Here is a 288,358-nt window from a genome sequence, read left to right as displayed (position 1 = left end):
CCATCCATTTTAGTTCACTGATGCCCAGGATGTCAATATTTATTCTTGCCATCTCATTTTTGACCACATCCAGCTTACCAAGGTTCATGGTTCTTACATTCCAGGTTCCTGTGCAATATTTTTCTTTACAGCATTGGACTTTCCTTTCGCTTCCAGTCATATCCGCAGCTGAGCGACCTTTCGGCTTTGCCCCAGCCGCTTCATCAGCTCTGAATCTACTTGTACTTGTGCTCCACTCTTCCTTAGTAGCATGTTGCAGGCCTTCCACTCTGGTTTCTTTTCAGATCGTATAAATCTTTCGCCCAGACCATCCCCATTTTTGTTCCTCTATGTGACCACCAGGTAACAGGACCAGTGGAAAGGTCCTATTCCTCCTCATGCAAACAACAACATCTCAGACTCCTGACAGGCCTTGTGTGGCCTGTAATCAATGGGGCAACTCGAGAGTCTCCCTCAGTTGCAATATCCCCACCTGCCATTCCATTATCAACTTCATACTCAGTCTCCCAAATCCATTGTGAAATTCTATCTTCTATATTTAGAGAAATGTGTCATTTGAGAAATGACAATTTTGTGTTTGCAGGAGCCGCAATTTACAGCATTCCAATGACCTAGCATGGGTTTTGGTTCCATTAAAGTATTGCAGACAGAGACAATGAACACTTTATGCCTTAAAGTGCCTGATGTTCCAATGACTTATGTATGCTGGTTGACATCAAAATCATTGCAATGTCAATTGCAATATTTCACCCATCTCTGTGTTATGATGTTATAGTAATTGCAATGCCTGATACACTTCAATGTTTTGACAATAATTTCCATTCCTGCATATCTGTCTGTTAGGCAGTTAATTGCAGAGGCTTAGACATTACCACTGACACAGTAATAGCTCCAGCAGAACCTCACTAGAGAGTTAATTGAAGTGTCTTAGACTTAGATGATATTAACGCTGTAACATACCTAACCTGGATAAATTCTTTATACAAACTATTTATTTTTTTAAGTGTGTGTGTGTGTGTGTTCATACTTATAACTCCTTGAAGTAAATTATTATGGTTGTGGAAGTACGGTCCTAAGCTAGTAAAGCAATGAAATTTGACCCTATGCAAGTATATTCCATGGGCTATATGCATAAGATTACAGTGGTACCTCTGGTTGCAAACAGAGCCACTCGCATCCGAGGAAAGTATACCTGTTCTTAAATTGAAACAGAAATGTGCTGAGTCCTGGGGAGTGCTGGGTAAGTGCTGTTCTCTTGGCGCTAGAAGAGCCAACTAACTTTTGAATCTAAGGGTTTTTATACCTTTTTGCCAAGGCATGCCAGTGGAGGCGGCTGTGAACTGAGTGATTTCTACAATTTCCATAATTCCTTCCAGAAATGGTTAAAACTGGCCATCCTGTTTGCTTAACAAAAGGATGAAAGACTTGTGATAGTGAGCCTTATCTGCTGCCTGTCTTCAAATCACCTAAACACTGTGTGGATGGATCCTAGTGAGGAGTTGAGCATCCTGTGCTTAGCAACTAAATTTGCATGTGTTAATCTTTAAGGTCACATGTGGGTGAACTCAGGATATGCCCAAATGCCTTTCAACAGAGGGCTGGGATCTGGGGAATAGCTATTTCTGCCATACTGCATCAAGGCTAAAAAAAAATGCAATTTTCCCTGAAATTATCTGGAAATGTTCACAGACACTTCAATGGATTAAGCCACTTTGATTTTGTGGGTAGCAGTCTTGATTTTGAGACAATTCTTGCAGGCACCATTCCAAGATGACTGACTTAGCCAGAAAAGCATATGATCAGAAATCTCAGTTTACTGACCAGAGAGAGAGAGAGAGAGAGAGAGAGAAATTGCTCTTTTTCTCACATTTAGTTCCATCTGTGCATATGAGGTGCTGAAATTTGTCTGCAGCTGCATGCTTGCCAAATATGCACCATTCTTCTCTTTAAAAACCAAAACTCAGTTCTCACTTGCTCACCACTTTTACTATGTGATGGGAAAATCAGGTAGGTTTCCTGCCTCTACAATGCAGCTTGGTAGGTAACAAAGGAAAGGTGTTTGGAATTATAATGTCATCTTTAGAAATAATTGCAAGTTTTAGCTCTTGCAATACAGAAGTTTTATGATCTAGTTATTTTATAGGGTTTGTTTTATATAACATAGCTTCCCTTTTATCCAGGCAGTACCACACACTTTACATTTAAGATCTGGACAAAGATAAAATCAATAACTGTCAAAACCCCACTTTGCATTATCCCTGAGAAATAAAGGCTATTCTGACACAATAATATACTAAGAATTGTTCTATCTTTTGTGAAAAATAATACCTTCATAAATAGGAAGAGTTGAATCCAAAGCCAACTTGTCTAGGGATTTTTAGAAGGCACTTTAATTCTTTTTATTTACATGTTGGTGTCAAAATATATTACAAATAGTCTATATATTATTGAGACATGTCCAAAAATTCATGAGTGGAAGGGGAAATAGCTGCTTGCACTTCTCTGTAAACTGTTGTACAAGAATCTGTTCAGTGCTATAATAAGTTCCATGGTTGTTCTTGTGATTTGTACAAGAGCTTGGATAGGTTGTGTGATTACAACACAATTAGGAGACAATTGAATGAGATACTGGCTATTTTGAGCTTGAGTGTGTTTATGACTTCTGCCTTTTGTTTACATCAATTCGGGCACCTGGCTATGAATGCCCCTGAACATGTACAGAATTTGTCTGAGTAAATGTGATCATAATTAGCTCTAAGACTTCAATCCTATCTGCAGTCACTTTGGAGAAAGTTCCACTTAAGACAGCAAGAAGCCCTACTTTCAAGGAGTGTGCAGCGTATTCAATCTGCTGAATTGGCCGCATTTGCCACATTCTTTTAAAGGATGAACACTAAACACTATGGAAAGGTTGAAGGCAGATTTAGGGAAGTGTGACCACACTGGGCACAGAACCTCATGGGATGCCACAACTATGGAGTGCAGGCATTGGGGCACCAAATGTTGGCATTGCACAGGACATCACTGAAATTTGAGATCCCAAGGTCCATCACTAGAAGGGTGTTTTGCTGTAGTGCACAACAATAACTCTATATTATTATCATCACTGTCATCCTTAGCCCTTCACCAGCAGATCCAAGGGCAGATTCCAACCATTTAAAATTCAGTATTTAAATCAGTTAAAATGCATTACAGCTGCACAAATAGAGTGGGCTCTGAAAACACACATCCCAGGAATCAAAGGCCAAGGAAAAGAGGTGTGTCTTCAGCTTTACTTGAATGTAGCACAATCTCACATCAAAGCAGGAGCAGGGCCACACTGCTGGCCCTTCCCCCAAAAAGCAGGTCTCTGAGTTAGCACCACCCTACAATGTAAAGGCACCATTCAAGTCGGACAGCTGATTGTGCAGTCACATGGAAACCCAACACATGTGCAGTTGGAAGGAGGGAAAGGGAAGAGGGTAGGTGTTGTGAACTGACAGGACAACATGAAGGAGGGAGAGGAGGGAGAGAATCCCATCGAGGGGTTTAGCCAGGACTGGGACACACCAGGGCAAGTTGGGAATGGGGAAGGAAAGGTTGGTGTAGGAAGGTTGATAGAGGATGACGAGGGGATGGGAACTACAGATGCAGGACCCATCACCAGAGCCAGAGGGGTGCCTGTCTCCATGAACATGGTGAGCTCTGAGGCATAGCAAGCAGCAGGCAGGATGTTCCAAAAAGCTGAGGCAGGCAAACGCCCACAGCCAAGCTCTCTAGCTGGCCAGGTGGGGCTTGCCAGCGCTGGGAGGAGGGGTGTGATTCCTCAGTTGGAGTAGACTTGGAACAGTTGAGGGTCCCATGCCTCATCAAGCCCAGATGCTGCAATCATCGCACAAAGTATAAAAGGGCAGCAGAGTGGAGGTGCTGTGTTTCCTCAACTGCCCATTTTGATCAACCTTGACTTGGATGTTCCTGGACCTTCACAGGACTGTGCTTTGGGTTTGACTCTGGACTGTATCCTGACTGCTGGATTTTGGACTTTGCTACTTGGGTTGACCCTGAACCTCATTACCTGATCTTTGGGCTTTAGATTTCGGACTTCGTACTTGTGTGAATTGACCCTTGGACTTCAAACTTTGGAATTGGTGTACTGACTTGCTGCCAGGTAGGCCAGGGTTCAGGACAGTAGGAAAGGGGGTTGAAGGAGCAAAAAACTCCTCCTTTTGAAAATATTTTTGGATCTCATAGAAATGTATGGAAAAACCAGAGGTTTAATGTTTAGGAAAGTTATTCTTCTAGAAGATCCCTCCTTTATTTTCTTATTTTTCCCTAAGCTTAACAATCCTTCAAGATGGCCCACAGGATTACCATTGTATTTATGTGATGTGTGTGATGTTAGTTTTCTGTTTTATCCGAAAACATAGAGTAAACAGATATTGTTCTGCCTACTCAGACATGTCATAAATTCCTAGCTTAATTTACACCATAGTGACATTGTACAAGGAGGAAATCTATTCCTTATTGCAAGTTAAGTTTTTGCTTAAGGGTCAAACTCTGTATAGCCAAACATGATTGATTATTGCAGCTTGGAGTTAGGAAATCTAGTCTTAAATCCTATGTCATGAAACAAGAGTAAGGGGGAAAGAGAAGGGGTGATCCCCATCATGCCACAACACTTATTCCAGCTCCTTTTGTGAACCAAAGAATAGGCTGCAATGTCTTATCATGTTTACATGGTCTACAGAAATATGAAGATGAGCTTGGGATTCTCAAGGATGTAAGACAGTTGGGTGTATATGCTTACATCTGAATGTTTTACAGAACCATACATCTTCCTTAGCTCCTGAAAGAGAGGACTATTTAAAAGAGAACCCCAAAAGTTTGGAGATTGGTACAAGTGCAGATTTTTCACAGTGTGTGTCTGGAATATGAATGTAAATTTAATGTTTAAAATAGCATCTGGTATCTGTTGGGCTGTTACTATATATATTTTTTTCTTTTTTAAACAAATTGAGTTAATACAATGCTTTACACAGGTAATTTACTACCTACATGTGGTTAACCAATTTGGGTTTGAAACTCAAAGTCTGATTCATTTTCAATTTTATTATAGCAATTACAAAGTCATTTGCATGCTCCTGGCAGATAATTAAGAATGCTTTTTACCAACATTGCTGCTCTTTTGGTATTACTATGGATATGAAGAAAAACTAATAAATTTTTGTTAATTTGGCAAATGTAATCAAATCAATCAAGCTTCTGAAAAATGCCCTCAATGCATCCACGTTGAATACAAACTATTAAAGCTCATTTAATCTGGGCATTCTGCCCAAAACTCTTCTATTATACTAAAGAAGTTGCTATTCTAAAATGTTTCTGTACTTTTAAGCAAACTTCTGAAGAATCCTTACTCCCAATTTCATAAGAACCCAACATCTGTCTATCATGTCATAGTACCTAAGGAATTTGATTTTTGAAAATTTCACTATGAACCGACTTGCTCTGAAAAGGGATGATGAGGATTCCATTTGCTCCCCTTATATCCATGTGCTGTTCATTACACAGATCAATGGATTAGACATATAACCAGCAAACCACTCAGTGCTGGAGTCTGGACTGTACAGATGATGTGGTCTGAGAGCTATGCCTTTGTTTTAACATTTTACAGCTACCTTTCTGTTTTGGACAATATCTACATCTTTCTGCATGAAGAGAACCAGGTTACTTTGAGCACTAGAACAATTACCTGGCTTCAGGACTTAGTTTTCCTAGGCTAAAATCTATATTAAATTTCACATCATTCATTTTTGAGACTATTTATCTCAGACTGATTGGGAAACTGAATTGCTGAACTTTTCTCAAAGACATGCCATAACAACCAAATCAAGAGAGCAGAGCTTCCAGGGAATCTCCTGTGTGTGGCTTCCAGGTCTGTTTGAGTCTTTCCTTTATTTGACCAAGTAGAGTTAGTTGTTGTTTTAGCTATTAAGAATGCTCCCTTACGTTCAACACTGAGAAACACAACAGTGACATCTGTCTCTAGAAAACCTGACCCAGAAGTTTGTAGGAGTACTTTGTAACAGGATAAATTGAGGTGCTTGCAGGCCCCAAGATTCACCTTGAACCTGTATATATGCATTTTTGAAATTTTGTTAACATTTCTTTTGGTAAACAATGCATTTTCAAAAATTCTGATCTATTTTAATTGCTCTGCACTCTCTCCACTTTAATCTTAATTTGGCTCCTGAGCCTCTCAGTATAAAATTAAGTTCTCAATTTCCGTATTCATTAAAATAAAGTATCTAAAAACCACTGTAATTTTTTCCCTTTTGGCCAAAGTAGATGAAATTTGCAGGCGCAGGAGCCCATTTAGAGTAGTACCAAATTTTCTCCTTAAGAAATGGGTAGTGGAGGTTTCTTTCTGCTCTTCTGAGGAAAGGATATCTTTTGTTCTTTCTTGTTTTAAGACAATTAAGTGTTGTCAGTTTCACACAAGCCTTAATATTCAGTGCCCTCAAATGTGACTTTTTGTGTTCTCTGATATTCCACAGCCCTCTTTACAAAGTAAAGAGTTTACAATGTGACACTATCTAGAATGCTGCATGTGGAGGTCTGAAGAGCCTTGGGTTTCTTTGTTTTTATTAAAGCAAAGAAGCACAGGATTTGTATTTTTTAAAAAAATCTTAAATGAAGTTTCTAAGTTTAAAAAATCCTTCACTGCTATGTGTAACAAAAAAATAATCCTGAGCTCTTCAGTGCTCCACAGGGAACATTTTGGATTCTCTTACTTCTTGCAAACCCAACAGAAATGGAGAAATAGAGATATACAAAAGCATAAACCTATTCTGTACCCTGACATACTTCAGCTTTGTGGGTGTGCTGATCTACGTTGGGGGGTATTGGCATCATGCTTCAACTCAGACTGTGGAGCCTCTAAAGCATCCTGATTCAACTTTTTATTTGACCTCCACACACAGCCAATGCACACCCCAAGGATACAGCTTTATTTTGAAACCATAATTCTTCTTTCCACCAAAGAATAAATGAGAAGTTGTGGGGAAAACGAAGCTTCCTAGTTTTCCCTTACAGCATGTATAATAGAGAAATAGGATTGCTGGTGATATTTAAGACAAATAACTCTATTCAGAAATATGTTCATGAAAGTCCCCAACTTTCATTATGTTCAGGTCAGGGGGCACCATCTTTTCTATGGCCTAACACCACCACCTCATTCTTTCCCACCCATAAAGCCTCTTTTGCTTCCTCCTTCTCTTTGCTGTTTGTAAGTCCCACTCATCAAACACAAATGACTTGCAATAGGCTCAAGGGTGGTGGGAAAGGAACTAGCCCCCCTCCAACTTGGCAGACATACCAAGGCCCCTTGCAAACTTGGAGCCAGCCCTGACTTACTTGCTCAGACTTCCTCAAACTCGGCCCTCCAGATGTTTTGAGACTACAGTTCCCATCATCCCTGACCACTGGTCCTGCTAGCTAGGGATCATGGGAGTTGTAGGCTAAAAACATCTGGAGGGCTGAGTTTGAGGAAGCCTGGACTTGCTCTAAGAATCAACATTATTGTCTACTTAAATTGATACAGCTCTTGCAAATCCTGAAAGTCTTACCAACCAGACTTCTCCAACAGTGTGAAGATACAATTGTGTCTTCATTCTGCTCAGGATTGGGCAGTAAAAGAAATGACACTGTATTGGAGAAGGAAAAGCAACTCTGGTTCTTTAACAGCAATTATTCTGTCTTTCAGACTCAAGGGACCGAAAGTTGAAGGGCATAAGTAACATCGAGTAAATCTAACTGTCTGCCGTAGATGTGACATAAAGCTATGCAAAGTGACCTTGGGGAAATCAACCTTTTGTCAATCAATAAAGGACAGTTTGGGAGTTCCATTTGATCACCACCTGGACAAAAACAGAAGCTAGAATTGTCATCCATATTGTAAGCTGCCACAGAAGCAGAGTTTATCATTGGCTTATTGCTACCAAGGGTACATGCCTTGTATTGGGGTCAAACCTGTTATGAAGTTTACTTCCTCAGAAAAGTCATACATGAACTTGGACACCTATCTGAGCCTCTCATCTGCCATCCTGTTTAATCGTTACTATTTTTGCACATCTTGAAATTCTTAAGAGCCCCAGCATTGAGCTTATTGTGCACAGGTGGAGGCAGATTTCAGTGTGTCTAAAAACATTATGTTGAGACTGTGCCATAAGTGCTTTGTACATTCCAACTTCTGTATGGTTCCAAAAATTTCTTCACCCTGTCTTAATAGGCAGAAGTGGCATTTCCCTTAATCTTCTCATCGGGCCAGGGAGGGAAAACTCTCCTTTTGGTGGAGGGAAAAAATTCAGCTCAGCTAATGCTGAATGCAGTTCTGGGTATTCCAGATGGTTGTGCAACTTTGTAGAGCAGGTTTTTAGGAGACTGAGGAGAGGACGGATGAAAACTGCCTCCTATTTCCCACCTCATGCCCTTCCATTATCAGAGGCTTTCTTATATTAATAGTCTTTCCATGAGTAGCAGATGCCATTGAATGCAACACACTGGCTCTAATCAAGAAAATAAAGCTGTATTCTATTTGATATTATCTGTTTGAATTTTAACAGTGCTGAAAAATCCTGAGCTCTCTGTTAATATAATATTTTAGGAGATTAAATGCTGGTCTGTACAGAAAGGTCTTAACACCCTTTACCCTCGCAAATAATATGTGACGTTATCAAGTTGAAATGATGTGTCGCCCTGCTAAACTTCTTTTGATACCAAAACAAGTGTAATCAAATGAGTTACTAATGAGGACACTTTTTGAGTAGTCATGGAGTATTATTTAAATGACTAAGTTTCAACACAATCCTATGCATGTGTACTCAGAAGTATGCCCCACTGATTTCAATGGAACTTCCTCTCAGGACTGAGTGATACTTTGCCCACTCATCTCCTGGCCCAGCCGGTCATCTGTTTCCTGCCAGATATTATCAGGAAGATATGGGGGGGGGGTGCAAACAAAGGTGTGGATTAGGTCACCAAGTGCCATGTCCACATCTTTCAGCCTCACCAAAATGAATTCAGCCAATAAACCTGGATAAAAATGGTGCTCTGCACACATCTCCTGACTGAACTGCAGAAGCAGCAGTATACCAGTTGAGGCAAACTTGATGGAATGAATAGAAAATCGTCATCAAATTTTTGCAGCTGGTAGAAAATTGAAGGGGGTTACAGCTACTCTTGAGGCATAATTCAAGATGATGATCATACTGGAAATATTTAAGGATATTAAATTTAATGAGCACGTGCATTTAATAAGGATAAGTAAGTAGTCCTACACAAGTAACCACGGAAAGCATAGTTGCTACTAGGGGACTATCTATCTAACAGCAAGCAAATATATTTAGGATAAACATTAGTAAGTACCTTTGAAGCAGAGATAAATGCAATGCACCGAAAGCTTTATTCAGAAAAATCAGACACCTGACTAGATTTCACCTAGTTAACATTCACACTATATCATGGGTACTGTGTATTCTAGGGGTATTCACTGAACCACAAAACTCAATTCAGATCTCAATCTGGCACTTCAGAAAATAGCCAGTCTCGGTCTGAAGTGCTTGAGAGGGTGCTTAGTTCAGAGCAGAGTCTGAAACTGAATCTGCTTCAGGAAAAAACCCCACAAGCTTTGTTTCCTCCCAAAGTGGACAAGCCACAAATCCTCTGAAACACCCTGTGTATTTGGGATTCATCCACATCTGCTAAACATTCCTATTGTATATTAAAGTACATATCATGCTGGGTAACTTCAACTGAATCACAAATGTCCAATTCAGACTCCTTTACCTAGGAGTAGGAAGAGGAAGAAGAGGGAAATAACAAATTGTGAATTATGCTTTTTATATTCTTCCTTGAATTAATTTTCTGGTGAACACAGTGCTATCACTATTTTTAATTGAGGGGCAGTACAGTGGTGCCCCACAAGACGAATGCCTCGCAAGACGGAAAACTCGCTAGACGAAAGAGTTTTCCGTTTTGGAGGTGCTTCGCAAAACGAATTTCCTATGGGCTTGCTTCGCAAGACAACAATGTCTTGCGAGTTCCTGCTGGTTTTTTTTTTCCTTTCCCCCCCTTTTTCTAAGCCGCTAAGCAGCTTATCAGCTGATCCGATCAGCAGATAAGCCACTAAAAGCCGCTAAAAGTCGCTAATAGTGCTAATAGCGCTAATCCGCTAATCCGTCAATGGGCTTGCTTTGCAAGACGGAAAAACCGCTAGACGAAGAGAATCACAGAACGGATTCTTTTCGTCTTGCGAGGCACCACTGTAGTGTTGGATGAAGATGTTTAAGTATGTTGTGGAATCACTGGAGGTCTGAAAGAGAAACAGAGTCACTTTTTTGTTGTTGTTACATTGGTAGTGGTCAGTCTTGCTAGCAAACACGTCAAGAGTTGGGTCCAAACTAAGGTTACTCCTCTGCAAAGGCTCCAAGTTGTGATGTCACCATGTCTGGAGTCTGAGCTCTCTGGAGAAGCTGGCCACTGAAGCTGCGCCACACTCAGCTCTGCACTAGGCCGCCGCCGCCTCCTCAATATTGAGGGGGCTCTGCCCCCTTCCAACAAATATTGAGGGTGCCAAAGACACCACGGTCCCCTAGAGTTGGTGCACCTGTTCCTCTGGTGTGAACTCAAGTACATTTATATCCCCCTGTCCCTAGATGTGCCATTGCCTATACTGATTTAGAGAAAAGGCAGTAGCAGAACATAAGGAAGTGATTCTATGCCATGTTCCTGTCCAGTGGTGTTGCAACCTCCAACTGACTGTGGCACAAGTAGACTGCATACATAGGTTAGTAGATTCAATCCCTGAAACGGGAAAATTGACAGCACCTCTTAAAGAAGCATCCAGCCATATATCCAAGGATGTCTATCATTTAATTAATATTTGTGCTTCTGGACAAAGGGTGGACAAATGAGAGGCAGCCCAATACTATGCTACATTTATTTCCTAAATTTATATCTCACTCTTCCTTCAAAGGAGTGTAGGGTGGAAAACATTTCAATATTAAATACAATTAAAACTTTTAAAGAAGGTTTAAAAACAACCTCATAAACATTTAAACACTCTTAAAAGCAATAGCTCTCATGGCTAACAATTTCATGTTTGCCAGGGACAGGTCTTTCAGCCATCAAATGCCTGGCTAAACTTTTTTTATCATAAGTTAATAATTGGGGAGCCTGATGCATCTCACTAGGGAGGGCATCCCAGAAACACCATGGAGCAGGGTTGTCACAAGTTACGACCAACTGGACAGTCTCCAGTGGCACCACCACCAACAGGACCTCCCCTGATGCTTATAGAACCTGAGATGGTTGGTATAGGGGAAGGCACACCTTTAGGTACTTGTGTCCCAAACTGTTTAGGGCTTTGTATGTTAGTACTAATAACATGAATTGGACCAGGTAACTCACTGTCAGCCACTGTACAGTGCTCTAAATACCAGACTGCTCCACTTTCCAATCTGGGAACCCCATTCTGCTTTGGCTGTAGCCTCTGGACTATCTTCAAGGGCAGCTCCAAGTAGAGCACATTACAGTAGTCCAGGCTGGAGGTCGTCAGAGGATGAACAACTCAGGCCAGGGTTTCTAAGACAGTATCATTTCTAAATCTCAGTTTGGGTTTTTAACTACCTGAATAAGGAAAACTTTATAAATAGATCTCCGAAGTTAGACCAACTTGGGTACAGTGTGACCTCAAATTCTGTGTCGTTTTAATTATGGTATTTCAAATAAGAGAATTTATTAATGTAGTGAAACATTCTAGCCATGTGCCAATTTTTTTATATATAATTCACCACAATATACTTGCATCCTGCTGTTCGGATTATATTAAATTTTCATTTGCCAGCAAGTAATGCCAACATAATCACCTACTGTATTGGAAATTTCCCCCTCAAGTATTGTACATTTGATGTCATTAGTATTCATGTACTGCATTCTAATAACAGATGACTGTCTTTAATTTAATTTTGGAGCTGAGAGAAGGTTTTTAAAAGTGTAAACTTCAATAAATTTTGAACATTGGAAAGTTTAGTACTGCAAGGTTTGACACGACATGAATAGTAAAGCATTAAGTACAATCTATTTGGTAACTTACCAGGAAACCATTACTACTGTTATTCCCATTAACAGTGTACTGGCAGCATACTTCTCTTCTCTTGGAACATATGCTTGGTGTAGTGGGGCAAATTCCAAGGAGACTCATTATTGCACCTTTATAAATGTCTAGGTTTTCCTGCCCCCCACCTAGTTCCTGCCCAAGGCTTATCTGGATCCTGGGCTCAGCTCAGGATTACAGGAATAAAAGAGTGGTCCTAAACTTGTTCAGGTGTTCACTGGCTATGCAAAAGCTGGCCTAGGGATGATGAATAAATTTGATTCAATTCACATTTAAAGGTAAACTTACCTAATTCACAACTTCTAAAACAATGTGCAAGGCAAAACACAAACATCCTTCAAAAGCTGCACTTCTTCAAATTTTGCAATGCCTTTGTCTAGCCAAGAAATGTGTAGAAAAGGGGAATATATTGAGGTAAGCTTCATATGAATGCATAGAGTGGCTGGGGAAACCCTGCCAAATGGGCGGGGTATAAATAATAAATTATTATTTTTATTATTATTAGATTAGGGGAAATGACACACAAAAATGCACTTTGTTAGGCAAATTTGCTTTGCAAAAATATGCACACTAGGAGGAATCCACACTAAAATGCTTATAAATTTCCTTGAGGATTTTTGGAGAACTGAAGTAAGAATGGAAAAACAAGTAACTGAGTAAAATCCAGGTTGACATATTCATCTACCCCTAACTGGAGTGGGTTTCTGCCTGCCAGCTATCCTCTAACCTCAGTATGTCCAGTGGAATATCTGAAAGTCACACACACTAAAAAGCTCGTACTTATTCCCCTTGCACATGCACCCAATTTGTGCCAAACTCAATTGCATGCAGACAAATTATCTCTAAAGGGACTTGGTCAGCGAAATGGTTTTTATTACCTTTGGATGCCTCCAGACTGTCACTGTTTTGCATGTGGATTCAAGTACATACTGGAATTTTAGGTCTGTGCAGTTAAAGTGTCTTGAAGGGATCCATCGCCCTTCAAAAAGTATCAGGGTTGTTACTACCTGTTGACTGGCACCAGCATTCGATGTAATTTTAAGATCTGGTCAACGCTTTCAGGTACAACAGTCCTTCTCTTTCCCAAAATCTTGTTTAAGACTGAGTTTGCATAAGTCTTGGAGGGAAACTGCACTCCTGCTGGTGGGGGCTGAGCTATATAGTGTCAAATGGTTACCTTTTCTGCAACAGTACCCCTAAAATGTTGAGACATTGGCAGGTGCCTGATGAGGCCCCTGACCCACAAATGCTGACCCGACTTTTGCATACATATTGAAGACATGGAGGGAGAATTGTGTTCATCTTGGGCATTCTTCCCACTGCCTCTTCTGTTCAATGGGACTTACAGCTGTGTAGACATAAAATTACCTGTTTCACATTTTCCCCTGAATGTGTGAACATTGGAAACTGCTTCGATTCCATCCACTTGTTCTGTGCACATGTAGAGAGAAGGTATGAAAGGTTTGACTGCAAGAACTAACAATGGCTATTTCTATGCTTAAGGTGGGGACGCGGGTGGTGCTGTGGGTTAAACCACAGAGCCTAGGGCTTGCCAATCAGAAGGTCGGTGGTTCAAATCCTCGTGATGGGGTGAGCTCCCATTGTTCGGTCCCTGCTCCTGCCAACCTAGCAGTTCGAAAGCACATCAAAGTGCAAGTAGATAAATAGGTACCACTCCAGCGGGAAGGTAAACGGCATTTCCATGCGCTGTTCTGGTTCACCAGAAGCAGCTTAGTCGTGCTGGCCACATGACCTGGAAGCTGTACACCGGCTCCCTCAGCCAATAAAGTGAGATGAGCGCCGCAACCCCAGAGTTGGCCACAACTGGACCTAATGGTCAGGGGTCCCTTTACCTTTACCTTTATGCTTTAGGTGTTTGTTCTCTCCTCCACACACAGGCAACCCCAATTTAATAATCCTTTTTATTTCCTTTGTATTCATTTATTCCTGCTCTTTGTTGAGGACACATAAGTCTCAGATTGTACACTAACATAAAAAGCCTTCATCATGGAATCCAACCTCCACAAGGAATTTGATGCCAAAATTTCCTCATCCTTATTCCTGAGGTGCTCTCAGCTCAGAGGTTCTGATCTACTTAATTGTAGAAATTGGCATTAAAATAGGCCACAGACATGTGCTCGTAGAGTTACATTTCAACTTTCAAGTTATAACGGTAGATGTCAGACATCACTAGGCTACTGCAATTCCCCAGTTGCTTCTGCTCTTAAACAATTAACCTCTATGAATGCTTTCTTTTATAGCTGGCATGCATATGCATAATTCATATTAAATAGGTATTTAGCACATTACCAAATTAATGAATTAGAGTCAAAAGAAAATAAGGCGATGACATTTGAGTCAGTTTTTAGAGAAGAGATTCCACATTCCCTACTTCATAATCACATACTGAAGACTGTATATCTCCATTTTCCTGACTTCTATATGCAGAGTAAGGTCAAAGCAAATACCAATGCATTTGTAAGAGTCAGGTGTAAGCTCGAAGCTTCCATTAATACAAAAGGCACATTATTTATCTGTGTGTGTCTGAACTACTTTTCAGGTAGCCTATTCATATGGATTGGCTGAAGCTGACCTGCCACCCCCTATCCAGGAGATGCAGCATGCATCTGTGTGATTTTCATTTCCAGGGTTAAAATTGAATATTTGCCACTGTAGATAAGTATTCTGAATGGGTAACACAGAGCCACAAGAAACAGAAACCAACCAGCCTGTAGCTGACAATGCAATCCTATGCATTGTTACTTGGGGGAAAGTGGCAGGCACCATTTTTTTGCACGGGAGTGAGTGGCTACCGTGTAAGGCTGTTCCACAAGCCAATTGTACACAATAGGAGAGAAGTGCAATAGCATGTTGGTCATCAGTTGAACGAGTAAGTATTAAAAGCACAAGACCGACTGGCTATTAAATAGCTAGTCGGCATATTCTGAGTAGCACAGACTGCGATGAGCTCAGAGTTGAAAGAGTCAGTATAGCTAGATTATTTCATGTGCCTTTTAGGAAGGAACCTTGTGCAAACTTTGTGCTGCTTTTTAAGGGGAACACCATGCAACAATAACAGGACCCAAACTAACTCGTGCAATAACAACTGGCAAAATCTTATGTGCATGAAAAGTGCATATTCACTTTTGCAGATACATGATTTGAAAGTCCCAGGTTACTTTTCACAGTTACTGAGGTGGAAACCTGGGCATTGAGGCTTAATATGCAGACTTTGCAGCTGTACCCTTGACGAGAGCCTATAGGGAGCTCTGGTATCAGCTGTGCCACATGGAAACTGAATGGCACATATAACAGCTGGTTGATCCACATTTTCCTCGCTGTCAATTGGGAACCAGTCCAGGGCATGCAGCTATATATACCTGTTTCAGTACCTCCCAATTACAACTATAGAAAGGAATGCACCAAACAGTCAACTGGGCTCTAGTGGGCTCTCAGTCACCTTTATTATCACTTCATCTCCTGAGGGCCAGGAAGGTCTAGTGTGGGTTGTTCCTATTAGTGCTGGTGGTCTGGTTTCTTCAGAGTTGAAATCCAGCTTGGTCCCAACTCTAACAGCAACCAGAAGTCAAAACCTGCATCCCGTGTTTCAAATATATTTTACTCTTCTCATACTACAAAAACTTTGTATGTTGGCTCATACTGCATTCTTTCCTGAAAAAGAAAGAAAGAAAGAAAGAAAGAAAAAAAGAAAGAAAGAAAGAAAACTAGTTTTCTAATGAGAGAGAGGCCAAATGCAAGAGGATAAAACTTGCTTATAATCTCTCAGAGCCTATTACATTTGGATTTAATTGAAATGCTGCCATTTTATTCAGCACCTCCAGGGAAGATTACTTTGCAGGTGTCCTACAAGATGAAGGGGAAAAAAGTAGATGAGAGCTTTGAAGACTTCCATCATTTGTAATCTACTGCCACAGAGCAGGTATTAAACCTTTGTTGAGTACACTGGTACAAAACTTGGTTTGGGAATATTTTTTTCATTATTCCGGCAAATGAGACAGCAATTGAATTCATCTGGTAATGAAATATTTCACATTTTAAGCACAAAATGATAAATATGATCCATTTCTATAGTCAATAACTTCACAAGAAGAGTGAATTTAATGCAAATTCCTTCTTCCACATTATGAGGTTTTTAAAAACTATATGCATATGACTCAAATTCTTTGTTACTTCTGATAGATGAAAAATGTGAATTCTAGCATTCTAAGTTGGTGATTCATTCTTACACTACTGTTTGTTCCTATCCTGTCAGAGAGTATTTACTTCATTTCAACAACTTTGAATAACATTAAAGCATGCCCATTTTTTTCCAGTGCAAGAACAATTGAACACGCACAAACTCATCAAGCTGCATAAACAAATTACATAATTCTGAAGTCACTAACAGCGTAATTTACAGGGTAATCTGATGTGTGTGGTATGAAATTTGATGGCAGTGAGTCGATTAGAAATAACCATCCACTGAAAGTTAGCTTTCAAGGTTGGCATCAGATGTCATAACTATTTGACCATGACATCTCAATAATGGTGGATGTGGTTCTAGTTTTACATTTATTTAAGTAAAATGAGGAAAGGTGTGGTGCTGAATTAAGTACCCATTTCTTGATTTGGAAGAAATTAACATGACCCCAAATCTGCTAAATATTCTGGAAGTGTGTTCGTTCACCATTTATTTGGAGACCTCTTAAGAACATCAAAAACAAATTTTGCATGATGGCTCCTGATACCTATATCTAGGTTTGAGTACAATTGTATGCCATTTGAATCAAGATAGTGAACTGAACCTTTCAAAACTTCACTGATTTTAACCACAGATTTCAAAACCGCACTGTTGGTTTCTTAGAATTCCTGAACAGTGTTGGGAATGAGGCTTCTGTTTATCTACACTTAAAAGAAAAACAGATACATCTGGGAACAGGCAAATTAAATGGACAGAGCTATGAGCATCTGGTAATTTTGTGCAGCTGCAGTTCAGAAAGATAAAGCCACTTTTGATCACAACAGAAACAAAGGATATTACTGAGTTCTGAAGACTAAAAGAAAGAACGGCATTATCTACTGTAGCTCACAATGTAACATTTCCAGCCTCTTGGCAACTGATAAGAAGAGTTTCATTACTTAGGAAAGCTAATGAAAACAGAGAAGCCTGTACACCCTGACATTCTTAATTTCAAAAATTCAGGAGCAAGTGTTTTACGTCTCAACTTCCTTTTGATGGGAGGGATGTGAGTACGAACACTGCAGTTGATGTAATTTAATTGTCTTTTGGACAAATCTCATAGTTATATGCCTAGCCCTGCTTTTTATCTGGTTAGTTAATTGGAAGAACACCCACTGAATTCAGTATGCTTGAACTTCAACATAATTGGCATAAGTTGCATCCAGACATCACCTGCAACTTCCTGCCTATTGTGCACCATTTACATTTAATGCTTTCATTAAAAATATGTATAATTTTAGGTGCACTTTACTTGCCATGTGTACCTCTTTGATATCACAATCTGTTTCTGTTAATGATCATATTTTGCATTTAACAAGCATATTCGCAGAGTTCAGATACACTATTTCAGTAAACCTTACAACACTCCTGTATGGCAGGCCAATAATGTAGGTGGGAATTAGGCTGAGAGAACAGAGGCCTTCCATAGGCCATAATGTTGAGTGGAACTGGAGATTTCTATATGCACTGATTCTTACACCGCTTTCCCTTACCCCACTGTGCTATATGTTTCACAGCAATTTATGTTACGTGGCTGCATGCTCCAGTTTCGCCTTATGAAGTGAAGGTGCTTGTAATCATTAACACAATATATTGTGCCACATTGAGGGCAACGTTCCAGCTGTACAAGGTACAATGGTAAAACCTAGACTGGATTTTCAAGCATTCCTTTTCATCCCATTGCTCATGTGGTGTTCTTTCCTATCCTGTGTTTAGTGCAAATTGTGCATCGGAATGCATAGATGAGTTTTGCTTGACTGTAATCCTTCCAGCTTAAGCGTAACCTTGTTAAGCTCCTCTGACATTTCAGCAGCACCGGAACAGTGCAATTTTGTGCAAAATACATGCAATAGGAAATGAAGCACACAGCTCAGATAAAGAAAAATACCATGAGACCCATTTAGAGGCTGCAGTTCTAGCCACCTAGAGGATTTCAACCCCAGACATTTTTGTTATCAGCAAGACTGAAGCAGGAAGCTTTTCGACCTCAGCATTCTCCCCATATTTATTTCCAGATGATGATCACAGATACTTTCAATAATTTCGGTGTCCCCAATGCAATTGGATACCCTAGACCGCAGTATAGTCAAGATGAATGCATCCCTGGAGATTTGGAAACCGAATTAGAACATGGTAGAAATTAAAAGTGCCTGACAGTGCAAGTCTAAGGGGTTTGTGTATGTAGGTGGAAAAGGGATACCTTTTTACCACCTTATCCAATGCCAAGGCTCTGTGTTTCCATGTCCTTTTTCAGCTTTAAATGCTCTTTTCTTACAAAAAATTAATATATCCCATTGGAGATGGTGGGAGGGAAAGGCGGGAAAGATTTAGTAATGCTTGAGAGTGTGACTGATTGTGTGCCCTTATTTAGGGGGCATGGAGAATCCCGAAGGGACTTTGTATCCTTCATATTCAAATTGTTTTCCTTTACTGGGCCTGTTGACATTGCAGCTCCACTGTTGATTGGGCTAGGGGCATCGGGGCAGCCAGCAGCAGTGCGGAAGGAACTTCCTCTCCGGTGTGGGAGCTCTATCCCACTGAGGGTGTAGGTCCACTTCCAATCTGCCCTATGTTCCCTGAAACACCATCCAAGAGACCATAGCACTGCACTCGATTCCTTCCTCTGGGCCAGTTAAGCAACCTGTATAACATCAGCCAGTTTTTCATGACCTTTACGAAACTTCCCCATCTCCTACCTGCACAATGAGTGAAATCCTGTCTATAATTACCTATACTGTACTCGGCAAAGGAAGTTGTAGGAAGTCTTTTTCTAAGACAGGTGTCATCTTTCTGGGGAGCCTGAGAAGGCTGTCAAAATAATTAGCTAGAACTAATGTTCTTTTTCTTTCTTCTGCTGCATCTGGGCTTCTGGATTTTTCTGTGTGCTGATTTATACTGTGCATGTTCTGTCTTTCTGTCATCTTTAGTATCTTCACCACTCACATTTCCATCAGCTCTTCACCATCTTATGGTTCAAAACTACCCTTAGCCATTCCCCACTGTCTTTCAAGCTCTTAATGGCTCCTCCACCCCCTTTTTTTGCAATTTCATACATTTCCTTCTCAGTTTCATCTATATGGATGTGTATGTTGAAGACTTCGTATTTTTGAGCAAGCAATATGAAATCACTTTGGCACTGTTCAAGTTGCCAAAGGGATTTCAGAATCTTGGAATGATTTCAAAATGGAACTAAGGGCATCTACGCATTTCTACTTAGCACGCCCTTTGACAATTTTGGTAAAGGTGTCTTAAATGGTTTTTCACCACAAGGCAGGGTCTAATTATCCCATTGTCTTGTGTGATTAAAGTACAGATAAAATTCAGTTGAAGGTTGCACTGTCCCCTACCCTTCATTAAGAAGATATATGTCAATACATGGGTTTTCTTCCCATAGTAATTATGGTATTTCAAGTGTATCTTCTAACGGATGGTCATCTTTATTTATAAATGTTTTATCAGGATCACTTCACTTTAACTACAGTCCTTTCCAGCTAAATGGACACACTAACTGCAGCAAAATGGTCTGTCATTGCTTTTACAGCTAGATTCCACTCTGCAAATTAAACTGGCAGGCTATAAGTGATAAAGTCAACATGGTGTCTGCATATACTTAGATAAGGGCAATGATCGTCTCTAGATGATATAGAGTTGTGATGTGCTTTCCTATTTACATGATGTACTTAAAAACTGCAAATAATATTTGGTGCTTTAAAAAATCCTACCCAAAGAGCCAGTGTGGTGTAGTGGTTAGAGTGCTGGACTAGGACCTAGGAGACAAGAGTTCAGATCCCCACTCAGCCATAAAGCTTACTGGGTGACCTGTGGGTCAGTCACTGCCTCTCATCTCATAGCCTAACTTATCTCCGATGGTTATTGCAAGGATAACAATGGAGAGGGGAAGAAATCATTCTGGAAAGTGACAGGATCGTGAAGGCTGCACTATACGGTTAGGAAAATCCATGGCGCTTATTTCCTTTGGTTGATGCTGGTCTGTTAACTTCATGAAAATTGAGAAGTTCTTGGATAGCGAAAATAAAAATTAAGAAGTAACTCTTCTTCCATTCCCTGTCCTATTCTGCATTACTACTAACAAAACAAAACAAAAAGCCCCTGTTAATTTTTTCCTGAAATCTGTTCTCACACTTTTCTTTTCTGTCATTTCAACATGTACACTGAATTTGTGACAGAGTCATCCAGCTGGTTGAGGTGATAAAAATAAGTTGCAATTTCAGAAATAATGTTACAAATATATATCATGTTCTGACAGATAAATTGAACCTATTTGAAGCAGCGGTCCATCAACTTTCCAAGGTGGAAAAGGCTGATGTATCTATTCTGGCCCTGCTGTTTCAATGACACTTGTCACCATTTAAAAGAGAGGGGAAGCTGGCCATGTTAGCAGGGCTAGGGAAGAGGACAGCACTCCAGTGTGCAGTAGACTGGCTAACTGAAGCTCTAAAGACCACCAGCTCTGAATAATACACTTCTGAAATTGTTGCTTAAGAAAAGCAGACATTATAATTGCATATTTTCACACAGCAGAATGAGATGTTTGAATGGCCTAGGTGTATTGCACTTTTCTTCCCTGTTTCCTTTCAAAAGAAGCTAAAATACAGAGGTCGGTCACATGCATAAAACAGTTTTCAAACCCACCATGATGCCATAGCATCAATGGTTTGGGTTGCATTCCCCCTCTCCACCTTTCCTGGTAAGATTAAAATACAAACTGCACTTAACTCCATTGAGAAGTCGTCCCCCCCCCTTCATTTCTTTAAAGGAAAAGCAGACTTTAGTTGATTTTTAGTAGGGGCAATCCTACTCTGTGTCCCACATGCTAGGGGGCCCACCATTAGCCGTGCCTCACCATAACGAATCAGGCAGTGATTGGCTGCTTAGCTGATTTGGAAAAAAGGGCTGGATACTAGGGTTGATGGTTATTTGAACTCCCTCACTAAAAGTACCATTTAACATGGTAACATGGCTTGGAATTCAGAGTGTTTCCTCCTTTGGTTGCATTTTAAAATCCAAGCAAACTGCAGCTCAAAACTGCTTTGTTTGGGAGAAGCCAGCAGCAGAACAGGTCCCAGTCACCCTGGCTCAATCCAGGGCAGGAGAGAGTAGGGCAGGGCACTTTGTCTGTGGTTGTCCCATGAATGGGGGCTGCAAGTGTATGGACTTCCACCTGGAGGTCCAGGCACAAGGGTACTACTAACTGTTGCTTTGAAAAGTCTTTCAGAATAGTAGCATTATACCTTAGCAATATTAAACAGAAGTCCAACTTTCAAGGAATAAACACAACCAGAGTGTGGAAGTCAGGTGGGGGGAATGCTAGGGGAAGAGGAATAGTTTTAACAAGAGAGAATATTGTGAGGGAAAACTGTGACATACAAATATACTGAGAGACTAGTATATTGGCAATACCAAGAGAATACTGTAAAGTTCCTCATGTATATTGGAGGAAGAATGAATTCTTAGTATGGTTTGTTGGTGAAATGATACAAACCGAGAGAGCTATATAATCTATAATAAGATGGTACATCTCTTTTTATGATTCTGCTGACAGGTCTAAGAAACTCCTACTCTCCAACAGCCAGCAAAAAAAATAAAATAATTTTCCAATTCTGCTGTCCTTCCTCTCCCTGCTCCCAATTTTTTGTTTGTTTGTTATCACCTTACTTACCGGTAATTCTTCCTACTCTATTGCCCCTTTGCTGTCTATTGCTACTCTATTGCTGCTGACATATTTTTTTAAAAAAAAGCTCACTAAATGGTATCTGTACAGCTGCTAAAAAAATAAAGAGTAGACTGTCTTTTCCTTTTCAGCCAGAAATTACTTGCAAGTCATGAAGGCCCGATTAGTTCTTCAACAAGCTTGAATGGCAGCTTGAATTTTACACCCATGGTGTATCCTAGCAACAAGGCAACTGGCCTTTCAGAAATGGTAGCTTACTCCAGCAGGTATGTTAGTTGAGAAAAATCTGAGGCAGCTTCTGACACTCTGAAGTCTGGCCATACTTTGCTTTTCATGATATGGCTAATGATATATCTGTCATAAAAAAAACCCTAAGAGATTTGATGCTTTTTGGGCAGCTGAAAATTCTGGGGTTTTTTCCTGGAGCCTTCCTCCCACCCCAGGAATATATTTTTTGTTATATTAATAACAAAGCTTCTGAAACCACTGTGTGGAGATTGTCCTTAGCTTAGAGCCTTTTACCCTTTCATAAGTGGGGTTTTCTCTCTCTTTTTCCCACACTTGTGAGACCAATCAGTCATATCCTGAATGGAACTTAATCCAGTATCTGACTTCAATCAGTCCTTGAGGAGTTCATCACATATTATGATACTGATAAGAGCATTATTCCTAACCTCTGAGGAAGAATGGACAATATGATGTTGTCTTGACCAAAAGATTAAATCTGGGGAGAAGTACCACCTCAGGCCATGATTTTATGAGGTCTCAAAAGCTCTTAAGAAATTTTCCCAAGTTAGTACGTACTGGAATGAGAGCTGGGGGTGGGGGGAGAGAGAAAGAGAAAGAAATCAAGGTGCTACAAGAAGTATTGTGGTGAAGAAATAGATTAGCTCTGGTCCTGAAGCAAACTTTTATTATGTCTGATAATTCAAAGAGTCTCTGTAGATTCAGCATGGTCCAGTGGGAAGAACAATAGTAAATGCTGGTTAAAACTCTAGCTCATTTACACAATCTGTACAGCGAGAGTAACTTACTAACTAAACTCACAATGTAACACCTTACAGGTAAGTGAAAGTGAGTTCAATCAGGATTTCAAATGCATTTGCACATCAAATAGCATCATAAAAACAAAGAATATAGATACTACCCTTAGGTATTTATTAAAGCATTTCTAGGGCTGTATCCAGCTTTAGCTGAGTCTCGAGCCATCAGGCTTATTCAGAGGGATCAGCTGAGTCAGATTAAGACAGCCACAGGTGTTGGATGGGCCAGAGTGATCCAGGGCTGTCAGGGGATGGGAAATTATACAGGAAGGATAGGCAGGCATCAGGCAGTAAAACCCTGCACAAAGACCGACCTGACTGCTGGCTGTGTCTTCCCAAGAGTAGGTAGGAGCCCAACATGCCTGAGGCAGCACCCCATGAGACTGATGCCTCCACATAGCTGCTGTTGGGTGGAGGCATTGATCCTTTGCAAGCAGCTTTACTTTAGTGAAGCAGCACCCAAAAGAATCAGTGCTGCCTCCCAACAGTTGTTACGCCTATCAGTTGTTACAACCTATCAGAGCACATTGATGTGTCTGCATCAGTGTGCTCTGATAGGTTGTCTAACGGTGAGGGAATTTCTTGTTGATGTTTAGTTGAATATCTCTCTGCTCTCAAAAAAAGAGAAAATCCTTGTTTCTTTTTGCTCAGGTTATGTACCTATAAATTTCTCTAGTTTCTTTAGTAAACTTTTGCCAGAATTCTGTCTTTGAACTCTTCTTCACATTATTCAAATGCCTCTGCTAGCAGTAACTGGAAGCTGGGCCCATTACTTTTAGAAATTCTGCATGATATATCAAGGAAGAGAGAGCAGAATGTGTGATAGGATCACAGGATTGGAGAATAGGGCAAACGGCCCCTTAATTCTTAGTCTGCTGGTAAATTTAAAGTATTAAATTGATATAGTGCATGGGGTTCCTAAATGGTGGTCCATGGACCAGCAGTGGTCTGTGAGCTGCATTCAGGTAGTCCACAGCCTGTCTTCAAAAATTCAGTTCTAAATCATACAGTACCTTTCACACACTTGCTGCAACAGACAGAAAAATCATAACGTGGTCTGCCAAGATCCTTGGCAATTTTCAAGTGGTCCTTGGGGAGAAAAGTTTGGAGGCCACAGATCTTGTATATTACACTGTTATAATCAACTGAAATAAACAGCAAGACAATGCAAACATATATATTTTTCCAGTGGTGGTTACTTTTCAGTGTTTATAGGGATGCAGACAAAAATAACACAATCCTGACAATATATGTTTCACAGTAAGATGAACTGATATCTTTTAAATTTAAGTTCAGCATGCAAGTGAATTCTACCTATTATGTATACAGCTAGCATGAAAGAAAGAAAAATTGAGCAAAAAGTCATACAAAAGAGACTCATAACAAAATAGCAAGTAAAAGAAAACAAAGGAAAGTCACAACACATTGTTGGAAAAGGTTCCAAATTCAATGCAGAGTTTGCCAGAGAGTTACTCAGTTGCCCAAGTACTCAAAGAGAGAAGAAGAATAGCTGTGGGAAGATAATTGCATGCTTACGGTTTAGTGGCACCATTTGATTATCTGAGATTCTCCCCCCATCCCAGACGGTTGCAATATAAGAACGAAAACACTTACCTAGTGTTCAAGTCTAAAGTGCTTTTCAAACATTACATGCTATATAGTTTAGAGTTTATGTAACAAAGATCTTATTGAGCTGGAAAATAGACAGAGACTTTTAGAATTTGTTCTTCAGTTATTTTCCAGTCCAGTAGCATAATCCTGTTTTGAGTCTGGAAGTCAGTTTTAAAAAGAAAGAAAAAAGCAGTTGACTGTTCATGTGTTTCTATGAATATAATCTGACTGATGTGTTTGGTGAATTTTATGGAGGTCAGAATAGAAGAAGAATGAATGACTTCCTTTGCTGGATGGGCACACTTTTCTATACATTTTAAATTATGTGTTTATGAGAAACTGAGTATTATCTAAACCTTTCTTAATGGGGTCTATAGGTAATCATATGAAACAAGGATTTTACCATAGCTTATAGAAGAGATTTCTGGAATTGTATTGTATTCAAATATAAAAACCTTGAAGGTATGCAATGCTGTTATGTGCCCTTTATTAGGGCTTTGCACACACCCCTAATCTGCCCTGTGGCCCCAATCATGCCATTGGACCCTGGGCCAACCCAGGGATCACATGCTACACATTGGATCTGATCCTAAATTATGAGCTAATTTTAATGTTGCTTTTTACACACACACACACACACACACACACAAACTTGATCTTAGCAAAAAGGCTGAGAAAATCTCCTAATTAAACATACCTAAAAGGGGAAGGAGAATATGGGTTGTTAGAAGAATCATAGTAATCGTCATGCTACTTCTGGTGTAGTTTGTCCACATTTAGTCTGCACTCTGCACTCAACTTTAATCTGTGGCTCATAGAAGCTGTCAGCGTGTAACTGTGGCCACACCCCAGAATGACTTTGACTGGCTGACTAAAGCAGAGGAGGGTAGTTGATGGGTCTCAAACCCTCAGCGAGTTAGGGACTTCCCCTGCATGTGAACATAGGCTCTGGCAGATTCAGAAGACAAGAGCAATAGTGGGTCCAAGGAGATGGTTACTGCATGTACCGTAGAGGGAATTGAGGGGCAGATGGTGCTTGGGAAGGTAACCCATCTAGGAGAAGGAAAACACATATCCTAAGCCTTTGCTGCCTTGCAGCTACATTCATTCTTGAGAAAGGCTTTGGGAGTAAATCCTGAGTAAAAATCCATACCCACTGTTTTACAGGACATCTTCAGAAGAAGGAAAGGCTAAGGAATAAACCCTACACAAATCTGGAATGGAGTCCCTAAGACAGTTGGATAGCATCTTGTACACCTCCTTCTGGCAACTCCTGCAGCCAAGCTGGTGCCAAATGTATTGCTCTGTTTTCCTTTGGACCACATCAGCGAGGTCAAGATGGTGGGAGATGTCTTGTTGTAGGTCACTTCAGTGCTGCTAACACAGGAAAAACAATATAGGAGGCGGCAGTTATGAGTCACCACTCTCTGTGATTCTTCAGTGGTTTGAATTCAACCCCAGAAACATACTCCATTGTCTAATAATAATAATAATAATAATAATAATAATAATAATAATAATAATTTATTTATATCCCGCCCTCCTCAGCTGAAGCCGGGCTCAGAGCAGCTAGCAACAGTAAAATGATACAACATTCTAAAATCAGTTCATTATAAAATCAGTTCAAATCAGATTAATAGCAACCATTGGGCTAGAGTTCTTTGAGGATTGCCAAAGGAGGGGGTCAGGCTGTGCCCTGGCCAAAGGCCTGGCGGAACAGCTCTGTCTTGTAGGCCCTGCGGAAAGATGTCAAGTCCCACAGGGCCCTAGTCTCTTGTGACAGAGCGTTCCACCAGATTGGAGCCACAGCCGAAAAAGCCCTAGCTCTGGTTGAGGCCAGCCTAACCTCTCTGTGGCCTAGGACCTCCAAGATGTTTTTGTTTGAAGACCATAAGGTCCTCCATGGGACATACCAGGAGAGGCGGTCCCGTAGGTGAGACAGATGGATGCTAACAACATTGTGCCCTACAGGATCCTACATGATGCATCCTACAGTATCTATGCCTCTACTCAGCAGCTATTGTGTAGAAACATCAATCCTGCAGGGAGCTGCTTCATGGACAGGGCATCAGACAGAAAAGAGAATCAGGTGGTATCAAGCTCTGATCTAGTTACAGAAAGATGCAGTCTCAGCCTTTTCTCAGAGTTTTGTTGACCAATGCCTGCTTCTCCTTCCTCCCTGATCTGCAGTCTCCTGGTAGTCCCAGTGATCTGTGGTTGTCTCAACCTGCCATAGCTTGAATCCCTCCAAAAAGACCTGATTTGGCTTGGCCAACTCCAGTACACAGTCCTACCCTTTATATAGGGTGCGCCTTTTAAAAGAGGTCCCATGGAACATGTGTACTCTTAAAGCACTCACCCTGTATGTTATAGAAACAGCACAGAACCCAACCTTTCCAAATCCACCCAGCGTTTGTTCCAGATGTTCATTGTACACGGATGATCACACACAAGGCTTTGCTCATCAGAAGAATAAATCTATAGAAATATTCCTCAGTTGGAGAAGGCATAGGAAACAACACAAAGAAGGGTTTCACAGTAACGGGGGAACAACACAAATAGTGCTAATCTCTGGAGAAGACAGAAGACTCATGTTTAACTATTATAGCTGTGCTACTTCAAACACCTTCCCTGGACCTCCAGGTCATGATATTTTATCTGTATCATTCCTTCTTCCTTTTTTTCTTTTTAAAACATGCACTATATGGGCTCATCCACACTTTCCCCTGGGAAAACCTGCACTTTAACATTGAACCGAAATAAATGGCAGTCAGGTATCCCACAAATTGCTGTTTGTTCCAATTTAGTGCTAAACTGTGGGTCTTCTGTGGTGGGGCAAAGGCAAAACTGCTCAGACCCATGCTTTCTAGGCACAGTACAAGCAAAAGTGTGTCCAAACCCTACATTAGCACCAGTAGCACCAAACATATCTAGCTATATGGGTAGTTCTATGAGCACTGAATGATTTGCTATGGATTTGTAGTATTTAAATCTTTTGGGGTTACATAATATGTAGGGCTAACATTAGGACTTGGCATATGAGATAATGCTTTGTTAAGGCTGTACATTAAGAGGAGTCAAAGGTGAACATTCTTGTGAGATTTTATTTTATTACCCATGGAAATGCTCACTTACCTTTAAGAAAAAATCTGGGACACGAGGGCTAAACTGGTGCGCCTTGAAAAGCAATCCTTGCTCTTCCTTTTCCTTGGATGCAAGAACAAACAGAAGGCCATTCCAAAAAAGCTGGCTTTTATTCACACTTACAATTTTGGGAACTTTTATTTCTTCCATAACACTTCAACTTTCCATACTGGAAGGGAAAATAATTGAGATGCCCTGAACAAAGCTTCAGAGCTAAGGATTTATGTGGCATGAGTCAGTGAGAATATTTATAGTAGGTGGAGAATGTAGTCTAATTTTAGTGATGATGGCTCAAAAAGTACAGCAAAGGGTGGAAAAGTTTGGAGCCATGCCTTTGTTAATGTCTTGCCTCATTGGGTTTTGTGCGCTAACATCTCAATGGAAACTTTATAAATGCCCTTTTATGTTTAACAGAACAGCATTCTTTAAAGTTATTGTTACCATCTTATCTTTGATTGAACATCCTACTCTTTTTCTTCTCCAAAGAAACAGTTTTGTCGCAATCACACGCATAAAAAATGTGAAGTTCAGTACATATAGGATATTCATTAAACTATAGGATTTCAAATTTCTTTAGATTAGCAAAGGCTGGGGAGGAGGGGATTCTTCAGATGAAACTAAATACCCCCCCCCGACATTTACATCTTATATGCAGTTTTGGTTTCCAGAACTTCTTTGTCAGTTGAACATTTCTTTACCTAGTTTTGACAATGCAACAAATGCTACGAAGATTTATAAACAGAATTGTTAATTACATGCAAAATGAGCACTCACACTTTACATTGTGGGTGCCCTTTGCGGGATCACACACGGTGCGACAGTTCCCAGGGAACTTACTGGCAAACAGGGACTGGCCTGCTTCTCAGTGTTAATTTTTGGAGGTTCACGTTCAACCTCAGTGGTCAAGCTTCATTGCTGGGAGGTGGGGCCAGCCCCATATATATAAGGAGGTGGAGCTGACAGTATCCAGGCAGTTGGCTCTGGAGATTCATCCTCCCCAAACAGGACAGGAAAATTGGCTTCCAGGTGGAAAAATCCAAATTAGAAACTGAATTGTTAGAACCCAATACAAAGAACTTGTCAAGAATGTACAACTTGCTGCTGAAATGGAATACACAAGATGAAACAGTGAAATCAGCTATGATAAAGTGGGCACAAGATATTGGTCATAACATTATGTTTGCTGACTGGGAACAGTTGTGGACCACCAGTATGAAGTTTACGGCATGTAATGCCTTAAAGGAAAATATTATGAAAATGATTTATAGGTGGTACATGACCCTAGTCAAGCTTGCAAAAATATACCACTTGTCTGATAATAAATCTTGGAAATGTAAAGAAACTGAAGGTACTTTCTTTCACCTTTGGTGGATGTGCCCAAAGATTAAGGACTTCTGGGAAATGATATATAATGAAATGAAAAAGGTACTTAAATGTACCTTCCCTAAGAAACCAGAGGCCTTTCTTTTGGGCATTGTCGGCCAATTGGTGTCAAAGAAAGATAGAAGATTTTTAATGTATGCTACAACAGCAGCAAGAATACTCATAGCAAAGTACTGGAAGACACAAGATCTACCCACTCTGGAAGAATGGCAGATGAAGGTGATAGACTACATGGGACTGGCTGAAATGACTGGCAGAATCCGAGACCAGAGGAAAGAGACGGCGGAAGAAGACTGGAAGAAATTTAAAATCTATCTTAAGAGATACAGTGGTGCCTCGCAAGACGAAATTAATTCGTTCTGCAAGTTTTTTCTTCTTGCGAGTTTTTCGTCTTGCGATGCACGGTTTCCCATAGGAATGCATTGAAAATCAATTAATGCGTTCCTAGGGAAACCGACTTCAGACCAGGTGGGGGGACAGTCTGTCCCCCGACCTCTTCTGAAGGCTGGGGAGGGGGACAAGGGCTTTTCTTCCCACCCCCAGCATTTTAAAAAACCCTGGGACAGCGGAGGGCTTCTCCGCTGTCCGGGGCGATCTTAAAATGCTGGCGGGCGGCATTTTAAAATCGCCCCGGGACAGCGGAGGACTTCTCCGCTGTCCAGGGTGATTTAAAAGCCCCTGGAAAGGCAGGCAGGGGGAACAAAGACTTTTGCCCCCCGCCCGCCTTCAGAAGAGGTCCTGGACACAAATGTTATGATTATAGAAAGTAAGTGGATTACAGTTGTAAAGATTAAGTTAAAAGAAAAGAAAAGAATACAACTAGATAAAATTAAGGGTGAGGATTTGCTGAATTAAATTTGAAATTGGAATGCAGAAAGGGGAGGTATGAGGAGGTCGGTGAAGTAAGTTTTAAGAAAATAAGGTTTTGAAATTATACTTGTTTGTCTTTGTGTTTGTTTGTTTGTTTGTTTGTTTGTAGTGAGTATGTTTATATAATTTGTGAAAATTCAATAAATATTATTATAAAAAAAGAGATTCATCCTCCCTCCCCTCCCTTAGTTTAATGTTTTCTTGTTTGCAGGTTAACTTTTTCTTCCTGTTTAGTGGCCACTGCTACGGTCTATGGCTGGTTGCTGTTGAAGGACCGGGAAGAAATTTTCCTGCATTGGCAGGTTTTGTCTTCCGCACAGCAATTTGTTGTAACTTTGGCAGTTATGGCCTTGGGTGGAATCCTTTAGCCTTTTCTTCCCTATGGGTTGGGGTGTGAAGTGGTGACTCAGCCCCCTGCAGTGTCACTGGCCATACACTGAAAGGTTGTCAGTGAACTACCCTGCATGCGGGGATATGGGCTGGGCTGCCTGCTGCATTTACGTCTCGCAGAGCACCCCCATATCCCATTTACCCTGATGTGCCCCAGTTCCCCCGGCTGGGGGGCTGGGGGGATACATGCCCAAGGCCCTAAGCCAAGGTCTTCCTACATTTAGAAGTTTAATAAAGTTGTGGCCTAATTTTAATTTCATATAACGTTGTCAGAGTCTTTATTCCTTCCTTATGATACCTGGGAGCTGGGGCTGTCGCCACCTGGTCACGCAATGGTTGAATTTAAGGCTGAATTCCTGCTGAAGGAGCACATTGTACCCTGGATATAATCACACCAAGGCTCTGAGTTTAGGAAAATAAGAAAACTATGTTTATTACAAGAAATACATGCTTGGCAGGAAGGATCCTAGTTATATCTAACTATGGTGGAGATGCCTTGAGCCATGCTTGCTCTTGAAGAAGGAGGAAGGAGGAACCCTAAGAGTATCAGTGTAGCACCTGACGGAAAGTCAGCACTGGATAGATCAGAAAGGACAGTCTAGGGAACTTGACGTTTCCTCTCTGTCTACTCTTTCTCACACAGACATCAGTCTCTACTTCAAGCTGAGCTGACTCCCAACACTTCCAACAAAGAATACCTACAGTTTATTTCCAAATGCCAACATTATCCAATTCAAATTACTAAATACCCCCCTTATGCAACTCCTCATATCCCAGTATTACCAGAAGTAACAAACACTGGTGCAGGGGTAGTCAACATGGTACCCTCCAGATGTTGCTGACCATTCACCATGTTGGCTGAGGCTGATAGGACAGCATCTGGAGAGCAGCATGTTGGCTACCTTTGCACTGGTACCACCAAGGCAGGACTTTGGAGTCAAAGTCTAGGCCCACTCAGTAGGAGTACTTTTTTAGCTCAGTAAGGAGAGCCTCTAAATGCAGGAAGGCTGGTATACTACATTTTGAAGTAAGTGAAATAGTGTGCATTACTATCTAAAGAGTGCACGCCCTTAAGACCATTAAGCCCAGAGCCTTAAAACATATAAGTGTTGTCAGGAGCTCATCCTGCTCTTAAGTAGGACCCTGGCAGAGACACATGTCCAACTGGCATGTTCCCTCCTTCCGAGTCAATCGTTCGGGAGCTTCAAAAGCTTTCTTCTGCCCGAACATCAAAGGGACAGATGCCAACAGACATCAGCACACTTAGGGATCTGCAGAGTCTTTGCAGCTTTTGTAACAGATCACAGCAACTCAGCATTTTGGCTAATCTACTTTGTTTACATATAAACACACACAGAGCACTGCAACATGGCTCCCTCTCTCTCTAGCATCAGACAGCAAAGAAAAAAAGAACAAAGGACAATAGTCCCACAGTAACACAAACATCCTGTCTCCGTCACTTCCCACTTTGTGGATTCAAAACATATACCGTCATGTGATAGACAATAATCCCATGACTGCAATCATGGAGCAGGAATTCTAACAAGTCTGCCAAGACTGATTATATGAAATGATCTCAGTTAGAGGAGTGAGCATGGAAGGTAATTTTGGCTATCAACACATACCTGTGCATTCAGTGCACACATACACAGCTGAAAAGGGTTCCCCGCCCTTGACACAAACCAATGTGTTCTCCACTCTTATTTCTGCTGATGCATGTTCTGTAAAGCAACACACACCCTGGCTCTAATTACTACGCAGATTTAAACCTTGGTAGCAGCACAACCATCATATACTTTCTGTAAGTGCAAATTCTTGCCAAAGCTAGGATAGCATAACTAATCAGGATAATGCTGTGGTCAACAAGCAGCTGAATGTCCCTCCCAGAGCATCTCCCATTGTGATGCAAATTGGCTGCTATACATTAGATTCTGGGTTTAAACAAACAAGAACTATTTTAGATTAGCATAGTGCATAGCTAAGGTGACGAGTCACACATTGATCACGAACTTGTGTACAGGGCTGCTGCTATTGCTTAAATGTCACAGTGTGAATTAGCTAACAGTCATTAACAAGCACGTTTTCTGCCTGTATGGAACAATTATATATGATACTATTAGCAGCATCAATTAAGGCAGATAAAGTAATAGTCTAATTGAATGCTTGAGGAGTTTAATGGTTTTTGCTTTCCCTGATAATGGATTGCACTCTATATTCATGGACTTTAAGCCAGGCAAAGGATCAATATTTCCTTCTGCTTAGAAAACCTTCTACCCTGGAGGATAACCAATATCTAATTTAGGAGTCTTTGTTGAGGCTTTCTTCACTTAATCAGGGAACAATACATCATGACATAGAAAAGTACTTTTTGGAGAAGCATAATTTTCTCATCATTGCCTCTTTTTTTGGTAGTGGGTGGAATTAAGTAACATTTTGTACTTGGGTTTTGCTAATGACTTAGGAAGCAATCCAGGAACTGTCCATTAAATTAACTGAGAAGTTGCATATGAGGTCCAATTTGTGCAAACTTTTATTAGGATGATACGCGGTTTCATCTCTGCTCTCCCCCTCCCCCAACATTGTACAGGCTCTATTTTGAGATACCAATTGAACTAGACACATTTGTTCCTGCAATACCTTAAAAACTCAAAGATCACAAATGGGCAGAAGATAATAGCACCCTATATAACAAGCACTGAGAAACTGTGACTCTACAGATGTTTGACACAACAAATACCATGTGGGGACAATGGGAGTCCAACATCTGGAGGCCACAGGTTTTCCATCCATGCTGTATACAAATAACAAACTCACAAACATGCCAAAAGAAGAACAAGGCATGCAGGTCCCACTTGTAAAATAAAATTATAAATGTATAGTTTAAGGGGCAAATTAAAATATGTGAACTACGAAATATGTGACATATGTAGTGGATTTACATAGTCCACATTAACATAGACTCTATCTACAATTAAATCAATGCTGGGGGAAATGTGAAGCCACTACAGAATGTTTAAGTCAAAGTTACGTTGGTAGAAAAGGGAAGTAATCTTCCTTTTGCAATGCCGGGAAATGCACTGGTGCATCTTATCCATCATTATCATCATGTCACAGTACAAAGCACAGGAGGAAAGCTTCTGAATTGTAGGCATTTCAAATATACTTGGCAGGGGAAGCTTTGTGGAACATATATGTGAAAAATGAAAACTCAGGAATTTTATGTTCAATAGGTAACTTTGTTCTTCTGCAAGGCAGGATAGTTTTGAGGAAGGTGGTAGATGAGCTCAGCAGCAATCCAAACATTAATTCAAGCCTGGTAAAAAACTTCTCCTAAGTTGCAGTGCCTCTCCTTTGCCAACTTGGGAAATAGTAGTTGAGGCTGAGCACTGATAGCACCATATTAAAATATAGGAACATTGAATTCCGCTAAGAAAGTGCCACTTATAAAGCTAAAATTCACAACGCCAGCTCTATGCAGGACAATCACATGTGGAAGGGAGCATATAACACCCTCCTCTCCGGTCATGAGTTCAATTCTCCTGTGTCCGTGCATGGCCCATATAGGTGTGGAAATGAAAACCTCAATGTGTAGATGTTTCACATGATCGTAAACTCTGCATGATGGGGCACTGCTGAGAGTACCATATGCCCAAGAGGTGTGCTTAGCTTGGCTTTTAGTTTTGTAGCTCCAGCTCTCTGGAATCAATTACCAGCTGAAAATAAACAGGTGCCTAGTGTGATGATGCTTTGGTGCCTAGTGAAGACATTCGTATTGCAAATGGGAGCTGAGATTTGTAGCAGCTATGAGAATTTTGGAACCAGCGGCTTGATACTAGTATTGAGGAACAGCTTAAAACATCTCATTGCCAGCTGGGTACTGATCATCATTGACCTACACAAATCATCAGCTGGGTACTGAAGTGGGTGCTGAGGAAGTATTTTACATTACATTCCTGATCATCTGGTTGTTTAAACCTCTGACAATAAGGACGTAAAGGACACTTGTTCTAAAACAAGTTGATGATCAGGACATAAAGGACCCTTATTCAGAAAGAATGTTGTTTCTCATTTACCAAAATGCATTTGCTTAAGGACAAGATTGAATTGGTATTTTGTCTGCATGTACTGGCAGTGCATTTTAATATCACCTGAGATTTCTGATTATACTTCCATTGCCTTGAATAGATGCCTCTCCAGCAGTTCTGAATAATCAGATCTATTGAGCAGAGTTCACCGCAGTCTGTGTTACATACAGCTAAATCTTCAAGTTGGATCCTAAGAAGCAAGATGAGACTCTTCCCCAATAGCAAAGGAGACATAGTAAAAGGCTTCCAAAGCAACCAGATCTCCACCTTTTGGACTACAGAGGCAGTAAAATGTCCCTCTAAATCATTTTTATTACTCTATTTTAGCTGTCTCCTTCTGACACATTGAGACTTTTCCCCTGAACTTCAATCTGAAGTTGTTAATACAGAATAATTTGGCTGCAGGCATTGATATGGACAATTATACCATGATCTAACTTCTGCTTCTTCACGGCATAAGAGCAATAGACATAGGCATAGTGGTCAGTTTTGAAGTCTGGGAACTTATCATGGCAGCCACTGTAGACTCCTCTCCAAGGAGAGTCCAAAATTACAGGCAGCAGGTTGGATCCATGTACAGTATGCAAATATATACAATATGTAAATATATACAAATCAATCAAACAATTCACCAACCCAACCAAACCATTTGATGACCAATGTATACCATTCCAACATGCCACATTCCACATAATTCAAGAGTGGAGTGGGGGGAGAGACTCACTGATGAAGCTGGTCTCAGGAGTGGTGATGAAGACTCCCAGAATGCTGGTTTGGAGGGACTTTAACATCCCTGTTGAGGTGCCTGGCTCTGGGGTGGCTCAGAACTTTGTTGGCCAACACATTTTGCAGGCCACACTGTGGACCTTGCTTTCTTGACTGGACAGGAAGAGGGTGATCTGAAAGCAGGGGCTATTGTCATAGTCAAATCACTTCCTGTTAAGATTTAGGCTTTCAGCACCTTTCACCCTCTGTGGAAGCAGAGGACCAATTAGGATGATCCGCCCTCAGAGGCTGATGGGTCCAATGGCACTGGGGAATTTTCTAGCTGATATGACTTGCCCTGGCTGACCTCTGGCTCGAGCCATTGATACGATCACCCATGAGACCCTCTCCTGCTTTGTGTAGCCCATATGGTTCCCTGGTATACTCCGGAGCTTAGGGTGATGAGAAAACAAACTGGGAGACACCTCGAATGTGAGTGGCAGAAAACCACTGCTAGGTGACCGTTGTGGAAAAGCAGCAGCGGTAGAATAACCCCTGCTTCCTTCCTCTCTCTCCCTCTGCTCTGCAGCACAGTGGAATTTGCAAATTTGCATTTGCTCAGTACCATGTAGTGTGTCTATTTCCAGCATGGCCTACTTTTAAAATGTTTCAATCTAAGCCCTGATGTTTCATCCATAGTTTCATTTAAAGTCACACTGTGTTGTGCACCTTCAAACAGCATTCTTATACATGCATATTTCTTGCATTGTTTTTCTCCCCTCTGACTGTGAAATTCAAGAGAAATGTATTAGGGACACAGCCAACAACATTGGGTGTGGGTGTATTCTAGGCAAAATGGCCATTCAAGTCAGCTTATAGCTGGATTTCTCAATGTGGCACTATGGAAACGGTAGGACAAACCCGGAATACTGTAGTCATAACCAGTGTCCGGATGAAAATCAGCAAAATGTCCAGACATATGGCAATCCATACGTGTCATTCTTGCCAATGTTCCTTAAAAATAGCTCAAAAATATCAGTATTTTTTGATGTTGGCAAAAGCTCAAAAACTCCCCCCCCCCAAAAAAAAACCCTCAATAACTTTCGTTTCTCACTGGTGGATGCCCAGGTGATTTTTTTATTATTATTTTTTAGGGTTGCCTTTTTAACCGTGGGTGGTGCTGAAGTGACTGGAAAGTGGCATGTGGGCATTTAGGGACACCTTGACATTTCTTCAAAATGTCTCTGTATCCCACAGGGGCCCATAGGGAAGAAAGAGGAGTAGACAAGCTAGAGGCCACGAGCAACCCTCTCCCACCCAGAACTTTTTATTGCTCCTATCTGTGCTACAGGGAGCACTCTCTGAGAACTGCTTATGGCCAGATCCTCGCAGGTGCCGGTCTCTGTGCAAGAACACATAATCGAGTGCAACTGTGGCATGCGGTGGCGGCAGCCATGGCCTTTAGCTTGCCGGGTGCAGCATGCCTTTCCTGCTGCTCTCAGCGCAGCATTGCCTGTTGGCAGGTGTGTTGGGCAGTGGGCCAGGCCTCATGGTGTAGAGTGGAGAACCTGAATGGGATTCTGTGCCCTGTTCAAGGGGTTCGTAGCACTGCTAAAGAGCAGATGAAGTTGCTGGAGGTGATCGAGGGTTAGTGAAAAAACCAAGCCTAAGATGGATAGGATCAGGGACAGGGTTTAGCTTCTTCCCCAACCCCCACCCAAATATTTTATTCAAGTTGGCCCCCATAACTGCGGACTGTGGATATAACAGAATTATATCCATATTCTGATCAGTATTTGAATGTTTTTCTGATTGTGAGCATTACTGCTTTTCAACACTGGTCAACAATTTTAAACACCCTAAAAATCTTCGACTCCAATCTTTGACAGTAATGTCCTGGAACAGGATGTTTCTTGAGTCTGATCGACTTTGCAAGACGGGCGGTGTTAACTATACGTGTGCGGAAAGGAACTCTCAAAATTCTGCACCCTGTATTGTGAACAAGAGCTCTATCACATCTGGTATGACCCATAGAAGACAAACCTTTTAGAGGTGTGTCTATGACGGTTGCCACCATCCTTTTTAGGCTCATGGGCACCACACACACAACTAAGCACACACCACAACCTACTTCATTGGGTACAATGGAATATTTCTTTCAAGCCTAATTTTAGCTGGAGGGAGGAGAACAAAGGGACACTGTGAGAACCAGAGAAGAGCTCAGTCTAAGGAATCTGTCATGAACTGTGTATTCTATATCTAATCTATCTATCATCTATCTATCATCTATCTATCATCTATCTCTATCTATCTCTCTATCTATCATCTATCTATCTATCTATCTATCCACCTATGAGGTGAGCAAGTAAATCTACTGAGGACTGGGGGAAAGAGGGGAGGGATGTGTCCCTGAAATCTTAACCTTTGAGGCTTCAGGGCTAATGATACTAACCTAAACTCATTTATGTCAGGAAGTATGGCTTCTCAAATACAAGCAAGGAAGAGTCCTGGTTAGTAACCACCCAATTAGTCTATTATCTATGGCAAAGCATTCACTTAAGAGGCAGATAAATGGAGTTCAAGCTTGTGACTTAATTGGAGTAGAGTTGAAGGACAGTTGCTTGGAAGTTTGCCTGCAATAATGAAAAGCCTCACAATGTAGGAATATTTATATCTCATCTTTCTAGGAAGTTGCGTGTGGAGTTTAGGTTTGGGGGTGGGAGGAAGCATTTTCAGAAGGCACTTTATAAAAACTGTGTTCTCCAAGGGAATCCTATCTACTAGAAATCCAGTGCTTCTTTACAAAGATTTTTGGCCACATGAGCAAATTTCAGATGCTGTTATTAACAGGCATGCGCCATGGTTTGTAATAAGGGTTTGCATTTGGAGGGGAATCAACTCTTTTGCCCAAAATGAGCAACTTGGGAACTACCCACAATTTGCCCCTAGGCTCAGCTCTTGATTATTCAAGAGCTTTTTACATGCAAATCCTTGTTGTTAGCAAATACTATGCTGGTATGGAAGGACAAGAAAGGAGATTCCAACTAAACATCAGGAAGAACTTTCTGACAGTAAGAGCTGTTCAGCAATGGAACAGACTTCCTCACCAGGTTGTGGACTCTCCTTCCTTGGAAGTTTTTGAGCAGAGGTTGGATGGCCATCTGTTACAGATGCCTTAGCTGAGATTCCTGCATTGCAGGGGGTTGGACTAGATGACCCTCTGAGACCCTTCCAACTCTACAGTTCTATGATTTTATGACAGATTCCTGGAACAATAGTCGTGTTCTCAAAATCCTATTTTTCTGTACCCAAAAGAAAATCCACCCACTGATCTGGATTCCTTAAATAGAATTAAAAAAACCCATTTTATGAAGTTGAAAATGCAAGAGTATGAAAGAGTACTTTATCATTTCTTCTCCTTAATTCACTGCTCTAGAAGATGCAGGAGGAACCTGTTTCAGCCCCAGCCTTGGCACCATGTGGGGAGGGGGTGAGTGGGCCTAGAGGCAAAAGGGAATGGAATGTAAATTTTACATTCATTGTCCTATCTGCTTTGTGCTGTGCGTTAGTTTCTGCACACACTCACACACCTCTCTCTATCCTCCATTCAGACAATCAAAAGGGATGATCAGAGTTCAGGGGCATATTCCAGCCAGGCATAAAGGTAAAGGGACCCCTGACCATTAGGTCCAGTCACGGACGACTCTGGGGTTGTGGTGCTCATCTCGCTTTATTGGCCAAGGGAGCTGGCCTACAGCTTCTGGGTCATGTGACCAGCATGACCAAGCTGCTTCTGGCGAACCAGAGCAGTACATGGAAATGCCATTTACCTTCCTGCCAGAGCTCTACCTATCTATTTGCACTTTGATGTGCTTTTCGAACTGCTAGGTTGGCAGGAGCAGGGACCGAGCAACGGGAGCTCACCCCATCACGGGGATTCGAACCGTCGACCTCCTGATCGGCAAGCCCACATCCCACCATAGCCAAGCTCAAACACTCAAGGACAGTGTGAAACACTGTAAGTGATGGGGTATAACCTGAGGTCAGACAGTGAACCTTGGAAGGTAACATTTGGCCTCCTGGCTTGGGATTCTTCATTCCTGTTCTAGCTGATCTGGGCATGCCTCATGCTTCTTGGGCACAGGGATTGACAGGATTTGTAAGTTTCCTAAGCATTTAGGCTTTGATCCAGAGATCTCCTCTCATAAAACAAGTCTTTCCTACCTCCTTATTTATTTTATTTTTATTTCATTTCTTAAATTTCTATACCAAGCTTCATCCTGCGTTCACAGGGTGCTTTATAATATAAATACACCAAAAATGCACACCACAGTAACAAACCAAAACAATATTGCAGTCCTGAGTCATTTAAGACTTTATAGGTCAAAAACAGTGCTTTGAATTGAGCTTGAAAACTAATCAGCAACCAGTATAATCGGGCCAGGATTAGTGTAATATACTCAAACTGTCCTGCCCTGGTAAACTCCTAATTGCTGAATTCTGCACCAGCTGAAGTTTCCAAATCGTCTTCAGCAGAAGCCCCATGTATAACGTGCTGCAGTAATCTAACCTTGTGCAAAGTTTTGCAGAAGGGAGAATGCTTTACAAGGGTAGAAAATCACAAAATGCACCCTCCATTTTGGTTCAGCGCTTGTACACAGCCTCTTTCTCCCAAAGTCATTATGCTAAGCTGAAACTGAATATACATTGTTCAAGTTAATCAAAGTTCCAATGTCACATTTTAGCATACTGTCCCTCCCACTAATCGGAGTCTTTACATTTAGCTAGGGTTGCCATAAATAGTGATTTTAAGCTTTGGAGCTGTTTCTGCTGCTTTTTCCATCACGTTGCCATACATCCGGGTTTTCCCTGACATTTTGCCGATTCGGCAAAATCCCCCTCCCCCCAGTCACCCGAAAACCAGGACATGTCAGGATTTTCCTGACATATGGCAAGCCTACATTTAGCCCTTCCAGTCCCTCCTTCCAAGGAACCTGAAATTGTTAAAGTCACTTCGTTAACAGAACAATAATCAGATAAGAGATTCATGCAGATACAGTGGAACCTCGGTTCCAGAACACCTCTGGTGTCACACATTTTGGTTCTCAAACACTGAAAACCCGTAAGTAAATGCTTCTGTTTTTGAATGTTTCTCGAAACCCAAACATGCAATGAAGCTTCCGCTGAGTGCAAGAAGCTCTTGCAACCAATGGGAAGCCGTGCCTCAGTTTTCGAATGTTTCAGAAGCCAAACAGGCTCCTGGAACAGATTTCATTCAAGAACTGAGGTATCACTGTAACTGGGGAAGGCTAAGACATGTTGACTTAGTTAAAGAAGGCAGCTTAATAACTTTGAAGAACTACTATGTTGCAGGCTATGAACTGCGTAACTTTCTCCCTGCTTTTTGTCACAGCCAAGAGATTTAATCAAATTGAATTCCCATTAGTTTTCTGTACTTTTACATTATTTATGTTAAGTATTGATATCCTACTTCACCGTTGAAGCATATGAGCTCTTTTGAAAAATATTACTTAAACATAAGACATTTTGCTGTCTGCTTACACCCAGCTATTTAGATAAATTGAAACATGCTTTGAATAACTAAGCCTGAACTCAGCTAACCAAGAACAACCAGGGAACAGACTCTCAGAAATAATGTTGAATGGTGGCCGGGAGAGGTGGGGTGTAAACAGCTTTATCATCTCATTCCCTGAGTAATTATTCTTTTACACATTCGTGGTCGCTTTAGTTTTGCTGCAGGAGCAGTGTCTGCCTCGCTCAGTAAATAAACCCTATTAATGTTCTTAACACATTGGCACAGCTGTATAACAGTGTTTATATTCTGATAAATAGATTGTTGCACTTAATGACTGGGCTTTCTGCAGTACTTAGCAAACTACTGTAGGATTTTTGGCAGAAAGCAATTTGTGGGGAGAGTATTCCTTCTATGTATACAGCGAACTTTGGAAAGGTGGTATACCCCATATTATATAATCTATGGAACTAATTAACAAAGCAGCTTGGATTTTAATGATAGGTTATTAAAACCAAGAGCAGCGTTGAAATGAAAAGCTCTCTAGAAAGACTCAAAGAAAATGGTACAAATTTGGCAGATGTTAGTGCTCTATCTGTAACAACAATCTTATCCCATCCTGCTCCATCAGTTTCTTTCCCATCTCTTCTCTACCATTTAAACATGCTCCTAAATTGTTGCTTCTAGTGATATTTACTGCTGGTGAAATGGTCCCATTTTAAGGAAGTCCTAGAGGTAGAGGATTTCAGGAGCAGTTGTTTGGGGTTCTTGATTTGGTTTATCCAGCCAATAGAATTCTTTTTCTTGATTGTACCACTTCCAGTGGTAGCGGTGGTAACAAGTGTTTGTTTAAATGCTATGGCACAAAGACAATCCCTGTGTGTGGAAATCTAGCATATCATGGATCAAGTAACCAATTTCCATCCTGGCACATTCTTCTGCTGCAAGGTTGCATATTCCCTTCAAACTCACGTTTCCGGCATACAGGACCCAATGTAATACTGCACATAGGAAGCTGGCCTTTGAGTAGCGATATTTGGACTCCAATATCTGCTCAGCCTTTGTCATGGAAGGCTTTGAGGACACAGCCACCAAGAAGCTAAACAATAACTTTCTGGTCTCTCCCCAGCAAGAAAGCAGCAGCCACATCTGACTTTACCTAGATATAACCAAGTCCATTTAGTGACCATATAACTATGTAATGAAACTGTCCACAAAGCTCACTGGGTGAATTTGAGTCACTCACAATCTCTCACCTTTAGCTGCCTCACAGGACTGTGGAAGCTGGAGGGGGAATGGGGACATCTATACATATTATTATCTGAGCTCTGTGGAAGACAGATGAAATATAAAAGTGATCAACAAATTAAAACTAGTAATTTAGTAATAATTTTAACACCCCAATGGCCAGTTGTTGTTTGCATACAAATATTGCCTGAGGAATCCTCCTATGAAGTCAACTGGTAGAGAAAGCAGTTTCAAATCACACAGTCAAGCAGAGTGGAAAAGACAAATGAGTTATTTCAGAGAATGTTTTAGTGTCTGTCTGTTGGGTTGTTTAGGATTTTTCTTTTGTGGTATTTTTTGTGGTACCATTGAAGCATATGATCCTCTCTCTTTTTACCGTTTTAATGTAACATGATATATTTTGCTGTCTGCTTAAATTTAGCTAGAAAGAAATACAAATAACTAAGCTAGAACCCCTGTACCTGGGACTAAGCCCTCATTTAACTCAACAGGTCTTACTTCGGGGGTCTCTGCTGATTGTAACAAACTTGGGATACAATCCATAGCACTTCATTGTAGGCAGACTTCTTGAGAATCCAGCTTCAGCCATCCAGCTAAAATTCACATTAACGTTAGGGAAGCACAAAATCATTCCAATTTTAAAATTTTGCAACAACTTATCTTTGGCTGAGAAGCGGGGCTGCGTATATCATTTTAAAAACTGAAAGCAATTTTGCATTGGGAGCTGAAATACATGTATAAACTGCCATATAATATTGTTTGTTGCTTTGTTGAGGGAAAAAAGGATATTTCAATTGCTGGGAGCTTAGGTCTATAAAATTAAAGCCAATATAGTAGCATTTGTGAATAGCAAAGGCAAAAGAATAAAATAAAATTGTACTTCCTCTAACTAGTTATGATTTCTCATTATACAAATGTGCCATGAAGAGTCATATTACTGCAGGGTTATTACACCCAATAACTATTGACCCCTGGGTCACAAATTAAAATCAACCATATCTACAACTCCATTTAAATTATAATACCTCTTGTTTTTTTTATGGAGGAAACTCATCAAGAAGATCATAATTGCAAATTGCTAGACACACACACACCAGACAGTAGTTGGGTTTATTTTAAATTAAAAGTAGCATTTCTTACACTCCACTTGCATAATATAAGTGTGATTACTGAAACACATTTTTAGAATACTATAATTTCAGTTCTTCCTCAATTTTACTGGGGCAGAAAAATAATTCAGTTAATTAAATTAATATTGTTGATGACAGATGTCTGTAGCCCATGAAGTCCCCTAGCCTTGCATTCTGACTGTCCTTCCATCAGTCATCACTTCAACTATATGCCTCAACTGACACAGCAAGAAATGTGTTGATACAGACTTAACAATCTTATTTTGGTGTAAACATACAGAATTCCACATATACAGATATGCGATATACACTTCAACTTTAGCCACAGACAGGAAGTCCAAATATTGACTTCTATGATTTCTGGCAAATGTAATTAGGCAGTAACTAGGACTGTGCAACCAATCTGGGTGAAGCCTAGATACCGAACTGAACTAGGCTTTGACTGGATTGGGTCACAGAATCATAGAATTGCAGAGTTGGAAGGGATCCCAAGGGTCACATAGTCCAACCCCTTGCAATACAGAATCTCAACTAAAGCATATATGACAGATAGTTATCCAGCCTCTCTTTTAAAATCTCCAAGGAAGGAGAATCCACCACCTGAGGGTGTCTGTTCAACTGTCATGCAGCTCTTACTATCAGAAAGTTCTTCCTAATGTTAAGTCTGAATCTTGTTTCTTGTAACTTGAATCCATTGGTTCGAGTCCTATGCTCAGAGCAGCAGAAAACAAGCTTGATACATCCTTCATGTGACTGCCCTTTAGGTATTTAAACATGGCTGTCATATCTCCTCTCAAATTTCTCTTATCCAGGCTAAACTTACCCAACTCCCTTGACTGTTCCTCATAAGGCTTGGTTTTCAGACCCTAGATAATCTTGGTTGCCCTCCTCTGCAAATGTTCCACCTTGTCAATATCCTTCTTAATTTGTGGCACCCAGAACTGGACACAGTATTCCAGGTGTGGTCTGACCAAGGCAGAATAGAGTGGTACTATTATTTGCCTTGATCTGGACACTATATTTCTGTTGATGCAATCTAGAATAGCATTAGTCCCCCCCCCCAATACATCACGCCATTGACTCATGTTCAGTTTGTGGTCTACTAAGACCCCTAGATCCTTTTCCCACATACTACTGACAAGCCAGGTGTCCTCCATCTTATATTTGAGCAGCTGGTTATTCCTGCCTAAATGCAGAACCCTACATTTGTCTCCCCTGAAACTCATTCTGTTAGTTTGGGCCAAGTTCTCCAAATTGTTAAGGTCATCTTGAATCCAGATTCCTGTCTTCTGCTGCATTGGCTAAACCTCCCAGTTTGGTGTCATCTGCAGATTGAATGAACATCCCCCAGTTCCTTCATCCAAGTCATTTCTAAGACATTGAACGACAGCAGACCCAGGACAGAAACCTATGGCACCCCACTTGTCACTTTTTTCCAGGATGATGAGGAACCGTTAGTGAGCAATCTTTGGGTTTAGTCAACCCACCTACAAATCCACGTAACAGTTACCTTGTCCAGTCCAGAATGATCTAAGGCTGTCAAAGGACATGGCAGTTGGGTGGCAGGAGACAGGAAAGACAGGCAGCCGCTGTACCCAGCTGTCAACTTACAGATTTGAAAATAAGGGACCAGCAGCCTTGAAAATAAAGGACCAGCAGCCAAAATAAGGGACCTGCAGCCTCACCTGTTCCAGGCACTCCAGTCTTCCTGTCCTCCTGCAGTCTGGTCAAACTCATGCTGGTAGCTTCGAGAACACTGTCCAACCAACTTTGTAACCAGAGGTTCAACTGAATAGAACCTGAATCACATGCACCACAAGGCCTATGCAGCCTCAACTTAAGATGGCTCCCCGGCCTGGCTTTGCACCTGGGTTTGCAGCAGCACGTGCAACAAAATGGCGTTCAGCATTCAAAAAACCCCTCAGCTTGCATTAAGTAGCCACACACACACAGCCTCCCCCCCTCCCATGAGATCTCCTTTCCTTTTCCCCCACCATGTGCCCCCGCTCCAGACAGACCTTTTTGCCGGCAAGGGTGAGTGGGCCTTTGATGACGTATCCATCAAATTCCGATCCATGAACTCAGCACAGGTTTGTTCAACTTCTTAGCCCCTTTGAGCCAAAGGCAGAAAGCCCAGCCAGCAGCCAAATGAAGCCACAAGGAAAACCACCGTCACCTCTCCACTGGGAAGCACTGAGCAAAGGCGAGTCCCCAGGGAATACAGCCGATTTGATCAGCACAAGGCATGCAAGCTCCACCCCCCAGTCGTTCTTAGACTCCTTATTGGGTGAGCAACACAGCCAAGCAACACAGTTGGAGCCTCCCTTCTCCCTGGCCGGCAGGGAGGGAGGGAGAGGAGCTGCTTCCTTTGAAATTTAGGGGACACCATTTAAGGGACATTTAATAATAATAATAATAATAATAATAATAATAATAATAATAATAATAAAAAAAAAAATAAATTTTATTTATATCCTCCCCTCCCCAGCCGAAGCTGGGCTCAGGGCGGCTAACAACAATAAAACAGTATAAAAGTATAACATAAACAACACTCTAAAATCATTCATTGTAAAATTAATTAATTCAGGCCACTGGCAACCATTGGGCCAGAGCTCCGCGAAGATTGCTGAGGGAGGGAGTCAGGCTGTGCCCTGGCCAAAGGCCTGGTGGAACAGCTCTGTCTTGCAGGCCCTGCGGAAAGATGTCAAGTCCCGCAGGGCCCTGGTCTCTTGTGACAGAGTGTTCCACCAGATCGGAGCCACAGCCGAAAAAGCCCTGGCTCTAGTTGAGGCCAGCCTAACTTCTCTGTGGCCTGGGACCTTCAAGATGTTTTTATTTGAAGACCGTAAGTTTCTCTGTGGGGCATACCAGGAGAGGCGGTCCCATAGGTACGAGGGTCCTAGGCCGTATAGGGCTTTAAAGGTTAAAACCAGCACCTTAAATCTGATCCTGTACTCCACCAGGAGCCAGTGCAGCTGGTGTAGCACCGGGTGAATGTGATCTCGCAGCGAAGACCTCGTAAGGAGTCTCGCTGCAGCATTCTGCACCCGTTGGAGTTTCTGGGTCAGTCTCAAGGGCAGCCCCACGTAGAGCGAGTTAAGGGACATCCATCCATTTAAGGGACATCCATCAATAAGGGACAGCAGCGGGACAGGGCACTGGAATAAGGGACTGTCCCTTCAAATATGGGACACTTGACAGCTATGCTTGTGTAAGGTCTGTTTCAATGCTTCCCAGTGGGGAATATGCTGGTGAAGCAGCACCCAGTAGGATTGAACTCTCTGCTAACCAGCTGCTCACGGGGGAATGCTGGCAAAGCAGATCTTGCAGAGGCTACTCATGATGTGGTGGCATATGAGGCACATAGATGGCATATGAGGAAGGAGTGAATCATTAAGTGAATCATCCAAGCTGTCCAGGGCAGTATCAATACCAGCACTGTGACTAAGAAACAATACAAAGCTAAATTGCATATCTCCATCTCGTTTTTCTCCTTATATCTGACTGCTCTAATTTTTTATGAACCTCTCACTTTCAGAGAGATATAGCGGTGGGAAAGTTTTCAACATCACAAACTCTGACATCAATAGCATGTATTTTACTTGTCATATCTTCAGTTTTCTTCTCATTCTGCAAAAAAGGACTTCTGCACCAAATGCAGTTTTTATGATGGAGCTTGGTGGTACAAGTCATACTTTTAATTTCCCCTTTGAAGAGGGAGATGGAGACAGCATCATGCTGCTCAGGTTCTTTCATTTTTACAGATTTCCTGTTCCCATTAAAGAGAGGGACGAAGACCCTTCTATAGCAAATAATTCCACTGATTTATTTATTAAGTGCACCTTTTTCCAGCTGTAATGATCACAGGGAGTAATCATTACAAATATAGCTGGATTTGGTTTTCCAGTAGCCAATGGGAATAATAATAATAATAATAATAATAATAATAATAATAATAATAATAATATATTTATACCCCACCTATATGGCTGGGTTTCCCCCATTTACAGCATTGCCATGTGCATTTGTTGAAGCACAGCACATAAATGCATTCTGAGACTCTGAGCCATGCTGATTTGTTTCTAACCTCTGAGTCTATCCATAATTTTAATGTAAAGGCAACTCCCCATTTGCATGAGGGTTGCATTCTGGGTCATTGTACACATCAGCGTAAGCCCGCTCCACCCCCTTCCAGGGCTGAAAGTGGCATGTACGTCTGCAGTTGCAAAGTCCTTGGTCACGTGTGAAATGCTTGTTCCCTGTATAATTTATATAAGCTGCTTAGAGGTTTAGATGATTAAATTCCGATAAATCAATACAAATAAAAAACAATAACAGCAATGAAATAGTCCTTAACAAATAGTCAGGTGAAGAACCAGGTGTTCATATGCACTCTCACAGCCTTCCCAATTTGGAAAATGCTTAGGAATGGATCACATAAAGACAGGGAACAGTTGTATATATGCCATGCATTACCCCCCAAGATCAACAAGACATCATCAAGTCTCATTGCTCCCAAGGGGACTTGCTATATTGTATTCAAATCTTGTGATGGCAATGATCCCCATATGCTGCGAGCAGCTGGATGACCTGTTTTGAACATTCTAAAAGGCAAGATAGTTTATACTACAACAGAGGTAGTGCCACAGCCCTAGAACTGCCTTGGATCCACAGGAATATGTTTTCTGAAGTGGCCCCATGATCTGATCCAGGTCATGATCCTCCTGGATAGAATTGGGTGAGTCTGCTTTGGAATCCAAATCTGACAGATTCCTACCTCACCCCTATGACCACTGGCGGTGTGACAACCATGATGAAGAGGCTTGAAAAGTTTGCTTCTGCTGCTTCTCAGTGAACTGAGTATATATCTACTGCTCTGAGCAGAATATGTAATGCCACCATGGCCCACCCCTCATCCTCTGGGGTAATATTTAGCAGCTCTTAAGCTCATAGAGGACCTTATCTTGAAAGCATCTCTAGCTTGGTGATCGTGAACTGAGGACATGATGCTCACAAACTGAATATTCTACTAGGGCAGCCTTTCTCAACCTGTGGGTCCCCAGATGTTGTTGAACTACAACTCCCATCACCCCCTAGCTAGCAAGGCCAGAGCACAGGGATGGCGGGAGTTGTAGTCCAAAAACATCTGGGGACCCACAGGTTGAGAACCACTGTACTAGGGGATAGAGAATTTGCATATCTTTGCAGTGTTGTCCTGTTCTTTTAAGGTAGGATATACTGTATGGTGGAAGACAGGAGTGCCTGGCGTGCTCTGGTCCATGGAGTCACGAAGAGTCGGATACGGCTAAACGACTAAACAACAACATACTGTATGCTAAGTATTTGGGAGTATCCAGTCCACGTTAAGTGGTCTTAACATCCCAAAGTTTCATTGCATGCTATGGTCAATCCTACCATTAGACAGAATGACATGTCAGATGCTGTGGCATCCCCCATGTTGAAGTAAGATTCAGCTTCTAGCTGGCTTTTGCACATACAATGGGAGAGGGTACAATCTTTCCTTTCCCTTAGGCAGCCAAGTTGGATCCCGGCTACTGATGGGCCATTGTATGCTTTTGTGTGCAAGAAAGTTCTGACAACCAGGTTTCCAACACAGCTACATTCAGCAGATCCCTTCAATTGAAGGCATACCTGTTTTGATTCACAAAGTTGACTGGACTAATTTGTTTCTGCTCTGAGATCTCCTCCTTGTACACATTTCCCAAGGATAATACATAACGAGCAATAAAAAGAGATGTGGTCTGCCTTACAGAAGAGTGTGATTGAGAGAGAGTTGTTTTTAGGGCATCTGAATTTTCTATTAGCACCTTAGCTGATGAAAATTGCCAGAATACACTCTTCCTTTTACTTGCAACAAGAGTGCCTTCAGCCTTGATTGCACCCTTAAAGTACACCATGGAGATATTTTGCTACATGCATAAAGGAACATGATGAAACAGCGTAAATCACAGACTCAGGGTGCTTATCCAAAAATCAGAGTGTTGGGGTGGCACCAGGAGACAGCATATCCTCAGCGAAAGTGTCACTAAAACAGAGTTATGAGTACAGTCGAGTAAAATGCTTGATAATTGCTTATAATTTTCAGTGTTTGGAAAACAATTTCCTGGCCAGATGATTTTTCATTGTGCTGGATGTTTCGCTCCCTGCCAAGTGCTGTACATTTCCTTTAGTTTATGATTCAAGGTGTTAATCATATTCAGTCTTTCAAGATGATTACCTGGTAACATTAACATACAAATGTACAGTGATTATCTCTGCTGTTCAGAATTCTTTGCATTCCACAGAAGAAAGGGGAAATAAAAGAAATAAATCAGTCTCCTTCCGTTGGCAAGGTGCCAGGCTAAAGGAACAGAAAATGAACTTCTCTTGAATTCTGATAGGAAGGAAAATTAAGTATTAATCAAAATGAAACTTCAGAAACTTTCTATCAAACTTGGTGGTGTTAACGTCTCAGCTCAGTGACTCAAAATGTGGGCTTAACCTCAGGATAGGCCAAGTTACTCTGGCATGCTCAGTGCTTCTGTTTCCCTCAATAGATTTTGTTTTAAACTAAAGTATGGGATTTAAGAGCTATACTGAACAGGCAATGTGACATCCTTTTTTGGATTGGCTTTAGCTGACATAAGAGCACACTTGCTTTCACTTACTTTATTTTAGAAAATCTTTTATAGATGATCTTTCACTGTAAAATTGCAAGGCAGTTTACAATATAAAATCAATATAATCAAATAAATATATATTTAAGAGAAAGATAACAGAGATCTAGAAATTGCAGTGTAACTCTATTGAAAGCCAGTTCTCAAGAATGCACTTGCAAATAGGTATATTTCCACAAACCAGTGGAGCATGATCCCCATAGGTGCTGCCTGATCTCTAGGGGGAGTTCATTCCACAGCATGGGGAACACTGAGGAGAATCTGACAGTATACACACGTAGGGATGGGGGAGAAAGTGTTCATAAAAATGCATGTGTCTGTGAAAATAACATACAAAATACTTTAAATTGAGGGAAATTGCTTGCAAAATCGTGTTTACTAGGCAAAAGAGCATGCAAAAAATGTGTATCTTAGGAAAATACATGCTAAAATGCTGATAAATATTCATGAGAACTTTTTTTTTAGAAAAGTAGCCAGCCACCAACGGTTGCAGAAATGTGCCAAACCAAACTTAAGACTGGAAAAATAAGAAACTGAAGTTGACAAATTCACCCATCCCTATTAACATAGCCAGCAGAAATTGGTCCAAAGAAAAGAGAAATGTGACTTCTCACTCTTAAGGTCAAATACTTGAACTGGTCCATTTCTATGAGTTGGCTTTTGAACTCTACTGGAGATTTGTTCTACCTGCTCCTTTTAGGCCAGCATCTAATCCTTGAAACTCTTGCCAGTCCCGATGTCACTGTTATTAATCCTCCGCTTGCTCCTCTGTCCCATACATTGTTTCTTCCTCTTCCACATCTAAACTGACGTTTCCACTACATACCTTGCCTATGTTTCTACTTCTTCTGTCTGGATTGATTATATGGTGACTGATTTGGTGACGTCTTTGGCTCTTTTCCGCAGAATAATGGACTCTGTAGGTGATTGTTATCACCTCACTCCTGTCCAAATCTCCCCCCTGATATCCAAACCACAAATATTTTCATGAACTGAAGGTTCCCTACAATTTCCCTGATGACAGAATTGCATTTGAAGAGCTTTATGAGAAAGGAGGAAAGGGACGCGGGTGGTGCTGTGGGTTAAACCACAGAGCCTAGGATTTGCTGATCAGAAGGTCGGCGGTTCGAATCCCCGCAACAGGGTGAGCTCCCATTGCTTGGTCCCTGCTCCTGCCAACCTAGCAGTTCAAAAGCACATCAAAGTGCAAGTAGATAAATAGGTACCACTCTGGCAGGAAGGTAAACGGCGTTTCCATGCACTGCTCTGATTCGCCAGAAGTGGCTTAGTAATGCTGGCCACATGACCCGGAAGCTGTACACCAGCTTCCTTGGCCAATAAAGCGAGATGAGCACCGCAACCCCAGAGTGGTCACGACTGGACCTAATGGTCAGGGGTCCCTTTAGGGTACCTGTGAGAAAGGAGAGAGAAAAGCAAGTATGGAAACTATAAATCTTAATTAGAAAATCGGAAAACCTACCTCAGTTTAGGGGGTTAAGAAGGCCCTCCCACACCATTGCATTAGAGAATTGTGGAGTTGTGCTGAATAGCTCCATCCCCACAAATAAGTCCATCCACACACATGTTGGTCAAGCATTTGACAGCTATGTGAGTGGCCCTATGAGTAAACCAATGTAAATGCATAGGCCTGGACCATTCAGGATTCTACCTTGCATGGAGAAACTATACCTCTATGGTGGTAGGGTACCTTTAAAGGTAAAGGTAAAGGGACCCCTGACCATTAGATCCAGTCGTGACTGACTCTGGGGTTGAGGCACTCATCTCACTTTATTGGCCGAGGGAGCCAGTGTACAGCTTCCTGGTCATGTGGCCAGCATGACTAAGTCGCTTCTGGCAAATCAGAGCAGCACACGGAAACGCCGTTTACCTTTAAAAGGTAAAGGTACCCCTGCCCGAACGGGCCAGTCTTGACAGACTGTGGGGTTTGTGCGCCCATCTCACATCTATTGGCCGGGGGCCAGCGCTGTCCGGGGACACTTCCGGGTCACGTGGCCAGCGTGACATCGCTGCTCTGGCGAGCCAGAGCCGCACACGAAACGCCGTTTACCTTCCCGCTGGTAAGCGGTACCTATTTATCTACTTGCACCCGGGGGTGCTTTCGAACTGCTAGGTGGGCAGGCGCTGGGACCGAACAGCGGGAGCGCACCCCGCCGCGGGGATTCGAACCGCCGACCTTTCGATCGGCAAGCCCTAGGCGTTGAGGCTTTAGCCCACAGCGCCACCCGCGTCCCTTTACGTTTACCTTTACATGGCACCAAATGTCCAACTATTGGAGAGTGTCCAACTATTGGAGAGTGTGGCAAGAGTGCGCCAGCAGCGGAAGAAATGCAAACCTGCAATCTCCTCACAGGTGCTATCAGTGTATGTCTATAGTAAAGTCTCAGTTCATTCCAGCTTTGTTTGATGTGCATCATAATATGATTATGATTGCTACCTTATGGATGCCTAAAAGAATCATTGTAATGGAAATCTCTTAAAAAACACATTTAGTTTTCAGATCCCATTTTAGAAACTGTGAGGAACAGCCCTGATCCTTCCTCAAGGTATTGCGACTTAGCAGAGACTGTTCTCTGTGGATTAAGCAAAGGAAGAATAAATACAAGAAACACATTGCAGTACTCACGCTTTACTCTGTTTCCCTTGTTAAATTTATAAATATCGACACTAGACAGAAACAAATAGCTCCTCTTATCAGGCAGAAACCAGGATCACCTAAATTAAAGCTTAGTATGTGTTATCCAAAAGTCTCCACTTCAAAGAACTTTTGATAGATATCATCAAAAGAAGCCAAACACAGAGCAGGTCTTGCAACTTGTTTATAAAGAAAATTTCATCCAAACTTCACTGCTCAAAATAAACATTTCTGTGGGGGTTTTTTGTCGCTGTTTAATTAGCCTTTGCTCCATTATGGGAGAGGATGTATTTCAAAATATTTCATTCAGAACATAAGCTATGTGCTGTGAGCTTGCATGATCTTTTCACCACATCGGCAAGCCAGTAGCAACCTATATGGAACAATTCTGAAGAATGGGGTTCTTGAAACCTACTGTATGCTTATTAGAGTTGGGGTCAAATGCCAAATTATTCACCAACCTAATACAGTCATATCTTGGATACCAAACACCTTGCAAGTCGAATGTTTTGGCCCCCGAATGTCGCAAACTATTCCGGTTTGCAAACTATTTTTGGAAGATGAATGTCTGGTGGGGCTTTCATAGCTTCTGATTGGCTGCAGGAGTGGCCGGAGGCCTGGGCAAGACATAGATGTCCTGACTGTGACAAAGGTGACCTATGTGCATGCGTGCTTGCTTGCTTGCTTGCTTGCTTGCTTGCTTAACAGCTGTTGGGAGCTTCAAGGTCCCTGCTTTCCCTTCTTATGGTGTTTGTACTGGACCTGGAAACTCCAATAGAGAGCATTCCATGTCAAGAAGGAGGGCAAGTGGGCACTCTATCAAATGACATGGATAAGGGCCTTTTCACTGGTGGTGCCCATTGTATGCCTCACTCTTTCCAGACCTGCTCTCTTTTGGCCTGTATTTTGGAGCTTTATAATTTAGGAAGACTTTGGAAGAACTGGTTGACAAGTCTTATCAGTTGCTGACGTATGAGAGGATTTTATTTGCTGCTATTCTGTGCTTCTGGTGCACCAGGGTTTACACCAGGATGCCAGAGGGGATACAATTTATGAGCTTTCTCCATTATCTGCACAGCAGGGGGTGTTCAGTCAACAGTGCAAAGACTGAGCTGAAGCGTTCCCTGCTGGTTACCTGCTTTCAGCAATAGGGGTCGCTGTTTGGTAGTTCCCAATTGGTTAGCTGTCAGATTCTAGAGCTCCCTATTGGTGGCTCTTAGGTAATTCACAAAATACAGAGTCCATTCATAAAACACAGTGTTCATTCATAAAGCAGTAACATAAATCTCCATTGCTACACATTGGGTGTATATTTCAGCAGTTGAATGTACAAGTTTATGGCCATGCTGTAGTGTAGTGCTTATGTAACTGTGAATAAAAGGTAGCTGGGCTCATTGCCTTGGGGTTTGGGGGGGAAGAGGTGACAAAACTGATTTCCAATAAGTGTCTCCCCCCTTTATTTCCATGACAAGTCAATGAGTCTGTACTCTGAATGGTGACACCAGGGACCTAGAAGGTGTAACCCCTGCACAGTCTCATCAGGGCTGACCTTGAGGCTGGCAGGAGGGCAGCAGAATCTGGACTCGGATGCAGGCTCGGACTCCCCACCAGGTGTGCGTCTCCTGGGTGTCCAGACAAGGAATGCATTGGGAGGGGCTTCTCCCAAGCGGTGCAGGTGAAGGTGTCTGCGGAGGCGTGAATAATTGCCAGAAGCCCCCAGCTTGAGCTTGCAGACAAGCATGTAGGAGGATTTGGAAGAGTTGAAGGCAGCTCTTTCTGGACTCAAAATTTGTGGTCACTGATGGCAGTGACGTGTGTGGCGAGGTAGCCAATGCCCAGCTGCCACTGAGAGGGCCAGGAAGCATGTCCAGAGCGCAGTGGCTAAGAAGGTTCTGATCCATCACCCGGGCATTACCTTCTGTGATGCATCCCTTTACAGGCTTGATGGGGTTTATCTGTCTGTGATTGTGAATGATTTGTGGCTGACCTCCGTGTCAGCGGGGTTAAGGGATTGGTTACAGATGTGAGTGGTTGGCAGCGAGTGTGGGTGCTCTTGTGGCGCATAGGCACTGGTTCATGTGATAGGGATGGGAGAATGATCTCGCCATCCCTTTGTGAAAGGTATTCTGTTAAAGGAATCCAGGGACTCAACTTGGTTTGGTCAACCCAAGAGAGGGGGTTTTGCCCATGCCTGAGTCCAGGGGAGCATCTGGGGAGTGAACAGAGTCTGTTCCTGGGCTTTTCACCTACCTCAGGTGTTCACCCTTGGCTGATCTATGCTGGAGCCCTGGGTCAGCGCTGCCTGCAAGGGTGCAGGGAGCTAGTTGAACCAGAGCTTATGCAACCACTCACTTTTCTGTAATCAATAAAGTTGTGGCCTAAATTCTGCCAAAAACCAAAACTAAAATTTGAGTCAAATGTGTGCTTATTTAGGGGGGAGGTCCCTTGGGTCTGAACACACAAAAGGCATATATCTGTGAAAAATAACGTAAAATGTGTTGTATTAGGTGAGTTTTTTTGCAAAAATGTGCATATTTAGCATAAAACATGTATATATTAAGAGATATTCACAATGAAATGCAAATGAATTTTCATACAGATTTTACAAAGGAAATCACTTATAGATGTAGAAATCTTATGGGAGCAAAACATTTGAGGAGCTTTATCATGTGTGAAATAACAGAGGTAGAGCAAACTCACCATACATTTAAAGTACATTTAACACACATTTAAAATGTATTACTTCCCCCAAGGAATTCTGGGAACTGAAGCTCTGTATGGGGAAAACTACAATTCCAAGGATTCTTTTAGAGAAGTCATGTGCTTTAAATTTGTATTAATTGTACTTTAAATATACAGCGTGTATCTGTTAATAGACACCCTGTCTGGGATTGCCAAGAATATTCTCAGGAAAAAGCAGCTTTAGGAAGAGAAGGCTTCCAAGCATCCTTCAGTAGAGATTTGTTTTACTCCTTAAATATTTATTTACGAGTCCTCTCCTTATTGGATCTTTTATTTCTTGCAATAACATCACTCCAAGTGTTATGGACCAAGTCTGCTCTTAGAACAAATTTATCTTATTAATGCAGATTGCAATGTGTCCTGTGAGCAATCTTAATAGCTTCCACGAGATTGAGCAATCATGTTCCTGCTAGTTACACACAGGTGCTGAGATGCATCACCTGGAAGATTCAGCAGGCTAAAGTTTAACAGCTTCATTGGGAAAAAGTTCAAACAGCTGGTGTCAGTTACGCCTAAGTTTGTCCGGCAAGGCAGCCTTTATGTGGGATATTCAAGGCACTGTAAGTGCAAGTTGGAACGAGCTTCTCAAATAAAGAAATAAATTGTTCTAGTCTTTGCAAGTATAAGAGTAATCAACCAGAACTACTGCAAGCCTGTGGCTATTATTATGGACGGTTTTAACACCCATTATGAGAGATGGTGTGTCACAAACCCTTCTGAACCAAACTCTCTCTGGCACACACACACACACACAGAGAGAGAGAGAGAGAGAGAAAGAGAGAGAGAGAGACTTTACAGAGCAATATACATTTTTTCTATTCATCTATTTTATTCATTTCTACACCACGAAATATCTTCAAAATAACTATAAGGTTACTGCCAACAACCTCTTCATGATATCTCAAGATCTCATTTAAAATATTAAGCCCCTTATTGGGAAGGATCTGAACATTCTCCATTTGTACCATGGCTAATAGCAACTGAAGTTCTATTCTCTGTGAATGTATTCAACTTTTCTTTGAGTCAGTGGTCATCACCATCCATACCGTTGGCTCTTACCAGTCACACATAGTTGTTAGACCAGACTTGTGTAGTAGCTCAATCCTACGCATGGTTACTCAGAGCCACTGTGTTCAATGGGGCTTATTCTGGGGTAATTGTGCATAGGATGGCAGCCTTAGCTTGTCTTAAGATCAGGCAAATAGGTGCTATCCCATCATGGTTTTTCATCTTTAATATGTCTCCGAGTTTTGAGGGATCGCTATGAGACAAGCCTCCAGATCACAAGCAAAACAAAACAAAAATGTTTTGTAAAATATCCCATTCAAAAAGAAGCTCTGTCATCTTCTATATATCTTTGTTGCTGCTGGCAGGCAGGCAGCTTTCTACTGTCAGAACAAAAAGAGGGTTTTCAAGCCTCTCTTCCCTTGAATGCACCTGCAGGAAGCCTATTCTATCATAGTTAAGATGTTCTGATAGGAAATCTGCAGGAGACAAAGTATTACATTTCCCCCTTTTTATGTTTCCATAACCACCTCTTTTTCATTCCCATGCCTTTTAAGGAAATGCTCCTGCTCTGCTTGGCTGTTTTTTTGTGTGTGTTTTTGTCATTTTGTCCATTATGAAACTTCAATGAAGATAATGGTGACAGAGCTGGCAGCAAAAAAATAGTCTTGCTATTGATAATAATCCTGGCAAGAGGGAGGTGCTGTGAGTGGGTAGTTCCTGAGTCTGAATAATTGGTCAATTGTCTATTATAATCCCCCTGAAGGAGCAGGTTTATGGTGCTCCTGGATCATCTCTGTTGCTAGAGAAGAAGAAGAAGAAGAGTTTGGACTTGATATCCCGCCTTTCACTCCCCTTAAGGAGTCTCAAAGCGGCTAACAATCTCCTTTCCCTTCCTCCCCCACAACAAACACTCTGTGAGGTGAGTGGGGCTGAGAGACTTCAGAGAAGTGTGACTGGCCCAAGGTCACCCAGCAGCTGCATGTGGAGGAGCGGAGACTCAAACCCGGTTCCCCAGATTACGAGACTACCGCTCTTAACCACTACACCACACTGGGGCCCAGGTGGCCTCAATTAATAGGATTGGGGTTGGGGCAAAGTAGAGGAGAAGGTAAGAGAGCCTTGGTCAGATTTCCTGCACTGTGTTTTAGGTCCACTGGGGAACCCAAATAATATTGGAGGTGTAGGGCTGTGATAGGGGGTAGTAAATTCTATGCTTGCAATCACAGATCTCCCAGTGTCTACTGTGGCTCTCAGTATCAGGAAATCTGTCCCGCTCCCCGCCCCATTCATAGCATAGAGCTCCTGTAAGGGGAACAGAAAGGTCCCTATTAGAGGGACCTGCAGTTTATCATCTGCTTATGGTTATACTTATGGCAAAATTTCCTTTGCCTCTTTGTGAAGAGATCAACACTGAAATGATAGATCATTGTGCACATATACCTTGTGCAAGAGTCCAAACCACCTGTGTAGCCTTAGAATTTCCTACTTAAGTAAATAAACCACATGAATTGTAGATTGTAATTTTGTATCGACTTGGTGATTGTATCCTCTTCCACACCTTAAGACAAATTTTATGTATTTAACAACTCAATGTAATGCAAATCTAGAGCATGTCAATATGACTGAATAGCTTGCACATGATTTGATTATGCTTGCCAATGGGTTACATAAAATCCTTTAAGTGTTTAGTTTGCCAGTTTATCTAAGGCCTTCCATCTTCAGTTGGGGAGATGCAAGGTCCAATTTCTCTTACGCTTCTCACAAGAAAATAAAGGCTTCAGGCAGTTTTGTTGTTTAAATACCATTTAAGCAAACAAAGTGTGCACAAGATTGCAGCTGACAGTTTTAGCGTGGAATGCACTGAACACTGTGGAACTCTACATACATGTTCCTATTTTAATACCCTGGGTGCAAACTACTTTTCTACACTATGTAATTAGGAGGTATCAGCATGGCTGTAAGAGGCATCCAATACAGAAAGAAACCAGTTTCATATATCATACTTCCAATGTACGGCACCCCAGAATGGACCAAGTCCGTAACTAGAGGTACTACTGTATTTGGCTATATAAAGTGTTTTTTTCAAGGCTGAAGAAGAATCTTACATTTACTTCTAACACAGAGAACTGTTCAAAACAAACCTTCAGAAGCTGCAACCAGCTCAAGCAAATCTGTGTACCTGATATTGGACTATATTCTTCAGATGTGCCAGTGGAAGAATATCACTGTGTTTATTTTAGCAGCTAATCATATAACTAGCATAAGTTGTTTTGCAATTCTAAACACTATAATATTTGGGATTTAAATATCTATACTTGATTTCGTGGCAGCTAAAGTAACAAATATGTGTTTTTTGGTAGGAAGAGCAGAGGAAGGAAGTTAAAAAGCTACCTTACACAGATTCAGACCATTGGTTCATTGAGTTTAGTATTGACAACCCTAACTGGCAGAAGCTCTCCTGGGATTCTGATGGGTGTCTGTTCCAGGTCTAAAAAGAGATATCCATGAGAGATATTAGAGCATGTGCCATACCACTAAGCTCTTACCCTAGACTCTTTCCTTATCTCGTTTGTTTTTGTACCCTTGATCCAGTTCTTTTTGCAGGCATCCTGCCAAGGGAATAGTCACATTTTGAAGTGATGTTAAGCCATCCTAAATCTGTTGCCAAATGGCACCATACTGCACAAGGCTTCTTGTAGCTGATGGTTGCCTTGCACCTATAAACAGTAAGTTGTTCCATCTAGCTCTGGTACTGCACTAGTGGTGACAAGTAGTCAAAAGTCTTTCTTTTGTCCAGCTCTGCGGCTGAATTACGGGAAGTTGGAAATTGTCTGTGGTCTAGAGGGAGCCATTGTGCCTGAGTTTCATTTGTAGTTATTGACGGCAGGAGGTTTGCAAAATGTAATGAGATGGGCTTAGAGTGATGCTTTTGGCTGTAGGCTGAAGAACTCTGAGAAACAATAGGTTATGTGATGGTAGGAAAGGGGGCTCAATTTCAACATAGTGGTGAACATCATCATCAACAGCTGTGGAAAATAGGCCTAAATCGTTGCTTTAATGTGGGCTTTTATTTTGAACTTGAAAACATTTCCTTTTATTTTGAAAAGGAAGAATGCACATAATGATACAAGCAGATTGCCAGTTAAGGGGGAAATTGCTGATTGCAGTCCTCAGTGTATCACGGGTCATCTTGTGGGACAAATAGAGTAAAATGACCTAAGGAGCAGGGCTTCTCAGAGGTTCAGAGAGATCCAGGGTACTTCCAGCTTTTTAAAAAATGACAATTCACAAAGACAAGGCACCAGAAAAGGAACAACTGATTTCTTCATATAATCAGCTGACTCGAGAGGACCCATTCCACTTCTAGAAAATGAGATCAGTAGGATCCCACTTTTCAAAAGTTATAAAGTACTTGGCAATCGAAGTCACATTCTGATGAGAATAACAATCATAATTAGTAGCCGCATTTGTTAAAGAGGGCCAGTTCTCATGCTGGGCTTTTTGCATGTTAAATTCACTGTAAAAGGACGTTGTTGTTGTTGTTGTTGTTTAGTCGTTTAGTCGTGTCCGACTCTTCGTGACCCCATGGACCAGAGCATGCCAGGCACTCCTGTCCTCCACTGCCTCCCGCAGTTTGATCAAACTCATGCTGGTAGCTTCAAGAACACCATCCAACCATCTCATCCTCTGTCGTCCCCTTCTCCTTGTGCCCTCCATCTTTCCCAACATCAGGGTCTTTTCTAGGGAGTCTTCTCTTCTCATGAGGTGGCCAAAGTATTGGAGCCTCAGCTTCACGATCTGTCCTTCCAGTGAGAACACAGGGCTGATTTCCTTAAGAATGGATACATTTGATCTTCTTGCAGTCCATGGGACTCTCAAGGACTATACACTGTCCATAACTCAGGTGTGGAGCATCTGCTTTGCATTCAGAAGCTCCCGAATTCAAGCTCTGGCATCTCCAGGTAGGGCTGGGAAATATCCCAGCTTGAAATCACCCAGTGAGTTTAGACAATACTGGGCTAGGAGGACCAGTGATTTGCCTCTGGGTAAGGCAGCTTCCTGGGATCTCCCTTTCTATATTGCCAGTTTTCCAGAATATCCCTAAAACATTAGTCTAGTGCGCCAAAGTAGGGGTGGCTAATGTGATGGCCTTCAGAGGTTGTTGTACCACAAGTGCCATACACATCAGACAATATGGCCCAATGGTCAGGGATGATGGGAGTTGGAGTGCAGCAACATCTGAAGGGCACTACTTTGGCTATTCCTGCTCCAGTCACACAGTGAGCTTTAGAGCTGAGTGGGGATTTGACCTTTGTTCTACGTTCTAACCATTATACCATACCGGCTCCCATCTGACTGCCATAATGTCTAACAGTAGACAGGCGTTCACATTTATTTGCTCCAACATTCTCTGGTGCACCACTTGTGAGTGATCCAAGCCCCATCATCATCATCATCATCATCATCATCATAATAAATAATTTTATTTATACCCCACCCTCCCCATCCAAGGCCGGGCTCAGGGCGGCTAACAAACAATAATAAAAACAAGTTGAATGAATACAACTTAAAAAGAAGAAGAAGAGTTTGGATTTGATATCCCGCTTTATCACTACCCGAAGGAGTCTCAAAGCGGCTAACATTCTCCTTTCCCTTCCTCCCCCACAACAATCACTCTGTGAGGTGAGTGGGGCTGAGAGACTTCAAAGAAGTGTGACTAGCCCAAGGTCACCCAGCAGCTGCATGTGGAGGAGCGGAGACGCGAACCCGGTTCCCCAAATCTACCGCTCTTAACCACTACACCACACTGGCTGAGATTAAAATACAACATTGAAACATTAAAATGCAGCCTCATCACAGGAGGAGAAAGGGAAAAAGAAAGAGGGGGAGGGAATCAAATTGACTCCAAGCCAAAGGTCAGATGGAACAACTCTGTCTTACAGGCTCTGCGGAAAGAAATCGGATCCTGCAGGGCCCTGGTCTCATGAGACAGAGCGCTCCACCAGGCCGGAGCCAGTGTCGAAAAAGCTCTGGCTCTGGTTGAGGCTAATCTAACTTCTTTAGGGCCTGGGACCTATAGGGTGTTACTATTTATGGACCTTAAGGTCCTCCTTGGGGCATGCCGTAGTTGAAAGTAATGACCTGGGCCGTCCTAGCAGCTTAATGACTTGAGATTGCATCAACTTTGCAATTTCCACAGATTGTTAGAAATCACATTTTCCTTTAATGTTTTTTTTAAAAAATCCATCTGTTAGATGTGATTTCGCGGCTACACCTTTAAGAAAGAAGGCACAAAATGAGAAGGCATTCTTAAATCCCTGTTGTATACATAGCTTTTATTATAACAGTCAACCCAACAAGATGCCTGTGCGTGTGTGTGTGTCATTCCTTTGATGGCTCTGAGCTTAGCTATGTTATCCTCTCTTGATCCAAACAGAATATCAGCTCCCCTTTCCCTCCTTCTTCTGTAGCACACACTTAGGCAAATCTATCCCATAAATCTACTTCCACAGAAACAGCAGGGATTTGCACAGCCTCTGGATGCATTAATGTCCTCTCTGTGAGTGCTGTGAGCGCTCTCTCCCCACCCCCACCCTGCCACCGCCCCTAATGCTTGTGTTTGGACTCTAAATTAAACCTTTCATATGTCAGCGTCACCTACAAAATTGGAAAATCTGCAGAAGTTGTTGTGCTGTGACTTCTTTATTATCTCTGAGTAATGCAAATATACTTCAAGGGATGCAAGGCAGCCCAAAATAACTACTGTTCCTATTAGGAACTCCCCCACGAGCGCTGTTGTCATTTCTCCACCCCCAGTAGAATGAAATTAAATTGTTGGCTAAAGAACAGTCAGTCTGTTATTGCATTTTTGTAATAATCCTTTTTCATGTACTACATGTATAAGAACTCTGTCAGACCAGTAGGTCATTGTGTTGAGGTGGCTGATCATAAGTCTCTGTGTGGTGGAGGAGCAGAGATGTGCAGTTCTCCACCGCCACTAACACAACAGAACATACAATGAAGTGTGCTATGTGCTAAATAATACGTATGGAAATCTGATTTACACCATCTTTCTACTTTTATTTCTTTGCTTTTTTTGGAGTGGTAAGAATGAACACCCATTGTCAGGGCATCATGGTGTCAGGGAGTAGAGACCAGAATTAGCATCTGATGATGCAAAAATATGTCTTTAAAACAGGCATGGGGAACCTGTGGCCCTCCAGAAGTGGTCAGATTACAACTCCCATCAGCCCCATCCAGGACAGCCAGTGTTTAGAGATGATGTGATTTTGGAGTCTGATGACATATGGAAGGCTACAGGTTATCAATCCCTGTTATAATGTTTTAGGCCTTGGGGGAGGGGTTATTTGGGGCCCCATCTCAGCTGGCACTGCTAATCAGGCAGCCATGTGTACATGCTTCCATTTGGAGTACCTGCACTTAACTTTTTTGTATGGGTGATGGAAAAGGGGAGCACTTGGTTGCTCCTTCACCACTGAGGACTGCTGTCACTTGGGTACGTGCCTGGACTTAAGAATGTAAGTAAAGCCTTTTGGATCAGACCAATGACCCATCTAGTCTAGCAATTCTTTCTCACAGTGGCCAGCCAGTAGTCTGTAGGAAACTGAAACTACTGAATGTGGGGCTGTCCATTTGCCTCTGACAATAGGTAAAAGGAAGATAGGAAGACAAGAGAGCCCTCTTCAAAGGTGTGTGCCCTACTGAATCATGGGAACTTGATCAGATATCCATCTGCCATAAGGTGGCATACAGTGGCAGGACTTTGTAGGCAGAAATCCAGAGCCCCACTAAGCAAAATGAGCAAGGGCATAAGTGCACAAGTAGGCCTGGCTTATCACAATATGAAGTAATACCTAATACCATTCAAAGAGGAGGCCTCCATAAGGCCATATAAGTCAAGAATCTGTAATTACCTAAGTGAACCAGTCTCTGCACGATACTGTCAAGCAAGGGGAGACACACACATAACAAGCTACTACATCCTGTTTTAGTAACATGCCTCCATTAAACACAACTGGCCAAACTAGTGGCAGTATGTGGACACATATTGCTAAACAGGGAACCCTCTTTGCACCTCCCTTTGTGGTCAGGAGCACCATAGAGAGAAAAAGTAAGCCCAAAGCACAGAGCTGCCTTCCATGCACTGGAACTTTCTTCAAGCCTGTTATCAGAGTAATTCAGAATGTACTGAGCCTCCGATCTAGAGTCACTTTTTGTTCACCTTAAATTGACTTTTCATTTTCTCTTTTCTCCTCACTGCCATCCTAATTCTAGAGATTTAAGAAGTCATGCAGAGCTCAGTAATAGACTAGTGCTGGCCCTTTGGCTTGTACATTAAGGGAACAAATGAAGGAGTCCCTTTTATTATTTTTACTTTCTTAACCTCTCTCATCCTGCACAAGAGCAAAAACACTTGAATAATGCTAGAGAAGAAAATATGATGTGAAAACTTGCAAGCGTCTCCAAAGGACAACAGAGCAAAGTCAACAAGAGGTGCGGGTTTCATGCCATTATCATTCAAGTAAAGAAATGGGTGGTGTTCTCAAATGGGTACCTATAATTGTTTCTGTTCCAAAAGAAGCTATGTGATAAGGACAAATGGAAGACTTGTGCATCTGTGGAATAAGTCTGCTAGCAAAGAATTCATCCTGTTTCCTCAAAGGGGGAAAGTTCTAAAATAGGGTCTGGAAGAAAGAAGTTAAATCCACTCTTTGGGGAAGGAGCGTAGATCAGTGGCAACCCAACCGCCTTGCATGCAGAAGCTCCCGGTTCAGTTCCTGGTATCTCCAAGTAGGAAGACCACTGTCTAAAACCCTAGAGAACCACTGACAGCCACAGTAGAGAATACTGAGCTTGAAGGACCAATGTTCTGGCTCTGCATAAGGCAGTTTCCTATGTTCCTAGCCTTTACAAAAGAGATGCTTAGTCCATGATGTAACATTCTATTCCTTTATTGTTCTCTGGGGCTGAAATTCCATACGCACTTACTAGGAGATATGTTGGCTTTGATCAAACAGGCATTGGACTGGGTTATGGAATGCTGTGATCAGATTATGGTAGAAAAGATAGATGTGCCTAAATGAAATGAGAAAATTCAATCTCTTGGCACACCCACCCCCCAGTAGCCATGTAAAAACCGTAATTTAAGAGGCTGTCACAAAGGTCAGGCACTTGAGTCCATTTTGTCAGCCTGTAATTTGAGCACTGGGGCTATGTGAGCATTAGTTCAATGGCATTTGGAGTAATTTCTGGGTTAAAAAGAGAATCACAAATGTTTCGGATAGTACATATATGAAGCATAAGAGGTAACTATCCTAATATCCTATCCGTATCTATCTCTATCCCATTTCTAAAATTGTAGGGCATGAATGGAGGGTCCATGGGCCTTAAAATGTTATTGGATTCCAATTCCCACAATCCCTATTCAGCATAGTCAGTGACAAGGGATTATGGAATTTATGCTACAGTTCTCTACCCCTGTTGGCCTCATGTATGGGCATCTTAGTTAAGTATATGAAGATAACCATAGATTGATGGGTGATTCTACACAGTCATGGATCATGGAAGTTGTTGCCCAACAATATCTGGAGGGCAACAGGTTCCTCATCCCACCTACTTTCATTCTTTGGCAATTCACTGAGTTTCAGGCAAGAAGGTTTGTTTTAAGCTAAGCAGCTCTCATAGCTCTGGTAGAACCGATATCAACATGGCAACAATAAAAAGAAAAGGATGAAGTGACTGAAACACCTACAGAAGATTATGAAATGCTAATCAGCTGTTTAAATCCGGTTGCCTTGGCTTCTTTTCCATGTGAAAATCCATAACAAAAAGTGGAATAGACCTGAAACTACATAGCAAGCTCCATCGCTATCAAAGTGGATTAATTAACCATTGAATCTTTTGGGAATGTGTGTTGTTGTTGTTGTTGTTTTGGGGGGGTAATTATACTTGCTTTGGAGAACTTCCATATCTTTTCTTATTCCAGGGGTGAAGTGGGTCTTGTTGCAGGAATCTGCCTGCTTGCCATTCATTCCCCTATCAGGCACCTTACAAATGTGTATTGAGCTTTTACTCAGATTTTTGTGGGGGGTGGAGAAAAATAGAATGCTGACATCAAATAGAAAGTAGAAGGGCTAGTCCTAGAAACAATCAAAATGAAGTATGCAAGGTTTTAGTCTTTCCAAGGTGTTTAAAATACAGCATCAAGATTGCAGTACAAAATTACTTACTGCAGAAAAGTTTCTCACTGGGGTCAGTTGAGGACCATAATGTTAATTTCCATTCATAGGTTCTTGTATTATGCAAATGTCTTCAATTCTCCCTGCATTTTGGATTAGTGGATGTTTGCTCAGAACACTGTGTGATGTGTCAGTTCTTTTGTATGAGATGTTAAATGCCAGAGACTTTTTTGTTTATTTATACCAGTTTGGAAGCTCCTTTTCATGTTTCATTACAATAGCAGCACTTCTCTTACATTCTTCTCTGTTTACTGTCCCTCCCCCCCCCCTTAGCTACCAACACTGTATTTGTTGCTGGCTCCATTGAAGTTGTACATTTTGCATACATCACAATTACATTTATCTGAAAACTCCAATATCCCCAAACTGCCTTTCATTCAAAATGGGTTACCACACTTCTTAAATATGAATGATGTTGCTGTCTCAAGATGGTTCATACAGAACTTAGCTGTATCAGAAACAGAGCAAAATCTCCCGAGTTTGGGAAATATTAAGTGTAGATTGTAATCAGCAGTGTTTGCTCTTTAGAGAAGTATAACAACTAGATTTGCCAGCAAATTTCAACTAAAGCATATCTACAAGGTGAACTTGGTGGGGGGGGGAATTCAGGTTTTTTTAAAAAAAAAAAAACAGCAGCAGCAGCAGCAAACAAACAAACCTGAAGGGTTTTTGAAGGACCCAAGGAGAATTTTAATAACATTTGTGAAATTCCCTAGGTAAAAATCATACATCTCTTAAGACAGGGATCAGGAACATCAGGCCAGGGGCCAAATGTGGCCCATAAGGCCTCCCATAGGCCACACCCTCTCTCCACAGGCCACACCCCTCACTGGTCCTACACTACCCCCTTTTCAAGTGCTTCTGTCTGGCAGCAATGTGTCCTTGGACAGTGATAGTTTGGCTTGCTTGGTTGGATGGGAGAATGGAGAGATTTGTGTGAATGTAAAAAGCCCTGTCATTTCAGTGGGTGGAATATAGCCTACTCTACAAAGGTAAGAACCACATCCATCGCTCTATCCCCTTTTGCCTCTGCTCCCCAACACCACCAGCATGTGACCCCTGGAAAGTTCCACACCCTGCCTTAGATGAACTGGCAGCGGCTTACTTTTGAGTAGACATGGGGGGGGCTGTACATATCAATTTACTGAAAAACAGAATATTGCTGTAAGTTTCTTTAAAGTTGTGTTGGGGTTTCAAGCAATGAAATGAAAGTAGTATATATAAGGCAGTCATGGAACCATTTCCATAAGCAAAAACAGGAAGGAAAACCCAGTTATTAAGATTTCAGGATCTAGAACTGTATACACTCTTCCACTTCCACTAAAATATACCACCAGCTGCAAAATTTCACTACATTTGGCATGTGTTCTGGGGTACCCACTGTGAAACCATATGTCAAATGTTTGATCATAGCATCACACTTAAAGTTTAAACCTCTTCAGGAGGCCTGTGTTGATGCCTCACATGGTGCTAAGGAATCATTTCTAGCAATAATATTGATTTTTCAACTTGGATAGTGTGAAATCTCCTCTGAGAAATTTCGCTTGGTCTTCTCAGAACTATGTTGACTTCCGTCAACATTACATGGATGTTCTGGCCTGAGCAGGGAGACGGTTGGGTGGCCCACTCACCACTGACCTGAGGCCCTCAGAGGGTCAGCCAAAAGTAAATGTGGCCTTCAGGTCAAATATTTCTGTCTGCTAGTGGTTTTTATTTAAAACTAAATTCAGTATGTTCTTTAATGCTTCTTTAAACATGTTGTTTAAATTGTGGACAATGTGCCCTTCTACCATGGGACCTTTGGGTGAAGGGCAATTTAAAAGTATTTTTAATTAATAATAAAACAACAGGCACACTTGTTCTAGCTTGCCAGCTGAAGGCTTTCTAGGTCTTCCCTGCATTCAAGAGTTAGCCATTTGGGTGTTCAGGAGAGAGCACTGCAGTACCCAGAAACTGGGACTTTCCCAAAGAAGCACATCCGGCCTCCTTGATCCTGGACCTCTAGCATGGTGTTAAAATATTTTGCTTTTCATGGGCTTTATGGATGAGGTTTTGTTTCTATCATTGTATTTTGTCTCTCTGCTATTCCGTTGATGCTGCATTGTTCCTTCCCTGTGCCTTTTTGTGCTTTGTCCTGTTCTGGTCGCATAGAGGAACCTATCTGGTAATGCAGATCAGTTGTCACAGCACCATGGACAGCTCCTTGCAAGCAAGCTGCTCTAAGCTTGGAAATGACTGATTACTTTTGAACTTCTGTCTCCAGTACACTGTCCTAGAGAGGGGTGTCTGAATGTGTGAAGAAACTAGCCTATTATACAAAATTAAAATAAACCTCCATTGCATTGTCCACGTTTCTGCCTCAATCTGAAAAAGGTTGTGCCCACACAGGGGAGCTTTGAGAACACCCTAGACCTCCCGCTTCCCCTTGTCCTACATACTCCCTACTGATTCTTCTCAAGTATTTTTGCTGCTACCTTTCTTCCTATGCAATCTTCCTCTGTTCTGTAAGTCGCCATTTTCTCTTTCCTCCTCGGCGTTTTCTGATGCTTAGAAAAGGTAAATGGGCACCTCCAGCTCATTCCTGAACCCTGTCTTCATCAAGTCCACCTGGGTTTAACTGCAGCCGGTGGCTTGGCTTTAGAAACAAACTTTCTCACTGCCTCTTTCAAACTCACCACAGGTAATTTGCAAATGCTGGGCTTGCTTGAGAATTTCTGCCACTGAGATTTTCAGAGGGGGAAACACAATACTGCTTTATCAGTATGCAGATAATATGACTTTGCCATGGTTCTTGTGTGGCATCTTTCAAAATGAATGGCTTAATTAATGCAGCCGTCCTCCATGCCAAACACTGGCTACCTGTAGGGGGTGGGAGAAAGCACCATCATAATACATGGTAATGAGGGTTTGAAAGTTTGAGAGTGCAGGGAGAATGGTGCCTTTTGATGTAGCATTTTCATCAAACTTCGGCACATACCAGTCACAAGGTAAATGAAAGTCTTATTTAACATAAGGCAGGCATAGGCAAACTCGGCCCTCCAGTTGTTTTGGGACTACAACTCCCATCATCCATAGCTAACAGGACCAGTGGTCAGGGATGATGGGAGTTGTAGTTCCAAAACATCTGGAGGGCCGAGTTTACCTATGCCTGATATAAAGTGTAATAGAGTTGCATATATAGGCTAACCTTCATTGTCTTACAAGGATAAGTCCTGAATCAAGATGCATATATCCAATATTTTTTCCCCAACTTCTAAGTTATACATGAGAAAACGCTTTCTGTTAAGAAAAAAATACAGCATCAATTTCCTGGTGAGTATACTTTCAATGAAAGAAAGCAATGCATCTGCTATCTATGAGTAGTACAAGAAAGGCATAGAGACTCTGACATTTGCCTTTATGCAATCGCTGTACTGCTTGTCCTTATCGCTTTTCTTTTTCGAGTGTTTTGATATATACTTATTGTATGAAAATGCTCTATAAATTTTAAGTGCCTCTCCATAAGTGAAACACACACACAATCCATTCTTAGCCACTGCATTTTTCAGCCATTGATTCTTCATGCTGAGAACCTGACCTCCTGGTGTTTCCACATCCAAAGCACCTGTTAAGTGCACTTACTGCTATTTCTGTTTTTATGACGTTCAGAAACCTGACTTGCCTTCAATTTATGTTCAGGCCATCTGCAATGACTTTGTATCTTTCTATAGATTCGGGGTCAGGGCTCTTTTATACCCTTTACGGATGGTTCAAGTAGCCTATAATGATGTTGTTGCCCTGTCCTGGTTTTAAAAATTATCTCTTCTCCTAATTGCTACGTCTCTCTACAGCACTAAAAGTAAGAGACAATATGCTACTTCAAGCATCATTGTATAACCTGGTTGCAATGTAGGGTTGGCCATTAGGTGGGAAGAAAGGCATGGGTTGCATATCAGGAGTGCATGTCAATGCATTTGGAGCTATATTGATAGCTTTGTAATGCTATCTAATAATAAGGGTGGGAGGATAAATGGGGAGGTTTAGAAGAAGAATAAAAGAGCTCTTGGAAGGAGGAGAAGCAATAATTTGGTTGAAATATACCAGGAAGACACTGGCCATCCCAGGTTATGGCCTTGAGGAATATGAGGCTATCACCCTGATGAAGGTATTTAGATCTGAGTCTGGTAAGTTGGAGACCTCCTGGATCTAAGTACTGGGTAGCAGTCAGTCACAGAAACAAGCATGTCCCAATAGGTTTTGACCAAATGGTTGCCCCTTCTTCTTTCTAAAGTACCTATATTTCTCTTGTAAGAACTCCCTTTTGAAACACCTACGTCTGTCTACATATACAAAAGAAAGACTAGAAATGGGATCCTCTTCAACGAGGGTCTGGCTTGCATGTGGGACCCTGGGGCACCTCCTACCTCATTGAGGCTGGGCGTTGCGTTGCCCAGTCCTATCCTGGATAGCCCCACGATCGTGCCAGGCGTATTAGCCAATCACTTGGAATGGCATGATTGTGGGGGGTAGTATTTAAGCGGCAGCGCAACATGGCTCAGCCTCTTGCTTTGTGCTGCCAAACACCCGCCCACCCTTTCTCGGTTTCGGTGCTCTGGCCTTGCTTGGGACTTCGCTTGGTCACCTGTCTTATGTCAGGGGCCTGGTAGGAATTTTTCCACTTGGCAGATTGGCACTGGCCATTTTGGTTTACGCCTACCTCCCAGCAAACTTTGTGAGGTTTGGTGGTTGGCATTGGCTTAGTGAAGTGTGTGGGAGGGGAGGTGTGGCCATCAACTGCCCCTCCATGAAAAAGGTATTCTGTTAAAGGAATCTGGGAGTCCTGGATCTCACCCAAAGTCTGCTTGAGGGGCTAGGGCCATGCCAGCACCACAGGAACCCCCGGGGTGAGCTTCAGTCGATTTGCATCAATGTAACTCCCTTGTTTGGTGTTTACCCTTTCAGACTTCCTGCTGGGAGGGCAGGAGTCAGTTATAGTCTTACCAATGCCTAAGCCAATATTGCTCACATTGTGTAATCAATAAAGTTGTGGCCTAAATTTTGCCCATCAACCTTTAAACTAAAATACGTGTCTGTGTGAATTTCTTTGGGGGGGGTGACCTGGGGTTCTTGAAACGCAAAACAAATTTCTCAAATTTAGAGCTAGGTAAAGGTAAAGGGACCCCTGACCATTAGGTCCAGTCGTGACCGACTCTGGGGTTGCAGCGCTCATCTATCTTTATTGGCCGAGGGAGCCGGCGTACAGCTTCCAGGTCAAGTGGCCAGCATGACTAAGCCGCTTCTGGTGAACCAAAGCAGCGCACGGAAATGCCGTTTACCTTCCCGCCGGAGCAGTACCTATTTATCTACTTGCACTCTGATGTGCTTTCGAACTGCTAGGTGGGCAGGAGCAGGGACTGAGCAACGGGAGCTCACCCCGTCATGGGGATTCGAACTGCCGACCTTCTGATCAGCAAGTCCTAGGCTCTGTGGTTTAACCCACAGCGCCACCCGCGTCCCTTGCCAAATCTAGAGTTAGTGTATGATAAAAAAAACACCATGATTAGCTGTGGAGAATAACTCTGTCTGTGATTGCTACTCTTTGTGGCTGTATTACTGCCAATATCAGAGGGATTAGGCCTATAGTTGCTGGCTGGATGATGTAGAGATTTCTGTTCCAGGAGAGCTTCCTGTGGGCATCTGGTTGGTCATTCTGAAAACAGAATCCTAGAGTAAATAAGCCTTTGGTTTCATCCAGCAGGGTTCTTCTAATGTTTTTAGCTTCTTGCCTCCTGGAGGTTTGCCAAAGCTCCCTTTTGAGAGTAGTCACCTCGAGCACCACACTGACTTTTAAAGTTAGTTCTCAAGCAGCGAGAATGCTGCAGAACTCAGAATACATTCTGCATTGTAAATAATGCATCACATAATGAGTTAGACAAGTTCAGTCTGGAGAATTATTTGTTAGGTATAAATTTAGCACAGAAAATACCGCATTGGCATTTAGCAAAATCAAGCTCATTTGTGTTAAAAGCGGGGTTATGTAACTGTACAAGACACCCAGTGTGCCTTTTGCAATGAAAGGGGAATGATGGTGGAAGCACTGCATGTCACAACCATTTCACATCAGTCAGGCAAGCCCCTGCCTACCCCAGCATTTAGAGCTGCCTCTGTGTTCCACGTGACTCTCATCATTCATGCAAAAAGAATTCCCTGGGAGTCCTGTTTAAACTTAGTTTTAAGTTTTTGTTAAAAAGACAGCCCTGAGATGGTTCAAGCTAGAGCATCACACAAACGGCCTCTTAATATTCTTCACCTTACTCGTAGATGGAAAGATTTCACCTGATTTGTCCAGTTTCGTAGAGCAGGCTCCTCATGAGCAGTGGCAATGGCACATCTTGGGATTTAGTCACTATCACTTTCTCAGGGAGTGAGGATTTGGGGCAAGGGATTGAGAGAGCAGGCTGGGCATAACACTACCTAAAATCTCTTTCTTACTGGTCAACAATCACCACTTCTGGCCTCATTTGCATGAAGTTACATACAGTATTTTTGCCCCAATACGCATCGCTTTACAGTTGCTTATATTGAACTGCATATGTTATTTTACTGCCCATTCACATAGTTCAGAAAAATCATTATGGAAATAATAATAATAATATAAGTGCTTTTTTCAGGAGGGACGCAGGGGTACACATACCCCTAAACATTTTGTTAATATTTGTAATTTTGTCCATTTACTGTATTTATTTTCCCTAATTTGAACTATAAAATGGTGGTTTTCTTGAGTCAAAATGAGAGTACCCTTAAACTTTTTTTTGAAAAAGCACTGACTAATAATAATAATAATAATAATAATAATGTTATTATTTGTACTCCGCCCATCTGACTAGGTTGCCCCAGCTACTCTGGGCAGCTTCCAACAAAATATAAAACCACAATAAAATAACATACACTAAAACTTCCATTGCAACCACTTTTTTGTTCTTTCCATCCTGAACAATTTAGTCTTAGCAGCCAACTTGGCCACATCATGGCTCACCCTTCATTCCTGATAATTTATGAAAAAGCTTAAAAGCAGTACCAATTTTTAGGTCACCCCGTTTCTTCCATCCCTCCGTTGTGAGAACTGTCCATTTATTCCTACTCTCCGGTTCCTGTTCTTTAACCAGCTACTGAATTAGAAGAGGACCTGACTTCTTATCCCATGACTGCTGAGCTTATTTAGCAGACTTTGGTGAGGACTTTCTCAAAAGCTGTTTGGCGGGGGAAAGATTTTACTGTCAACATTCCAAGACCAACATTTCCCTTCAACAATCAGAGTGTCGGGGAACAGTGCCAAATAACTAATCAGATGTGGAAGAAAGGTTTCATCACCTTTTTTGGAGAGGTTTGGAAATAGGAAGTTTTTGGAACTTCCCAGAAGTAGCTGGAATTAGCTTCCCCTTGTCACCACATCCTTCATTTTTATCAGTAAATTGGAACTGTTCTGCTTTCACTAGAAGTTCCCCATTGTTTCTGTCAATTAGATGCAATATCCGGTTTCCTGTTAGTTTAAACCAGTGTTAAATTTTCTGACTTAAGCCTTTGGTCATACCACTCAACGCTCTTAGTCCCGGTGTATAACAAAATTCCAGGCTCTGAGCATCACCAAACTCAGTCTGAGTAGAAACCTTTTTCTGCTTCTGTTATGTACTGAGTTGAATAGGATCTAAAATGCAGCAGTCTGATTGGTCCTAGAACAATAGGACCCAGAATGCAGCAGTCTGATTGGTCCACAGGAGCCACCCAATCCAGCTCCATGTGGAAGTGAATCCGCAACCTGATTGGCCTACAGGAGAATCCCAGAATTAGCCAATCACGTGGGGCCCATTGTGTAAATAATGTATATAAAGCAGAAATTCTGGGGGAACTTCCATTCCTCCTCACCACTATGAGCTCTGAGTATATTTCAGCTTCTTTAGCATTTCAGGTCTGGTTACTCAGTTGGAATGGGAAATATGCAAAGCACTAGAGGGGGGTGTTGGTTCAAACTTATTCCTAAGTTTCTGCATGTTGAGAGAAAACACCCTGGGGTGCCTGCAGCCCCCATTTCTCTGGACGTACTCTGGTGAGCGTAGTTCTGGAAAAGGCATCCCCTTCTTCTCCAGGGCGCTCCTAGTGACCTACACCAGCTAGTGTAAGCTTAACACAGCAAGAAGTTAGAGACATTGTAGTTCTAAACTACTAATTTATGTACAGAATATACAGACAAGCAATCATGGTGCTCTCCCTCAGTTCCGAGAGCAGAAGAATCCACAGCGTAAAAGCGAAAGTACAATTTCACAGTCTCATACCGGAAGAAAGATAAGCCTCTCTTCCCTTCTCACACTCCTCACAGACAGGCGTGTGAATCACACAAATCATACAATGCAGCTTCGGAGGCCTGGTTTGCCAACACTGCATCTTCTCCTCTCTGTGGGTTCTTAATCACTCGGATGCAAAGAAGCTGGTAGCAATCTCCTGAGCTCAAATGCGCACCTCAGGCTGAGAGCACTTAGATTTGGGCATCTGGCAAGTCATAGCCAAATAAATATTTGGCAAGGTGGAAGGAGCAGAGCAATCAAACTCAATGGGTGGTTTTTCAGGTGTACCCAAGCCTGTCTTTAATATATGATGAAAGCTATCCCATGTCTGCCGAGTTCTTTCCTTGAAATGTCTCTTTTCCTAAGCAAATCTGGCTCCTGCCTCTGCTGTGAGATTGATGGTGAGTAAATGCTCGAGGCTGAATGTTTGACTAGATGAACTTTCACCATCTGTAGTGAAAGAATGGTACTAATCAAAGTGGAGAGTTTTCTTGATGCTCCCAAAATGCCCCAGCAAAGGAGCAGCTTAGACAGGATACTAAAGCTAAATGCATCACACATTTTTCATGAAGATGATGGTGATAGATAACCATTGTGGGGTGAGATTTTCACTCTAATTATGGCATGAGTGGAAAAAAGGAGCTAACGCTTTTCTTCCCTGCTACAATCCAAATAAAAATTGCTCCTCCACCCGATGGTGGTTAATAAGTCCTGGAAGGTAAGATTGCACAGGTGCCTCTAGGAGGTGACCTTCCAGTGCATTGTGGTGGTGGCGGCTCATCAAAACTCAGCAATGAAAATGGGAAGGGGGGCGTTTAACAGCTGCTAGCAAGAAAAAAATGTTATGTCAAGTAAGCCATTTAGCTCCATCTAATTTGGCTCTCTGTATTCTGGTTTAAGGAAGCAATTGTGGGAGGAAAAGGGACCATGGATTCTATGTGTTTGTCATCACCTGGGCATCTTTCTTTATGTATCCTCTTCATCCCACCACTTCCTTTAAAATGGGACGTTTTCCTTTCATTCATTTTCTCAAACAAAACTAAGAAACATGAGTGCAGATTTCCTGTTATTCAAGTAATGAGGTGACTTCACAAATGCCAACCACAACAACTAGATGACTCAGGAGTAAGTGCAGGGAACTGGATGTGAAAGCGGTTTTCCAGAAATAATTTCTTGTAAGAGCAGTGTAGTCAATCTTTCTTTCTTTTTTAAAGTAAATTTGTAGGGGAGTAAATCAGATTATATACTTCTAAAACAGCCCACAGAACAATAGTTTTCAGCTTCCTCATTCAGTATTGCTCAGGTCAAAAATGCTGGGAGTTTGATGACTTCCTGCTGTAATGGCACATAAGAAGTTCTTTCTCGTTCCCTCATATTCCCAACCAAGTGCTAATCCTTTTCTCTCTTGGTATATTCACAGAACGAGGACATAACATATTAATTCTATTGCACTCTTCTGACTTATATGGCTTCGGCGAGATTTCATTTTAATTGATTTTGTTGCCAACGTGTGAACTCTGATGCAAAAGGAAAGAAAGGAGGGTGGACTGTTGCATTGAGCAAGTGATATATGGTGCCTGCACTTCCATATGATATAACTACTCTCCAAAGCATCCGTCAGAAAAGGTCTACTTTACTTCATTAAACTAACAAATATAATCAATTCAAACATGATTTACAGGCTTTACAGTGGGAAGCAGACAGCCCTTAACTTTATTTTTAATGGATTTAAGATGTACATCATACAATATTAAGTCTCCTTAGCACGGTGTGTGAGAGCTAGTAATCAAAGTGAGAGTTCTTGTTAAATAATTCTAGCCTCGGCCCCAATTGGAGTTTCACATTACGGGCATTAATTTTAAAATGCATGCTTGCTTTTCCATTGCATGGAAGGACTGGTTAGTAATAATTGGAGGGGAATAAGATTAACCCTTGGGTAATCTCAGTGCTTGTGCTAGGCTATTTTGTGCCCTAAACAAGGCAAACTATTTGCACACACACACACACCCAAAATCAGCTAATTACAAAATTCAAAAACAGATGTCTTGTAGAAATGATAGAAATGATACAATTCTTCAAAATATAAAATATATAATCTTATCAGAATTCTATACTATTGCCATGTGTCATCAGACACCCATTCATGCAGGCATAGTTGAATGACAAATGCATTGAAGTATTTCAAGTGAATCTCTACTTCACATTATTCAGGATCCACAGTTGGACTCAAATCCCAATAAAGAGGTACCTCGGGTTAAGTACTTAATTTGTTCCAGAGGTCCATTCTTACCCTGAAACTGTTCTTAACCTGAAGTACCACTTTAGCTAATGGGGCCTCCCGCTGCTGCCGCACCGCCAGAGCACAATTTCTGTTCTCATCCTGAAGCAAAGTTCTTAACCCGAGATACTATTTCTGGGTTAGTGGAGTCTGTATCCTGAAGCGTATGTAACCTGAAGCATATGTAACCCGAGGTACCATTGTATTCCCAGAAAAGTACATTTCAGATCTCACTGAATTGCATCTGAATGTTTCTTAGCTTATATTACACATCTTATATTAATTCATTTCAGATATCCCTTCTTTCTGTTGGAATTCTCAAGGCAGCAAACAATATAACAAAAGCATGCAAATACATTAAGGCAGTGTGGTGCAGTGGTTACAGCATTGGACTATGATCTATAAAGCCAGGGACCTGCTTTGCTATGAAGACTGCTGGGTGACCTTGGGCCAGTCATTGAACCTCAGCCTAAGCTGAGCTATTGAGAGGATGAACTGATGGCTGAGGAAAACAGTTTAAGCTACCTGGAGCTCCTTGAAAAAAATAATATGTCTTAAAAATGGCTGACAAATTGATAAATGCATTTTAAGTCATACAAATTAAGCTCCCTCTCCCCGTCCAAAAAAAACCATTGGAAAAGAAAAGAATTGGATGCCTCCCCCCAAAAAAAAGAATTCAGTGAGGGGTTAAGTAGGTTTCTCTCAGTCGACAGATTGTGCCACAACAGAAATGGTCCTGTCCCCTCTGCCTGCCCAAAAGAAGCTAGAGTTGAGGCAGATCTCAGTACTCAGGCAAGTTCATACAGGAAGAGGCTGTTCTTGAGATACTGCGGTTCCAAACAATGAAGAGCTGTAAGCATCATTGTTGTTTCTATTTATGGTGTATGATTTAAAAACAAACAAACCAACACTTTAACTGAGCCCTGGAAAGAAAACTGATGGCAGTTTACCCATTGAGGAATGACCATGCATTTCTTACATTTCCAAAAGTTCACTGTTTTTAATAAGCAGAAACTGAACTACAAGGCTTTGCAAAGAAACTTTGAATGAGATGGTGATTTTTAAATAAGCTACGGGAGCTTCTCAAGCAATTCCCCCCAAAAAACAGCACACATATAGCTGTTTCCTCTTACTATTTCTGCCAGGGTCCTGCCATTTCTATTTCAGAGGGAGACAAGGCAGCAAATGACATCAATAGCTGGCAAAGCCTTTTGTACAGAGGTGCACCAGCTGCATCCTAGACAACCACTCTCAGGGCCCTGAAAGGGTGAAAGCATGAGTGTAGCAGGAAGTCGGTAGAAGCAGAGCTTTTTCCTGCCCCTACAGAATGGCTTGATTGCTTCTCATCTGCTTTAATTTTTCCCTGATGACAAGCCGTGCTTGGGAGTAATAAGTGCGGCATGAACTAAATACATCACAATTGACTGCCTGCATAATAGCATTGGTGAAAAGGAATCAAATGGACTTAGGCTTCATCAACTTGCTGCTATTGATTCCCCCCACCTCCCTCTAAGAAAAGTGGATTTACAAGGGAGAAAAAGGATGAGGCTTTGCTTTCTATGACTTTTTATTTTTTAAACAATTCTTTAAGGTAGCAGTAGCATTTGGTTGTTTTTAGATTAAGTAAATAATAATGCAAGAGCCATCTGATGGCAGAGAATGGCAGGTAAGATATCACCATAGTCAATATATGCCCAGTTCAACCTCTTTGATGTTACAGGTGCCACATAATATGCAGACTTGTAAGTATAATGCAGAATTCCTCATGCAAAAGACTGGACTGGATGAATCCCAAACCAGAATTAAGATTGCCGGAAGAAATATCAACAACCTCAGATATGCAGATGACACAACCTTGATGGCAGAAAGTGAGGAGGAATTAAAGAACCTTTTAATGAGGGTCAAAGAGGAGAGCACAAAATATGGTCTGAAGCTCAACATCAAAACAACTAAGATCATGGCCACTGGGCCCATCACCTCCTGGCAAATAGAAGGGGAAGAAATGGAGGCAGTGAGAGATTTTACTTTCTTGGGCTCCATGATCACTGCAGATGATGCCAGCAGTCACGAAATTAAAAGACGCCTGCTTCTTGGGAGAAAACCAATGACAAACCTAAACAGCATCTTAAAAAGCGGAGACATCACCTTGCCAACAAAGGTCCATATAGTTAAAGCTATGGTTTTCCCAGTAGTGATGTATGGAAGTGAGAGCTGGACCATAAAAAAGGCTGATCGCCAAAGAATTGATGCTTTTGAATTATGGTGCTGGAGGAGACTCTTGAGAGTCTGCATGGAGACTGCATGGAGATCCAACCTATCCATTCTTAAGGAAATCAGCCCTGAGTGCTCACTGGAAGGACAGATCGTGAAGCTGAGGCTCCAATACTTTGGCCACCTCATGAGAAGAGAAGACTCCCTGGAAAAGACCCTGATGTTGGGGAAGATTGAGGACACAAGGAGAAGAGGACGACAGAGGATGAGATGGTTGGACAGTGTTCTTGAAGCTACTAACATGAGTTTGACCAAACTGTGGGAGGCAGTGGAAGACAGGAGTGCTTGGAGTGCTCTGGTCCATGGGGTCAGGAAGAGTTGGACACAACTAAATGACTAAACAACAAACAACAAGAAATCAGTCTTTCACCATGGTATCCCCCATACTTTGGGACTCCCTTTCTGTTGGCATCAGGCTAGGGCTGCCATACGTGCAGATGTTCCTGGATATTACCAAGATTTCAAAGGCGGAATTGACATCTGCAGGGAATTTTTTGGTGTGTCCTGGTTTTTACTTTTTGAAACAGGGCAACCCTACATCAGGCAGGTGTCTTTGCTGTACTCTTTTGGGTGCCTACTTAAAACATTTTTGTTTAGGCAAACCATAACACATGTAGACATTTTATGTGCTTTATTTCCTCATGAGCTCTGCAAAGAAATATAACAAAAGCAATGATTCACAGGTAAGATTTTATAACAATTCAAACAAACAAGAAATGTATAAAGCAGAGCTGTCACTAGATATGAAATAATCTCAATTGTTACCTCCCGGTTATTGAGGGGGGAAACTCCAATGGAGCCATGAAAAGAGCCCTTTCTGTTCCTTGTATAGATGTTCTTTAGTTCAGAAGATAAAACAATTTGCTTATTTTGGCATAGTTTAGACTCTAGGGTTTAGAGTGCTGTCTGCCAGGGTTGGAAAGGACAAAATAGAACGAATATCTGTGTCCTGCAAGTAAATTGCAGGTGAGCACTGTTTAAAAGTTACTTGACGGTGTGGAATTGATGCTTCTCGTTACCATCCATGGCCACTGCTTTTCAAATGTTTGTTTTTCATCCACTGTTTTCTACCAATGATATGTCGTCCTCCGAACGTAAAGGGCTCCTGCCAATCAACTATTCGTTTCAAGCTTATCACTTGGAATTAAACACCAGAATCTGCATAATTAGAAATAACCTCAACCTAGAAAATGGCATAATGACAGAGTCCTTGAAATCAATGAAGGTGAAAGCTGTATGTTATAACACATTCCTATAAGCTTGCGATTGAACACTGATTAGGATTTTGTCTCAGCATTACAACTCAGTGATATTTATTTGTGGAAGTTTATTTTGAGCACAGTATGACCTTACATAAGGCAGTCAAAAATGAAGTACAAACACGACTTAATTTCTGTGGCCAGTTCAAGGTCTTATTGGTCATAAACGACAAGGGACCCAAATACCTGAAGGAACACCTCTCTTTGTACCAGCCTGTCCATGTCTTGAAATCTTTAGGGGAGAACCTAATCACTGTCCAGTTGCTAGAGGAGATACATTTTACTAGGGCCTTCTCTGTGTTGGCACCCCCTTATGAAATGCCTTCCCCTCTGAAGTAACGTTAGCACCAACCAGTTTTCTGCTTGTACACTTCCTTCTGGATACTCCTGCAGCCAAGCTGGTGCCAACTGTATGTCATGAACTGGCAGGACAATGGGGGGGGTGGAGAAAAGAAGGGAGAGGATCCCAGTGAGGGGTGTAGCTGGGGCACACCAGGGCAAGCTGGAGATAGGGAAGGAGAAGATGGCATAGGATGTACTCATCGGGTGACAGAGGAGGATGAAGGGATGGAGGTCAGTGCACAGGAACCAGAGCTACAGGACCCATCACCAGAGCTGGAGGGGTTCCTGTCACCACAAACATGGTAGGGAGAAGCAGGCAAGGCACTCTTGGAGGCAGAGGCAGACAAGGGCCCAAAGCCCTGGTCCCTAGCTGCAATCAGCATGCAAAGTATAAAAGGGCAGCAGGGCTGAGGTGCTGTGTCTGCTGAAGATCCCATTTTGACGGACCTCAGCTTGGATGGCCCAGGATCTTTGTGGGGCTTTGGACATATGGCTTGACCCTGGACTGGGGACTTGACATACTGACTTGCTGCCAGGTAGGGCAGGCGTTCAGGACAATGTATTGGTCTGTTTTCCTTTGGACCACATCAGCGAGGCCAAGAGGGGTCAACCCAGGACCTCTATACACGCTACCCAGGCTGGCATGCAGAAGAGGTCACTTTGGTGCCTCTAATGCAGCAAAAACAACACAGGAGGCAGCAGTTATGAGTTACCAGTTCCTGGAGGCATATTAGGTGCTGTGATTCTCCAGCAAATTGAGTTCACCCCTGTAGGTGTATTCTATTGTGTCTTGAGACAGATGGATGCCAAGAAAAGTACCTTTTTAATTGAGGCGTTATTCAGGCAGACATCAAAATGCTAGGAAGCAAAATGGGAACCACCAAAAAGTAACACTTGGCACCATATTATTATAAATGATACTTTCCCAAAAGTCTGACAGGAATGTCATCCCGGTTTCACAGTCCATTCATGATGTCAGCTGGGAATATATACAATCTGCACCTTGCGATATAGCAAGAGAGTCACATCAGTAAGTGGAAGATGGGCTGTCTGGGGTGCCCTGTTTTGTCCACTCCAATGGATGCTCTTGACTTTTTCTTGACATTTGTGATTAATTGTCAGGAGTTGCTTTCTTCTCAGTATCCTTCTCACTTACATTGTTCGTACTCTGCTCTCCAGCTGCCACAACACATTTCTCTGAAAAATTGAAATATGTCTTTGTATTTCAGGTAAAACTTTAGATCAGACCTAACCTGTCACACACCAACTAACATTGGCTAATAATAGCAAAGCTCCTGTGAATAATGGAACTTTAGGGTGTATACAGAATCCAATCTCCCACACAGCACTCCCCCCCCCAACTGAATACAATTCCATCTCTTTGCATCCTATGAGCCTGTTTTCCTAGTTATCTAACTGAACCTATTTCATCTGGCGTGTTCCCCAAATCCAATATGTCTATCCCTCTTTGAAGAAGCAACATTTAAAATGTAACAGCTGGTGATGGTTTTAAAGTTTTCATTTCCTACAAAATAATTATGCTGAAGGGTTACCTTCTGCAAACCTTTTTCGAGAACACAGAAAATAGAATTTTGAAGTTGGTGCTTAATTCATTTGTGATATTTTTACAATGTTGTAAACTGCTTTGAGACATCGTTGAAGTACGAAGCAGTATATAACTGACAAGAATCATCACCTTCTGCTACTGAAATCAATGGAACTTAAAAATGTGTAACTTTGGTTGTTTGTGCCAAGTTATTAATATTCTTGAAAATCTATGGAAATTTGTTTTAAAATGTTTTCTATATTTTTGCAGACTGAATGCATTTCATCATGAAAGAAGTTGGCTACCTCTGACAAAATGATGGAACTGAAGAAAACTAAAACAAAAGTGAATTCTGTATACTTCAGAAACGATACCAAAATTAGTGGAAAGTCTTCCAGACAGATTGAATTTCTATTATCTTAAGCTGGTGCAAAAGTTTCTCAGTCAGCAGTATCTACCACCAAACATTAGTGATGCTCACATAAGAAGATAAGAAGAGCTTGCTGGATCACACCAATGTCCCATTGAGTCCAGTATTCTGTTATCCACAGTACCCAAACCAATGCCGATTTGAAGCCCCAAAGCAGGACCTGAGTGAAACAGCACTCCCCTTCACAGTTTGATAACATCTGGCTCACAATACAAATTTAGCTAGCTTGCAGTATACAAATATATTTTGAGAAGACAAGCTACCCTTACCTGAAGATAATCTTCTGCTCACAAAAAATAAATAAATCAGAATATTATGAGTTCTAATACCCATTTTGCATTTGTACTGTCTGGGTTGCTCAGACTAGATTATTGGGAAGCAGTGGCGTAGCGTGGGTTGTCAGCACCCGGGGCAAGGCAAGTAATTTGCGCCCCCTAACCCGTGGATTTGCACCCCCTAACCCTAACCCCCAGATGTTGCGCCCGGTGCGGCCGGGCCCCCCTGCACCCCCCACGCTACGCCACTTTTGGGAAGGCAATGGCTGTGTGCATTGGCTGGCTGGCACATGTTTGCTCATTGCTGAAATTACTGTAACAAAGAAGAATGAGGAAATGATTGTCAAAAAAGAAAATAGGATTGACACAGTGTGTTCACAGCAGTTTCAGAAACCACTTGAATTCTACTCCTTCCTTCCCTCCCCCCATGCCCTCAAGTGTAGGGGTGTTGCATCTGGTCCCAAAGAGGCATGAGCATCCAGAACATCAGCATGTTCAGTCTTTGTTGGCACATTTTTAATTGTCAGAGGCAGAGGTCTGTAGCTACATGCTTTGCATGCAGAAGGCATTGGGTTCAATACCCAGCATCCCCAGGTAGGGCTGGAAAACACCCCTATATGAAACCCTAAAAAAACCACTGCCAGTCAAAGTCAGCAGTACAAGGCCAGAAGGACAAATGGTCTGACTTTTTATAAGGCAGCTACCTATATTCCCATTTCTGACTCCCACACTTTGGATTCAGTACAAAAGCCAGTTTCTATTCCCCTAATAAAGCTGTCAAAAATGCAGTTCCAATACAGATATTAAACTAAAAAATCCTAACTCTTGCACAAGACTTTCTTTAGAACACAACATATTCATATAAATACTGTACTCAACAACTTAGCTCCAGTCCAGGTCACTAACAAGCAAGTATTAGCTCCAGTCCTTGCTTCTCCAATCTATTATTTCACTTTAACCAATCAGCCTCACCAGCTGCTGAATATAATATTCTGGCAACCAATTAGATGCAGTGGCAAGGAACCAGTTTTTCAGATCCACAGCTGCTGCAAGAATCACTGTTTATCCAATCCACTGTGTTGCCAGGTAAGTACTCCAGCAGTGGTTACTAGCCTGTATCTAAGCAACAGCATCAGACTCCCTCAGGCAGTTTAGGATAGCAGGCCATTCATGCCCTGAGGCAAAATATAGACCTGAATGAATTTGTCCTCAACCCTTCCTTCTCAGAATTATCCTCTGAATTTTGATGGTGAATATTCTCTGGGAGTGTGAATATTTGCTGAATATTTTATGTTTGGCATCTGCATCTGACATCTGAAGGTCTTGTCTCTGATAGAATCTGACAGTTGGCATGTAAGAGCAGCCGGTGCTTAAGAGGACCCGACATGTAGCCATTGGTATTGACAGCAACTCACATGTAGCTATCAGGATTTACTCACAAGCGCGATCAAGGTGAGCAGGGAGTAGTGGCCTTCCTTCAGGCTCTCACTTCATCATCTCTCACTTCCCCAAGGTCCAGCCTTGAGGACACTGGTGGGTTCTCCCAGGGCCCCAGAAGACCATCTTTCCCTACTGAAGAATAGAACTGGGAGCACTAGTCTCCAAATCTCCGGCAGGAGAATGAGTGAGTCGAGGGACCTAACTGCTCTCCTAGATGCTTGAAAGAAATTAGTTGATGCTGTTTAATGTTTCAAGCTTTTCTCTCGACACTGCTGTATTTTATTCATGATTGGTTTTTAGTATTTTGCTTGATTGTGGCTTTATCTTAAAAGAAATATATTATGTTGGAGACTGCCCTGGGATCAATCAAGAAATCTTATAGAAGTCTATATGATTATTCATGGAATGGAGAAAGCTGGTAGAAAGGTATTTTCCTCCTGCTACTCATAATGCTAGATCTCAGAGTCATTCATAAGAAGAGAAGATGAGTCCTGCTGGAGAAGGCCAATGACCCATATAATCTAGCATCCTGTTCTCACAGTGGCCAACCTGATGTCTGTGGGAAAGTCCATAACTAGGACCTGAACACAACTGTACTCTACCTTTCTGCGGTTTCCAACAACTGATATTCAGAAGCAGCTAAACTATGGAATTCAGTTGATGCCCACCAACTTTAAACAGTTTTAGAAAGATTAAAATTCTCCTTCTATTCATGATAGCAACATACTACCTGCAGGAAGAGGGGAGTACTTGTTGTTGGGGAACAGCTACAGGAGAGGGCTACTGCACTCATTTCCTGCTCTGGGGTTTCCCCTAGACATCTGTCTGTGGAAACAGGATGCTTGCTTAAATAATCCTGCTTGCGTCCGGGCATTTCTTAATGTTCTCATGCACCATAGAGTTTGCACTTTAAGTTTCAACAGAGGACAAGGTTTTAAATGTGCTTTGTTGTGTTAGGAATTGACTGTCAGTAGTGTCCCCAAACAATATTACAGTAAATAATGTCAACTTGTTAACCTTAACCGTCGCAGGATGAATTGGATGTAGACTCTCTGATTCCGTAGCACATAAAAACATTAGTATAACATTTGAGTAATTTGCAGCCTTTAGGGGAGGCTATAATTCAAGAGAGTTTTCATGTAAATGAAGCAGGAGCTGCCAATACTTCAAAGAATATAGTAACATGTAAAATATGGCTGGCTTTTATAAGTACCTGTTGAGAATTTAAATGAGCAGCATCATAAAATGCTCGAATCTTCTTCTGGCAGGTTCTTCTACAAATTCTATAGCTAAAATCTCTTTTAAAGTCCTGGTGAAATTAAATGTAATCGTTTCTAAGCAACTTCTCTTTCAGACTTGAGTTTAGATGAGGTAGCTGCAAGCATTGACTCTTTTTGCAGAGAAGCATTTTAATTTAGCATCATTTTGGCATGAGAAATTGGCAAGCGGAACTCCTGCTGAGGCAGTCGCTTTAATAGGTTTGGCTGAAACCCTGGGTTTTTATGCTCTTTAAGCGCATGTAATGGCTGGAAATCTCAACCTTTCTCAAGGGCTGACTGCCCAGACAGACAAACCTATCATTAAAAGGACCCACCCACGTGGACAGGCTTTTAGAATGGGAAGCTAAGATGGTCACCTATACTGTTCCAAGGAGCTGTAAGAGTGTGCTAGGAATCCAGTAGCACTGAATAATCAACATTGCATTGTCCATCAGCCTCCGCTGGTATGACCACCAGGTTGGCTACCCCTGATCTAGCAAGACTGGGCTCTAAGAATCTAGTAGCACTGGGATAATGCTGATACCAGATTGAATGTCTGCTATTTCATCCATCACTCCATCTTACAAAATACAACCAGAGATAGCTTCACTACAAAGTAAACATTTTTCTCTGTCCATCCCACCCCATCTCCCAAAGAGGGGTACCACTTTGCCATCTAGCCTTATAAAGAGTTCTTTGAAAATCAAAAGTTTGCACATTATATTGTATCATTTTTATTGGTGAAATAAAGCTATTGCCAAAAAGCAGATTTTGATCTTTTTTTCTTGTGGGACTACACTGCTCTTTGTATGATCTGGGCTGGAATCTCAAAGCTCCTAGATCAGTTTCCTTAGCATATTGGTGGTGAGTCAAGCACATATTTGAATCCTATTCACAATCCCAATTCAGATCCTAATCCTGCTCCCTTTAAACCTCTCCCAGAGTTTGCATGTGATTTGAACAGGGGGAATGAATGGATAGGGGCTCCACTCTGCCTTACGTAACATAATCCATGCCTGGCAGCTGTCAAACATGACTGACATTTAGGTAGAACATCTCAAGCTTTCCAGTAATTTTTTGAAAGGGTTTGACTCTTTATAGCATGCCTTGAGCAGTAGCTTGCAGCTGTTGGCACACATGTTTTTTAGCACGTAAGAGAGAGAGAGAACTTCACACCTAAGGCTCTGCTCATCAATAGAATATAGCTGTGACAGCTGCCACTTAATGTAGGATGATAGCAGCAAACATAATTAGTGTCTTTTTTGTTTTTTAAAAAAAGCTTGTGGCATATCTGTTTCCTTCACAATCGTATTAATGACTTCAGGGGAACCTCTAGTGAGAGAGATTGTCTTGAATTGAAACAAGACTCAACAGGATTAGGGAAGGTTGAGGATTTCAATCTTTGTGAATTCTGATACGAGCTGACCTCATCTGCACCTCCCAGAGTAATGTGCCGATCAGAACTTGGTGATCGGCAAGGCTTTCTTGCTTCCTGAACATTCTAAAGCATGTAAAGGCATTAGAATGTATTTAAAGATGTGTTTCTTGTGGGGGGAAATGTTTTAAAATTATTTATTTAAATGTGAATCTTGGTGAAGATTTTGTTTCTTTTTAAATAGTAAGGTAATGGTTAAGGTACCCCTGTTAGGTCCAGTCGCGGACGACTCTGGGGTTGCGTGTTCATCTCGCTCTATAGGACGAGGGAGCTGGCGTTTGTCCGCAGAGTTTCCAGGTCATGTGGCCAGCATGACTAAGCTGCTTCTGGTGAACCAGAGCAGCACACAGAAATGCTGTTTACCTTCCCACTTGAGTGGTACCTATTTATCTACTTGCACTTTGACGTGCTTTCGAACTGCTAGGTGGGCAGGAGCTGGGACCGAACAATGGGAGCTCACCCCGTTGTGGGGATTTGAACTGCTGACCTACTTATCAGTAAGCCCTAGGCCACAGTGATTACTGCAAAATGGGAATGGATTGATTTATGGGTAAACAGATGTGAAAGTGACACAGGCTGCAAATAAACTGACTTTGGACTTCCTCAAATGGGATAAAGAGCCCATGAAGACATCCAAACTCTAAACATTTAATGTGTGTTTGTGGTGAGGTTGTTGCCTTGCAGTGAGAGCCCCCACCCCAGTCTATGCAAATTTGTTTTGCAGTCTGTCTAGTTCCTATGTAAGCACACATGTTGGCTTTGCATACAGTCAGGAATCCTGCAAATATCGAAGTTCCCAGTCACACAGACAAGCCAATGTGTCATTGAATACATGTCATATCATGCAAAGAGCCTCCTCAATTGCCACACAAAGACACATTCAGTATACACTGAATGAGCACCTGCATCATTCTTTAATGACTCTCATATGAAATACATACTAGGCCAAAAGTTTTAGCAGCTGTCAATGGACAGAACAGAAAGAAAACATCTCAGAACAGCTGTTTATAGATATATATAATTTTAATTGATGGCGCTGCGAGAAGATGGTTAAAATAGAGAGCAATATTATTCTTAGTATTATGGTAATATTAAACCTGACGCGGGTGGCGCTGTGGGTAAAACCTCAGCGCCTAGGACTTGCCTATCGTATGATCGGCAGTTCGAATCCCCACGGTGGGGTGAGCTCCCGTCGTTCGGTCCCAGCGCCTGCCAACCTTGCAATTCGAAAGCACCTCTGGGTGCAAGTAGATAAATAGGGACCGCTTACCAGTGGGAAGGTAAACGGCGTTCCGTGTGCTGCGCTGGCTCGCCAGATGCAGCTTGTCACGCTGGCCACGTGACCCGGAAGTGTCTGCGGACAGCGCTGGCTCCCGGCCTCTAGAGTGAGATGAGCGCATAACCCTAGAGTCTGGCAAGAGTGGCCCGTACGGGCAGGGGTACCTTTACCTTTTAATATTAAACCTGATACGGCCCATCTAATACATCATCCATTTTTTACTCAGGGGAAAGCACTGTTTCTTCAAGGTGATACCCACAACCTAAAAACTCAGTTGAAAAATGTGTCATTGATGGGAAGAAAGTGAGGCAGACCTTTTGTGTAAACAATCAGGGCAGTTCTCAGCTCATGGTTGAGAGTGGCTGGTGGAAGAACATTAATTAACATCACTTTGTGGAATACTGCTTGCTTGCTTGATTCAGTTTTTGTGTGATTTTCTTTCTAGGACAGCACAAAAAAAAAGGAAAGGCACATGGTCCAGATCCCCTTCCTTAATGTCTTTAAGATAATTAGAACTGGGTATCTGAAAGGGAACAAGAGGGAAGTAATTTGGTATTTTAAATGGAACTGACTCCCTTGTGGAGGTTGTGGACTCTCCTTCCTTGGAGGTTTTTAAGCAGAAGCTGGATGGTCATCTGTCATGGATGCTTTAGCTAAGATTCCTGCATTGCAGGGGCTTGGACTAGATGACTCTTGGGACCCCTTCTAACTCTACAGCTCTATGATTCTATGTAATATGGTGCCCTGAACTAAGCCAAAGTTTGGTGCTCCCAAATGGATCTTCTCAATTTGCCTCCCCCCGACTCAGTGCCCTGTGCAGGGGAACTGGCACTGGCAACAAGGAAGAGAATGGAGTGCAGTTTTCTCAGAATCAAATGCAATTGATATTCACAAAAGAAATAGGTTCTTTTCCACTAAATGCTTGTTTTTTGAATTGGTGGTGCTTTGCACTGTGTTGAGTTTCTTGTACAATTATAGTTAGGTGGTATATTGTCCTGGGCCAGGAGTCGGGTTCACCTGCTGAGCAGCAGCCAGAAGGAGAAGAGACTCCACCTGCGGCTGATCTTGCTCCTAATGAGAACCAGCAGGCTCCAGCTCTCTTAAAGCAGAGTTTCCAGCCTCAGTCTGTTGCTGGAAACAACATTTGTCATACCCGGCCACACCTTGCTGCTTCTTGCTTCTCATGACCTTGGACCCTCGGCCTTCTTGACCCCCAGATCGTCTGGCTATGTGAACTGAAACTCCTTATCTTAGGACTAGACTGAATCTTGCATGTGGACTCTGCCAGCAGGCAAGAACCCCCCCTGAGACTTGGCTGGTTGGCTGGCTTCTTATTCCACTGAGCTCTGCCATGGCTGGCAGCATAGGACTATGACATATATGGATTGTCAAAATAAATAAGAGTAACCATAGCTTAAAAGTATAGTGAATCCTTTGCATTCAAAAGGTCCTTGATCCTGACCATTTGAATATCCAGAAGGAAAGGGACATTCAGATGCAGTAAGCAGAAGGGACATCTGCTGAATCCTTTTTTAAAAAACAACAACACAAAAAACAGTGCCAGTCAGATTACCAGGTAGGGGCAGGGCTGTACGAAGAGGGGCAGGGGGTGCCCCACCCCAGGTGCCACCCTCGGGGGAGGGGTGACAAGATAGCCTGCTGCCCCCCCAGCTGTAGAGCACTGAGGGCACACACGTGGTGTCCGTATGGGCTGCCGCTCGAGCCCTGTCTGTACGGGCGCCGCGCATGCACAGTCCGTATGGGCGCTTTTAAGTAGTGGGTGGACATAGCAGATGACACAGAGATTTCTCCAAGTAGTTCTTTATAAGTAAGCTGGAACTGAACTGAATGGCAAACAGCTCAGCCGGCCTGCTTTCATATGGAGCCGGCTGTCAACATTATAACAACTACAGCCCAGGGTTCCCTGCCTAAATTAACTTATATGGACCTGAGTGAAAACTATATACACAATACCCCTGGTGGCCAGGGTGAGAACTTCAATAAATAACAGGCACCACACATGTGCAGTCTGTACGCCGCCGCACTTCGCCCCACCCCTTGGCACCCCACCCAGGGTGCCGGAGAGGCTTCCTCCATCACTGGATATGGGCCAATGTGGTGCCCTTCACATATTGTTGGGCTCCATCTCCCATCAGCCTCAGCTAGCATAGCCAATGATCAGAAGTGTTGGGATGAGGAGAGGTGTGGTCCAGCAACATCTGGAGGGTGTAACATTGACTATCTCTGAATTAGACAACACTGGCTAAAACGACCAATAGCTTGACTCATTATAAAGTAGCTACATATCCTCAATGAATAATTGTAATCTCATTCCCTTCTCACCCATGTGGATGAATGTGGTACAAGAAGATTGTAGGGGAGGATTCTTTATGTTCTTCCTATTATTATATTTTTTTCAAATTAGAATGCAGGAGATGAATGCAGCTGCATCTTTTAGCCAAAGGAAGATGGAACTTTTTTGCATATTTTTGATATGTGATCTTAACAGCAGACAGCTTTTTTTCCTCTCTCTCTCTCTCTCTTTCTCCCTGTACAATAAATCCTTGTAATTCTACAGTACAGGAACCTGACAGTACAGAAAGTAATCTTTATGATTGCTACAAGTCTTTGAGCAGTATATATTGTAGATTACAACCATTGCCTATTACAGGCATAATCATTGCAGAGTGCTTAATTTGCTTCTGGACAGTGGGCAGCAGTAGACGGTATGGGAGAAATGCTAATACGAATCCCTTAAGTACCAGTTAGTTCTTAGCATTTCGAGCAAGATATAATATTTTCTCTGCTATGCATTAGGGATCTAAAAAAAAAAAAAAATAGGGCCAACTTATGGATCTTGTGACCCACCTTGTTAAATCTTTCAATCTAGCCTCTTAACAACCACAAAAGTTAAAATACTAGAACTTTTTTAAACAGAGGAGGTTTAAGGAATATATTAGACATTTAATGCCTTGCCATCACAAGATGGCTCCCTAAAGGATATCTTCTACTACTTTCTTGCCGTACAATATTTCCCCACTTTTTATTTTGAATTTTCACTTCGTTGCCTCACTGTGTAATGATGTCTCATTTGCTTTCCCTGCTTAAATTATTCCATTGCCTGATTGACCTTAAGATTAAGTTATATATATATATAAAAAAACCTTAATGGTTAATGTGATTCCCCCCCCCTTTCTTACCTGCAAGCCATTTCCCTCTTTAAATACCTGGTCATTCCTCACCATCTGCACCATTGCTATGCTTAGATGTTTAGATATGCAGATGGCTCCTCTTTCTTGCCCTCCATTGGTGGTGACAAAAAATGACAGATACCTAAGTTATATGATGAATTGAAGACACAGGCAAAATAGCATTTATCACATGATTCAGCTGTAGCCATGTATCTATTTCTCATTGTAATTCATTTTTTCTCTTGATAACTAAAAGTCCCTCCTGTTCTGTTGCCTTGTTTATTTACTTAAAATGTTTAATCGCCCTCTTGGTAAAAGATACACTTCCAAAGTTGCAAACATATGCTACTTGAAGCATATGCATCAATAACTAAACAAATAAAGCAGCAATTAAAAAAATGAATGCCTAATACAATCAGAAGAAATGAGGCAATTAAACAGAAAGAGAAACATTCTGTAAATAAAATAAAATATGAAGGATCTTTTTTTTAAAGTCAGCAATGATAATGCAAAGCTTCCTTTTTAGAAGCTGAGAATGGCTCATTCTGCTGCTCATTACACATTGGTGCCAGCCAGCGAGGCGTTCTTTGCAGCCTATTTGAGCCAAAAGAGCCCCAAAACCCACATATTGGTTGTGTACCTGGGTGGCAATGATTTGGGTTTGCTTGAAACGAAGGCTTTAAGCCTTCAGCCACCTGGGATTTTCAGTTAATCAAGCCCTATTGGTCTGATGTTAAAATCGTGTGGTCAGACATTCTACCATGCAAAGTTTGGTATTGTGAGGAGGACCCTAGGGCAATTAATAGAGCCCTTAAAAAAGTTAGCAGGAAAGGAAGGCTTGCTGCACATGAGCTGCTGGTGGATTGGTGATTCACCATGCAGACATCATGTCCACTAGAGTTGGGGCCCATCTTACAAATGTTGGTAACATCATCTTTCTGCCTAACTTGCAGAGGGGCCCCCAAGAGGTGCATCTCAGTGGGTAAAGGGGTACTAAACAGGCTAGCTACTACCAAGAAAGTGTGGATAATCATGCGACACCTGCTCCACCCCATTGCACCCTGTTATGCCCTGCCCCCCATTCCACCTTCATTCTGCCCTCTTCCAGGTCCCAAAGGACCCGTGCTTCTGGAATTGCACATCAATTGGATGTGCCTAAAATGGTCATTGCCCGTGTGTGGCTTTCTCAGAGTGGTTTAACAATGAATCCTACTTTCCAGGGAACTCTGGGAATTGTAGCTTTGGGAGGGTTATAAGGCTCTCCAAACAACTTTCAGCACCCTTAACAAGCCATAGTTTCCAGGATTCTTTGGGGAAAGGCAGTGACTGTGTAAAGTGGCAGGACGCTGCTTTAAATGAGGCTTTTGTCTCTGATTTTTTGCAAGGTTGGAAAGCTATTTTTCCTGATGATCACAATTTGCTCTTAATTATTGTGTGCATAATTAAATATATGTGAGCTATGGACAAAATGCATCATCTCCCTATCAAGAAATTAAACTTCTAGAGATCATGGGAAAACAGCTCATCTTTTAGATGGAAGGCGTCTCCCCATGTTTCTGGTTACTTATTGTATCTCACCAACAAGAATGTTTGATGTGTGATGATGTAGAAAGATACCCTTATTCTGCATGCTTATCAAGGGTTGCCAATGTGGTGCCCTCCACCTATAGTCAGACATCAGCCTTGATTAGTGTGACAAATATGCAGGGATGACTGGAGTTGTTGTTTGTCTAACCACATCTGGAGGACACAGTGTTGGCTACCCCCACCCCAGAGAGAGGGGAATAATATGCATTGCTTATTATTATTAATTTGACAACAGTAGCAAATCACACCAACAATATTTTATCAAGGCATCTCTTCCCAAGGCCAAAAAAGGAACATGAGATGGAGAGGGCGTTTGAACAGGCTGCCAGAAAATAAGGAAGGTTCCCAATAAATAGGAATTGTGGAGCATATGCAGGCAACCAAATGAAGTTTGTGTAGAAAAGGTTCTTGGTTTACCGTATACAATCATTAGGACAATAAAGTAACACCATTAGGTACATCATGTTTTGCTCCATGAATGGAAAGGGGGATACAAAGTGTGTTAATATGATATGCATTTTTGTGTTTTTCTATTGTAAACTGCCCTGTGATCCTCAGAAGGGTGGTATAGAAATTTAATTTAATGATAAAAATAATAAATATCAAAGTAAATTGTATAGTTGTGACTTTCTTCATTGTACATGGTGATTTTTTTATCTCAAAACATTGATATTCTTGTGCCTTGATCAATAGGTTAGATTAGCAGATTACTGAACTTCACAAAACAAACGTTCCATAAAATGGCATGTTTTGTAATTTCTAATTAGTCTGAGTAATCATTTTTAATAGGGATGCAATCCCTGTATTTACTCTGATTCCATTTATTTGGTGAAAACCTGTAAGTTAAAATGTGGCTGTTTATCCTCTGTACTCTGCTGGTGAGCAGTCTACAAAATTAATTTCCTTCACCTTTAATGAGACTCTGTTCTGTAGTTTTGTGTGCATTATTGTATGTATTAGTCATAGCTTCACTGAGGGGAAATGCAGCATCAAATTTATTGTCACAGCAATTTTCTTTAAAGTATATTAAAAGACGAATTGGCAGATTCTTAGATTCTTAGTTCATTTGCAGTAGCCAATATTTTATGCAATATTGCCCTCTATGGGAGCACCAGATATTTTCTAGATCAGCAACAAACTTTTCTATCTATGATGTTTAGCTTTTTCCTAAGTTGCTGACTTTCTGTACCTGTATTTGTCAAATTGCTTTTTAAAAAATCCTATCTGGGTAGCAATGGTTCTTTTATTTTTATCCTATTTCTGTCAAATGTAGTTATTTCAGAGCTATCATATTACAATAGCAATGCATATTACTTAGCCATAAAACCCTCTGGGTTTCTTATGTATCCCCCCCCCCCCCGAAATCAGAGCACTGACATTTCATAATAAAACACTGCATCTTACTAAGCTGTACAGGAAATGTGAACAGATCCCTGGTCCAAGGAGATCACAATCAGAAATATACAGTGGCAAAACAGTAGAAGAGAAAGAGGAACAGACAACTGTAGGGAGGGAAGAATGTGAACTATTGCCAGTACGTGTGCTTAATGCAGTGGCTGTCAAGCTTTTGGAATATTTGGATTTTTAAAGAAGCGCTGTAGGCACCATTCACAACATAGCTGCTGGCATGATAAAAGACAAAATTGATGCCACGGAGAATGACTTCCAGGTCTAAAAGAGGCAGACCCACAAAATGGCATGGGCATACCAAGCCCCATGTTTCAGCCACCCTAGTAACATGGGAAATGCACTTTTATCAGCTGCTGTTGTGTTAACACATAACACTTCTCTTCTGCTCAAAACAGATGAGAGGATGGGCATCACAATTTAGCATCCAATCAAATGTAGGCATGTTTCAGAGTGTGCGTTCAATGGAGGCTGAGCCAGTGCAAAAAGGAATTGAGCAGGAATAACTTCTCATGGATTATTAGGGGGATATTTACTGATACCTTTTACAGGCCCACTTGGGACACGGGTGGCGCTGTGGTCTAAACCACAGAGCCTAGGGTTTGCCGATCAGAAGGTCAGCGGTTCGAATCCCCGCTCCTGTTGTTCAGTTTCTGCTCCTGCCCACCTAGCAGTTCGAAAGCACGTTAAGTGCAAGTAGATAAATAGGTACCGCTCCAGTGGGAAAATAAACGGCATTTCCGTGTGCTGCTCTGGTTCACCAGAAGCAGCTTAGTCATGCTGGCCACATGACCCGGAAGCCGTCTGTGGACAAACGCCAGCTCCCTCGGCCAGTAAAGTGAGATGAGTGCAGCAACCGCAGAGTCTTCCGCAACTGGACCTAATGGTTAGGGGTACCTTTACCTTTACCGGCCCACAGGTTCAGGTAAGTGAGACCTAAGGATTAGATTAGTTTTCAGAAGGAAAATAAAGATTCTTAAAAACACTCTGCAAAGGTGGATTTAGCAGGGATCAGCAAACTTTTTCATCAAGGGGCTGGTCCACTGTCCCTCAGATGTTGTGGGGGGCCAGACTATATTTTGAAGGAGGGGGGGTGAATGAATTTCTATGCCCCACAAATAACCCAGAGATGCATTTTAAATAAAATGGCACATTCTACTCATGTAAAAACACGCTGATTCCCAGACCATCGGCAGGCCAGATTTAGAAGGCGATTGGGCCTTAGTTTGCCTACCTATGATAAGTGTTTCCTATATTGAAGTGAATGGAGATGCTGGGGTGTGGGTGGGTGGGTGGGTGCATGCATGCATGCAAAAAAGCGTTTGCAGCACATGCCTCTGGACCAGATGAATGCAAGCAAAAAAAACACATCCAATTTGTCATATTAGTGCATTTTCCTTTTGGAATTCTCCCAATGCCATACTTAAGTTTAGCTGATATTTTGCAAAAATTACTTATTTTTCAAAGATTTTTGGAAAACCATGTGAATGAGTACCAGAGTGACTTGAATATAATAGACTGAGTTGTGTGTATAATAGTTTGACTTACATGAAAATATATTCAACAGGGCATACTATGATGAAAATAGGACAGTTATTCATATATAAATATCTCATTGTGAAAACTCAGGTATCCACTAGACACAGACTACTTTGTGAAGAAGTAGATATTTACCATGAGTGGCCACTTTGTGTGGTTGTAGTTTTATTTTAAATGTTTTTGCTATTTTGGTGTTCGCTTAAAAAAAAAATCTTTACTGTGTATTGCTTTGAGATAGTTGTTTAGAAGGCAATTAATAAATCAATGATGACTATATTTTTAATATTAAAATGGAGTGAGATCATAGTCTTCTTTTATCAAGCATTTTGATTATATTGATCAGGTGAATAATATTGTCTGAAATAATAACCAAAAAAGCAACATCCAGTGCTTTCAATGGTGCTTTCATTCTTTTTTACGTTAAGAATGCCCTGGGATTTCCCCCTCCCTGTGTCTTGTCCCCCACCCCCAAATCTCAACATAGATAGAGTTGGTCATTGTGCTCATTATGGTCCAGGGAAGAAATTAAGTCAGACCTTGGAATAAGTGGCTTATGTCACAGTTCCCAAAGAATGTGAGCATTCAAATGTTTCACACATTCAGGGCGATATGAATGGGAGGCTGTCACGATCATGTCACGCAAGAATTCTCTGGCTTTGTTCTTGCACTGGGTGGAATTTGGTGGCATTGGTTGAAAGTAAGCATGCAGATGGTGATTGATGGTGCTCCATGAAGACACACATCAGTGCCGAGCCCTCTGCTGTTCTGACTGAATTCCAAAATGTTGCTTCTACGTGTGTGTGTCAGGCCAGTTGGATTTCGCTCTTGAAGAAACTTTCAAACTGAATTTCTTTATTCCCCCCTAAGACATTCACCATGCTAGGTGCATCACAGGCAACTTTGAACCATCTTTTCAAACTGAGCAGGGTTCTTCTGCTGCCTTTCCACTGAAAATCAAAATCAATTTGTTAATGTGAGAGAGAGAGAAGGAAAAGGTGAAGGAGGCAATGCTGCAAATACTTCATCACAGAATAGTGGTATTTTACAGAAAGCTACCTGAAAGAACAGAAACCCTTTGCAGGAATCTTAGTGCAACATTAAGAGTTCCCATTTTGGCTGGAACATTAGTAAGAGGAACTCATAAATAAGATGCTTCTTTTTTGAAAAAACAGAAACAGAAAATAAATTATGTTGGGCTAACATAAAAGCTAGAAGCCCATAATTAAGCAGATTCAAGCTTTACAGTGATTTGAATTAATTTAGCAGTAGGATTATGTGCTTTTATTGTGGGGTGGGGATGCACCAAGGGTTTGGGGGTTTCAAATTATTTTAGCCACTGTTCTAAGAGCCGGTGTGGAAAGAAATGATCGATACAGTGCAATGCAAACTTGATATCTGGATTGCTGCAAAAGGGAAAGATAAATGCTTTTGTAGTTTCACCTTTGAAAAATGCCTTTTGTAGTTTCACCTTTTATTCTGCAGTGTCTTGGGGTATTGAAAGATCCACCTCCATGGATATGTTAAAGGAGTCTCCCTTTGGAACTGGTGTCTGTCTAATTAAGGCACTTTATAAGCCTTTCAGCATGTTTGAATAACAAGAGGAGAGTGGGGGGAATAGAAAGAATCACTTAAGCTCTTAAACCAAGAGCTCACAACGCAGAGCCCTCTGATTTCGAACCATCAAGGAGAAAGAAAACCCCCAGATTGGTATTTGCATGCCATGACTTGGGTTACAGAATGGCGTTGTCTGATGTGTGGATTGGTTTGCCAAAAGCTGCTTTTGATTTCTGTTTATTAGAATCTATGTGCCTTTAGGCAACTTGTGAGCCAAAGTAGGCTTTGACTCTTTAGATCGTTTGTTCTCTTGCGTGAGCTTTCGACTGTTGGCTCTTCAAAGGATACATCTGAAGCCTTGCCATACTGCTTTACCCACTTGTAGAACAATGTGCCACAGTGATATAAGCAATCTGTTTCTCTCTGTCCTTTCTTACAAAGCTCTTTTGACTGACACATGCAACTGATGAACATGTCAATGAATGATGTTATACTCTTTCATTTTGTTTCCACGCTCTATAATGCTATGAGATCAGCAGGATAGGAATGACAGTCACTTCCTATTTAACCCCAGCTTTTATTTGCAAAAGGCTTCATTCTCTACGCTGTTTTGCCACCTGGTCCTATGCATGATTATTTGGTCACATCAATTTCGAAAGTTGCCTCCAAGTAAGCTACTAACTAGGATTGTTGTTGCTACTGTTGTTGTGGTTCATGTGGAGCCAAAGACCGCCCACCCCAAGATGCAGACCGTATAGTCAAGGAAAATAAACACAATATATCATAAATCAAATCAGCAATATATGGCAGAAGAATTGCAACCCAGGGGGACAAAAATAAAGTAAAGCCTTTCTAAGTGAAAGGATTAGAGTGCTGTCACCAGCCCTGTACCTGACACACTTGAGAGTTAAAAACCTGAACAGGCAAGGAACATACTGAAACTGCTTGCCGTCAATTAGAGGAATTAAAGTGCTAATCCCCATTTCCCCCAAATGAACCTCCCTTCTCGCTGTGTTAAATGCATGTAGGAAAATCATGTAGGAAGTCAGAGGCAGATGGGGTGTTGGAAGGGGAGAACTGAGTATGCAATGGGTGTGCAAATTCTGGAGCTGTGCAAGAGGCAGGATTTAGCCCATAATGACTTTTCCAAAAGTAATATAGAGTCATGGAGTTGGAAGGGACCCTGAGAATGATCTAGTCCAACCCCCAGCAATGCAGGAATATGCAGCTGTCCCGTATGGGCATTGAACCCGCAACCTTGGCATTATCAGCACTATGCTCTAACCACATCAAAGTATTTTTAACAGCCCAGGGGTCCTTTTGTTGTTGTTGTTTAGTTGTTTAGTCGTGTCTGACTCTTCGTGACCCCATGGACCAGAGCACGCCAGGCACTCCTGTCTTCGACTGCCTCCCACAACTTGGTCAAACACATGTTGGTAGCTTCGAGAACACTGTCCAACCATCTTGTCCTCTGTCGTCCCCTTCTCCTTGTGCCCTACATCTTTCCCAACATCAGAGTCTTTTCCAGGGAGTCTTCTCTTCTCATGAGGTGGCCAAAGTACTGGAGCCTCAGCTTCAGGATCTGTCCTTCCAGTGACCACTCAGGGCTGATTTCCTTCAGAATGGATAGGTTTGATCTTCTTGCAATCCATGGGACTCTCAAGAGTCTCCTCCAGCACCATAATTCAAAAGCATCAATTCTTCAGCGATCAGCCTTCTTTATGGTCCAGCTCTCACTTCCATACATCAATACTGGGAAAACCATAGCTTTAACTATACGGACCTTTGTTTGCAAGGTGATGTCTCTGCTTTTTAAGATTCTGTCTAGGTTTGTCATTGCTTTTCTCCCAAGAAGCAGGCGTCTTTTATTTTCGTGGCTGCTGTCACCATCCGCAGTGATTACGGAGCCCAAGAAAGTAAAATCTCTCATTGCCTCCATTTCTTCCCCTTCTATTTGCCAGGAGGTGACGGGACCAGTGGCCATGATCTTAGTTATTTTGATGTTGAGCTTCAGACCATATTTTGTGCTCTCCTCTTTGACCCTCATTAAAAGGTTCTTTAATTCCTCCTCAATTTCTGCATCAAGGTTGTGTCATCTGCATATCTGAAGTTGTTCATATTTTTTTCCGGCAATCTTAATTCCGGTTTGGGATTCATCCAGCCCAGCCTTTCGCATGATGAATTCTGCATATAAGTTAAATAAACAAGGAGACAATATGCAGCCTTGTCGTTCTTCTTTCTCAATTTTGAACCAATCAGTTGTTCCATATCCAGTTCTAACTGTAGCTTCTTGTCCCACATAGAGATTTCTCAGGAGACAGATGAGGTGATCAGGCACTCCCATTTCTTTAAGAACTTGCCAGAGTTTGCTGTGGTTGACACAGTCAAAGGCTTTTGCATAGTCAATGAAGCAGAAGTAGATGTCTTTCTGGAACTCTCTAGCTTTCTCCATAATCCAGCACATGTTTGCAATTTGGTCTCTGGTTCCTCTGCCCCTTCTAAATACAGCTTGCACTTCTGAGCGTCCACATATTGCTTAAGCCTGCCTTGTAGAATTTTGAGCATAACCTTGCTAGCTTGTGAAATGAGTGCAATTGTGCAGTAGTTGGCACATTCGTTGGCACTGCCCTTCTTTGGGATTGGGATGTAGACTGATATTCTCCAGTCCTCTGGCCACTGCTGAGTTTTCCAAACTTGCTGGCATATTGAGTGTAGCACCTTAACAGCATCATCTTTTTAAAATTTTAAATAGTTCAGTTGGAATATCATCACTTCCACTGGCCTTGTTATTAGCAGTGCTTTCTAAGGCCCATTTGACTTCACTCTCCAGGATGTCTGGCTCAAGGTCAGCAACCGCACTGACCTTTACTCTTTACCTTTACCTCCCATACCCTAACAGAAAATTAGAGATGGAGCATCTGTTTCCTACTGCCCAGTGCTTTTCTTCTAGAAAAAGGTGCCAGTACTCGCCATGAAGTTGTTATAGTAACTGCCACATGTTTAACCAGAGTTTTTCTTCCAGAAAAAAGGGCTGCTACTGCGTTCCCTTAAGCCCCCCCCCCCCCGAAAAAACCACTGCCTTTGCCTTTTATGAAAGGGTACCAAAATATCCAATATATTCATACTTATATTTACAAGAGTAAAATGCCAAGGTTCAGGAACTGCACTATATCCATCTGTAGATTGAGGACGGCTTAGTATAGGCTGGGTTAGCTTGAGTCAATTTGCAGAACTTCATGCTCTCTCATAATAATGAATGACATTCATAAAAATGGGAGAAGGTAGTGGGGATTCTTGAGAGACATGCCTGAGGTAGCAGCTGAGTTCATGGGGGGGGGGGGACATGGTGCCTTTCAACTCCTGTCTTTGCTGATTTCAGCCTGCTTATTTTCCTGCAAAAGCTTAAGCAGCCCAAGACTATCTGCATAGCTCTAACTCACTCATACCCTCCAACATTTCTCTAATGAAAATAGGGACATCCCAATCCATAGTGATAATTGTACTATTTATACTCCACACATCTTACTGGGTTGCCCCAGCCACTCTGGGCAGCTTCCAACATATATAAAAACATTAAACCTTATAAAAACCTCCCTATACAGGGTTCCCTTCAGACAACTCGGGGGTTGGATAGCTCCATACTGTCCAACAGTTTTCCAGTGAAAATAGGGACATTCTACCATACCCTCCAACATCCTAAGGAAGAGTGGGACATTCCAGGATCAAATCAGAAACCAGGGTGGCTTCTCTAAATCAGGGATGTCCCTGGAAAATGGACGGTTGGAGGGTATGCTAACTCCTGTTTTAGATCAGTGATAGCTAAGTTGTGGCCCTCCCAATTTTGCTCAGCTATAATGCTCACCATCATGGCCTGGCTTGGTGGGAGTTGGAGTCCAACAATATGTGCAGGGTTACAGGTTATCCCCCTCTGCCTTAGGCATTTTTAAATGGCACACAGAACCTCTTCTGGTATTACTAAGAAAAGGCTAAGTCACTGCATGAGGGATTCAGCAGGGATGAATGTGCTAGTTCTACTCCCCTTGTCACCATTCTTGTTATCTCCCATGTTTAGAGGGCAATATTGAAAAGTGGGGAGACCTTTGTACTCCTGGGGGCTCCCCATGTATCTTATAATCTTGATTTTCAGGGAGCTCCACAAGCAGAGGAGGACCCCCCTTTAACCCAAAATCACCCTCCACCACCCATTGAAAATCTGATGCTTGCTTCATGGCGAGGCAGGTCTTGCATTTATTGTGTGCTGCATTCTCTAGTTCCTTTCACATACAACAAAGCAACACAAATAAGGATAGCATTTGCAGACTTCATGTTATTTCAAAAGTGGGACCAAAGTTTATACATGTGCAACTTTGTCAGCTATTGTGATCCCTGAAAAACCCTAGACACAGATTGAATGGAGGAGGGCTATGCAGATTCAAGTTGTATGAGCATTTGCATGAGGACAGGAAGCAGAGGACAAGAACTGCAAGCATGGTTCTTCCTTGCATTCATTCTATGCATATTTGCTGGTAAAAGGGCTTCTTGCTGAGATGTTCTGTACGACATCTGTACTTATGGAACGTTAAGGCCTACGTTTTGATAGCAATGCCTGCAATCATTGAACTTCCCTTTCTAAAATATCAGTATGTCTCAACATGCAATTGAATCAATTACAGTGGTACCTCATGTTACATACCATCCCCCTTACGAACGCTTCGGGTTATGCGCTCCGCTAACCCGGAAGTAGATGCCCTTTGCTGGGGAACTTTGCACTGGGATGCGAGTGGAAGTCGTGTTTTGGCAGTGCGCACGCAATGGGAGACACCATTAGTGAAAGCATACCTCATGAGCGGTTTCCAGTTACGAACGGACCTCCAGAGCTAATTAAGTTTGTAACCGGAGGTACCACTGTATTACCATTTTGAAATCAGAAAGCCAATACCATAGAGCATGTTTATATCACAGTCTGGAACATCATCCCTATACCTTCAGTTATTCTTAAATTATATTATGCGAACAAACTGGAGTAATCACATTCTTTAATATTACATAGCATGAAAGCCTTTTGTGGTTTCTAGGTCTCACTTCTTTTTAAAGCAAGGAGGATTTGTATTGACTTTAGTCAGAAGATAATGCATCCCATGAAAGACTTTCATTATAGATAAAAAAAAAGAATGTAACTGAATCCTGAAAAATTAATGTAAATCGTAAAATATACAATGGCATTTTAACAGAAAAAGAGTAACAAAACTTACGCTGTTCAATGTCAAATTGAGCTTTGTGGTTGAAGAGGTAGGTAGGGATGGATGGATCTGTCTATTTCAGAATGTTCATTCAGAAGTCCATTTTATCCTAGTTTTGCATCAGTGTGCAATTATTATTATTTTTTAAAATGTACAAAAAATAAATTTAAACACATATTTTATCTCAATGTATGCAGTTCTTAAAATACACATTTTATCTTAAAACACACATTTTAATGCATTTTGGTACCTTTTGAGCTGAGAACTGTATGGCAAAATTCAGAGAATTGCAAAGTCCAAAGGATAAAGGCATTCCAATCGATGAGTTAGTCTGGGAGGTGTGGTGTGAATTAAGTCAGTCATCTTAAAAATGCAGACCAAACCGAATTCTCTTCCATCCCTATTAATGATAAGATGTTTCAAAAGAATGGGTGTGGGAGAGAGCCACTTCAGTGCTAGATCAATGAGGCATTATGGACCCAATATATTGTCGTTGTCCCCATATAATCCAGGAGGAGGGGGGGCATTTTCATAGAGTAGGAGCAGGGAACTTTTTTCAGCCCCAGGGCTGCATTTCCTCGTAAGAACCTTCTGGGGTCTGAGTGCCACTGGCAGTTGAAGACAGAGGCAAAAGTGGAAGGAGGAATGTTAGTGACTCTTTGCACATTCAGTGAAGGCTCAACCATTGGGGGAAATGGAGCCCTGCCTCTTCAGCCTCAGTTGGCTGTCAACCAGCCTCCACTTGCTTGCCTGCCTCCCAACTGGTCCAAGGGGTGTCACTGCTTGTCAATCATCCCGTCCATCTGGCTGGGTTTCCCCAGTCACTCTGGGCAGCTTACAGCACATAGAACATTGTAAAGCATCAGACATTTTTTTAAAAAATGATACAGGGCTGACTTCAGATGTCTTTGGAAAGTTCATTGTTTATTTCCTTGACATCTGAAGGGAGGGAGGGTGTTCCACAGGGTGGGTGCCACTGCCGAGAAGGCCCTCTGCCTGGTTTCCTGTAACCTTACTTCTCACAGTGAGGGAACCACCAGAAGGCCCTCAGAGCTGGACTTCAGTGTCTGGGCAGAATGATGGGGGTGGAGACGCTCCTTCAGGTATACTGGGTCAAGGCAGTTTAGGGCTTTAAAGATCAGCACCAACCCTTTGACTTGTGCTCAGAAACGTACTGGGAGCCAATGTAGGTCTTTCAGGACTGGTGTTATATGGCCTCAGTGGCCACTCCCAGTCACAAGTCTAGCTGCTGCATTCTGGATTAGTTGTAGTTTCCGGGTCACCTTCAAAGATACCCCACATACAGGACATTGCAGTAGTTCAAGCGGGAGAGAACCAGAGCATGCACCACTCTGGCGAGACAGTCTGTGGGGAGGTAGGGTCTCAGCCTGCACTTCAGATGGAGCTGGTAGACAGCTGCCCTGGACACAGAATTGGCCTGTGCCTCCATGGACAGTTGTGACTCCAAAATGACTCCCAGGATGCGCAGCTGGTCTTTCAGGGGCACAGTTACCCATTCAGGACCAGGGAGTCCCCCACACCTGCCTGGCCCTGCCCCCCCCAAACAGTACTTCTGTCTTGTCAGGATTCAACCTCAATCCATTACCTGCCATCCATCCTCCAACCGCCTCCAGACAGTCACAGTAACTATGCAATCTTTAGAAGACATCTGAAGGCAGCCCTCTTTAGTGTTTAATGTTTCATTATGTTTTTATATATGTTGGAAGCCACCCAGAGTGGCTGGGTAACCCAGTCAGATGGGCAGGGTATAAATATGATGATATAGGACATCCCTATTTTCATTGGAGAAATGCTGGATATATAACCCCACCCCACAAGACACGTTGTATGCATATACCATGCCAATAATACAGTCAAACATTGGGTTTATAAGTAGTTTGGAATTGATGACATCCGTGCATGGATGGTGCTGAGAGGGCAACACTGTCCTTAGTGATGTACTGAATAAACATGTGCCATACAGTTTCAAAATCATCTTTCATCTTTGTGTTTCTGAGCATTCTAAGTTTCTTTGTTAGTTTCTCCTTAAGGGCTATATTAGGGACACTGGTGGCGCTGTGGGTTAAACTACAGAGCCTAGGACTTGCCAATCAGAAGGTCGGCGGTTCGAATCCCCGCAACGGGGTGAGTTCCCATCGCTAGGTCCCAGCTCCTGCCAACCAAGCAGTTCGAAAGCACATCAAAGTGCAAGTAGATAAATAGGTACCGTTCCAGCGGGAAGGTAAACGGCGTTTCCGTGCGCTGCTCTGGTTTGCCAGAAGTGGCTTAGTCCTGCTGGCTAAATAACCTGGAAGCTGTACGCCGGCTTCCTAGGCTAATAAAGCGAGATGAGCACCACAACCCCAGAGTCGGCCATGACTGGACCTAATGGTTAGGGGTCCCTTTACCTTTACCTTTAAGGACCATATTCCATATTCTATCCCACCATACCTTCTTAGAATCATAGAATCATAGAGTTGGACTAGACCACAAGGGCCATCGAGTCCAACCCCCTGCCAAGCAGGAAACACCATCAGAGCACTCCTGACATATGGTTGTCCAAGCCTCTGCTTAAAGACCTCCAAAGAAGGAGACTCCACCACACTCCTTGGCAGCAAATTCCACTGTCGAACAGCTCTTACTGTCAGGAAGTTCTTCCTAATGTTTAGGTGGAATCTTCTTTCTTGTAGTTTGGATCCATTGCTCCGTGTCCGCTTCTCTGGAGCAGCAGAAAACAACCTTTCTCCCTCCTCTATATGACATCCTTTTATATATTTGAACATGGCTATCATATCACCCCTTAACCTCCTCTTCTCCAGGCTAAACATGCCCAGCTCCCTTAGCCGTTCCTCATAAGGCATCGTTTCCAGGCCTTTGACCATTTTGGTTGCCCTCCTCTGGACACGTTCCAGTTTGTCAGTGTCCTCCTTGAACTGTGGTGCCCAGAACTGGACACAGTACTCCAGGTGAGGTCTGACCAGAGCAGAATACAGTGGCACTATTACTTCCCTTGATCTAGATGCTATACTCCTATTGATGAGGCCCAGAATTGCATTGGCTTTTTTAGCTGCCGCGTCACACTGTTGGCTCATGTCAAGTTTGTGGTCAACCAAGACTCCTAGATCCAACTCTAGACCTCTAGAGTTGTTAGTGGCTGTTTTCCAATACTGAAGTTTTAGGATTAGAAGCATACCCATTTATTCATTTTATGACCAGTTTTCATTTTTTTCTTAAAGGAAGATGCCTTCCATATGCATTTGCACTACATTCTACTCTTTCTGGGTGGTATCCAATGCTGAATTTCTGCTGAAGGAAGGAACACATCAGCAGAAATGGCAGGAAGGCAATTTAGGGTGATTGCCCTCACCCTGCCCTACCCCATCCCACACAATTATCCCCCCCAAAAAAGTCGGGAGTAGATTTGTGGAGTGGGAGTGCCGGGTACATTGCAAGGGGAGGAGAATGCCCCCAAATTGCATCCCACTCCCATTTCGTTGATGGATTCCTTCCATCAGCAGACCCTTTTGAGTTCTGTTTAAGTGGTAGAATTGTTAGAATTAGTTCCATAATTGAAGCATGTGCAATTTCCTGCAGTTTCTCCCCTCTACATTACCAATATGAATCTGCAAATTGATAGGACTCTGGGGAAAAAAGCAATTGCAATGTGTTTGCAGCGCTTTGTACCTATGATTGCATTCAGATTCTCCCCCCCCCTGCTATGTTTAACCAATGTGCACATGAGTGCCTGCATGCTAATAAACCCGCACAAAGAATAATATTGGGCCAAATCACATCAAGATTGCTTTCGTTTATCAATAGGCCCATCTGCATCTGTGATGCAGAGTGGAGAGGGAAGGGCACACATCAGCTAAAGTAACTGAAGGCTTTGGCAAAAAGCATGTGCAGAGTGGAGGATTTACATGCCTCTTTTACTTTGCAAACAAGACCAGGTAATTTGAAACTTCAAAATCCAGGAAGAAATGAAGGAAGAGATCTAAGCCATCCTGCCTGTGTTTTTTGGTTTTTTTTAGCATAAATTTTAAACCTGTCCATTTCTAAATGCCAGTTTTCATGACCCCTTGGCATGTAGATTCTAGACAAAATTCTTTAGCTGAGGGGCTGGATCTTGGTCTGCCATACTTCCTCCAGGCCACATTTGGGTGGTAGGGGTTTTGGGGTGGGTTGTATGCCAGTAGTGTGCAGGATAAGAGCCAGCTGTAAGTGAGTCACCCCTTTCTCCCTCCCTCTGTCTCTCCACCATTTCTCTCTCTTTCTGCGGCCCTTTCTTTCTTTCTTTCTTTCTTTCTTTCTTTCTTTCTTCATTCACCTACTCCACTCCCTCTCCCCAACCTCTTTCTCTCCCTTTGCTACCGCTTCTTCTCCTGTTTCCGCTCCCTCTTTCCTACCTCCATGAAATTTATCTGAGAGGCGCATGGAACTCATAGAGACTTGTTTTTAAAGATAACTCTGGAAACCTATAGTACCAAGCACATATATACGTGTGTGTGTGTGTGTGAATGCCCTTGGTACTATAGGTTTCTCATATATATGCATGTGTGTGTGTGTGTGTGTGTGTGTGTGTGAATGAGAGAGAGAAACACATTCACATCTGCTGTTCCTCCTGGAAGATGATAATAAAAACGTCAACAGAAATGTGCATTTGACAGTAATAAAGTGCAGGACCTATAGTTCCCCAAACATTCCTGTAGCAGAGGCAGGCAACAAAATGAAGAACTTTACCACAGTTTAGGCAAAATAGCTTTTGTGAAAATAGTGGCTGGCATTTCTGGACATTCTCAGGAAAGAATCTATAGAATACAAAATGGTTAATTAAAAGATGGATTGTTGTCTCATGCAGGTAACTGACCAGCATTCTCAGGGTTCTATCTATAACTTTCCCATTAATGGGAACAAAAACCATTAATGACAAGCAAATTGACAATCTATAGTGCTTATAGATTACAACCTAGCTAACTGGAAGAGTCTGCCATGCGAAATGTATAGGATATCCGAGATGTAAACAGTGTAAACAGTGCTTTCCCAACCTGGTACCCTCCAAATGCTTCAGAGTACTTCTATAAGTCCAGCCAAGTTGGTGGAAGGTGCCATAAACACATACAGTGGTACCTCGGGTTAAGAACTTAATTCGTTCTGGAGGTCCGTTCTTAACCTGAAACAGTTCTTAAGCTGAGGCACCACTTTAGCTAATGGGGCCTCCCGCTGCTGCTGTGCCACCACCACACGATTTCTATTCTCATCCTGAAGCAAAGTTCTTAACCCAAGGTACTATTTCTGGGTTAGTGGAGTCTGTAACCTGAAGCATCTGTAACCTGAAGTATCTGTAACCTGAGGTACCACTGTATGTTGCTTTCGTCTTGGAGCTAGAACTTTCACTTCTTCTTCTTCTTCTTCTTCTTCTTCTTCTTCTTCTTCTTCTCCTCCTCCTCCTCCTCCTCCTCCTCCTCCTCTTCTCCTTCTCCTTCTTCTTCACCCTTAATTGCTTTTTTCTCTTTCCCTTAAACTGATTTTATCCGCTGCCTCTTTTTTTGCCCTGTATATTCTGAAAAAGAAAACACACAAGTGAATAATGTGTGTTGATGTCTGTGTTTTTTCATCTCTTGTTACAAAGTTAGTTTTATCTTGTTGGCCATATTTCAGCATATCAGTACAAATATTTTACATACACACAAAAAAAAAGTGAGAGGAAAGAAAACTGCTATAGGAGACACAGCTGTTGAGAAGGACTGGCTTCCTTCTACTTGCTTCCTTTCTCTGGATCCATATCTGCACTTTTTCTCCTGATGTAACATGAATGCTAGAAACGTACTGTTAAAACAAAAAAGTACAGATTGTCAGGCTACTTTATTTGGATGTGTTCGTGCCTCCACTTGCACAGATCATTTTCAAATATTCTAACCATACACGGAGGCAGGGCCATTACTCCATGGTAGAGCATCTTCTCTGCCTGCAGAAGAACTCAGGTTCAATCTTGGTATCACCAAGAAGGTCTGGGAGAGATGGCCTCAACAACTGCTGCCAGCCAACACAGGCAATACTGAGGTAAATGGACCAAAAATGATCTGATTCAAGGGGATCATAGCAACCGGATCTGGGATAGTCTGATAACAGCAGGCAACCTTAGGAGTAGGAAAATAAGAAAGCACCCTTAAGGTAGAGTCAATAAAGTGTTAGGGCAAAAAACTGAAACTACACATATTCTTCATCCTGGCCTTTGAAACCCAATATATATTTGTTTCAGGGCCCACTGTATTCATCTTTTTGCAGTTTGTTTTAACTGATTTAATTGTCGTTTAGTCGTTTAGTCGTGTCCGACTCTTCGTGACGCCATGGACCAGAGCACGCCAGGCACTCCTGTCTTCCACTGCCTCCCGCAGTTTGGTCCCCTTCATGGATCACTGCCTTGCCGTGGCGAAGGGGCTTGAATAACTCAGAGAAGCTATGAGCTATGCCGTGCAGGGCCGCCCATAATGGACAGGTCATAGTGGAGAGTTTTGACCAAACGTGATCCACCTGGAGCAGGAACCGGCAAGCCACTCCAGTATACCTGCCAAGAAAACTCCATGGACAAAGAAATCTGATTTAATATCGTAGTTTTATATTATTTTGTAACCCACCGAGAGACCATATGTTGAAGAGCAGGTAAGAAATCCCATGTTTAGTGGCAACTTAAACTGATGGAATATACACAGCTTGCGGATCTAACATATAGAATAAGAGAACAAGAACATACGTTAAAAGAAGACTGGAAAATGTTTATTAAATATATGGGGGAATTTTGTTCACTTGAAAACGTTGGCTGCATTAAGATAAATTCAACAGTGTAAATAAGTTTTGATGGATATCATAATGGAATACTGAATGGTTTAGTTTATGTAAAATATTCAGGGATTTATGATATGCAAAATGAACCATGGAAAGAAAAGAAGGGATGTCATTGATATTTTAAGGTTGTTTAAATGAGTATTCTAAATTGTAAAACAGAAAATTTAATATATATATATATATATATGAAGTCCCATGCCTAGTAGTAATTAATAATAATAATAATAGCTCAAGTTTGGATCTGAAAGATTTGAAAGGAATACACAGTTTGGATGCCTTTTCTGATGGCAGATTCTCTAAAGATAGGATGCTTTGCTTTCCCATTCAAGATACTTGTAAGGTACAGGGAAATATGAGGTAGTACATATATTACTAGACAAGCTGTTTTATGCTGGATTCTTCCAGTATAGCAGGCTATTCTGCTAAGGAACAAAGCTTTGGTACAGACTAAGCGTATTGATTTTAGCCTCTAAATTAAAACAAATTTCGGAGGACAAGCTTAACCACTTGGCTGAAGTCCCTCAGTAGGAGCATCTGTGCTGTTGCATTCTATTGATGTTCCATTACATGGTGTGTGTCTTGCTACGCATGGCAGAAAGGCAAGAGGAAGATGCCAGGTCTTGGAAACTACCTTTCCACACAAAATTTTAAAATGTTTATATGCTTAAAGGTTTGCAATATGTTTGATTTCAGTAGGAGGGCTTAAAGTTGAGAGAGAAGAAAGCTTCAAACACATCCCAAAGTCTTGATTTCACTTGAATACATTTTGCACTGTAAAAAGGCTGCTTATATTTAAAGTATTTGTTGTGATTATCATCTATTTCTCTCTCTCTCTCTCTCTCTCACACACACACACACACACACATACACAGAGAGAGAGCGCGCACAACTATTTGTGTTTAGAAGGCCCATTTTAATAACTTTAGAGTCACAATTCACACATCAGTATTCATCTCCTTGCTCTAAAGAGCTCAATGTGACATGCCTGCTTCCTCTCCTATTTTATCTTCACAACAAACCTATGAGGTAAGCTGGGTTGGTTAGAGTGAGGAACAGTGACTGGCCATAGGACTTGTAAAAGTTCATAAGATTCTCTTTGAGTAACATACATTGATGGATGCTTTGTTTCCACCCTAAACATTCCATTAGAAGGAATACCACAGCCTATTCTTCTTGCATCAGAACTGGACCTATGTTGCTTCAGGATTTTGGTTTCTGTGAGATTCATATTTGATACTGAGTTTTAATCTGTAAATTTGCTAGACATGCCTTAGGAATTTGGGGAGGGAGAACCAGTTTTCCAGCGATCTAGGGCTGATGGGAGCTATATGGAGAAGAAATACAATTTTGTTTTCATTTTAATGAGAAACTACCGAATTCAGGGTTTTGAACCAATATTTGAACTAAAACACAATTTGCAGTTTTCAGAATCTTGCAGTGCAAGTCTTCAGTGCACATAAATGCATTATATTACTGAAAAGTGTGCTTAAAATGTATATTTTAGTGACAGTAACAAAATATGGATTAGATTGGGGAAATTGCTTGCAAAAAAATGTATGTGCTATAGAGCAGCATTAAAAAAATGTATTAAGGTAAAGGCATTTTGAGGTGTTTTTTACTTGTTCTTTTCGTATAAGGCCTCCAGCAACATTGTTCTCTAGGTGTCTCACAAACATAACATGATAAAACACAACTGAAATATCATAAAAGAACAATGCAGTCTAAAAACTGCCAGCAGAGAGAAGAGTAAACCAACAGAACTAATCAGTAAAACCACATACTTCAAAAAGTCCTGGGAGAAATTTTCTTCAAAAAGAAGGCACTAGACTTCTTGGGGGTGGTGTGCTTTCTGAAACTGGGGTGTCACCATCAAGAAGTCACTGTCCCTGGAAGCTTCACTTTAGTTGGTGGGGACAGCCAGAAAAACAGTATCTGAAGCCCAACTCAGAGCTTAGGTAGACATGTGCAGGAGAAGGTAATACTTCAGATATCCCGCTTTCAAGCTCTTAAAGTATTTTACCTGGCACTGTGTTTGGATGATCAAGTCTTAGCTGAATAAGCTAAGATATGACTGAGCTTCATATAGCCACATGCAGTTGCTCCATGACTTCTGGAAGAAGCCAGGAAGCCTGTTGCGTCAAAACCAAGAAAATATGCTTAATGGCTTAAAAGACAAGCCAGGAAATAAAATGATGGAGTGAAGCAGCTGCATTTGGAGCAGGGGGTTCGTTCAGCTCTCACTTATTAAGCAATATTTGACTGAATGCAGTACAGATCAGGCAAGCCTCCTTAGGAAAAGCATACAAGCCGGGTGCCACAACTGAGAAGGCCCTCTCCCCACTCATCTCCGACAGTGTGGTCAGAGACTCCAAGGATGTTCTCAACACACAGGGAGACTGATGTGCTCCTGTTGTAGTGACTGCATCTGTCACTTGCCAACATAAGGGCAATAAGCCATCCCTAGCCCAACAAGGATTTCCCCAAGATACAACCCTATGCACCTAAGGAAGTTATTCTTGGAAGAAAAGCTCTTCCAGAAAAAGCGCATCACTGAGCCAGCTAACAACTGCTGATTTCATTCATTCCTGCACCTGTGATTCAGATCCCCTTTGATAACAATGACAGGTTGCTTTGCTTTCTTTCTTGCTCGCTTGCTTTCTAAATAAAAGGACAATGCTATGCAGTTGGGAATGAGGAATGCACTGGATGCTCCACTTTGATCACTTTGAAAATGCTGTCATTGTTCACACGTTTTTTGGCAGGTCTTTTCATGTCTCCATGATCACCAGAAGGATGGGGAGAGGGACGCGTAAGGAAAATGCAATAAACAACTGATAAGATGTTGCACCAGAGGTTAGAGATTACCTTAGATATAGGGTAATACCGAGGATAATTGCTAGATATTTTTAGGATGATTGGCACAGAGGCATCTGTTCTTCAGCCACACAGTTTAAAACAAAGCTGCTGCTGTGCTCTGAAGTGCAATGTTCTGTTCAAAAGGCACAGTTTGTGTGGAGTTCAGCTAATATCCACCTGTATGAGATAGGCGGTGAGCAAATGACACAGCAGCCCAAGGGTGATTATTGTTACTAGTCATGTATATAGTACTTCTGAGCACTCTGCTGTATTTCCCACAATGCTTCTGTTGTCATGGGAACTGAAGCTGCAAGATGGAGGCCTGGTGTTGGCTGTTTAGGACTGGAAGGAATTTGAACCCAAGTTTTCCATATCCAATTTTATTATTTTTATCTCCATGTGTGTTGTCTCCTGTTCCTGGTGACCTTTAAATTATTAACTGTGAGAGTGTGTGATTGTTTACATGTTTGTAAGACATTTTTAACTTCAAAAAAATTTCATTTTTTATAGTATTGTTTTATTATTTTTCTGCTCCTTTGAGAGGGAATGCAGGATATAAATTTAATAAATACCAACAGACACAAGTGATGGCAGGAATTATTTCTGATGCTGCATATTTGAGACACTACCTTGTTTTACTTTCTGTGACTGGAATTTGTATGCTGGAATTAGTTTGCTGCTTTTATTGTTCTGTGACTATTATATTTTCATATTTCATATATTTGTTTGTTTGCTTGCTTGCTTGCTTGCTTGCTTATAAGAGTATTTACAAACTGCCAACTCATAGGGGGGAAGTATCACGGCAGTGTACAATAAAATCGTTGGAACATCATAAAATATAAAAAATCCAATATAAAATCCAAAAATGCTGAACCAGGACTGAATCAAATTAGTTCCCTAACAATGGATGATCAAACAAAAAACAAAAAAATGGTTTGGTATTATTTGTAAGCTGCCAGATAACACTGTTATTGAGTAGCATTTTATTGTTGTTGGGGGGGGGATGATTTGTACTTTTGACTGAAACAGTAAAAAAGGAGGATATTTGAGAAACAAAAACTGTTAATGTATAGCACATACAAAATCTACCTACCTATCCATGATACATGATAGATAGAAAGATAGGTAGATGATAGATAGATAGATAGATAGATAGATAGATAGATAGATAGATAGATAGATAGACAGACAGACTTATACTAAAATTTGGCACAGAATTCAGCATCTTTAAAATTTGGTCCTTTTAAAAAAAACAAAAACAAAACAAAATCCTAAAGTTTCTAATCCTTAGGATTCAGAAGATGGACCTGAAAGTGTTTGGGAAGCATCTGGTGAATCTCTATAGCTAAGGAAGGGGCAGTTGATCTAGATCATCAGTGGTCCAGGTGTGTAATTTCTTGGTCCAATAGTGTTTTGCTCTTGCTCATCACAGCAAAAGCCTTTCCTTTTTTTTTTACTGAGAAGCAAATCCCACTGATTTCAATGGGACTTGCCCTCTAGTAAGCAAGCACAATGGGCACCAGAATGATTAGTTCAAAAAAAAAATTAAATGTCATGTACATTTAATTTATCAGAATCAAGGAAATTGGGGTTTCGCAAATCAAAACTTGACTCTTCCCCCCCCCCCGCCAGTACAGAACATACATGGAAAATGAGGTGCGTGCCCACCCCTTGTTTTTAAACCTACAACCCTTGTGACATTTCTGGGTTAAAGTGGTCCTAATACCATTATGAATTCTGTGCTGGAAGGGTGAGACCTTGTCTGTCTTACGATTCTCCTCTCCTCCTTCCACACCCCTGAATCCTTCATGTCTGTCTTTTTGATGGTTGGGAAATCACTCTTCAAACTTTTTTTCTTTCTCCCCTCCCCCCCCCCCCCATTTCTCTGTGATTTTATTTTCACAGCTTTGGCTGCAGGTGTCAAAAAGCAGCCAGTGGCATTTCCACTCCTGGATTTAATTTGGCCAGGTTTATAAAGGAGGTGGCCCAACTGTACAATGACAGATTATGCAAATCCTCCAGGAGCAGCTAATCAATCACTAGGGTGTGAGCGGAATGCAGCTGATCTCTGAATTAGCTTCTGCTGGAATGTGTTTGTGTGTAACCCCACACTGTCTGAATGACATCACAACAGCTTCTAGTCCTTGAAAACCTTGAGGATGATTAGCTGAAGGAATTGGCTGCTTCTGCCAATCATAATCCTCCAAAGCCGCCTTTATAGTTCTGTAGACATGAGCGGAGAGGGAGGGAGAAAGAGAAGAGCACAGCTAGGAAAGAGGCAGAGTAGCAGCAGCAGCAGCAGCAGCAGCAGCTGGTATTCGGGTGATTAAGTAGTTCTCATTGCCTCTTTGCTGTTCGGTGACTGCTCCCTGGTGTAATTCCTATGTCCGAAAAGGAAGCGGCATTTTAACGGTGTGCTGAACAGAGGTTTGAATCATTCCAGCTGGCTGCTTATTCCGAAAAGGACTGTGTGTGTATAAATAAAATGTGACTGTTCCAAAGGAATCCAGCGGACAGGGAGCAGAGCAGAAGGAGTCTTCCCGGGATACTATTCAAGCAGTGGGTATGATATTTGCAAGAAAAGGGACAACTCCTGCCTTGCCGGGAACTGGATGAAGACGTCTCAACACCAGACTCTCCTTTCCCCTCATGGACCGTTACTTGAAAATAAATTATCTTTGGGTAAGTTGCACCATACTTTGCACAGAGAATGGCTTCAGATGAGTTTTGTGTGTATTTACTTGTAAACATATGGTGTGCATGTGCACATATGGAATAGCTGTATGTATATTCATAATTTTGTAGTATATACGAAGCCTGGTGGAATGGAGGGAATCGCCAAAAAACACCCACTATTCACAAAATCTAACGTGGGGAAACTGGGGAGCAGAACCAAACAAACCCAAATGCTTTTCAGCTGAAGTATTCCGATCCACTAGGCATAACTGTGGTGATTGCTGATGGATGTCTGTCTCGAGGTTAGAAGGGTAGAATAAGTTAGCAGCAAATTAGAAAACGGTGGGAAGTGGGATGGGAGGAACGAAGTTGAGAATCTTAGTCTGGACTTGCACTTCATGCTCTTTGCCCCACACTTTTTGACAGAAGAGACTATTAAAAGCCTGGCAAGGAAGGCAGATCAAAAGGTTATGATTATCTGGGATGATCCTTAAACTGAACCATTTAAAGCTCTTCCCTTGATAACTAATCTGTGAGGAAGGCAGCCCAGGCAAATTTGTTCTGTTCCACTGATTTTGTAGTTGAACAACATCTGTCCGGGACATTTAAGAGAGACTGATTGTTCTGCGTTTGCGACTACCAATTGCTTAAGTATGGGAGAAAACGGGGGCCGGGGGCGGGAGTGCAATGAGACTGGAAGAGAAAGTGCCTTCTGCTCTAGAGTTACAGCAAGAAAAACAGGGCATCCTAGCTGCTTTATCTTCTGGCTCCCAGTCACACTGCTGCCAGGAAGAAGTACTCAAAACAGAGCCATTCCTAGAAGTGATTCATACTCTTCACATAAGCCAGAAGTGAAAGCAGCTACAGACACTTGTGTTATATGTTTCCCATACAACCTGCTTCTATGCCCCTTAATATACACTGCCTTAGAAGTGTAGAGTCCAAGCAAAGTAATATTTTATTCCTGGATCCTGCTGCTCATGCAGTCTGCACCTGTGCATGTTTACTTAGAAGTAAATGTTGAATGGTGCTTGTTCCCAGGTAAGTGGACACAGGACTGCAGCCTTAGAACTGTCCTCTTTCAAAGACTACTTAGGAAGAAATTAATTCACAGCAGAAGATCTTGGACTCTCCAAAAGCTATACACAGAGGAAACTTTTGAATCAGGAAGACTTGTATTCAAGTCGTCTGTTCAGGGCAGTGTGTAAAGCTGCCCAGGACCAATGTGTTACTTGAAAGCAGTTTCACTGACATTAATGGAGCTCTGTTAGAGTAAAGGGGCTGATATAAGCCAAAGTCTCATGGAAGACAAGGGAAAAGTTTTGCTTGCAAATTTTCTAAATGTTGTCAGAGAAACTGTCTATTTCACAAGCTGAGCTCTCTGCAGAAATGTTAAAAGTTATCCGTCACTCTTTAAGCTTAGGGCTTCTTTGATTATCAGCACATGTGTAATGTCTTGTAGTCTCCAGAAAGGCAAATGTTCACAATTCAGTGCCAACCTGGCACAGGGTGAGGGCTTTCTATAATGCTACTGAATAGTTCTCCTCTGTCCCATCAGTTTGACAGAATAAAACAAAGCCTGTGAATTAGTTTTAAATATAAATAGCAATGGCTCAGTCACAGACCACTTGCTTGTCATTAACTTTGATTTCCCTCTCTACATATTTGTATATAGAGAGGGAAATCAGAGTTAATGACAAGCAAGTGGTCTGTATATAAGCTTTTTAAAAGCCCACAATTTCAACTCTGGCAACTTTGATCAGAACTTCATGGGTCTATAAACCCTGTGATAACTGCTGGATGGTTTGACAATGGCAAGGCATCATTGTCATAATTGTCTCAGTGATCAAACTTATCATCATTCTCAGTGATCATGCCTTACTGCAGAAACTGGGCATTTCCTCCAGTTGCTAACCTTCAAAGTTGACCATACTAGATTTGTTACTCACAAGCAAAGCTGCTGTGAAATCTAGAAAGAAATGAAAAATAGCGTACTGCGCAGAACAAATTTGTTTCATAGGTTTAACACACCTACAAACACAAATTGCATATAATGTACATACCACACTTTTTAAAAAAGAAAGAAACTGCATGAAATAATCCTGCATTTTGAATATATATAGACAGGCTGAAAGTTTGGGCAACAGCACAAAGCACACTTATCTGAGAATATGTCTCCTTTAACTCAGTGGGATTTACTTCCAAGTAGACATGCCTAGAATTGCTTTGTGCATGGAATGATTAGGAAAGTGTTCTTGGAAATATAGGCTTCCTTTGGCTGACATCCAATATTCCTAAAATAATTTTCCTTTCCAGGTCAATTATAACTTAACTTCTCAAAAGTTGTCTGACAGGATGAGAAATTCAACTCAGCAAATGTTTCCAACATTACAGAGATGTCAAATCTAATGATAGCTTTCGGATTTGTCTTCTTCCTGGAATTATATTTTGAAATAGAGTTAAAAATTCAAGCAAAAACACTTAGAGTAACACATATTAAAATAAAATGAGGTCAATGAAGGAATAAATAAGTCCCCTGGTTGCAATCCTTAACATATCATGCTCCTGGGATAGCTACAGGGCAAGAGCATACCCTACAGTGCCATCCTAAACCATCTACTCAAAATTAAATTCTGCTAAATTCAGTGGGGCTTATTCCAGTGTTAGTGGGGTTAGGATTGCAGCCTAAGAAACAGAGAATTGCAAAGGCTTAGTGAGCATGTTCTTTCTGACCCAATGTGAACATTTTCTAACAGCAAGTATTTCCCATACCTGGTAGGTAAATTATTGACAGAGTTAGGTCAGAATCTCAGTTCCACCTGCGATTCAAGTGGCTCTCAGCAATTTGATGTTTCACTTCTCAATCCCACTTCCACAAACTGGGAGGAGGAGAACTTTTGTCCCCTGATTTGCATGAAAATCTAGTGATCTGGTGATTACTTAAATTAGTCTACAACAGTATGAATTGTCATTTAATAACCTTTTCTAAAGCAATAGATTCAAGGACTGGAATACAAACATATTAACTAGGGATATAATATTTGAATACCTAACATTTGGTGGGCTGCTTCACATATTATCATTTTCCTACATGGAAATAATCTCTTATGTAGGGAAATGCAAGCTGACTGCAGTATAGGAAGTATGTCATGAATAATTTTTTATGCTGCCAGTACAGGGATTAGGTGGCTAATGCTGCTAGACTTTATACACACACACACACACACACACACACACACACACACACCTATATTTGCGTAGGTACCGGTAGGTAAGTAGATGGATGGATGGATAACAGAGCCCTGGGCTCCTGCTGGGTAACACAGCAGAGAGCTGAACTCCTGGGTAGCTCATTGATGCCTGGGCCATCATCTCTGATTTCCAAGTTTTGCAGAACCTCAGCTAAGAAAATGAGAATGTTAGTATCTGGCTGTGAGCCAGACTAGGCAGGTATGGCTGTTGAGAAGAATGTTTTCTGGGTTGAATTTCATTAAAACATTATGTAAAAGCACACTATTGTACCTTAGCTTTGTCTCGGAAAAGTTTCCATTTCATATTGGCAAGCGTTCCTTTTCTCCTAATGAGAAGCTAGTGTAGCTGTACTTAATAATAATTTTAAATTCCTCCTCCTATACGGTACATTGTGAAAGACATGCAGAAGAGTGTTATATCCATTTTTAAAAAAGGAAGCGCAAATGTCCTTTAATATCATTTTATAAGTGAATGGAGTTTAACCTATAAAAATGAGTGCTGTAAAAAAAGGAATATCATGCATATTAACCCAAAATCTGAGCAATTGTTAAAATACATGACTGCAGGCGATGTGTGTTAAATTGTGCCTTAGTTTGGCAAAACATTAATCTAGCACGTAAAGGGTGGTATTCAACTTAGTTTTACTCAGAGAAGACCTATTGAAATGAATGACCATAACTCAGTGATTCATTCATTTCAGTAAGTCTGCTCTGAGTAACACTGAGTTGAATGCCACCCAATGCGTAAAGTTAGTCTTCCTTGGGAGTTTGCTAAGAGCATAGATGTTTACCTGTGGGCATATCCATGAAGGATCATCCTGTTCCTTCGCTTGTTTGGTCTGATGTGGTTATGTGCTGGCAATTGTTCTCTCACATTTCAGTTCACCTGCATTCTCACTTGCTTGTCTTTGGCAAGGTGGTACCTCTCAGCCACACCTGACCCATCCTCTATCCATTATATACATGTTTATTATCTGTAACATGGATTGATCATACTGACCTACCTTACAGTATGGCTCCAAATATTTCTGGAGCATATAAAGAAAGTCCTAGTGAAATGGCCATTGTTTACGCCGGGCACAGTGTGTATAAAGGGCCTGTTTGCATGTTCAGACCCAGAGACCTCCCCCCTAAAGAAACACACATTTGACTCAAATTTTAGTTTTGATTTTTGGCAGAATTTAGGCCACAACTTTATTGATTACAGAAAGTAAGTGGTTGCATAGGCTAGGGTTCAACTAGCTCCCTGCACCCTTGCAGGCAGCGCTGACCCAGAGCTCTATCATAGGTCAGGCAAGGGTGAACACCTGAGGTAGGCGGAAAGCCCAGGAACAGACTATGTCCACTATCCAGATGCTCCCCTGGACTCAGGCACAGGCACAACCCCCTCTCGGGGGTTGACCAAACCAAGTTGAGTCCCTGGATTCCTTTAACGGAATACCCTTCACATAGGGATGGCGAGACCGTTCCCATCCCTATCACCTGAACCAGTGCCTATCTGCAACCTTACAAGTTGTGATGATTTGCTACACGGCAGGCGAAACCCAAATAGCAACAGCCAATCAGCCAAGTGGGGAAATTCCTGCCGTGCCCCTGTCCCAATGACAGACGACACATGACGGCATAGCAAGGTCAATCGCAAAATACCCTAAATATAGGAAGAGGTGGGCAGGTGTTCCGATGCACAAGCTGAAAGAGGAAGCTCTGGGTCACGTGCGTAGGCATGTATGTTTCCTGCTTGGCAGGGGGTTGGACTCGATGGCCCTTGTGGTCTATTCCAACTCTATGATTCTATTCTATATAGGTCCTTCAATCCATTTAGACTGCACCCCATTGGCCAAATTAAACCCAGCAACGAGGGACCTACCAATCGGGTGTTGCGGCTGTCCATTATACCCACCCACAACCAGGAGGTCAGTTGCAGGTCTCACTATGTTGCAAGACTCCACAGGATCCTCTGTTTGCAGAGATGCAGTACTTGTGCAGTGTGCACTGAAGTGTAGGTGTTCTGTGGTTGGATATCATGTCTCGAATCAGAACACAGAGGCTCAGAATCCAGAGTCCAGACTCAAGCTCAGGCAAACACAGACCACTGTATACATAACATGCACAGACTCACGCACACATCCCAAAGGATCCTAGTGAGTGAGTGCTGGACCACTCAGTAACATGAACGGAACAAGCCCTCACCACAAAATTGCCTCTCCTCCCCATTCCCAAGGAGTGTATGGCAACAATGCAGTTTTACAGGAGTCAGGAAAGGGATGCAGGGCTGCCTGATTTCTGCCTCATGTGACATAAGATATTGAATCAAAGCTTCTCCTCTCTGCCTAACTAGTCTCATTCTCGGTTCTGTTTCATGCTCACAATGGTGTGTGCTTGAATATTGGGTCATGCATAAAGCAGTATCTTAGAAAAGGAGGTACCATATTGCATTGGGCTTTGTGCAAATATCCCTCCATGTGGAACATGCTGTCTGCAGTGACCCTAACGTTCCCTTAATGTGCTATTTGTATTTGCTGTGATTCTTTAGGGCCAATGACCAGAGCCCCATTTGACAGAATGAGCAGAAGGACGTTCAAAAACTGCATACCACATTTTGAAGTATTCACATTTCAATTTAAATAGGTGGGGATCAAGCCATCCAGGGTAGATTCACATTATGCATTTAAAGCATATTCAACATTTAAAGCCCATAACTTCCACAAAGGATCTTGGGTATGGTTGTTTTCCCTTCACAAAACAGCCATTTCCAGCAACCTTGACAAACAACAGTTCCCAGCATTCTTTGGGTAAAGTCATGTGCTTTTAATGTGTGTTGAACATCCTCTTAATGTACAGTGTGGATCTGCCCTTAGCCCAGTGTCTAAAACTACCTACCTGCACCACTGAACATTTTAGAAGCCTTGGCAGGTTTTCCCATGAGTGCATCAAAAAGCAAAAGAATAACTTTTTCTTTTCCTGATCATATTTTGCCATCTCCTCAACCCCATCTCAATATGACTAACGGTGAGCGGTGGTTACATCTACAGTTTTCTTGTCTTGTTAAAAATGGTCCCAAAGTGTTCCTGACTATTAATATTATATGACGCCAAATTCGTCTGAATAGCCTGAGGGCCATCTTCAGGGTGTTCCACCTGAGGCTGCTTCCCATTCTGCCTTTCTTGCAGCACATCATTAGAGATGGCTCAGATCCAGAGATTTTTGAGACCAACCTGTTTCTTCTCCACTTCCTGAGAAAAAGGCTGGATGTAGAAAGCAGAACCTAAGTTGGGAAGTGAAAGGGTACAGAAAGACACAATGGGAAAATGTGGTAGGTCAACAAGCATTCCAAGTTCAGGAAATAGTAGATGGTCATGAAAACACCCCCTTCTCTGAACTGTAAATCTGGAGAAGATGTTTTTTTACCCATCTTTTTAAGGGGAGCTGATGTACAGGTTGTTTTCAAAAGAGGTATTGGCTGCTCTGGGAGTCTTCTTTCTGTCAACCTTCCTTATGAATGCACAAGTATACATAACATAATATGTGAATTAGACACGTGTGGATTCTGTCTGTAGCATTTTTTCAAGCTCCCATGATCACAGAAATCTTTGTCAGTGGTTGTTGTTGTTTAGTCGTTTAGTCGTGTCTGACTCTTCATGACCCCATGGACCAGAGCACGCCAGGCACTTCTGTCCTCCACTGCCTCCTGCAGTTTGGTCAAACTCATGCTGGTAGCTTCAAGAACACCATCCAACCATCTTGTCCTCTGTCGTCCCCTTCTCCTTGTGCCCTCCATCTTTCTCAACATCAGGGTCTTTTCCAGGGAGTCTTCTCTTCTCATAAGGTGGCCAAAGTACTGGAGCCTCAGCTTCACGATCTGTCCTTCCAGTGAGCACTCAGGGCTGATTTCCTTAAGAATGGATGCGTTTGATCTTCTTGCAGTCCATGGGACTCTCAAGAGTCTCCTCCAGCACCATAATTCAAAAGCATCAATTCTTCGGCGACCAGCCTTCTTTATGGTTGTCAGTGGTACACCAGCTATATTCATGTGTATATTCCAGTTCATGTAGAATAAGGGTGGGGAACATTTTTTACTCAGGATTTCTGACAGGGCTCTCTCCTAGCCCTTCCTGGAGATGCTAAGGGTTGAACTTGGGACGTTCTGCATGCACAGCAGATGCTTTACCATTGAGCTACAACCCTTTCCATAGGCTGTCCCTCTCTGCTTCTTCACATTTTCAGTGGTGCCATCAGGGCTAAACATTGGGACAGGCGTCCAGGGCCCCACTTAGCAGAACAAGCAGGAAAGTTCATAATGCAGAAGATTGTGCAGCAATAAAACTGCTAGTGTGTTTGCAAAGCTAAGCAGGGTCTAGTAAGGTTGGGGGACTGTGTGTTGAGATTCCTGCATTGCAGGGGTTTGGACTAGATGACCGTTGGGGTTCCTTCCAACTCTATGATTCTTTTATTCTAAGTTTTAATATAGGATCGTCTGTACCATATTTGTGTTGCTAGTGATGTTTAGGAATGCAGTTTCAACCTGATGAACACTGACAGTTTGGCAGATGTTAGCTGCACTAAGATGAAGATGCAACATGTAAGCATTACTGGGCTCTGCTCTGCTCACAAATTCCAGCCCCCATTCCTTGTGAGATAATAGCTGGAATAGTGGGAAGGCTGCTCTGACAATGTGGTATACTTTTACCTTTGAATCTTGGGGCTTTCAGGGCTGCTCAATAGGAAACAAGCGGGGGGAAGGATGTGCAATATGCATGCTTTGTTTGCATGCAGTTTAGTGTTCATAATACAGATTGACCTGTGTGTTGCGGCTAGGGAAATCGGTCTAAAGTGCAAAGCGACAAGTGAAGTGTTGTTTTTGCAGTTTTCACAAATCCTGATAGACAAGGAGATGGAGAACAAAGCATCAGCTCTTGAATGCCACAGAATGTGTGAAGGAGAACATTTGGCATCCTTTAATAACACCCAAGAGTGTGCTGGGAAATGCAGCAGCCCAACACAATGTTGATGCACTCAGAATGCCTCTATCATTCAAGGAGTTGGAAATGTAATAGGGTGTGGTATGTGCACAAACATTGACAGCAGGAGTGTGCAGTAACCAGAAGCCTAATAGCCCATGGCCCAAAGCACAGGTTAGCAAGTGGGGATGAGGCATCCTGACTTGCATTGGCAAGATGTATCTTGTCCTGGAGGGGTAATTTAGCCATATGTCTGAGCCTCTTCTCAGCCAGTTCTCTGCAGCAAGCATTTCTTTTTAGCCCCTGGGGGACAAATACACATTCTGCTTAGTTAATTAAAAGGCAGAATCCCGCATGCGAGAAACACATAGAACCCTAAAGATGGAGCAGGGCAGGACATCTCTTCCAACTCAGTGTAGGAAACCCATATGCCAAACATGTGGCTATCTTCCCTCCACCCCTCTGCTTGATGCACCTCCTAATGTTCAACTGAAATTGACCTTCCTATAATTTGCGCCCTGTTGGTGTTTAGAGTTAACATGCAGCTTGGAAGCTTAACTGAATCCCAGTTGGAGGAGCACATTTTATCCGTGGATATAATCGCAATGAGATTCTGGATTTGGAAAATAAGAAAGAAAAATGTATTCAGGAAAATACATAGTTGATAGGAAAGATATTAGTTCTGTCTAACTAAGGTGGAGATACAAAGAGCTATGATTGTTTTGGTGTCTCTTCTTCCAAGGTGAGGATGAAGAGGAAGCAGGAAATGAGGTCAGCAGCACTGATGGTGTCACTGAAGGAAGATCAATAGGTCTGCACAACTAGGACAGTCTAGGAAGTTTAGATGTTTCTCTCTCTGTACCCTTCTCATAAAGGTATGTCAGCCCACAGCCTGAATTGCACCCCAACACTTCAATTGTCCCCTTGGGGTTAGTTGTTTTCCACATCTTCCCTGCCCTCCAGTGAACCTGTTCCAATCTACCAATCCAGAAGTGGTTCACCCAGTAAGGTGGAGCTGCAGTTCTAGCTTCCCAGCAGCAGTGTTGCTGTTGTTCATGGGGAGAGAGGCAGGGAAGGGCCAGCCATCAGCGAGGTCAGGGCTGTGCAGGTGCACCAGTGCAAATGCTGGATTGGCTCCACTGGTGCATCCCCACCATCTTGAACTTGTTTCTGGTTTGCCCCTCCTACTGCTGAGAAGCCAGCATTGTGGCCTCACCCCTGCTGCTGTCTACATCCTTAAAATGTGATGTCTGAAACTGTACACAGTACTCTAGAGTACACAGTACTCACAGTACTGTGAGGAATAAAGCAGCATTATTACTTTGTGCAACTTGGAAACCAGGCTAGAGTTAAATGGATAAGTAAATAAACAGGGTAATGTGCCCTGCTTGATTTCTGATATAGATATTGTTGTTCTGTAGTTGTGAACAATTCCCCACCTCCCACCCATTTTTTGATTGCCTGGTTTTAAAATTAGCAACCGGATGCACAAAACCCCCATTCATTTTAGTGAAACAAACTCTTCTGCAAGCTAGCTGGAGAGGAATAAAACAAAGGCTGAATTGTGCATCCAGGTGCTGATGTCCACTAACATCACATTGCTCTTAATCCATTGATTGACATAACTGCTTTGTGGGGGAGACTGAGGGGGGAGGATGAAGAACTCCACATATGGAGAAGTTGTTTGGAAAAGCACAAATATCCAGAAAATGTCTCTTTGGATCCTAGCCTGTATAAAGGTAAAGGTAAAGGTACCCCTGCCCGAACGGGCCAGTCTTGACAGACTCTGGGGTTTGTGCGCCCATCTCACTCAAGAGGCCGGGGGCCAGCGCTGTCCGGAGACACTTCCGGGTCACGTGGCCAGCGTGACAAAGCTGCATCTGGCGAGCCAGCGCAGCACACGGAACGCCGTTTACCTTCCCGCTGGTAAGCGGTACCTATTTATCTACTTGCACCCAGGGGTGCTTTCGAACTGCTAGGTTGGCAGGCGCTGGGACCGAGCAGCGGGAGCGCACCCCGCCGCGGGGATTCGAACTGCCGACCTTTCGATCGGCAAGCCCTAGGCGCTGAGGCTTTAACCCACAGCGCCACCCGCGTCCCTTCCTAGCCTGTATATATTGCAGTAAAGTTGCCAAATTTCTGCAGATTCCCTCTTTCCTGCTACGTTTCCCCCATGTAAGTTACAGAGCAAGAATCGTAAGAGGTGGGAGTTTTAGGCTTTGCTGTCTGTTGAGCCTGGCAAATCTTAAATTCAGTGCTCTACATTTCCACATCAGTTTGCATTAAAAAGCCCATGAAAACTCACCAGCATTTTAGTGTGAATTTATCGCAATATGCACATTTTTGCAGACTAATTTCCTCTCTTATAATGCATTATTTTACATTCTTTCCATCAGTATATACATGTTGATGCACAATTCACCCTAGTATATTCATGTTTGTACACTTGGTTGCAGAACTGCATTGCAAAATTTGGAGAAGTGCAAATTTTGAAGAATGGCTGGGTTTTGGCTCTTGTTTTGTTTTAGAACATGCAAATTTGGTCAGTTCACCTTTAAATGCAAAAGGAATCAATTTTCCCCTCCATCCCTAGTGTAAATTCACATAAAACAGCAACGGGAAACCTGTGACGCTCTAGATTTGTTGGACTTCAACTACTACAGTCCCAGCAGGTATATAATTAGAGGTGTCTACCATGGTGTGCACTACAACTCCCATCATGCTAGGAGTAAGGACTGATTGGAGTCTAACAACATGTGAAGGGCCACCCTGACATAAAAAGTCTATGTCACCTCAAAGCATCTGCTGATGGGATGGTGGTGGCTGCAGATTTTTGGCAGTGTGGTGCCAGTGGGGTCTTCAGTGGAGTCGCCCTCCCTACAATGGAGTAGGGTTGCCACTTGCAGAATATCCCTGGATCCATCACTATCATTGATGATCCAAGTAGTCCCTGTAGTGTAGAGTGCCTTTAAAAAGGCCACAATCAGCATGTGGGTAACCTAGTTTTAATTATCTGTGTTCAGGAAACCTTCTGGTTAGAGTACTGCAATGTATTATATGTGGGCCTGTCCAGAAACATCTGCTAGTACAGAATTCTGCAGATAGATTGCTAATGAGGACCAGCAGTTCAGACTTATAGCACCAGTTCTGGCATGACTGCACTGGCTTCTAATACATTTGGGGCACAATTCAAAGTGCTGGATTTGACTTATGAAGCCTTACGTGGCTGACAAACCCATACCTTCTAGAACATATCTCTCTGCATAAACCTGTCTGGACCCTTAGGAAATCATTGGTGGCCATCCTCCAGCAAAAGTACAGTGAGTGGCTATAAGACAGAGGACTCCTTAATAGTGGGCCCCCAATTATGGAGCATTCTCTTCAGGGATGCTGCCTTTCATAAACATGGTCCTCTTTTCAGCACCAGTCCTTGACTGCCAAGCATTTGGTTGGTGATGTTTTCTCATCTGCTGGGCTGTTTTTAATGGTGGGTCATACATCATGCATTTATGTGAGAAGCTGGATGTTTTAACTTTTTGGATATTTATGTATCACTGCCTTTGAATTGTCACTTTGAATATTACTGTAAGTTTACTTTGGTCATGTCGATGTAAACCTCCTTGGGTTTGAGGCAATAAATAAAGGGATTTTTTTTTCCTTTTAAGGTGGAAAAAGAACAGTGCATTTATTGTACCTTCTCGTTTCCATCACATAGCACCACAAAAGAATTCTTCATATAACGAGTCATTGCTTGACCTAAGCTATGTTGAAAGGATTGCATGGAAATGTAATTGCAAGAGCAATCATAGCTAGAAAAAGGCAACAGGTACTGGGTGTGCCACTTCTACAGCACACAGAAGTTGGTGGTACATGGTGTATTCATATCCCTTCTTTAAAGATTCTCACATTTTGTAACATTGCCCTTGCCCATGTCTTGAGCATGTAAAAACCACCAAAGTAATATAAAAAATGCATATAATCTTAAAGTCTTTACAGATGTACACATTAGAATAAATAAATAAACATATAGGGAATTTTCCATACAGCCCTCTCTACAAATCATTGAAGTGGAAGTACATTAGTTTATCTGGTTTCAGACCTACTGAAATCAGTGGGGACTGATGACCCAGGTTTGTTTTGAAGTGCAAGAGCTCATTCAATCATTTAATAAGACCTCGTATTATGTAGCAATTTCTTACACCACCATGCTTATAAAGTGGTTTTCATAAAACAATACGTGGAAAATAATACTGTGCTGGAATTCAAAATGTTTTGTAAAATCCCACCCCCCAAAAAAAAACCTCCAGTATCCCACTCAGTTATTTTTTTCTTGAGAAACCAACATGGATTTTCATGCATGTAATCTTTCTCTATATGCTGATTTCCATGGGATTTACTCAAAAAAGGGCATATGACAGAACCAGACTTTGCTTTTTTTTAAATGGGGTTGTTGCTCCATGAACAAATTGGTCAGTTTGAAAGACAAAGAAATAATAGTCTCGGCTATCTAACACAACCAAGAGCAGAACCCAATCCAGGCCCACTGACTCTTTCTATATTCACTATCAGTGTGCTGTTGTTGTATTAATTAAAAAGAAATCCTTTTAATTTATTTTGTGTTTGTATTCAAGCAACCATTGCAAGATGCTTCAAATAGTGTCAGCATTCCGGGGGGGGGGGGCAGGAATGCCGCAGCAGCTTTAACCCTGGAAACACAACACAGCTGAACTGTTTGTAGAAGTTCGGGAAACTTTATGCTGTAAAGGGAAATGCAATCTCTTTGCTACCATAAATGTTTAGTGGTTTGTGGAGTTTTGCATTCATGTTGCATTGGTGATATTTTTAGTGCATTATAGACTTTTATATCCCTGCTGCCCCAACCATTTTACAGACCACTGTAGTCATATATATACATAGACAGCATGTAATGGAACACTGTAAGATTCTAGTGCACCACAAAAGTGCCAGGCAGTAGAATTCAAGCGCTGATTCACACATGCGCTGACAGCTGGAACACCTTGGTAATCATTGGCAAATCTCTTCTAAAGGAATGGCAAATTTAACCTGAGCTAGTCTTTTGAGTGCCAAAGCACATCAATGAACTTCAGTTGCTTTCCCCAACATTGTCATGAGTTTTATCTACATTCAGAAAGGCAAACAAGTCCTGAATGTGCACACAGAAAATGATGCACACTCCAAATCCGTTACTTCAAAGGCACTAGGATTTTGTTACATTGCCAGTTCCCATTTTGTTTAGCCAAGTGAAATCAACTAAAGAAATGTAAAAATGCATGTAATCTAAAAGGGTGGTATTCTGCTCAGTTTTACTTAGAACAGACCCATTAAAATTCATGACCACGATTTTGGCTTAGTTGAATATCAGACAAAATGCCTTCGTATTACAACCCAGGATTTAGGGAAGTTTTCACTTATTCTTTCCACATCTGTATAACTCTCAGCATTTATCTCTTGTCCTGGGTCTGCAGAACAGGAGGAAAATACACTCCAGGCCAGGGGACCAAGAGTCACTGGGAAGTTGTACCTGCTGCCTCCCAGAAAGACCACCATGGCAAGGAGATCAGTATGGACCCATCTATCGTCATGAACTCATTGACAGGCTCTCTTTTTAAGTGCAGTCCACACCAGGAAGCTTAAAAACACAAGACGGTGCAATACAAAACCAGAAAGTGAAATAAGGCACATTACAAAGGTTATTTTTAAAAATCTATCGACCAGAGAAGGAACAGCTGAAGGAGCCCAGTTTCCCCCTCTCTGCCAGAAAGAACACCCTGTGTTAATGCTTGCTTTTCTCTCCCCTATCATTCCTTTTTTCCCCTTTTGTATCATGAGATCACATCCACCACATACATTTAAAAGACATTGAAAACATATAGCTTTCCCCCAAAGATTCTTGGAGACTGTTGTTTCCTATTACAGAACTACAGTCAACAAGCTACAGTTCCTAAGATGCTTTCAATGTGTTTTTATTGTGCTTTAAATATATGGTGTGGGAAGGTTAGTCTGAGCTTGTAGTGAGTGACGTGGCCTTTTATCTCTTTACAATGCTTAGAACATTTTAAATGCAATTTGTGGTTGTGGTTATTTATCCAGTGTATCACAGTGCTGGTTGTGACTTCAGATTTACTACCTCTTCCCTGTGATACAGGAGGATCAGCTGTGGAGTGCATGGTATTAAGCTATGCACACAGCAAAAGTTAATTTATACCTCATTAATGAGGTATGATTTCTGAGAGTTTAAGTAGAAGTAGTCCTGCAAACCTGCACTTTAAGAGTAATCCACAATGGTGAAACAAGACATGTGTCTCCTGAATCTGATTTTTCTTTTTCTAAAGCAACTATAAATCAAAACACTGGAGTGTTGTAAAGAGGAGAGAAAAATGTATGGAAAAACATTTCTCTTCCTATCTCACATCCTGATTTTCTAATCAGGCTGATATAGCCAAACTGGCTTCAAAGGACTAGACAACAGTGGTCTAGTAATACTATTAATTGTTCCATGTGCAGCTTAACCTTAAGTGCATATCTTCTCTATCACAATTATTCTACATTCCTTGGTGAAACATTTTATTAGGACATATTGCTGCTGGATGTTATGTGTGTGGTCCAAAACTTTGCGGGGTTCCTATGTGCACAGCGCAACTTCTTGCAATCTGAGATGGCGCTCTTTCTTTTCCATGATGTGGGGATTCCTGTCACATACCCCAAATAGTCCACAACTCTTAGGAGATAAAAGGACAGCTTCTGGTAATACAGAGCTCTGTTTGCACACCGGATCCCCTGCATGTAGGTTGAGAAGTACACATTCCCAATTCATATGCAAACCAAAACACAATGGTCTTTGAAACGAACTATGCAATGCTGTTCTCCAGCCAAATAATGTGTTCAAAAAATGTGCATATAAATATACTAAAGCCTTTTCGGCTTTGGCCCCAGCCTGGTGGAACACTCTATCACAGGAGACCAGGGCCCTGCAGGACTTGACATCCTTCCGCAGGGCCTGCAAGACAGAGCTCTTCCGCCTGGCCGTTGGTCCGGGCCCAGTTTGACCCCCCTCTATGGGAACCTGTAAGTTACCTCTTTGGCCCTCTTATCGGCTCATGTGGGACCAACATGGATAGCTGGCCCTGATGAATACTTGAGGTTCCCGACCCCTATGGTTGTAATTCATGGTCAGTCATTTAATTTTATCCTGAGTCTAATTTTATGCTGTAATTTAATCAATTGCTTGATTGTGTTTTAATGTATTTGATATTTTATGTTAGCTGCCCTGAGCCTGGTCTTGGCCGGGGAGGGCGAGGTATAAATAAAAATTTACTTACATACAAATATGTGCTAGAGAAAATAACATACAAATGCATTACAATAGGGAAAATTGCTTTGCAGAAATGTCTTTATACGCAAATTGCATTAAAAATTGCATTAAAATGCAGATGCATTTTAAAAATTGCATTAAAATGCAGATGCAGTTTCATTAGGATTGTTTTTTAAGTCACAAAAGTGATATGGAAATGTGGAATTGAAAAATGAGAAACTGAGAGAAACCAAATGTATGAATTCCTTAATGTGTGTGTATGTGGGAATCTATTTCCCATTGCACTTATTGTTGGCTCTAATCCCATGCTCTTTGTAAACCCTGGCATATGCAAAGAGCTTGCAGGGGGGAGGAGATTTATATCATATCCCAGCAGAGGATATGTGGCATCATATGCTATCTAGTCCCAGGAGACCTGGCTACAGAGAGGTGGTTAACTGCGTTCTTGAGTACTGTATGATACAAACGCAACAGATAAGGATAAGTAAAGAAATGAGGAGTGGGAGACAAATAAAATAAAAGAGTTATCTATCACATTGATAATATTTTTCCTGTTTTGCTTTTAGTTTACCATCGCTGTTCAGTCACCAGCTGTGCGCCATAAAACCCACTGAGTATGTGTGCATATTAATGCTGCTGTTTGAGCCTCCGCATTTGCATCGCCTGGCTCTTTTTACTTTTAACAGAGCTACCTTAATGTTGCATTAATGCAGGTCTCCTGGCTGAAAGAGGAAAGCAAATCATACCTCAGAAACTTGATTGTGTTGCTGGCAGCAGTACAAAAACAGCTGTAAATGTAATATATATGGACTTCACCGAAAAGCATTTGATAGTGTCTCACTAAAAAAAAAAAAAGTTACTTGCAAAATTCAATTAAATCAAATTGGCTCAGAGCAATGACTTGACACATGGTCCAAAATGTAGCCAAAACCCATTTTCAAATCCCAATGATACGCTTTAATGTATTGAGTTGTAGTATCTTGGAAACTGTCTACACGCTGGCCACAGTTTTGTTTCAGTATTCAGTCTGTATATTTCTTAGGAGAAGAGAAGTGGTTCGGAACAGAATCATTAGATTTGCAAATTCTGGAAACATGAGCATGGGCATAAAAGGGAATCATGGGACTGGGTCCTTTTTATAATGAAAGACCCAGAGATGAAAGAATTGTGCTCTGTGCCAGATGCTGCCCATCAGCCATTGATCTCTGGCACCAAACCTTCAACAGGTTTACTGTCACAAACTACAAAACACACCCAAATACACACTTCAAATACAGTTTAGTCAATGCGAGAGCCACATGGACCCATAGCCAACCCTCTGGGAACAGCTGCTATACATGGTGGCATTCAACTAACTTTATGTTAGAGTAGACCCATTAGGCTGGATTCAACTAACTTGTTGCATGCATGGAACAAGCTTTTCTCATGCAATGGGATTGTCCTGCCTCTCCTCCACCTGCACCCTGTGCTCCCAAAATTAGCTCTGGAGAGTTGGAGGAACCTGCAGAAGAAATATAGGGGAGCAATCCTGGTGTGCAAGCAGACCTCATTCTGCACATGCATATCCCAGCTAACGCTACACTGAAATCCACCTACTGAAATGAATAGACATGGCTAAGTTAGGTCTATTAATTTAATGTTTCTACTCTGAGTGAAACTTTGTTGAAGACCAGCTATTACCTCTGACAAAGAGATGTAGCCTGCAGCCTTGCACTTTGCTGCCTCTCAAGAATAATTGCAATAAATGTTCATAATCGGTACAACGGTCCTTATATAAGGAAACATTCACAATGGTAAAAAAAAAACAGGAAACTGAATCAATCTCCCCAATGGTCCTCATTTGTGCATCCTTCTGTCTTCGACGGCTCAACTGCATCCTCAGCCCAGCTTGAGAAGATAAGCATTGAGAATCTGAGACAGGGAAGACTGAGCTGCCTCCCGAAGACAAAGTCCAGCAACTGGAGGAATGTGTAGCTACGCTCCAAAGAATTAGAGAGCTGGAGCTCTTCTTGGAAGCAACAGAGAACACCGTCTCCACCAAGGAGGAGACAGGGGACACCCCTGAGAAGGAGGCTAGTTCACCAACACAGGTGCCAGATATATGGAGAAATGTGACTCAAAGAAGTAGGAGGCCCAGGGTTCGCTCTGCTTGTTTAAAAATACACAATCGCTTTGAAGTCCTCTCCCCTAGCATGGAAGACAAAGAACAGACTCCATTTGAGGATCTCTCCCTCATTACAGTCGATCAGGTATATGAAGACAAGCAGCAAAGTCAGTCCTCAGGGAATGTGCAGGAGACCTTGGAATGGACAGCTCACGGAAGAACCCCGACCAAACCTAAGAGGAGGTGTGTAGTGGTGATAGGGGATTCCCTACTGAGGGGAACAGAAGCAGTGATCTGTGGGCCTGACAAGATGTCTCGGGAGGTGTGCTGTCTCCCTGGCGCTAAGATCCAAGATGTAACTGAACGACTGCAAGGAATCATAAAACCCACTGACAAATACCCCTTCCTCTTGGTTCATGTGGGAACCAATGACACTGCAAGCAATAGCCTCCAGAAGATCAAAAGAGACTACGAGGCTCTGGGCAGGAAATTGAAGCAATAAAATGCACAAATTGTCATCTCATCTGTCCTCCCAGTTGAACGACGTGGCCCAGGGAGAGAGGGAAAAATAGTGAAAGTGAACAGCTGGCTTCGCAAATGGTGTAAACAGGAACGGTTTGGATTCTTAGATCATGGACTGCAGTTTCTTGAAGACGGACTTCTGGCAAGCGATGGGCTGCACCTCACAACAGTTGGGAGGAATGCTTTTGCCAAAAATCTCAGAAACCTCATCAGGAGGGCTTTAAACTGACTAATGTGGGGGAGGGAGACAGTGCTCCTGAAGGGAGGAGTCTATCAATTGATGAAGATGATCATCCAAATGTCATAGACAGTACCAAGAACTAACTTAGTTGGTCTTTAAGGTGCTACTGGAAGGAATCTTTTTTATTTTCTCATTGTGGGAGTTTACTATAGATCCCCAAGCCAAACGGAGGACATAGATGATGCCTTCCTGGAACAGATGGCCAAGCATGCAAAAGGAAGGGAGATAGTAGTAATGGGGGACTTCAATTACCCAGATATTTGTTGGATGTCAAACTCAGCCAAGAGCATAAGGTCAAACAGATTCCTCACTAGCCTTGCAGACAACTTCATTGTCCAGAAAGTGGGAGAAGCAACAAGAGGAACAGCCATTTTAGATCTGGTCCTAACCAATGTTGATGACCTGGTTAGTGGGGTAGAAGTGAAAGGATCATTAGGCACGAGTGATCATGCACTTCTGAAGTTTACCATACAGCGGAAAGGAGCAACCAAGCATACTAGGACTCAATTTCTTGACTTTAAGAAAGGCAACTTCATAAAACTTAGGGAAGTGCTGGGTGAGATCCCATGGACAGTAATACTAAAAGGAAAGGGAGTTCATGATGGCTGGGAGTTTGTTAAGAGGGAGACAGTAAAAGCACAACTTCAGGCAATACCAATGAGACGGAAACATGGAAGGTGCCTAAAGAAGCCAGGGTGGCTATCTATAGAACTTTTAACTGAGTTAAGATTTAAAAAGGATGTGTACAAAAAATGGAAAAGGGGGGAAACCACCAAAGAGGAATTCAAACAAATAGCCAGCACATGTAGACACAAAGTCAGAAAAGCTAAAGCACAGAATGAACTCTGTATTCCGCTCTGGTCAGACCTCACATGGAGTACTGTGTCCAGTTCTGGGCACCACGGTTCAAGAAGGACACTGACAAACTGGAACGTGTCCAGAGGAGGGCAACCAAAATGGTCAAAGGCCTGGAAACGATGCCTTATGAGGAACGGCTAAGGGAGCTGGGCATGTTTAGCCTGGAGAAGAGGAGGTTAAGGGGTGATATGATAGCCATGTTCAAATATATAAAAGGATGTCATATAGAGGAGGGAGAAAGGTTGTTTTCTGCTGCTCCAGAGAAGCGGACACGGAGCAATGGATCCAAACTACAAGAAAGAAGATTCCACCTAAACTTTAGGAAGAACTTCCTGACAGTAAGAGCTGTTCGACAGTGGAATTTGCTGCCAAGGAGTGTGGTGGAGTCTCCTACTTTGGAGGTCTTTAAGCAGAGGCTTGACAACCATATGTCAGGAGTGCTGATGGTGTTTCCTGCTTGGCAGGGGGTTGGACTCGATGGCCCTTGTGGTCTATTCCAACTCTATGATTCTATGATTCTATGAAGGCAATGTGTGGCACAGGCATGCATGGAGAAATCCATAACTGCTCATTAACAGCAGAGAAAAATTTCAGCCGCAAAGCTCTCTCTGCATGTATTCCATGCAGTGGCCTCTGGCTAGTTCAACCACATGTCTAGCATCACCCCTATATAAAGAGAAAGTATATGCAGTGTTGATATACTGTCCTGAACAAAAGTCCATGGGATATGATGAATGCTTCATCAAGGAAGTAGAGATTAGGGTCAATCTAAAGTTGCAGGGTCTTGGGTATCTCTAAGCAGACAACTGGCTCCAGCAAGGTCTGGGGTTAAACTGCAGCCTTTTATCTCTCCCAAGTTCTGTCCACTCACCTCTTTTGAAGCCTTAAAGGGATAGTCCTCTGGCCTAGAGCCCAGAACTCCACCAGCAATGAATCAGCTCCTACTCTGCACACTCAACAGGCACTGAGGAGCATGAGACCCATATTGTTAAGGGAGCCAGTTTCATCAAGGGATGTCATCTCTGGGGTTCAATGTTCAATGAGGTCATGGGACATCATACAATATCGAGATGAGAACGTAAGAAGAACACTGCTGGACCTTCTCACCCAGCACCCAGCTTTCAGAGTGACCTATGGGAAGCCCATGAGCGGAGCCCAAGTGCAATTGCATTCTCCCCACCCACAATTCCAAAAAAACAGATACTCAGAGGAAAACTGCCCAGTAGTTCTTTTCAGAAATAGCATTCGAACAGTTCCACTCTTCCGCCCATTAAATCTGAGAAGTGAGTGGACAGTGGTTGCTTTGCATTTGGCTCTTGAGATACCATCAAAGTTTTAAGAAGGACAGGAAGTTTATAAATAGTGTCTAGATCACATTGCTTACTGAAAACTGCTGAAGTAAATTCCCATCTTGAAGGAATTGCTCCTTTCATTGTAGAGTTGAAATTGACTAGGGGTTTTGATTTTGAAGCCCATTGTAAGTTCTGCTATTAAAGCGAAGGAGCTTCTTCTGATTTGTTATGTAACTGGTGGAAGGAAGAGACTGTCTGTTTCACTGCTGTCCGTCACAATCTTTGCACAAAATTATCATCCCATCATAAACAATAATATTAGACATTATTTTATTTCTACTATAGTGGCTTGAAAAAGCAGTGGTGAAACTGACAGACAAAAAACCCCTTCACTGTAAAGATGGAAAATATGTAATTGTCATTTCCTTTAAATATACACAAATATAAACAAAGCTGGCCTTTGAAATTAGCATTTTTCTGAGTTTTGTAATACAGTTCTCCAAACAGAAATGTGTATGTTGTGCAATCAAGAGAGAAGAAAAGGCGGGCGGGGGGGGGACCTTCTATCTTCCATATTGTTCATAACTCCAAGGAATATTATGTTTGCAGTCACAAGTTGCCATTGTTTTCAATACCATCCTGCTATAGCCGTACTAATTTACAGATCATAGATACAACCCCACAAAAGTTAAGTGCTTTTAAATCCCATTAAATCTAATGAGAGATTTTAAGCCTAGCCTTAACACTTTCATTGATGTGAACAGAACTTAAATGTTCTTAATTTTGACTAGTTTGTGCCTTCATATTTCCAAAATTAGAAAACAGAAGGAGAGCATTTAAAAATAAACCTGCATCTGTCAAGATGTTTCCTCATGATTGGGATTTTGTTAGCTATATTATCAATAATTTAATCCAAAACAGATTTTCTTTTTTCACCAAATATTATTTTCATAGCTTAGAATTCTGGTGCCCAACTCACCTTAAGAGAAAGAAAGACAAAAAGAGAGAAAACACCAGCCTTCTAATTTCACCTGTCCTGCTGGTCCAAAGTAAGAAATATTGTAAGTATTAATATGACAGCAGTATATTATCTATGAGAATTTACATTATATTGTTTTAGCAGTAAGGTCTCCAATACATTTTTAAACCTGTTCTTTAGCTCGTTGCGACTCTGAGGTTGATTGCGAAGCCCTTTGTTTTGTAAGCTGCCTCGGTAGTAAAAGAGGTGATAGCAATTCTTGTATGAGGAAAAATGGGAACATATTGCCCTCTAGTGCTGAAAAATATATAACTGGAATGAAAACAAATGAGATTTCATCTAAGAATGCTCTACGTTCCCCCCTCCCCCCCCCTTTCTGGTAGCAAAAATTCAAAAGGGTGGTTTTTTGTTTTTTTTTGTTCTTGCTTGCTGTAAGGACCACTTATTGATTTGTTTAGGGACAGTGAATAACCCTAATGAGATTGTAAAGCCCAAGATGTGTGTGTGATATTTGATGTACTCCAAAAGTGAAGTTGCAGTGATTTATCAGTGTCACCAGAGCTTCAAAACTGCAATGAACTCTTGTGGAGAATTTCACATGATCTGCTGTATCTGTCTAGAGCCTTATCGCTTTGCAGGAAGCATCTGAAACATTAAAGTTAAGCAAGAAATCTATAAACATTGGCTTAATCATGATTATGATCTCAGTAATTAAGCAGCAATTGAACTGTTACTAGCTGTAGTAATATCAGTAGTAGAAATGATAGGAGCAGTAAACTGGATATATGTATTATAACATTTTAGTAGGCTTTTGTTGTTGGGGGGGGACTTTCCAGTTATACATTCTAATATTCCAGTTATACATTTTTATATATTTTCTCTGCTTTTGAAGCCTTATCTAGAAAACATATTAATCCTTGAAACTCCACCTGTAGTATGGGAGCAGTAATCAATAGCATTCTAATGCTGATCAAGGTTAAGAGTGTAAAGCGTTTTGCATACTATAAGTATTATATAAATATCCATTTTAACAACATTAATTTCTCGTTTCTATATTTACTCAATTGCCATGTTTGGGGCCTGCCAAATCGATCATATACATGTATACTTAAAAGTAAGACCCACTGACTTCCATGAACTTACAATCCTATGCACGCCTACTCAGAAGTCCTATTAAATACAGCAAGCTTACTCCCAGGTAAGTACAGTTAGGTCTGCAGCCTTGTTTCCAAGTACATGTGTATAAGATTGAAGCTTAACCTATAAAAACATTGCAGTTATAATTGCCACGAGCCAGACCTCTCCAAATGGAGGGTGGGGTGTGCTGGCTTTCCACGGAGAGGACTGAAAGTCATCATTTATGATTGAGAAGAAGAAGCAGCAAGGTGGCCCAACTAGTGTATCACAGCATCTAAGACCAAGCTTCTGACATTTGGTAACAATCTACAAAGCACTGGCTATGAATACACTTCATTGAAGTTAAACAGAAAATCACTATGGGTAGTCAGTCGGCAACGCATGAAACTCTTAATCTCTGGGTGCGGGTTCAAGCCCCACGTTGGGCAAAAGTTTCCTGCATTGCAGGTGGTTGGACTAGATTACCCTGGTCTCCCATTCCAATTCTACAATTCTGTTATTTTATTTACCCAGAGCCAGGGCTGGCTCTACTACAACATTAGGATGACATTTGCCACGTGCTTCCTAAGCTAGCCTACTGTCCTCATGTGCAGTGGCAGAAGCTGCCCTATGGCCAGTCTTAAAATAAGGTTCAGCTACAAGGCCAGCTACATGGGAGGGAGGGTGATATCTTGTCCTTTGCCTCAAGTAGCAATTTGTCTTGGGCCAGCCCTGCCCAAGCACATGCTTGGCAGTTCAGAATATTGAAGAGAACAGGCTCTGCTGTATATGCAGTTTGATTATCTTGGAGCATGTCATTAAAAGGGACCAGAGACTTCTGTGCAAGGAACAAGTACCCCACCCCACCCCCAGCATTTTTTCAGGGCTGCTCCACCTACTGATCTTAGAGGTGAGACATGAATTGTGAAGGCCAAGCTATAAACCAGTCTCCATTCTCCCAGTCACCTGGACTCTTAAAAAATTTATATGGGTGCCAAGAAACATAAACATTCTACCCCACCACTCCAAAACAGATACAGGGTTGTTGTTGTCTAGAATCTTAAAATCTTATGCCAGGAGGCTTGCTACAATGTAAATGACCCTTCTGAGAGCAAGACCAAAAAATCCCAAAGATTTCACTTGCTGAATGTTTGGTTAAGATTTACCTTAACCTAAAATACCTCTTTGCCATCATTCTACTGTCCTTGCAATTAACCTTTAAAGTCAAGTTCTCTTAACATTAATTCTGCTTTTATGTAACACAATTCATTTTGACTCTAATTACTATAGCATTATATATATATATATATATATATATATATATATATATATATATATATATATATATTTTTACCACACCTAAATGACACCATGAAGGCATCCCACTGTCATCATCTATGATGGAATCAATAGAACTTTTTTTAAAAGGTGACTAGCTTATTTAATTAACACATTTTAATTGCTGTATGGATTTTTCTTAACCTACTCTAATTTCTCACTTTGTTGCAGATAATGTTAATTGTCTTCTCCATTGATTATTGGCAACTGGCGCTTTCAGAGAAGACGGCTTCCAGTATAGATTTCCAACTCTTTGGACTTCCAGCTCTCAGAGTTTCATAGTTTTGAACACCCCCCTTATAAATGCATTGCAATGGTCACATGAACGTTTGGAGAGTGGTACTGACACCATCACTTGGTCTGTTTATAATGGCACTTTAGAAGGAAGAAGCCAATTGTGTTTTTTTAGTAACTAAATGAACAAACATAAAGTGCTGCAAAAAACATGAATCTTATTGTGAAGCTTCGTAGAAGTTTTCGAACATTGGTCGTTCTCTTAGCCACTTTCTGCTTAGTGAGCATAGTCATTTCTGCTTATTACTTGTATACAGGTCACAAGCAGGAAATAGCCCTCATTGATACCACAGGAGGGGCGGAGTGTGAGGATCTTAAACTCTTGCCATACAGGTCAATGGAGCTTAAAACAGTGAAGCCCATCGATCCATCTAGGACTGACCCGACTGTGCTGCTCTTTGTGGAGAGCCAGTACTCTCAGCTCGGCCAAGACATCATAGCCATTCTGGAGTCAAGTCGGTTTCAGTTTCAGATGGTGATTGCATCAGGAAAAGGGGACCTTCCTCCACTGGCAGACAATGGCAAAGGGAAATACATCCTTGTAATCTATGAAAATATTTTGAAGTACACCTCCATGGATTCATGGAATAGAGAACTCCTGGAAAAATACTGTGTGGAATACAGTGTTAGCATAATTGGTTTTCATAAAGCCAATGAGAACAGCTTGTTGAGCACTAAACTCAAAGGATTTCCATTACATCTCTACAATAATGCCGCTCTGCAAAACTGCTTAGTAAACCCCCAGTCTCCTCTGCTTCACATTACCAAAGCCCCAAGGGTTGAGAAAGGCCCATTACCTGGTGAAGACTGGACCATTTTCCAATATAATCACTCCACTTATCAACCAGTGCTTTTAACAGAATTTCAAGCTTCCAAAACATTCCCAGTATCACTGCCTAAGGCTTCTCTCTATGCCACAGTGATTCAGGACCTGGGACTTCATGATGGGATTCAAAGAGTTCTTTTTGGAAACAATTTGAACTTTTGGCTGCACAAACTCATTTTTATAGATGCCATCTCCTTCCTGTCAGGGAAGAGGCTTACATTGTCCTTGGATAGATACATTCTTGTCGACATTGATGACATCTTTGTTGGAAAGGAAGGGACAAGGATGAATGTTAAAGATGTGAAGGTAAGACAAGAGTGAATGGTGAAATCTCTTCTCAGCAATACATTTCTGACACATAAAGCATCAGAAGGCTAGTAATACCTCTCAACAGTGTTTTGTCCTGCAGTTTGCAAACACCCACCAATCTTTTCACTCAGGGGTGGAGAAGCTGGGACAATCATCCCTGACTTTGCTGGCTGAGGCTGATGGGAACTGGCACCCAACAACATTTGTAGGGCTACAGTTTTGCCATCCCTGCTATAGGTGTTTAAAGGATGGAGGTTAGGCATTTTATTTATTGATTCATTGCCTATTATAAATCTATCCATTCTCCAAACCTCTCAAAAGAACATATGAGTCCTGCTTCCAATCTGATCTTCACAACTGCCTTGTGAGGTGGGTGAGGAAGAAGGGTCTGATTAGCCCAAGGCCATCCAGTGAGCTTCACAGATGAATGGGAGGCCAGGTCCCCTCAGTCCCTGTCTGACACTCTGTCTCCAATACACCACACTGGTTTTTGTTTGTATTTAGGCTTAAAATGTCTGGATTTATTTGTTTCCAGTTAGAGGACTTGTCTCTAACATTTCTGCTAGGGTAAATTTTGAGGTGGAAAGCTAATAAAACATTCTGTCAGAACTACCTGCCCTCTACACCTTAGCAATGATCATAAGGCTAGTGGACCAATGCTTTTGCTAGTAAGAACAGCATCAGAAGGGTGGCAAACCCAAAAATAGTGAATAAACATATTGGTCATCCAAGGGAGCTCATTGAACTCTGGATTTAGTAGGCCTCAGTGCACCCATGGGCCACTATGTGAAACAATTAAGTGTCTTTGTACTAATAAAGTTTGCATCTTGCTAAGACACTCTTGTTGACTTGAAAGGAAATGTTCTTGGAAGTTACATCCAGAGGAATCCTCAGGGAAGAGACTGGGCAAGCCTTACATACAATTTTGAGATTAAAAATAAATTAGCAGGACTAGCGATATACCTAATTAAATCCTCCCTGGGAATTGTCTAAATGTATCTAAATATCGAATTAATCATCATTATGGGAGCCAATACTACAACCATTTCTCCATTTCGGTACAGAGAGATTTTCATTTATGGGTGATTGTTCACCTTGTAAATGCTGTTTTTCTTTCTGTCTCTCTCTCTCTCTAAGATATATACAAATATATATACACATACATAAGCACCCTCTTTGAGCTTCTTTTCCTCACCTGTTGTCCTGGCCACAATTCCAAAGAAATCAAATCATCAAGATAGGGCATTGCTCATCAAACGTCTACCATTTGATTTCTTTGTTATTCAGGCCAGGACAACAAGTGGTGAAAAGAAACCTGAAACTCCAGCTGTTCCCTAATGAATCAAACAAAGGCTCATATAAGGTTCCATAATGAGATACTTTGAACCACAGCCTTGTTGCATCACTTAAATCGAACAATCTGCTTTCTGAATAAATTCTTTGTTGACTTCTGTATATATGGATTTGCAAACCTCTCTCTTTGTTTTGGCAGAGTTTTTTTGCTTTTCCACCCCATGCATAGTGTCTCAAATAACCTTGATGTTAGGAGCTGCAGAAATAAATAAGAGGCATAACCAGATGCCAGCCAAGTCCAGAGACTGTTCTTTGTTTTCATTGGGGCGTGCATTTAATAGTGCATTCTTCATTCTCAACCCCAGCAGCAGGATCTTGTCCAAGATTTTTCACATTGAGCTTCTGACAATACTTTTTCCTGATGGAAAAAAAAAATCAGACAGAATCATATAGAAACTGGGCATCAAAACGACAGTTTTCTCCAGCATAAGCTATCCATTAAACAAGATATGCCAAGGCTCCTGTCTGGTCATATCTGCTTTCTGGGGTTTGGTGATTAGAGACTTAATAGGGCCTTTTTGATAGCACCTTAACTACAAAACTCACTTAACATACTGCCTTGGCACCTTCTTTGCTATCTTTCATGCCCCAGGCAAAGTCCATCCCATTCTTTCAAATGGTATTAGAAGATCTCAAATGCTTTTTAGTAATAGGTCATTCATTCATTCAGTTACTAGTTGCTGTTTCATGTGTGGGTCCCCCCCCCCGTGTTATTTTCAGAAGCTGCCTTAATGCCACACCTAGTGAACAACAGAATAAGCATACATACATACATACATACATACATACATACATGTGTGTTTGGGATTGTTCTATTTTTAGAGAACTAGAATATTTGCAGTGGAAATCAAGTCCATCAGATTATGGTGGCTTTCCTGGTTATATGCAATATTGCATCACACTTCTCACTTCTGTTACCATAACAGCAGACTTGCAGCCTCAATGTACTTGGAAGAAAGTGCCATTTGTTGCAGTCAGATTTCTGTAATTAATTGCACTTAGGATCCAATCTTATAAACTATCATTCCACATTAGAGTTCTAAGAATTGGGGGCAAAGTAGATGTGATGAGGGCAGCCATCCACATGCCTGCCTCATTCATTTATTTATTTGCATGTATTTATTATTTTTATAGGGACCTATCAATAGATATTCTTCATGTGGCTTTAAACAAAACAACATAAAAATGCAAGGAAGAATAAGAGAAATCAACAATAAATAATAAAAGACAACAACAACGAGACAACATAAAACAATTTAGAAGCAAAACTTAAAACAATTAAATCTGGATGAATTAAAAGGTGCTGAAATGATCAGAGAGGAAAAAACCAGGTGAACCTCTCTGGGAAGGTGACTCTGTTCCTGGCATGGCTGCTCCTGCGCAGGCTAATATTTGGGGTATTTCTTTATTTTAAAAAAACCAAGTGAGAGAATATGAAGCTATATAACTCAGACATTACAGCCAACTATGTGTTAAAAATGCTTTCTGCCGTAAAAAAAAACCCCAACCTTATTTCTGCAGTGATTCTGGGCTATAAAACTTCTGGTCTCTGTAGGTTTCTCCATCACAAGAAATGGGCAGCTCACAGACAGATTTCTCTAGACATTTTGCAAAATCAGGAGATATTTTCATTTTACTGAAACTTGTAGCAGAATTGCATTTTGAAAAACTATATGTCTTCCAGAAAATCGAGCAGGTACTTAAATGCTGTTATATTTTTAGGTGAACACTTTGTGTGGCTTAAATGTGTACTTTAAATACATTGTTCATTAGACAGTAAAATTACCAATTGCGCTTGGTGAAGATTATCTGAAAGTTGCTTATGGTTTAACCAAAATGGATGTGGTATGGACATTAGACTTGAGCTAAGGTTATGGTTTGCCAGGAAATAAATGCCTATGAGATATGACCAGTAGCCTATGTTAGGCTTTGACTAGGAAGTGGGGGGTGGGGTGGGGAGTGCATTTGGGGTTTGGATGCAAAAAGTGGTTGTTGAACCCTATCTCCCACACCTATTGTATCCTAATCCTTCTTCCAAGGAGCTCAGCATAGAATAGAAGTTTCTATCTATTTTATCCTCATGAAAACTCTATGGGAAAGGCTATGCTGAAATATTGTGCTGGGTTAAAAGTGAGCATCATGGATGAGTTGGAAATTGAACACAAATCCTTCCAACTCCTATTCTAACACCTTAACCACTGCACTGCAGACTCTCTAATAAACACAATGAGAGCTCAAAATACTATTAACACTACAGATAATCACTGATTTTAGGAACCAAAATTCTTCCATATGGCTGTATGGAAGGCAGAAGTCCTGGAGAAAAGCACTGAAGGAACAGCATTCTAATCTTTTAGAGTTCTTTGAGAGGAACAGAAAGCTCATGGATAGGAGTGGTGAAGTAGGCGCTGTCTCCTTGCAATCTCAAAAAGCTTGTGATGCGGGGTAAGAGGATGGATCAGTAGTGGCTGAAGGAAAGGAAGCAGAGAGAATGAATGGATGGACCGATCTCACAAAGTAGGTGTGTAAAATGTGGGCTCCCCAAATTATTTGTAACGGGACTGGTGCTTTTAAACTTGTTTCATAGAGGTGAGCAGGGTGGTGTCCCACTGACAACAACAAATTGTTCAGGGATTGTGAAAAGCTCCGAAAGGATCTCTCTGAACTGGATGAAGGGTATTAAAATGGCAAATGGGGTTCAATGATAAGAGTTGCGCTGTTCAAGTAAAGTTCCTTGGTTTCCTGTTTGCTTCATTCACAAAGTTTGCAGCAGAAAAACATGACAGCTATCAGAATTTTCTCTGCACTCAATGGATGCATGAATGGAGTAGCCAGAGGCACAGCCTTAATCCATTTTGCTACCTGTGATCAATACCTTCCTATTGATAAAAGATGTTTGCTGTCAGAAGGGAGGATACCTGCATAATACAACAGCTTGAGATTAATCAGTAGCCTGCATTTAGCTTTTAGCAGAAGCTTCTGATTTTTAGTGTTTTATTTTATTTGCTTTCAAATAAGATTGGTTTCTCTAGGTATTTGTTAATGAGTCATTTACAGGCCATAGAATTTTAGAGTCCATTAGTATCCAAGCCAAGTTCTTTCCTAATGAACATTATACAGTACTGAAAAAAACAAAATCTCAGTGATTGGTTTACAGTAAGGGAAAACTACTGAGACTTAGAAAACTATCTATCAAGATGCGCAGAACTGAAAATCAGTTTGCATGACCTTCCCCAATGAGTTTAAGCAACCTACTCGGCAAGAGAAGGAAAAGGTCAGGAGGAGACAAGGAGAATGGATTAAATCTAAAGCATATAGAGCTGTGGTTTATGTTTTTCTGGCTGCCTAATGCTCTTTTTTTAAGACTGTTATTTTCTGCTGTGCTAAAACACTAATGCCTGATTTAAATGTTCAGGAAGGGTCCATGATACAATCCTCACAGGGCTATTCCATCTCAGGATACTTGGAAAGAGGGCTGCTCATCTGAATGGGTCTCTACGATAAAATATCCCTGTGCATGAAAAGAAAAATGAAGACAACAAAATTCTAGCACAACAGCCTTCCTGACCTTTTGGTACACTGGTTCCCCCCCCCCCATGGCATTAGTTCCAAGCCCCACCAAAAACCCTAACTTGGGGTGGAAGCAAGTTCCTTATCAAAGGTAATAGCACCCCACCACTGAGTTAAAAGTTAGACCTGGCTAGCTGCTGAGTAATACACTGGTACCTCAGGTTACAGATGCTTCAGGTTACAGACGCTTCAGGTTACAGACTCTGCTAACCCAGAAATAATACCTCAGGTTAAGAACAGTTTCAGGTTAAGAACGGACCTCCAGAACGAATTAAGTTCTTAACCCGAGGTTCCACTGTACAGCATTGGATTTTTGTTTTCCATTATGCTGTCTATTGCCCATCACTTCCCTATTTAAAAAAACAATTCTGGTTTGGTTATGTTGCATTTGCAACATACTGTTCACCAGTTTCACATTCCAAGGACAGAACTGTCTGAATATTTCACAGTGTACTCAGCAGTGACTTTCACAAACCAGTTTCCCATTCGAGATGCAAATATTCAAGAAAAGGAAATTGCTAACAGACTGTGCAAACATGATGCTCCAGGTTGACAAAATGTGTGTGGAAGGGGGAGTTGTTTCTTGATTGATCTGTTTGCTTTACACCCAGACCTCAATAAAATTTTCAGGGTGGTTTGCAAAATTTCAAAGCACATGAAACTAATTTAAAGTACAACTTAAAAAACACATAGCAATACAAACAGTAAAATCATTAGAAGCAACAAAACAACAACAACAACAACAACAGTAACCATGCTTATTCTCACACTTAATCAACACTGAATGTGAACAACTTCACAGTCCTTACTATTTTCAGTATCCATATCCTCTCCTTTTAATGGGCAATTCAGTTCAGTTACAGGGAGAGGAATACACTGGGACTATTGTTTGTTCTGTGCTCAGGTATATGTACCAAGATGGAAAAATGCACCCCAGATGTATAGTTTCTTATTTGTTCTGAACAGCTAGAAATACATTAAATACCTGGTGCAATTATAAAACATTTCTTGGTAGACGGGCACTTGTTTTCCTATACAATATTAGGTGTTAAAAAGTGATAGTGCATAGCATGGTTTAGCAGCCTTCTCTGTGCATCTATTCCATTTCCCTCTGGGCCTCATGACCCTCAAACATTCCCTTTGGTTCACATGTTCTAAGCATTAACCTTCATCCCTTACTTCTCAAATGATATAAAATGCCATTAGTCTTTGACACTTCCTTGGATTTTTGAAGGCCTCTATTTTTTACCCTCACCTGGTCTTTGTGCATTAAAAAGCACTTTGAACTCTGAAAGAGGCTCTCATTTCAGTGCCATAAAGACACAAATACATATAAGAGTCACACAGATCTTTTGATCATAGGGAATGAAATAGCACCATAACATCAGGGGACTATATTCTACATGTGTTCGGGAGAAGGCGTTAGGTGCGATAAAACTAATTATAGTGCCTCCATTTGGTACATTCTCTGATCCTTCTGAAAGAATCACTGATGTTATTACATACAAAGGACAGAAAAGAAAATGTGGGCTGCCCCCCTATCACAAATCCTTCCCCATCTGTGGCCAAACTTTTAGATATAGTTGGCATAAAATGTGTGTATAAAATCAAAAGTCTGTAAGTGAGTACCCCTATGTTGATAGTATAAATTACATTAGCTGCATTTCTTCTTTCTTGGCATTTATTGCAGAGTATTGGCTGCCTAAGAGCATTAAAGACTTAACAAACATGCCTTCAACCTGGATATGATGCAAGTGCAAGGGGAGGGGAGTAGGATGAAAGGAAGGGGAGCATTGTGATAAACAAGGTCGTGGATGCGCCCTGCTTCACACATTCAACATTACACACACTAGGAGTCTGGTGTTCCTCTCTCCATCCATGCTCATTGCATCCAGTTTGAATGCCAACTTAAAGGTACTTTAAAAGATGCACAAAGAAGGTGTTCGAGTCCAATAAAACAGTCAAAGGCAAGCCCACGGTTCTCAGGGGTTCTGCTCACCTGTGGGATGAAGAACTGTAGCTTGTTTGACTTCATTGGTTAGTTAAATTTCCTCATTAAAAATGAGAGAGATTCCCACAAAAGATGCCACATTACAAATGACAGACCATGCTGTGATTTCAGGTCTTTAATTACCATCATAGCCTTATCCAGGCGTTATTGTAAAATGCCACATGCAAGGAGGAACACAGGGTCAAGCATATTAGCTCTACCCCCTTGTGCCCATTCCCCTCACCTTCCAGGAATTTGAGGCTGACTGTCTGAATCAGGTGTGGGTAACTTTTGACCCTCCATACATTGCTGAACTACAACTCTCAGCACCCTCAGCAAGCATGTTCAAAAAGCTCAGCAGCACATGTTTGCAATTTGGTCTCTGGTTCCTCTGCCTCTTCTAAATCCAGCTGGCACTTCTGGGAGTTCTCGGTCCACATACTGCTTGAGCCTGCCTTGTAGAATTTTAAGCATAACCTTGCTAGCGTGTGAAATGAGTGCAATTGTGTGGTAGTTGGAGCATTCTTTGCCACTGCCCTTCTTTGGAATTGGGATGTAGACTGATCTTCGCCAATCCTCTGGCCACTGCTGAGTTTTCCAAACTTGCTGGCATATTGAGTGTAGCACCTTAACAGCATCATCTTTTAAAATTTTAAATAGTTCAGCTGGAATACCATCACTTCCACTGGCCTTGTTATTTGCAGTGCTTTCTAAGGCCCATTTGACTTCACTCTCCAGAATGTCTGGCTGAAGGTCAGCAACCACACTACCTGGGGTGTATGAGCCATCCATATCTTTCTGGTATAGTTCCTCTGTGGAAGACAGAAGTGCCTGGCATGCTCTGGTCCATGGGATCACGAAGAGTCGGACATGACTAAATGACTAAACAACAACAACAAGCTCAGCAGCATCTAGAGTGCCAAAGGGTCCTCACAACAGGCGTGAAGCAATGAAGCCTTCTGTACTCAGAGGCTTTTGTGTGATCAAGAACCCTGGAAAATCTGGGCTCTATATCATGTGGGAAGCCTACACATGTAGAAGCAAGATCCCAACATCTGACAGCCATTGTCAGTTCCAGGTTTTGTAAGGCCCTTGGGCAAGACATCCTCCAAGGGCCTCCCTCTCTTAGTGAGTCAACCTCTTCATCACCATCTTCAGCAGATGCTCTTCTTCTTCATCATCATTGCTACCACGAGGCCAATGATCAAGCAGGCAGTGGCATCTACTACTACTTATCATCACCATTATCAGGGCCACAGTGAAAGGCTGGTGGACAAACAAGTTGCAGTGGGCAAGAGGTGGAGTTGGTCTATGGAGGTCTTGTTAGTGGGGCCTACTGTTGGCAAGTACCTGATTATGTCAACCCTTGGTGCCACCCTTGAACATGCAGAGAGCTTGGGGAACAGGGAATAGAGATAGCACATTTTTCACATGTCCCATTCCACCCAATGTGTGTAATTTCCAGTATATAATAGGATTGTGCACACCTTAATAGGATTGTGCACACCATGCCCCATCCTCCTCACTGGTGCTAATGCAATCTGCGTTTGGGGTAGACTTTTGACCTGTCTTTGTCCCAAACCACATGTGATATCAAGCTGTCATCCTCCTTCAAGAAAACTGGCCTTCAATGAACCTGGCTCAGTAACAAACATTGGAACTGCTGCAGGAATCCTATCAGGAAAGGAATTTCTAGTTTGGACTGAGAGGATTATATGAACTCCTAAATTAATGAACAGTTGCATGTACATTTCCAGGAAGAGGAATTAAATCAATTAGTCCTTTTCGCACAGAGAACCAAAGTAATTCCCTCCAATTAGAGCTCGTCAGCTTCTCTATTCTTTGTTGAACAATGTGAAATATTTAGGAGAGTGTGGCAAAATTAAGCAGTTTATTAATAGTTTGTTCACTTTTTTTGGTTTTGTTCATTGCCTATTTCAGGAAGCTAGACAGGAGGTAGCTAAAAAGGAAGCAACTCACTTTTTTTGGGTTAAAGTAGAAGTATGCCTTTGGAGACCACATGAACATGAGAAGAGCCTTCTGGATCAGGCCAATGGCCCATCTAGTCCAGCGTCCTGTTGTCACAGTGGCCAGACAGATGCCTGTGGGGAACATGCAGCCTGGACATGAACACATAATATGCCTTGTTCATTGGTTAAACCACTAGCAGAAAGCAATGGATAAAATCAATTTCACCATCGGGTGGTATTCAACTAAGTTTTACTCAGAGTAGACCCACTGAAGTAAATGAACATGGCTAAGCTAGGGCCATTAATTTCAATAGGTCTACTCAGTGTGTGTTTTCTGGGGGGGGGGCAGGGGTACACATACCCCTAAACATTTTGTGAATCTTTGTACTTTTGTCCATTTACTGTATTTATTTTCCCCTATTTCAACTATAGAATGGTGATTTTCCTGAGTCAAAATGAGAGTACCCCTAAACATTTTTTAAAGAAAAAAAGCACTGGGACTGAGTCTACTCTGATTAGGACATTGAGTACACCTCTATATCTGTATGATATTCTGCATAGTTTTTCCTCCCTACACAAATTATAAAACAATTTTAATGTCTTAAAAGTTGCTTGTGTCCCTTTCAAATAATAATTACAAATATAGGTTGCATATTCTTTTCATTTCCATCAAGATGGCCTCTATTTTGTCCCACAAGTCTTTCTGAACCTTAAAATGCTTCTGTTTCCTGCAAACACTAAATTTAATTGTCTTTAATTAGTGAGAAGCATTTGCCAAATCTTAAGCTCAACATAAACAGTGGATTTGCTGTTAGATTTTCTTCTAACACTATGTTGTTGTTTTGTTGCACTTTTGTAGACCTGTGTTGTTGTAAACATCCATGGCACCTGTTTCGTAAATGATTCACAGCACTATGAATGCTTCAAGCTGAAAATTTTCAGGGCATGCTCTGCTCAACTTTTAACATAATTTCAGCTTTTGAAGCTCGCCGTGTTCATATGGACAGGCTTCAAGACCGTCTAATGCATTTAAGTAGGGAGACTTGATGGATTCTATCTTTGCTAATTCTAATACAAACTGGCCTTGTTTACATCTTCTGGATTAATGTGTGGATTGGTATTTAGTCTGGCACTGACTTTGGCACTTCCCATTTGTTCTAATGAAGTTCTCATCTCAAAACCTTAGCAAGCTACTTTTTAAAAAAAAGTATTTTGAGAGCAAGTTCACTTATTATTTTTAGAGAAAATGGGAGTGGAACCACTGGAATGAATGATTCGGGGAGGCAATCTGAACCTTCCCATGCCACCGCTCTGCTCACTTCTGCCAGCTCAACCATCCTCCTGCTGGCCATGTGGTCAAACAGGGTGATATCTCCACCAGCAGAGCCAAGCAGAATTCCAGAAATGTGGTGTTTTGTGGGCATTGCTGAGCTTGCCTGGGTTCCACTCGATCCCAAACCACTCTCACAACTGGCACTGGCCAATATTGAGCTTAATTCTTAACATTATTCCTGAATCTGCTCTGAGTCTTACTGTGGCTATTACTTAAAGGCACACTGTGCAATAGTGGGCTGGCTCCCCACTCTAATCTCCTGTCCTCTGCAGGCAGATCATTAGTGCACTGTCTATTCCCTCCCCTTCTCCCATTCAGTTGCTGCCTAGATAAGAAGTAGGCTGTGCAGCCTCACCCCCACCCCTCCATCTGATTCTGGTCCTGCTGAGGTCTGCTTCACTAGCGTGCTCCCTGCAGGGAATGAACTAGCAAACCAGATAATTGCAGCAAAAGTACAGTGGGGCTGTTTGAAAGCCCTTTCTGAAACAGTTCCATGCTGCTCTTTGCAGACGCTGCCTCCTGCCTTTCTTTCTAACCCCCCACCCAACATATTTCAACAGCTCCAGATCACTCCAGGTGGATTGACCTGACCTAGGTGATTGGATATCAACGTCTGGATTTGCCAAAATTGCCTAACTTGGTTCAGGATGTGGACTGTAATGCAGGGGTGCCATCTTGTGTGTGCCCACCATCGCAATGCAGACAGGCAGGCGTGTGTGTGTGACATCACAAGTCTGCGTTGTGGTGGCCGGTGTCAACTCCTCTTCCTCCTGCTGGCACACTGTCTTTTATACCTCATCTTTGGCATAGGGTTTTGTTTTGGGTTTTTGGTCTCTAGAGGTCCATCACAAAACTGATTGATTGATATTAGAATTGCTTGACTTCCATAATGAATGGATGCACCAACCTGACCCATTTTCTTGTATGTTGCCCAATGAATATTTATTGATGGGTAGCAATATAAACTTTATTATTATAACTAGCAATAACAATAATGATAACTTTCAAGCCCATAACGGGCTGGAATTGTTGCATGTTATCCAGGTTCCTTTCAATAGGCCTCTGCAATGAAGCAGATGAATCACTTTTTTCATTTTTAAAGAAGCATGGAACATCTCGAAGTCAACTGCTGTCATGTTTCATAGAACTCTACATAAACCTGTGTTTTAAACAATAATGCACATTAATCAACAGGAAAAGGGGAAAACAACTACTACCCATTGTTTCCTGCATCAGAAAACAACACATTAAGTTGTGAATCAGTGCCATGGCAGAAAGGATAGCTAATACAAACTTAAAGAGCAGACATAATTATTGTCTTAAAAGCACTCAGCGCTGCAATAAACACTTCACGAAGAATGTCAGTTGTAATGCACTTCCGCTAGTAACAATATTACTTATGTTTCTTTAAATAGGTCTTTGTCTTCTAAATGCATGGAGAAGAAATAGCTCTGAGGCCAACAGCACCACTTAGTATCATTATACAAGAAATTTCCAAGCAACCCAGTTCAGACAGGAGCATTATTAATTCATTGGAGTGTATGCCTAATAGACAGATGGAGAGAGAGAGGAGAATGGTGGCTGTAGAGCAAAACTCCTTACACTTTACTGTCTGGGCATTCTTGTACAGAATCAGCAGCAGTCAGTTTTGAAACATCAACAGATATTTGGCATCATCCACATGCTGCTCCAACAGTAGCAGTGGGTAAGTCTGCCAATTTCTCAGATTTTTCCACTGTTGAGTTCCATTCTCCATATTTCCATATTTCCATATCAGTTTGCTCTTGTTTAAAAAGCCCTCATGAAAGTTCTTCATTTTAATGCAAATTTATTCCAATAGATAAATTTTTGCAAAACATTTTTGAATGTTATTTGCACCAATAAATGCATATTTACACTCACTATGCCCTAGTCTATGCATTTTTGTATGCATCACTTCACATTGCAAAATTCAGAAAAGTGCGAATTGCTTCAGAAAGTTCAAATTAGAATTGCTTTTCAATGCAAAGTGGGTTGAATTTCTCCCCCAACCCTATTCAATGGGTGCATTGTTTTAAGAAAGGAATTCTTATGACTTTTTGGGCTCTTCCTCACACCTTGTACAACCCATTCCCGTGCCTGTTTACTGAGAAGCTAATCTCATTTAGCTCTCAGAGTTTAGTCCCAAGGGTTGGAAAGGAGGAAGCAAAGTCTTAGAAGTCAGAAGCAGAAAGGATGCAAGGGGACTCAGGCCATTTTCAGGTTGCAACTCCCTGCAAAAACAGCAAAAAAAAAAATGCTGAAGGGAGGGGGCATGTCTTCAAGGTTTCCACTACATGCCAATGAGCCAAGATAGCATGAATTTTAAGACTTAATTAAAGGCAGCAGACCAACTCAGCAATGCAAGTGACTACAATGGAAACAAGAGAGGCAGAATGATGGGTGAGACCTGGAAAAGGAAATCAAAATCCAGAGTAAGAAGCACTTGGTAAAGGCACAAAGAAGTCTTTTTCAGGTAATGCACAGAATATCCCTTCCCTTCCTGTAGTACACTGAGGAAAGGAAAGATGGTACTTAAATGGAACTAGATAGAGAGAATCATGTTCCCAGTGGCAAACATTTTAAGAAGGGATTTTTCAAACTTCTGCCTGTGTGTTAGCTGTGAAGTAAGCCTATTTCTCCATCGTGTGTGTGTGTTTTTATTAAATTTGTTAGTCACTTTATCTTGCCCAAAACAATCCAGAGTGGCTTACATATTTATTTATTTATTTATTTATTTGTATTTCTGTGCTACCCTTTCCCCCAAAGAGGCACAGAGAGGTTAAAAATGGAAGTGACAGAACAAAATGATTAAAAATAAAATAAACATTTCAAAACGTCTAAAAAGTAGAGATGTTAAAAGTATAAAATGATAGATGCCCCTGTACAAAACACAAAGTACCCCCTGGGTTGACTCCTGCAAGCACTGCTTGGTCTGGGCAATGTTTAATTCAAGAAAGGCTATGTAACTTGAACAGTAAAACTTCTAGAGCCAATCTTCCTTTAACTCCCAGATCAGGAGTCAAACAAGCACAGCTGTTAAGGTGCTTTGCTCTTGCATGTCTCTTGAACACCAGCAGCTTTCTATCCTGCACGGCGAGCTGATTTTTGAAGCTGAAGCAGTATGATGTGGCACAGGGAGCTGCTCAAATAAAAAGGTGGGGGAGGTCAGTGATCCCATTCAGTGTGCACAAGCACTGGGGCTGGCCTAAAGCAGCTTTTGGCTCCCAACCTCTTCCTCTTAAAACAGAGCTCTATTTCACATCTTAAAGGACCACAAGTTCCCTGCCATGGGAAGAATGTGGTGAAGCGGCTAGTATGCTTATACTTTCATTTCCTGCATCTTTCGGAGTCTTCTCAAAACGTTTTCAGTTTTCTACCACCAGGAGAATTTCTTTAATTTGTTTATTTCCCTTTCCATCAATGTATTATGCATCAGCCCGATCCATTTATTTATTGCCCTTCACAGGCTGCTAGCAACACATGCAGCCAGCAGATTAAATTCTTGCTCTTTTTTTTATTGCCGTGCCATTCTCGATTCAGTAGCTTGACGCCAATATCAGTTTTAGCTTAGCCTTCGCTTCCTGTTTGTTGGCCTTATATCTTATTCATGGATTTAATAGCTCTGTTATCTGCATGTCCTTTGTGCAGATGCAATTCCAGTGCCACCGTAGCAAACATTTGAATTATTGTGTCTCAGCAATTGATCTGTCCCGGTATAGTGAGAGAGCCTTTTTACCATGGGAAACTATGTTATATAGAAAGCTAACGTAATCACTATATAAATTTTAACACACCTTCAACCAGTTTGTGGTATGTGTGCATTGGACTCAGGAACCAAAGGAAACATTTCTTAAATCTAATAAGGACTGGCGAGTGGATTATTTTGTGATGGAGGACAAATTACGGTACATCTTTAAGGCTAATGTTAGGACAAATGTGTGCTTTGAACTGGATGGGGTGGTGTGGTGTGGTGTGAGGCAGGCTGTAAATGTTTAAGCACCCTTCTCTTCCTCACCAGTTCTCTGCTCTTTTCCCACCTCATGAGGCATGCTTGAAAAGAATAGAAAAGAAAAATATTTGGGACACTATTTAGCATATATGATAAGGTTTCATGTGATCCCCTTCTGCATTGAAACTATGTGTGTAGGCGTCTCACTGCTGGCTAGCTCCATAAACTAGAAGTATGGGCCAATTCCCCACCCTACCCCAATGGCTTCACAATTCAAAAACTATGTAAAGGGGCTTAAGTACCTACCAAACATACAGAGAGTTCCCATACATCAGTGTTTTTCAACCTTTGGTCTTGAGATATTTCTGGATTACAACTCCCTTTGGCTAAGCTGACTGGGTGTTGTGGGAGTTGTAATTCAACAACCTCTTGGAGACCCAAGGTTGAAAAGCACTATTCTATATAAAGGAGAATCCCGATTGACCCAGATTTCCTCTACTGTGAAGAAACCCAGTGTGTCTACACATAGCTGCCAAATTTGGAGCTTTCTGCCGGCATGTCCATCAGTTGTAGGGAGCAGGTCAAAGGTTGGGGGAAGCTGCAGGGACTCCATGACTATCTCACACGTGCTTTCAACCTGTGAGGTGATGTGGAATTGTGTGGAATCCTCCCTTGCTTTTTGAGCAAGAGAGACAGAAACAGGGATGAACCTCAAAGTGGGGGACAATGAACTGAAGGAGAGTCTAAAATGCTGAGGATATTGAAAAAGAAGACACACGTATACCTCTTTCATTGTGATGGGCACAACGTGCAAATATTAAGCTTGGCAGTTTCAATAATGCTAAGTTCTCACATTAATTTTATGTACTGTGACTTTTTGATTTGATTTTCACACACCAAACTTCTTCTGAAAATACCTTCATACAGCAAAACATGTCTGAGAGAACTTGAGATCTCAGCTGGTCTTTATGATGTCATAAGTAACAGATTTCATTCAGGCAATGGTAGCATACCCACTCAGATTTTTTTTTCCCCCTCTGTGGAGAAAGATGAAGGACTCTTTTGATTGTAGAATGTTAGGAGAGACAGCAAAATGGTATAAAAAATATACTTCAAAAATGAGTAATACTAGTCAAGGAATACTTTTGAGGGGATAAGCCAATGAAAGAAATGCCTGTGTTGTTTTTTTTTAAAAAAATACATTTAACATCCCCAAGAATCAGAAGCATAATTAGTGTATACGCTATTCAAGCATAACATTAATATCCATATCATCCACCAGAACATTCTAGAATTTCTGTTGAAAGGACATTTCCCCCTACTTTGAGGTTGTTGTTATTTTTTCCTACAGTGGCATATTGAATAGATATAAATTCTCTGGGTTATGTATTCCAGAATTTATCACTTAGCAGTTTGGCATGACATGATAACAATTCTTCAGCACTTGCAGTTGGGAACAGCTCAAAGAAAATGAGATTCACTTCAGTTCTTTCTATGTCAAGAGGAAACTTACTGTATGTTTGCCTCAGCACCATGCACTTTGTGCAAAATAAGATTCACGTGAAGGGTTTTCAGCTTCAGCTATGAAAAATTATTCTCAAAGACAAAACTAGGATAGAATCACATGACAAATTTTCCCTCCTGAAAAATATTGTTTGAGTTTTCCCCTGGAACATCACATTTGGGTTCTGCTCTTGCGAATAGTCCAACCTGTGTTCAGATAGGTGGGCTAGCAATGTTCAGAATTTCAGGAGTCAGACATAGGTTAAGCTGCAACCAGTATAAGTGTTGAATTTGATCTTTCATTCACATCCATTAGTTTTTTACACTTCCCTGAATGCTGGGATACAGTTTCAGCATCTCAAAAAACAGATCTCAGTTATGTATACATTTAAATACAGTCAAACCTCAGATCCCATTTTGGAATATTTTGGCTCCCGAAAGCTGAAAACCCAGAAGTAAATGTTCCAGTTTTCAAAAGTTTTTCGGAAGCCAAACATCTGACTTGGCTTCTGATTGAGTGCAGGAAGCTCCTGCAACCAATTAGAAGCCGCACCTCGGTTGCCGAACATTTCGGAAGCTGAATGGACTTCTGGAATGGATTACATTCGACAAATGAGGTTTGACTGTGCATATTTTGAGAGAAAACCCACAGTCTGGTAGTCTACTAAGTTTCACTCAGAGTGGAACCACTGAAATGAATGAAAATGGCTAAGTTAGGTCCATTAATTTCAGTGGCAGAATTGCAATTCTCTGAGTTCCCTGGGAGGAGGCACTGATTGTTAAACCACTCTGGGAACTGTAGCTCTGAAAGGAGAAGAGGGATCTCCTAACAGGGAGACGCGGGTGGCACTGTGGGTTAAACCACAGAGCCTAGGATTTGCTGATCAGAAGGTCGGTGGTTTGAATCCCCGCAACGGGGTCAGCTCCCGTTGCTCGGTCCCTGCTCCTGCCAACCTAGCAGTTCGACAGCACATCAAAGTGCAAATAGATAAATAGGTACTGCTCTGGTGGGAAGGTAAAAGGTGTTTCTGTGCGCTGCTCTGATTCGCCAGAAGCAGCTTAGTCATGCTGGCCACATGACCCGGTAGCTGTACGCCGGCTCCCTCAGCCAATAAAGCGAGATGAGAGCTGCAACCCCAGAGTCAGTCACGACTGGACCTAATGGTCAGGGGTCCCTTTACCTTTAACAGCTCCCAATATCATTAACAAACTACATTTCTTAGGATTCTCTAGGGGAAGCAATCGCTGTTTGAAGTGATATGATACAACTTCATCTATAATGCAGATGGGGCCCAAGTTGGGAACTTCCAACAAACAGCTCATATGCTAAACAACTATGCCAAAGTATGCACTGTCGTAGCACTTAGCAGATTTGAAATCTGGTTACTCAACTCTCACAAAAATCCTTTCCAAAACTGAGGCTGAGATTAGCTGAGCCAAATTTTGCAAAGATATGGCATTTACTACCCCATCAAGCACCCCCACCTCCATTGCTCCCACGCAACATAATCTGCCAACCACAGAATTAAAAAGTAGTATTTTGATGGCATTATATAACTCCACTAAAAACCATTTGTCAGTGAGTCAAATTGGTACTAATATGCTTCCTTTATAAAGTCTTTGGCTATAACCTAAATGCCTGTGTCTATTTTAACATTCTGGATTTATGAATGCAATGGAAATTCATACCACTTTTACAAAACATTTAGAATGCCACACTGAAAATATTTAAGCGAGAATAAAATATACCTGTAACATGTTACCTTCCCTGCTAACTTCACCCCAACCCCATATCTCTCCCACTGATTTTGCTCTCCCAGCAAGTCTCTCCCAATATCACTGCAAATTAACTAGGTTGTGCAGTATCAGATTGATGATAAATTTAACTCCTATTCTCTCTCCCCAACCCCTTTTGTAAAAATAGTAATCCAACCATAGTGTGAGTTCTGGAATATTACAGATGCTTGCCATGTGTTTGCTGCGCGATTCATCCTGAGCTCCAAGAGCGCTATAAACGCACCACTGTAGTATTGTAAAGTGTAATTTCACTGTATTTGTTATTAGGGGAGGGAATAAGGTTTCCCTTTTGTTTTCATCATTATTTCTGCTGTAACTGGAAACATGCTGCTACTACATTATCCGGAAATAAAAGCAACCCAGAGGTGCCGTAAATAATTCTGGGAGGCCACTGTAGATTGGATATCCATTAACAGTTGGCAGAGGTTTCTTCTGAAAGCTGAGAAGTAGCTTGGGTACACAAAGAAGGAGAAGCATGTAAATCCTGGGACTAATGAAACTCACCATGATATCTTTATGTGGTGCAGAAGCATGTTTCTGATTAAAAGCATGGTCAAAATTAAAGGGTTCAGGAACTCAGACCTCACCAAATTTCATAAAATCATACACAGACTTTACTAAAACAAAACTCTACAAGAGAGGGGGAAAAACTCCAAATAATTACACAGATTAAAATAGCTCAGAAGGTAAGAAAACAAACCCTAACTTATCCAGCTAATTAACATAAACACTTACACTTAAATATCATTAGGCTGAGCAATGGAACAAGATGCTGTCAAAAGCCCAAATAGATGCTGACCTTGGTTTGGCTGGCTGGCTGCCAAGAGCTCCCACCAATCCAGGTTTTATGGGAACTTAGACCATGGGCGTTCACCTCTTCCACACTATTACCTTGGGACACTGGCCTTGAAGTCTTAACGACAGACAGCTGTATGTAAGCTCACTATTTCTGAGGTTCTAACCCATTCCCATAAACCAGTGTTAAAGGGGTGATATCAGCCACTGGCCCAGAGGTTCCTCACCCCTGGCCTATCCAATTGCAGCCTGACTCCCTTAATGTAGGCGTGGGGAACCTGTAGTCCAGAAGTTGTTGGACTTCAACTCCCTAGTGGTCAGGGATGATGGGAGTTGTCATCCAAAAACATGGACCCCTTGAGAATGAAGTAAGGGATGCAAATTGAATAAGCAAACTGACAACACCAGGAGAGCCCATCATAGTCTTCCTAGATTAAAAGAGAAGTGCAACGCAGGATCTAACTGGACATGTTTATCCCCTGGTCTGCAAAACTATATTTGCAGGCATCAGGTAATTTCCTTCCTTTGCTTGCTTTACCTTACATTAAAACAGGGATGTAGGTGGCGCTGTGGTCTAAACCATGGAGCCTCTTGGGCTTGCCGAACAAAAGGTCAGCAGTTCGAATCTGCACAATGGAGTGAGTTCCCATTGCTCTGTCCCAGCTTCTGCCAACCTAGCAGTTTGAAAGCACACCAGCACAAGTAGACAAATAGGTACTACTCTGGTGGGAAGGTACACAGCGTTTCCATGCAATCTGGCTTTTGTTTCCACACACACACCTCACTGGTCCTGCTTGGTACCTTGAATGTTTTTGCCTGGCCTGATTGTGTGCTTGAACTCTGATAATGTCTCTTTGTTGTCTGGATGGGACAGAGAAGGAGACATAGGCACCAACTTTATGGGGCTAAGGACAATTCAGCTCCCACAGGTATGCAGGTATGGGGCTGAGTCTCCCAATCTTGGGGGGGGTGGGCCCCACCAGACCTCCTCACATTGGGGGAGGGACCTGCCAGGCCTCCCCGTGTTGGCAGATGGCCATGTGGCCTCTTCCCAATTTGGCATGGCATCTATTGATGCCAATGAGAGTTCATGTCAGGTGCTGTAGGGGATGGAAGCAATTTTCATAGAAACCGCAGCAAAGGGGAAAGCATTATTAATTCCCCTTACTCCTCTGCAGGAACCCCAATCCTAACTGGTCTATCCAATGGCTATGTGCAGGTTTAATTAGATTGTTACAATCCTAAAGTACATTTGTAACATTGTGTTTAGTTTTGCTCTTGGATCAGCCATTGGTCCCTGATGCAATACAAGCTCACAAATAGCATCAGGCAGCTGGTGATTTTCTGCAGAAAGTAGAACAGGAGCATGTTCAAGATTGGGGTCATGCATTGTCACATGTTTGGCCCTTGCTCCCAAATGACCATGCATAGACTTGCAGCATATGACTCAGTTTAATACCAGTAAAATGGGCATGATAGTCTCTTTTCATGTCTTGTGTAAAAATAGAAATACAGTAAATGGCCATAGCTCATTCACAGTGCAGTGCTAGCAATGTCTCATCATTGCAGATTATTCTCTCAGGTACTTATACTTTGGCTTGCAATGTCTTCTCAGTACATGTCTTCTCAGAAATAAGTTCCATTGTGTTCAGTGGCTATTACTTTCAGGTAAGTGGGTGCAGGATTGCAGCTTGCAGAGCATAATCAAATCAAGCAATGCTTAAAGATCTTAGCAAGGTTAATATTGTACCAGAGATTCTACTAAACACATGTGGCAATTTCAAGTTTATCCATTCAGACCTTATCTTGATGGGACTGCCTCCATTTTGTCCTTTTAGAGAGTTGCTGCCCTTGTCTCTGTATTTAGAAACTGCTGAGTGTATCACTTAAAACTATCTAAGTGGCCCAAAGCTTTGGTAGTTATGGAAAGTCTTTTGGCTGATTCAGGGATTTTTCTGATGCCACTTACAGCTCTTGCCGGTTACATTAGACTTCATCATGTATTATGCCACAGTAAGGAAATAAGTCTGGAAAATGCATCCTTCACTGAAAAAGAATGTGTAAGGGGTGAAAAGCACTTAGCCTAGTCATAGGAAAAAGAATATTCTGCGGTTTAGCAACTCCTTGGAGACAGATTGCAATTTCTGCCATTTATCTGGATACCTTTTCTTTTTTTTACCTTGCATCAAACAACTGGGATTTATTTGCAGTATCACTGTGTCTCACATTAAAAACAAAACAAAACTCTAGATGTGATTCCATAGATTGTGAATAGGCAGTAACAACAGACTGTGGTACTGATTTTTTAAAAATAAAAAATTGGGCTTTTTTAATAAAAAAATCAATATTATTCTCTGCTCAGGCTACACCAATGCTTTATTTATGTAATTAGCTGAGGGCACATTTGCTGTGGGAAAAATTACAGTGAAAGCAGCTTCATTTTTTAAAAAACAACAACCCTGCCTTTAGTAATTCATCTAGGATCAAAGTAATATCCCATGTTGATGTCTTACTTTCGCATCTCTTTTGTCCTCCTCTCTTATTTGAGCAACTTCCCTATATGTGGTTTGAATTTGGCCTTCATCTTTATGCTTTTGTCTTGTATTGCACTTATAAACTGCCATTCCATCCTGAGGTGTTGTGCATAGTGTTTGTTCCCCACCCCCAGACACACACACACAAAGAGAGAGAGAGAGAGTCTGTCCTCACAGTAATACTGTGGGACAGGTTGTGCTGAAATTCCCACAATGCCACCAAGCGAGTTTTATGGCTAAAATGGAGACCTGAACTCCCGATCTGAACTCCAAGATCTAATTGAACACTCTGACCACTAGGCCACATAGTTATTCTTTAGCCTTGTGTTCTTGATAGAGGAAACATTAAGGCACAGCAGTAGCCTGTGCTTACATTGCTGTATGTGCAAGATTTTCCCTCTCTAACATAGCAGAAAGAGGAGTGGTGGCAGTAGATCACTGCTGGGGATAAGGAAGGTTCCTAAATTGCAAACTAGATGTCTGTTCTGTTCTCAGAGGACTTCTTAGCATGGGATGAACGTATTATGGAAACATCAACACAACTGCAAGGGCCCCAGCGACGGGGCAGAGCTTTAAAAAGATGTGCAAAAAGAATTTAGGATTTTTAGGAAGACTAGTCCCAGTAGTGATGTATGGAAGTGAGAGCTGGACCATAAAGAAGGCTGATCACCGAAGAATTGATGCTTTTGAATTATAGTGCTAGAGGAGACTCTTGAGAGTCCCATGGACTGCAAGAAGATCAAACCTATCCATTCTGAAGGAAACCAGCCCTGAGTGCTCACTGGAAGGACAGATCCTGAAGCTGAGGCTCCAATACTTTGGTCACCTCATGAGAAGAGAAGACTCCCTGGAAAAGACCCTGATGTTGGGAAAGATGGAGGGCACAAGGAGAAGGGGACGGCAGAGGACTAGATGGTTGGACAGTGTTCTTGAAGCTACCAACATGAGTTTGACCAAACCGCGGGAGGCAGTGGAAGACAGGAGTGCCTGGGGGTCCATGGGGTCACAAAGAGTCGGACACAACTAAACGACTAAACAACGAAACAACAGGAACAGGAAGACTAGTACTGAAGAAGAAGAAGAAGAGTTTGGATTTGATATCCCGCCTTTCACTCCCCTTCAGGAGTCTCAAAGCGGCTAACAATCTCCTTTCCCTTCCTCCCCCACAACAAACACTCTGTGAGGTGAGTGGGGCTGAGAGACTTCACAGAAGTGTGACTGGCCCAAGGTCACCCAGCAGCTGCATGTGGAGGAGCGGAGACGCGAACCCGGTTACCCAGATTACGTGACTACCGCTCTTAACCACTACACCACACTGGCTCTACTGCAGGGCATGGAGTCTCCTTTAGCAACACTGATTTGTCATGGTCACCTTTATGTGTTTTGTGCATACAGCTGCATGCTCTCCCTTCTAGTGTTTAGTGGTTGTTGAGGTTAGGTGAACAAAATATTTCAGTAGCACGGTCATTTTCAGAGGCCCTGGAAGATGGATTCACCATTAGGGCCCTTGGAAGGAAAGCAAGCCCCATAAGAAGGCATGAAGAAGCTGGGGAAACCTCTCAGGCAACAACACCACAGGATGTTTGCTGTCATTTTATTTTAGGCTTTGCATTGCCCTCTGCTGAAAGTAGCATACGCCATCTTGATACAACCTGGTACTTAGCATGCGGTGTTACTATGATCTATATGGGTAGAGAACTCTGGTCTGCTTCTGTTCTGTGTCTATTCCATCCCCTCTTGCCTTGCGTCTTTTCCAGCACCTCACAAAGTCCTAAAGCCAGCTCTGTTCTGAGAAAATGTTTGGCAGTTATGTAAATAATTCGTGTTGCTTTTTTTTTTTTTAAGGAAGCTGTTCAAAATTGGACATCATTATTGTGAAAATGTGATGCATTCTTCACAGTCAGTGGGTTGTATCCAACAAAGGAATCTCATTAGCACAAGGACTTCTGTCTGTGTAATGGGACTTCTTTGTCTCTCCCTGTCCTGCTACAAATTAATGGTTCTTTTTGGATCCGTTTTTAGCTGGTTCTTTAGGAGAAAGAAACACAAGTAGACCCAGAGAGTTGCAACTCAGTAAAACACTTTTATTGTACACATCAAAATCACAGTCCCTAACACACACACACACACATTCTCAATCATACTCACCAATTCTACACCAATAGCTGATCAGGCTATGGCAAGAGGACAGGTTGCAGCACGGGGAATCTCACACACTTTTCCACTTTATATACTTTCAACCAGACATTCCAGCCATCAGTTCCTCATCCAAGTTGTTTATCACGTAGTTCCTCACATCCTCATTAGTCAATCTTGATCAACACCCATCCTTTGTTATCGGCCTGTTTGTATGTCAAGTCTCATGAGCTCAGCACATCTTCCTCTGCTTGCCAACCTTATCAGTCCCACAAGTCTTAAGAAGGCTCCACTTTAGAGTGGTGTTCTTCAGCCTAAAAACAGGCCTATACTCATTCCTCCATTCATACCAGAAATCTCTAATGAATATGATTGTTATACACATTACATTCCCACCTAATACACCCTGAATCTGCTTCAGAGGATTGGAGCGAAACCCCAGAACAGATTTAGGGGACATGTTGGCAGAGGAAGAGGAAGTGTCATGGTGCATGTGGAAGCCCTTCCACGAACAGTGACTTTGTTGGATAAAGGTAAAGGGACCCCTGACCATTAGGTCCAGTCGTGACCGACTCTGGGGTTGCGGCACTCATCTCGCTTTATTGGCCAAGGGAGCTGACGTACAGCTTCTGGGTCATGTGGCCAGCATGACTAAGCCACTTCTGGCGAACCAGAGCAGAGCACGGAAATGCTGTTTAACTTCCCGCCGGAGTGGTACCTATTTATCTACTTGCACTTTGACCTGCTTTCGAACTGCTAGGTTGGCAGGAGCAGGGACCGAGCAACTGCTGACCTTCTGATCAGCAAGCCCAAGAGGCTCTGTGGTTTAACCCACAGCGCCACCCGCATCCCACAACTTTGACTTTGTTGGATACTACCCGGTAATTTTGCAACATTGTAACTATCTGGCAAATGACAAAGGAAAGGAAGACCTCCTATATTTGTTTAATTTGTACCTTGGACTTAACAGTGGTGGAAAGAACAGGCCTAGAGTCTAGTACTTAAACGTTTTGAGAATCCTGTTAGGTGAATCTAGTCCACAGGAAACACAACCTCTCATGACAATTGCAGGAAAATTGGAGATTTGAAGATGTCTTCACTCTTCTAGTCACTTCCCCCCCTCTCTCTCATAACATATAGTGCAATAGAAATGAGGTGCTAAAAACACATATATCACTACTGGCCATGTACCTCCCACTGTGGCTGGTTCGTAAGCAGTAAATTTTGAGCATAGAATTAAGATTACTGAGTTTAAGATAAATGTTTGAGATAAATGCAACGGAGGGTGAAGGGATTAAAAACAAACAAACCAAGGTTACCCAAATAAATAATTTACAGGAATAATAAAGAATTGAGAGGAAAGGTCCGATTATATTTTAGTGGAACTGAAAACAAGTCTAGCGGGCCCAGTAAATGGCCCAAAGAATTTTCTATCTTTCTTTTTAGCTTACAAAAGTTAGATGTATAAAACATTAACTCATTTTCATCATTTTGATTTATTTTCAGATGTGGAAAACTAAGCAGATGGCAAACTAGGAAAAGCAGTGGGTTGTGTATTGTTAGAAAATGATTCCCCCCCTCTCTGACAATCTCATTTATATTTAGCCCACAAGTGGTTGTAATTCCTCCCAAAATAACGTTTTAATTATAAATAATGAATATTTCATAATGATTTAAATCAGTGTTTCCCCAGCTTTTGATTCCTGGAGCACAATGCTGCTGCTGCTGTTGTTTTCTGGAATAAAACTAGTTCCGTAGTTATAATTATTTCATTTAAAAAGATACACATGTTTGCTCAGTTGGCTCTCAAAACAATTGGCAAGTATCATATTTGCAGCTGCAGGGCAGCCCAATTAGTACTGCAGTCTGGGTCCACTTTTGCCCAGGGGGTTCCCACCGTGCTTTCTGGGGTAAAGGGTATAGCTGAGCCAAAATTTCCTAGACGATGAATTTCTGAGAAAAATTGTGACATTTTCCTTCTTTTACCTCCGTCCCTGCTTAAAAAGGAAGGTTACTTTGCTGAATATTCTCCAAAACTTCACCATGCTTTTTGTGGCAGCTATCCTCCCGCTGACCTTCCCCTGGAAAGACTTTAAGTTATGGAGGATTCAAAATGGCATTCGAGCCGCCAACCCACTTGCTGTTACTACTTGGCCCTTAGGAAAAAAAGAAGGGAGTTGTAATTCTACCACTGCTAATGGTGAGGGTCCACCCCTCTGAAAACTTATTGGATAATTTCTTCTCTCCCTGAAGAAACTGGGTGCAGTTTCTCCAACTAGAAATGTTTTGAGAGAACATTTTCACCTGGCTTTCCTTTGGGATTAAAACACATTCTTACTTTCTCCTTCAGAAGGCAAAGAGGGGAATTCAATGTTCTACAGCACCTCAAAAAAGTAACATGTATAAAACAGTAAATATATATATTATTTTATTTTTTTTATTCACCCCAAATACAGTGGTACCTCAGGTTACATATGCTTCAGGTTACATACGCTTCAGGTTACAGAGTCCGCTAACCCAGAAATAGTGCTTCAGGTTAAGAACTTTGCTTCAGGATGAGAAGAGAAATCGTGCTCCGGCAGCACGGCGGCAGCAGGAGGCCCCATTAGCTAAAGTGGTGCTTCAGGTTAAGAACAGTTTCAGGTTAAGAACGGACCTCTGGAATGAATTAAGTACTTAACCTGAGGTACCACTGTATATTAATGTCCAGTTGGGAAGTCCCTATCTTAGAGCAGTTCCTCCTGCTGGTCCAGCTCTCCATTCATCATGGTGCTATCCAGCACTAAAAGAAAGGAGGTGGTGGCTGCTAAGATAGTGGAGTTTATACAATTGGGCATAATATTAAATTTTATTTTCCCTTAATAAATTTGCATGCCACTTTTCAAGGACGCATCTTCTCAAAATGCTTTACAAACCACGTGCCAAGCATACAGTAAATTATAATTTTATTGAGATGGCTCCAAAGGGCTTAGTTAAAATGGCACAGTGAGCATTAGATATAAAGAACTTTAGAACCCACAATAGTCATTATCTAATGCATTGTGCCCACAGGAAAGGCAGGATGCAAAGAGAAATATCCACACAAGGCATGACATTCAGAGCTTGTATCCTGGCCATTAAATGCTGGGTTTTAATTGTACCTCTTTCCTTTCACTGATGCTTTTATTTCTCTCCTTGAAAAGTTATTATTATTTTAATATTAACATTTCAATTTTTTTCTGCTGAAGGGTATAACTGATTTCAAGGTTTTCTTTTCATGGTTTGATGAAGCCTCAATTAAGATAAGCTTACTAGGCTATGTCACCATTGATACAACTAGCTATAGCTATTAAATCCCCAGCACCACATTACAAGGCTTATTTTTACCTACCTTCAGCTTCCTAGTGTGGATTTCTGTTGTCATCTCTCCAAAGTGAAGTTATCCAACCCTGTATAAAAGGGTTTCGATAATGGATGGGTTGTGAGACTTCTAACCGCACAATCGAAAGTGTTTCACTACTTCTCGAGGACACTGCAATGCCATTGACATGATTGAGCAGCAAGATTTGAGACCTAGCAGTATATCCTTCCAGATACACTGTAGTAACTGCTATTACTGCCCATAAGTGATGCCAAGTCTCAAGTAGGAAGAAAATAGTGCGCTAGAGTCTCAGGCCTGAGGTATGCCCTTTTCTTCCATTCATTTCAGCCATGTGAAATAGATGGTTATGTATTTCTGGATGAACCAGCAGTTTTTCTGTGTCCCAGAATTCCAATCTTCAATCATCCTCATTCTCCTTTACTAACCCAGAGTCTCTAGTTTGCTTAAAAGAAATGACCCTGTTACTGAAAATGAAGGAATATTACTGGGATCAGTGGGAGGGGCCAGACAATACTCCATTCCAGATATAGAATATCATTGCATCACTGTTTATACTGGACGAAATAATGAAAACATATTTTGAGTTACCTGTAGGAGTTTGCGCCCCAAAAGGTAGTTTATTCTTCCCAGCCTCCATAAGTAATATTTAACTCTGGGTGTCTACAATTCTTAATTAGGAAAGGCTCCTGCCTCATATATCACACTTGTTTTCCTAGAAAAGTGGCAAACTTTTTCTCTTGGTCATTCATTTTTAAGATATTATCAGCAGCTTTATGCAAACAACTAAATAGGGTGTTGCAGTAGTAGCAATACCGATGGTCAATAACTCATGAGTAATTGGTGTATTTGTTTCCACGCTACACCATTCATCTCGCTCAGCAGAAATTGTTAGCCTATAGAGGCATGGCTGCAGGCAGGTACCCTGAATTATGGGTAATTAGATTCCAGACAGTTTTCGGATTCTTAGAGGTACAAAAGAGCAGCACAAGGGGTTTTATTGGTACCAGTACTACTACTTCTAATGTGAAGAGCTGGGAGAAAATGTGTTTTTATTTTTTACTACTCTTCCAGTCTGTACATCATCTATTAATATTAAGTAAGAGGTCAATTAAGTACTGCTCTCTACTGAATAAAGACAGTTTTAGAAATATGACCATGTTAGGAAATGCATCTACAGTACAGCTAACATGGGAAAGAGCTGATAAAACTTCTTTTTATTTGTGCCACTCTACAGTTTTCAGACAGCACGAAGAATACCAAAAATCTGAAGTTGTGGATTCTGACACATATTTTAATTATATATTGGAGGGGGGGGGCTTTTAAAATGTCTTAAAGTAACTACCGAACTACTAAAGTGTACACCCTGTTCCCTAGAGCTGTTGTAGCATCTTACAAAAAATATTTAGACAATCTGTTCAATAAAAGAAAACATGTAGTCACGAAACAGTATAAATATAATTAGAACTAGTACATGTAAAGCTCAGTTTTTGAAAGTGTTCAAGCATCCAAGAACACAGAGAAGGGCTTCCTGTAAAGGAAAGTCTTGCTCTTGATTAGCTTCACAAATTGTAAGAGTGAACAAGCCAGGTCCTCAGGTCTTGCATCTGGGCTTCGCATAGGCTGACCACTGTGAGAATAGGATCATAGAATCATAGAATTGGAGAGTTGGAAGGGACCTGGGGATCATCTAGTCCAACCCCCTGCAATGCTACTGAAGCTGAAACCTTGGCGTTATCAGCACCATGTTCTAACCAACTGAGGATGCTGGACTAGACCAACCATTGGCCTGATCCAGCAGGCTCTTTATGTGTTATTCTTTTTTGCTGTTATTTATTTATTTAGACGGTTTATACCCTGCATTTCAAAGGTGTCAGGAGAGGGGAAGCAAGCTGTCTGCAGCTGCTCTTTCACTGTCCAGTGGATGGGACCAGGTTAATCTCTCCTCTTTGCCATGATCTTCCAGAGGCTCCAGGTCCCCTGGAGTGTGGAGTGGAAAGAACCCCGAGTGTGCATCCCTTTGTTTTCAGCACAAGGGCACCAGCCTCTTATTTGAGGCACCCTCTCAGTTGAGCTCAATAGCATCGATCTCATGGGATGTGTGGCCAGTGGCGTAGGAAAGGGGGGACGGAGGGAGCGCACCGCCCCCGGCACCGTCTCTGGCAGGGTGACAAGAGGGCACCCCACGGGGTGGCAAAGGCCACCGCCTCCCCAAGGCATACCATCCCCACCCACATCTGCTCTTGCTCTAACCACCACTGCCTCAGAGTCATTGCTGCTATCTCGGGCAGAATGGGGTGGGGTGTGGGTGGCACGTGTGGACGGAGAGAGGGAAAGAGAGAGTGACTTGCCCAGCTCTCCCTCTCTTGCACACCCAGCGCCTGACTCTTCTGTTGGAGCAGGGCAAAGGGCTGGGCACGTGAGGCAGAGGGAGAGAGCAGAGCCCCACAGATGTTTGCGGCGCCATCAGCAAGCCACCCGTACAAGTGGCGGCTGCAGCCGCGAGCAGATGATCCCGCCACTTAACGGATGGCACGCACATGCGCTGTATATAGCGGTGCCATGCATACACCATACGGTCGGTTTGCCCCGCCCCAAGTATCGTTCATGCTTCGTTCACCCCTGTGCCAGCTGCCAATCACTGCCTTGAGTTTCATGATGGAAGAAAGGTGTAATATAAATGTACAGTGGTACCTCGGGTTAAGAACTTAATTCGTTCTGGAGGTCCGTTCTTAACCTGAAACTGTTCTTAACCTGAGGCACCACTTTAGCTAATGGGGCCTCCCACTGCTGCCATCACTAAATTTCTGTTCTCATCCTGAAGCAAAGTTCTTAACCTGAGGTACTATTTCTGGGTTAGCGGACTCTGTAACCTGAAGCTTCTGTAATCTGAAGCGTCTGTAACCCGAGCTACCACTGTACTCTATCATTCAGTTTCCCCCCTTTTTGAGAGCTGTATTGTAGAACAGATTTTAAGGTTGTAATTGTAACTGAGCCATTAAACCCGGCTGCCCAGCTACACACACAGAAAGAGAGGCATGTGCAGACTAGCTCTAGTCTCCATGGCATTTCCATATCTCTCTGCATATCCTTACAACATAGACAAAATAAGTATTCAATTAGTCACATCCATGCATGTGATACTAAAATGACTCAGGTTATTGATTAGACTTGCCTCCCTTTTCAGATAAGAAATGTGAGATTAGGTGGGGGGGGGGTTACTCAATTAATCCGGCATCTGTCTTCTCCACCTTTATAAACTATTCCTCATGCAAACAAGGGATCTGGCTTCAAGAGAGGTATTGATCGAGGCAGACCTTTTGGGTTAGAAGCAAAGCCTCTTTAATTACTTTGGCTGACTTTTGTTTTTTACAACATCTCGGGACCCATAGCTCCCACATTTAAGCTCCTCACTTAGCTTATATTTAGAGCTTTTCTGTGCCAGAGGAATCATTGCCGACCCAGTCTGGTTTTGCCTTTTCTTGGCGCAGAAGTAAGGCAGAGAGAAAAAGGCTATTCCTCTGGTTTCTCTAAGGATTTGATAACCTCTTCACTCTCCTTAGCTAGAGGTGTTTTGACCTTTAATTAAAAGGCAAATTTGTTGTCTTCCATTCAGAAGACAGCAAATAATGATCTCATTAAAATGAGGTTAGTGTTTCAGGCCTTAGAGCAATAAGAGCTGAAGTCTCATTAGTAGCTAACAATCCAGAACACAGCACATAAATAAAGCTAATATGGCAGAGCAAAAAGCCTTGGTGCATTAAATTTGAGCAGAATCAAATGTTTACAGTCAATGATGTCTGGGGCATGAAGTTTTAATGTACTTAATAAAGGAAAGCAAATTGCTTCCTATTAGCCATGAAATGTTCCCGGAGAACTAGCGCCCACCCCTCCAAAAAAAGTTTATTATGCAAATGAAGGAGATAGTTGTAATTAACAAGGACATTTTGGGAAAATATCACTCCTGCCTTAATAAATGTGACAATTATGAAGAATAAAGACAAGGCAACTCAAACCTACAAAATGTAATTACACGGATGAATCTAAAATGCTGCTGAGTGGAGTCAAGATATAAATAAATAAAGAGACTTATCCTATGGACACTGAGGAGAGATTCATACTCCTACGAACAAAGGAGAAAAGCAATTAATATAATGAAACCAACAATTCCACAAAGATTCTGAGCAACTGAAGTGCTTCATTTGGTGCCTTTGTTGAATACAAACTGCTAAACTAGGCATTCTGATGTGAACCTTTCTGAATGCAAAGATTCCTGATTATACTTTCCTTGAGAAGCAATATTTATTTCGCCAGATTTGAAAGACTCTGTTCTTTAAAAATATATATATACAAAAAATCCTGAAACTATGTTGAGTTTCAATGAGAGGGAAATGGCTAAACTCATGGATGGGTGGAGGAGGGGGCAGAAGTATCTAAAAACAAATATGATTTCATATTTGAAGTCTACGAGAAGCATAATTTTTATTATACTTCTCAGTCCATTCCCGCTTACTTCAGGCTGGCTGCCAGCTTTGAACCTCAGCATTTTAAAACTCTATGGCAGTAAGAGAAGGGGGTTGTAGAGAATGGGAAACAGAAAAAGTGTATTTTCCCTTTTCTTTCCTCCTGAATCATCTCTCGGGTATTTTGATATTACAGCATACATCCTTCCCAAACTAATTTACCTGCTTGTGAAATATGCCTTCTCAGCTTGTTAGGTGTTTGAGCAAACCAATTCCATCTTCCCTACTATTGTTCTTTCTAAAAATTAACACTCATTGCAACATCTCAATATTTGCAGATTCTTGTCAGGCTCTTAAGGTGGGTGGTGGCTGCTTGTTAAAACTTTTTTTTTTTATTTTAGTTTATAAACTTGCATACTTTTACTTACCTAGGGACTCCACTTAAGTATGTAGACATGCCTCCCTTATGGGTATGTGTGCGTGTTTTGCTTCTAAACCACCCCAGCCTTGCTGTTAGAAGTAATGACACCGCCAAACTTTAAATATTATAGCAGCGCTGAGTATGCCTCTGGGATATTGCTGCCATATGCTTCCTATCATACCAGTTTTAATCTGATTGTTTTCCCTGAATGCTGGCTACTGACTTCCAATACTTTTCTTTAAGAACAGATAAATAATGTATTAAGCACATATTACATCTAATTTAGAATAGATGGGGGGCAAAGTGAAGGGAGAGTTTAATACTAATATTTGCTGTTCAAAGTGGTTTATTTATTTTATACAGAGGACAATGTAAGCATTCGCATCCACTAATTACATTAAGTTTTAGAATACAAATTCAGTAAGCACATGCAAAAAATATATATAAAAAATTAACCACATTGATTCAATTTAAATGTATACATTTTGCTCCTCCTATGGTTCAATAGACTGACAAGCAACTAATTTAGAAACAGTGGTTAACCTATGTAAAATATACCGGTAATTGAATGGGATTCATAGAATCATAGAGCTGGAAGGGATCTGAGGATGATCTAGTCCAACCGCCTGCAATGCAGGAAAGTGCAGTTGTCCCAAATGGGGCTCAATCCCACAACCAGTGTTTCTCAAACTTGGGTCTCTCTGTTCTTGGACTACAATTCCCATCATCCCTGACCATTGGGCCTGCTAGCTAAGGATGATGGGAGTTGTAGTCCAAAATCAGCCAGAGACCCAAGTTTGAGAAACACTGACCTAGAGCATTATCAGCACCATGCTCTAACCAACTGAGCTATCCAAACTGACCAACTCTAATAAATCTAGTGACTGCTTACATCTCAGAGTACCTAAAACAGGGGTTGCCAACATTTTTAGGGCACATGAAGATTTTTGAGTGAGTGCTGTAGGTGCCACTTTCCTTTGGACCCTGCAGCAGAGTTGATCTGAGCCTTGAAAAGTAGATAGAACTGAAAGAGAAAGTGAGGAAGACCGTCATATTTCCAACTTCCTCCTTCAGCTGTATGTACTTTTCAAGGGAAGAAAAGGTAACCGGCCCAACATGGCCTCATGGCAGTAAGGGTGGGAGTAATTGGTTCAGAGATTTGTGCATCTCAGGAGAAGACATCAAGGACACCATTGCATCCATAGGTGCCGTGTTGGCAACCCATGAACTATAAGATTAAAACATTAATAGCAAATTGACAACCTAAATCCAGTCCATCAGATAATTTTGAGGAAGGTCCCTTTGCACAAATGACTACTTCATTGAATAGGAGTGTTGGAGTGTTGCAGACACAGGGAGAACTGTTGAAGACACAGGGAAACAAATCAGTTAATGTGCCTTGGCAGAAGTTAACCCAGCTCCCTCTCTGGTGCATACAGCAAGTGCAAATGCAATTTGAAACACAGATGGAGAAAACACAGACCTCAATTCAAACAGTGAACCAGATCCAGATGTTCTGTCATCACCACATCACTAGGAGTTTCTGTGGTCACTGAACTTAGCCTGTGACCCTAAGCACACTTACTAGGGAGTAATTCCCGTTGACTAAAGTGGGATTTGCTTCTGGATAAACATGCAGGTGATTGCAATGCAAATTTATAAAATCTAATGATAAATTGTATGATAAATGATAAACTGCAATGTTAGTTTTCCTTAACATAAGTCTTACACCTGTTTCTAGGTTAGATTAGAGATGGGAAGTGGAATTCACTGATATATGATCATATTTGCAAGGATTCTAAATGCTATAGCCAAAGAAACATCAGTTTTAAAAAAGAGGCTTTTTTTCCTAAATGCGTGCTATTTCTTATTTGTTTCAGGCCTTACTAGAGACTCAAACTTTACTACGCACTCAGGTTGCAAATTTTACCTTCAACCTTGGATTTTCAGGAAAGTTTTACCACACAGGTAAGAAGGAATCATGTAGTTTCAGGTTAAGCAGGTGATATACATTGAAACAATTTTGTCTTGGCATGCTCAGTAGCTGGTAACAGAATACTGAAATTATATTTCATTTTAAAAAAATAACGTTGTGAGAATTTCCCTCTCTAAATGTAATTTAACATTAGTTATGATATTGGATTTTTGAATGATTCATCCTTTAAAAAATATCAGTGAAGAAATTACCCTTCATCATCAGGAAAAATGGTTCACCAATATATATGTTTGCTGACTAAAGAACTTTGATCTTCTGGATCTGGGTTGGCATCAGCAGTCAGCATGTTGGGGTACCTACCAAGAGTCTCTGACCCAGCAATGGGGGCACTGACAAGAGTCCCCTGGAACTTCTCCCTCCCTTCTTCATCGCGATGTGCTTGTTCACCTCTTCTCCCTCCGGTCCAAACAATGGTATTAGTGAGAGTTTAAAAGCAGTAGGTGCCAGTGCCCACTTCCTTGCTGGCTGTCTGCCTGGCAAGGAAGCCAGTGATAGCAATGATGAGGGGCAGTAACTGCAGCTGGTGAAATTGTTAGTGAGGCAGTGAAGCCCATGGAGTTTCTTGCCCAAAGTTCCTCCAAAGCCTAGAGCTGGCACTGTCAGGAACGGCTCTTCTGAATTGGTGAGCGGATTTCTAAAACATACTAAAGTAAATGGTATATACAGTCTCTCTCTTTCTCTCTCTCTCTGTCTCTCTCTCTCTCTGTGTGTGTGTGTGTGTGAATATGAAAGCACTGTGGATCATTCTCCTAAACAGATAATCTCAGTTGAAGGATTAAAAAAGAAGTAGACATAACTGCCAGGTATTTATGCCAAGGCAAGGCAAGGCAAAGCTAGTGCCATCTTTGGCTTTCTTATCCTGTCAAGCAGAATAAGAGACAGAAAGTTGTAAAACCAAGTTCTCTGTCCACTTTTGACAGGAGTCGCATTTGTGTGGTGCACATTCTGCCTTTGCTGCACACGGCTACGAACTGAGGTGACCAAAATATGTCCGCCGCCTAAGTGAAGAGCCACTGTGGGATTTATTTATTTTTTAAAGTGCACTGCCCTGCCCAAGGGAGAAAAGATTTGGATTAAGGGGAATTTAAATTAAATGAAAAGAGGATTACTTCACCTTTCCAGTTCTAAGTAATTAATTGATTCTGCCCACCCGCCCACTGATTCTGCAGATTAGCGTTACCTGCTTCCAGACTTCTTCTTGCATTTCCTATCTGCCCTCATTTGCTTATTTCACGCCTCTTACATGTTTAAACTTTACTTTCCCAATGTCATCCTCCTTTCTATATTTCTCTGTGAAGATACAGCTTTAAGGGTAAGCAGAGTTTTAGGGCAGTAAAATGCTCAGTGTTTTCCCCTTGAGTCTGGTACTGCCTTGATCCAGGCTCTTAGAAAACTGTTAAAAAAGGCAGAAATAAAGATACAAAAGGTATTGACCATGATCACACAAATGTGTGTATGGACATTTATTTTATTTTTAATTTATTACATTTCTATCTGGTGTACATGGTTCTCCCTCACCCCATTTGATCCTCACAATAGCCCTGTGAGGTTACATTATGGCCATTTCTACCACATGATACAGTGATGACCATCAACTTAGATACCTTCAAAAGGGATTTGACCAATTAATAAAGATGGCTGCCAATGGCATCTAGTTTAGTCTAAACGTATTGCCTCCAGTACCAGAAGCAGCCTACAGTTGCAATCAACCCCCATTGTAAATCAGGTTTATTATAAAAAATTTACAGACTTTCAGCTGTTTTGCAATGAGCAAATCACAGAGCTTAACACAGCGGATGCTTCAAGTGGTTCCCCCAAATTCAGCTGAAATTGCAACTTAAACTGTCTTCACCAGTCTCACTATTATTCAACCCCTTCATGACAAGCATCTTTAGCACATAGTAGAGAAGCCTTTTTCTGCTATGACCTGCTGCAAACGACAGTTTACTTAAAACACTGGCCCTGCAGAATGCTACACAGAAATGGTTTAGCTACATTGATGGTGCCATGTCTATACTGGCCTTACTCTATGTGCAAATAATTTTGCAGCCTCCGGCAAGATTCTGATGTCTATGGGGTGAATGCATATTGACAAAATCCTCTGGGGATTCAGGGTGGCCTATTTTCTGCAGTTTGGGATTATCTTGTGGATGAGCTCTCACTGCAAGATATTTTGTGTATGTGGCAGCCGAGTAAAGGTTTCATTCTGAAGAGAACAACTTATGAGAGAGCAGGTTGACACGCCACCTGAGAGAATATATGAAAGTAGCCAGTGGCAAATAATAAAACAAAGATTATTATCCAAGCTGTGAAAGCAATATGGGCTGCCCAGGGATTTGTACTTTTGCAGGTCTCCTTGTCAAGACTTCTGGCAGGTCGTCTTGTCTAGACTCTGCAAGGACATGTAATTGCTACTGTAGTGATGTCAGCTCTAGCGCTGGGGATCCCCAGGGACAGTTGCTGCTGCTTTTCTTATTCTTATTTAAATTTGTATACTGCCCTTCATCCTCTCACCAGCCAAGGTGATGATGGGAGCTGTAGTCCAGAAACATCTGGAAAACCGATTCCTATCATCCCTGACAACTAGCTGTCCCAGCTATTGGGACTTCAAGATACGAAAGCTTGGAGTTCAGAGGCACAGCATACTAAATACATACCAAATAACTAATAAATCTCCGGGCAGAAAGAAAAGCAACTATGGAAGTCATCCAGAGCATATGTCCAGTGCCAGTTCAGCTCTCTACCTGTTCCTCATCTACCTTTCTCTAAAATACAATTTTTTCACATGCAAAGCTTGTTGACATCATCTCCAGCAAGCGGAAGGAGGTGGCAGAAGGCAGACATGTTCTCTTTTCTAAAATGTCTATCTCTCCCAGAACAGTCCCTGGTCAGTTCCTCAACTGTTGTTAAGGCCAGCTATAGAGAGCCACCAGCTAATTTCCCTAACAAAGAGAAGGTACTGGGCAATTTTTCCAGGGCTATTAATAAGACTCCAAGACTCTTATCAGGTATGTGTCAGGCAACCTACACCGACAGAGAACCTATTCAGGGAAATCTTAGATCAAAACTCATTGAGTTGGAAGGGATTCTGAGAGGCCTTCCAACCCAACTCCCAGTCCCATAACAATACGCAATAGAATAGGTTTTCTCCACTGGTGACTGTGAATTAGCAGAAAGCACTTATGGTTGCACAACACAGAGCACCTGTTTTTTACTGTCTCCTCTATCCACCAAAGTCTCTGTGCCCCCTAAAAATTTGTTCCTGGAGCACTATGCAATATCACAAGGGGAGAAGCTGCAGGTAAGGGGAACTGGCAAAAAAATATATGCCTTGCCTTGCATGAGTGGAAGTACTTTCTGCTGGCTCAAACCAAGTGAAGAAGAGCAAAGTTCAATTTGAGCCATGCTCACAGACTCACATCACTTAATCCTGGAAGGCACTTGCCCCCCCCCCAAGTGCTGGGCTCTTCCCTGTAACATGATGAGCAATAAAATACTCCCTTTAAGGATAGCTAAAGTTCCTCACTGCTGCATGAAAATAAGCAGCCCTGGAGTAATACTCAGGTTAAAGGGGTTCCTTCCAGGTCAAAGGGCATGATTTCCTGAGAGACCTGAACAAGCTGTAAGGAAGTGAAGATGTCTAAGACTACTGACCATCCATTAGAAGTGTCTCAGTCATCTCATAAATTGTTGCAGAATAGATAAACGCTTTGCAATCATCACTCTTGGATTAAAGTAATATCCTTCCTACAAGAAGGAATACAAGTTCTTCCCATCATTTATATCAGCATGAAACATTTCAAATGCCAGTGTACTTGGAGGGGTTGGTGAAGGAAGAGGTCACTTTACCAACCTCTCTAAGTACATCCACATTTGAAATGTTTCATGCCAATATAAACCCTGGAAAGACCTTGTATTTCCAGTGCTGTTCACTTTCCTAATGAGAAAGATTTTACCCCTACTGTTGCTCATTCTGACTTATTTTCTTTTTGTTCCTCCTGTCTGTCTTGGATGCCTTTTGGGAATTCACTGATAAAATTTGTATCACATACCGACTGTTAATGCTTTCTATTTCCCACTTGACTCAAACATTATCAATATTGAATTTGTGACTATTCCAAGACTGAGATGGTATGCATGTGCCTACAACTATGTATTCCCCAGCAGTTTAAAAGGCTCACTCAAAGACCATGAAGCAACTCAAGGAGTTGAGGCACATCAGTGCCTTCCATTAAGAGACCTGCTGTAGTGCGTATGCCAGGCGTCCTAGATCCAAAGCACATCCCACTTTAAAAGTTAGCATTGTTTTTTGTCACTTCAGCTTAGAGGCAGCATGTCAAAGTATTCTCCATGCAAACATACACTTTATTGACTCATTATAAATAAAACATGGAGAGGTATTCTTTAATTACCGTAAATGTGGCTTGTTTACCCAAGGAGGCTTTTAATGTAAGATGCTCAACATGTTTTATTAGCACATTGAAACTGCTATGCCTTATTGACTTCTTCCTTAATGCACAATTCGCTTCTCCATCCCTAAAGTCAAGTTGACAGGGTTCCAGAAAGGAAGACAGAATTGTGAATCTGTCAGAAGGGTTATAATACTATCACAGTTATAAGAGCTCCACATAGCTATTGCACGCTACTTTCCAATTCTGCATTTAGGGATACATAAGCATACCACCCCAACAACAAAACATGCTCAGTCAGGGTCTTGAAGGAAGTGCTTTCCATCTCCTTTGTGCACCCCAAAGCCCTTGGGGGAGGGGCAGCTGGAAGTGATGTCCTTAGGAATGAGGCCAGCAGGTTGTGAGCAGGAGGTCCTGCTTTCATTGATCTTGCTTATGTCCATTTGAAAATGAGTGCTTGCTCTTGTGAGTGCTCCTGTTTGAAAGCTCACAACATCCCATGCCAGCCAGCATTGTCAAGATGTCCTGCTTGTGAACTTCTTAGAGGCATTTTGTTAGCCACTGTGGGAAGTAGGACGCTAGACTAGATTGCCCTTTGGTCTGATCCAGCCGTGCACTTACATTCCCAGTTTCAGAACTGAACACAGACCTGGAGGACCACAGGCTTTTAGTGCAATAAGAGAAACACATGCTGCCAGCACTACTGAACCTAGATAACAATATTTATGCCAGCATTGCAGTTTAAAAAGGAATTGCTTGGGTGATAAACCTGGGAAAGAAGCAGCTTTAATAGAGTTTAATTGTTGCTTCTGCACTGATGCATATCACCACTACTCAAAGAAACCATCACTCTCCAAGCGTCATGCCTTATCCATGAAAAATGTGAACTTTTGAACATTTTCTCTTGGTAGTCTAGCCCTTAAAAGAGAAGAGACAGTATTCATCATAGTTGACATTTATAAAAAACATTTCTATCCCAGCTTTCTGTTGCAGCTAAAATACCTTGAGTCGGCTTATATCATAGTTTAATCAATAAACACAACAAAAAAACAAGGAAATATGCATGAACAGGAAGCCAAACTGACATACTAGAATAACAATGGGACAGTAGCCATAGAAAAATCCAGCATCAGCCAGCAATAACAACATCAGTAAGCATTTGTATAGTGCTTTCAGGTGTTCAAGGGCTACATAGGTATTGTTAGAATTCCATCATGTGGAAGACAACAATCCCATGACTGGTATTACCTAGTTGTAATCCTTAAAGCAGCCCCAAAACCATTAATTAAGTTAGTGTTATTATCTCCCGTATTGCAGATGGGGAGACTGATGACTTTCCTGCCACTTTTCCTCAGGAAAAGCCGCTCTTTACCACTGAATTGGAGCAAACATCAAATGGGTTTTCCACGGAATGATATTTGTTCTAGTTCAGTAGTAAAGAGTGGGTTTTTGAGGGGGAAACTGCTCAAATCTGTGCCCAGAAAGCATGGGACAAGCATGGGACAAGCTTGGATCCTTGCTTTCTAGGCACAGGACAAGCAAAGTCTAGAAGAGCCCTGAGGGAGTGTAGCTTGCTGAAGGCAACCCTGTGCGTTCAAAGCAGATGGAAGATTTGAACTAGAGACTTTCTGATTTCTAGCCTCTGTGTGCCCATTGGGACTGGTGTAGCAGAAAGCATAGAGGCCAGCAGTAGGCAGAACCAGAGCCAATGGCAGGCAGAGCCACCTCCTGATTGGCAGTAAAACAACAGCAGGTGGATGCTGTCTGAGGGCAGACTCCAGTTGTTGAAACAGTGCCCCATTCACCTAATGAACTGGCCTCCACTGCTGTATGCTAGGGGGAGAAATCTTCAGGGTGGAGATGAAATGGATTACATCCTAGGCTGTGTAACAAAGAAATCCCTTCATGCATTTCCACCAGCCGTAGTTATGATAATGGCAGGATGTCCAGCTGATCTAACTGGATTTTGCATTGATTATGACAGCTCAGTCATGAGCTATGCTGGTAGACTGTAACAATGCAAATCTTCAGGTTCTTATATTCATGTCCAGTGTAAACAGCATATTGGTGCTTTTTTTAAAAAATAGCTGTTCTGAGTTCAATACACTTGGGATAATGATGTACTTGTGGCATATGGATGTGTAACATCAGCATACTAGCACTACATACCTATGGGCCACGGATCCATACTGTGTTAATGTTTCCAGACACCCAGTTAATATGTGATGCTCAGTGCATGGAATCCTCCACAGGTAACCATTCTTCTTTGATGTTGCCTTTTATAAACATGATATGGAAGTTTATTAAAAATGAAGTTACATAAACTCCAGTATCAACCATCGTCAACCTGGAAAAAGTTGTTCATGTCCACACCAGAAGATAATATTATTCATTTTGTAGGAACCATTGAGGAAGATGAAGGTGATGATCTCTTGTTGAGTTCTGTGGATGAGTTCTGGTGGTTTCCTCACATGTGGAGCCACATGCAACCTCATCTCTTCCACAACGAGTCATCCCTGGTAGAACAGATGATCCTCAACAAGGAATTTGCACTAGTGAGTAACCTCTAGTTTTTACAATATCTTTAAGAGCAGGTCCACATTGCTTATTTTACAGATATCATCCTTGAGGTAATGATAAGATCCATGATTTTAGTAGGTCTAAATCAGGGGTCCTCAAACATTTTAGACAGGGGGCCACTTCACTGTCCCTCAGACACTGTTGGGGGCCAGACTATAGTTTGAAAAAAGTATGAACAAATTGCTATGCACACTGCACATTTTTGTAGTGCACAAAAAACAGGGAAAATACAATACTTAAAAAGCCGCACCAAAGTTGGAAAACTTTACCCTTGCCCCGTGGGGGGGGGGGCATTAGCCAGATTTAGGGGCATTACTCTCCCTCCAGACTAGAGGTCTTGCATTCAGTTCCCAGATATGTGAGGTGGGCATACATTTGGTAAGAAGCCCGTTGCCAGTAGCTTTGCCTGCTGAAACATCTGGGAGAGGCTCCCAGTGCCAGCAGACAGAACCATGGTACAGTAGTTTGAAACTCCCCTGTGAGGCAGCTTCCTACGGCTCAGCACCTGTTTTACCAGCTGGGCGTCTCATTCTGCACAGGTGCCACCCACCTGGATTTTAAGGAGTGCCCTTCCAGAGGGTCGCAGGACAGGTTGAAGGCCAAGGTGGCAGGGAGCAGCGTCCTCTTGTGTGGAAAGTCCTCCTCCTCAGCAGCGCCTGTCCTCAGTGAGGGAGAAGTACCGCCGGGGGTTGAGGGCTCAACACGGACACCCATGCCCCGTGGAAGAGGTCCAGGGTGAGCAGGCTGCTGGGTGTCACCCACAGGGTCTCACTGTCCTCGCCTCCCCACAGGGTGACGTGGCCCTGCTCCGCCTTCACCAGCCACTCCCCGCCGTGTGTCCACGTAGATACCGGTGGCAGCAGCAGCTCCCTGCTCTGGTCCCGGCTCTCCCCACCACCACCACCGCTGCCCCTCAGCTCAGTCATGGCCAAGCGGGTACAAGCGCCCGGCAGCCCTTGCAGGGCCAGCTAGGCCTCCAGCACCAGCAGCCCCGAGCCCAGCAGCATCTCCCCATGCCGTACCAGGACACTGGAGCCTGAGGCGGCCGCAAGTCAGAGTTCGCCCTGCCCCTGCCGCCACTATCAAAACCCAGCCTAGCAACGGCGGCCTCCTCATGGGCCAGACCCACATGTGCCTCCCTGCTGCCAGGGTCAGCTGCCTCAGGAAGGCCCGGCCCAGCCACAGCTCTGGCCCCAAGGCCACCTCAGCCTCCAGCAGTGCAGCGCACAGCAGCAGTAGCTGCTCCTCAGACCCCGCCAGGTGGACAGCCAGCACCAGAGGGCCTCCCACTGTGGCCGCCATCGCTGCCACGGCCTACTGCCCATCAGCCAGGGCCACCAGCAGCCACATGGCCATGGGCAGGTCCTGCAGACAGGGTCTACCAAGCTGCGCAGCACCACCACCGCCATAGAGAAACATAGAAAGGCCCTCACAGCAGTGGGGAGAAAGCCTGGGAGGACCAAAGAGAGAGAGGCGCAGGAAGGATCACCCCTTCAAGGGCACTTCCGGCCCGACTTTGGAAAATGCCCAGTGCGAAAGTAGACATGCAGATAACTAGAGATACGAGTGGGTAGAGTGGAACCACCGGCAGGGGTGGGCTCATGGGGGCGGGGCGGGTTTACGGCCCTAACGGGCTAAATCTGGCCTGTGGGCCATAGTTTGAGGACCCCCGGTCAAAATCATCTGTTTTTATACTGTTCTTATGCTGCATTTCCCCCTACAATTTATTCACCATAAGCAGCTTTGATCATTTCCTTTTTTAAAGTGGAATATAAACAATTTAAATATTTGAAATAAATAACAATAAGCACTCATGCCTTCCCCATAAGCATCCAGAGAATCTTGATTTGGTAGTGATGCTGAAAAAATCATTTTTACCCACCCCCACCTACCTACCACCACTTCATTCCAAAACAACTATTCCATGTTAACAGACATGCTTTGACATGGAGACTCATGCCTCACTGCATTGGCTGAGGAAGGTCCATAGTTCAGTATAGCAGTTGCTTTATGTAGGGTGGTCCTGAGTTCATGATAGGGCTGGGAGAAACTCCTGTCTAAAACCTTTGAGAGCAGCTGTGAGTTAATGCAAATGATTCTGAGCTGGATGGACCAATGGTCTGGCTTCTTATAAGGCAGTCCCTACATGATGGAACGTGGAACATTTAAATCTTTCCAGTCCTTCTGTTCCAAATACACAAATCCCAATATATTGGTTTATTTTGTACCTGAGACACCAGATAACAAGCTGCTGAGGCAAAATCCCAACTAGGAAAGAGTTTCATGTCCTCCCCAAGAGCAGAGCCAGTGTGGTGTAGTGGTTAAGAGCGTTAGATTCGTAATCTGGTGAACCGGGTTCGCTTCCCCGCTCCTCCACATGCAGCTGCTGGGTGACCTTGGGCTAGTCACACTTCTCTGAAGTCTCTCAGCCCCACTCACCTCACAGTTTGTTGTGGGGGAGGAAGGGAAAGGAGAATGTTAGCCGCTTTGAGACTCCTTCGGGTAGTGATAAAGCGGGATATCAAATCCAAACTCTCAGAATCAGAAATAGTATCTATCATTTTCAGAGTGTAGTCTTTATTCTGAAGCATTATGTAATTATTCAGCCCATCAGTAAGATTTCAGTAAAATGGTAACTGTTCTTATGTTTCCCTAAATATTGAAACGGATGTCAATTTGTTAGGACGGGGGAAGCTGAATTACATGCTTCTATAAGCCTTCTATAAATGCACAATTTCTAAGAAAAGTTGTCAAGATGTGATGTTGCTATTTATACCAAAACTACCATCCAAGCTGGATGAAGGGAAGATGTTTCTGGCACATACAGTGTAATCATAAGTGGCCCACTTGTTTGGGGTGGGTGGGTGATAAAATTCAGCATAGAAGCAAAATAATATTTACACTTACATCACTGTCAGAAGCTTTTTCGGCCTTAGTTACAGCCTCTCTTTTCTGCCGAGTGTTGCCTTCTCAATAACCTCAGCCACCGTCAAAACCAGAAGGGAGGCGAGTGTTAGAAGGCAATAATGGAAGGAAATGAACTGTCTACATCAATCAAAATATATTCATGCAACTCTACCTGGATTTGCAGGTGCCTTTTTGAGACAACATGCTGATATTACATACACATAAACATTTTTATAGTGTTTTTCACATCAGCATAGTTCTCAGTCTCCTTACCTTACATTGGGAAACTGGCCATGCCACACAAAGGAAAGGCTGTAGCTTTGCTGTGCATCCCTTTTTAGCACTAAAAGGTAAAGGGACCCCTGACCATTAGGTCCGGTCGTGACCGACTCTGGGGTTGCGGCGCTCATCTCGTTTTATTGGCCGAGGGAGCCAGCGTACAGCTTCCGGGTCATGCGGCCAGCATGACTAAGCCACTTTTGGCGAACCAGAGCAGCGCACGGAAACGCCGTTTACCTTCCCGCCAGAGTGGTACCTATTTATCTACTTGCACTTTGACGTGCTTTCAAACTGCTAGGTTGGCAGGAGAGGGACTGAGCAATGGGAGCTCACCCCGTCACGGGGATTCGAACCGACCTTCTGATCAGCAAGTCCTAGGCTCTGTGGTTTAACCCACAGCGCCACCTGCCTCCCTTTTTAGCACTAGGTAAAGGTAAAGGTACCCCTGCCCGTACGGGCCAGTCTTGACAGACTGTGGGGTTTGTGCGCCCATCTCACATCTATAGGCCGGGGGCCAGCGCTGTCCGGAGACACTTCCGGGTCACGTGGCCAGCGTGACAACGCTGCTCTGGCGAGCCAGAGCCACACACGGAAAGCCGTTTACCTTCCCGCTGGTAAGCGGTACCTATTTATCTACTTGCCCCCGGGGGTGCTTTCGAACTGCTAGGTGGGCAGGCGCTGGGACCGAGCAGCGGGAGCGCACCCCGCCGCGGGGATTCGAACCGCCGACCTTTCGATCGGCAAGCCCTAGGCGTTGAGGCTTTAGCCCACAGCGCCACCCGCGTCCCGTTTTTAGCACTAGGCTACTGCTAAATTTGATCCAGCTGCAGTGCAGAGCAATGTATCCTATATGCTAATAATAAACCTAGACACTGCTATCAACAAGAAGGATATATCAGGAGGCTCAGAGGACCTTCACACACACACACATTTTTTGGGAGGGAATTAAAGCCCGATAAGGCCCCAAATCTCACTTCCACCCTTAGATAACACGAGCCATACCACATGCTCTCATTGTGGTTCTTGGCTCCCTTTTCCAAAATGCACCTTAAGCTCTTTCTTGCAGTCAGGCATAAGACAATGCAGCTCCATGAATATCTATCAGGGCTCCCTACCTGATCCCTATTGATTTCAGTGGATTGTGGCCAGAATATTCACAAGCCACACAATCATTAAAGCTGTAGTCCTCAATTGCACACAGCAGGATAAACATGTAATACTTTGAAATACGGAAAACTGGAAGGGTTGTTGATAGGTTCAAAATGGAATTTTTTTTTGAAACTTTACAAAAATAAAATAATGCATTAAGCTGACACAGTAAAAAAAAATAATCTCCTAGGGGAAGTCTCAGCCTGCCTGAACAATACTAGAAAAAACACATTCCAGTGCTAAAAGTAGATAAGAGCTTATGCAAATCTTTTAATTCAGCAAGGTGACAGCTTAGAAAATGCTGAGAGCCAACATATCACCTCTCTGCTTTTGACAAAACTGAAAGCAATTCAGCAGGGATCGCTTCTTCATCTAGCCTTGCTATGCCAACAGAGGACAAAACGATTTTCTTTCTCAGACTATTAGAAACATTGGCTCTTCTATGTTAAAACAGACAGGTGTCTGTTTCAGGGCCACAAATACATGGGACTTTCGGGGCAGCTTCCTCTCTGGGGTATTTCAATTCAGGCCACTCCCAGACATTACAGCTGTAGGTTTTTTTAAGTCCCTATCTTTTTACTTGAGGCAAGTATGCAGGCAGTAAAACCCAATTGGGTTTTATTATGATATGTCGAGAACACTTCTGTTCAGGAAGCAGGTTCTTTTATAATTTTTCAGCTAGTGTTCAGCGCTCAATTTGCCCAAGCAGCTGCTGAAGCTCCAGCTGTCCAAGGCTTCTTTTTGGATGCACTTTCTCCGGGTTACAGATCCTCCAAACTAGACAGGATATCAAATATGTGATTGACTTTAATGTGTCAGGGGTGTTGTCATCATTGTTCTAAATCACACCCAACAAATTTAGTTGCCAATAAGTCAACAGGCATATTACTATTCTTAAACTACTGTAACAGGAGCGGGTGGTGCTATGGTCTAAACCACTGAGCCTCTTGGGCTTGCTGATCAGAAAGTCAGTGGTTCGAATCCGCACGATGGTGTGAGCTCCCATTGCTCCAGCTTCCGCCAACCTAGCAGTTCAAAAGCACACTAGTGCAAGTAGATAAATTGGTATCGCTGTGGCGGGAAGGTAAACAGCGTTTTCGTGCGCTCTGGTTTCCGTCACAGTCTTCCGTTGCACCACAAGCAGTATAGGCATGCTGACCACATGACCCAGAAAGTTGTCTATGGACAAACGCCGGCTCCCTCAGCCTGAAAGAGAGATGAGCGCTGCACCCCATAGTCACCTTTGACTGGACTTAACAGTCCAGGGGTCTTTTACCTTTACCTTATTCTTATATTTACCATTGTCTCTGATTTGGCCTTGCTCCATAGAAAGTAACATCTCTATACATTACTAAGAAGTTACATGAATCATAGAATTGTAGAGTCCACCTTCCTTCAGTGCAAGAACCTTTTGCCTTACCCTGAGCGTAAGAGTCTCATGATCTCCCAACTGAGCTATCCCAACTCATCCATTGTTCTCTGTCATCATCTTGATTCAAAAAGCATTTGGTAAAGCCTTTGATGCAAGGAATGTGCCTAGCAGAACTGCAAGTTTGAAAGGTGCTCATTTAAGCATTCAAACTAATGTACTGAAGTGCAAAGAGTACTGAAGTGAAACAACCAGTACCATTTTACTTTTAGTAAGAATATCCGCATGTAATAGGGAATCCCTTTATATTTTCTACAGATGCCAAGTCTAAAGCCAGAAGTGTTAAAAGTAAATAATTCACTTTGCAAGGGCACATATTGCACTTCTAGAACTTGTGAAAACAGGAGGTGACTAATTTTGGCATTTTGACAGAAGCAATGAAATGTACAGTATCAGAATTTACTGATGCATGAATGGATCACTCAACCTTATGTAAACATTCCAATATTTTATAGTGATCAAGCATCAAAGATCCCTTGTTCACTTTACATTTTCAGTATGGAATATAGCCTTGTTTTTGTTTTGTTTTTTCAGAAAAAAGGCCACCGATTTATTACATATTAAATTTCATCTCCAGCAACTAAGAAGAGAAGGATATTAAATTTTCTTTCAATAACATGTTAGCTTCTGTCCACTTTATTTGATTTTATCCTTCTCACTTATCAATCTAATATAGACATAGAGCTGTTTTGTTTGTTCAGTCAGTTTTGGGGAACATTTCCCTACTCTTGTAAATTTCTTCCATTGTGTCTTAACACTGAAAAAAACCTAACAGCTACTTTAGTTGACATTTCCAAGGGTGATAATAATTAACACCTTTGCGGCTTGACAAGGGCCCTACTGATTTTTTGTCTTATGCATTTTTATTGGCATTTCAAATGAAGAAAGGAACAATCCAGTAAATCATGTTGTCTGCTTGGCCAAATAACAGGGTGCAACAATTATTTGATCATAGGATATGGTTATACATGTTGTTGTTTTTTAAACACAGAACAGTAATTCTGGAACACTAAAGTCAATTGGATGCCAATTAGAGCATGGGGTGTTCAGTTGGGCAAGGCAGTTAAGCCTTAAGCCCCATGCAGATGCAATTTGATAAATGAATTCTAAAGAAGCAAGTTGGACTCGGACATGATGCACCTGCCTCTGGCAAAATAGCTTGCCTTAAATTAGACATGACAATCTTGCTGCCTCGGGGCAAGCCCTGAAACAAGGTGCAGGTTATCAAACCCTGGTAGGTGCTGATGAAGCTATTCCCCAAGGCTGGACCCTTTTTCACATCAGAACCCTGGGGGTTTAAAAAATTATTTTTAACAAGGGGAAGTGAGTCAGCAGTGAAGTTGTGAGCTCAAGAGCAGGAGCCCAGGATAAGGATCAAGAAAAGGTGAAGGAGAGGGAAAGTCATAGAAGAAAAATCCTCTACAGCGCATTGAGCTAGTTCTTGGAAGGAGCAAGAGACCAAGCTTTCAAGTTACACCAAATTCTTCCCCGGTGTTTTCAGAACAATTTGCATTGTGAGATTCATGGCTGCACAGGTCACTTTGATACCGTACATTTAACATGCTCTTATAGCAATTTTCAGTCATGTTTTTACCCTGAATAATGATGCGTCAGATGTTCAGGTTGGGCTTCAATTACCCAAAACTGTCTTAGAAAAGAGAAAGACTTTTCTCCCGGTCCTTGGCCAGGGAGCAAATAACCTGCTGGCTTTCATGCCCAGAAGGGTGAAGAATGCTTCTTTCTCATGCCATCATTGATTCCCTTGCCCTCACTTAGTTGGTTAGCTAACCAGGCGATCCTCTAAAAAGTTATTTTTCTTTTCTTTTTATTTTGTATAAATCATTTTTATTAGTTTTCCAATAAGAACATCCAATTAACAAAATCATCAAATCAGCCCAGATTGGAAGATTGGAATGAAGTCAAGAAAATCTGCGCTGGCAAATTGACAGTTGAAAATATATGTATACACAAATAAAACTATACCCAATGGATGAAAGGACATATGATCTCTGACATGACTGAGAATCGCACAGCCAGGGAGGGGGAACTTTAAAGCGTTAAGATCAGAATGTGGAAAACATGAGAACAACAAGAAGAAGGCAGAAATGAAAATATTGGAGATATACTTCAGAGGTCCAGAGTATGGGAAGCCCCAAAAATTAATAATTTGGATTGTAATTTGGCTGTTTTTTATTTTATTATATTATTTTTAATTGGATTATGATAAAAAGTTATTTTTCAATAAATATAGCTGTCAGAGCTGCCACCCAGTCCCAGCTCACATAGGACCAAGTCCGCCAGCGTTCACTTTATAAGAGTCTTTATTAAGTTACAGGTTTCATTTCCGAACTGCAGCGTGCAGCTCTACACCTTCTGCCCTAGGTCGGCGAAGACCCGTCTGAGTCCCCGCCTCTTGCACACCAGCTTAATACCCTAGCCTTGCTCCACCTCCTTCGCCTCTCCCTACGTCTCTGGGTCCTTCTGCCCCCCTGGGCCTCCTCCCTTCTACTCTCCTCTGACGCTGACCCCCCTGATCCTTCTGCCTCCTTGCGGCGGGCTTTAGGACCTGGCTCACTCTCCGGGCTGCTTACTGCTCCAGCTTCCGCTGCATTTGAACTTGGCGCGCGCGCCCAACTCTCTACTTTCCTCTTAACCGTTGCCTCGCTCTCTGAGGAGGGCGTGACCACCCCTGACTCGTGCCCTCCCTCCTGCTGACAGCCTCCGGAACCCGATGCCTGGCTACCTTCCTCCCTGCTGCTCTCAGTCTTGAGCGTGGGTCCCGACTTCCAGCTGCTGCCGCCCTCAGTTATGAGCGTGGGTCCCGACTTCCAGCTGCTGCTCTCTGAATCTCCTCTGTTCCCTTCCTCCTGGGGTGTCCCCCCGGATCCCCCCCTTGCTCTGCTCACTGGGGCTCCCTTTTGGGAGTCCTCTGACTCACTGCTTAGGCTTGGAGATCTCGGGTCGTCATCATCACTCATTTTCCCTTCGGATTCCTCCCCCTCGCTCTCTGCTTCCTCCCTTCTCTGCGTCTCTGCTCCTGAACCCCTGACATCCATCCCCCCCTCGAAGCCCCCCCTTCCCCCCTCCCCGCTGTCAGGTGTGGGTGCTGGGTGCTCCATCATCACGGGAGGGAATGCCGGATACAGTTCGCTCCCCGTGGTTGGCCGCCAACTGAAGACCTCCGAGTCTTCCTCCTCGCGGTCGCCGACGTTGACCTGTTCCGCTTCCATCTCTGTACCGCCGTGCTCGAACCCAAGGTCCTCCCCGAACACGTCCATGTCAGTCTCTGCGTCGGTCGCTCGACCTGGCATCTCCAGCCACTTCCGGCGCCATTGCTCCTCCGGTCGATCGTCCCACCAATACGAGGTGTCCGACGCCGAACCCGCCGGCGATCCTTCTGGGGAACGGGTGCTCAGTGCGGGTTCCCCGTCCGAGTCGAATCCATGGAACGTGCTGGAAGAAAGTGTGGGCGTGAACAGCCAGTCGTCGAAGAAGCTCGCTGGCATGGGTCTGTGTGGGAAAAGGGCATGAAACTCGTCCTTGAGCAGGGGTTCCTCCAAAGCGTAGTCTGGCACCCAGCTATTGGCGCTGGCCCGGGTGCCCTCTCTGGCTAGGAGGTATTCGACTCCCTCTTCTCCCCATCTGGAGTCCAAAATCTCCGTGACCTCGTTGATGGGGTCTTGCTGCGTCACCCCTCGCGTCTCCGTCCGCTCCCGGAACGGACTCGGTGCCGTCCCTGGCTCCTGGAATCTGTGAGGTGCCTTGTAGGGAGTGAGCACCGACCTGTGGAACACCGGATGCATTCTGGAACCCTCCGGCAGCGCCAGTCGGAAGGCTACCGGGTTGATCTGTGCTTCGACTTGGTACGGACCAATTTGCTTGTGCCCCAACTTCTTCTTGGCTAGTGACCTGGTCGGCACTGCGTGGGCTGCCAACCAGACCCAGTCTCCCACTTGGATCTCTTCGCCAACCCGCCTGTGCTTGTCAGCTTGCACCTTGTAGGCGTGCTTAGCTAGCTCCAGCTGCCGTCTGAGTTGATCGTGTACCGCCTGCAACTCTGACGCGAACGCGTCCGCCGTCTGTGGTTCTCCGTCCCCCACTCTCTCCCGTCCCGGGAAGGTTCTGGGATTCCTCCCATTGTTGGCGAAGAACGGCGTCACCCCTGTGGACACGTGCTTCGTGTTGTTGTAAGCGAACTCGGCGAGCGGCAGGTAATCCACCCAGGTCGCAGGTTGTTGATTGGCATAGCATCTCAGGTACTGCTGCATGATGGCATTGACCCTCTCTGCTTGCCCGTTGGTCTGCGGGTGTCTTGCTGATGCCAGATCGACCTTGACATTTAGAAAACTCATCAGCTTCTGCCAGAAATTCGAGACGAACTGGCGCCCGCGGTCGGACAGGATAGACCGCGGCAGACCATGCACTTTGAACACGTGATCTATGAACAGTTTGGCGGTTTGTTCTGCCGTGGCCACCTTCGCACACGGAATGAAATGTGCCATCTTGGTGAACAAGTCCACCACCACTAGTACAGCTGTCTTGCCTCTCGAGCTGGGTAGATCCGTAACAAAGTCTAGGGCCACTCTCTCCCACGGTTCAAACGGCGTTTGCAGCGGTTCCAGCAGTCCCGCCGGTGGTTTGTGCACCGGTTTGGCCCTCTGGCAGGTGTCGCACCTCGCAACGTAGTCCGCGACTTCCCCTCTCAGTCTGGGCCACCAAAAGTCCCTTGCGACTAATTCCACCGTTTTTTCCGTGCCAAAGTGCCCGGCCGTGGGTGCGTCGTGCAGCTGCTGCAGTACCCTGGCGCGAAGTTCGTCTCCCGGCACGTAGATGGCCCCTTTACGTAAGAGCAAGCCGTCTCGTATCTGGAACTCGTCGCCCTTCGCCGTGCCCTTGTGCACCTCTGCCATCTTCGCCCGCGCGAAGGAGTCGTCCTGCAACGCCCGCCGCACCGCATCCAGGTCTACTGTGGCTGAAGCGCACGCCCACGCTGTTGGCGCGAAGATGTGCATGGCTGCCGCTGGCTTCGCCTCTTCGAGGTATTGCGGTTTGCGGGACAGTGCATCCGCCATGACGTTGGTGTCGCCTGGGATGTACTCTATTCGGAAATTGAAGTCAGCAAAGAACTCCGCCCAACGTATCTGCCTCTGGTTCAGGAACTGAGCCGTGCGCCAGTGCTCCAGATTCTTGTGATCCGTGCAGACCTGCACCGTGTGCTTGGCGCCGATCAGGAAGTGCCTCCATGCCTTGAAAGCTGCATGAATGGCCAGCAACTCCCTGTCCCAGATGGTGTAGTTCTGCTCCGACTTGCTGAGCTTTCTGGAGTAGAACGCTCCCGGCCTCCAGACCCCCTGTGGGTCCCTTTGCAGCAGGACAGCTCCCACTGCTCTATCGGACGCGTCTGTCTCTACCCGCATCGGTTTGCTGGGGTCGATATGCAGCAGTTGCTCTTCCGACGCGAAGAGACGCTTGAGTGCCTGAAAGGACTGCTCCGCCTGCTCCGTCCAGATGAATTTCTTTTTCTTGGAGCTTAGCGTGTCCGTAATGGCCGCCGTCTGCATCGCGAACCCCTTGATAAACTTGCGATAGAAGTTGGCGAAGCCGACAAACCGCTGGACCTCCTTCCGATTGCGCGGGCTCTTCCAATCCAACACCGCACGAACCTTGGCGCTGTCCATGGCTAGCCCCTTGTCCGACAACTTGTAACCCAAGAAATCCACCTCCGTCGTGTCGAACTGGCACTTCTCCAGTTTGGCGTACAGTCTATGCTGCTGCAGCCTCTTCAGCACCTCCCGAACATCTTGGTCATGGGCTTGCTGCGAGTCGGAGAATATCAGGATGTCATCCAGAAAGCAGACGCACTTCTTGTAAAGGAGTCCCGCCAACACATGATGCATGAAAGCTTGGAAACAGTGAGAACCGTTTTGCAATCCAAACGGCATCACTCTGTATTCGTAGGTGCCCAGAGGCGTGAACATGGCTGTCTTCCACTCATCGCCCTCCCTCATGCGGATGAGATTGTACGCACCTCGCAGGTCCAACTTGGTGAACACGCGTCCCTTGCGCACCGTCGCTAGCAGGTCGTCAATCCTGGGCATGGGGAAATCAGAAGGCTTGGTCATCTTGTTTAAGAGGCGAAAATCCACCACCAGTCTTTTCTGGGGCGTGTCCTTCTTCTTCACGAAGAAAACAGGACTGCCCCCTACTGCCCTGGACTCCCGGATGAAACCGCGCTGCAAATTGTGATCTATGAACTGTTTGAGTTCCTGTAATTCGTCCTCAGACATGGAATACAGCTTCCCTTTCGGCAGCGTCGCCCCTGGTAGGAGGTCAATCTTGCAGTCATATTGCCTGTGCGGTGGTAGCTTGTCAGCCTCTTTCTCGCAGAAGACCTCCAAAAAGTCCGCGTATTTGTGGGGGACTGCTTGCAACGTTCCCAACTGCAGTTGTGATTCCTCCTCCTCTCCCTCCTGTCTGGGCAGGATGCAGTGTTCTGCGCAATAAGAGGAGCCGAAGATCAGCTGTCTCTGGTACCAAGCCAGTGTCGGACTGTGCCTGTCCAGCCAACTCATGCCCAACACAATGGGCGTGTCCGACAGTTGGGTGACATTAAAACTGATGACTTCCCTGTGGTTGCCAAGGCGCATCACCATCGGTGGCGTTTGCTTCACCACCTGCCCCCCTAGCAACTCTCTGCCATCCACTGTGACGACTTGCAGGGGCAGAGTGGCAGGCAGTAGCTGTATAGCGTGCTGCTCCACAAAATCCTGCGCTATAAAGTCTGCGTTGCTTCCAGAATCCACAGAAAGCGGCACTTCGATAGTGACGCCATCGGGTAGCTGGAGAGATGCTGTGAGCTGCACTACTGGTTTGGGTGGGAGGGGGTCCGTGGGTTGCAAGATCGCTGGGGACTGCTTCACTGATGCGTCTGGCTGGGCCCCAGTGCCTCTGTCTCCAGCCAGACATCGTCGTTTCCCTGCTGTGGTTCTCCTTGCTGCGTTGCTGCAGTCACCATTGCCGAGGCTGCAGTGTGCTTGTGGAGCCTCCGGGGACACTCTTTCGCCAAATGGCCTGGATCCTCGCAGATGTAACACTTCCTGTTCCCTCTAGGAGGCTTCGCTTTCACTGCTGTCGGTGCTTGGGCTCTGGCTGCTGACTGAGCCCTTGCACCTCCAACCTCCATCGGTTCCCCTCCCCCTCCTGGCGGAGGTGTGGATTGCGCACGCGCTGCTTCTCTTGGAACGAAAGAGAAACTTCTCGCTGCTTCGCGCCCTCCACGTCCTTCATCTCTGCACCAGGGACGTTCTTCCAGCCTCACCCCCACAGTCAGCGCCCTTTGGACCACCTCCTGCGTGCTTCGGGGCCTCTCCCCCCTTGCAATTTCATCCTTGACCGCTGAGCTTAGACCCTCCCAGAACAGGTCTCTGACAGGGGGCGAATCCCGGTCCCACTCTAAGGCACTGACCAGCGCAAAAAAGCGGGCATGGTACTGCCGGACGCTTGCCCTCCCTTGTTTCAGTCCATGAATCTCCCGTCGGGCAAGATCCACATCAATAGTAGACAAAAAACACGCATCCATCGCTTTGATAAAGGCATCTGCATTCTGAAGCGCCGGATCTTTATCCCTCCACAAATTGCGTAGCCACGCTTTAGCATCCCCATGCAAATGGGATAGTATGAACCCCACTTTCTCTTCCTCATCTCTAAAGTCTTTTGCCAGCAGTTGCAGTGCGCACATTACGTCTGCTCGAAAATTGGGGTACTGTTGTAAATTCCCATCGAAGTGAGCCACAAGCCCTCCTGCTCTCCGTGCCAACCCAACCCCCTCCGGTCTGGGTCCTGGCTGCCCGTGTTTAACCCATGCTTCAAACCTGGCGTGGAGATCTCTGTAGGCGGCTGCCGCATCCTCCTCCCTCTTCTTGGATGCCAGTACCTCCGCGTTCAATTGGGTAACTGCCTGTTGCAGCGCTGCAACTTTCTCTGCTTCCGTCATCTCTGCTAACCGTCGTGAGCTTGCTCCCAAACACCGATCCCCTCCTCCAGCTGCCTCTCTCTCCGCTGCGAGATATCAGGTGTCCGAAGCTTTTACTGAGACGGGTCTTACTGTCAGAGCTGCCACCCAGTCCCAGCTCACATAGGACCAAGTCCGCCAGCGTTCACTTTATAAGAGTCTTTATTAAGTTACAGGTTTCATTTCCGAACTGCAGCGTGCAGCTCTACACCTTCTGCCCTAGGTCGGCGAAGACCCGTCTGAGTCCCCGCCTCTTGCACACCAGCTTAATACCCTAGCCTTGCTCCACCTCCTTCGCCTCTCCCTACGTCTCTGGGTCCTTCTGCCCCCCTGGGCCTCCTCCCTTCTACTCTCCTCTGACGCTGACCCCCCTGATCCTTCTGCCTCCTTGCGGCGGGCTTTAGGACCTGGCTCACTCTCCGGGCTGCTTACTGCTCCAGCTTCCGCTGCATTTGAACTTGGCGCGCGCGCCCAACTCTCTACTTTCCTCTTAACCGTTGCCTCGCTCTCTGAGGAGGGCGTGACCACCCCTGACTCGTGCCCTCCCTCCTGCTGACAGCCTCCGGAACCCGATGCCTGGCTACCTTCCTCCCTGCTGCTCTCAGTCTTGAGCGTGGGTCCCGACTTCCAGCTGCTGCCGCCCTCAGTTATGAGCGTGGGTCCCGACTTCCAGCTGCTGCTCTCTGAATCTCCTCTGTTCCCTTCCTCCTGGGGTGTCCCCCCGGATCCCCCCCTTGCTCTGCTCACTGGGGCTCCCTTTTGGGAGTCCTCTGACTCACTGCTTAGGCTTGGAGATCTCGGGTCGTCATCATCACTCATTTTCCCTTCGGATTCCTCCCCCTCGCTCTCTGCTTCCTCCCTTCTCTGCGTCTCTGCTCCTGAACCCCTGACAATAGCCTTCTTTACCACCTGAGGCTTTTTTTCTGGGTGTGGGGGCAAGCTGTAGATATTGTACTAGCAAAACTGGAGAGTGGCTTGCAAAGCACCATTGGTGAGTCATTTGATGTGACACCTGGTGCTGCTTCCTGGCTAGAGGGGCTTGCAACAAAGTCTGTCAAGCAGTTGTGGATCCCCTGGTTGACCCTTCTGCCTCTGCTCAGTCCTCCTGCTATAGAACCTTCCTTATATTTGGAAACACACCGACTAGCAAATGATTGGAAAGTGATAGACAAAATAAGTAGGGTAAGAAACAGGTGATATTTCTCCCCAAAGTGGTGCAGTTTGGAATGAATGCTTACACATCATTGACCACTGCTTTCTCTAATGATAAACTTGTTGACATTTTATAGTATTGTCCTACAAGGAGTAGTGTTCTCTGTTTTTCGTCTCCAGGAACATGGTATTCCAACTGACATGGGCTATGCAGTGGCTCCACACCATTCTGGCGTCTACCCTGTTCATATTCAGCTTTATGAAGCCTGGAAGAAAGTCTGGGGTATTAAAGTCACCAGCACTGAAGAGTACCCTCATCTGAAACCTGCACGGTACAGGCGGGGCTTCATCCACAATGGCATCATGGTACATTGCATTTCCATTACTTCATAATCGTATCTTGGTAAAAATGACTAAAGCAATGCTATTATTCACATTGCTTGGAGTTTTAAAAGTGGTCTTTAAAAACCACCAGTGACAGAGAACTTTAAGAAGCTGCCACACTTGAATTGTACATTTTGCAATCCCAGCTGGTGGTTCAGTTCCCTTCTGTGCTTTCACTAGAAACTGGGAGGGCACTTGAAAAGAATATCCAACCTACAAATTTCTTTAATTAATAAGTGCAAAAAAATAAAATCCTTCAGTTTGCATGAAACGCTTTACATAGGTTTGACTATAGGCAAAATTACTGATTTATTTTGCATAAAATTTTAAATGCCTCTGGATCATGCTTTGGAAAGAAAGGGAACATTCAGACAGGGAGCATGATTATACCTCAGAGCTATTCCTCTGGCTGCCCTTCTGTATAGGATAACAACATACTTTATCCATGTTGTCAACAAACTCAGATGGGCTGCATATTTCTCCTGCCAGTGTGCTGTGACAGGGTTCAAGCAACAGTCACCATTGCATAAAAGTGAAGCAATTCCCAGCCAAGGTACAGAGAGGACAGCTGCTTAAATTTTCCACTGAATGTCATGGCATGAGGTCAAAGCTGTTGGTCCTAGGTCATGTTTACCTAGATTAACTTGGCCCATCACTGAGGAAAAAAGGCTCTGGCTAGCTGGCAGCTGTACTAACCAAACTAGCAAGAAGAACAGATTGGAGAAAGGGGGGGGGGACCACAGATTAACATTATCTCCAAATGAAATGTCAAGGAACTTTTAGGCATATGGAAATCAGAAACACTTATTACATGCCATCAGTACTATACCAGTAGGAAATATGGCTCAATATGTTTAATTAAGGGTAGTTTCTTTCTGGAAACAGGTGAATTGATTACCAACATGTATTTTGAGCCCTTTATTGGTTTCTGAAATGGAGAAAGTTGAGCCACAGAAACAAACACACTATTGCAGTTCCCATAATGCTTCTGTGGTTGAAAGTTTTGACTTAAAGAAGTGGTTTCAAACCTTTCAGCAGAAGTAAAGAGGATTACCTTTTCATGAAAAACCATTTATATCTACACTATCTGCGCTGTTTGCGGAAGCAGTTATGGCCAGAGGTTTATTTGTGTTGAAAAAGAACTACATACATTGGAAGATGGAAATACAAATAGCTACTTGTGAGGATGCTCAGGGCATCTACGTACTCTATGGTGTCACTAACACTATGTACTAACACTATGTCACTAACACCAGGGTGATTCAGACCATGCTGTAATGTACGTACTCTGAATATCAGCAAGGGGATGATGACAATATGTGGTAGTGATCACTAGCTTAGATGGCTTTGAAAGGGGATTTGGGCAAATGCATGGTTACTAACCATGTTAGCTATATGGAGACACCAAGATCAGAAGCAATGTGTCACTGAATCCTAGCTGCTTAGGACCAACAATGGAAGGTTATTGCCTTCACCTCCATAGGCATCTGGCTTGACAATGTAGGAAAATAGAATGGACTAAATGGACCATTGGTCTAATCCAGCTGGGCTCTACAGTACTTATTGACTTACTTAGGTAAAGGTAAAGGGACCTCTGACCGACTCTGGGGTTGCACGCTCATCTCGCTCTATAGGCCGAGGGAGCCAACGCTTGTCCGCAGACAGCTTCCAGGTCATGTGGCCAGCATGACTAAGCCGCTTCTGGTGAACCAGAGCAGCACACGGAAATGCTGTTTACCTTCCCGCCGGAGTGGTACCTATTTATCTACTTGCACTTTGACATGCTTTCGAACTGCTAGGTTGGCAGGAGCAGGGACCGAGCAACGGGAGCTCACCCCGTCGCTGGGATTCGAACCGCCGACCTTCTGATCGGCAAGCCCTAGGCTCTGTGGTTTAACCCACAGCACCATCCGCGTCCTACTTACTTACTTACTTACTTATTTGTTTCATAATATTTATATGCCACTTAATGGTTAAGAAAAACAACGATCCCCAAAGCCTTCTTTCCACACAAGCCCTGTACAGGTGTTAGTTGTATGAAGAGGAGAAGCATGGTGAAAGGGGTTGCAAGTTCCACACAACTACTCACCACATTTGCCCCTTTGTGTAAGTAACAAAGAGAGTTATAGGGTTTGTTTGCTTGTTTAATATACATATATGTGTTGTAGCAGGTTCCATATTAGGTGTTTCTACCTGCACAAGAGACAAAGTGGAAGATATCCTCTAAGACTGCACTCAGTAGCTGCAGTTTATATAAGTATTTATAGTAAAAAAAAATTAAATGAAAAATGATATACAGTTTCTGTTTAGTCCATGGCACCATTTTAGTTGATCAAAAGCTTTTACATCTATTAAACTAACTGATTTAGTCAAATTGGTATTAGATCCCATGAAATTTTGTGCTTAAAGATTAGGCCCAGGATTGAAGTGAATTAATTAGGGAGAGTTTTTAATGCAATTAATACCTCCTTCCCCTCAGCTGGATCTGGCCCTTTCTTAGATCAGAAAAAATAAATCTATGACATAATAGCAGAACTTCAATTATCAGGGGATCTAGGACAAGGAGAAAACACACACATATAGATCTTTTTTGTCTTTATTTTCAGGTGCTCCCTCGACAGACGTGTGGGCTTTTCACCCACACAATTTTCTACAAAGAATACCCTGGAGGGCCTCAAGAACTAGACAAAAGTATACGAGGAGGTGAACTGTTTCTTACCATCCTTCTCAACCCCGTATGTACTTCCTTTTGTTGTTATACAATTATAGTATAACTGATGTGGTGGTGGTGGTTTTCATTCCAAAGCACAAATAAAATCAGTTTGGTCTGAGACTAATATGAGCTTCATTATATGGAACAGCTGCATCCAGTACAATCACTGTGTCATATTAGATTTTTGAATGGTGCTATATATAAAAGATCTCAATATATGGTGGTATGATATTGTAGTATTTAAATGCCACTTATTCAAAACACTTCACATGCAACATTTTGTCATAATGATCTAATTCCATTTCAGTATTATGACCCCCTTTTTACAGATACAAGGTGGGGTGGAAGAACTGAGCTAAGTCTGGCTTCCCTAATATCCTCTAGTGAGTTCATAGCACGGCATTCAAACCAAGGAATTCATGGTTTGTCTTAGGGTGTGTCTACGTAGAAGTTTTGAATTCACTAGGATTGACTTCCCGGTATGTATGCATAGGATTGCATCCTCAGTTTCTATGCTACACTAATATTTCATTTGGATATGTGCCTAGTCCTGAATTTATTTCATTTAAACTCCTTCTATTAACACAACAGACACATTACAATATATTCTGCAACATTGTGTCTCCATTTCCAGTGATATTATGTTCATAAAAAATCCAAATTTGAGTATGTGTTTTCCTGCCCTGTAGAAGTGCCCACTCTTTCTTCCTAGACTGAATAAAGTCCAGGTATTTAGAATTTTGTATTGTAGGAAATACACCCAAGCAGAAAGCTTAACAGGAACTAAAAGACTGGGAGAGACCTGAACATAATGGAAGTATGTTGCAGGAACCACCCACATAAAGTAACAGAATAAATCTGTATATTTCTCCATTATGGGTAGCAAAGCAAAACATAAACCAGTGTTTCCCAACAGGGGAGCCCAGGATATTCCAAGGGGGCCACAGGTGAAAATTGTGTAAATAAAGGGCCACAATATGAGGCTAGGGGCCCACAGAGAGAAGTGAAAAGTGAAGGAGGGGGGATCATTTTTTAAAATAAAAAAAAATCCTGATTGGCTGGCTAACCACTTGGCCAATCACAAGTAGGTAAGGGGGTGACCCACCAGGGCCTAGTGCATTTCCGGCAGTAGAGGGCAATCACTGAGGCTCCCATTTTGACCAGTAGAGCCCATGATCCAGAACCCCCAGGTCAGGTAAGTGCAGTGGGGGGGGTGGCAATGGGTAGGGCTGGGCGAGCCAGAGCTGCTTGTTGCTGCTGCCCAGTGGCAGCCTGGGTCTGACTCTGCAAGGTGCAGGGTGATATCCACCTCAGTGTATAGCCAAGTGGGGTTGTCTGGTGCTGCTGACTTGCATCTCGTAAATAACAAAGTGTCTACTCAGAAGAAAGCCGCACTGAGTTCAGTGGGCCTTACTTCCAGGTAATGGTCTGTGGGGCTATGGTGTTTTATCTAGGCAGCCAGGGCTCCTCTGGATGACAAGACCTTTTTGCACCAGGTCAGTGAGGACCACCTGCTTTTTAAAATTCTCCTATATATACAGAACTCCCCGTGAGCCTTTTGGACTTCATCTGTAGGTTTCCCGGTCAAATAAGTGCTGTTTACTTTTTATAATACATGGAAGATATATATGTTTACTTTTTATAATACGTGGAAGAGCCAGCGTGGTGTAGTGGTTAAGAGCGGTGGACTCATAATCTGGGGAACCGGGTTCGCATTCCTGCTCCTCCACATGCAGCTGCTGGGCTAGTCACACTTCTCTGACGTCTCTCAGCTTCACTCACCCCACAGAGTGTTTGTTGTGGGGGAGGAAGAAAAGGAGATTGTTAGCCACTTTGAGACTCCTTAAAGGGAGTGAAAGGCGGGATATGAAGTCCAAACTAAAAGATGGATCTCCCTCGGGAGGTTCTGGACTCTCCTTCCTTGGAGGCTTTTAAGGAGAGGTTAGATGGCCATCTTACATGGATGCTTTAGATGAGTTTTCTACATTGCAGGGGGTTGCACTAGAAAGATGACCCTTGGGGTCTTTTCCAGCTCCATGATTCCGTTTTCCTGATTCAGAAATATTTCATTCTGTTCCTATCATTTTATGCAGTTGTATTTTGTATAAATTATAAAAATTATAAATAAAACATGTTCTATTTCAAAGAAAATATTTAAATAGCTACCTTCCTACAGGTAGGACAGGGGAGGGTACATAAGTATAGCCAGGATTTTTTTTACGGAGCAGGCTTTTGTTGGGGGGGGGGCAGAAACTCAAATATGTATTGATTTGTATTGATTTTTACTTATGGGAGTCAGCTGCCCCCCTTGGCTACACCCATGGGGGGCATAGGAAGGAAACAAGGTCGAAAGGGAGCCACAGTTGGAAAAAGGTTGGGAAACACTGACATAAACAAATCTAATGTATTGGAGCCTGGTTTCAGGTTATCATGTTATATAGGAGAATAGCATTCCTGCCATGAGCAGGGATGAATTTGTTTCACCACCACCCTTTACCTGAAGGAGAGTCTGAAAGGAATTTCCACAAGGGGAAGGGGTAAGGTCACCTGACACAAGGTGACCAATCACAGGAAAGCGAACCTGGCCCATTTAGGGCTGCTTTGATTCCTCTCGTCCTCTCTTTTACTTATGTTCAGAGGTAGGTTGAGCAATGATAGATAGAAAACAGCAAGAGCTATAGGCAACATCAAGCCAATAATTTTCCCAGATTTCCCCCTCAGCAGATACCCTCACATTAATATATTATTCACACAGCTTCTCTCACAAGGAGCACAATAAGTTAATAAAGGCTCACTTCAGAATAGCCTTGAGACAAGTGCCAATTAAGAGATAATTAACTTGAGCTAAAAGGTTGCATGATTGTCCCACCAACGATTTACCAAACAAGCTTAATATGAATAGCTGCAAGCTTGTTTGTTTGTTTGCAAATTCCTTCAAAATCCCACTAAAAAAAAGCTGTTCTTGGCAACATGGCACCATGTGCAAAATGCCACTCCCTTTATATACTTCCTGGTACAGAATTTTTTCAAACTTTGTAATACAGCACTTAAAAATATATATGATCTCCATGACTTCTTTATTCAGTTTTTATTTTCTAACCCGTGTACACTTTTGATTGCCTTGGGTGGTTCTTCTGGATGAGCCCCTTTCAAACTGGTAAGGCACACCATTAGCTGGAACAAAAGGCTTAAAGCAGATGAACCTTTAATTAACTCTTTAAGCAATGAACATTGGCAATACATTACCACCACCAACCTTCTAACAGCTCTTTGTTGTTGTTGTTTAGTCGTGTCCGACTCTTCATGACCCCATGGACCAGAGCATGCCAGGCATTCCTGTCTTCCACTGCTTTCTGCAGTTTGGTCAAACTCATGTTGGTAGCTTCGAGAACACTGTCCAACCATCTCATCCTATGTCGTCCCCTTCTCCTTGTGCCCTCAATCTTTCCCAACATCAGGGTCTTTTCCAGGGAGTCTTCTCTTCTCATGAGGTGGCCAAAGTATTGGAGTCTCAGCTTCAGGATCTGTCCTACCAGTGAACACTCAGGGCTGATTTCCTTAAGAATGGTTAGGTTTGATCTTCTTGCAGTCCATGGGACTCTCAAGAGTCTCCTCCAGCACCATAATTCAAAAGCATCTATTCTTTGATGATCAGCCTTCTTTAAGGTCCAGCTCTCACTTCCATACATCACTACTGGGAAGACCATAGCTTTAACTATACGGACCTTTGTTGGCAAGGTGATGTCTTTGCTTTTTAAGATGCTGTTTACAATTTGAGGGCTTTATTAGGGTGGTTGTAGACAGCCCTCTGTTTGAAAAGCTGCACAGTTAAAGTTACCGTATTTTTCGCACTACAGGATGCACCGTCCCATAAGGTGCACCTAGGGTTTTTTTGGGGGGGAATAAAGGGGAAAAAATTATTTCCCCCCCCCCAGGCACGGGGCTGGGGCGGGGGAAGCCTGGGTTTCCCTGACCCCAGCCCCCAGAACAGGCAACTCTCCGCAAGCAGCGGGAGCCCAGCGCCGGGCTCCCGCGCCTTGCGGATGTTGATAATGCAGAGTCCTGTGCACAACGGAATGACGAACAGTACGTGCCACATGCTTAAAGTTGCTTTATTTTCAGTTCATTGTTGAGAAATTACAAACATGCATCTTGCCTCTGCTGGAGCAGAGAAGCAACCGTCCTCCTCCTCGGAATAACGAACACCGAGAGAGACAGTGAAAAACAGGAAACCAGTGTAACGTCACATCCAGCTTCCCATTCCCGTGTGAAAACCCAACAGTGCTCTGACTGTGGAATGTAAACATTGTCTTGTGACAAGCACTTTGCTGCACAGTGAAGAGAGCAGAAACCAACATCCTCCCCCTTTCTGTGAACATCACTGGGCAGCGTGTTCGTACAATATCAGTACAAACCCAACTTCTGTACATAGGTACAGTGTTGATCCCTTGATACAATCTTGGACAATACATCAGCAGGAATTTCATTACCTGGCATATAGGACACCGTTACGAGTCCCTTCTGAATATATTCCCTAGCATGTTGCAACTTCAATTGCAAGTGCTTCGTGCTTTGCTTACAACCTTCCGAATTCAGCAAAGCCAAACATGCTTTGTTGTCCTGGTAAACCTGGATTGGACATTTGACAGGAATTTTCATGTCTTTGCACAATTGTAACAACCATTCACAATCCTTAAGTGAATAAGACAGTGCATTCAGTTCAGCTTCACAAGTACTTAAGCTAATTGTTGTTTGCTTCTTGCATGACCAATCAAATAGACCCTGATTGTACATGTAGCAAACTCCAGACGTACTTTTCCTGTCTGTAGTGTCACTTCCAAAGCTTGCATCTGCAAAAATCTCAAGACCACCAGACTTCTGATTGTTAAATCTCAGTCTGTAATGCATAGTGCCTTTCAAATAGCGTGCTATGCATTTCAGAGCTTTCCAATCCTTAACAGTAGGATTGTTAACTTGTCTGCTTAGCAAATTACAGCTAACAGCAATGTCAGGTCTTGAACATCTGGCAATGAAGTTTAGCTTGCCTAGCACACTTCTGTACAGTGTAGTGTCAGAAAATGCTTCTTCAGTGTCTTCTACCTGATAACCTGTTGTCATCGGTGTGTCTACAGGGTTAGCATCCATCAGGTTTAGTTTGCTTAACACATCAGCAATTTTCTTTGACTGGTGTACTAGAATGTTACCACTTTGATCTTTCTCTATTTCCAGAGATAGGTAGTTGTTTACCTCACCAAGATCTTTCATGTCAAAGTGCTCTTTCAGTTGAGCTAGGGCGTTATTGTACATTGTGACATCTTTCCAAAAGAATAAAATATCATCAACATAAAACAAACAATACAGCTTCTTTTGCCCCTCCTCTTTGACAAACACACATGGATCAGCTTTCCCTTGCTGAAAACCTAGAGAAAACAATGCTTCAGTGAGTTTTGTGTGCCAACACCGTGCACTTTGTTTGAGACCATAAAGGGACTTCTTTAGAGCACAAACAAATCCCTGTTTTACCTGTACGCCATCAGGTGGAAGCATATAAAGTGATTCACCTAGAGATCCGTACAAAAACGCTGTATTCACATCGTGGTGACTAATGTGTAGATTCTCCTCTGCAGCTAGCTTGAGCATAAGCCTAATGCTCTCATATCTCACCGTGGGTGAGTAGGTCTCATGATAGTCTTCACCTGGTACCTGTGCAAAACCTCTGGCTACCAATCTGGCTTTGTGTCTGACTATCTTGCCATTTTGATCAGTCTTCGCTTTGAAGACCCATTTGCTTCCAAGCAGTTTCATTCCTGGAACTACTGGAACTAGCTCCCAAGTTTTGTTCCTTTCTAAGGAATCAAGCTCAGCCTTCATAGCATTTAACCATGGCTCAGCTTCCTTAGAATCCAAATGCTGGATTTCTTGGAAACTTGAAGGTTCAAAAACCTTCTTGGAGCTTTTAACAGCTGCTACTGCTGTCTTAGCAAATTCATCAGCAAATCTCTTTGGAGGTCTGCCTTTTGTGGCTCTTTGTGACCTGCGAATCAGCCTTTGGTCTTCAACACTCTCCTCTTCCTTCTTAGGAGAAAAATGACCTATTGTGAACAATGGTTCTTCCAATTCCTGATCAGAGCTTTCAGAGGGTCGCATAGAGGCTTTCGCACTCTTGAAATCCTCTGAATTATCCGATTCAGTTTCAGACTCAGAATCAGAACCTTCATCAGTGGGTGTGGGTTGCTGTTTCTTATCCTCAGTCTCATCACTGTCATCAGGATAACATTGGAAAATTCCCACGTTCTCCCCCCACTTGGCATTGTACTCAACACTTCTTGTGAGTTTAATTGTCTTAGAGTCAGTCATCATTATTCTGTAAGAACCTTTCTGATAACCTAGAAAGATACCATGCAAACCACGTTTGCCTAACTTGAAGCTTTGTGGTGAATGAATCCACATATCAGAACCAAAAATTTTCATGTGTTTGATGTATGGTTTCTTGCCAAACATCTTCTCATAGGGGGTACAACCAATCGCTGAAGATAACCTGCGATTGTAACTGTAAACAAAACATGAGAGAGATTCGGCCCAATAACTCTCTGGAAGATTTGCATCATGCAGCAAGGTTTTTAACCCTTGAAGCAATGTTTGATTTGCCCTTTCGCAAAGTCCATTCTGCCATGGCGAGCGAGGACTGGACAAATCGTGTTGAATTCCTTTCTCAGTCAGAAAAGCTTCAAACTGCTGAGAAGTGAATTCTCCCCCGCGATCTGTGAAAAGAATTTTTATCTTCTTACCATGCACATTTTCCAACCAAGCACAGAATTCTTTGAACCTTGGAAAAGCCTCTGATTTCTGCTTGAGATTATACACGTAAATATACCTGGAAAATGCATCAATGAGAACCATGAAGAACCTATTTTCACCCAAAGAGGGCGATAGTGGACCGACTAAATCAGCATGAACAATCTGGTATGGTTCTGTAGCTTGCCTACTAGACACCTTACCTTTCACAGCCATTTTCACCTTGTTTGCTGCGCATGCCTTGCACTTCATGTGGTACCTGCAGGGTTTAATAGTCATACCTTCAACCAAGGTAGGCATTTTAGATACTGCCTCAAAATGCAAATGACCAAATTTCCTGTGAAAATCATGAATACATCCTGCATGCAAACTTTTGTTAGAACCTGCAATGCAACAAGTATCATTCTGCACAACATCATCATAATACAAAACAAATAAACGATCAACACATTCAGCATGCAATACATAATCGTCTTTCTTTGTGATGGTGCATTTCTTGTTCTTGAAGGAAACGTCAATGTTCCGTTCATTCAGCTGCATCACACTGAGAAGATTGTGTGTGGCATCTGGAACATACAGTACATCCTGTATTGATAAGTCCAAACTGTGAAGAACAACAGTTCCGTAGCCTTGACTGGGAATCGTGTGGTCATCCGCCTGGTGAATCGCACCTTCCTGCGGTGTAAAAGACACGAACAGTCTCTTATCGTTGCACATGTGGTGGGTAGCTGCTGAATCAACCACGAAGAAAGATCTAGACGTCTTCTGGACCTTTGCAACCTTTGGAGTGAAACGTGAGACCATTGCCTTGTGCTGCGTTGTCCTGGACACCGGACCTTTGCCTTTGCTTTGGCCTTTTCCACGCGATGAACTTCCGCTGCGCTGCTCTGTCTTGGCCCTGGGATATTTGCATTCCCTCTTCATATGGCCTAGACGTCCACACGAGTAGCATTTCACTGCCTTCAAAGCTTTGGCGCCCTCTGGTGGTTCCACTGCATTCTGGGATGACGTCTGTGAAGACTCCCCCATACCCATGCAGCTAGCACCCCGGCGATCTGCTTCATTCTGGATCACGGCAGTAACATAGGCTACTGTGAGCTGAGCAGTTGGTTGAACAGCAATCTGAGTGGCAACGGACTCCCAACTTGGACCCAAAGAATGTAGTATCATGAAGGAATACACAGCCTCTGGAAAGTTGAGTCCTCTCTGTTGCAGCTCATGTCTCAGATTCTGCATCTCCATCAAGTGTTTACGCACATCTCCACCTTCAGCAAGAGCCATACCATGCAGCTTGGCATAGTAGTACATTGAGGAACCAGCTTCTGTCCTCAAGTGAGCCTCTCTTAAAGAGTCCCAAATTTCTCTGGCTGTGGTCTTGCCACGCAACAGACAGAGCTCTTCTGGGGATACTATCAATGTAAGTGTTCCCCGTGCTTTGGAATCCTTAGCATTCCATTCAGCTGTAATTGGAGCTGGGGGGTTGTCTGTAATAACATTAAACAGACCTTCTTTCCGCAGAATTGCCTCTGCATACTGCACCCACTCCGTGTAATTTTTCTTATTGAGCTTAGGAATCCCAAAAGCATCAACCAGCTTTGCATTAGCCATCATTGCTGCTTTAATCAAGCTGTGTCACAGTACTGCAGCTTCTTCTAAAAGCACTTTTAAAAAGTACTTTCGTTTCCCCCAGCCATCCAAGCCTGTTAGCTTGTGCCTTAAAGCCCTTGCCTGTTTCGCGGCAAAAATGGCTTTAAAAGTACAAAGTCCAGTCATAAAGCCATAAACTAGAAACTGGCAGGCTGCCAGGCTGCTCCGGGCAGCATGAGCACATACCTTCATCAATCAAACTTGACGCGCAGAGCAGATAACGCGATCCGTTCCTCTGTACCTCTGCCGGCATTCCTCAGTTTGATTTACGTCTTTCTGGGCCCGATAACCAAAATGTTGATAATGCAGAGTCCTGTGCACAACGGAATGACGAACAGTACGTGCCACATGCTTAAAGTTGCTTTATTTTCAGTTCATTGTTGAGAAATTACAAACATGCATCTTGCCTCTGCTGGAGCAGAGAAGCAACCGTCCTCCTCCTCGGAATAACGAACACCGAGAGAGACAGTGAAAAACAGGAAACCAGTGTAACGTCACATCCAGCTTCCCATTCCCGTGTGAAAACCCAACAGTGCTCTGACTGTGGAATGTAAACATTGTCTTGTGACAAGCACTTTGCTGCACAGTGAAGAGAGCAGAAACCAACAGCGGAGAGGTGCGCAAAGTCTGGGCGCGCTTAGCTCAGCGCGCCCCGCCTTCGGCATGCAGGCAATTCTCCGCAAGCAGCGGGAGCCCGGCGCAGGGCTCCCGCACCTTGCGGAGAGGTGCGCGAAGCCTGGAGAGCGAGAGGGGTCGGTGCGCACCGATCCCTCTCGCTCTCCAGGCTTCAGCGAAAGCCTGCTTTCGCCCCATAGGACGCACACACATTTCCCCTTCATTTTTGGAGGGGAAAAAGTGTGTCCTATGGGGCGAAAAATATGGTAGGTTTAAAGATAAAAAAGCCACAGGAAGGGAGATCAGGGATCTCGAAGTTGCCCATCAACAGTTATCACCTGGACCACACTGAGGAAGCACACAGGTCCAGGTGTTAATTGTTGTGATGCATTTTCTATTTTTTGGTGATCCATAGGAAGCTACCTTAAGCTTTACTCCCTGACCCAGTGATCTAAAGACCTTTTTCTGCAGTTGGTTCTCTGTAGGAGATAGATTACCTCATGCTGGTCACAAGCTTGTCTCTTCTTTCAATCTTCACTATTTTTGCAAGCTGTATGTTCTTCTGCATGACATAAATATCGTATGTTTCTTAATTTTCACTGCTTAGTTGATTTGTTCTTTGAAAGTACAGTCAACTTACTCTGAAAGTATATGAATATGGTAACCACACCTCCATGTTTATATGTTATCACAGTCGCTCATTCCTTTGTACTTAGAATGTATCATGTTATTTTATGACAACTGACTTACAAAGAAATGCCCTATTTATCAAATATATAGGGCACTGAGCAGTAGTGATATTATAATTCTTGTTTGCCAATTTATCAATTTATCATCTGATCCTGAGGCTTGTCAATGAACTTGCTATTTCTTGACTCCATTTACATGCCTTCTTAACATGCCATCATTTATCAGTCAAGCTGAGTCAGTAATTCACTTTCACCATTCACCAGATCTTTCGAGTTTCAAGGTTACATTCATCCTAGCACAGTTAGGACCTGATATTTGTGATACCTTAAAATAATGTGCAGACATCCAAATCCCACTTGCACCAATGGGACTTACACTTTCTCTCCCTGTGCACCCAAAACGTTGGGAAGTCTTAGGAAACCTCTTGAATAGACTGGGAGGTTATGGAGCTGCAATGAGGTGGACAGAAAACATTATTCCATTGTGTCCATTGGCATAACATCGGATTTCACCCATCCTAGCCCCATTAAATGTCCCACTAATTTAAGACCTCCAACAAGAGTTGCCCATGCGTATATCTGTTACTTGATTTAAAGGTTATGAATAAACTGAGCTCTTGATGAGTATTTTTTCTAGGCCCAGACTTTTTAAACTTCTTGTGCTAGCTGTTTCTGTTCTTCACACAGTTACATAAGTAGATGTATTTCTGTCCTGTTCATTTTCTGGACTGTTTCCGGTGCACTTAGGGAGTTGGTCTTATGTCCCTCAAAATATCCCAATTTCCAGTTGTCCAGAATAATTTTATTTTAAAGTGCAAGAAATTCTATTGGGATAGACAAAATTTTAGCTTTAAAAAAGTAGGTCATCATTTAAGTATGTGTTGTGGAGTCTAGTTTTAGACACCTATATATTAAAATGATGGTGTCTGGACTTCAGGAATAAAGCATGGTTTGACTTCAAAGAGATTTAGAGTAGATTCAGTTGTTCGGAGCACTTTTATTGAATATATGTTAAGTATAAGAGTACCTATACCTCAGTGTAAAGAGAACTGCTCTTTCTGAACTCTGCTTTTATTATTTAGAAGACATTTCTGTCTCCAAACTTGCTTATCACTGTCTCTACACTACGATTAGAAAATGTTCATTCCTTGACCAAGCCTTTGCTTCACTCTAATCCTTTCCAATGTACCTTCACTTCCTGCTTAAGCTTCTTATGAGTTCCCCTGAACTACAGCTTGCTGAAGTTTCTGAAGTTCTGAATTCTAAAACTTGATTTCTGACTTATTTGATGTAATAGCACGCTGAAGCTCTTGATTGATTCACCATTTCAAGCATGCCATCACAAAAATTTTCAAACAGCTTGCTCTTAAAATGGCAAGTTTCTTTTTCTTTTTGCTAATACCCTGCATTTCCTCCAAGGAGCTTACAACAAGAGTTTCTCGTCTAGGCACTGGCCAAGGTGCTGAAGCTTGCATCCTATGCTTTCAGACCATCTCTGCAGTCTCGCCATGTTTCTCCTTGAGAAAGCTTTCACAAAGGGGAAGAGAGACTGTGGCCCACTTGAATCCCCAAAGGAAATTGCTGGCATTGAGTAAAACTTTGCAGAGCAGTGTTCACAGCAGCACGCCATAATATATCTTGAGTAAATTTACCCAAGAGGAGGCCTTGAAGAAGTCAAAGGATTTTAACATGAAATCTAGTAGACAGTGATCCCTGTGATGCCTGTTTTCTTAACTGTTCTGTCCTGTTGATTGGAACATTCATGTTCTGCACGAAATGTCATACTTTCCAGCCATTCTCCACAAAATCATCTCTAGCCCATCTGCCCCATTCTTTAGGGGTCTTTTTATGGTCTTCAATTTGAAAAGACTAGTCATTAACATTGCACTGTTCCAAATAACAGTCTTTGTGTGAACAAGGAACTTTTTATGACATTATTTTTGACGCCATCTTTTAAAACAGGAAATGTGGTATCTTATGAATGTTGCTGGACTCTCATGAGGCATAGCCAGCAAAGGGCCAGAGTTTGTGATGGTTGTTGTGTACACAAAAAAAGTGGAGGTTACCATGTGGTGGAGTCTCCTTCTTTGGAGGTCTTTAAGCAGAGGCTTGACAACCATATGTCAGGAGTGCTCTGATGGTGTTTCCTGCTTGGCAGGGGGTTGGACTCGATGGCCCTTGTGGTCTCTTCCAACTCTATGATTCTATGATTCTATGTTGACTACAGCTGCTTTCGAGACACTTTGATATTTTATTATGTTTTTATATGTGCTGAAAGCAGCCCAGAGTTGCTGGGGAAGCCCAGCCAGATATGTGGGGTGTAAATAACCTCTAACCCTGTAGAGCAGATTTAGGAGGCACATGGGGGCATGCAGTGAGAGGAGAAGGGGAGGGACGTTCTTTGTGCAGCCAAGAGTGCTTGCGCTAACCAATGGCTAGAGAGTTGGATACTGCCCTAAGACTTTAACAAGTGCTAAAATACAATTAGGGTTGGAGCTTTTTGTACATCAGGCAAAGGAATTCCAAAGGGCGGGTTATTTCAATAGTATGAATAAGCAACAGGACAGCCAGGAGGGCATGATCTGTAAAACCTAACCTCAATTTGCAGGTAGATTTGAGCTATTAATTGAGGTATGTTGGAATCATTAATGCTGGGTAATTGACAAAATGAATTCTTAGCAACACATCCCTGTACTGCACATCTCTCTCCTGAAACCAGGGTGTATTTTCCCTGAGAGCCCTCACCGACTCATCAACATAACCTCCTGCCATTATTGTATTTTCTAACTGTACACACTCTGCGAGGGAAATAGAAAATAAATTCAGCTGAGTGGGTTAGACAGCCAAAGCAGCCAAGGAAATTAGATTTAATATCCTGATTAGGACAAAATAGCTGAGTATTTGGCTGCAGGTTTATAATTTAAGATTGAATTGCAGTGTCAGCAGCATTTACCATTCAATTGGAGAGGGATGTATATGCTAGTATATCTCCCCAGCAGTCTAGAAGGCATTCAGCTTGGAGGACAGCAGTATGGTCATTGTATCATTAACATTTCACTGAGAGAGATATTGAATAATGCTATAGTTATCCAGAGGAATAACAATAGGTAATGTATTCAATAAATAATAGTGCATTAAGGGGAGGGGGGAGAAGCAGGGAAATCTAGAGTTGCATGTACAGATGATAGCATGCATTATTCCCGAAGGACAGCATTTATGTAGATAATTTAACTGTCTGAATTACACTTGGCATGAATAGAGACCCACAGAGCAATATATCATGAGACATTGTCAAAGCTAAATTCCATTATCTGTCACTGGAGGATAGCATGTTCCGCAGTTACGAAAGTATTGATCCAATAGATTTCTTTACAAAGCGCACGCAAATGCAACAGGTCACTGGGCAATTATCTTCAGGCTAAGACGCTGACTGAGCTTGGGACGGCACCCAGTGGAGTTTTAAAAGTTGTGGTTCTGTTCAATGAACAGGCATACCTTTTGCATTCGCTCTGCGGCATGCGCTGGAAAATTACTGGGTTGGATGATTTAGAATACAGGTTTTCAAAGCCTCAAGTAATGTCTTGATTTATAGTTGTGTCTTAAGAAAATTTTGAAGAATCAGCAGGGCAAAGTATAAAGGGGGACCAAGTGAATTATCTCGACTTCCAAAACGGCTATTACAACCAGTTAAACTCTGCATGACATCTCCCAAATGGAGTGTAAATAAAAATGCTGCCTACGTGAAAATAACTCTTGGTTTCAAATTCCATTATCTAATAGAAATTTTGTATTTCACTGGATTTCCCAGGTCTGTTCTCTCTGTTGCCCCCAGTTTGGTTAAGCCTTTGGCAATTTAGCCCATTTAGGCCAACTCTGATTCGTAAGTCTGTTCAAGTAGCAGTTCTGGCTGAAAAAATGGTAAATACAAAATGTCTGTTTACCATATGGTATTTTGCTACTGTATGTGCAGAAACAGTTGGTCAACTGACTGAAATGCTTCTCTAACCCAGTCCGGTTGTTTTAATATTATATCTTGTGCAAATTCAAAATTATGTTTCCCAACAGTGGCTTTGAGATGGCTGAGCAATTTTTATGCTGAACCAGAATTTTTAAAACCTTATTATGCAGTATAATGAGAAGAAAATCATTAACATTTGTATAACCATCACTTTTTGAAATACCAGATAAGTACCAGAGTTTTATGTATATCTGATGACTGCGTAATATTCACAGACAAATGCAGCAATATTGTTCAAGTTCCTGGCACTGATCTCTTACATGTGTATCTATGGAATCGAATGCCTTGGATGCTTGTGGTGTTTTTTTTTAAAAAAAAACACAGCAGCTTCAGGCTGTTTGCATTAAGGCCTTATCAAAATGCAGAACAGCAGCAAACTGCAAGGTTTAATCAGATTATTATGATAGGTATTATTTTCCTAACAACAAGCAATTATATCATTATTATGACACATGAAACATTTCTGTCACCCAAATACTGCACCAGATGGAATTTTGCATCTAACACATATTTAAAAAGAGGAGACTTAACAGCAAGTAAGAACCTTAACAAAATCTGTACACCATGTATAAATAAATGTATTTGGGGGGAAAGAACAGCTAGCACATTTACCTAATTGTAACATTAAATCTACAGCCTTATAGCTGATCCTCAAAGCTCAATTGGTTTAAAACTTGTTGGTTAAACCCTGGTTGCTGACCTACATGTAGTGTCTCCCTTCCAGAAGACAAAACCAAGGCAATAACAGGTGCAAACAAACCAGACAGGACAACATTCTGGGATTTAAAATTGGCCACACTGCCCCCAAATAGTGACACAAATGACTGGAACAGACATTTTGCAATGTCCATCATATTGGCATCTGTCTCATCAGTTCTCTCCAAACTTTAGCAAAGTTACATTTCAGCAAACTTATCTAACAAAGGCCACTTGGCCACACACACATATCATTTTGCCCAGGGCTGCTTAGTGAGCAACATTTCTGTTTCAGTTTCAATTTTGGCACTTTCCTTCCAGTGCTTTCCCCCCCTAGAAAAATAGATTCCAGTACTTACCATGTTAGGGACGTGGATAGCGCTGTGGGTTAAACCACAGAGCCTAGGACTTGCCAATCAGAAGGTCAGTGGTTCGAATCCCCACAATGGGGTGAGCTCCTGTTGCTCGGTCCCTGCTCCTGCCAACCTAGCAGTTTGAAAGCATGTCAAAGTGCAAGTAGATAAATAGGTACCGCTCTGGCGGGAAGGTAAATGGCGTTTCCGTGTGCTGCTCTGGTCCACCAGAAGTGGCTTAGTCATGCTGGCCACATGACCTGGAAGCTGTACGCCGGCTCCCCCGGCCAATAAAGCGAGATGAGTGCCGCAACCCCAGAGTCGGTCATGACTGGATCTAATGGTCAGGAGTTCCTTTACCTTTACTCATCATGTTACAACTTGTTACAGTAAGTGCTACACATTTTAACAACAAAAAAGAGGTGCCGGTACTAAGTACCCTTGAGTATCCTCTGAAAAAAGGACTGTTTCCTTCCCCCTTGTCTTAACAGCACATGAAGATATTCTGGCAACAATTCAATCAAGGGTGCCATCAGGCAGCAGGACTTGGGGGCTGACGTCCCAGATATTACTCAGGAGGAGGGACCTGACAAGTAGGAAGTTTGGCTTTCTGTATTTTGAAGTTAGTGAACTGCTGCACATTATTTTCTAAAGAGTTGGATCTCTAGGAGACCATTAAGTCCTGACGAAGCCTAAAACTACCCAACTGGAGCACTGAATCCAGCTGTTTCAGGAGGAAGGATGTCTAAAAGTACTATAAACTTTTAGTACAATATGCAAAGTTGTCATTTTTTCTAAGACTTTGTCTGTGAGGCCACAAGGACAGTATGTTAAGGAAAAATTGTTAAGAATAACACTAACACAGATGTGATCGTGTCAATTGCTGCAGCTTTAGAGACACATCAGAGGTGATGATCATATCCATTTTCATGTATTAATTATCCCAATGTTTTCTGTGTATTCCACTTCCCATGTATTCTGTCATCTGTCCTCCTTAGTATTTTAATTTCCTGCCATTTTCGTTTCAGGCGTAAAATCACTTGCATCTCTTTCCCCTTCCTTTATATCCCCCTTATCTGTTCTCTTGCAAGCTTGAACATTATTGTGGCTCATAGCTTTTGGAGCAGGAACATCAATTTTCACCACCCAGTGCAATTTCAGGGCTACTCACGGCATCAGAAACATCCCAGTTGGAATAAAGTACTGCTTTAGTATGCATTGGAATATACAACTTTTGTAGCAATAACCACACAAGAATTTATTCCCATGTTGTTTTGAATATTTAACTTTGGTATCATTCAGGATTAGCCCGTCTCGGAGACTTAACAACCCTTTATTATTTGCCCATTCTCAGAATGACAATACAACAGTTGCATGACCTTGAAATGCGGAGCAAAAAGAAACAGATTGATATAATTAACATTCTCTTTGAAGACTGCATTAAAAAGTCAAAATATTCATTTTGTGAATAAACATTTACTTTGTAAAGATATCCAGTCGGGATTATGGGACTAATGATGCTGTTTGATAATAATATTTGTTGGTAATAGAATTCAATTTACAACTTCTGTCTTTTTCATTTATCATGAAGTGATTCTAGACAGATATAAATGATAGATAGATGATAGATATAGATAGATGATGATAGATAGATAGATGATAGATAGATGATAGATGATAGATAGATGATAGATAGATGATAGATAGATAGATAGATAGATAGATGATAGATAGATGATAGATAGATATAGATAGATAGATAGATAGATAGATAGATAGATAGATAGATAGATAGATAGATGATAGATAGATGATAGATAGATGATAGATAGATAGATAGATGATAGATAGATACGTATATAACTTATTCTACTAGCTGCATGCATGTAGAGTAGCCTTCCCCAACCTGGCGCCCTCTGTGTGTGTGTTTTTAATAAAAGAGATAAAATTCCCATCAATCTTAGCCAGCACACCCAGTTTGGCAGGAGTTGATGGATGTAGCTGTCTGAAACATCTGAGGGCACCAGGTTGAGGAAGGTTGATCCATGCCCATTCATAAAATTGTGAAAGTACCAGTCCTCTATTTGGAAGGGGAGTTAATTCTGCCTCACTATGCGCTGAATTGTTGATTGACCCTGCTGGCATTATGTGTCCTGGATATAAGCCATCTATATTGAAAACAATGTATTTAGGATTGAGATGTGAGGCTTGACATCTTCTATGAAGTTATGAGCAAGTCGATTCCTCATTTCCCTCCCCCTCAAAAAAAAAATTGCTCAACTTTTAAAAACAATTCCCCAAAATGATTTTCTATGTTGGTAATTCATTACAATAAAGATTCAAATACAATAAAATAGAACCATTTCGATGACAACTAAACTAGAGCCTATAAATCATCCTTTTTATGCACCAGATATTTACTTGACATAATAACTGTTAGCAGGCAAACTACTTAATTCAGTCATGCTGACAGTTAAGACATTTACTTCAGGATTTTTTTCCTAGTGTTTAAGTGTTGTAATTTTACCAGCTATTAAAACTAACAAAATTCAGAGTTTGATTCAAAACCATTCCAAAGAAATACAAAAGCCTATTTCTATAAAAATTAGAAGGAAGTTGCCAAGACTTTTCCCCCAAATATTCCAAGTTTCGTGCATCAAAGATGAAAGAAAAAGAGCAACACTTGGTCTTAATAGGAATTATGCATGGGCCACTTGACACAGAATTGCAGACTAATAGTTCCACAGAGACTATACAAGGACAATTTTGATATATATATATTTTCGGTACACCAAATGAATTGCCCTGCACTCCTTGACCGGTACTCTTCATTCAGTCAAGCAAAGAAGTGTTCTGGCATATTTAAAGCATCCCCTGAGATGGGGCTATATATCACATGTGCTCAGTGTCCACAAGGTCTCACACTATCTGTTTTCCAGTTCATCTCCTTTACTCCCTTGCTCCACAGACTATAAAGAACTGGCCCATAAATGTTTAACAGAGAAGATAAGCTAATAAATACACCTCTAAATATTATCTCCTTTGCAACTAAGACAGGAGGGTTATTTGTCTAAAATAATCCTTTAAGCCCATCAAGGCTAGCTTCTTAATAAACCAGAAAAATTAATCAGAGGAAGTATTTTATACCATATAGCTGCCAAAAAGCAAAGTGACTCCATCCCTTTTTAGAAACACACACACACACAAACACACATTTCACATACATACACAATATTTGCAGCCTGCAGTTATTATGATCAATCTGTGGCTAATTTTAAATTTTGTGTACACTTAATCTAAACCCATGTAAGATATATGCAAAACTGCAGTTACTAATTTACTCATGTAGCATTTAATCCAACTATTTTCAATACTCTTCCTGCCTCTCCCCTCCAGTACAATATTATGCATGCCTACTCAGATGTCCTAGGCTGCTTTTACATGGCAGTTTATAATGCTTCTGTTAATATTGTACATATGGAAGCAATAGGATGAATAAAACTCTTATTGAAATACAAATTGTCCAGTCCAGAAATATGGTTCCAAAGTTTACTAAAAGGACTGGTCTGGAAACAGACACTCTAAACCAGGCATCCCCAAACCCGGCCCTCCAGATGTTTTGGGACTACAATTCCCATCATCCCTGACCACTGGTCCTGTTAGCTAGGGATGATGGGAGTTGTAGTCCCAAAACATCTGGAGGGCCAAGTTTGGGGATGCCTGCTCTAAACAACAATTTTACATACAAATATTTGCATAATATCATGTGTCTGTCCAAGTACTGGTACAGCCTTTTAAAAATGTGAAATTACTTTGTCCAGAGCTGAAAACAGCTTCAGAGACCAACTCACACAAAATGGAAATTTGCAACTGAATACCTTTCTCGTGTGATCTAAAGTTAAACACCGCATGATGGAGTAGCAGAGATACATTCTACGTTAATTATCAACTCCTTCCTACAGTGGAAGTTTCCATCCTATGCATTTAGCAGTACACACATAGTTATTTTCCATTTAAATGTACAATTAAGCAATTATACTTAACAGTTTATTCTACTTCCCCAATATTTCTCTCACTGTTAATTTCCACATTTAAGTTGAGCTTTCACACATGGTAAAAGCCACTTCCAGAAATCTTGGGGAATACAATGGAAGTGTAGCAAGTCAATTGCTTCCAGAATAAACTAACCCAGAAAAATTGTGAGAGTAAAGTGACAAAAGTTGGGATGGTATACCAACATGTAGTTCTTTCCTGCCATTTTCAAGGGTGAATCCTGTAAGGAAAGGGTGGGGGAATAGCAGTGTTGTCCAATGCTGTTCACTGTTGTGTTTCCCCACATTCATTCCTGTGAATGAAATTTGGCATGGCATGCCGGTATATCAGTCAAAAAGCAACCATTCCATAATGCAACAGCTACTGCAGTGTGAAAGGAGCATTAGGAAACAAAACAGAAGCCCTAGCATTAAAATCAGGAAAAGTAACACAATACTTACCCCGTCAGAATACGCCCCTGCTGTGTTCAACAGGACATATTCTCTATAAAGTGTACATTGGATTTATTTTACAGTATGACCCAACCCTCTTTGAGTGTTTAGGAAAAGTGGTCTAATTTATGTTATTATTTTTTGAAAAAAATACATTTATAGGAAAGATTTGTGTATGATTGCTAGTCTGAAGCTAGCTGAATTAATGATCCAAGTGTAAGGATGGTCCCTTACCATAATGGAAATGTTATAAAAATCATATATCAGCTTTTGGTACAAAGACTGCTGAACATGTGAAGGCAATTGCCAGACATGCAAGAACAGCTATGAAAAATAAAAGTCTTGCACATATTTACTAAGTACTTCAGAATTTTGGAGCTCTGTATATATATAGCACAGCAAATTGTTCAGCATAGAATGAGAGTAAGAGAATGCCAGGTCTGAGCAGGTCTTCAGCAGCTTCATCCAGTGTTACTCTGCTGTATGAATCAGCTTGGCAGTATGAGATATTTGCCATATTATTATTATTGCCAGATATTTGCCTGGTCATTATAAGATCACCTGTTTTTCATTGCTCCATCTCTTGCAAACTAAATGGGTCTCCACCTCAACAAAGCCAATGCTATAAAACTTATTAAATAATAATTTTTAAAAATTGAGAGTTTCTAGGTCAAGCCACCATGGATATTAAGACTTAGAACCAATTAAAAATCTTCTGAAGTGTGACTTAATTTTCAGCACACACTGGGGAGCATCTTGGCTTATTTAAGTTAATGGAACTTTGTCATTGACTTCAGCCAAACCAATTTATTTTCCATACTCCATTGCGAAATTGTTTCATTGCTTTGATTTTTGGCCCAAACATCTTTAAAACAAAAACAAAACTGGTGTATTATCTGCCAGAATTGCTGTTTTACTTTTGCACAAATTGTTTAAGGATAGGGGGCAAAAGTAAGAGTGACTGACTAGAAGCCACATAATACAGAAAGGTTAGAACAAAATCAATACAAAGAGCTTATTATAATAATGCTGGGAGAAGTGTGATATCTCAAAGCTAATACAGGCTAATTCTTTGTAGTTGTTATGGGACATTTTTAATTATCAGGGCCACTTTAAGACATTTACATTATAAAAACCTCCCAGTAACTAAGAGGTTATTGTTCATTTAGAATCATTACATCTAGATTATGCAATTCCCACATGTACTGTACCTAGATTGGCCTGTTTCCTAGTTCCTTCTCATCATTCGTATAGAAGAGAATATAACTGCAGAATATTTAAAATGAGAAGGGTTAATAAATGATTTCCACAGGAGATATGTTCTCTTCCCAATCTGGAAGGCTAGGCATTAATAAAAATGTTTCTGTTTAATTTGCTTTGTTTCTCTGAGCCTAGCTGTGGAAAGGATGCAGAAACATAACCTCGGGCACTTTTTTTTTTAATAAAACAAAAGATTTTGAAATGCACTTTAGAATAAAAATTGCACATAAACTGGTGGCATATGCTCAAAGCCTGGTGGGAAGTACAATCCTACCAGGAAATCAGGAGACCCTCCAAGTGTCCCTGTTTTCCAGGGACAGTCTCAGATTTACAGATGTCATCCTGGTTTCTGATTTGATTCTGGAATGACCTGCTTTCCCTTAGGATGTCCCTATTTTCATCAGATAATGGAGGGTGTGGTAGGTTGTCCCTGTTTTCGTTGGAGAGTATGGAGTTATCTGAAGGCATCCCAATATAGGGAAGTTTTTGTAATGTTTTATGTTTTTATATATGTTGGAAGCCCTGCAGAGTAGTTGGCGCAATCCAGTCAGATGATTGGGATATAAATAGTAAAATTATTATGATGCAATAGGACATCCCTATCCCTAGGGTATGGAACTGAAGGCCGTGTTGCAGAGCCAATTCATTGTCTTCTTTCAAGGAAGACAATAAGGATTAAACAATTTCCTTAACTGAAGATGTTCGGTCATTACATAGTACAACAGAAGCAAGGAAGGAAGGAGAAACAGAAACTAAACTCACAACTCAAAAAGGGTCATAGGAGTTTCTGCAGCCATTCAGAAGGGCCTTATGATGACAGATTTCCTTGTCTGAGGTTGAACCTGTCTTCTGAGGGGAAGATTGGAAACATTTTACAGAATCCTGGGACTCAGTTCTGAGGGACTACTTTTGAGGGCGGGAGCTTAATTTTTCTCCAGAAGGTCATGTGTATTCACCCTTTTAAAAGCCGTGATGACTGCTACTTTAATTTACCCATCCAAGGTGCCAATCGTGTCCTCAAGCAATGGCAGGAGGGAATTAATGATTATATATGGAGTGTTAAGTGGCTGAAAATTTCAAAAATAATAAGGCATAGAAAGGAGGAGGCTTAAACATCCTTGACACATGCTGCTATTATGACACTGGGGTTTTTCAATGACAGTTGCAGCTTCATCTACCTTATCATCTTTGCAAATTCCTTTTCATAACATTTGCCTCTGAGGAAAACTAGTCCTGTGCCCTAGTTGAGGGCACTTCATCAGAATTAGTCCCAAGTAACTTAGGAGATGACAGAAATAGTAATAAATAGCTGTGTGTCAGCTACAGGGTTGCAAAGGAAGTAAAAAAAAAATCTGTTACCTCCAGCAGTCTCCATAAGATCATTTATTAAACTGTCAGAAGGAAAAACTAAAAGGCTGTATATGGAAAGAAGAAAGCTGACTAAAAAAAAATTCTGATTAACAAAAATGGAGCCATAATGGACAAGAGCAAAATTGCCACTGAATGTTTTCAGCGTTCAGCTTTAATTGGAAGATGGGCGGCTGAAGTATGCACTATCCTAGAAAACACTGAAAAGGAATTATTTCCCGAACCAACAGAGAAGGCTCAAATTAACTCAGTTGTTTGCTTGAAGCTGGGCACCAAATGGCTAAATTAATCATCATTCATAGACTCTACATAACATAAAACAGGCAGCTTTTTATAAAACTGCAAGAGCTGCAACCTGACAGCAACAAAGTTATGAAAAAGAATGACTTGTCTTTTTTTAAATTTCCAGTTTCTACCAACCTGCATCTTGCTTCTTCTCTAGTATGTTTCTTTTTTAAAACATTAGTTAGAAAATCTTACACTTTGTTTATACAAGTCCTGATGTTTTGTATATAGATTTGCAGAAGAAACATATTTATGGGTGTGGCTATGAATTAATAGGTGTGGCTACAACCCCCCACCCCAGTCTAAATCCCATTCAAGGTAAACACATGGAGGGGGAGACGATCCCACCCCAATGGTTTTGTACCCCTGGCCCCACTCCTGATACTGTAGCCTTGCAACAGTATGATTGTGCAAGGCTACCAACTGCAGGTAGTATTTATGTACAGGTTTATGTACATATGTTGCACTTTGTAGACTTTCTGATGATTATGTCAATATCTGAGGGTGGACCAGCAGTGCAAAATCATATCTGGGGCAAGTCCAGCCATTGTGCTTCCTCGTTGCATTTAGCCCAGAAAAGGGAGAAATGCTTGCGTCGGACTTGTATGTACCGTATTTTTCGCTCCATAAGATGTACCAGACCATAAGATGCACCTAGTTTTTGGAAGAGGAAAAGAAGAAAAAAAATAGTCTGAATCCCAAAAGCCAGGACAGCAAGAGGGATCCCCTGCCCAGGAGAGGCTGCACACGGCTAAGGCTCCCCCAAGAGCCACGCTCCCTTTAAAGAGCGCGTGGAGTGTGTGTGCGGCTCTTGGGGGCTTTTCCCCGAAGAGGGAGAAGGGCAGCAAGAGCCACACACACGACTCTTTAAAGGGAGCACTGTGAAGAGCCTCCTGCCTGCATTCGCTCCATAAGCCGCACACACATTTCCCCTTACTTTTTAGGAGGGGAAAAGTGCGTCTTATACAGCGAAAAATACGGTATGTAATATCTCTCTCAAAGCTTTTCAAAATGTTCTTCTTTTGCTATGGGGTGAAATGGTGATAAAATCTGGATTTTAAAAACTGATAAGACTGAGGAGGGACAGATAAAATTGCTTCATGGGGTAGACTTAGTCAACAAGCCATCTGTGCCTTGAAAGTTCTGAAGGAGGACATGTAGCCCAAAGTCTGCAATAGTGTGATGAGAGCAGCTGCGCTTTCTGTTTCCTTCTTTCCTCAGAGCTCTTAAATATACAGAAGCCCTGTCTAATATGAAACAGAACATATATCACAGCACAACACAACTTGTTGGCCGGAAGAGCAAATTTGCAATATAAATTGTTGCGTTTTGAGGTTGCATGCTATGTATGCTATTTCCTTTATCAGCAACTTTGTATACACTCCAACATTCCCTGTTTACGGGAATGGTCACATTTTATGGGACTTCTTCCGGGAAATCAACATCCCTATTTTGGCTCTTTTAGAGATGCTTTTTGAGAAATGTTATCAGTGTTAGTTGCTAGTGCCATTTTTCAAGGTTCAGATCTCCAGGGTCACTTGATGCTAAATCTCTGGGTAGGAGAGTAATGAATGCTTCTGGTCTTTGGAACAAATGCATATAAATGAATGCACATGAACACCAAGGCACCATGTTGTGCATGACTGGTCATCTTGCATACTGCTGCTGCTGCAGTATATTTTAACTGCTATAACACATTGCCATGCTTGGATGTAGCATTGCTTCTGAATACCAGGAGCTGGAAACCATGGGTGGGGTGGAGGAAGTGTTCATGTGCACGGGTCCTGCTTGTGAGTTTTGTGTATGCATCTCATTAGCCACTCTGAGAACAGGATACTCCATTAGATGGGCAATTGGCCTAATCCTGTAGGCTGTTCTTGTTTTCTGCCAATTGTTTTAACTATTTATTCAGTAAGTAAAATTAATGCATTTCTAAACCTCCTTTCATGGGACGCAGGTGGCGCTGTGGGTTAAACCACAGAGCCTAGGGCTTGCAGATCAGAAGGTTGGCAGTTCGAATACCCGCGACGGGGTGAGCTCCCATTGCTCAGTCCCAGCTCCTGCCAACCTAGCAGTTCGAAAGCACGTCTGGCAGGAAGGTAAACGGCGTTTCTGTGCGCTGCTCTGGTTCGCCAGAAGTGGCTTAGTCATGCTGGCCACATGACCCAGAAGCTGTACTTCTGGCTCCCTCAGCCAATAAAGCGAGATGAGCGCCGCAACCCCAGAGTCAGTCAGCACGACCCTTTACCTTTACCTCCTTTCAAGAATTCTTTCCTAGGTGATTGATATAAAATACAGTACACAGCATTTAAAAGCATCTCAATAACCCTTTTTTTAAAAAAGCTTCTATAATGCACCTTTAACAAAAAGAAGAAGGAGCTGTTCAGGACCAATTTTGCAGCAACATAAATGAATACACCAGATGGGAGGCAGAGTACAGCAATATGAACTAAAGGTCAGGGAGGAAACTAGATTTTATTTCGCCAGGTCAAAGACCCAATTTGGCACCCCCTCTTCCAAGCACGTTTGCTTACACACACAAACACAGGCTGGGAGGCTTCACTCAGGGCAAAAAGCCTGGCTAGCACCCCGTCCCCCAAGCTAAGGCACTGTAATGGTCTTGGGGGTGATCTTTATCATGAGAATTGGGGGGCTACAAACACATTCCTATTTTCACCTCTTGGGGACAAGGATGCCATTAGCCAAGCAGTAGCCTTTCTCTGGTAAACAGATCAATACATGTACCACCAAATGGCAAACATAATTCTCCCTTGGTACTGCCATTACTAATTTCCTTTCTTCATGTTTGGTGAATTCCCAGAGCCACACACAGTTCTGTTGTTGATGTAAGTTCTTGATTGGCATGCTCTCTTGTTCTTATGCAAAAAATCATAAGCGTAAAGATATTGCACAGCTTCAACCAACATGCGCAGGCACTTATTTATCATCAGTTCCTTTGGGGTTTGAGATTTAATATTGCTTGACATATAGATGTCATGTTTGGACTCCTTCAAAGGAAGGAAAGATCAGTTTGTTGCCAGCAAAGTAGATGCAGAATGCAAGATTTCAATGATGACTTTTAAAAGGAACAGAAAAAGCAACAACCCCATCCTTCAGTCTTTGGGGAAATTACTTCATTCTCTTTACAGTGGTACCTCAGGTTAAGTACTTAATTCGTTCTGGAGGTCTGTTCTTAACCTGAAACTGTTCTTAACCTGAAGCACCACTTTAGCTAATGGGGCCTCCTGCTGCCGCTGCACCGCCGGAGCACAATTTCTGTTCTTATCCTGAAGCAAAGTTCTTAACCCGAGGTAATATTTCTGGGTTAGTGGAGTCTGTAACCTGAAGTGTATGTAACCTGAAGCATATGTAACCCGAGGTACCACTGTATAGCAAATTTAATCAACAGTTAAAATCTGGGGTGTGTTGGATGCTGTTTCATAGGAGGCAAGAGTAGGGATCCATTTCAGCTGATTCAGAGGATGGGTATACAGTTTTGGTATGTATGGCGAATGGATGTAAACCAGAGTTCATATGTGGCTCCACTGGGCTAGCAGTTGCCATCTTTTTCTGTTCTATTTCGCCCTCATTGGAAATACACCCCTCAAAATGTGGGGATCTGTCATTTGTTTTACATTTGAAGCAACTTTTAGCATGCTCACTGGTGAATTTCTCATACCAACATAATACCACCACGTGATTGTGCTTCCAGATTAAACTTATACAGTTATAGTCAATGTTAATACCACACCGGCTTGAAGTCTTGGAAGAAATGCTTGATGTTACATGACCATGATAGATTCTGAACGAATGAAAGCATCAGTGTTGATTGGGAAAGTGTAACTGGCACCCTGCGGAGATGCCATTTCAAATGGGGGGAGAGCAAAATTCAGAGTCAGCTTCAAGAACCTGAATTGGATATATTCAATATATATATTTGCAACCAAAAAATGCCAGTGCATGTTAAAAAGCATTTGCTGTGATTACATTTTTAAGTCTCATGTGAATCATAGCAATATTACCCCCCACTCTGCCCAGTCATTTCCCATTTAGTTGTTCATAACAATCAGGGGAATAGTATGGGGGTACCAAGGGGGCTGTGGCCCTGGACACACAGTTTTTGCATTGGTGCAAACCAGGCACCCCCACACAAGCAACCCCAGCGCAGCGTGGCCTGGTGCTCCTCCCCACCAGCTAAGGGCTGCATCAATCGGCTGGTCTTTCCCCTGCATGGGTGGGCAGGCAGCTCAGGACAGCCCCACTTTGCTCCATTGGTGCTGGCATCAGCGGCAAGGGCTGGGCTGGTATCCCCTGTCCATCACGCACACCCACCCTGTGTACCAGCAACTGACGCTATGCCACTAATAACAATAACCAACATGTAAAACCAATGAACCAAAGAGAAAGGTGGGTGCTCATGTGGAATAATCACATGAAATGAACAAGAAACATTAGCAACAAAATAATTTAAGTTCGACACGAGGATCTTTTGATAATAAATTCAAAAGAAAAATCAGGAGTGAATGAAATGGATACAATTATAAAATTATATCCTGTTTCATTAAGGCCATGCCAACGGCATAAAGCATTGTAATGATTGTATAAGCAGTATATCTGATCGATAGAGGGCGTTGTTCCATGCTCTTCATTCTTAATAAGATTCTGTAACTTCTTGTTTTTGTGTTGAGAAAGTTACTGAAAAGTTTAAGATGCTGAACTCCTGTGCAGCTTCGATAACTTGCAAGCCTTTAGTAATGTGTGGTTCTATGAGCAAGTGTTGCAATATTACAGAGGAATAATATTGCAGTTTTAGCCTATTTCCCAGAGTAGATATAAGTTCTGCTATGCCCTCCGATTCTCATATTTCCGTATGTTTATATGATTGATAACATCTTCTACATTCTGTTGCATGTGCTGTATTTTTTAAAGTATTGTTAACTCCTCATAGGTCTCGGTAATAAGGCATGTTATATAAGTATAAGCCCCTCACAACAAGACTGATCTACTGAATTTCTACCCAGGGCTAGAACAGTGGAATTTACAAGTCTGAGATGTATTGACAAACCTACATGGGAAATTAAAATGCCATTGCTTGGATCAGAACTGCAGCCAGAGCAATATTTCTTGCTCTCCCACAGAGCCTGCTGCACCAAAAGCTGGTAATTCAGCTACAAAAGTAATGCATGTTCTCTAGGAACTTTGCTTGTTATTAATTTCTCTGAAAAATTGAATTTATGTTTTTCATTCGAGACAGTAAATAATTGCATTATATTTACAAACCTGAAAAACGCCAGCATGTGTTTTATCAGTTCTCAAGGAAAGTTACAGCCTGAGCCTGAGAACTCACCTGTATGTATAAAGCCAACACTTTCATCAGTCACATACCAAGAAGGAGAACTGATTTGAACCTAAGCTACAGAAACAGGTCCAATGGATGAATTAGCTGAATGCGGCTAGTAAAGGCGAGAGTCTATCAAACAAGGCTGAGCTACCTAAGAACTCTGTAGAGGCTGGCCTGTACAATGTATAAAGGTAAAGGGACCCCTGATCATTAGGTCCAGTCACGGACGATTCTGGGGTTGCGGTGCTCATCTCGCTTTATTGGCCGAGGGAGCCGGCATACAGCCTCCGGGTCATGTGGCCAGCATGACTAAGCTGCTTCTAGCGTACCAGAGCAGCACACGGAAACGCCATTTACCTTCCTACTGGGAAGGTATCTACTTTCACTTTGACGTGCTTTCAAACTGCTAAGTTGGCAGGAGCAGGGACCAAGCAAATCCCCATCACGGGGATTTGAACCACCGACCTTCTGATTGGCAAGCCCTAGGCTCTGTGGTTTAGACCACAGCGCCACCCACGTCCCGAACAATGTATACATGGCAACAAAGGAATGGCAGGAACTTGGAGGGCCATACTCCATTGCCCCTGAACGTACTATCCTAACAACAAATCTATTGACACTCTAAAGAGGCAAACTTTTAAAAGTTGTGATTAATGTATGAAGTTAGTGGCCACCTATCAGAGATGATGTAGTAGTAGATTTCCTGCATTGACTGGGAGTTGAACTAAGTGATCTTCGAAATCCCTTTCTACTCTATGATTCTGTGAACTTAATGATAAGGAATTTAAAAATATATACTGTATCTATTTTAGAAAGTTCTTCAGATTTCTCTGTCTTGGCAGGGTTGGAACACAGGAAGTTGCCTTATACTGAGGCTGTGTGCACATGTAGCCTTCAAAATGTGCAGGGGTCATTTTTTCACTGTGTACTTTTCTACATAGCGGTTTGCAGTTGTATACACCTTTATGCTGTAACTCCATCTAACACAGCAGCGACTGTGTTGTCTGTACACACAGGTGGGACAGGGACGACTTGGGGATGACATTGCGTGTACAGCATCCCGGGAAGATGCCTGCATCTAGCACTGAATGTACTTTATTACTCATTGTGTACATGCCCTGAGTCAGACCACTGGTCTAGCTGGCCCAGTATTGTCTACACGGACTGGCAGCAGCTCCACAGGGTTCCAGGAAGTATTCTCTCCCAGTTCTATCTGGAGAGCCCAAGGACTGAACCTGGGACATTTTTTCGTCAGATACTCTACCCCTGAGCTGTGCCACGGGAAGGAGGCATATCTGTCTTTTCTTTGATTGCTGGAAGCTCCTAGGTTATTTCCAGAGAAAGCAAGAGAGATGTTAGGTAGCTACAACTCTGTTAAACATTTAGTGCATGATTGCTGATTTCTCAAAATCTGAAAATTAAGGCTGAAATCCTAAAAGTAATTACTTATATGATTCTGCTACTCAACTTTACTGAACTACCGCAGAAGGAGATGGAATGGGTAGCAAAGGCACTGCCATGTTTGTTGAGATTCTATGATGTCATAACTGGCCATATTATTAAATACAGTGCTTATTTTCTAAAGAAAATGTTTAGGGGTACTCTCATTTCGACTCAAGAAAATCACCATTTTATAGTTCAAATCGGGGGAAATAAATACAGTAAATAGACAAAAGTACAAAGATTCACAAAATGTTTAGGGGTATGTGTCCCCCTGCGTTCCCCCAGAAAAAAAGCACTGATTAAATGCTTCTTAATTTCCTATGAAACCAATTGTGAGTCCTATCTATCGTTCCCCTCTCTATATTCAAACCAGATCATGGTTACTTTGTTATATCTTATTCTTCAACTTTCATCTCACTTCATTCTTTGAGGCAAACATTCCCTTTTTTCTAATGCACCTAAACAAACTGGACTGTCTCTGCACTGTCCCCAATGCTTTCATCAGTGGAGTTTGCAACAGGAAATACCAACGCTAACCCTTTAATAATCATGAAACCACTAGCTGAGAGGGAACTGGGAATGTGGTGGGTGGCGTTCAGAGGACAGAAGTTAGAGAGAGAGAAAGAAAAATGTCTCCTTCAGGAGAACGAACTATAACCAATTTGACAGAAGTATGTTTCCCCCCTGAGTGACATCTGGCATTCATACCCCCAGATAACTCATTGCTTTCATGTATCTCCATGCTTGATGCATCAAAGAGTAGACGACAAAAGCAGATAAAGGAAATGACACAAAACATTACAGCATGAAAAGGGCCTATTGGTTACAGTTTATGTAACAGGTGCAGGAAAGGAACAAATGATGTGCTCAAAGAAGAAAAAGAGCAAGTAGTATAGCTATCTCTCGGAAATAAAATTGAAATTGCAGGTATCATTTTTGTTCTCAGACTTCCAAAAACGAAGGCAAAAACTATCAGGAAAACAGTAGAGATAGTGGGTCAGACAGTGAGTTTAACATGTTTGGATGAAATAAAGAAAACATATTTCAGAGTGCAACTCCATAGCCAATTGATGCACATGATCCTGACCTGTAAATGAAATGGCCTTTTCATGTTCTTGTTTCTCAGTAGGAGCTATTGAATACCAAGGTGACCCTGTGGACATAGCCCAAAACTTAGATTCTGTTTCTCAAGGAACATGTGACAGTAAGACAGAACTTAGAATATAAGTCCACACTATCCATGTCGTCTTACACTTCCTCGATGTTGTTCCAGCTTGGATTCTTATTCTTGGTCACATTTTAAGTGTGACAATGAGATGTAACCAAGCCTTAAGATGAGACACCATCAGATTGCAAACTTAAATTCTATATCCTGGTCACATTCAAATTTGATACTTGACATTTGTAGAGCACTTCTTAGTGTTCAGAGCTTCTCAAAGGTAAACCCTCCCCCAGCCTCTAGGAGAAAAGAGAAATTATTCCTGCAATCTATAGCATATCTACTCAGAAGTAAGTCCTACTGAATTAAATAGTGCTTACTCACTAGTAGTGAGGTTAGGGTAGCAGCCTAAAACTTTCAGGGTTTCTTAAAAATAACTTAATTTGAGCAGAAGGTGCTCACATGTTAAGCTTTCCAGTACCCCCCACCCACCCAAAAACAAATACTTTCTTCATCCTAATAACATTGTTGAGCTGGAAGAAGCAGAGTTCAAAATAGATTCCAGGGCCTATCCTGGTAGTCTCTAACTCAGTAAGCTATGCTATAGCCTCAAGTCACTGCACCACTTATTTCAGAAATTAAGTTTTGGAATCAACTGCTCATTAGATCTTGCCATGTGACGTTTCCTGCTAAATGAGCACTGCTTTAGGATCAGCATAATGGCTGAGAGAGCCCTCAGAATGCGGCCAAGTGCTGTCTGAATGCATTTCACCTAGAATTAATAGCACTGCGTTTAGCATGTATTGCCTTTTTAATGAATCAGGTCTGTGCTGGAAGGGAAAGAAAAATGGTTTGTCAAGCGATTGCTGGTTGAAATACAGCAAGAGCCTTCTGTTCTTTGTTTGAACAGCTGCCCTCTTAAAGATGCCTTAATGAAGTCACTGTCCAGGCTTTTTATTCGGGAAGATTGGTCTTTGCAAGCTCATCTGTCTTAAGTCAAAACAGTTCCTATTTGTTAATAAGTCACTAACCAAATATTATGAATGAGACTCCGGGAAGCTAGTAAATAGCCAGATGTAGGGTGCGATTTTTGTTGCATTATGTCAGCTAAAGGATTTTTTTGAAAAAGCAACCCAAATGGCAAATGGTATTGCCTCAGTTTATTTTTTTCTAAATGACAACTAGCAACTTAACGGTGCTAAATAGCAGATTAAATGTACAGGTGAGCTTCCAGTGCAGTCCTATAAACATCAAATAACTCACTGGTTTCTAGGGCAGGGTGCTCCAACTTTTCATACCAAATGGGCCACAATAGTACGTTGACATGGAACCCATGGGCCGCTCACTGTCTTGTTAGGTAGGAGGGGGGAGTGAGGCCAGAATTTGTCCCCCCACCACCAGACCTCCCACCTCCTTCCCAAAGCTGGGAAAGCCCTAACTAGGATTTAGGAAGGCGGTGGGAGGGCTCTAAGACCCAGTCACAGCCCTCCTTCCTCCTTCCCAAAGGCCAGCACCTTGCTTACCTGCTTTGGCAAGGTGAGGGCTATGGGGGAGCGGCATCAAATGTTGCTGAGGGCCACCAAAAAAATCTAAAGTTGATTGCATAGTCCAGCATTCTTCTCCGATTGCATCCAGTGATTTTGCACCAGCTGCCTGTGCCTCACTCAGCCGATGCAGAAAATATACAGTGAGCTCACCACATTTTGCTGATAGGAGACTCGGAGTGAGACAAAAACAGCCTGAATGACCTTCTGTGAAATAAAGTGGATACAGCGCTAACACAGCTATGGATGGGTCATGAGGGACACTTCCTCCTAAGTTCCATCCATCTTCACCTTATGGATGTACTAAAAGCTTTATAAATATTTTAGCAAACTAATGGACATGTTTTTAAACACTGTGAACCCACAGTTAAAGAAGTGGCACATTGGCAGAAGCCGCAGGGGCGAAAATGGAAAAGCAAATGGCTCCTTATCTTGCAGTTATTCTAGAAAGCGGAAGAGGAGGGTGTGAATGCAGATCTCTAGGTCTCAGCAGGCTTTCAAGGCTTTCCCTTCAGCTCCATGCCTGAAAAACACTTACAGCAGAAATATTCATTTCTGAGTTACATGGCACTGCCAGTCCAGTGGTGTAGTGATAAACTTGGAAGTACAGGAGCTCATTATGATTGCCCCATAACCATGTCCACTAGGAATGTCCAGAAATGCAGACAGTTCTAGGTGTGTGGGTGGGTGGGTGGGTGGGTGGTATGACATACAGTGGTACCTCAAGTTACAAACGCCTCAGGTTACAAATGCTTCAGGTTACAAACTCCAATAACCTGGAAGAGTTACCTTGAGTTGAGAACTTTGCTGCAGGATGAGAACAGAATTGTGTGCCAGCCGCGCATCGGCAGCAAGAGGCCCCATCAGAGAAAGCATACCTCTTGTTAAGAACAGTTTCAGGTTACGAATGGACCTCCGGAAGAATTAAGTTCATAACTAGAGGTACCACTGTACACACACATATAAAAAAGTCATAGTGCATAACATGTTGGCAATACTATGCATAGTTTCCTGGGACTAAGTAGTGCTTTCTTCTGACTGCATAGGTTCAAGTCCCAGAACTGTACTCAGCTACATTTCCTCCATTATCCACAAGTAAGTACATGCATCTTTATAGATTGCAGGAATTAACTTGTGGGATTACAGGATAGGTCTATAAGTCATGATAACTAAGTGAAACCCCCATTTTTAGAAGCAGGACACATCTATTCTAGATAGTGAGGTCAGATGAGAGGCTTGTTACATAAAGGCTATTTGTAAACATCTGGCTGTTGCTGGAGTCTTGTTCTGATCTACCTGGGATATTCTTACATAATGCCTAGCTATGCCCATAAATATAAATTAGTGTGCACATATGGAGACGAATGTGAAGGCAAGATTAAAAGAAGCAACTAAGAGTCATTCCTCCCAGGTAGAAGCCTTTCTGAACTTCAGGCCCACCTTATGGTGGCTTGCCTGGATGTCAACAAACCCTGCACTCCCTTTCCCATCATGTATTTATTCATTACTTATATCCCACTACTACTCCAGAAGTTTAAGGTTGGGCTGAGAGTTGAAGATCGTATCAACAAAAGTATAATGTCCAGCTTATAAATTAATGGTGCCACTCTATTTTGCTGTCAGACTTTATCTGGAGTATGTTTAGTCCTGGGAACCATAATTTTAAAAGTATAGCGACAGCTTGGAATGTGTGCAGAAAAGGCTGATAAAGCTGGTGAGAAGGACCTAGAGACCAAGTCCTATGAAGAAGTCCAGTTGAAGGACCTGGGTGTGTTTAACCTGAAGAAGAGACAAGAGACAATGTGACAGCCCTCCTCAGATGGGATTCTGCCATTTCTGAACTCTCCACACTAGCCATCCCTGTCACCATTCTCTTCAACCCTGCCCTAAGTCGGCTGCTCCATTAGTGAGCAGTTATTTGCATTGGAAAGTTGGCTGTGATGTCCACATTGGCCCCAAGACAAAGAGAAATTTGTCATTGATTACAAATGCCCAGTAAATGTAGAATCCGGGCTGTTCTTTTGTTTTCCACATTGAGATGCCATTAGCAGACTACCGCAAAATGCCACTCCAGGGAATATATTACTGAGAGATCACTATATTTCTCAGATGCTAAGGGGGGAAATGCTTCCGCCACGGTTTTTTTCCTCATAATGCTGTCAGAAGCGTACCATAATGACTACAAAACATACTGTTTAGCATGTCTCTCCCTAATTGCAGTGGTGGCATTAGTTAATTTACATTGCCTCCAACAAAATGCATATTTCTTGTTAACCCGGGAGTGAATCCACTGGAAACAAAAGCGAAGTATGATAATTGCTTACTGCTTTTCTTATCTCTTGATAACTGTATAATTAACTCATTTTCCATGTACATCCTAATTTTAGTTAATCCAGTGTTTGTGAATAACAAAGATAGGCTGAATCTACAGAAAGCTAGATAGAAAGCATCTATTGATAAAGCGCTGACTTTGCACTCATGGCAGTTAATTTTCAATCTCTGTATGAATTGTCCTTTATGCTGTTCATATTTGAAAGTGGTGTCACTTTGCAAAAAGCCATAATCAGGCAAAAGAGAAAATGAAATAAGTTTGTATAAAAAATAAGCTGAAGAGAAATATTTTCTTCAGATCAAATGTCCAACACATCAGTGCCATGAGGCATACGGAGCTGGAAAACCAGCTAAATGGGATTGTGAAATTGTAAATAAATGAAGAATCTATCTGTTCAGCTACATGCAACATTAGCAACATGATTAGCAATCATGGGGTGTGGGTGGGTGGGTGAATCTGAAAGCAACAGACATGGGTCCATCTGACTGTTATCAATATTTCTGTGTTTAAACTTTATTTCCCCAGCCAGAATCTCCATGAGATCCAACTACATCATGCACATAAAATTCCCAAGTGACTATTTTCAGGGTCTCTCCCCACCTGTTTATAGCCCTTGATAACAATGCAACATAGTCAATAAGAAGATATCAAGGCAAATTAAGAGAAATGGTTCATACCTTCACTCTGCCATAAAGTGGTAAAAAACAAAAAAAGCTTTTGGTCACAGCAGGAATGCAATCTCCCCTATGGTTAAAGCAGTACTTTTTTACACTGGCCTAAGCCCTGGTGCAGGTGGTGCTGTGGGTTAAACCACAGAGCCTAGGGCTTGCCGAACAGAAGGTCAGTGGTTCGAATCCCCGTGACATGGTGAGCTCTCATTGCTTGGTCCCAGCTCCTGCCCACCTAGCAGTTTGAAAGCACATCAAAGTGCAAATAGATAGGTATTGCTCCAGCGGGAAGGTAAACGGCGTTTCCGTGTGCTGCTCTGGTTCGCCAGAAGCAACTTAGTCATGCTGGGCACATGTACGCCGGTTCCCTCGGCCAATAAAGCAAGATGATCGCCACAACCCCAGAGTTGTCCGCAACTGGACCTAATGGTCAGGGGTCCCTTTACCCTTTACCTTTAAGCCCTGGATAGAAAAGGAAGCATTCATCCCATTGTGGAACTATTGCTGTTGTTAATACAATTTATTATCTGCCTTTCACCCTAAGATCCTAGGGCTGGTTACAACAATTACAACACAACATTCTTGGAGCCAATCCACATGGGCAAAGGGAATGATTGTAGACATATTGTTCTTTTCAAGACTGTAAGCAAATTATATGAGTCTCTAGTACCTAGCAACATTCATCACACCTTGAAAAAAGGGAAGTGCATTAGATCTGGTGCAGATGCTGCTACAACTGTGATCACCCATCGCATCCCATTATCTGTGGATTTAAGAGTCGAAGCTTTGAGAGCCTCTGAAAACTACTAAACCTTGTGATGCAACAGCAAAAGAAGGTGGAAAACTATTGTGAAATCCAAGGCATATTCTGCTGTACACAGAGATGCTGTAAAAACTGCTATCGTCCTTCCTTTAGAATAAAAACAACAGCAAAAGTTCATGCAGGGTATACATTTGCTGAAAAGCATCCTTGCAGAGTGACAGAAGGGAATGGATGTTAGAACACTTTAAATAACAACAAAAATGTTTTAACTTCAGGTTGGGAACATAGTTGCTGCCACCTAGCAATGTCCTCCTGCTACTACAACAAACAAGTATTTCATCTGTTCACCTTTCAGATCAGTATCTTCATGACTCATTTGTCTAACTACGGGAATGACCGCTTGGGTTTGTACACGTTTGTCAATCTGGCCAGCTTTGTTCAGAGCTGGACAAACCTGAAGCTGCAGACCCTGCGTCCCATTCAGCTGGCTCACAAGTATTTTGAGCTCTTCCCTGAGCAAAAAGACCCACTCTGGCAGGTAAGGAGACCCAGCTGACTGAACAGCAGGAGCCCAGCATTCATTCACAATATTGTTTTAGGGAAGACTGCCTGCAGGGGGAGGGGGAGAACTATAAATGCAACGTCTACTAATTAAGACATTTAAATCTGTTTTTAAATGGCCTTTCAAAATCATTTAATTCCCCTTTCAAAGTCAGCAGTTTGGCCTAGGAATACATTAGCTAGAAGATAAGGTACTGTCTGTCACATTACCTTCATTAGCACCTGCCTAGAGCTAGGCTGTAAAATAACAGCTATTACACTGACTGTTGTTTATAAGACAAAGAGTGTTTGTGTACTCTTCATATCATGCCTTCCCCTTTATTTGCTTGATGCATTGCATTAACTTGTTTTGATGAACAGCCAGCTAGATGACTACAGACAGAGCAAGCAGACAAGCCATGTTATAACATGGAATCCTTGCAACTCCAATTACCGCAAGCAACCTGGAGGAATGGCAGCATTTGGGATTCATTTATTTGACTATTTTGAAGAAAAATGTACACAAGTACCTAACTAAGGAGGGGGTCTATAGCCTCTTGTGCCATAGGAAAAATGCACTCCTGGTCAAAATGCGCCAACTCTAGCCCCGCTGAGGCTGCATAGATGCCATATATTGAAAGCACATTTAAAACAGATTACTTTTCCCCAAATAATCCTTGGAACTGTCATTGTTAACACTGATAGGAATTGTAGGTCCATGAAGGGTAAGCTACAGTTTCCAAGACTTGCTCTTTATATATATGGCATAAGTACAGCCTAGGTCCTTGTGTAGTTTGGAAGAGAGTAGGACACTTGGGCAGATGAAAGTTTCCCCAAATACTGAAATATCTACCATTTCATTATTCCTTGTCTAAAGAAAGCTGCAGTTATTAGAACCGGACTAAATATTTTCACATTTCAATTTTTCCACCAAAAACAGCAATTTAGGGATAAGTAGTAATGGAAATATTTTCCCCAAATCCTTCAATTTTAATGAAATTATTGCTCTCTTTCAAACTTGTTCCGTGCCATGGATTCCTGTGTCTGCTGCTGTATTGGTGCCATTCCCCACCCCCTTCTTCTTCTTCTTCCTGGATTAGTCACATGAGCTATCCCAGCCAATATTACATAGTGAACAACATGACATCACAGTTCTACATAGCCAATACTTGATGATGTCAGTGAAGGCAAAGTACATTGAGAGTAAGGGCTAGGTTTGTTAGATTATTAGATGTGGGTGACCCTAGCAATTGGGGGATCATGTAGCTGGTTGGGTTGACACAGCCAATCAATTTGGCTACTGAAGGCAAATAAATCAGTTGACAAAGACAGCAAGAAAGAAAATCTAAATGATCAGGCGAACAATTTCAGAAGCATTTCTTTAAAAACAGGGAGTACCTTTCAACTTCATTGTAAGAGGGGATGTCTTTCAAAACTGCTGAAAATGAATACAATAAATATTTTTGTCTCAAGCCTACTAATTATACTATCAAATGTCTCTTGCTTCTTCATGCAATGGATATTACATATTTTTACAGTATAAGTAACTTATAATTTGGTCTCTTTTTCATGGCTTTTTAGATCCACCTCATGACTCTTCATTGTGCATTTTCAAATACACTAATGTCCCCTGGACTTTTCTGAAAGATGCCATACTCTGCCTTTTTAATCACTTATTTGCCTCATATATTCCAAATCACTCTTCCCAAGCTCAGGGTGACTACAATTTAATTAAAAACATGTAAATTGTGTGATGCAACACTTTGAAACAGTGGCGGACTAGGTGACCTTCCAGGGTTGCAGGTGCACCTATTTTATTATATTGTCATCTACATCAGGTGGCTTCAAAAAAAATGTGAAAGCAAAATTCGTGTCTGCCATATCATTCAGTCAACTGTAAAAGACGTACATCAAGAACTGAAGTCAGTAATTTGGTAGGTGCCATTACACATTGACCACATACGTGTATATTATTATAGTAATTTTTATACATTTGATACCTGCCCTTCATTAGCAAGTCCCAGGATAGGTTACAACAATTTAATATTCAGTCCTAAGAACAATTACAGCAAATGACAGTCCCAGTAAAAGGGTGTACCATCCTAACTTTTGTTCCTGGGAACTTTAATAAAAGGATCTTAGTGGGGCTGGGCTGAGAAACAGCTCCTTATAACCTTGAAAGACAAATTTCACTACAATTTTCATTGCTGAAAGAAAGGATTACCCATTTGCTTTAAGCCATGATGCCTGTGGACTGCAATAAAGCTGTATAATCAATACCATCTGAATATCTAGCCCACTGTATTTAGCACACCAGGATCCCCTACAAAGGCAATTCCAGCATGATAATTCTTTTGAAGAGCCTCCTTTCACTTTCTTCTCACATTTTATTTCTCATTAACGCATGGCAGAAGGATAAATGGCTAAATACAGTAACCTCGATCTGCGATCTTTCGCTTTTTTTGTGTCGCCCTGAGAATGTTCAATGTTGCCAAAACACTTTATCTTGGAAACTTAATTGCCACCTGAGTTTGAAGTGGATAAATTTAACTTTAAGTAACAATTCCATTGATTTGCCTCTTTTAAAAGAAGAAATAAAACCAAGCAAACTGTAAATTTTGGATAATCAAATATCAGAACTGGCAACATCCATTACTAAACATTGATGTAGCACATAAAGTGCAAACATTACCTTGCGATGCACATATTCCTAAGAGCCTTGGGAGGTAAAATGCAAATAGCCCTATTTTACATCTGGGGAACTCCAGTTGACTGTTTAGTATACCTGAAGGAGCGTCTCCACCCCCATCAGTCTGCCCGGACGCTGAGGTCCAGCGCCGAGGGCCTTCTGGCGGTTCCCTCATTGCGAGAAGCAAAGCTACAGGGAACCAGGCAGAGGGCCTTCTCGGTAGTGGCGCCCGCCCTGTGGAACGCCCTTCCAGCAGATGTCAAAGCGATAAACAACTACCTGACATTCAGGAGACATCTTAAGGCAGCCCTGTTCAGGGAAGTTTTTAACGTGTGATATTTTACTGTATTTTTGGTTTTTATGGAAGCCACCCAGAGTGGCTGGGGAGGCCCAGCCAGATGGGCGGGGTATAAATAATAAATTATTATTATTATTATTAGTAGTAGTAGTAGTAGTAGTAGTAGGGTGATATGCAATGGTTATGTTCCCCAGCCTGTGCACGCTGACTATGCACAGCAGCAACTAACGCTGGTGTATATGTGCAGAAAAGAAATCACAGAAAGGTCTCATTGGTACATTGGTGTGAAGGCATTGTGCTAGATAGTCTGTTGCCACAAGGCAGTTCTTTTATGCCGCATTGTTCTGAGAAGGTCAGCGAATTCACTGGAGCTAGACAAATGCAATACAAATTGGGATTTGAACTTATAGACCAGAAATTAATGCCAAGTGCTCCAATTTAAACTGAGTTGTTCAACTGTGGTTTGTCAGGCAAACTACAGGGTGGTGTTTTCACACGATAATTGCACACATCAAACCACGTATTTTAAGTGTAGGTTTTTCTTCATGTGTGAAATTTTATTCTGCATCTTATTTTGGAAAGCTTATTAATGAGACGAATATACACACCTACAAACGGCGGGGGGAAATAGCATTTTGTTGTGTAAAAAAACAACAACCACAAAGAGAAAAAAAAACCTAACAAATAATTTGTCAGAATAAATAATTTAAAATATAGGCTAGCTTTGGGCACTAGATTCAAGTGACAGTTTGTCACAGCATCTAACATTAATTTCAGCCTTCTCATTAATAGTAATTTGGATACATTCTCTTGCACCTGGGCTTCAAGATCAGGTCTCTGGTCTACCAGGGAGCGGCAGGATTCTTCTTACATTCCATCGCAGGAAGCGAGGAGCATTCACTACATAGCATTCACTACATTCACTACATTTCAGTAGGACAGAATTCAGAATATTTGATTTTTTTCCCCAGGAATTAATCCACTCCTTTTTTTCAATCAGAATCCATGTGATGACAGACGACATCGGGATATCTGGTCTAGGGATAAAACGTGTGACCATCTACCAAAATTTCTTGTGATCGGACCTCAAAAAACAGGTAATTGAATGCTGCAGTGGTATCATTAAACAAAATTCAAAAGTAAAGCAGGATTCGACATTTTGTCCAGGATGTGGTGATTGGGAGAGCTGCTGACGTTGATAAAAAGCCATTAACCACACTCAGAGAGCTTTCCTGTGGACCCTAACATTTTCAATGCTTGACCAAGTGTTGAGCATGGAAAGATATTGATTGCTGGAGTAGAATTCTCCTGCTGAACACTGAATCTTTATCAAAGTAGGGATGGACATTGCATTACATTACTGTACTGTATGCCAGACCTGGGCTCACAGTCCTACTACCTGACCAGTGGTGCTGTTTTGCAGTCAAGTAGTCCAATACCAGGTAATCATGTGGCCCCAGACACACTATTGACCATATAGTTAGCAACCCACACAATGTCATCCTAAAATAGTGACATGATTTGGTCTTACACTTTTCTCTGCTAGTTATTTTTCATTCATAAATTTAGAAACCACTATTCAAGCTCAGCAAACTTCCTGGGTTGTTCTTTCTCTTCCAGGTGTTTTTAGTTTAAGAACTTACAGCCTTCTCCATTTTTGTGACTATGCAATATCCGTGGAGATAAGGAGAAGGAATAATCTCCACCATAAAAGTCATTCCTGCTGTTCCCTTTATAACCACTTCTTGTCTCACCTCTGTGCAATTGTCTGATGTCTCTTGATTTAAAGAGACAAAACTGATGAATTGGGAGATGAGATACAAACTAGGTCAGAAAAGAGAGAAACTCCAATTTTTTTAGCAATCTCCTGAGTAAATCTATTGTGGTCTAAAGGCTGAAACACAATTGCTGAGCTGCTTCTATTTCAGTGACAGAGAAGCGAAGGAGGAGATACTACACCAAAGATCCATTGTTTAGCCAATCCCATAGTCCAGCATGCCTTAACAAAAGGACCCCATGACAAATAGTATTTTTTACATATCCACCTCAGGGTTGCATAGGCAAACTTGAAAGTGTGATAAGTGAATAAGAGAGACATGTATCTGAAAACAAGTACTGTATACCATATAGCACAGAGGTATAGTAATCAGAGAACCTGGACTGGCTGCAGGTTCCTTTCAAATAATAATAATAATAATACAGTGGTACCTCAGGTTAAGTACTTAATTCGTTCTGGAGGTCCGTACTAAACCTGAAACTGTTCTTAACCTGAAGCACCACTTTAGCTTATGGGGCCTCCTGCTGCTGCTGTGCCGCCAGAGCACAATTTCGGTTCTCATCCAGAAGCAAAGTTCTTAACCCAAGGTAATATTTCTGGGTTAGCGGAGTCTGTAACCTGAAGCGTATGTAACCTGAAGTGTATGTAACCCAAGGTACCACTGTAATAATAATAATAATAATTTATTTATACCCTGCCCATCTGGCTGGGTTTCCCCAGCCAATCTGGGTGGCTTCCAACAGAATTTGAAGCACAATAGAATATCCAACATTAAAAACTTCCCTAAACAGGGCTGCCTTCAGATGTCTTCTAAAAGTCAGATAGTTGTTTATTTGCTTGACATCTGATGGGAGGGCGTTCCACAGGGCAGGCGCCACTACCAAGAAGGCCATCTGCTTGGTTCACTTGGTTGCAAACTCAGGTTTGTTGCAACTTATTGTATAGAAAGTCCCTACCATGTTTTAAATATCCATGCAGTGCTATGGATCTGCATCTATAGATTTCAGGATTATTATTTTTATTATTACTTATTGAATTTATATAACGCCCTATATCCGCAGGTTTCAGGGAGGTTCACAGGATAAAATCAGAACAAAAACCATAAAGTACATAATCAAAATAAAAACAACAACAAACCAATAACACCCCCCCCCCAAAAAAACCCCACATTTTAAAAGGGCATAAGATGTCAATCAAATCAACCAAAGGTCTGGTTAAAGAGGAACATTTTTGCTTGGCACCTAAAGGTGTATAATGAAGGTGCCAGATGGACCTCCCTGGGGAGAGCATTCCACAAATTGAAAACTTAGAAGTTAATGTTTCATCAACAGTGCAAAGTTAGCTGGCGATGAGCAACTGATGGATTATCGCTCTTTATAAGAAACCATCATCAGCTCTGAGCCACTGCAGCTTTCCTCCCACAGAACTTCGTATTATATTCTTAAAGAAACCCCAGGAGTTCCTATCACGTAACCTAGTTTGGCAGCTATAGAGGAGGCAGTGGAAAAGGCAGCTTTTAAAATAATCTAAAACTAATTGCCTAAAACAGTTTTGTTTTTGTTTCTTTGGTGATGAGGGGAATCTGCTACTGTAGGAAAGTTTGAAATCAGACATTATTTCATCTTCTGTGGCCAAGCCATGAAATCTCTTAATTGGTTTCAGTTCTAGAAGACCAGTTTTGCTTGGTTGGATTTGGGCATAGGAGACTTAACAGCACAATCCTACTCATGTTTTCTCAGAAATCCCACTGTATTCAATGGGCTTCAATGGTATTCAATGAGTGTTTAGGATTGCAGACTTATACTTCAGTTCTAACTGCATTTATTGGGAGTAGGTTAAACCAGTTTTGATTATTTTAGCCCAATATTTCATTTCATTTTTTATACTTTAGATGCCACAACATAATTATAACATAATATGGCTGGACCTCTAAGGTTCAGATCTATCTCCAACCCCAAAGTACCTGAATAGTACTTTCAGCCTCACAGGACTGTGCGAATGAAAAGAAAAATGGATTTGTGGATACCTACCATGTGCTCTTGAGAGAGAAGTAGCAGAGAAAGTTAACTTTTATAATAATAATAATAATTTATTATTTATACCCCACCCATCTGGCTGGGCTTCCCCAGCCACTCTGGGCAGCTTCCAAAAAAATATTAAAATACTGTAAGTGAGTTTGCTTTGATAGCTACTATTTTAGACAAAGGATTGAGCCACCTAATATTTCAGATGGACAGGAACATGTCAAACCAGAAGGATATCTAAAAATGAAATGAACATAAAGTAGATCATTATCGTATTGAAAAGATTTCTCAGATCCAGGATAAATTTTACTTTTAAACATATATGCATACTTCCCACTGTAGTCAGTAGGGGCCTCATTAACTCACCAGAGAGAAGGATTTAAGTAAAAAGCAATTAAAATAAACCTTTGCCAGGGTTGATATATAAAATACATATTTTTAACAGACTTTTCCATTACTGAGATGCTTTACATCTTTTACCCTTCCCTACACTATCATATAATCCTGCATTCTGTGTTTTTCCCCCTGTAGGAACAACAGCGCTTTATTTATTTCTCCTTATGCATCCTTCCATCATTAGTAATCTCCCTAGTCCAAAAACCTTTGAAGAGGTTCAGTTCTTTAATGGCAACAACTATCACAAGGGAATTGACTGGTAAGTGGAAGAAAAACAAAACAAAGCAAATGTCCATTGTTAGCATATGCCAAACCACAGAGGAGCAATTATAGAAGTATCTGTGACATCTACATAATTTCCAGATAAGTTTTTGGTGCATAGTGCTTTGAGAATGAATAAGAAATTAGTTTGTACTGATGTGATGCTTGCCAAAATGTTGCACTTTTTTCATCTCGTCTGACTTTACAGTATCAATATTTACATTCCTCATAAACAAACACAGTTGAGGAAAGAGTTAGATTTTCATTTTTATTCTGTTTATGTCCGTTTTAATTTGTTTTTAATTGCCTGTTCTCGATGTTGTATAAATTATTATCAGCAGCAATGAAAAATTCAAGTTTAGTGTGGGGAATGATGTGGAAAGGAAAGGAAAAGTAGAAGTATCATTTTGCGTGGCGAGTTCCCACTCCCCACCAAGGATAAATAAATATACCGGACACCAGAATTAAGGTTAATTGGGTGAATTAGGCCACAACTTTATTGAATTCAGGAATGAGAGGCATTGGCTTAGGCATTGGTCCTATCGACTATCCGGCTCCAGCCCATTTGCTGAAGACCGGGAAGGGTTAACACCATAGAGGGGGAGTCTCCTGCTGAGGCACGTCAACTAGGAGCTCCCCCGGGTCACCGCTCAGGGGCGTGCCTTTGGCCCACACCTCCATAGGCTTCAGACAGGGCCACGCCCCCGGAGTCCTTTATCAGACCACCCTTTGCTCTCTGGGGGGAGGTGATGGCATTCCTCCCCCCCCCCCACATCCTCTTAATCCCTTCTTACCAATGCCTAACCGCCAATGCCGAGGAGTTGTGGCGAGTTGCTAAGAGGTAGGCGAAAAACCAAATGGCCGCAAATCGCCAATTGGGAAAAATTCCTACCATGCCCCTTGCGGTGACAGACCAAAGTCCATAGCAAAGTCAGAAGCCTACCTAAAGGGAGGGAGGGTGGGAAAACGTGGGGGCTAGCTGGCAAAAGAGGGCGAGCCCCAGCCGCGCCAGCCCTAAATAGGGCAGGCCACGCCTCCCAGCCACCCGATTGGCTGGCTGGGCAGACGGCGCAGCTGGTATTCCCCTGCTCTCGCGGGGGCTGAAACCAGCCCCCGCTCACATGGGGTGGGCATGAAGCCCGCAACCCCACCTCCTGGCCAGGTCCGGAAGTGGCTTTGCTATTATTTTAACTGATGGGGCATCTATTTGTTCATTAGTTTCCCAATGTATACAGTGGTGCCTCGCAAGACGAAATTAATTTGTTCCCCGAATTTTTTTCGTCTAGCGAATTTTTCGTCTTGCGAAGCACGGTGTCGGAAAAGTTTTGGAGAAGCTTCAAAAATCACCAAAAACCTCAAAAAAGGCTACCACACCACGTTCTATGAGTTGCTCCTCGAAGTCAAGTCGCAACTGTATTAATGGTGTTAAGAAAAAGGAAACAAACTTGCAAGACGTTTTTGTCTTGCGAAGGAAGCCCATAGGGAAATTCGTCTTGCGAAGCAGCTTAAAAACCGCAAAACCCTTTCGTCTAGCGAGTTTTTCGTCCTGCGAGGCATTCGTCTTGTGGGGCACCACTGTATCTTTGACCGTGCTGCTTAGGCTTCCAGGTGTTGTAATGTTTACTTTGGAGTGAGAGGAAATAACTGGTTTAATGTATTTTCCCATCCCCATCAGCATTGCTGACATTGGTTTTTCACTTGCTTGCAGGTATATGAATTTTTTTCCTACTCCTTCTAACCTCACCACTGATATCGTGTTTGAGAAAAGTGCCAACTATTTCCATTCAGAAGACGCTCCCAGGCGTGCATTCTCCTTGATCCCCAAGGCAAAAATCATCACCATTCTCATTGATCCATCAGACCGGGCATATTCCTGGTATCAGGTATGGAGCTTGTACTTGAATAAGTGATCTAACAGTAGTGATAAGTCTAGTTCATATACACTACTTGTGGCATCATGGGAGTCATATCCTTGTGTCTTACCAAAGGACCTGGTTCCTTCTCTGTTAGCACTGCCCCCATTTCACCTTATCAGAGATGGGTGGGCAGAAGAAGCCATGAGCAAGTAGTTCTAGCACTACAGTCGTACCTTGGTTTTCGAACAGAACGCGTTCCAGAAGTCCATTTGACTTCTGAAACGTTTGGAAACCAAGGCACAGCTTCTGATTGGCTGCAGGAGCATCCTGCAGCCAATCGGAAGCCACAGAACCCGCACCAGACATTCAGCTTCCGAGGCAAAGTTCACAAACCAGAACACCTACTTCCGGGTATGCGATGTTGAAGTTCTAAGTTGTTTGTGAACTAAGCTGTTCAAAAACCAAGGTACGACTGTACTGCAGTCAAGTACAAATCAGATGTCAAACACCTAGACACAGTGTTAGATACCCACACTGGCAAGTGAATCTTTTTCACCTATGTTCCACCGCATCAGTGACCTTTGGTTCCAGTGAGCCAGGTATTTCAGAATGGTTGGTGGGGAGGTGTTTTTTCAGGGGGGAGGGGTTGCTATTATGCTATGCATTTTTATTTTGTGTTTTTATGTTGTAAACCTCTCTGTGATATTTGGATTAAGGGCAGAATATAAATTTAATCAATATTAATAATAATATAAATAAAAGGTTTTCACCAGCCCACACCAGTCAAAAGGAGAGCAGTGGCGTTTTGTATTGACTGTAGTTTCCAAACCATCTTCAGGGGCATTCCGATGTAGAACTCACTACAGTGAATGACATTAGCTAGATTGGGGAGAAAAGATTGGGAAATATCAGGCATTCCACCTGACTTGTGGTTAATTAACATTCAGTTTTCTTCAACTAGCACCAGCGTTCTCATGAGGACTCAGCTGCCCTAAAATTCAATTTCTATGAAGTGATTACTTCTGATGACTGGGCACCCAGTGACCTGAAGGCTCTACAGAAAAGATGTTTGACCCCTGGCTGGTATGCTATCCACATAGAAAGGTGGCTAACACACTTCCCCACTTCACAGGTAACTTTCCCTCTCTGCCAATTATTTCCCTGTGATAAATTATAATCATAACTTGGTAACATGTTTAATATTGTCGCATGCTTAATAATGAATTGCAATATTGTAACTTGTTTAATAATGGATTGATAAACCTCAAGCATTCATCTTGTGGCTCATCTTAAAAGACAAAGCACTTCAGCATACACATTCATACACAAGTTCAGTTTTTAAAGAGCTGAAAAACCCATTGGTATCTTAAAACTGGGGGTTCTGCTGAGGAATTTTGAGATATTTTCCCTAGAAGGTTGCTAAAAATGAAGTACAGTGGTACCTCGGGTTAAGTACGTAATTCGTTCCAGAGGCCTGTTCTTAACCTGAAACTGTTCTTAACCTGAAGGACCACTTTAGCTAATGGGGCCTCCCACTGCCGCCGCGCTGCTGGAGCCCGATTTCTGTTCTTATCCTGAAGCAAAGTTCTTAACCTGAAGCAATATTTCTGGGTTAGTGGAGTGTGTAACCTGAAGCTTATGTAACCTGAAGCGTATGTAACCCGAGGTACCACTGTAAATATGTTGCTGCTGCCTAAAGTTTATTAAAAATAAATAAATTCCTCTAGCCCTGCTTTTTAATAATAATTATTTGTGTGTGAACTTGACCTTAGGAGAAGCAGGAGAGAGCCTACAGGTTTTCTTGAACCCCAGCTCCCATCAGCCCCAGCCTGTATAGCCTATGGTTGGGGGATTATGCGTGTTGCTATTCAATAACATCTAGAAGACCACACATTCTCCTTCTCTGCCTTGAGGGCGTTGCAAATGTGCCATGGAAGGGCAAGAAACCCCTAAATTCAGCCACAGCATGGAATTCCAGCAAATCCAGTGCTGAGAAGACATCACTTTTGCTCTGTATCCCAGGACTGATAGAATTGTAGGGCTCCTCTTTCCCTCCTGCCATGACACTTTGCTTTACTGCTTTAGCCTGACAATGTAAAAGGATCTACCAGGGATGTGGGCAAGGATATGCATTCACGCAGAATCCTCCATTCTCTCCAGGCATGCCAGCTGCTCTAGAATCTTCACACACTTAGTGCAAATTCTAATGGGTTTTTTAAAGCATGTCTGGGTAAATGCACTTAGAAAACGTCCCAGAAAAAAGCCAGCTCTCCCGCTCATGAGGTTCCTTAGTGAGTTCAATCAAACAATTTAAAAAACTCATCAGACCTCCATTCTAGTTGTGCAAAGATCTAAAGAGCAACTGGCTTGCCCAGGGACACAGGAGGGCAGGGATGGCATGCATGTGTTCATATGTTCAGGCAAATGCCTGAACGTGGCTTTTATCTGTGCCAGAGAACACTGGAAAATTGAAAGAGGGAGGTCTGTGATGTTTGTGTGCATGTAGAGCAGCAGTAGGCTTGAAAGGGCCAGAGGTGCCTACCTCTCTGAGCCCATGATGAGGCATGAGAACGCAATTTGCATCTCAAGCCAAACACAGCCCACACACTGTTACCAGTGGCCCACTAGGAGTTTGATTGACCTCCTCTTGTTGTAGTAAGACTGCAGCCCTGCCAACCATTGCCAGGAATGTAACACATATGCCAGCTCTGATTTTATCAGAGTGACTGCAGATCCTTCAGTCTGCTTCCTTTCTTCTAAAATGAGCCTCTTTCTCAGCTTGCCCGGTTGGAGTTACAAAGGCTAGTAACCGTAAGCACTTAGCAACTGTGCTAAAGTGCAGTTGTGGGGCACTCATAATTAATAATGTGCACTCAGAATTTCAATAATTTAAAATAAGCTCAGTCAAAAATGATATCCAGCAAGGAAACTTTAAAAGCTGTGTGCAGCTTCTTGCAACCATAGCAGCATGTTATATTTGTCATCTATATTCATAGGAGTCTATTATTATTATTATTATTATTATTATTATTATTATTATTATTATCATCATCATCATCATCATCATCATCATCATCATCACCAGCAGTTCCAAGGGCTGGTTAGAAGAACTTAAAATTCAGAATTAAAAACAGTTTAAATGTTGGAGTACTTGTAGGTAAAGGTAAAGGGACCCCTGACAATTAGGTCCAGTTGTGACCGACTGTGGGGTTGCGGCGCTCATCTCGTTTTATTGGCCAAGGGAGCCGGCGTACAGCCTCCAGGTCATGTGGCCAGCATGACGAAGCTGCTTCTGGTGAACCAGAGCAGCGCATGGAAACGCCGTTTACCTTCCCGCCGGAGCGGTACCTATTTATCTACTTACACTTTGACGTGCTTTCGAACTGCTAGTTTGGCAGGAGCTGGGACCGAGCAACCAGTACCAGGTTGAAAAATTTGGAGGAGCCTGCCCCATGCATTGAATGTTACTCCTATAGATCCATTGAGGTCTACAGCTTCATGCATGTAGGCACCAAACTGAATGTGAGGTGGAGATAGGACCAGTGGGTGTACTGACAACATTTCTTTGTGTGTTCACTTTTCAGTATATACCTTTGGGGATGGTGGGGGAAGCATTCACACAGTTCTGTGGTCATCTGGCAAGTTTATTTTGCAAATATGTTGCCTTTACAGTTTGTAAATGCATTTGTAGTGTTGTATCATAGAAAACAAGATCCAATCACATACTCATCTTTTGTCTAGGTATCTTGTAATTCAAGCAACACTAACTCACACTTCATCTGAGATGTTTATTTAAACAAACAATTTATCTATCCATACAGTTGCTAATAATTGATGGACAGCAGCTAAGAAGTGACCCAGCAACCGTAATGGATGAAGTTCAAAAGTTTTTGGGAGTTTCTCCTCATTATAATTATTCAGAAGCCCTAACGTAAGTCCCCTTTACTTCCTTTTTTAAACCCTTTGGTTGTCATCCTCTGCATCTGAATTTTGCACAGGTAATTATTATATGGTTGTTAGGTGAAAGTTTACACAAGAATAAAGATCTTCACCCATTGCACTATTGGGTAACAGACTGGAAATGCTCAGCATTCTGAAGTCACATTATCTTCTCAGGGGGTTCTCATGTTTTCATGTTCAGCGGGCTCAGGATGCATACAGATGTACATAAAAATAAAGCCCAACCTGGGTTTTATAGTATGCATCTTTGCTAACCCAAAGATTGCATGATTCTTTTTGTAAGGTAACCAAGTTCTTTTCCTTTTTAAGTCATTTGGAACCTTTTTCATCTTCGATGTACTGCCCACGGATGGAGACTTGTTTGCTGCAACTTCTGGAAACTCTTGGGAATAAAATATTCACTTATTTGCAAAGCTAACTGTCTGTGATTTATTCTCTCCTAAGTATTTTAAAGGTTTGTTTAAAAGATGGTTGAATGCAGATGTAAATCTAACCAAGTTTTAATGTGCTTGGTTTCCTTACAAAAAGGATCATGCTATCTTTGGGTGAGCAAAGATGCAGACTATAAAAGCAGATTGTTAGCCGCTTTGAGACTCCTGAAGGGGAGTGAAAGGCGGGATATCAAATCCAAACTCTTCTTCTTCTTCTTCTTCTTATAAAATATCATTTCAAAGAGATTCAGCCCACTTGTAGTGAGCCATTGCCACATGGCTATTTGCTTGTTCCACAAAACAGAAAGAGAAAGACTGGGAGGGAGAAAACAAAAGGCTGTAGGGAGCCTACTAAGCTCCACCTCATTGGCAACCTGAGCTCTGGTTAACCCTTTCATGAACACAAGTGTGAATCAGTAACTATATTACAACCGTGGATTGTGCCCACTCTCCGCAATACCAGTGGTTATAAAATCAATGCAAGCTTCTGCAGTTTCACTGCTTAGGGCTCATCCAGAGTTGGCAGCAAAGCACACATTTCTTCTGGGCTTTTTTTGACAGCTGCCTGTCCTGATTTTCCTCAGCTCCACCTTATTATTTTTCCTGTAATCAGTTATTTTTGGTGTCCTAACATGAGTAGGTGTATAATTTGTAGAATACCACTCCCCCAACCTCCCCACTTCCCCACTCCTCTTTATGGTCAGTTGAGGTGCCTTGGTCCCACCACCCTTTTTTTAAAAGGGCACCATTGCACCAAATCATCTGCCTGCCTTTGTTTTTACTTGATTAAAGAAATAGAAAGAGTAAAAAGGAAAAAGAGCGTAGTTATAGAGAATGAGGAAGAGGAAAGTAATTTGGGGTTAGATTTTAAAAGGAGAAACTTTTTAAAAGCTTGTCAAATTAGCACTGTTTCTTGATAAAGTTATATACATTTCCTGGAAAGCATATATATTGTTTGGAGTATAAGTTCTACAGCTTTATTTCTTTCCTTGTGCATAGGCAGTGACATTGCTTCTCCTCTTGGGAAATTACTGGAAGCTAGCAAAAGTACTTTGCTATGCAAAAAGGAGATTGGGAAATTGTAGATAGAAATGAATCTCCTCTCAATATATCCTTTTTAAATCAATGATTTATTTAATTTTAATTGATGCCACAACTAAAATACAATTTAGGGGCTGAGGAATAGAAGTAACAGACCAAGCTGGGAGGGAAAATACCTCTCTATATCTGAAATGTGTTTTTATATGTGGGTATATTCAGGTTCATTGCTATTATCGGAAGAAGCCCAAGGCAAAGGGGAAAAAAATACATTTGGCAGCTAATTACTGTTATATTCCAACCAATTATTCTGCGGCCTTCCAAAACATCTACTAAATAGTGAAAACATTGCAAACTTTCCCAGCATTTTACATATGCTGCCACAGTATATTCAAAATTAATATATTTGGTTCCTTCATTAGTATGATTTTTTTAAAAAAAAATACAGTTCCTCCATCCTTGATTTTTAAGTTTGACATTTCAAATTCTTGCCCAGATTTCTTTTGCATTGGAAAGGTGAAAATGACTGCCAGAGATGACTGCCATTGAGTGTTGAGAAGCTTTGGTTTTCTCCCATGTACATCTTCCATTAATTTAGGCAAACTTTTGTAGGTTTGACCCTCAGAAAGGGTTTTGGTGTCAACTACTGGAAGGAGGAAAGACAAAATGCCTGGGGAAAAGTAAAGGCCGAAAATACCCACCAATGGATCAAGAGGTACCATTTTCTTCATATATCTAAACTTTACAGCTATACTAACATTAGGTACCATTTTAATGTCTCAATGAAGAAAAAAGGGGGGTTCACTACTAGGAGCAGTACCAGATCCAGGCTCAGTTGGAGGTCTTTTGCAAGATGCCACCAAGGAGTTTCCCTTTTCTGAGTGGGTCTTCCTTCTGTTGCTGCTGCCCATTGGCTTGCCCTTTTTGTCCAGGACCAATCCACTTGGCCTACCAGAGGGAGGGGGGAAAGCAAGCAGAGGTTGCTGCTTCTCCTGTCATTGCTCATGTGCTCAGAGAGCACATGCCAAACATTTAGCAGCAGCAGTGAGAAGCAGTAAGACCAGAAGATCTGAGGGGATGACAATGGGCAACTTGTAGAGGCAGGAATCTCAGCAGGGCCTGCTAACCCTCGTTGCTGGTCCTGATTGGAAACTGAATTGTGCCTTTATTGTGCAGGGCTAATGGCAGTGATTCCTGTTGAAAGCTTATTATCAGAAATATAATATACTAGTGGGGAGTGCCTAGTGCTGCCCTGGATATTTTTTGTAAAAAACAAACAAACCATATTGTGGTTTTAAAATGGATAGTGTAATTTATGGGTTTGAACCCATCACGCTAAAAAAATTGTGAAGACACAGCAAAGTCTCATTTTGGTCTGCCATCTTGATTCAAAATGGTGCTTGGCATTCAAAGACTCTCACCCCCAACTTAGGAACCCTTGTGCCAAGTTGGGGGGGGGGGCAAATTCACACCACAGTCACGTTTGGATCTGCCATATTGAATCAAAATAGTGCCCAACATCCAAGCATTGATATCTGTCATCCCCTCTTCAGGAACCCTCATGCCAAATTTTTGGACGCTATATCGAGAGGCGGCCAAACCGATGCCAAACCTGGGTGAAGTCATGCCAAAGTAAAGTTTTGATTCAAAATGCTACCCAGTGTCCAAGCAGTAATGAAGTCTGCTACCCCACCCGAGGAACACTCTAGCAAAGTTCAGTGATCAAACATTACATCTGACTTCATGTGACTTTGCTCACAAAAGCAGGCACATCCGTTTTTTTTGTTTAATTGTTATTGATTTATCATAACCATATGTGCAAACTAACACATAGCCCTACATAAAATAGCAGAAGCATACACAGAGCATATTCAGTATAAAAAATAAATTACAAGATGGAGTTACATATAGCCAAGATTTTAAGATGAATCTATATAGCCCAGCAGGCACATCCATCACATGAGAAAAGCAAGACTGCCATGAATAAAATATATGAGTTATGCATGTGTTTTGATTTGTAGAACAAAGAAACAAGTTTATTAAGGGGTTGGCTGAGATCCCCCTATAGCTTTCAAGCGGCCTGAGAAAAGGGTTTTATAAGAATTATTGTTTTAGGTAAATCCTATGCAGAGGACTCAGTCTGACAGTTGCTTTCTTTTCCTCATTGTCAGTCTAGGGCATTCCTTTCAAACTACTACAGAGATCACAATGTGGAACTATCCAAACTGCTGCACAGACTGGGACAACCTTTGCCATCGTGGCTAAGACAAGAACTTCAGAAAGTGAGATAGCAAAGAGACACCAAAGCGCCGATGCCCTGCTTTTTTCACTCTCCCACTCTTCACGTTCCCGGTTCACGTCCGATTATTAGTGAAGGATCTCATGAATAATTCTTTCTCAAGAGCAAATTTTTAAAAGGCCACACACACACAACCAGAAAAGAGCAAAATTGTTAAATATGCACAGGCTGACAGTTATTAGTAGCCGTTTTTAGTCAGCTTCTGGGGAAAGATTCTGAGCTATGAGGCATTGTTCTTTATCCAGTCTGGGGCTCAGACTTATTCTGTTTACCAGACAGTCACAGAAACTGTATGTATGATCGATAGTCTTCATCCTATATGACAAATTACAGTCTGTCAAGACACAAGCAAAGGATGGAAACATCTCTCGGTGGATTGCGAGGTTTGTAATTTCCTTGACAACTGCAATTTTAGTCAGCTTCTATATCCCTCCCTCCTTTGTTATTTTGGGGCTCATCTTGCAGCTAGCCCCCCCCCCCCAGTAAAATGAAGGCAGTTACATTCTGCAAGGGTCGGCATTCCTGTAGGTATGCTTGCTTGTTCTGTGCTGCTTGTTTTATTCCTTCTTCTTAATGATACAGAACACTCTTCAGTCAGAATATATATATATATATATATATATATATATATATATATATATATATATATATATATAGGCCAGCAGAAGCTCAAGGTTTCTTAAGGAGACGTTGCTGCTTACAAAGTTACAGCTGCTATGTGGTGTTGATTATTCCACATGGTGGCCACCAGCTTGTGTATAGCATCTCGGCCTCAGGTTGGCACTTTTGAGTGGTTGTAGCAATAATAAGTGTCTCACCTATGTGCTGTGCCACTTCACACAAGAAACTGGTCATGTGGCAATGACTGCCTCATTGGGTCAGTGGTGCCGTCAGGTGATTTTAGACTCAAGACATAACAGTCTTACAAGGCCTCCCCTCTTTAGATGGCGCTGTGTCTTTCTTAATTTTCAAATACGGTAAGACAACGGCATTGCTGTGTTTGGGGGCCTTCTGCACGTCCTGGGCTTCTTCCCTAAAGTCCTATCTTCCTAGTTCCAGTATGTGGAGTGACTTCAAGCAACCTCCATATGGTGACTTTCCCCATGAATCGCCTCCTACCACTGGTGGAGGAAGAGGGGTGCAGGGGGAGCGCAGTGCCTCTGGCAGTGCGATCCCGGTGGGGTGCTATCATGGCTGCTCCCCACCCGCGCTAGGTGCCATGCCCCCAGGATGCACACCACGCCCCTGCAGGTGGCACGTCATGCCCCCAGGATATGCTCCAGCCCCATCCCCACCTGCTCTCCACCCTCCGGTGGAGCATGAAGCTCCACCACTGCCTCCTACATTACCAAACAAAATGCTGATTTTCTGTGACTGTCACAATAATTTTTCGGCAAGTACCCAGATAAAACTTCAATGGGAGCTTTTGTGCTGAGTAGCAACCATGCTTCGAAATCAGTTTTAAGTGTATCGCTGAGGACTTTACATAAAGTATGTCACACATCAGGTAAGGGGTAGTATCACAAAGTTGTGTTAAAGAAAGAACTGTGTTGATTAACAGGACAAAGTGGATCATGGAGTATTAAAAATGATTTGCAACAGTGACTTTTTAATGGTGCCTTAAGGCTGAAAGCCTATACTCTCTTTCCTAGGAGCATGACCCATTGAACTCAGTGAAATTTCTAAATAGATGTGTATAGGAAGGTGCTGTGTGATTTTTAACAAAGCATACAACAAATTGCTTGTGTGACCCACACCATTTCTGTTGTCCTGTTTTGATTAGACATGAAACCACTTCCTGGTATCATAGGCCTAGTCTCATGGAGTGTACTGCTTCATATTTCAAAACAAAACAAACACAAAAACAAAGAGCACCCACATGGAAAACTAGCGTGTCAGGGGTGACTAGGCTAGAACAACCCTTCTTGACATCTAGGTTTCCATGTGCAGGGATTTATTTAGTATAGAGGATATGGTATGCTTTGAAGAGGTGAAATATACAAGCATCATTGTTGATCCAAGTTCTCACAATGCTTGAATTATGAAATGAAATAAAGTATGTATCTTGGGGGAAGGAGCTAATTAACTCTACAAGACACATCTCCTGACAATTTAGACAATTTATGAGTTGACTCATAAGTTGCATGCATTTAACTTATGCAATTGCAGCTTTCTGTTGCCGGCCAGCTGACATCACACAGATTAAATGCACCGCAAGGCGGAGAGATTTAAAAGCTCTTTCTGTGCTGGGAACACCTGTCTCAGGCATGCCTTCTAGACTTGTGTGGGCTGTTGTGTGAGAGCTTAAGAGCTCTTTCCACAACAGGTTGGATCTAAGCAGTACACTTATTCTCCGAAACAGGTTTGCTAAGGAGCACATTTGTGTTGGAGAAACAACTGATCTTGTGGGGTGTAATCACTCAGTTATGCTTTTGGCATCACTGAACATTGGTTCTGAGTAGAAGGAGCTGAGACTTCCTCCCGTTGCCTTGGTGTCAACAGAAAAGAGTCCGCCCCATATTCATAGTTTCTCTAGCCTAATAATATCCATACAATAAAATTTTCCTTCCTTGTTAAGATTCCCCAAAGGCTCTAATTTGGTATCACAGTGTCTTGCAAGCTTTCTTAATATTAACATTATTTTTTCTTACAATCTCTCACCACTTTAGTACATGCAAGCAACCTCGCAGCTGTTTTAAAAGTGCTTGTAGAGGAGTTTTGTCTTAAGGCATATCTATGCCATAGATAGCTTTAAAAGGGGGGCGAAGGCGAATTCATGGAGTTTCCAGAGTAGCGATGCCGTCAACGGGGGTGGTAATAAATGCTTCATTTAAAGAAAACATGTTTTCTTTTTCTCTGCATCCAGTGTCTCTTTCCTATGCATTTTATAAAGTGTGGACTCAAGGACTGGATGCTCCCCAACACTGCTGCATCTACAGCAACGAATAAAGATTCACAAGCGACACAAACTCTTACATCTGCCATGTTGCAAGAACTGGATTTATATAAATATATATAGAAAACATAATTGCTCCCCCCCACACACACACACACAAACACACTGGAAAATAATTCCAATATGTACTTTGATGTTTAATGCCTTGAAAATGGATTGTTTTCTACCGAACTGTTGCAAATCCCATTTGCCTGGATATATACTTGATGCTGGAACTAAAGGGGACAAAACTTTCAATCACCCTGGAATATTTTTTAGGTTTCTTTGTTTGTTTAGGGGGATATACTATGTGCATACACCTTATTTTTTTCTTCCTCACACTTCTACAGAATAAACATTTCCGCTGCGATATTCTGTAGATGGTCTCCCGTTGTTTCCCTTTGGATTCCTAGAAGGGCTCCTCTTATTTTCTTATGATGCCTCCAAGTGGTTGGATGCCTAAGATCATCGTGTGGCCTACTGTACAAAGGATATAGCTCTATGTGGAAGGCTATCCTGTTCAAATCCATTAAGGAGCAGGGACTGCAGGTAGCACCTAAGCAGCAGACGGAGTAGGCACAAAGATCACCAGGTCATAGTCTTCCCCACAATGGTGAGATGGATTGTATTTCTGTTTAAATTGTGGTATGTCATTTAAAATCTGCACCTATTCATATAAATTAGCTTATGCAATTTTTATGCAAATCAGTGTCCTATTTTGTCCTTTTCATTTTGCTGAACCGTATCCTCTTTTTTTATGAGTCCACAAGCAACCGTCCCACCACCTGGTCCCTAAGCCCTGAAGATTAAACAGTTCAAGACGTAAAGGTTTCCACTCCATCAAGAGTTTTATTCCTCCTCCGCCAGCCTCCAGTTGCCTTGGCGCTTGTCCTGAAGCTGCGCAGATGAATGTTTAGCAATAGTGCTGTGTCTTAAGGGCTTCTCCAAATGATTGGCTCGAAGGATATCTTTTATCACATTTTTGGCCTTTGGGGGAATAATCCTGCAACACCTGATTCAAAGACAGTAGCCTCACATCAAGTTCAGAAGAAATGGATGGGACACAGTGCTGTTTCTTGGCAGAGGACAGAGGTAGCTTTGCTGCTGTTTTTGACCTCTTCTTCTTTTCCTTTATTGATGTCGTGCATCCCAGCACCTATGAGGAGGGGCACTTAGCCCATAAGTGGGGAATTCATGCATTGGAGTCACAATTGACTAGTCACAAACCAATGTCCAATATCTGGAGAAGCCCCATTTCAGTTCCCTGCCGAGTGGGTAGATCTGGACACTGCAGGAAATGCGGAAAGACATTTCCCTTCTTCCTGTGTTCCTAGTTTCATGCCTGGCGTCGCACAAGGTGTGAGCTTGCATCAGCACACTGTACAATTTGCTCACATCATTGGCTGCTGGTGGCTGTGCCAGGAAATACAAAGTACGGTGATGTCACATCACACATTGCGTGTGTAGGTCCCCAGGCCACCCCTCAAATAACTTCACACATAACACGTAATTTTAGTTTTGGTTTTTGGGCACTATTTTGGCCCCAACTTTATTAAAATACAAAATCAGTGAGTGGTTGCTTAGACATTGGTTATGACTATCTGTCCCCCCACCTGGGACAGAACTGACATCCCGAGGTCCGATTGGTAGCCAGTAGAAGAGAAAGTCAAACTTGGGGGTCATTTGAGCTAAGCGTCGGACCCACGCCACTCACCCCAGCAGCTCCCTGAAAGCTTGCCTGCCCGGTCCTATAACAAAGATTCCCATAACAGGGATTGAGCGGCCCTGGTCCCATAACAGGGATTGGACGAAATCATGGCAAGCCCCAGGATTCCTTTAACGGAATTCCCTTCAGCGCAATAGGAGAGGCAGGCCCAGCCTGACTCCACCACCAGCATATTATAACCAATGCCCAACCGCAACCTTACAAGTTGTGACGAATTGCTGAGTAGTAGGCAAAAACCAAATGGCACAGCCAATCACCAAATGGCAAAATTCCTACTAGGCCCCTGCTCCAAAGCAGACGACCCCATGACAGGCAAAGCAAGGTCAACCGGAAAGAGGGCGGGCGGGCGGGTGATCCGATGCACTCTGCAAAGAGAAAGAGAAACCAGAGTGCACCAATATTTAAAGACTATGGTCCCACCCACACAATTTGCAACATACAATTTGCCCCAGCAACCCGGTTACCCAATCATGATGTCAGGCAACAACTATTAACCTGCCTGGCAACAAGAGGCCTGGCCTGGTGGCCCACACCGCAACACGTGCTCTCATTTATTAGAGAACACACTTTGTACACATATCTTTCCCCCCTGCAAGCGGAAAAGCAGTTGGTAGTGGAGATTTTAGGTGTGTGGGGTGGGGAGAGCCACCTTAGGTGAGAAAGAGTTAAGAAGTACTTTTCCCTACCCATTTCCACATCCACACTGATCTTCCTACTGCAGATCGCAATCTCTACAGCTGCATTTTATTAAAAGCATGGTAAGTTTTGTATGTGGGAGGGATGCAGGTGGCACTGTGGTCTAAACCACTGAGCCTCTTGGGCTTGCCGATTAGAAGGTCGGCAGTTCGAATCCCTGCGACGGGGTGAGCTCCTGTTGCTTGGTCCCTGCTCCTGCCAACCTAGCAGTTCGAAAGTACGTCAAAGTGCAAGTAGATCAATAGGTACCGCTCCGGCGGGAAGGTAAACGGCATTTCCATGCGCAGCTCTGGTTTGCCACATGACCTGGAAGCTGTACGCTGGCTCCCTTGGCCAGTAAAGCGAGATGAGCGCCGCAACCCCGGAGCCGTCCGCCACTGGACCTAACGGTCAGGGGTCCCTTTACCTTTACATTTTGCATGCAAGTGAACAAATGGAGTAGTTCACCCCTAGCCTTTGTATCCTGAGAAAGTCACCTCTTGGAGGCTTGCTTCCAAAATTAAGGTCGGAACATGGTGCCCACCTGGAAACTGTATAACACTTCATCATGGATATGGCCAGCCATATCTAAGAGATCTCTCTGGTGCTTGGAAAGCCCCATCTGAAATATTCAGAATATTTATAACTTTATTTATGTGAAAGAATACTCTCTCCAACCTGCGGCCTGTACCTAGTGCAGGCAAGTCAGGATATCTGCTAGTTCTTGTCTGCATTGATCCTAGCCTGGCAGTAAATATTTTCAGTGTTGAAATGGGGTGGATTCTCATAACCAACAGTCTTGGAATGGTGCTGCCAATGCTCTTAAAGTCTTCCCACTGACAATTGTGCAGGCATTAAAGGGAAATGACTGGAGGCCAAATAGCTATAGGGTCAACAAATGCTGTGGCCCCCAGTATTATCACTCATCCTCTCTGCCTCATCAGTATGGGAATATGTTTAGTTACTTTCTTTACAATTATTTCTCTCTCTTTCTCTTTGCCCCCCCCTCCCCTTGAGCTTGTGGAAATGTTAAAAGGACACTAAGTGAGTGTGCAGCCATGAAATAGTCACTCTTTGTATTCCTGTGACCTTTTCTGTTCTTACATAAAAGGCTCTACAACAGCATAAAGGATTATTACTATTATTAGCTATTCTAAATGCAATGTTGACCATTTGCACTTCAACCTGCTCCTTTCCTTGAGGCTGGTTGCTGCCACATCATTTGGGGAAATGAAATCAGTTGTGCCTACAGCTGGTTTTTTATTTTTTACTACGTACTTAACACCAAAGCAGTGAAGCACTTTCGAATGGAAACAATCTAGATTATTCCAGTAAGCTCTTTAACCATTTCTTCTGCACAGTTATTGTAGTACAAAAGGAGGGGGAGGGCTGGATTTGGTAATAATAATTATTGCCTTGAATTAAAAAACAAAACCCCGGTGTTTCAGATTAGCCCACCAAAGAAAGAGATAAACATACATGCCTGGTTCATTCACAACGCAAACCCAAACCACGGCTAAGCATGGACAAACCAGGATGAGGGTACTCCAAGGAAAAATATAAGGCCCTTCCACTTGAGTTTGTAGGGCAGCAGTTGAAGAAGGAGCAAAAAGGGTTTTCGTGTGTGTGTGTGTGTGTGTGTGTGTTTCTTTGTGGCTGATTAGCTGTTTTCCCTGTGTAAAGGTCAGAGGGGGCAGGGTTTCTGTTGAGGCAGGGGATTAGCTGTGGGAGGAGCTTATCAGAGTTTGTAGGGCAGCAGTTGAAGAAGGAGCAAAAAGGGTTTTCTTGTGTGTGTGTGTGTGTGTTTCTTTGTGGCTGATTAGCTGTTTTCCCTGTGTAAAGGTCAGAGGGGGCAGGGTTTCTGTTGAGGCAGGGGATTAGCTGTGGGAGGAGCTTATCAGAGTTTGTAGGGCAGCGGCGCGCGCCTAGTGGCGCGCGTAGTTATACCCATCTTTTAGATTTAGGGGAGCTAGTCTCAAACGTTTGTTGGGGGAGACCTAGGTTTTTTTTTTGTTTTTTTGTGGGTGAAGTTATTTGTCCTGTCTTCAAGCTTTTTATGATGGAGGACCTCTGTAGCCACCCCCAACAACACGATCTCATGATGGAAGGGGAGGGAACAGCTGCAGTCGCCTGCGATTCCTGCGCAATGTTTGCCATCTTGCCAAAGGTTGCAGGCAGCTTTACCTGCAGCAATTGCATGTTGATTGCCCTTTTAAAAGACAAAGTCCAGCAACTGGAGGAACGTGTAGCTACGCTCCAAAGAATTAGAGAGCTGGAGCTCTTCTTGGAAGCAACAGAGCACACCGTCCCCACCAAGGAGGAGACAGGGGACTCCCCTGAGAAGGAGGCTTGTTCACCAACACAGGAGCCAGATATATGGAGAAACGTGACTCAAAGAAGTAGGAGGCCCAGGGTCCACTCTGATTGTTTAGAAATACACAATCGCTTTGAGGTCCTCTCCCCTAGCATGGAAGACGAAGAGCAGACTCCATTTGAGGATCTCTCCCTCATTACAGTCGATCAGGTATATGAAGACGAGCAGCAAAGTCAGTCCTCAGGGAATGTGCAGGTGACCTTGGAACGGACAGCTCACGGAAGAACCCCGACCAAACCTAAGAGGAGGCGTGTAGTGGTGATAGGGGATTCCCTACTAAGGGGAACAGAAGCAGTGATCTGTGGGCCTGACAAGATGTCTCGGGAAGTGTGCTGTCTCCCCGGGGCTAAGATCTAAGATGTAACTGAACAACTGCAAGGAATCATAAAACCCACTGACAAATACCCCTTCCTCTTGGTTCATGTGGGAACCAATGACACTGCAAGCAATAGCCTCCAGAAGATCAAAAGAGACTACGAGGCTCTCGGCAGGAAATTAAAGCAACTAAATGCACAAATTGTCATCTCGTCTGTCCTCCCAGTTGAACGACGTGGCCCAGGGAGAGAGGGGAAAATAGTGGAAGTGAACAGCTGGCTTCGCAAATGGTGTAAACAGGAACGGTTTGGATTCTTAGATCACGGACTGCAGTTTCTTGAAGATGGACTTCTGGCAAGTGATGGGCTGCACCTCACAACGGTTGGGAGAAATGTTTTTGCCAAAAATCTCAGAAACCTCATCAGGAGGGCTTTAAACTGACTAATGTGGGGGAGGGAGACAGTGCTCCTGAAGGTAGGAGTCTATCAATTAATGAAGATGATCATCCAAATGTCATAGACCAAATGGAGCAAACAGCACGTGGACCTAGTGGTGGGAGGAAAAAATCCTTAAATAAGAGACACAGGGGAATGATTAATGGACTTCAATGTCTGTACACTAATGCGCAAAGCATGGGAAATAAACAAGATGAGCTTGAGCTCTTGGTACAGCAAACTAAATATGACATAATAGGCATCACTGAAACCTGGTGGGATAAGTCCCACGATTGGAATGTAATAATGGGGGGATACAATCTATTTCAGAGAAACAGACCAGACAAGAAAGGAGGAGGAGTGGCGTTATATGTCAGGGATGTGTATACCTGTGAAGAGATCCAAGATTTAGAACCTCAAAGCCAAAGTGAGAGTATTTGGGTCAAAATTAAGGGAGAGAAGAATAACAGAGACCTCATTGTGGGAGTTTACTATAGATCCCCAAGCCAAACGGAGGACATAGATGATGCCTTCCTGGAATAGATGGCCAAGCATGCAAAAGGAAGGGAGATAGTAGTAATGGGGGACTTCAATTACCCGGATATTTGTTGGACGTCAAACTCAGCCAAGAGCATAAGGTCAAACAGATTCCTCACTGGCCTTGCAGCCAACTTCATTGTCCAGAAAGTGGGAGAAGCAACAAGAGGAACAGCCATTTTAGATCTGGTCCTAACCAATGTTGATGACCTGGTTAGTGGGGTAGATGTGGAAGGATCATTAGGCGCGAGTGATCATGCTCTTCTGAAGTTTACTATACAGCGGAAAGGAGCAGCCAAGCATACTTGGACTCAATTTCTTGACTTTAAGAAAGCCGACTTCATAAAACTTAGGGAAGTGCTGGGTGAGATCCCATGGACAGCAATACTAAAAGGAAAGGGAGTTCATGATGGCTGGGAGTTTGTTAAGAGGGAGATAGTAAAAGCACAACGACAGGCAATACCAATGAGACGGAAACATGGAAGGTGCCTAAAGAAGCCAGGGTGGCTATCTAAAGAACTTTTAACTGAATTAAGATTAAAAAAGGATGTGTACAAAAAATGGAAAAGGGGGGAAACCACCAAAGAGGAATTCAAACAAATAGCCAGCACGTGTAGAAACAAAGTCAGAAAAGCTAAAGCACAGAATGAACTCAGGCTTGCTAGAGAGGTTAAAAGCAACAAAAAAGGCTTTTATGGGTATGTTCGTAGCAAAAGGAAGAACAAAGAAACAGTGGGGTCACTCAGAGGAGAAGATGGTGAAATGCAAACAGGGGACACAGAAAGGGCTGAACTCCTCAATGCCTTCTTTGCCTCAGTCTTCTCCGATAAAGAAAACAATGCCCGACCTGAAGAATTGGGAGCAAATGATTCAGCAAAGGAAACACAGCCCAGAATAACTAAGGAGATAGTACAAGAATATTTGGCTAGTTTAGATGTATTCAAGTCTCCAGGGCCAGATGAACTGCATCCAAGAGTATTAAAAGAACTGGCAGATGTGATCTCAGAACCACTGGCAGTCATCTTTGAGAATTCCTGGAGAACAGGCGAAGTCCCGGCAGACTGGAGGAGGGCAAATGTTGTCCCTATTTTCAAAAAGGGGAAAAGAGAGGACCCAAATAATTACCGCCCAGTCAGTCTGACATCAATACCAGGGAAGATTCTGGAACAGATCATTAAGCAAACAGTCTGTGAGCACCTAGAAAGGAATGCTGTGATCACCAATAGTCAGCATGGATTTCTGAAAAATAAGTCATGTCAGACTAACCTGATCTCGTTTTTTGACAGAATTACAAGCCTGGTAGATGAAGGGAACGCAGTGGATGTAGCCTACCTTGATCTCAGCAAGGCATTTGACAAGGTGCCCCATGATATTCTTGTAAAGAAGCTGGTAAAATGCGGTCTTGACTATGCTACCACTCAGTGGATTTGTAACTGGCTGACTGCCCGAACCCAAAGGGTGCTCATCAATGGTTCCTCTTCATCCTGGAGAAGAGTGACTAGTGGGGTGCCACAGGGTTCTGTCTTGGGCCCGGTCTTATTCAACATCTTTATCAACGACTTGGATGATGGACTCAAGGGCATCCTGATCAAATTTGCAGATGACACCAAACTGGGAGGGGTGGCTAACACCCCAGAGGACAGGATCACACTTCAAAACGACCTTGACAGATTAGAGAACTGGGCAAAAACAAACAAGATGAATTTTAACAGGGAGAAATGTAAAGTATTGCACTTGGGCAAAAAAAATGAGAGGCACAAATACAAGATGGGGGACACCTGGCTTGAGAGCAGTACATGTGAAAAGGATCTAGGAGTCTTGGTTGACCACAAACTTGACATGAGCCAACAGTGTGACGCGGCAGCTAAAAAAGCCAATGCAATTCTGGGCTGCATCAATAGGAGTATAGCATCTAGATCAAGGGAAGTAATAGTGCCACTGTATTCTGCTCTGGTCAGACCACACCTGGAGTACTGTGTCCAGTTCTGGGCACCACAATTCAAGAAGGACACTGACAAACTGGAACGTGTCCAGAGGAGGGCAACCAAAATGGTCAAAGGCCTGGAAACGATGCCTTATGAGGAACGGTTAAGGGAGCTGGGCATGTTTAGCCTGGAGAAGAGGAGGTTAAGGGGTGATATGATAGCCATGTTCAAATATATAAAAGGATGTCACATAGAGGAGGGAGAAAGGTTGTTTTCTGCTGCTCCAGAGAAGCGGACACGGAGCAATGGATCCAAACTACAAGAAAGAAGATTCCACCTAAACATTCGGAAGAACTTCCTGACAGTAAGAGCTGTTCGACAGTGGAATTTGCTGCCAAGGAGTGTGGTGGAGTCTCCTACTTTGGAGGTCTTTAAGCAGAGGCTTGACAACCATATGTCAGGAGTGCTCTGATGGTGTTTCCTGCTTGGCAGGGGGTTGGACTCGATGGCCCTTGTGGTCTCTTCCAACTCTATGATTCTATGATTCTATGATTCTCTCCCATGCTACCTCCCATAGTTTGGCTTAGCAATGCATCCAAACCCATGTTCATGTTTTGTCTTGTTCCAGACAAACTCTGCACTATAGCCAAGGCTTGTTCTTGACTTAGCACTTGTGTTTTTCCAGGGGGAGCTGGGTATGTTCAGCCTGGAAAAGAGGAGACTGAGAGGAGTTATGATAGCCATCTTCAAATGTCTCAAGGGCTGCCACAGAGAAGATAGAGTAAGCTTGTTTTCTTATGCTCCAGAGGGTAGGACCAAACCAATGGCTTCAAGTCACAAGAAAGGAGATTCTGACTAAATATCAGGAAGAACTTTCTGACAGTAAGAGACGTTCAACAGTGGAACTGTCTTCCTTGGGAGGTTATGGACTCTCCTTCCTTGGAGGTTTTAAAGCAGAATTGGATGGCCATCTGCCATGGATGCTCTAGCTGAGATTGCTGTATTGCAGGGCATTGGGCTAGATGACCCTTCCAGTCCCTTCTAACTCTACAATTCTATGATTCTAAGATAAGACCTCTATGTATTTATTGGAGCAAATATATAGCTCTGAATGAGGGTAACCGCAGGAGATGGAAAATTAGGCCCACAGCAAGTTTGATTCCAGAATAATAATGAAGTTTATCACATTTGTTATCATTGTCACAGCTAATAATTAGCAACTAATAACTTAACAACTAATAATAATGTAAAAACCCCACCAAAAGAGTGCTTTAAAAAATAATACACACAACAATACTTCGATGACACATAATATGTAAATAAAGTTTATTTTTTTCTCCAACTATATTTGCTTGAAGCAGTTTGTTGGCATACTTCTGGAATATTAAGTATTTGCTAACTTTAAAACTCATAAATATAAAAGGTTCTTTTAAATAATTATAGAAAGAAGGGTGGGGTATGCTGTGATATAGTCCTATAATTCAGAGGTGCAGAAACCTTTTGGCCCATATTTGGTGATATTGAGGATATCCTATGAGGATATTAAGATTAGTAGGAGTAGCCTAGCAACTTCTGTCTCTTCTGATATGTCAGCGCCAGTAAACACTGATTTTGTGGAGAGGAGTCATTAGGCTGTTGCTAAAGTTGTGTTTGCTAGCACCCTCCAGCATTTTCAAAAAAGTCAACTGGGTTATTTGACATTAACACTCAAGAAATATTGAGGGTTCCCCCCCCCCCGCAAAAAATATATTAATTTTAATAAAATTAAAGTTAAAAGGCCCAAATTCCCAGCACTTCCCCTTCACAACTAGTTGGGGACCCTTCCTCAAGGCCTCTATTCATATCTCTGTCATTTTCTTGCCCTTCTGTCTACTTCCGTACACATTACTTGGGAGCATGTTGATGCCTTACTTTGGGAAAGGGTGTAAGGGACAAGAGAATGTTCCCTTCCAGACACAAATTGTAGGCTTGTTTATGAACTGGTGATCCCCAGCAAGAAATGATTTCCTTTAGCCAGAGGGCCTACAGAGTCTCTCCTGTGTCAAAAAGAACATGTCACCTGTTACCTTTCCCTATGGTATTAATAGAAGGAATTTGCACCATGTGAATTTGACATAATTTAGTGTGAACTTGACAGATGTGCATTCATCTTTAATTACAAAGTGGATTGAATTCCCCCCCCCCCGTCCTTACCCTATGGCAATGCTTTTTTGCCCCTTGGTTGTGGGGAGACTGTCAGGAAAGGCAGGAGAGCAACACAGGTATGGCGTGAGCCCCATTTCCAGACAGGCCTAGCTTAAAGGATGCAACTCAAAATGGGGCCAGCCTTCCTATCTGTCCACATTTAGAGCTGCCCCATTTTGGAATCTTCCTTCATCCCTGGTCCTTGCCCCGTGGAATGAAAATCTAAGAAAGCCTTCAGAGACCATCCAACATGTTAGGATATGAAATTTCCTTCCATCTAGCCAATCCTCTTCTTCAACCATCCAATTATCAAATGGATTGTAAACAGACATTTGGTACTTTGAAGGCTCGTGTTGCAGGATTTCAAAATGTCATAAAGAAGGAATGCATTTCAATCACTGAAATGACACCCAAATGCCAAAATGGAATGCTTCCCATGTCCATTTCAGATTCATTAAAGAGATGCCAGCCTTTGTGCAGCTCAGCTGATGTGCCAATGCCTCAGGCTGCCCCTCTTATCGTAGGACTCCTCCAGATGTCCTTTTCATTGTGCATTCATGTTTACTTGTGCTCATTATGGTATGGGAGTGGTTATACGCAATCCCCCTTTCAGTACTGTTTGCCCCTACGAAAGGTTTGTGAGGGGTGTACTGCTTTATTTCCAGTCAGTGGACGTCCTGTAGCTACCTGCTGAAACCATGTAACTTTTCATACCACAGATGTTTCAGGGTTGTTGCCTTTCGTCCCACTGATGTTTGGAAAGATTGAGGGTACAAGGAGAAGGGGATGACAGAGATGGTTGGACAGTGTTCTCGAAGCTACCAACATGGGTTCGACCAAGCTGCAGGAGGCAGTGGAAGACAGGAGTGCCTAGCGTGCTCTGGTCCATGGGGTCACAAAGAGTCGGACACGACTAAACAACAACAACAAAGAGCACAAGACTGCCCCTCCATAGAGCTGTTACACTGGGGAGGCTTCAGAGAACAACTAATAACTAATGTAGATGGTCCAGTATAAACCCACCGCTAACACACTCTTATTGCAGCAATGACAATAACACTTGAGGAAGAAGAAAAAATCCCCAGTCTTTAGAAGCCCACTATCATCACATCCTTTTTAAAATAGTGAATTTGTGTCATTCTCCATTAATCAAAAATGTAAAAACATAGAATTGTAGAGCTGAAAGGCTCATCAAGTCCAACTCCCTTCAATGCTAATTTGTCTGCTCACAGGAGTGATGGGTAGCTGGCATGGGGTACCTGTTGGGCATGAAGAAGTGCCTCGTGTACTGCTGAATACAACACAAGACTCTGTTTCTGACCCAGCAGTTTTGCTATCAAAAGAAGAAGAAGCTGCATCTGGAACACTGCAGGAACTTCAAGAGCACCTTCTTACTTAGCACTAGGATGCTGAGAAGGTTCCTCAGCCTGGGGAATGAGATCTCTCTGTCCAACCAATGACTATCCCACTCAGCCCTTGTAGCTATGACAAGAAGGATCCAGCTATTCTTTCTCTAAAGAAGGGGGAGCCAACATGCCATATTCTAGATGTTGCTAGTCTACATCTCCCATAATCCCTGACCACTGGTCATGCTGATGGGAGTTGTAGTCCCATAACATCTGGAAGGTGCTATATTGGCTACACCTATTGCAGAAGGACAGTACTCAATTAATATGTGCAGGCAGTGATAACAATAGGCTTTCTGAACAAACAACTTCTCAACACAGAGCATTCAGAGGGATTGCAAATCAAAAAGGAAAGCTTTTAGGATTAATTTTGGTGTAAACTACAAAATGAAAAAAGCAATCACCATGGTGATCAAAGAAAAGGTTATTCAACGGGTTGAGGGTCTACTATTTTAGAAGGACTTTGAAGGGGATGAATATACTTGGGGACCTTGTCAATGATCACTTTAGGACTATGTGCAGGTAAACCTTAGCAGCTGGATCACATCAAAGACCAAATACACAGAGCATCTATTTACATATCTGGTTCCTTATCCAGCTACGGATGCATACACACAATCCTGTGGATCCAGGTGTGACCCCAGGTGGATTTTTGCAATTATGTGGTCCCTTCTTGTAGATAACAAGCAACAAAATGGCTCTCAGCAGGGCATGAAGAGACCAAGCATGAGGGATATTTATTGGACCGAGGGGAATAGCAGAATAAAATATAGAATATCCCTGTAGTACAACGACTTTGAACTGCTTTGCTTTGCTTTTCATTCCCTTTTGTTTCTGATCACCGTGTAAACTGCCCTTACCCAGCAGGTATAGAAGAGCAGAAAGTGGGCTGGGCTGGACTATCACAATTATCTGCTAGTCTTATTTGTTCCTAACACTAATACAATTTTTCTCCTCAGCCCTGGGGAACATCTGTAATTACACTTTTGAAAACCAAAACCCGCTCCAAATGGATGTATAACATGGATGTTGGGGGGGTGTTCCCCCACAAAGGATGACTTTATTTAGGACAGATCTCACGGGAATCTTATCTCACCTTCAAGCAATGCCAGTGGAATTGCTTTTGTCAGATTTTCCTATATTAGAACACATATAACCCCCCCCAAAAAAAAATCACCCACCAAGATCCCCAAGGCTCAGACTTTTACAGGTTAAAAAAAGATCCAGCAGAAGCAAAATTCTCCTGTGTGTCAACCTTAATTTCACCATCTTAGCTGCGCTGCCTGCATTTTTAATTAAGTGCAAGACAAGTGGAGAAAACGGTAAGCGAGAAACAAGGAGGAAAAGGATTATTATAATCCAATTGAGACATAATTAAATGCAGATATCAAAGACTCATTGCATAGAACCTGCCTGAGACTTGGGAGTAGATGTTTGTGTTCAGTTCTCTCCTGTAGCCTCTTCATAATTCAGGGTGTTGTGTTGGGGTTGTTGTTTTTTTCTGTTTGTAATAACAAAGAAGGGGAAATGGCTGCTGATCGGATAGTAAATCAGTCAAAATAAATCAAAAGCAGCAGAAAATCTATAAACCTACAGTACAGCATAATCTCTCTCTGGTGACTTGCTTCACTCCTTCGATGCTAGTTTCTCTCTCTGAGTTCAGGGAAGAAATGTAACTCAGTGGTAGTAAAGTGCATGCTTGGCATGCAAACAGGCCCAGGTCCAATTCCAGATGTTTCCAGGTGGGGCTGAGAGAGAGCCCTGCCTGAAACCCTGGAGAGCCACGGCCAGTCAGTGTTGACAGTACTGAGCTCAATAGCCCTCTGCTCTGACTCAGGAGATGGCCGCTTCCCATTCTCCATCCCCCACCCCAAAACAAACAATAATAATAATAATGATTTGTTGGGCAGCTTCCAACAAAGTATTAAAATACAGTGGTCTGTTAAACATTAAAAGCTTCCCCAAACAGGGCTGCCTTCAGATGTCTTCTAAAAGTCTGGTAGTTGTTCTTCTCTTTGACATCTGGTGGGAGGGCGTTCCACAGGGCAGGTGCCACTACCGAGAAGGCCCTCTGCCTGGTTCCCTGTAACTTGGCTTCTCGCACTGAGGGAACCGCCAGAAGGCCCTCGGTGCTGGACCTCAGTATCCGGGCAGAACAAACAAAAAAACCCAAAGGAAAGGGGTATCCCATTGAAGGGATCCAAGAAGAGGTGCTTCTATCCGGATGCCCAGGCTGGGGCTAAGGCCATCGCACTCCTCAAGGCAGCACTCACTTGGGGATGATCCTATTGGATGTATGTCATAGGTCCTCCTCACCTCAGGGGTGATCCCCGTGGAAATACTTCCAGCAGGAGGGCTTGTTGTTAATGGTTATACCCAATGCCTATGCCAAACCTATTACATCTGCAATCAATAAAAGATGTGGTCTTATTTAACCCAAAATTTGTATATCGTGTCGTGACTGGTTCTTTTATTAAGTCAGGGGCATTGGGGATTGTGGTGCTTGAGCATGCAAGTTATACTTCCATTCTTTATAAGAAAGTTTCTATGGAGTTCAGAGCTTTGCGTACATCTTCACTGATTGATTTAGTGAAAAGGATTCCCTTGGCTATTTTGATCTTCTGAATCTGGCCTATAATACAATTTGATAAATGAAGACTTCTTCAATGGGATTTTGATCAGTAGAAAGTACAACAAATACAGCAATAAAATGTTTCCTGAAGATTGGAATCACAGTTTGCTCCAGCAAATGTTTTTTTGTGCTGCATTTTTAGTGTTTGCTCTAATCTGATTCGGGACTTTTAGGAAGACTTGAAATAATGAGAATCACATATTGGCTTCTGTAAAAGATAAAACTCTCCAAAATGCCTGCTTGAAGCTCCATAAAAAAGAGTATTTCAACAGAGTAACATAGCATTGCCAGTTCCTGCTGAGATCAAATCATCCTGATGGAACAATACATAGTTATTTTATGTTCAGATAGAATTGCCAAATGATCTATCTTTTTAAAAATAAAAAAGTGCTTAACAAATTGCAGAAGCATAGGGAGATGCTTTATTTAAATGCTTGTGATAAATTCCCTAAAGGCAGGGGTTGGCGCCAAATGTGGTCTTCTAAGCCTCTCTAGCTGGTGCTTAAGATACTCCCCAGGTCACAGCCTTGCTCCTAGGTCACACATTCTTTGAAATAAAAAATAAAACTGTAACTTTGAATTCAAAAGCAGCAGAACAATCATATATTCAAAATCGTTAAATGCAAAACAGAATAACCATGTTTACAAAGCCTGCATGTAAGAACCATCAGGAATGGAGCCAGTGTTGCCTCCTTTGCAGAGGAATCCTACCACCAGGTGCTGCCCTGTCTCGCATTCCCACTCAGTGAACCTCTGGTGGTGGGGAACACAACAGGGTTTCCTAAGATGATCTCAACCTACAGGCAGGTTCACGCAGGAGCAAGGGGGTCTTTCAGATATCCTAGCCCTCAGGCATTTCTTTGCAATTCTGTCATCTAACAAATAAAGGACACAAACCAGAGGTTTGTTTTCCCCAGTCCTCCAGATCCCTCAAACACCGAGCGAAAGACAGACCCACCATCATCTTTTGCACAGTTCTCTGTTACCTTATAGTTTGTCTATAATGGAAAGAGAAAGGCTAATTGAAAGGGAAGGGCTATTTGTTGGGATGTTTGGGGGGGGAGCAGTATAAACACCGACAATTTGGAAACACTGGCCTGCAAGTACTCCAATTGGAGACAAGCCTTTTCCAAAGGTGTCGTGGACTTTGAAGACACTCGAACTCAGGACGAAAGGGAGAAACGTGCTAAGAGGAAGGCACATTTGTCAAACCCTAACTGTGATCACCTCCTGTCCAAAAGCCTATGTCCCCACTGTGGAAGGACGTGTGGATTCAGAATTGGCCTCCACCGTCACTTACGGACTCACTGTTAAGACTGTATCCACGGAAGACAATCTTACTCAGCTACGAGTGATTGCCAAAGAAGAAGAAGAAGAAGAAGAAGAAGAAGAAGAAGAAGAAGAAGAAGAAGAAGTTGGGCATGTTTGTGAGAAAGATACCTGGCGTGAATATGGAAGAGCAATCAACAGTGATTCATCCAGACTTCATCAAATTCATCATTAAGCAAAATCTCCAACTACGTGCACAGGCATTAACAGTAATAGCCTGGCTTTCCACACCGGCTAATGACATTTTGATAGACTGCCTTCCTGCAGTTAGGGAGCTATCCTCAGCTTGGACTGCATAATTTACATTGCCAACAAAGGATTGCCTCACAGTTATTTAAACACCCAGGCCCTTGTCTTGCCAGGCGGTGATTAATTGGAATCCTGCCCACACGGACTCGGTGCCTGTTGATAGAGCAGGTTGTCGAGGGCAGGTGACACAGCACATCGCTCACTGTCACCGCCTAATAGCCTGGTTATTTATGCTGATTCATCCCCTTCTCCAAAACGGAGACCATATGGCATGACTGCAAGGGGGTTGGGGGGGGGATAAAAGCTTTGAAGCCATTAAGAGTGCCAAAATAATGTGGATGGGGGGAAAATGGCAAACACTTCAACAAAGGTGAAGGACATCGCTGTTACCGATTGAACATTACGCTTTGGAGACAGAAGTGTGTGGCAGTAATACGGAGCAGATAGTTACCTGAGCAACAGAAAATACTACTGCATTACTCCCCATTCCCCCAAGTGTTGAGTAGTTCCAAGGGAAGCATGACCTGTGTTTCCTTGTTTGGGAGGAAAAGAGGGCACTCCTTGGATACTGTTAATTTTTTGTTTACATAACAGAAGAAGACCCCTGCTGGATCATGCCAAGGGCCTATCTAGCACAGCATCCTCTTCTCACAGCGCCAACCAGATGTCTATGGGATGCCCTCAAGTAGGACCTGAGCCCAGCAGCATTCTCCTCACTTATGATTCCCCAGAACTGGCATCCATTTAGAGGCATATAGCTTCTGACTGTGAAGCTAGATCATAGTTATTATGGCTGGCAGCCACTGATAGACTTATCCTCTATGATCTTATTCTCTTTGAAAGCCATCTAAGTTGGTGGCATTTGCTTATTTACAAATTCACAGAGTAGGCATGGAGGCAAATAGTCTGCGCTCCCACCAGGCAGCAGTTCTGCTACCGCACACCAGGTTCCCCAGATACAAAGAGCTTGTAGTCTGTTAATTAGCCTCTATGCTTTGTTAACATTTGCCTATGTCTTTTCAATAAAAGATGAAACTATGTGGTTGCATAACAAGTCTATATTGAAAAGGTATCTCACTAGGCAAAATTCTTGAACATCATTAAAGTCAGCAAAGGCTTGGTAATGGACCTAAAGGACCTCAGTTAAAACCATGTGAGCTGCATATTGACTGCAGCGGAAAACCCTAGGTGAAATGGCTGAACCGCTTGACAGCACTAGAAATTGCCCTGCTTTCTCATCCAGATTGCATGAAACGTCTGAGAATGTCTGGAAATATGTGGTTCCACTAGGAAACATATCAGAATCTTAGAGAGTTCCAGCAGGGGTGGAGGAAGCGGGGTGCAGTGGGTGCGTCTGACCCAGGTGTCACCACTGAGGGGGGTGACAAAATGCCGGGTGGCACTCACCATGGCGCCTGCAGCACACCCAAGCCATGGGTCTCTCCTGGGAGAGTCGTGGTGGCCTTGGGTGTGCACAGGCTCCACGCTGCCCAAATGGTCTGCCCACTGCCTTCCCCCCCCCCCAGCTGTAGGGCGGCTGAGTGGGAGGAGGCAGGCAGACTCCGGAGGCCCTGTGATGCGCCCCGCCCCTATGGGTGGCTCGCCATGCCCCTATGGGCAGCTTGCCCCACCCCTGGGCATGCCGCCCCAGGCGCCCAAACGGCTTCCTCCGCTGCTGAGTTTCCAGTCATTTGTGACCATCAACAGAGACTTCCAGTCTTGTGCATCATACAGTAGCTAAACAACATGGCTAAAGAATCTGGAACTTTCTGGAGTGCATCAGTTTCTTTTTAGGGACAGGCAAATCGGTCTCCTTTCAGTGCTGTAGTCCAAAAGAGCTGGATGGCACCAGGTTGGCAAAGTTAATGCCAGTCTTAAAAAGAGCTTATTCTGTTGGTGGCAAGGATGAAAAGAGATATAAAAGGAGCATTCCCTAGATGCCAAGATCAAGATGTGGAGCAAGTATTCTTTGATGAGAGAATCCCAGCAGAGATTTAAAATCACAAAATATGCAACAAAGTAAAAGTGTGGAAATATAGGCTGAAAGACCTTTAAAAGATTTACTTCTAAGTTCCTTTCAAAGTTCACCTCTTTCCCTAGCATTGAAAAATGACCACACAACTGGTAAGTTAAAAAATTGTTTACTTACAAATCCCCAAAGGTCAGGTGTTTTTTCATAGAGCAGCCAGAAAGCACATGCAGTAAAACCTGGTTTAGTTCCTGAAGTACTGGTACAGGACCTAAATAATGGCTTGTAAAAGCCATATGGTCTGAGCTTAGAGCAACCAGCTTAGATCACATGTTGAACTTCTCAGGTAGACTGAGAGAAAACAATAGGTCTGATTACCTTGTTCCTCCCAAGGTGAGCTAAGCCTGGCAGGACAACTTACTCTATGCTCTTAACCCCTTCATGCATTAATTAGACTTAAACATGTTGGTTATATGAGGCTGGTTATCCCACATATTCAGGGACGCAGGTGGCACTGTGGGTTAAACCACAGAGCCTAGGACTTGCTGATCAGAAGGTTGGAGGTTCGAATCCCCGTGACAGGGTGAGCTCCCGTTGCTTGGTCCCTGCTCCTGCCAACCTAGCAGTTCGAAAGCATGTCAAAGTGCAAGTAAATAAATAGGTGCCGCTCCGGCAGGAAGGTAAATGGCGTTTCTGTGCGCTGCTCTGGTTCGCCAGAGGTGGCTTAGTCATGCTGGCCACATGACCCGGAAGCTGTACACCGACCGGCTCCCTCGGCCAATAAAGCTAGATGAGCGCCGCAACCCCAGAGTCCATCACGACTGGACCTAATGGTCAGGGGTCCCTTTACCTTTACCTTTATCCCACATATTCATGAAAGGATTTTCCCCCAAAATGAAGAAAAAAACAGGAATAGACTGCTTTTATTTGCCAAGCCATAGTTAGTGCAAGACTCTGTTTGTAACACCTCTTTGCAAATATGCGTGTTAGGATAAAAAAGAAAGAAGTGAAGTGATTTCGCACAGTCTTAAAATAAAGTTAAACTGGTAGACAAGCTGTGTTAATCACACCAGAGCTCATTTCATTGCTGGTGCCTTCTTTGAAACTCTTTTCAGTCACACCGTCCAATACTGACAAGGCGTGAAGTGAAGTTGCTTCCTATATGCTGCTCTTTCGTCACAACTGATCTAATATTATCTTTGACTAGACACCTCCTTGTGACCATGATTAACCTCTTCCAAGCTAAAGCTTTCTCTCTTAAGGTGAGATGCTGATATAATTGAGGCACACAGGGATGAAATTTGATACCTCCCCATTACAAATCTGCTGCTCCCCTACTTCCCGCAGCAAAGCCTGTGAATATGGGAAAGAGAGAGGGCTCAGGGGAAAGGCTGATGGGCTTTTGCTTCACAAGAGCAAGGCTTCAGATCACAAATGACCTGACGTCTCTCCAGAGCTGGGATCTAGTTTGAAGCAAGCTCCCTGTGTGAGCTCCCTAACAACTCGGCTGGCTGTTTCATACCTCTGGCACTGCCTTGAGCATTGTTTTAACTAAGGAAAGGTGCCATACAAATAAAATTATGTATGTATATATGTAATAACAGCAGTAGCAACAACTAACACAGAAACTCCCAAAAGGTTTATCAGAAGGGTGTTAGAAACTCATCTGCAACAATTTGCACATCATTAGGATGCATGGTTTCGACTTCCTGGCATTTCTTTTGAGAATGCAAGCAAGGAAATATAACACTGAAAGCAACACACAGTCTTCAGAAAGTAAAATGTATGTAGATAAAGGTAAAGGGACCCTTGAGCATTAGGTCCAGTCGTGGCCGACTTTGGGGTTGTGGCGCTCATCTCGCTTTATTGGCTGGGGGAGCCGGCGTACAGCTTCCGGGTCATATGGCCAGCATGACTAAGCAGCTTCTGGCGAACCAGAGCAGTACCTATTTATCTACTTGCAGTCTGACGTGCTTTCAAACTGCTAGGTTGGCAGGAACAGGGACCGAGCAACGGGAGCTCACCCTGTCACGGGGATTCAAACCGCCGACCTTCTGATCGGCAAGTCCTAGGCTCTGTGGTTTAACCCACAGCGCCACCTGCGTCTCTGTATATAGGTAATATACAATAAACAAACAAACAAACAAATTGTTATATGTAAATTGGACATATAATGACTTCATATAATGCAGTGACTTCTTGCAGTTACAGGGTGGGGGGGGCACAATGTGCAGGACTTCCTCTTTGAAGTCCTCTTCCTCTTCAATATGCCATCCATTTGGGGGGGGGTATTGTATATTGTCCTTCATACAGATCTATCCCAGGGCATTTGCAATGAGTTATGATGAAATGCAATTACAAAATTAACATACCAGCCAAAAAAATCAGTTAAAACAAAAGCACCTTCCAAGGTCACAGTTCCAAAACCCAGTGCTATTTTTCTAGAAAAAGAGGTGCCGGAACTCACCATAAACACCTTCCTTGTTTTCTTAGAATGGCAGTGGTACCCACCTGAGAGGAGCTGGAACTGAGTTTCAGTGAGTTTCGGCTGGAAAAAAAAGCCCTGCCCATTCACAATGCAGAATGGATGGCTCAGTTACAGTGCTGAAAATAGAGCTTCCTTCCCTATTGGATCAGAAAATTTAATTCAAGTTGTGTGTGTCCCCCCCAAAAAAAAAAAAAATCTTCACCAGGCACTGAAGAACATCAGTTTAGGCACCAGACAAACTTCCCTGCACAGGAAATCCCATAGTTTGCATGGATATTGGATAGCTCTTCATACATAAGGAGCACCTCATGAGTTCTTTTGTTGTGTAGGGGGAGGCAGAGGTCATTAGCGCCATAATGGCTTAGATGCGTAGGTATTTTTCCAGCCAGGCTAGTGATGTGTTTCTGCCACATACGGTACTTTCGATGTCAAAACAGCCTCTCTCGGATCACCTATGTCTTGTACAGAGTCACGCTCTAAAATAGCTAAAAGTACTTCTGAAATCCCACGCCATAAAACCATGGAGAGAAAGGAAGCATGATTCAGTGTTCTTAAGCCAAAGAATACTTGCAGATCGCACTTTTTCAAGTTGTTGTTATGGATGCTCATAAATTGAAGGCTGCAGGTAAAAATAGACACTTGTTTCATCCCCAAAACTCTCTTCAGTTGAGAAAGCAAACTGAAGTCTAAGGGCATGGCTCCAGGGGCCTTGAATGGCACCACATAGATAGACTGTACTTTCTCAGTTGATTAATGTAACTCACCGTCACTAATAAAACAGCAGCAACAACAATACTGGAAGATAACAGCGTGGGAACCTCAGATCAGATCAAAGGAACATTATGAATTCATCCAGCTCATAAGAAGCCCATTCGATTTTTTTTTGCGGTGAAATAGCCTCTTCTTTCAGCTATTGAGAGCACCTGTGCCATAAAACAAGGAAGCTCTGTTGAGGCCCACCTGTCTCCACCTGAACCTTAATTTACTGATATGCAAAGTGTAATCAAGTTATAAGAATAGCATATACATGGTCATTTCACTGCATTGTGTCATTGGCTTCTCTTCCATCTTACCATGTGCTGAATTAAATGCCATTTTGTTTCTTCTGATGACTGCTTCCTGAGCTGGCGCAGAGAGAGGGATCTCCCATGTTCTCATTACTTTGACATCCCAGAAGCTCTCTTAGGCTGCAGAAATGTCTGTGTCTGAATCCTGGCAATGACAATCATTGGGGGAAAACCATTATGAATCATATGAATAACTTGAAAAGTGTGTTTAAATGATTAGTAAAGCAACAGTCTTTGCCACTGATGGAAGCTTCAATGCCGGGGTAGCATAGTCTTAGTATCAGTAGATTGATACTGCAGTACTGTACTTTTGAAGCTGAAATTCCTGCAATTCTGGAAGTGCATCCTAATGTCTCTCTAGGCATGAGTTCTTGGGATAAAGAGGGTAGAATGCTGTGCCCAACAGAAGGCAAACCAATAATTCCTGGAGTTAAATGGCACGATCACTCTTCAGAGGCAAGCAGAGAAGTGATTTTGTCTGACGTTTGTTACTTAGTGTTATCATAGGCAGCAGTTAGGGAGCATGACAACAGCAGGTTTCCAAAGTGGGCTTGACTGAGAAGACCATGGAGAATCATTACTTGCCATTTGCTAGCTAATTAACCAAGGAAGCAATGTATGCATGCAAGCCGGAAAAATACGTGCTCTCGGACAATTTTGAAGTGGAAGTGTTTGGTTTTTAAAAAATAAATAAATGGCATGGACACCACGAGTTCTGTGCCGCTAAAAAAACAACAACGCCCAAATGTTTACATATTTGGGTGGTTCAGAAAGGGAAATCAATTTCTTGTTGAAGGTCTCAAATGCAGTATGATCTTATAGTCTCAGACTACCCAGAGCGTGATGTTACATAGAGACAGAAGTGTAATTTACAAGAACGTATCAAGCTATCAATCTGGACAGATGTGAATTGATATACTTAAATAAGTGTTTCTTATTGATCTACATAGTTTCTGTACCTTTTGAGCTGGCATCAACAATGTATGCTATGCATGGATCCAGAGCAATGCATACCTGGAGAAAGCAAAGCAAAGCGCTTTGTATTTTTAAAAAAATATTGATTGCCTAGATAAAAGGTCATTTTGGAAGATTTATTTCAAGGTTTTCTCCTTTCACCACATTTCACCAAGGCAACTTATATATATAGGATTGATATTTTTGGAGGAAGAAAAGTGGGGGATAAGCAGGCCAACATAATATAGAAGAATAAATATCAGAGTGGATATGTTGAGATACATACATATATATATACCGGTATATATATGAATGATTTCTTGGTTTTCAAAGGTACGTGCAATGTTTATTTTAATTAAATTTGTCTACCACCCTTCATCTGAAGATCACAGGGTGGTTCACAAAATGAAAATGCAAAATACACAATAATAACAATTTTAAAAAACTGTTCCCCCTCCTGCAAACACAAAGGCTTTTTCACGGGTCTGCTCCACAAAAAGAAATAACAATGTCAGCTCAACACTGGAGCACCGAGCTGAACTTTGTGGGTACAGGTGTCAGAAGGAAACATGGACAAATTCTGATTTTGGCTGTTCAAATTGCCCATGAAAGAGGAAGTTGAATTATACCAATGAACTGCAGCTATTCCACTCAGTTCTTAGTTGACAGGGGCCCAGGCTCAATTTGTATTTGTTGTATAACTAGTTTTACCTTTATGTGATAAATATAAGATCATAATAATAAGAATAATAAATTTTATGTATATCCCACCCTCCCCAGCCGAAGCCAGGCTCAGGGCGGCTAACAACGATAAAATAATACAACATTCTAAAATCATTTCATTAAAATTAATTCAACTCAAATTGATGGCAACCATTAGGCTAAAGTTCTGTGAAGCATCCTGCTTTCAAAAATTACAGGTATTTCTGGCAGCTGAAATGGCAGCTATGCTACTGTTCACATGGGCATATGAAGTTGCCTTATACCAAATCAGACCATTGGTCAATCTAGCTCAGTACTGTCTCTGAACTGACTGATGGCTGTTTCTGGCCTGAGACTATGCAAGCCTTGTTAGCAGAGTAGCTAGATTGCAGCCAGGAAACCAAACCATGTGCAATACAGACTCTTTTCTTGAAATTATAACAATGTCCAAACACTTGGCAAAATATTCAAATGTTCCTACTTGCAGAATATATAGCTAAAGAAAAACATATGCAAAGTATTTACATTCACATGCTTATCCAAGTATGGGTTTATTTTGTCTTAATTGAAGATTGTTTGAATGTTTAAGGAAGAAGCTGCAAACACGCTGGTCAAAATGTTTTCCTCTCTAAGCCTCATCTTCCTTCCACCATTCAACCAACTGCAGTGAGTAAGCTAAGTTTACTGAGGGAAGAAAACATCTGAGGAGCTGTCACAGACTGTACCGCTGGACTTTTGGCCCCACTGTTTACAACGGTTGTCAATATTTCAACGCGGAACATATGTACCTAACTCAATATGCATTTCCTACATCTGAACAGGCAATGGTCCATCAAACCTTATGCCACAATACATCTGTTAGTCTTTAACGTGTCACGTTGTTCTTCTAGGGAAGCTTTGGTTCCTGGTGAGCTCCAAGAGCCCAACTAGACATTTTAGAAAACATTTTGTTGCAGATTTCAAAAAAGTGCCACCATCAGGTAAAGGGAAGACGAAGCCACCACGAAATAACTTATATACAAGCACAATTATTTATTTATTTTTTCCTCCACCAGAGAATAACAGTACAAAGAACATAGTCAATTTATAGCTTCCTCACTGAAAGCATGCAGCACTTTTTTTAGCACAGCGGTGAATATTTTGCTTTATTTGCTCAGCCTTCTCTGTACCTTGACTTATGGCAGATCATTAACTGGATGGCTGACGAAAGCTTCCATGAAGAACCTTGAGCTCCTTCCTTCTGTCTAGCTGCAAGAAGAGAGAGATGCCCTGAATAATGCATTGCCCTGTGCCTGCAGAAAAGCAAACACAAAGAGCAACATGAAGCTTTACAGACCATGTTTGATTACAATGTTCTCCTCCTCCTACCACCAGTTCCCTCCCTGGCGTTTCTGAGTCTTTGTGCTCCCAAACTACAACAGGAGGAGATGAAGTTGGCAAAGCAGGAACAAGTGTTAACACAGTGGGAGGGAGGTAAGGGAGAAAACACTGAGAGTTTGCCTACATTTTGGCTTGGCTTGGGCCATAGGCTGTTGTCAGGGAACTGACATCCGAGCGAGAGGCGAAGGGGAGGCTCCCAGATTATGCTGGCGAAGGACCCAGCAGCAGGGGGAGAAACAGCTCAGTAGAGGGGGAAGCCAATCAGCGCAACACCGGGGATAAAGGGAGGCAGACGGGGGAAGTGGAGAGAGGGCTCCAGGACTCTTCACTGGACATCAGTGAGGAGAGCCCAGGTCCTCCGCTACCCACACCTTCCCTGCACAGAAGACTCCCGTGCAGTGAGAGGAGGAGGAGACTGGGTGTCAAACAACTTTTATGTTGGAAGAGGTTCAAGAAACACCCACTGATGGATTCTGCCAGTGACTGAGGCAGCCACGATGAGAAGGGGCTGTGCAGTCAGAAAGTTTTAACAAGGCAAATTAATCAAGAAAGGCACCAGTTTACGCACGAGTAACTCATACCCATTACAGCTGTGTACAGCTTTCTGCTGAATACAGGGATTCCTCAAAGAAACCACTAAGAGCACAGTCTTAACCCTGCACCCATATGTTGATGGCTGTCCTTGCTAGCCTGCACTTGCTTCTCTGCTAGACTTTGTTAGCAGAGCGGAGCATGGCTGGTGGATACAGATCCTGCCACAGCAGACACCCCAGGTATTCCTGAGCTGACAGAAAGCTTCAGCTGCTGGTTCTTCTGCAGCATTCATAAGTGGGAAACTCTGAATCAGGGGGCTTGGGGAGCAGGGTGTCAGTAGCTTATGATAGGGGATTCCCTACTGAGGGGAACAGAAGCAGTGATCTGTGGGCCTGACAAGATGTCTCGGGAAGTGTGCTGTCTCCCCGGGGCTAAGATCCAAGATGTAACTGAACGACTGCAAGGAATCATAAAACCCACTGACAAATACCCCTTCCTCTTGGTTCATGTGGGAACCAATGACACTGCAAGCAATAGCCTCCAGAAGATCAAAAGAGACTACGAGGCTCTCGGCAGGAAATTGAAGCAACTAAATGCACAAATTGTCATCTCATCTGTCCTCCCAGTTGAACGACGTGGCCCAGGGAGAGAGGGGAAAATAGTGGAAGTGAACAGCTGGCTTCGCAAATGGTGTAAACAGGAACGGTTTGGATTCTTAGATCACGGACTGCAGTTTCTTGAAGATGGACTTCTGGCAAGTGATGGGCTGCACCTCACAACGGTTGGGAGAAATGTTTTTGCCAAAAATCTCAGAAACCTCATCAGGAGGGCTTTAAACTGACTAATGTGGGGGAGGGAGACAGTGCTCCTGAAGGTAGGAGTCTATCAATTAATGAAGATGATCATCCAAATGTCATAGACCAAATGGAGCAAACAGCACGCGGACCTAGTGGTGGGAGGAAAAAATCCTTAAATAAGAGACACGGGGGAATGATTAATGGACTTCAATGTCTGTACACTAATGCGCAAAGCATGGGAAATAAACAAGACGAGCTTGAGCTCTTGGTACAGCAAACTAAATATGACATAATAGGCATCACTGAAACCTGGTGGGATAAGTCCCACGATTGGAATGTAATAATCTTTTTCAGAGAAACAGACCAGACAAGAAAGGAGGAGGAGTGGCGTTATATGTCAGGGATGTGTATACCTGTGAAGAGATCCAAGATTTAGATCCTCAAAGCCAAAGTGAGAGCATTTGGGTCAAAATTAAGGGAGAGAAGAATAACAGAGACCTCATTGTGGGAGTTTACTATAGATCCCCAAGCCAAACGGAGGACATAGATGATGCCTTCCTGGAACAGATGGCCAAGCATGCAAAAGGAAGGGAGATAGTAGTAATGGGGGACTTCAATTACCCGGATATTTGTTGGACGTCAAACTCAGCCAAGAGCATAAGGTCAAACAGATTCCTCACTGGCCTTGCAGACAACTTCATTGTCCAGAAAGTGGGAGAAGCAACAAGAGGAACAGCCATTTTAGATCTGGTCCTAACCAATGTTGATGACCTGGTTAGTGGGGTAGAAGTGGAAGGATCATTAGGCGCGAGTGATCATGCTCTTCTGAAGTTTACTATACAGCGGAAAGGAGCAGCCAAGCATACTAGGACTCAATTTCTTGACTTTAAGAAAGCCGACTTCATAAAACTTAGGGAAGTGCTGGGTGAGATCCCATGGACAACAATACTAAAAGGAAAGGGAGTTCATGATGGCTGGGAGTTTGTTAAGAGGGAGATACTAAAAGCACAACATCAGGCAATACCAATGAGACGGAAACATGGAAGGTGCCTAAAGAAGCCAGGGTGGCTATCTAAAGAACTTTTAACTGAATTAAGATTAAAAAAGGATGTGTACAAAAAATGGAAAAGGGGGGAAACCACCAAAGAGGAATTCAAACAAATAGCCAGCACGTGTAGACACAAAGTCAGAAAAGCTAAAGCACAGAATGAACTCAGGCTTGCTAGAGAGGTTAAAAGCAACAAAAAAGGCTTTTATGGGTATGTTCGTAGCAAAAGGAAGAACAAAGAAACAATGGGATCACTCAGAGGAGAAGATGGTGAAATGCAAACAGGGGACACAGAAAGGGCTGAACTACTCAATGCCTTCTTTGCCTCAGTCTTCTCCGATAAAGAAAACAATGCCCGACCTGAAGAATTTGGAGCAAATGATTCAGCAAAGGAAACACAGCCCAGAATAACTAAGGAGATAGTACAAGAATATTTGGCTAGTTTAGATGTATTCAAGTCTCCAGGGCCAGATGAACTGCATCCAAGAGTATTAAAAGAACTGGCAGATGTGATCTCAGAACCACTGGCAGTCATCTTTGAGAATTCCTGGAGAACAGGTGAAGTCCCGGCAGACTGGAGGAGGGCAAATGTTGTCCCTATTTTCAAAAAGGGGAAAAGAGAGGACCCAAATAATTACCGCCCAGTCAGTCTGACATCAATAGCAGGGAAGATTCTGGAGCAGATCATTAAGCAAACAGTCTGTGAGCACCTAGAAAGGAATGCTGTGATCACCAATAGTCAGCATGGATTTCTGAAAAATAAGTCATGTCAGACTAACCTGATCTCGTTTTTTGACAGAATTACAAGCCTGGTAGATGAAGGGAACGCAGTGGATGTAGCCTACCTTGATTTCAGCAAGGCATTTGACAAGGTGCCCCATGATATTCTTGTAAAGAAGCTGGTAAAATGCGGTCTTGACTATGCTACCACTCAGTGGATTTGTAACTGGCTGACTGACCGAACCCAAAGGGTGCTCATCAATGGTTCCTCTTCATCCTGGAGAAGAGTGACTAGTGGGGTGCCACAGGGTTCTGTCTTGGGCCCGGTCTTATTCAACATCTTTATCAACGACTTGGATGATGGACTCAAGGGCATCCTGATCAAATTTGCAGATGACACCAAACTGGGAGGGGTGGCTAACACCCCAGAGGACAGGATCACACTTCAAAACGACCTTGACAGATTAGAGAACTGGGCAAAAATAAACAAGATGAATTTTAACAGGGAGAAATGTAAAGTATTGCACTTGGGCAAAAAAAATGAGAGGCACAAATACAAGATGGGTGACACCTGGCTTGAGAGCAGTACATGTGAAAAGGATCTAGGAGTCTTGGTTGACCACAAACTTGACATGAGCCAACAGTGTGACGCGGCAGCTAAAAAAGCCAATGCAATTCTGGGCTGCATCAATAGGAGTATAGCATCTAGATCAAGGGAAGTAATAGTGCCACTGTATTCTGCTCTGGTCAGACCTCACCTGGAGTACTGTGTCCAGTTCTGGGCACCACAATTCAAGAAGGACACTGACAAACTGGAACGTGTCCAGAGGAGGGCAACCAAAATGGTCAAAGGCCTGGAAACGATGCCTTATGAGGAACGGCTAAGGTAGCTGGGCATGTTTAGCCTGGAGAAGAGGAGGTTAAGGGGTGATATGATAGCCATGTTCAAATATATAAAAGGATGTCACATAGAGGAGGGAGAAAGGTTGTTTTCTGCTGCTCAGGAGAAGCGGACACGGAGCAATGGATCCAAACTACAAGAAAGAAGATTCCACCTAAACATTAGGAAGAACTTCCTGACAGTAAGAGCTGTTCGACAGTGGAATTTGCTGCCAAGGAGTGTGGTGGAGTCTCCTTCTTTGGAGGTCTTTAAGCAGAGGCTTGACAACCATATGTCAGGAGTGCTCTGATGGTGTTTCCTGCTTGGCAGGGGGTTGGACTCGATGGCCCTTGTGGTCTCTTCCAACTCTATGATTCTATGATTCTATGATTCTATGATCCCCCGGATCTAGTCTGCTTGGCTAGAAACATATTGTTTCATAGGTTCATAGAATTGTAGGGTTGTGAGGATCCCAAGGGTCATGTAGTCCAAGCCCCGGCAATGTGAGAATCACAGCTAAAGAATCCCTAATTCATCTATGTCCATATTATCAGTACTTCTCCAGGATTTCCAGTAGCAGAAATTGGTCCACCCCTTCATAATTCTCTTTGCCCTTTTCCAACAACCAGAACTGTGCACATTATTCCACGTGTGATAGACTATCCTTGGAGGTTTTCAAGCAGAGGCTGTATGTCCACCTGTCATATATGATCTAGAACTCAGCTACACAGCTGCAAATAAAACGTTTTCAGTGTGTTTTAAGTGCAATATACAATGTGCCACTAGATGGCGATGGTGAGCCTTATGGAAAATTATGTATTTTTTAAAATGCTTTTTTTTAAAAGCATTTTTCAGAACGGGTTTTATATGTGTGTAGGTTCCACCCTAGTTGAGATTTCTGCATTATAGGGGGTTGGACTGGAAGACCCTAAGAGTCCCTTCCAACTCTGCAAAATGATAATTATATTATTTGTATGGTGTTAAGATATTCCTTTTCAACTGGATATGATGCCTGTGCATTTTTAAATCCTTGACTAAGACTGCAATCCCAACCCCACTTACTTGGGAATTCAATAGGACTTCTGAGCAGACAGAAGCTTTGCTGAAAGTCCATATGCATTTATTTACATACGCACTGCAGTGTGGAGATTTAGACAAAATAGTGAATTACTGTTCAGTTTTCCTTGCAGTTTTTGATAGTGGTAGATTAAATCTTCCTTCATATATACATGCCAACACACTTAATTCCTATCACACTCTGGGGTGCTAATGCTGTTCTACAATTTAGCACTTCTTGTCAACATGGTATGTCTCCAGGAGTTTTGCTATTAAAAAAAACCCAGCAGTGTTATTTTGATCTCTTGCACATACATACATTAGTCCATTTATTTCCCTTTAAATAATTTTAGTATCTCACTGGAGAGGGGGGAGGGACCCCTCAAGCCTCCTCTATAAATTATTTAGCAACCCTCACAGAAATAAATTAAACCCACAGGGTAAACATTCCTGGGTGAATTTTGCTGCGTTGTACAGACATGAAATAATAATGCTTAGCGTTTAAGTACATTTACATCTTCAAAGCATAATGCAAATATTCACTATTAAGCCTTCCCACAGCCTTCTGTATAAGTGTCTATATATGTGTTTGTGTGTTTAGAAAAAGGAAAGGAAAATCTGAGAAATGGTGCTGTTTTCTAAACCAGAGGAAAGAAACTCAGACTCCAAAATACACAGATAGAAGCCCTATATGCACTACCCCTCTCCTCTGCATTCATGAATTTGCAAAGAGAAGCACGATTGTGCCCACTAGGCATGCCTTCCCACATGCCCATGGGCTGTGTTCCCAGCAGCCATGCATTGAGCATTAGTGAGAAAGGTGCCTCTTCATGTACAGCTGAATGTACACAGATTTCCTGCCGGGGAATGGAAGCCCTGGGACACTCAGGATTCTTGACCAGGAGGAAGTATACCTGCATGTACAGGTGTATGAGAGCAAGCCTCTTTCTCACTACAAGTAATATGTGGCTGCTGGGAGGGATGCTGAAAAGGCAAGCTTGCCTAATGCCAAGGGGCAGGTGGTGCCACACTATAACATTGATTTCTTGCAAGTGCAGAATGGGTATTATTTAACACCTATTAACAGGGCCCGTTCAGCATTCTGGTTTGAAGACCAAGTCAGTCCTGCATATGTTGAGTTCTTTATCTCTCATTGTACTCTAAAATAGGACCGGGCTTTTCTGGCTCTTGAACCTTGCTCCAGATTGCCTCTAGACTGGAACCAGTCCTGAAATCTGCAAAGTGAAGCAGAGCAACATAATATATCAGCAGCTTGAGTATATTGCAACCCCTGCCAGCTTACTAGCAGGTAGAGATTCCACTTTCTCCCCCCCCCTTTCTTTGTCTTTGATTTTACAGATCCGTAGTAAATCAACAATACAACACATAAATGAAATGTTCAAAAAATTAGCATGAGAGAAAGTGACAGAGTCTTTCTTACTTCTGTTTAACAGTTAAGATGTTATGTCTCCCACCCGCTGCCTTGAACTGTATCACACCATGATGATCTGTGTTTCCACAGGATAGCACCCTGCGTTAGCTTTCTCTGTTTAGAAATGTAATTAAGTCATACAAAGATACTTTAGCTTCCTTTCCTTGTCCTTTAGCCTTTCTTTACTTGTATTGAAAGTTTCTCTAGGAACTGTATGCTCCAGTTTTGTTACTACCACAACTCTCTGAAAGTAGACGGTTTCCATTGTACATTTATACTGTATTTTATGCTGTTTTTTGTTGCATCAATTAAGTGTTTTAAATTTGTTGTTAGCTGCCCTGAGCCCAGTTTTCTGAACCGGAAAGGGTGGGGTATAAAAAAAAATTATTATTATTTATTATTTCTATGAGTCTGCAAATAATAAAAAAAAAAGATTAGCAAGTCTTTCTATGTCAAAATCCTCACTGTCCCCCTCATCAATGACTATGTGCTCATTTGGGATGTTTTCTTATCATTTGTGATGTTGTAGCACTTATTAAACACTGAACCCAACATGCTTCTTCCACTTCCACCACATGTGGAAGTAAGTGCCAAGTAGTTCACTGCCTTTCCCACAATGAACGCTACTCTTTTTAAAAACGAGACTCAGTTTCTGGGGATTCGGGTGCCACCAGGAGAAAATGTTCTAAGTTTTCCCTTTTTTTGGTCCCTACTGAACTGAGAGATTGGATGTCCTTTTGACCATTTTGCTATGCTCTTTTTGTTCTTGCCAAACAGAGATCCTTATTCAAAGGATACAAGAAACATCAGCAGGTAAAAGCATTTATCTGGATGGGGCTGCTAAACAAGAGAGAAGCTGGACAATTTGTTGTTGTTGTTTCAATCTACTCAAGCTGCTCAGAAAAAGAAGAATACAGTACATATCATTTTACTTTAACTACACTGGGTTGTAACTAGCTATTGTTGCATTCACACAACAGTTTATTCCATTTCCCCAGCTGTTAATTTGCACATCATATTTGAGCTTTAAAAGCCACTTCCAGAAATATAGCAGAATATAGCGCAAGTTTAGTGCTCATTTCCATGCCATTTGCTTCCAGGGGGAAGAAATCCATTTGCAAATAACAGACAAGTGACCATTAAACTCGTGCTACATTCCACTATATTTCCAGAAGTGGCCTTTACATTGAGTGAAAGCTCAAATACAATGCGGAAATTAACAGAAATGTCAGGGAAATTGAATAAACTGTACTCACTGAAATTAATGACTCTAAGTTAGTCATGCCCATTAATTTCAAAAGGTCTACTCTGAGTAGGATTAACATTGAAAACAACCCATTGTTTGAAACTTTGATATTCTGTGGTTACTGAAGCTTTCAGAAAATTCAATGCATTTTACAAGAAAGCCATTACTGACAGAGTGGACCAAACATATGAAGGTCTGAGATGAGAAAAAAGCACTGATTTTTCACGCTCTTCTTCCAATGTTCAGTATCAGATTGCCAGGCCAAAATAATAGCTAAAATATTAATCTGTTGTGACTGGTGCTAATCCAGCTCAGGAAGACAAAAAGATGTTCGTCTGAATAAACATGGGCTTGTCCTGAACTCAAATAACTTACTTACATGATGGCTGAAAAGATGAAATTTATGTCACTGTGAAACGACTAACCCAGCTGCCAAAGACAACATTACTGCCTCTGTTTTATTTCTCTTCAGACTGTTTCAGAAGAGGCTTGATGAATCGTAGGGTAGTGCAAAATGATGAAGTTGTACCTACTGGATTTGATAAATCAGGTCTTTGGGGAAGGCAACACTATTAAGGAAATGTGTGTTGAAACACAAAGCGCCACAAGAGAGCCTCAGACTGTGAATAACTTTCAGTGCCAAAGTCAACTATCTTGCTCAATATTTGGCACTGCAATTTAATTTTCAAACAAGGAGCCTGATAATCTTTATTAAGTTAGTGTCCCTAAAGCCATCCAATATTACACGTTGACTACTATGTCATTGGCAACAGTACCTGGAGATACCAAAGACGATTCACTGTAGTAGATAGGTTTCTATAAGATAAAAAGCAACTGAGGCAGTGAAGTTTGCTACTAAACATGAACTTTTGCAGAGGTTCAGTCTTTGGGCTACAAGGACCATCACGTTTTTGATTCTAATAGGATGCATATAACCAAAACAACAAAGTAACCATAGGAGGGTGACCGTTTCCCCGCATTCAAAGCTGGCTCTGCCATTAGGCAGACTGATGCGGCTGCCTCAGGTCGCAAAAGCCCTTGCAGGCACCCTGCCACCTCCACAGAAGCAGCACTGATATTTCAGCTGAAATCAGGTCCGAAATTGTGCAAGATCTTGAAGAGTATGCAATTAAGTAAGTCCTTAAGGACTTACTTGCCTTAAGTTGTCAGCTCAGGATGAGGTCAAGCTGACCTGTTGGGTGGATGCAGATTGGGCTAATCTTCAGGATCGCAAGTCCATATCTGGCCTAGTGGTGAAGTTTGGGAACTCAGTAGTTGGGTGGAGGTCCAGAAAGCAAAGTCTTATAGCGCTTTCATCCACTGAAGCTGAGTTCAGGACTCTTTCTGAAGTGTACAGAGAGTTGGAGTACTATGCTTATTTGGTCCAGGAACTCTGTGGATCGAATTGTCTGCCAGTCACGGTTTTTGAGGACAACCAACCGTGCCTGAAATTGGCTGAGATGAGGCAATTCAAGGCTAGGACCAAACACCTAGACATTTGATTTCAGAATGTGTGTCGGAGTGTGTTTGAGCAAGGAGAAAGATGTGTGAAAGCTTGGACGGTGTAATTTACTGCTTGTAAATAAAGCTTCTAGATTAGAAGACTCTGTCTCTGGACTATTTCACTCCCTTTCCTCCCACAAGACAGCAACGCCACTGCATCTCTGCTACTTCTGCCTCAGGTGAAGTTTTTCCCCAGAAGATTGCACTGAGAGAAAGCAGTGTCTTTGGCACAGGGAAGCGCACTGGACAGGCAGAAGTCCAATAGCATCCATGAAAGTGCTAGATTCTCAGGCCGCAGTCAGAGGTAACTGGCCATTCTCCAGGCATTCGGCTTGAGATCCTTGTTGACCTCCCCGTCTGCGTCTCCCGGCAGGATACAGGCAAGGTCACTATCGGCGATCCCACTCAGCGTGAGAGGGACACACCCTCTCCTCCCTCCTCCCTGCTTCCCTCAGGGAGGGGGAAAGAGACAGACAGAAATCTATTTACATGTCTTTATTTCTGTCATTGCAGCAGTACAGAGAAACGTGTCTGCACTCTCCAGTCTCCCACAGTAGACTGATAAACTCCACCCCTGTACTTCCAGTACAGGTCAGATGACACTCTGAGCTAACATCCG

General features: G+C 42.4%; 1 protein-coding gene across 2 annotated transcripts; it reads left to right on the top strand.

Annotated features, from left to right (window-relative positions):
- The first annotated feature begins 114,071 nt into the window (after positions 1 to 114,071).
- NDST4 (N-deacetylase and N-sulfotransferase 4) lies at positions 114,072 to 251,852 on the top strand. Of its 2 annotated transcripts, XM_082236925.1 has the most exons (15): positions 114,072 to 114,596; positions 136,104 to 136,210; positions 138,754 to 140,008; positions 173,085 to 173,172; positions 180,010 to 180,164; positions 195,297 to 195,482; positions 198,107 to 198,235; positions 234,029 to 234,211; positions 238,201 to 238,297; positions 241,533 to 241,656; positions 243,367 to 243,541; positions 244,476 to 244,646; positions 247,336 to 247,445; positions 249,556 to 249,658; positions 251,115 to 251,852. In XM_082236925.1, the coding sequence occupies exons 3-15, from the start codon at positions 139,028 to 139,030 to the stop codon at positions 251,232 to 251,234; spliced, it is 2,622 nt and encodes an 873-aa protein (XP_082093051.1). In that variant the 5' UTR covers positions 114,072 to 114,596; positions 136,104 to 136,210; positions 138,754 to 139,027; the 3' UTR covers positions 251,235 to 251,852. The 2 variants fall into 2 exon arrangements, with proteins under 2 accessions (XP_082093051.1, XP_082093050.1); XM_082236924.1 differs by lacking the exon at positions 136,104 to 136,210.
- Positions 251,853 to 288,358: the final 36,506 nt, after the last annotated feature.

This window comes from Podarcis vaucheri, assembly GCF_965113315.1.
Source record: "Podarcis vaucheri genome assembly, chromosome: 9".
NCBI classification, from domain to species: Eukaryota; Metazoa; Chordata; class Lepidosauria; order Squamata; family Lacertidae; genus Podarcis; species Podarcis vaucheri.
The sequence above is the reverse complement of the archived record's forward strand: the minus strand, read 5'-3'. Positions and strand labels throughout refer to the sequence as shown.

Excerpts from the sequence above, each read along its gene's own strand:
- NDST4 (XM_082236924.1), top strand. The coding sequence starts at position 139,028 with ATGAATCTTATTGTGAAGCTTCGTAGAAGTTTTCGAACATTGGTCGTT. Across the intron at positions 140,009-173,084 it reads TGAATGTTAAAGATGTGAAG|GCCTTACTAGAGACTCAAAC; the intron begins GTAAGACAAGAG and ends TATTTGTTTCAG. Across the intron at positions 243,542-244,475 it reads GGGCATATTCCTGGTATCAG|CACCAGCGTTCTCATGAGGA; the intron begins GTATGGAGCTTG and ends TTCTTCAACTAG.